Source organism: Falco punctatus, assembly GCF_963210335.1.
Source record: "Falco punctatus genome assembly, chromosome: Z".
Taxonomy (NCBI): Eukaryota; Metazoa; Chordata; class Aves; order Falconiformes; family Falconidae; genus Falco; species Falco punctatus.
The window spans coordinates 17567144-17855501 of NC_137586.1; the positions used below are offsets into that span (position 1 = coordinate 17567144).

At 39.7% G+C, this 288358-nt stretch overlaps 3 protein-coding genes and 1 long non-coding RNA gene across 11 annotated transcripts; 2 read left to right on the plus strand and 2 right to left on the minus strand.

Annotated features, from left to right (window-relative positions):
• Positions 1–9212: 9212 nt before the first annotated feature.
• On the minus strand, positions 9213–12296 carry LOC308057011 (uncharacterized protein). Its single transcript, XM_080373080.1, has 2 exons — positions 11600–12296; positions 9213–10820 (listed from the first exon to the last, which is right to left on the minus strand). Exon 2 carries the CDS (start codon positions 10815–10817, stop codon positions 9567–9569), a length of 1251 nt encoding a protein of 416 aa, XP_080229206.1. The 5' UTR covers positions 10818–10820; positions 11600–12296; the 3' UTR covers positions 9213–9566.
• Positions 12297–17250: 4954 nt separating this feature from the next.
• Positions 17251–46634, minus strand: EMB (embigin). Of its 6 annotated transcripts, none has more exons than XM_080373083.1 (10): positions 44829–46634; positions 39180–39266; positions 36968–37057; positions 35619–35708; positions 33287–33461; positions 30610–30698; positions 27099–27226; positions 25666–25948; positions 24847–24877; positions 17251–22932 (listed from the first exon to the last, which is right to left on the minus strand). In XM_080373083.1, exons 1-10 carry the CDS (start codon positions 44911–44913, stop codon positions 22875–22877), a joined length of 1116 nt encoding a protein of 371 aa, XP_080229209.1. In that variant the 5' UTR covers positions 44914–46634; the 3' UTR covers positions 17251–22874. The 6 variants fall into 6 exon arrangements, with proteins under 6 accessions (XP_080229209.1, XP_080229208.1, XP_080229210.1 ...); XM_080373082.1 differs by having other exon boundaries at positions 24847–24880; positions 44829–45833; XM_080373084.1 differs by lacking the exon at positions 44829–46634 and adding an exon at positions 42823–44181 and having other exon boundaries at positions 24847–24880.
• A 28947-nt stretch (positions 46635–75581) lies between these two features.
• On the plus strand, positions 75582–215867 carry PARP8 (poly(ADP-ribose) polymerase family member 8). 3 transcript variants are annotated; one of them, XM_080373077.1, is made up of 27 exons: positions 75582–78673; positions 79526–79580; positions 131337–131374; positions 136458–136547; positions 137867–137937; positions 140378–140455; positions 144966–145060; positions 148528–148588; positions 149696–149786; positions 152666–152732; positions 154446–154571; positions 156683–157247; positions 159515–159568; positions 159672–159767; positions 174647–174739; positions 176246–176440; positions 180933–181058; positions 182545–182610; positions 183931–183998; positions 184363–184411; positions 185201–185313; positions 185467–185539; positions 187563–187632; positions 189469–189545; positions 190463–190532; positions 196839–196923; positions 197553–215867. In XM_080373077.1, the coding sequence occupies exons 1-27, from the start codon at positions 78583–78585 to the stop codon at positions 197653–197655; spliced, it is 2766 nt and encodes a 921-aa protein (XP_080229203.1). In that variant the 5' UTR covers positions 75582–78582; the 3' UTR covers positions 197656–215867. The 3 variants fall into 3 exon arrangements, with proteins under 3 accessions (XP_080229203.1, XP_080229204.1, XP_080229205.1); XM_080373078.1 differs by having other exon boundaries at positions 75584–78673; positions 176246–176389; XM_080373079.1 differs by lacking the exon at positions 176246–176440 and having other exon boundaries at positions 75594–78673.
• Positions 215868–221829: 5962 nt separating this feature from the next.
• On the plus strand, positions 221830–258134 carry LOC308057019. Its single transcript, XR_013925095.1, has 2 exons — positions 221830–239284; positions 239523–258134. It is a non-coding gene; the product is annotated as an uncharacterized lncRNA (long non-coding RNA).
• Positions 258135–288358: the final 30224 nt, after the last annotated feature.

Consider the following 288358-nt stretch of genomic DNA (forward strand, 5'->3'; position numbering starts at 1 on the left):
ATAATGTAGATGTGAGTCTTTTTTCGGCTTTATCCTTCTACAAAATTATTTGCCAAATATTTTCAATTCCACCTTTATTGTTGAGATAGAAAAAGACCTTCATAAAAACTGTGAAAGCATCAAGTAAGTGTTGATTTATTATGTCTTCTTAAAACTGCAGTTTGTATGGTGATTTCTCCAGTGCAGGTATTACATATAACTCAGGAGGCAGAGGCTAACATTGGTAAGTGTTGTTTTGTTGTCCATTTTAAATCAGGTATCCGATCCTGTAATTCTGTTTGGCACTCTGAGTGTAGTAGATCTAGACCAGAGAGGAGAGAATGATAATGTCCAAATAGACACATATAATCCAGTGTCTGAATGCCTGAAATCAAACAAACATCATTAGTTTAAAAATAAAAGTGCATTTTAAACCTTATTTGCCTAAATACTATTATGTCTTTGACTTATGTGTTATAATTTATGCTAGAATAATTTGATACTGAGATTCCCATGTCTGTCAAGCTATTTGGGAAGAGGTTATTGCCTTGGAGAAGCCTGTCGTTTAAAAAGTCAAAACCATGGATGTGACTTAACCTCACTAATGAGAAGAGGTGGATGACTATCACGACTGAGGGCTGATCGCCAGTGCAGCTAAGCTGACCTTCTAGCTAGTTACTGTCAAAAGGGTGCCAACACCTTCGTGTGGGCTGCACCCTCATTCACCTGATTTTCATCAACTGTCTGACTCCCTGATGCGGTAGCTTCCAAATTTTTTTGATCACACACTCCATCAGTAAAAAATTTTTGAGCACACCCCCGTGATATTTGTATATTTATATTTTAATAAATCATATACATTTACTACTGTAGTAATATATTATGTATACTATAAAGCATGCACAAAAATAGGGATTTAAAAGGATGGGATTAAGAGGACATAAACACTTGTTTTAAAATAAATTTTAAAAACCTTTTTAGTAGCAATACAAAAAAAATATTTTCTTCCCGAACTTCAATGGGCTTTCCTGTGTGTGCACCCCACATGGGAGATCAGTGCACTTGTGAGTCAGATCACAGGCAGACACTTTTAGAAAACTAACCTTATAAAACAAAGTGATGGATTATTTTTTGCCAGATAAACTCTCTGAACAGGCCCACTGAGAGCTCACATAAGCACCAGTGGGACAGGAAGGGCCACGTCAGAAACAGGGAGATGTGACCATCCCATTTGTGGCAGCTTGGTCATCAGAGCCAGAGCATCAGCCTGCACCCTACCTAACTGCAGGAACTATGTCAGCCCAGAGTTCTAGGCTCTCTTTCCTTTTTCTGCTCATTTGCAAATCGGCTCTAATTAACCCTTCTCAGGACAAATTTAACTCCTGCGTATGACACCATTTTGTTACAATATTGCAGCCTTAGTCCTTGAACCTTGAGAGAAGCATGTACTGTGCTCCAGACACTGGGATTCGCAACGAGAATTATACAGTATATCTTTATGTTCTGACCTCCCTAAGAAGTAAAGCTGTGTATTACAGACAAGATTTAAAAGCATAAAATGAACTTTTTCTATCAAAGTAAAGGTTAAGAATGTGATTCCTCATTATAGGGCTCAAGTATATGGGAACTCCTTTGACTTGTTTCTATCACCTTTACTTGCATCTTCCTGCATGGAGAAGCAGACAGCTCTATATATCATCCTTCAAGCCAGAACTCCACTTTTCCTTCTCTCCGTACTTGTATGAGCCTTCTATGCAGCCACAGTGGTCAGGGTTGATGAGCAGGACAGGGCTTCTCCTCACAGTTGCACTTCTATCAAGCCTCAGCATACCTTGCTACCACATGCACAATAGCACTCCTAGGTGTCACTACTACTACAGAAGTGCAATGAGCAGTTTGAGCCTACCTGGAGGCTGAGACCTACAGGAGGGCCTAGTACCCACAGCACCAGGCATTGTCTCCTTTTTACCATTGACATTACATGCCTCAAAGAAATGTACAGGAAGATTCATCGCGCTGAATTAGGAACCACCTGCACCCCATAGGACATACACTGAGCTTTCTACTAGGAAATATTGAAGACAGTGGTACTTGGAAACTTGCTGCCAGCATATTTAAAATGCATAATTGCAAGAACTGTCAGTGAGATGAACTCAGACATCCATGTAACCTAAACTAATGTGTTTAATTTGGGCAAAAGTAAATTGACAGAAAGTCTGGCTTTGGGGACACTGCCCACAGCCTAATTCTGCTTCCTGCCCTGTAGGAAGATGCATCTGTTCTTACTGTCCTGTCTACACTGACATAATATAAACTTTTCTTTGGAGACAAAACTCCATTTTTGAGGGACTGGAAAAAGACAATGGCAAAATGGAAGAACAAACATCTTAAAAACAAACAGACAATTTGTAAACTTAGAGATTTTCTGTCTGAACCCTTTTTTTATGGAATTAATCTCTGACAACTGATTTTGCTTGTCCAGTTCTGCAGACCAAAAATAATGTTCTTGCTCTGCTATTTCAACTTCCTGCCTCAGTTTGTCCTTTCCAGATTCATTTGCTTGGATTGAGAAAGCTATCAATTATGCAGCTTAATCAATGTATGCTGCTCCTTGCAGCTGTCAGTGCTATCCAAAGACAGTCTCATGTATATTAATGTTGTAATTTTATTAAAGCTTTTGAGCAAATAATATGATACCTGGTGGGACGCTGAGGAAGAGAATATAAGACATTAGGACTAATAAGTGAGAGTGGCGCAAACCACAGGATGATGGTGAAAGTCCTTCAATCATTTTCCAATTTCTGTTTCCTCATGGAGAAACAATATTACATAAAAAACCCCACCTTCAAGCCCATCAGTAACTTCAGCATCTCTTCAATAAATTATTACCAATTTGATATTTCCCTCTTTAATTGCTGGTTCATTATATAAAATACTAATTACTGTTCCTGCTTATTAGGCTGGACAGTTGGGCCTCCCTTACAAACATACTGCTATAAGATTTGTATCATTTTGAAAAGGCTTCTCTGAGGTAGCGGAGAAGTTTTTCTGAACTGCTGGTAAATTGGAGAAGACAGTAGAAATTAAAGTGATTTCCTTGGTTAAGTCAGCAGACAGAGGTGGCTTGCAGGCTGCGCACTAATATATCTATGCTGTCTTCAGGTTTGTGGGCTGAAATTAATGACTCACTGCAAACTAGAAAGGACTTTTTCAGTGAGCTGCTGAGGGATAAAACAGCTTTGCAAGGTCACATTCTGTGCACACTGTGTTCCTCATTAACCTCCATCGGGCCTTAATCATCAGTGAAAAACAAAATCGCAGTGTAGACATATGATAAAAGGCAGTAGTATCTGATTGTATTTGGAAGACTAACAGGAGGTAAGTTAGCTTACTCTATGAACAACATATTTACCTAGATAAGACTTTGGCAGAACAAACCTGGTTTTTAGTGGAATTAAAGGAAGGAAAATATGAATATATTCCATACCCAAAAAAAGGTGTGGTCCTACTATATTCATTTTATAACACATCTTTTAAAAAAAACCCATAGATTTCATATGCATTTTAACTTGCTAATATCCATCAATATTAGCTATAAATAAAAGTTTTCTTTATATAAAACGATAGTCATCTAAATTATCTACATTCTTAAGACAACAACTTTTGTTGTCTTAAAATTTTTTTTTTTTGGTCCATTTAGACTGATAAAAGACAGTTTGTAATAGGTGGAAAAAAAGGAAAAAGAGCAGAGACTTCAGATTCTTTGCCAGAAGATAGCATACTGTGACCTTTACCCAGGATATCTTGGCCCAAACCAAGTCAAAAACCGTGTTCAAAAAAGTACCACATTGTGTCTTCATTTCTTTCAGAAACTTCAACTTGTTGTTAAATTTCTTCAGATAGGAAAGCAATTGTGTTTCTTTCAAGAGACTGAGAAGAAAGCATATAAAGCACACTTTTAAAAAACTCCATAAACATTTTAGAACTAAAGAGACCGCATACTAAAGAAGTTTGAATAAAGCCAAAATAATCAGATTTATTTAAAATAATAACATGTACTTAGACATTACAGTAGAAAATGTATATTTTTCACAAACTAGAGATTGGCATGTTTGTTTCAAATAACACATTCTTAACCAATGGACTAGAAAATGTGTGTAGTTCACATGATATACATTGGTATGATGATGCTACACTAGTTATCAACACATTATGCCAGATGTTATACAAAAAGTATACAACATACATTATAAAAATACATAGTGATATATCATATATATATGTAAAATATATTATTAAAATATATAATATTTTGTATATTTTTCTATACAAAAATAACACAGTCCACTTCCCAGTGAGTTTATAGACAGCTATGAAGTGGACATGTTTTTGGCAGCCCCTTGAAGCTGCTATCTTTCTCAGAAAGGAAGAAGTTCCTGAGAGTTGCTCAGGAGTGTGTGGCTTTTGTGTTTTAGTCTCCCTGGTGGAATGCTCTAGGATCAAAATACATTTTGATTATGCCAATGTTTTTCAGTTTTGACATACTGTACTTTAAGAAATAAAGTACAAAATAAAACTATTCAGATACTTAAGTAACTAAATTTCCACAGGAAGCAGTCCTGTCTCCTGTGGCATGCGTGTTGCTATTAGTGGTGTCTGAATACTGGCAGAAAGAAAAGTGAGTACTAAAATGGGTATAGAAATTTGGAGATGTTACATAATTCTCAGATCAGAAAACACATCACTTAAAAGTATCAGAAACGAGTATGATGGGCACACTTGCAGTGTGAGTGCTATTTCACCTTTGCTGTCAGAGGCCCAGCTGTGTGCCACAGGCCGGTGGCTGCAGCTGCAGTGCCGAGGGCATCCCAGTGCTCAGGGCATCCCGGTGCTCGGGGCATCCCGGTGCTCGGGGCATCCCGGTGCTCCCGGCATCCCGGTGCTCAGGGCAGACCCGGTGCTCAGGGCATCCCAGCTCCCGCCCCGTAGCAGCTGCCGCTCCCCAGGCGCAGGGCTCGAAGCACTGCGGGGCTCGGCAGCACAGCCCCTGGTGCTGAACCTGAGGGGCTGCCATCAACGGTGGGAGAGCGACACCTTCCGGCCAAGGCAGAGATTCGCACAACCCGAAGACACTCCCTGGCTCGGGTGGCGCAGTGATGGCGAGGGGGGCTAATTACTGTCTCTCCTGCAGTCTCCGATTGCTTTTAAAATATCGATACTTAATTGCTCTCCACTGATATAATTGATCCTCCTAATGCTGACAATCTTAATGCTCCACTGCTGGTATCTGGCCACTGGTGTGTTAGAATTGGGCTGAACTAAATAAATCAACTGTTCAAAAGTGAAAACCTTTTTTTTTCCACCCTTTTTTTATCCTAATGAATATTGATTACCAAAATCAACGGAGAGAATAGTACATCTCTAGTGATGTACGATAACGATATCTTCATTACCTTGTCCTAATACTGCATGGCAAGCAAGTAAGTGCTCAGCATGACACAGACTGAACTTCTCATGCAACACAGGGTTTCATAGATTATGACATGGATGATAAATTCTAACACCCAGCTTCTTTCACTGTCTGAAAATGGATGGACAGCCTAGGCTGCTGAGTGTCTGAAGTGTGCCAAGATAATCTAGTTCAGATAAACTTTATTATTATTCTTTCCACCTATTGAATTTGCTGGAAGTCTTTAGAAAGCCACCACAAGTTTTCCTTTACTGAAATGTTACCTATCAGAGGTAGGTGAGAGCAGAGGGAATAGAATAACAGGGGGTCTTGTTAGTTGACTCAGCTGATGTGTCGGTTCTGTACCTGTAGGTCAACTGAGACTTTAGGAACCACCATAATGGAGAAATACTACTCTCTTAAAAATGGTCAGGCACCATCAATAGCTCAGTCAAATTGGTGGTTTTCTTTAGAGTACTTGACCTGGTGTGACAACAGAAAGGGGGGAAATTAAATAGAGTGACACCTCACTTCTTCACAGGTAGGATGGTTGGGGATGTCAGCAGTTAAAAAAAATCCCCAAAAAGAAAAAGAAATGCAATCCATTTTAGTAATTTATTGATAACCAAATAACAGACCTTGACTATGCTCTTAGATATGTTGGTGCCTTGCCATTGCTCTTAATTTCAGCAAGGTATACCTTATATACCTTTCCCCTTGGGGATCTTCAATTATTCACCAAACCATCATATGGAAATCTCACTTCTGCTTATAGGATGTTTTTCAAATGCTGTATTAATGACTGCCAATATACATAATCTCCAGGTTGAATATCATGTACAGGCCCATCCAGACCCCTTCCTCGGGTCCCAATTACATGTTTTCCAATTTTATTGAGCTGTTTGCTCAATGCCACCATATAGGAAGTCATAATTTCGTCCCCAATTTGCATTGATGTCCCCTTTTGTATTCCATAGGGGCGTCCATACAGAATTTCAAAAGGGCTCAGTCCTTCCCTTGCCCTCGGTCTTGTCCGTATACGCAAAAGGGCTAAAGGGAGAGACTGAGGCCATGGCAAGTTTGCTTCTTGTCCCAATTTTACAATTTGCTGTTTGATTAAGTGGTTCATTTTCTCCACTTGGCCACTCGACTGAGGGCGATATGGGGTGTGAAGTTGCCAATCTATACCTAAATGGTGGCTGGTTTGTTGCACTATTTTTGAAACAAAGTGTGGTCCTCTGTCAGAGGATATGGTTGCTGGAACCCCAAAACGCGGTATTATTTCTTGTATTAGTATTTTAGTTACCTCCCGAGCCTTGGCAGTTCTGGTTGGGAACGCTTCTGGCCAACCTGAAAAGGTATCAGTTAATACCAGCAAATATCGGTACCCCCCTTTTCTTGGAAGTTCTGTGAAATCAACCTGCCATTGTTGTCCAGGCCCATTACCCTTTCCAATCTGGCCCATTTCTAGTTTGGGAGTATTCTTTGGATTAGTTTGGAGGCAAAGTTCACACTGTTGAGTCACCTGTCTCACTGTGGTATATAAGTTTCTAGCTACAATATCTTTTATCAGATGCTTATACAGACCCTCCATTCCCCAATGTCTCTTCCTATGTTCTTCCCGTATTAAATGCCACAGTAAATATGAGGGAACAATTAACTTTCCCTGTGGGGTATAAGCCCATCCCTCTTCATTATACGACCCTGCTAAGTCTGAAATGAGTTTCTGATCTTCCTTAGTATATTTTGGTTTATCTTGTAGGGAAATATGCCTATCGGGAATTAAAGCCCCTGCCACTCTTATTTTCATTTTGGCCACTTGTTTTGCCTCTCTATCCGCCAGTTCATTCCCTTTTTCCAAATCTGAGCTCACTCTCTGGTGTGCCTTAATATGCACAATTGCCACTTTCTCAGGGAGTTGAACAGCTTCTAGTAACTTCAGAATTTCTTCTGCATGTTTGATATTTTTCCCTTGGGAGTTCAATAAACCTCTTTCTTTCCAAATTGCTCCATGTGCGTGTACAACTCCAAAAGCATATTTTGAGTCTGTGTAAATGTTTACAGTTTTGCCCTGAGCCAACTTCAGAGCTCGAGTTAGGGCAATTATTTCTGCCTTTTGTGCGGAGGTGTTCATGGGCAAAGGTCCTGACTCTATTACCTCTTGACTGGTGGTGATGGCGTATCCAGCGTGTCGATTGCCATTCAGGACATAGCTGCTCCCGTCTGTGAACCAGTTTTCTCCATTTTCTATGGGGCTATCCTTTAAGTCTGGGCGACTTGCGTATGTCGCTTCAATAGTTTCTAGGCAGTCATGATGCACTGGCTCTCCTGTGTTTCCACTGAGAAAAGAAGCTGGGTTGACAATGTTAGTAACCACGATTTCCACATCATCCTGTTCCACTATTACAGCTTGATATCGCAGGAATCTTTGTGGAGATAGCCAGTGTCCACCCTTTGCTTCCAATACTGCCGACACTGCATGGGACACAAAAACAGTCATTTTCTGGCCCAGGGTGAATTTTCGGGCTTCCTGTATATTTAGTATCACAGCCGCAACTGCCCTTAGGCATCCAGGCCAGCCCTTTGCAGTCGCGTCTAACTGTTTAGAGAGGTAGCCAACTGCCCGACGATACGGACCTAGCTCCTGTGCCAATATTCCTAGGGCAATGCCCTGTTTCTCATGAGAGAAAAGGAGAAACGGCTTACCCACATCCGGGAGTCCTAAGGCCGGGGCTGACATCAGAGCCTTCTTTAGTTGTTCAAAAGCTTGTTCGGCCTCTTTATTCCATTCGAGGTGTTTCTGCTCAGTCGCTGTCAGCGCATATAATGGTTTAACAAGCAGTCCATAATTGTAGATCCACAATCGACACCACCCTGTCATTCCCAGAAAGGTTCGCAATTCCTTTACCATCTGGGGTTTTTTAGTTTGGCATATCACCTCTTTGCGGGCCTGCCCCAAAGTTCTCTGTCCCGCACTGATTTCATAGCCCAAATAATTCACTTTACGCTGCATTACCTGAGCCTTCTTCCTAGACACCCTGTATCCTTGAAGCCCTAAGAAATTCAACAGACTCACCGTCCATGCCATACAATCTTCCTCTGTGTTGGTAGCGATCAGAATGTCATCCACATACTGTAACAATTTTCCTTTCTCGGACGGGGCTTCCCAGGATTCCAGGTCTCTCGCAAGCTGATTGCCGAAAATGGTAGGACTATTCTTAAACCCTTGCGGCAACACCGTCCAAGTGAGCTGGGTCCTTCGACCACTTTTAGGATTTTCCCACTCAAATGCAAACAACTTTTGACTGGCTTCGTGGAGAGGGAGGCAAAAGAAAGCATCCTTTAAATCTAGAACAGTAAACCAGATTAATTCAGATGCCAATGCAGTCAGTAGGGTATACGGATTTGCCACGACTGGGTAGAGATCCTCAGTAATCCTGTTCACTGCGCGCAAGTCTTGAACCACCCTATATGACCCATCGGACTTCCGAATAGGTAATATAGGAGTATTGAATTCAGACTCACATTCCTTTAATAGTCCTAGCTGCAAAAATTTTTCTATCACCGGCCGGATTCCTTCCCTGTCCTCTTTCTTTAGAGGATATTGTTTAATTCTTACCGGTCGTTGACCTTCCTTTATCTTAACTTCAACAGGTGGAGCATTTTTCGCTCTTCCAGGCACATCAGTAGCCCAGACTCCTGGATACACTTGGTTCAGAATTTCCTCATCGATTTTCCCTTCTGAGGGGAGACTAGTTAGGACTAGACTTAATGCTTGTGTATATTGTTGATCCTTTACCTCCAAAGTAATTTCCCCTTTTTCAAACGTGATCTTTGCTCCTAATTGTTCCAACAAATCTCTCCCCAAAAGTGCCTTTGGAGAGTTGGGCATATATAAGAACTTGTGGATACCCCATTGCTTTCCCAATTTATACTTTAAAGGTTTGCAAAAATACGCCTTTTCACTTTGGCCAGTTGCTCCCTGTACTACAACGTAATCATCTCCTAAAGGAATTAAGGCTTGATTTAAAACCGAATATGTTGCTCCTGTATCTATCAAAAACTTCACTTGCTGCTGCTTTTCCCCTAGCTTAATTGTAACCAGTGGATCCGCTAGGGTAGATTCCCCAGGTTCCCGTCAGTCTTCTATTACATTGGCTATCTTCACATTCGCTGAGGTTTTCCGACCCCCTTCCCTGTTTCTAGGACATTCCCTTTTCCAATGACCAAAGCCCCTGCATATAGCGCACTGATCCCTTTCCAATCGAGACGAATCTCGCCTACCACCTCTCCGTTCCCCTTTTTCTTGAATGGCAGCTATCAATTTCTTTTGTCCCCGCCGATATTCTTCTTCTCTATTACTAAACACCCTCCACGCTTCATCCAACAATATCTCTAAGTTTCTACCTTCTGTAGAACGCAGCTTTTGAAGTTTTCGCCTTATGTCCCCTGCAGATTGACCCAGGAATAAAGAAACTAATTGCTGGATCCCTACCTCAGACCCAGGGTCTAGCGGCGTGTTACGACGCATCACATCCCTCAGCCGATCCAGGAACTCAGACGGGGACTCAGAAGGAGTTTGCTTAACTGCATATAAAGCTGACCAGTTTATAGTTTTGGGAATTGCTCTCTCCATTCCCTTCGAAACCCATTCCTGATATTCCTGTAATCTTTGCATATGTGCCGATCTATTAGCATCCCACTTTGGGTCTTGGAGGGGGAAATGTTCCTTAACATCCCCTCCTGTAATTTTATAATGATCTTCGGCCAAATTTCCTGCTGTTTTCAGAACTAGCTGTTTTTCAGTTTCAGTCAAATATTCCAATAATAATTGTATATCATTCCAATCGGGATTGTGTTGTTTTACGATAAATTGGAAATGCCTGGCTACACTTATCGGGTCACTTCTATAATCCTTTGCAATCTTTCTCCACTCTCCCAAATCAGCAGTGGAGAAAGGCACTTTAATTAGCATTGTTCCACCATCTGGCCCCACCGCCTCTCGGAGGGGTGCTTGTAAAGTAGTCAGGGCAGACTTCTGCCGAGTGTGGGAAGATACAGGGCTATCAGGAGGATTAAAAGCTCCTTCTGAATCCACATCCTTGTCCCGTGCCCGGGGGGGAGGTTTAAACAAGTCATCTAAGTCTTGTTCTGGGGCTTGGTGAACTTTGTCTGCCTTTGTACACCTCTGCCCAATGCTGCAGGAAGAACAGCATCTTTTTAGTTTACTTCTACCCCCTTTATTTTCTCGCTCCAATGCGAGTACCATAGGGTCCTGTGGGGGTATTATCCCACAGTCCCTTTGCCACTCCGGATGGTTTCGCAGAGTGAAAAACATATCTGCATATGATACTTCATCCCATTTCCCTTCTCTTCTCAAGAACAGCATAAGCTGTAACAAAGTATTATAATCCAATGTTCCATTAAATGGCCACTTAACTTCGCCCTCTAACTTATACAATGGCCACCACTGATTACAATATTTAATGAGGGTCTTTTTACTTTCTGTGCTTCCCTTCCCTACAATATCCTTCCAATGGGCGAGTATACAACCCAGAGGACTTTTTTTCAGTATCCCTCCTTGGGTGTTACCCATTTTCAATATACTCTTAAGGGATTTAAACTGACTTTTAAATTCTCTTTTCACGCCTGTCTGCCACACTCTCACTTATTCTCACTCAATTCCACTCTCACGGACGTCCATGCACTCAGAGAAAATCACACACACATCACTTCACACAAACACTATGGTTCGACAAATTCAAATCGGTAGTCTATTCCAAATGCCTTATTGCCATAACCAAAATCAATACCAAAAGAAAGCTAACATAGCATCGCTCCAGTTAACAACCTTCTAGCAGCTGCAAATATCTTGTAAATTACAAGAGGCCCGCTTACCCTTCTCCTGCTTCTCATATACCGGTCATTAGCAGGTCCATCCTGGCTCCCAACAACGGGATACAGCGGTTACCTCAAACTCAGTCGATCTATCCCCGAGATCGCTACCGGACGCTCTATCGGCCAGCGAGTTTCCCAATTGCAGTCCCAAACTGCAGTCCCAAACCCTACAGGTACCCAACCCACGGGCACTATGCTGCACGCCAGACGTCTCTGCGCGATTTATCAGCAGCCCCGAATGTGCGTACACTTAAATCCCTTCGTTAAACATACCGTTAAATCCGCAGCTTCAAGAGGCTGTTGTCCACTCCCGCGGTGATCGGCCGGCAGCGGAGACTCCTCCGAGTAAAATGCTCGGGGCGCGCCTAGGAGCGTCCGCTCCGCAGTCGGTCCCGCAGCCGAGTGGAGATCCTCCTGGCTGGCTCGCCAAAACTGACGTGCGGAAAGCAGACTCCACAATCTGTAAGATTGTAAAGTAGGTATGTTTATTCAGCGCTGGGCAGCACGGGGGAGTAGTCCCGCCAAAACCGTGTGCGCCTGATACGAAAACTTGCTCTGTTTTTATAAGACAACTCATTACATATTCATAATATGATGTAATACGCCTATACATATGCATTACCTATCCCCGCTTTGTATTAAAATTAGTTCTGCAAGTCATTTCCATATCTCTCTCTCGACTGAGTTTGCGCAGTGTCCCCTGGTGGTGGTCGTCAGGGGTCCTGAGGATGAAGGCAGGTGAGTCTTCCTCGTGACCCCCACATCTGGCGCAGGCTCAGTAACGTCCTGCTCTTTGTCCAAACCGCAGAACCAGCTTTGGCTTGTTCTTGCAAGGTTGTAATCTTTCTTTGGACTTATATGGTCATAAAGCTGGACTTATATGGTCATGAAGCCCTTTACTCCCGTACACCTTATCACAGTACCCAAGCAAACCGTGTAAGATTTGGCAAACAGCTTAAATTTTGCAATTTTTACCCTAAACAGCTAAACAGACTATTACAATTGTTAAACTCTACCCTATCTCTTACCCCCCCCCCTCTCACTTCCATAAATCTCTTCCACTATATTCTTCTCAGCAATAATCTCTATCTGCTCTCTTTCAGTAAAACCACTGCACCACATCTCATCCTAGGCTGCATTTTTGTCTTTGGACCATGTTTCTGCAATTCTTCCTATTCGGTGATAACAATGATGAGTAAGCCTTTATAATTAAGTGATATTAGGTGGTTTCAGTGAGAAATTGAGTGACAGCATGTGTGCAAGTCACATTTCATCAGCTTTTTTTCACTGTCAATAGTGTCACAATGGTAACAAGAGAACAGTATTTTTACTTCAGTTACCAAGTTTTGATAAACAGGATGTAGGATTTCCTTCATCGGTACTATTTTTTAAATTGTGCAACAGTTTATAAATAATTTCCTGAGAAAGTGCCATATGTTTTCTGACTGGCTTCACCCTATCAAAGTAAATTGTCAGCTGGCTTACTTGGTCCTTGCAGTCTGGGGTTGCACCGTTTGCCATGTACCCTTTTGTAGCATTCAGCATTGTGCCGCAGGAATTTCCTTTTCAGAGGCTGGGAATCACCTGTTACTCAGACAGGCTAGCAGGGGCAAGGCATGAGAAGAGAAAGACCTGGTTCTCTTTACAAGTGAATTTTTCTGCCTTTTTCACTATTTTAGAAACAGTTCTTCTCAGTTTCTCCAGAACAACAATATATTTTTTTTCTGGGAAAATTAATTTAAACAGAGGGTACACTGGCCAGTGAAATCATTGAATCAATAGACTTCCACCACTCAGTTCCAAGCCTCAGTTTATCTTTTGGTGTCCAAGATGCAGTAGGCAACTGATGACCAAACATGGTGCCTCAGATGCCCTTTCTGTGATTTAGTTAGTATACTCAGATAGGAAAACCCACTTAAAAGGTACATCTTCAAAGCACTGTGCAACATGAGGTGATCTGTTGTTACGCATAATTTTATTAAAGGAAGTTATAACCTTAAATTCCTATCTGTGGAGCACAAAATTATGAGAAGTTTATTTTGCTTGATTCCCTCCCACATATATAGAAAATAATTTAGCTCTTTTCTATGCAGACTGATTGACAGGAAGGTACTTAGGAAATACGACATTATGAGATGGACTGCAAATCAACCTCCCAGTTGGGCCTTAAAGTAGAAAACTATATTTAATCTTCTGCTAAGGTTTGTGGAAGAGATATGAAAAAGCAAGTAACAGGCTTAAATCCACTATATTGCTGCTTCTTCTCGCATAGAAAATGTTTAGTTCTAGAAATCACTCAAATCTTGAAAACTACCAGTGGCAAATACAGATTATTTGAAAAACTGTAAAATCCCAAAAGAAGCACATTTGCCTTACCTATTGTCAAATATTGATTGACTTAATACTTCAGAGAACCATACGTTTTACATTCAGTGTTTCCAGGGGGAGGGGAAGGAATATTCAATGTATTTCTTAAATACTTGTTCTTATTACTTACGACCTCTGGGGGTTTGACTGCTGCTAGAAATTTACTGTCAATTAACTTGAATAGCAAGAAGCTTGGTAAGTTTATGAGAGTTATATAGGAAACAAGAGGTTTTGTGGTCTGTTTCCAGCCAGTGTTGGAAGGAAGCTCACCCTTGTAAGATGTAGGGTCCAGCTGGGACTGAGTTCAGAGCAGCCCATACAGTGCTGTGCTTCAAAATTGTGGCTAAACCAGTACCGATAACACAGCAGTATTTTGGCAGTTGCTGAACAGTGCTTGCACAGCATCAAGCCCTTCTCCTTCCCACTCTGCCCCTGCAGCAGGTAAATTTAGGGTGGGCAAACATTAAGAGAGTACCTAGCCAGTACAGCTGATCCAAACTGACCAAAAGAATATTCCATCCCATATAGCATCCTTCACACCAATGAAAACTTAGAGAAGGGAGGAGGAAGCATGGACACTCATGTGCATGGCATTAGTCTTCCCAAGCAGCTGTTACACATGCTGAGGCCCTGACTCCCTTGAAGTGTTTGGACATTGCCTGCCAATGCCAGGTAGAGAATGAATTCCTCTTTTTGCTTTGCTTGCATGCACAACCTTTGCTCCCCCTGTTAAAGATCACTGTCTTTATGCAAGTCTTTTTGCCTGCCTTCTGTTTCCTGCCTGCCTCACAGGAGAGTGGAGCAAGTGGGTACTTGTGTGCATATTTGGCTGTTGGCCATGGTCAAATCACCCCCACAGCTGCCTACCTACCAACATGGAAAGTGCAGACTTGTGGGGCATGCACAAGAACACTTGAAGGATAAAGTGAATATGGATACGCAGTAAAATATGGGCTGCAGTAAAAATTTGCACAGAGGTGATTTTTGCACAGCACCTAATAGCAAACTTCTTCCACAATTCTTCCCCTTATCCCCCCTTTTTCCAGGCTCTTTTCCTTTGTATGCAGTGCCTAAAGTAACCCTTAAATGACATAAGACCTATGCTTCTGTTGAATGAACAATGAGCATCCTTTACTACAGGGGTCCTCAAACTGTTTAACCAGGGGGCCTGCGTGCGGATGCAGTGGCAGGCAGCCATCTGCGGCTGTTTGGTTTCCCCCCCCAACCCCCGGCGGGGGGGGTGGGGGTGTGTGTCTATAAATACCAGGGGCAGATTGAGGACCCTGGGGAGCCGTATCCAGCCCACGGGCCATAGTTTGAGGACCCCTGCTTTACTAGGTCTGATATACTTCATTATCAATACAAGCTGAAATAGCAGCTGATATCATTCTTTCCAAAATGTGAGTTAGGAGAAAGCTTGTCCTCCCTTCTCCGCACAGGCTTTTATTACTACCAATGCCAGAAAACAGCCAAGGAATGTTAAACTCTCCTAAAGCAGAAATCTAAAGGGTTACAGAAAGCAACTCAGAATGTTCATTAGCTCGTATGTCTGCACTGTCAATAACTGAGGCTTGGCAGAAATGAAAATCACCTGAACTGCTTTCAACCATAGTATCTGATTTCCTCATGATGGCATCTTCGTACAGTTGCAGTTCCTTCCATCTAGCCTAACATAACAGACATAGACCAGGAAGCTAGTTTCCCCAAGTTAATTGATCTGACAGAAATGCTTTAAGTTACTTCTCCTAAAGCAGGCTGTGCTTTTAAATGTGCAGCAAATTACATCATGTTTTCTAATTATTATCTATACATATATGGATGGAAGGAAACCAGTAAGAACTTTTACATATGCCTTACTTTTCTGAACTGGTGGTTCTATCTCATGGGATTTCTTTCTTCAAAGCATTTTCCTGATTCTTTCTTATTACTTCTATTCCTTCATTTCTGTATCACAAAAGTTAATGGTCACAGACATTTGCATAGACACTTGCTGAGCAGAATCACTGCACCTGAACCTAGAATAAACCCAAGTCCTGACTGCAATTTATGCAATGTCCGAGCTATGTGGCAAACAGATTAGCTCACCAAGAGAACCACATCACCATAAAAGCAAAGTAATTCCCAGGTTTCTTTGAGTACCTGCATGACCTCATTCCTTCTGACAGTCTTGGTGAGAGCTGAGAATAACCATGTGGGGGCCCAATCTATCAGTTTAAAGGCTAATGTATTTTAGAGTCTTGGACATAATTATCAGCTCTTTATCAACAGAAACAGGAGAACTGAAGAGATTAAACAATGGTTGTTAAACAGTAGGGAAAGGGTACCGCTATTTTATTAGCGCTGCTGAGAGTCTTTCCAATCCATTGTATGGTTGAGCTGCCAGCTTTTTTTGAAGACTGTATTATTATATGTATTTTCCTTTATGGTTTTGAGAAGTATACATGCATTTAGAAAGACTGCAACCATTAACAGCAAAGGATAAAAATCTTTATTCCTCTCATTTAGAAGGCCTCAAAACTTTAACTCTGTCTGCTATTACTCTCCCTCTTTCCTACATACTGCCTTTTAAATTCTTATGGCAGATTTTTTAGAAAGACAATGAAGTAGTATTTATTACAAACCTAGACTTCACAATTTGCAGTAAGTTGTCCTTCAAGTATCTTGGCTGCACATCCTACATCTACTTTGGAAGTGACTACTTATTGCTAGCAGTTAGCTTAGGCTTTGATACTTTTACCTAGACTGGTGCTGTCTGTACAAGAAATCTCAAGTGGCAGAAACATAGCTAATAGTACTCTATCCTCTTCCAAAGGTCTGCCTGCCTATCTTGCTATCCTGTGCTAGAAAACAGATACCACAAATATTCAAAACAACTTCCAAAAGGGAGACTTAACATACACTTGCTGCTGTGCAGTTTAATTAATCACATTTGAACTCTTCAATCAAATAGGAGAGTCAGCAAGGATGAGCTGTGTGACTTGACACACCATTAACATATACTAAGAAAGTGTCATACTAAACCTGTCTGTGATCACAGTAGAAGGCAGTCTAAGGAAATATCCCTAAGTCTCCTTCAAAACAGTAATTGAGAGAAGCTAGTATACATTTCAATTTGCAATCAGAGATGTGTCTCCATGGGAAGACTAACACTATTTAAAAATAATTTTTTATAAAGCACAAAGTATCAAAACATAACACTGTCTCAGAGGCTGAGATTTACCCTGCTTAACTCCAGCTTCCGTTTAGACGGTTCTTTTCTACTGGAAGATAATCCTTCCCTTCCAAGCCCCATTAACAGGAAACAGAATACGTTCCTAATTTAGATGTCCAAGTTAGAAGGGATGAACCTAGGCCAGATGCAGTATGTGCATTTAGAAAGGAATTACTTGGACTTCTTTGGCAATTTCTACCTAGAAGGTTATACATCTGAGCAAAGGCAGTTCAGTAGTCAAGCAAATAAGCGGTTTAGGTCTAAATTAAAATGTGTGGGTATGGACAAATAAAAAGGAATGACAGTCTGATTTTGTTTCTTAAAGACACCAGGCATATGTTCACTCTCTGCTTTATGGATTCTTCATGGTAAAATTTATTGGACTTCTCAGTAAATACAATATTATCAATTAACACTACTCATAACTACTCATTATTTCATATACATCAAACATACAGAGGCTGTTCCATTTTCTGTACAGATCTTACCGCTCAAGCAAAACAATAGAACAGTTGAGTGAACACAGAGTATAAAATCAGAATATAAAATAAGGCAAGCGTGATAAAAGCATTAGGTTTAGTAGTCTTTCACTAGAAAAACAGTGTTTGCTGTCATGTTTCCTCTGAAACTTTTAACAAACATATTGCAAAAGAGAAAAATTAACTTAACTATGGTAAACAAATACCTTCCTTCAAGGCACTGTTACATAACTTTTAATGTCAATTTGAAAATAATTCAGTAAGTCAGTTGATAGAAATATTACCCGTGTAATAAAAATGGACAAAAATCTTTGTTTGGTTAATCAAAAGGCTGAACAGCAAAATGAATCAGGTAAGTTTCTTTATGGAATAAAACCCAATCATTTTGACTAACAGAATAAACATTACAAGTTTGAAGTCTCATAAAATTCAACTACAAATATTAACTCAGTCATCAACAGTAGATTTAGACAACCCAGTTTCAGTAACAAGTTGTAAAGTTTGGAACTTGGGTTATTTTTCTCATAAAGAATTGTTTACTGCATTATATATGTTCTGGTATAAGAAAGTAACAAGAATGCAAAACTATTTAAAGCAAGTGGTAAAAAATTTCCAAGGATGTAACTTCTGATTTTCTTATGAAACATACCACTTGGCTTTGTGTTTTCACCTGCACAAGTGCTTAGCAGTAGCAGATTGTTTAGTCACTGTACAGAATTTTACACAAACACTATGAATGGCACAGCCAAAAAAAACTTTTCCTACAAATTTACACTCTGTCTTTCTGCACGCATCGAACTGCCAGTCATCTCACTCCATTCCTGCTGTCCCTCAGGACCCCTATGGAGTATCTGCAGGTCCTTTCCATGCCCCTGCAACCATTCTCAAGTGGTTTCTTCCTCACTCCTTTCCCCTTCCTGCTTTTGGGGAGCTCCCAACTAGAACTGCAACATCATGTGACTAATTGCGGTCAGTCTGCACATTCTGGGTAGCTCAACACATAGTTGAGTGGTCCTCTGAAAAACTCTGCCTACACTGAAGACACCCACCGGTTTCTTTCTAAATTTAATTGCTTAGCAGTCAACATAGAAAAGTTTTCAGAGTGAATTTAAAGGTAGCATATAAACCTAATTTCTTTGGCTGGAAAACAGAGGCACACGGATGTTGATTTCAGTATCAGCATCAATACTTACACGTTTTCTTTCTTCCTCAGGATTGGCCATGTCAAATGACCTATGCCTAATTACTTAATCATCTTGACTCACTACTGGGTATTCCTTAGGTCTCCATCCTAAGGAAATTTTCATACAGTTCTAGCTGAGCTCACAGTTTGGAAATAATATTTGTCACTCTTCACTAGGAATCTGGTCTCACAGCTGCTAGTGTCTACTTCGGACCTACGGAAAGGAGGAATTTGCAGTGACCAATTTGAAGCATTAGGAACAGCCCTTCAGGATTCTTTTGCAGACTAATTTTTTCCTCTAGGACTTTTGTTAGTATAGAAACCAGTAACATACCACTTTTGCAAGAAAACAAGGATTTTGTCTTGGAAGACACAATTTGCCAAACAAATGCAGCTGTTATATGGGTAGGCAGAGTCTAAGTCAATTATTACAGATTAATGTTCATTATTAAAGCTAATTCTGCTGTGGCTCCTTATACTTGCTCTACATGCTGTTTGAAAGAAGTATCTTCAGAATTGTTTTGGCTCTCATTTGGTACCTCTTGGCTTGAAGGAGTTAAAAATCATTGCCTAGAGCTTTGGTTTAAGGTTGCCAAATTTTTGTCCTATTGAAGGCTATGTTTGCATAATAAACCAGATACACAAAGCAACTGCAGTAGGAATGTTGTCAACATTCATGTCAACAACATGTATTTGTTGACATACACACAAGAGATTTCCAGAGTTTCCTATGTGGCATGTGAACTACAAACTATAGTGTTTATGCCTTTGGAGTTATGACCATTATGTCAATTATGTAGTATTTACTATTTAATATTATTTACTATTGCCTTCCATAGAGAAACCCAAGGAAGTTTGAACCCAGGCAGACATACAAGGAATAAAACCACTCACCAAGATGAAAAAACTACTTGCCAACCTAAAACTAAACTTCAAATGCCTTGCAGACATGGCGAGCAGAACATGCTAGATGCAGGTCAAGACAAAACTACTTGTTACAGCAGCCAATCTTAAACTCTTAATACAGTCCTGATAGGAGGAACACATCATAGATCTAAAATCCATACTTAATGTAGGTTCTCCAGTTCCTGCCTGCATTCAGTGCAGCCCTTGTTTGCTAACACCAAAAAGCATCTATTCATGTAATTTGCATATGTTGGCAAAGACTTCATACCACAATTTCAAGATTGGTGGGAATGCTCAGTGAGGGTAGCAATAAACTGTTACCACATCTGATTAAAAGGTGGGCTTTTTGCCAGATACTACCTAACCTCTTCTTTGTTGCAAAAGGTATTAATTCTGCTCTACTCAATCTAGTGATTTGATCTGTAAGCTTACTTTTTGCTACTAGATTTCCTACAAAAAAATTTGATACAAAAAATAAAACGTTTCAAACAATTAATATACAGAAGTAAATCTTTTTAAACTGCAAACATTTTTACAACAAAAATGCTGTTATATCAATGATAAATTCATATAAAGACCTGTAAATGCATTCTGGTTTTTATAGTGCATAGAAACTCCAAGGCAAAATACAATAAACACAGTATCTTAGCAAGGGAAATCTTTATCACTGTTCAGCCCTTACAGTCAATCACTCAATGCTTATATACTTCCCACTGTTTATTTGGGCTTAACTTGCTGTTAAAGCTGCAAAATAAACTACAAAACCAAAAAAATGTGAGTCATACTGGATTTTGTCTGCCATCTCCAAGAGAACAGCCAATGCTAGGCTTTGATAATTTCAAACCCATAAGAACAGTAAAATAGAAAAAATAAAGGGAATTAAATCTATTTCATCTTTTATTTTTCTGTATTCCTTTATCTATGTCCAAAGAGAAACAACCACTTTGAGGAAATTGTTTAAACGTTTGTTGTTTTTTTCCTTCTACTTCCTCAGGGAGTTTGCAAATGTTGCCTGGGTTTTCCTTACATATTTTGAGAGAAGAAAATCTTTTGAAGACTTTACATTTGCCTTTCTTAAAATGGAAGTTTCTGTTATTTTTCTTTTGGGTTAGCAAGCAACAGCAACAAATGCCATCACCTGCTTTTCTATTAGCTGCACATTTTTCAATTCCTGAATGCATAATGCAACTAAATTGTGTACTTAATTATGGCAATTAGCTCATCTAAAGCAAAGCCATAAATCATAACAGCAGTGTCACAATTTTATGTATTAGAGATTTAATTGTATTCATGTTGCTTATCCTGTTACCCTGAAAATTTTAGCTTCTCTGTGCTCTGAGTGGAGTTTAAAGAATAATTCAATATGCCACAAGAAGTAAGGGTACCAACTACACAGGATGTATGATGAGAACATAAGATACAGGTATATTGTGAAATCTGTGTTCCAAATAAATTATAATTGCAAAACTGGATTGGCATCTCTCAGATCCTGCAGTAATTTGTGCAAGCATAAATAATTTTCAGTTATATTCTGGTATGGTACTGTATCCCCTTTGCTTCTTTCACCTACTCTGAAATACTGCTGAATTTTCTGATCTGTACAGTATTTAAGTGCTCAACTTATTTAGAATTAGAATATAGCAGCACACAAATAGCAGAACATCTTAAGAAGATTTGTATCTTAAGTATTCAGAACGTACCAATATTTCTTTCTCATTTAAATGAAGCGAAGAAAAGTTAGAATGAAGACACTTTACTGTTCAGAGCAAACTGCAAAACTGTTATCGTTTCCTTTAAATCATGATAAAGATTTCCCTTTGACCATTTCTTTGGTAAAAAAAGCTGTGTCACATTTGCTTCATCTGCTATTAAAAGGTGTTTTCTTTGGTGGTGATACTTTTTGATCTTAAAAGTCCAGCTTTCTAACACTTAGATAATAGGCTCATTCTGTATTTCCTGTTCATTCAGTGAATACAAGGTTAGTTCTAATTCAGGACAAAGTCAAATGGATCAGTCATAAAACAGGAAGTCTGATCATGTAAAAATTGCCTTTTAGTAATAAAATGGCAATGGTACAGACAGCAGAGACCTAAATGCGTTATATCAGAATACATTATCATCTGTATAAAATGAGCAGTTTCACAACTACTTTCAAAGCATCTTATTTAGCTTAAGTGTAGAGTCTACTTAGAAGCATAGCAGACGTTTAAAATGCATAGCTGCATACATCTTCTGTAGCTTTGTGATGATTTCCATTTCTGTTGGCTTCAATCTCCTGGATTAAAAAGAACACACACATTTCCTTATAACATTCTATTATTTTGCTGCTTAATATTTTCCCGTATTTGTTTGAAGATTTCCTTACAGTTTACATTTTACAATTTTTTTGAATGGACCAATTTGCCAGTCTGAATCCTTAGTGATTCATCACATGTCACATGCCAAAAAGACTTTACAAGAATGGGACTTTAGATCCAATATGGGATAAATGCTTGGGAACTTCAGTCACAGCAATCAACAAATACAATAACATGCAGCAAACTGAGGAAACAATATACTCTTAGAAAGCATTTGTTCTTGATTTTTTACTGATTTGTAATCTTTATGAGATTTACCTGACACTTCTCATTGTTCTTTAAAAGAAAAGGTATGGAAGCAATCTTCCTCCAGGTAGATGGCTTGTTATAGGGAAAAACAGTACCAGCAGTGACATGAATACCAAGTCACTCATACCTCTCATCTTGAAACAAGAGATTGTGGTGCCAGATGCAGAGGGGGAATAAAAAGAGGAAATTAGAGTATGTAGGATTGGTCCTCAGCTTACAGACCATCCTCTGACAAGCATTTCCAGCTGGTGGAAGTAGAAGCAGCCTGTAATTAGACTGTAAAGAGGGCAGAGAATCAGGGAAGTTAATTATATAGCTTCCACAGGGCTACATACCCTCTGCTTCCTTTCTTCTACCACTAATCCTTTCAGTCATTATCTATTAAGCTGTCTTCTTTCCTAGACTGCTATAATCCTTGCTTCATGTATCTGGTACTGTGACATTTCCCACTTGCATTCTTACTCCATAAACTCAGTCAGCACCCAAACTACAGCCTAAAAGAACATGATTTTGGATACATCAGCAATTCTTATGCATCTCAGCACCTACCCTGGCATTCACAGTGTTTCATGATCAGGAGCCAAGCAATTAAGCACCTTCTTGCTAATATTACATCATGAATGACTATATATTGTTTTACCTAAACAATGGTTCTATTACTATGTTGTTCCCACATCCAAAAAAAACCAGACTGGGGTAACACAGTGGATTTCTTTGTCCTTGTATTAGGCTGTTCAAAAGAAGAGTAAACTCTGGTCTCTGTTTCATCTCTAACTTACCTTTTTTAGGAACCAGATTAAATTTTCCTGTGCCTAGTGCTACTGTTTTCCAGACCATTGCTTTCTTCAGATTTACTGTAAGAAAGAGAAGTCAAATTCCAAAACTCAGTGTTCAAGTATAAGATGAGTACAGTCATTCCAGTCCCACAGTGCAATCAGAGTGCATCTAGAACTTATTTGATTTTCTTTTAGCATGAGAAGTTACAAGAAAAAAAAGATTTAAAAAATTTAAGCAACCAAAATACTGACTCTTAAAGTCTTGCAGCCAAGTAGTGAAGACTCAACACAATCCCCCTCAAAAATCCCACAAAGTTTTAACAGTGACTGTATTCCCAGAAGTGATTGTTGTACTATTATTTCATTCAACATATAGAATTTCTAAACAGAGTGAACGCTCTAATAATATACAAGCAATGTGCAGGTCAACATCCTCAGAACATGGGCTGGAACAACCATACAATTGCTTCTTCTGGAGCACCTACAACTAGCTATATGGTGTTGGTTAAAATCAAGACTTAACAATTCCCTTGCTCAAAAAAAAAAATTGTTTCTGAACCACTAGTTTCCCACCTAATGCACTGTTAGATGTGGCATTTTAATTACAGCCTCAGACAAGTTCAGCTGTGTATTAGTTATCACTTGACATAAAAATCCTTTAGAGATTCTGTCTGGTACACAGATCTATCTTCTAAACAGCCAGTAGTTGAAATGCCTGGTTCTTATAACTGAAAGGTAAGTAATACATATTTTAATAGATTTTCCTCAAATGCATTTATCTAAGATAGAAGTCTAAAAGATTACGCAGCTGATCAAAACCACATCCTACATGTCATCAAGTAGGAAAAGATTATTTTAGTCCCCTATACTGTGTTACAATCCTGTTGTAATACAGTTTCAGCATGTTTATAAAAAGCAGAGCTGCACAACAAGCGCAACTATTCAATTTAACCCAAGACATGTCCTCACTCAGCAGTATAAATACCACACTATGTGCCCAAGACACATCCTCACTTAATAGCATAATTGAATTACAGCTTTAAAGCTGTTTAGATAAGGGGGAAAGCACTAAAATGTGTTTCTAGCTAGCACTAGAAAAAGGAATAGGAAAGTGAATACAACAGTGAAATGGAGAAGGTAACTGCAGCAAGAAATTCAACAAAGGAGAGACAGTGCTACTCAGAAGGACAAAAAGGGAGACAAACATAGGAGGAGAGAAGGGACTGAGGAGAAGAAAAATGGAGTGCACGGGACACAAAAAGAGGAACTGCTAGGCTCCATCTTACAAAAGCAAAACAGGACAAATGAAGTGACTGGGCTTCAAAAGGATGGGCAGGAGAGAAGTATAGCTTGTTTTAATAAGCAAGCTTTTAGAAATGCATCATACCAAGGATGGGGGGAGGAGCCAGTATGGGAGCACCAACCCTCAAGCAGCAGGACAGCAGAAGTGCCTACACCTACTCTTTGGCTCCAGTGGTGCAGCCACTCCTGCACCCAAGCTATTGGCACTATGAGAGCCCACCCACTCCACCCCCCTGAGAAGCTGGAGCTACCACCAAAACAGCCAATAATGCTAGCTCCCAAAACCCCAGCAACTACAGGCTTACCTAGGATAATTAGGGCTTTGACCACATGCAACTGAGAAATTTATGTTAATAATGACAAATACAATGTAGGAGAAAAGTTTCAAAACCTCTTTTATAGAATTTCCACCTGAAAGTGATTTTCCTCATAGTTATAGCCTTTTAGAATGAGGACACATGGTGCTCTCAACAAAAAAAGTGAAACATCTTCCAAACACCAAAATGAAGTGCCAGACAGAAAATACCATTCTGCACACTCCACAATTAGGAAGTCTTAAGGAGAGGAATAAACTGTACTTTCACATTTATCACTAACCCTTACCAACTGGGTCAGTAACATACAATTTTATACAACACTAATAAGCAAAAGAGCAGGTATTTATCTATAGTATACAAATTCTTCACTTACAGTTGCTCAATTTGGTCAAATTCTTTTTCATCTGCTGAATAACAGAAAAAGGATTATATAAGGTCTTAATTTAACAAACACTAAAAGAGTTCTGTTTAATTATATTATTTACTCCATGTCTAAGCGAAACAAACTTATTTTTTCATTGTATTAGTTTTCTTAAATGTGTAATTCAAGTTATCCATTTCTCTATTCAGTAGAATTACCTACGAATTTGTCAAAAGCTTACTGTGATCAGCTTATTAATCCGATTTTGATACATATATTAGATAATGTATACAATTTATACATATATGTGTAAAATATAGGAAAATACATGGCATATATATGCATAATATATACATATCTATACATTGATTTTATATAGATCACTTCTGTTTCATTGTGCACATCTAGTTCAGCTTACCTGCACGCAGCTTAGATTCAGCAACCAACACTAATGCAGTTTTAATGCATTTTTCCTCCTTACTCAGTTTCTTGACAGAAGTTTCTCCCATCAAGACTACTAGCTCTTATTTCCATTCCCAAGCACTCCCCCAAAAACTACAGCCTCTAAACTCCTTTGTCTTGTGAGGAAAAAAGGACTACATCAAACCTTTTATGGGGAAGTATTGCTTATTGAAAGAACTTTTACCTGAATACAAGACTATGGAAGAGATTTAAAAATCTAAAATAATGCAGTGTTCTTGACAAAATTATTTTGTCAGAAAAAATATAGATGTGAAAAGCACACTGAAGTTCATATATGAAGTGCTATGGGTCACACTTTTCTACCTTTGGCTACAGTTTCAGTGGAAAGCAGGAAACAAGACTACTTACCTGCACATTTCTCCTTCTTTTTTGAATAGATCTCATACAGGAAAACAACAGTTACTAAAACAATAACTTCAGCCACAATTGCTAGAAAGGGTTTGAGAGGCACCATGAGGGACAGAACTTTAAGCTTCAGCTTTCCTTTCCTTTTCCCTAATTCAAAACCAGCTTCACACCAATATATACCATCGTCTTCCTTGGTGAGCTTCAGTATCTTCAGATGGGTTACATTGGCAGATACTCTATTAATTACATACTTGTCTGCCAGCAAAGAGTCATTAATGGCAACCTGAAAATAAAATATACAAGTCTCACTAATGCAGTAAGAAATCGTTTAATCAAATTATTTATATTATCAACACATAGTTCTTCACAAAGATGTAAAATGAGTTAAGAACAAGTGGCATTTGTGATGCATGTTTAGTCCACCTCCAAGGGAAGAATTTCTCTTCGGTAGCCACCCTGGTTCCTTTTACATTTAATGGACAAAAATACGCACTTTTAATGAGAAGATTGTCTAACCTGTTTTAGTCTAAGATCAGATGAAAGTTACTCTTGACTCTATTGACTCACCACTGACAAAGGCAGCCTCCAGTGTCAGGATCTAATCTCCAGGTTTCACCACAGCACAAAGCATACGCTTTCAACCAAGTTGTACTGGGAATGCTGCTTCACTGGGAGTTTGCTGATAGTCTTACAAGTCAGTGCTACTCTCCACTAGTATTGGTAAGACAGATCTTTACCTCCTCAGTTGACAGTGCTTCCCCTAGAAAAGGGGCTAGGAACAAGGTGGCTATGGTCCCAAGGCTAAGGGGGATCCTGAAGGATGGGTATGTTAAGGAGGCAAACAGCTGAGGGAGATTTTTTTCCTGAAAGCCTTTAAGCCAAGAGGTGAAGAAGATATTTCAGCTCCTTCAGAATCAAGTGCCACAGCAGTCTCCACCACAGAATTACCTCCTTCAGGTCCAGTGCCCCAAAGAGATCATACAAGCTGGGAAATACAGAAGGAAGAGAAGGAACATGCTCCTGTTCTCCTTCAAGCCTCCAATGCCTTACATGTCTTTAAAAGAATGTCCTGCTATTAGATTTTTTGGAGTATTCAATAGTAATATTTGAGCAATATAACCATTACTTGATTTTACTATATTAATATATCTCAAGACTCACCTTTGTTTTACTCCTGTCTGGGTTGTAAGAGTATGACAGGGACTTTTTGGAAAAGAATCCTCATACAAACCAGAACAAAAGCTACATCCCTGTAACAATGATTACATCTGATTATCACAGATTTTTTTCCTATGTACAGAAATTTACATTAACTTAAGCGGAAGTGCAATTTATAGAGCCTGCAGTGAAAGGTCATTGCACTTTACCAAGTGTCTGTACCCAGTTTTTACCATACCATATTGTTTTACTTTGTCAACAGATGAAACTGTTACCTGTTCACTTCCATTGGTCATATACCAGGTCCAAGCAGTGGGAGTATAGCCATAACTTTTACAAATCATCACAGCTGTATCTCCTTCATAACTCACTATGGGTTTTTCTTTTCCTTCAATTTTCGGTACTAAGAACAAGTAGGAAGAACTCCATCAAGTTACAGGTACAGGTTGTAATTACAGTATTACAAAAAGATAGAAGAATATATTTAAATATCTATTTATAGTAGTCCATGCATTTTCTTTTCCCTTAAGAAACACAGATGATTCTATTGCTCGTGACACTATGTAAATGAAGAGTCATTTCAGCCTGATATTCCATACACAGAATTTGTACAGAAGACTACAGGAATCCTGTTCTCAATTGTTCCATGATCTTAACAGTTTCCAATACTGAAAACCAAGTGATAATCAGACTGACTTCTATCCTTGCCCATTTCCTCCTTCCCCTCCTTGACAGCTGTGAGCTACATGCATCAGTTCTGGTACACTAGGAACCAACACTAATTTTTCTACAATTGCACTCAACCTGCAAAAACTGATAGAAGTCTATTCCAGCCACAATGCTGCCACATAATAGTATCTGGCAAGTTCTGCACGCAGAGAACTTCTTTGTAATTAAGACAAAACTGCAGACAGTTTTCTAGTTACAAATGTTTTCTGAGCTGAAATAATGACTTCTGGGTGCATGCCAATAAAAAGGACTTTTGGTCCAATCTTGCTAAGGACAGAACATGGCCACAAGAAGACATCACTTTATAGCTTTAGAGCTACTTGTCCCAACCATTATAACTGCAGATGCCCCACAGCCTTCCAAGGGCAAAAGCCTAAAAAAAGGCTTTTTTTATACATTGAGGCACCCTATAGATAGAGCCGAGCAAATATATCATACTATATTATGTATTTCCCCTTTTTCTCTCTTTATCAGGATGTTTTCCTCAGATCCATGTAAGTTTTACTTCAAGTTTCACTGTTTTGTGTTAGTACAGATCCAGTACATCTTTTAAATTATATTGTTCACACTAGACTAAACAAACCAAGAATTTGCTTTCAGCAGTTATGATGGAACAATTTGGAATAAACTAAGATTGTTCTCATTCTCTCCCCTTCTTGACTGGCTGAGCACAAATTAGTTTTCCCAAAGAGTTCACTTGAGTATTTAAATTTAAATTTCCATTCCAAAAATATATATGAAACCAATTTGTTAACAAGAGCACTGCTTACAGCCTCAGAATTCACTGCACCATACCTCAATCCAGCCTCACTACACATGGAGCGAGACTTCACTAATACTTGTTTTAATCATTAAACGGTATACTTCTGAAGAGTAGTGACCAAGTATCTTCACTGCTGTCAGTAAAAGGGACTAATTTACTAACTACTGCCACCTTCACAATTCATAGAGAAAAAAAGTACAGAAAAAAAGACTGGAACATGAAAACAAATAAACCCTTACACCCAGCACAACAGGTTTATGTGACAGTCAAAAAGGTTTAGCCATGCTGAGCAACACATGTGATCACATAAGCTATGATTAAGAACATGAATATCCATCATTAATTGTGGAATCTGGCTCTGTAACAGAGTTGTTAACCTTGAATGCACACATGGAAATAATATGCTTTGTCCCAGGTAACTTTGCAATTAGACCACACAGAATTTGGTAACAAAACAGTGCTGCTGCACAGAAAGCAAACAAACTGCTGATGAGATGGACAGATTTATACCAGCAGCAGATTTCCACACTGGTTTAAAGACCAGAGTTGTTTCGTAGTGCATGTACCTGGACAGCTGCTTAAGGATCCCTGAACAAAGTGCAAACAAATTGATCTATTCTAGGTTTCAATACAGCTATTACAGCACTTCACACCATTTAAAATATCCATGAATGGTCTCCATGTTTAATAATTTGAAATTCCTATAAGCATCTCTTGTTTTCTGCAGACTTGGATAAAAGCTTAACTCCTCAGTCTGTGGGGTTATGCCAAGCCAGTATCGGGGGAAAGGGAGGAGGGGTAACATCCAATAATGCCCAACTGCCTAGTGGAAAAGCTATTTCGGTTAGTTACAGCAGTGATTACTTTAGCCACTGAGTCTACAACCCATCACTCATCTTTCAGTTTCAGAAATGTTCTTTCTGCATTGACTGGAAGATTCAAGGACTTCTCTTTCTCATTTCCTTCACTCTTGCATTAATCTTAAAAAATATCAAGCCAGTACTTTTTATGGCATCAGAAGTGGCAGCACTCAACCATTGTGAAGCAATTCCCCTGTCTTCTTGTAATAAATCAACTAGTCTTATGCACTATTCTGGGAAAAGATGACTTCCCTATTGAGTCATTCCTGCCTTTACTGAAATAGTTATGGTATACTTTCAAAAGTATAGATTAAAAAAGTCAAAGGAGACCTTAAACAGACCTGGGTAGCCATTCAACTAAACCTTACCCACATGTTCACAAGAAAAACATCATTATTAGATATTAAAAGGTCTGATAAACTGCAACTTTTGTCTGTCTTCAGTACTGCAAGCCAGACTCCCCTGGCTGAAGATCTGAAAGCAGGTGTGAACATTACTACTTGAGATCTGAACATACATGAGTTCCCCCAAGTGACATGACCAGATACCCCAGTGAACAACGGCAGCTTGCAGCACTGAACTACACAGAGCTGCTAGTTAGTTCAGCTGAACTTAGTAGTTATTTGAAGAGCTAGGGTTTTAAGGAACCTGTGCTCAGGGAGAATCTTTTTGATGTATCAGTCTGGAACTTTCGCAGATCGAATACTTGCCTTGCTCTTTGCAAGATCTGGATGGTGGGAATAGAGAAGGAAATAGCGGTCATTAAAGATGAGGGTTCTCTGCAGCTTATGTATGTTTCATTTCTGCATGTCTTCCATTCAACTGAACTTTGCCTCCTACTGGCAGGGGCAACATTATGAAGAGAATACAAAGCAGAAGGAAGGACACTCACACTGCCCAGTGAAGCACACTAGTTTTAATGTGAGCGCTGTTCTCATATAGAATGAAAGATACTCTAAAGCAGTAATTTGATGTTTCAGAAATACAGCTGAATTTGCTCAAAAAAACTGCCTCCTTTTTGCTAATCATCGCTCCTCTTTGTAACACCAAATCTCAGGCCAAACTTTCAAGTCATTGGCTCTGCTTTTTGAAAAATTTATCTAAGACACCATCATTTCCTCCCACCCCCCAGAAAGTGGTAAGCATTCACTCCTGCTGTAAGGATGGAGAAAGAAGGGGAAATCAGTTACTCAGGAAAAAAAAGTAGGCTTAGACATTCTTTTGGTTGTTAGCAAATTTTCTTCTAAAAAAACTTTTCCTTCTTGCTTCAAAATTCTTCTTCCCTCCAAGCTATAGAAATACCTTTAATAATGATTCTCACTTAGCTTGACCAAAGTAAGTTAGTTTCCACACTATCCAGAAACCATATTAATACTGGATTTCAATGGTCAAGTGAAGAAAAATTTAAAATAGATTAAGATTAAATACAATTACCTTGTAAATGAAACACAGCACGCATTTCTTCTTCACCTTTCAGAGTACAACTGTAGCTTCCCAGCTGACTGTTATCCCAGATCCTCAATCTGCAAGAAATATTTCACCAAATTGGTTTTTGTTTGTATTCTCTTCTGTCCTACAGCTATCAGTGACTGCTAATTAACATTCTAAAGAAACCAGCAGAGATGAGTAGCAGAACAGAGAACATTACTGAAACACTAGGATTCAGGTTAACATCAAAACACCATGACATTTTTAATAAGTCAGAAGAGCACAAGCAGACCTGGCAACATAAATACCATTTTCACCCTTGCTGCTCACAGAAGGCCAAACATGTTTAGGCAGTAAGAATTACAGGTTACCAATCTAGTTCACATGGTGAAGCCATATCTATACAGCGTATCATATGCAGGACTTCAAAAGAGATTTTATTCTTTCTAAAGCCAGTCAGCCAATTGATATGGAGAAATAGTGTGAAATGGGGACAATGGACATTGATTGTGATTGCATATGTCTGCCCAGGAATGTGGGTATGGTGACTGGTCATGGGTGCGATGTCTGGTCACATAGGCACACAGCTCTGAGGAGACAACTACAGTTTTGAGGGGACGCCTGCCCTTCCTCCTCTGACAAAGGGGCTATTTAAAAAAGAATGAGAAAAGGATGAGAGATATTCCAATGCTATCTAGAGGGAGGGAGTGCTAAGTCTCCTTGCTGGAGACACAAGGAGACGATCGGATGGTCACAAGGACATGAATCACTGCTCCTTGCTGGAGAAGATCAGATTGTCACGGATGGTCACAAGAACATGAATCACCTACAAACCTGCAAGACCACCACATTCCAGGCAAAGGACTGAAGCTAATTAACATACGAAGTGGGTTTAGGTAACGAATATGTATAGGTGTTAATTTAATATTCATTTGTTTTATTGTATAAATGTGAGATGGTTCATCACTTCGGGCATGCACGCTTGAGCGATCCCCCGTGCATCTGTGCGCAATAAACATACCTACTTTGTAACTTACGAGTTATAGAGTCTAATTCCACACCTCACAATGACTAGCATAGGTTCAACACAGAATAGTTTTAAAGAGCTGCATCTAATGAAGTCCAGCATCTTCTCTGCTGGCAAACTGTACATCACAGGCATCTTGAAAAATATTTATGTCATTGTGGTTTTGCATATGGAGTAGCAGAAAAGTGACATCACATCCTCATCACATTTTGTATCATAAAAATTTTATATAAATATTGATGTTAAGAAACCTAAGCTATACAGAAAACAACTGGAGACTACCTGGTTAAAATTAGTCCATTTACAGATTATTTTTTTAAAAAATCACAGTAAATTGTAGAAAGTTTTCTTCAATGTATACAATATTTCTTCAGTCTCTGCAGAGGTTTGAAAGAGTTAAGACAACATTTAAAACAATCCAAAACATCTTTACTGAAAGCTGATTCTTTCTCTGTTTCACCAATTATGAAGGAAAAAAACTGGCCACTTATGCCCATCAGACTTCTGCAAAGCAGAACTGGGGTGGAAAAGAGAATGTGGAAATAGAGGTATTTTAGCATTCACTTACTGAACACAATTACTGGAGTTCAGAGAACTGTGTCCTTAATTCTATATTCTTGCCTTGAAGAAACCTTGTTTTTCAGCACTAGAGAAAGAACAGGAGCTCTTCCTTCAGGCTTGAGGTAACTGCAATCCTTCTCTTTCCTGCAGCTTCAGTATGTCAATTATGGGCATATATTAATCACCACAGAATCATAGAATAGTCAGGGTTGGAAGGGACCTCTGGAGGTCATCTAGTCCAAACCCCTGCTAAAGCAGGATCACCTAGAGCACATTACAGAGGATCACATCCAGGCAGGTTTTGAATGTCTCTAGAGAAGACTACTCCACAGCCTCTCTGGGCAGCCTGTTCCAGTGCTGTCACCTTCAAGGTAAAGTTGTTCTTCATATTAGGTGGAACTTCTTGTGTTGCAGTTTGTGCCTATTGCCCCTTGTCCTGTCTCTGGGCTCTACTGAAAGGAGCCTGGCCCATCCTGACACTGGCCCTTAAGATATGTGTAGACTTTGATATGATCTTGTCTCCAGGCTGAGCAGGCCCAGCTCTTTCAGCCTTTCCTAACATGCTGCAGTCCCCTCATCTTCATAGCCATTCGCTGGACCCTCTCCAGCAGTTCCCTCTCTCTTGAATTGGGGAGCCCAGAACTGGACACAGCACTCCATGTGCAGCCTTGCCAGTGCAGAGTAGAAGGGGAGTATCACCTCCCTCAGCCTGCTGGCCACGCTCCTCCTAACCCCCCAAGATCCCACTGGCCTTGGCCACCAGGGCACACTGCTGGCTCATGGGCACCTTGCTGTCCCGCAGCACTCCCAGGCCCTTCTCCGCAGAGCTGCCTTCCAGCAGGTCAGCCCCAGCCTGTGCTGGTGCGTGGGGTTGTTCCTCCCCAGGGGCAGGACCTTACACCTGCCTTTGTTGAACTTCAGGTTCCTCTCTGCCCAATTCTCCAGTCTGTCCAGGTCTCACTGAATGGCAGCGCAGCCTCATGGTGCATCAGCTACAATTCTCTCATCTTTTAATATACACATAACTAGTATTGGGTAGTGTATATGCATGTGAAACTCAGAACTTGAAGTCAAAACATGAAGATCGCTACTTACTGGATGCCCCAGCTGTTTTCAGTTTTGTTGATGTGTCTGAGTGTTTCATTTCCCCACTTCCAAGTGACTTGAAGACTTTTTAAATGAGAGTATTTATTGTCCAATCTGCATGAAAGCTCAATTCTAGTTGCACGGTCTAAAGTGATATTCTTTTCCGTGGAAGTACCAGAAACACCTAAAAAGTGTAAAGAATTTTATGAAAAAATCTTTCATCATTTTCAGGGAAGAGATTCAAAGACTGTTTGACACATGCTGGATTACAGGTGGATACAGTGTGCTGCTGTTATACTTTCCCGGGTAAGAAAACCAAAATCAGTCAGTGTTTGACACTGATTTTCTTAAGTCATAAATTAGTTTTGATACAAGTCATTACAAAAACACAGTCAGTCCATCCTGTAGGTAAACTTCCTATATAGAAACACAGATACTCGTTTCACTGAAAACAAGATAAATTATGCAGAAGCATAAGTCTAACAAGCCAAAATATATTAAGTACTACTTAGCTCTCAGAGGGAGCAATATATGCTTGCCTTTTTGACTTCACATTTGGTATTAAAAAAAGCAAGATTTATTGGATTAAAGATATTAGTGAGTTATATTTGTAATATCAAAAGGAGCTAGATTTATAAATATAAGCATCCAGGCTTTAGCCAGTTGCAGATTTTCATGATACTGAGTGAAGTTATTGGCAAAATCTAAAACCTTAACACTGTTGGATCTGGCCTGTCATGCTATAGCTACTCAACTTGAAACCAAACAGCCTTCAAATCTATTTACGGCTGCCTTTGCCTTCCTAGTGGCAAGCCAGTAAAATTACAATGTGAAAACTTTTAATACAGTAGAAAAAAATGGATGCTTTTTTAACAAGCTTCATGACTGTAAAATGTGCATATCCAAAAAGTAAGTTTCAACAGCACATATCTTCTCTGAACCAAACAGCCTTTTATAAGAGAACACTTGACTTTGTACCCATCAGCACTGACATTTTATTTCATAATTGGCCTTTTCTTTCACACCTTATAGATACAACTGTGGTTAGCCCTCCTGAATACTCCATGAAAGCTTATTCCAGCCTCACCTCAATCCTAGACCCACCCTGTAGTACCTGATGGTCAAAGTGCAGCTGTATTTCAGTTTAATTTCTTTCTCAGAGAAAAGGAAGTTTTAAGGTACAGCTCACTGACTTACTAATGCAAGTCATACCTAAGAAGCAGCAAAGTCTGGCTGAAGTGGAAGTACCACATACTCCCATTGAATATTTGAACTTTACTGGATCTGGCAGAGATATTTTCAGCCTGCAAAACAGTGTGCCCAGAACTTCAAGTCCCAGCCAAAATATTACAGATCTGTTGAACTGGAGTGAAACTTAGAGGAGCAACACGTTAGTCTTTCATAGCAGAGCAAAGTCAGATACAGCAACTCATTTATTAGAGCCACTACACTCAATAAATGAGCCAAGCATAACTCACCTTGTTGAGGTTGTTTATGATCAAAGGAATTTTACAAATGGAATTGGTTTCACAGTAGCAGTTTTACAGTCAGATTAATTACACTGGCTAAAAATAGAATCCATACCTTTTGATATTAAATATATACACTTTAAATTAATAGAACATGAAAACCCTATGCTGTAGAAGATTAACCACAAGCAAGACTGATATCTGGGGCATCTCTGTACTAAAAGCAGATGTACCAGAGGAAATAGACACCACCTCAAGCTTCCTGCTGGAAGCAAATACAGCATAAACGCTGTGCAATTTCATCCTTAAAATATTGCACCAGTACTTTGCAAAGGAGTCCTAACTGATCTCCTCCAATTGAGAGAGATATTGGTTAGATCAGTTTTACCAGTTGTCCAAGAAATTAGTTATAAATGATTATTTGGCAATGGGGAACTTCACACCTACTTTAGGGAGAGGGTTCTCTTGCCTTTTCTCCATGCTTTAACTCTTGAAATGCTGCAAAGCTGACTAACACTTTCTGGTTAGCAAGTACCCTGGCTTGCATGGTCTCTCCAAGTAGATTCGTTAGTGCAGAGAAGTTGTCACTTGAACTGATTTGGAGGAACAGATAGCCATAAGTTAGTTTTACTTGTGGTTCTAATGAAAAAGTAAAAATTTCAAAATCACTGCAAAATAGTTATTAGAACACAATACCAATATGGCAACAAACTTACTCATATTTTCTTTACTGAGCTCATGACATGCTCCCTGTGAACATTTTAACTTTATCATGAAGTTGCCAGCCTAGATACTTCTATAATTCACACAAAAGACTGTGTGTAATCACGGGCATTAAATATATTATAACTGGAAGAGAAAAACACACTCACCAGGCAGGAGTATCTCATACTCCACAAAAGTGGCATTAGACACGTGCTCTTTGGTTTCCTGCTTGAACTCTTGCGTGGTAAGATCTGGACCTAACAAGGTTGTGGGGGGAAGCAAAGTGTTATGTTATGATCCTGTAAAGGTAATCATACAGGTGAATGTCAATGCAGTATTGCAACTGAAAAATCTTACAGCAATCTTGAGTGGAGGCGGCAGGGAAAGAGGACTTTGCCAAATGCTGACTACTATGGGGATCCTTCCATACAGCTTCCGTGTTAACAACCAGAATCTTAAAGCAGCAGTGTTGCATAGTCACTGATAGAGTGATTATGCCATTTTAGAATACAGTTTGTATCTTTAATATAATAATGAATTGTGAATGTCAATTCTGTAAAGTTGTAACTATTTCACAGCTTAATTTAAAGAGTCACTCATAGCTTACAAGTGGGTCCCAAAACTGCATAGCACTATGTCAATATGTAAGTAGAGCTTGGAAAAGTAGTAAGCTTTAGAAAAATAAGAAGAAACAGAAGGAAAGAACACTGCCATTCCCAAAGCCACTACAATTTAAACCACACCCAGAAAGCCAGAGACAGACTATCTAATTTAGATGCAGCTCTAATGAATGCAGAGGCAAGAACACCCTGTTCTCCCCTGAACAGAGCCCCTCACTGCTCCACAAAACTGTTATACTGCAGGGAATACCCTTCCACACACAAAGAATACCAATACTGACAATCATCTCCCTGACTAAAATACACTCCTTTCCTTGTGTGAAGGAAAGACATTTATAAGGTTTAACATGGCCAGCAAAATCCCCTTTCTATAGGGCTATGGATTGCATACTCTTCAGAGACTACCTTTATAAAGCTCTACAAAGCTTGATACAGCTATCAGGCAGGCAACTGTAAGCATGAACAGTCTGTTCCCACCACTATACTTGTTCTCATGCTCTGTGCATTTCAAGAACAGAGCAAGAAAGCAAATTAGTGAACTGCAACTTTAACAACAGATGTAGCCCAGCTAAGGAAGCACCACCCTTCCACATCTACACACACAATTGTTTCGTTAGTATTGTACTATGGGCATAAAAGTTCCTAGTAAACTGAAGCACACTGTGGGAGAAGACATTACAAATTAAGCTTAAAGGAAAGGCCAATTCAATAGTTAGAGCAATTTTTATTTTTTGTTTCCAAAGCTACTTTCTACACAGCTTTAAACAAACTGTCTTGCTAATTATCAACTAATATAAATCCACCATAACCACATGATTAAAAAAATATCAAGGTAGAACCTTAGGACAACTGATATTTAGCAATTTAAGTAGAAGACAAGATGTGATTGCTTTTACCAGGTACAGATACATTATGTCCGAATGTCAAATGATCTGAAGGGCTCCCCTGAGTTTGCCTGTTGACAGTTTGTGTAGTTGTCATGGGCTCTGAAAGGTGAAAAACTAAGCTTATCACAAAAAAAATGAATTTTCTCTCAATTTAGTGATGAAACAAAAGAAATAGATTACACACACCATGGTAGATACAATACACTAAATGTTTTAAGCCCCACATTTTACATGCTTACAAAGTAATTTTATTATCTGTTATTTTATAATGCATTTCAGAAATAGATAAACAGCAACTATGGATTGAACCTGCCTATTCATAGAGCATGATAGGAGAATTTTTTTTTTTTTTGTAGGAGGAAAGGAGCTTCACTATCTCTCCTGTCCACAGATTGAGAAGGTTACCACTCACTGTTGGGAAAATAAAGAGAAAATTGGGCCACAGCTTCAGCTTTCTCACTAAGAGAAGCACTGGGTGGTGCTCACTGATCACTGCAATGCAAACAGTATCTCTGAAAGCCTAGATCTTCACAGAATTACTTCTCTTTTCCTGCATAGAATACTGAACTTCGAGGTAGTTTTTTTAAACACATGCCTCAGCTGCAGTTCAGAGAATCTGGCTGTGCTCAAGGAGGTCCCTGCTAGTGGTTTGATCTAAAGGTCTCTGAGCAAATATAAGCAGAGTTACCACATGCCTTCCAAGTTGGTGGCCCATTCTGTAAAGCAGTTTTTTCTTTATCAACATGTCACTTCACAACACAAGAAATGCTCTGCCACAGGCAATCAGCTTTTTGCCTGGCTGTCATACCTTCCCCCATGCTTCAGCCAGTTTAAGTAACAATAAACCTGTATATCAAGGTGGATGATGGAGAACAGAGCTTCAGTCTAGTTCATCTGGTGGTTAACAGTAGACTGTTGTCAAATCTCAAATACCAGTCCAAAACGGCTTTTTAAGCAAAAAAAGATTAAGCTGTCTCCTAGCACTAGACAGGATGCCCTATTAGTCTAGACAAAAGTACAAGCATGCCCTGACCTCTGCCTGATGGAGACAAACTAGTCCAGGTGTTTACCCCTGAAATAACTTGAAGGCTAGAAGTTCTGGGGAATCTTCCTGTGTCTGTGTGTGCAAATAGCCCATGAGCATGCCAATGTTCCCATGGATCACCCAAGTTTAAATCTGTCTAGTACACACATCATATGGCTTGTTACTAAAATCCCTCATGGTATGAAGTCAGAATGTGCCAGTGCCTGTTCATAAAACTAGACACCCTTTAAAAATGTCTTGCACATCAGTAGGATCCTCATACTGACTTTTTTCTTCAATTCACATATCAAATGAAAATAGTCAGGTAAGGTCATATTATACGAAATACTTTGTGTATTTTAACTCATATGTATATGTGTATTTCTGTATGGAAAGTGTTACTGAATCTATTAGCTACAGCACTCCCTCCAGTTCTTATATACATTGTGCTAAAAAGCTCTGAAGATGAACAACAGGTAACTAGCATTACCATGCCCAACAACAAAATTGTAGATTGAATAACTTGTCAGAACTGCTTAAGTTTATGTATAAATACCTTAGCCCATGTTTGATTTGCACTAATATGAGCTTTGGTACATCACTGAATTTCTGCTTCTCCGATCTTTATGGAGAACAGAAAGATTGAATCAACAATCACTGGTTTCTTCTCCAGCCTCAAACTTATCCTCTACTCCCTACCAAAGCCACAATTAAGGTCTAGAATATGGCCAACAAAGTGTGGGGCAACAGGTTTTGACAAATCCATAACAAAAAAATAGACAGATGAAGCTAGCTGGCACAGTGATGCAAGGGCATTATTAAACCTCTCACTACACAAAAGCATAAGGAGTCATCACATGAAAAATTGTCAGGTGTAAGTGCCAGAACCAAACTTCCCACAATGGTTCTAGTTTGGGAATTATCCCCTCTCCAGGGTCATTGCCTGCTTTCATGGTATATATGCATAAGGGCAACAGATCACACAACTGGCAGTTGAATAGCTTCTTCCGGTCCTTGAGATGCTTACAACAAGCTCTTGTAGTGGCTTTAGAAGGCCTAGATGGTATATTTACTTCTGTGCCTTCTGAAAAGTCAATTTCAAATCATTTCAGCATTAGAATGTAAACTTTATATGGAAAGTTAGTATCGCTAGCAAAAAGTATTATAGCTTCAGGTGTACTGAAATAAAACAATTACCAGGAGAAGATACATTAAGTCCAGTTTGCATCTTAGTCAAAGAGTTTGCCTGAGAGTAGCTGGCATCTTGTGTTGTCACAGTTGGATCTAAAAAGAAAAAAGGATTTAAAGAAATTTCATTCTCTCTCAGTTGAGCTGAGCTAGAAGTATCTAGCATGAAAAGAATTCAAACAGAACCTCCCCCTTCCATTTTCACACACACACACCCCAAAGTTCTGAGCATGTACAGCCAAAATGAGCAAGAATTATTTTTTGGTAGTTCTTTAGCTTATTTTAGGCAAGAAATTATTGAAGAACAGAGGCAGTATTTTTTACCTCTAATTTTTCTATACAGATCTTTTCCTGTAGTTAGCCAACAGTCAGGCAAAGCCATTCTCCAGAATATTCCAACAGACCAATAAAAGTTTATAATCTGTAGGCAGATCGGTCTTGTTTGTAGGCTTAGGCCACCACAGCTTTTGACAATTACACTAGTTAATTTTAAACATACATTAGCAGATTCACTAACAGAATATGAACCTAATCATGACCTTACATGTCCACCCCGTTTTGTGATACAGTGAACAACCTCCTTTCCTTCTTTTACCCTGGTAAGCAAACCAAAAGGCATCTGCCAAACAGACTTCACCAAGTAATACTAATGACTACTTCCATTCTCCTTAACACCACTGCAACTCTGATTCTGCTCCTACAATAGCCAGGCAAGACTCTAGGAGTCTGCTTTATATTGACTGGAAAAAGAACAGCGTGGGAAGAAACAAAAGACTTGCTGCCCTTGTTTCAGCTGGGACAGAGTCCATTTTCTTCTCAGTAGCTGGTGAAGCGCTGTGTTTTGGATTTGGTGTGAGAATAATGTTGATAGCACTGATGGTTTCAGTTGTTGCTTGGGTGATGTTTATATCAAGTCAAGGGCTTTGCAGTTTCTCAGGCCCTGCCAGAGAAAGCTGGAGGGGCACAACCAGGTCAGCTGACCTGAATCAGCCAAAGGAGTGTTCCATACCATGCAATGTCATGCTGAGTATATAAAGCTGGGGGAAGAAGGAAGCAGGGGAGAACTTTCGGAGTGATTGTATTTGCCTTCTCGAGGAACCATTTTGCATGATGGAGCCCTGCTTTCCTGAGATGGCTGAACACTGCCCTGCCAATGGGAAGCAGTGAATGAATTCCTTGTTTCACTTTGCCTGCACATGTGTGCAGCTTTTGCTCTACCTATTAAGCTTTATCTCAATCCACAAGTCTTCTCACTTCTGCCCTTCCAATTCTCTCTCCCATCCCACCAGGGCAGAGCGAGCAAGTGGCTGTGTGGTGCTTAGTTGTCAGCCAAGGTTAAATCATAACACTTGTTTAGTTTGAGTATGTTGCTGTTGTCACTCTTCTATTAAGAATTCAACATCCCTAGATGTTTTATAAAAATTGAGATGCTTGCTCCTTCCTACCTGTTCCCAAATTGGGGTGGCAGAACTAGTTAGCATAAAACAAACATTACCTTTACATGCTTAGGTACTCCAGGACATACTCTACTGCCATAACAGTTCTGAGTTTGAGGAAGAGTGCATCCTGCTATCTCATATAAGCAGCTTTTAAGCAATATGGCCAGTGGTTACACAGGGGGGAAAAAGGACATTTTTGCTGTTGTGACTACAAGTCTGGAAGGGGTAATAAGCTCTGCTAGACATCTAAACCAGCAGCAAGCATAGATGAAAAGTAAACCACTAAATAATACTTTGTGTTCAAACTTGTTGAGAACTACATGCCTTCAGCAGAAGGCAAAGTCAGCACCCTGCCAGTTCCTACAAGTGAACAACACTACTAACACTCCTACCACATTTCAGCACTATAGGCATAGACAGCCTACAGAGTCTCCCACTGGCACCTCCAGCACACAGTTACTCCAGTTACATCAGAGTCATGCCTGGCTTGCACCATCTGCTTTCTCAATCTGCCCATCACATTTCAACTAGCTTGGATCAAAAGTAAAATGAGGTAGTCAAAGAATATGATGAAGAAATTAAGCATTAGTGGTTTTTAACAAAAGGCTTTTCACTCTTCATACTTGTTCATACCAGTGCACTGGTCCCACAGCCAAGTGTTCCCTCCCAGCCCTTCACCCAAGCAAAGAAATTAAGAAATCTCCTCTGTCTTGAGTATCTGCTGGCTTATGACCAAGCCAGTAAGAAGACTGAGTCCTGTTCTCTGCTTGATAGATGTGCTGAGAGCAGGAAGAGCTATTAAGCTTCTGATATTCATGCTAAGGTTGAAGAAAGGTCCATGAATTTTTATATCTACAGCATCTTGAGGCATTCTAAGGATGTCATGGATCACCTGACTGTCAACTTAGTAGATGCATCACCTGCACAGTAATTAAAATCCCCAAAGATGATAAATTTAGAAGGTGCCAGTGCTAAGTTGCACAGCAGTCTTATGTCTCAGCAAGGAAGGCAGATAACCTGCAACATGGTTTGCATACTAATAGTGTTCTCGTCTTGGCTTTCTTCCTTGATTCACGTACCAAGTGAAAGCAGTCAAGCAGTGTTATTTCTAGCCAGCAGTGCTTCCACATCTCAGCCCTTATCTGTCCATATGTTAAAATACATAGCACAGAGATAAGATTGCACCGCTCTTCTCCTCCCATATACACCTGCTGAACAGCATCAGAGATCAAGATGACCCAACACTGCATGATTAGTGTCATCAAGCCAGGCAGTTATATAAGCAAGTAAAGTGCAGTAGGTTCTCAAATGTCTAAGTCATGGCTGTGTGCCTTAGCCTATAATTGATTTGCATTAGATTTAGTCAAAGTGTGGTAACTTGCGGAGTTCTTGATGCCCTGATCTTTATAGAAGGAGCAGGTGAGACTATGAGGTCATTAATTTATTTTTCTGCCTTGCCTCTGCTCCATACTGCAGCCAATATTTGGAGGATGAAGTGTGGATATACAACACTTCTTATCACCAGAACATTTCAAGCTTTAAAATCTATTTGCTCCCTTTCTCAGCCAGAAAAGCAGCTGAACATGAAAAGCTTGAGATATAATTTGTCTTAATTTAAGATCATTAATTTAATGACAATTAATTAAATAGCAATTTTACACTCTGTGCATGCACACAAGCATTCAGTAGCATCCAAAACCAGCCACCCGAAACCATCTTGTGCCCCTATAAAAGGCAAAAGCTGCAGGCTGAGCTCTCCTGAGGCAGAGAATCTACAGGAAAGACTTCTAAATGCTCCTGATAGAAGCCCTACCCCCAGGGCAAACCAGAAAAATCCAACCTGGAAGCAAAGTCTGTAACACATGCCTCTGCTCATATAAGCTTTAGGGGCAGAAGCTGGTAGGTAAGATGTGGTGAGCCTTCTTTTTCTAAAGGAATCTGGCAACACATGCTGCAACTAGATTAGGCATCCACAGCAGTAATCAAATTAAAGCAGCAAACTAACAGGGTTGTGACATTTTGTTAGAAACTACCCTCAACTCAATGCAGAATATAAGTGACTATTTAAATTTTTCAAAACCACCAAGTTACAAGACTAAAAGACAAAAGTAACAGAAGAATAAGAACTCTCCTCAATCTACTTACTTCAAAATAAAAATCTAAGAGGCCTCTTGTACCTCCCTTAGGAGCCTGCAGAAGGCTGTGCAACCCACCTTTCTGCAGTTCAGTCCTTGCACATCCAGTAGCTTTTACTGCAAGCATTTCTTTTGATTGAAGAAATCTGCTGAACCCTCACAACTCCAGAATGCACACTGTTTCTGGACTTGACTGGAAGACAGTTTTAGTTCTCCTCCCTCCAAGAGAGCATGAACTTAGCTTTGCTACACATGTGCAGATCATCCCCCTGCTTGACTAGCTTTTTGCTTATTTGGTTAATGGCCAATGTAAAACACACTTCCTCATATTTAAATCAGAACGGAAATCACAGCATGAAGCCTCCCTACCTAGTTCATACAAATATAACAGCATCTAATAGAAGTATGAAAAAAACAACTTATCTTTATGCAGATAGATGATACTAAAGCAGGTAGCTCATTACTGATGTCTGCTCAAAACAAGACATTGATCCACCATTGCAGGAAGATGGTACATTTGTGGTAATTTTGTCGAGCTTTTTTTAATTGTGGGTTGTTTAGGGTGGGTTTTCTTTGTTGGTTTCCACCCCACCCCATCCCCAGAAGAGGATATCATTTCACTGGTGGCTTTACATGAACTTAGAATTGCTTCAGCCACCACTGGCTACAATTTTCAGCCGCAAGTCAAACATAGATACCCTGTGGCTAAACTGCCATAACATGGCTCACACATTCCTACAAATATCAGGCCACTTCTAGATACAGAACTTTTTGATCAATGAAATGAACTGTTAGAAAGTATTTCAAGTTTTATGTGTGTGTACATAAATACACATATTTTAAAGAAGCTGTAATAACTACAAAGCGGAATTGCCTCTGCACGCATACATAAGTATATGTATTTTAAACAGCCCTTGGGAGCTGCAAGACACATTTTCTGTCCTTTCACAGAATGTGAAACTACAACCAATATTACAGAAGTTACCATGACACAGTGAGCAATACTGTGTGCCTTTCAGTATTAGGAAGACCAACAGAGGCACAAACAGGTAACTACTTAAGATATCACAGGCTGAAAATGCTGCTGAACGACTAATTGTGAAAGTCACAGCAATAAGGTTCACATGCATACACTGGCAGACCTTTCAGCCTTGGGAAGACATGCTCCAACAATCGCACCTTGCACAGCAAACATCGGCCATCTGGTATTTCCCACCATTACCATTCTGTACCATTCCACAACGCTTCAAAACAGGGATTAACAACAGAAATCCACTTGTTTAAACTCCTATTGCCTTAGAAGTGCCTGGCCTGCTCCTGAACTGCTGAAAACTACTAGAGGTAGAATAGGGCCCAGAAGGCTCAAGTCCCTCTTCCTTCACCGACTTTAAATGTCACATTTAAAAAGACAGTATTAAATCCTCCAGGGCACACGCCTCACACCTTTCTAGGTGTACTGATATTTTGGTAACGCAACTTACCGATCCGGGTTGGGGGGGGGGGGGGGGGGGGGGCTTCAGTAATGCTTTACTTCAGGACAGGGCAGCGACAAGCCGCCGTGACCCGGCCTCAGGCGCTCGCCGGTGACTAACGACCCCCCGCCGTGAGGCGCCAGCCCGCAGCGCGACATCGCTGCCCGCGGGTCAGCGCCGCAGCCGGCAGCCCGCCGCCCACCGGCACGCACAGGCGGCCACGCCACCCAACGGCGACGTTACCGTTTACCGGAGGACGGCAGAGGAGGGGTCCCTACGTCCCAGCAGGTCTACCAGAAACCCGAACGCTTTTTGGAAGCCAAAGACAAGAGAGTACTGGGAGGCGGGTGCAGCGCTGGGGAGCTCCGGGCACGCCGAGGAGAACAGAAACGCCTCAGCCGTTCAGATAGGCAAGGCCGAGAGACAGCCGCCTTGCCGGGCCACCGCTTCGTCCCCCTGGGGAGCCAGAGGGATGCTTCAGGGCAGGGAGGCGCTTTGCTCAGCCGCAGCTCCCAGGCGCTGCCCCTGCTCCCCGCCACCCGAGCCCACCCCGGCGCCGAGGGCGGACGCGGCGTGACAGCCGCCCGGCCCGTGAAACGAGGCGGCGTTTACCTGCCGGGCTCCCGCCCGAGAGACTGAGGCAGAGCAGCAGCAGCAGCCGCAGCCCCGGGCGCTTGCCGGAGAAGGCGGCAGGCATGGTGCCCCCGCGGCGGCGCACCGGCAGCGGGCTGGGCTGAAGCGGGCCGCTGCGGTTCTGCGGGGCGGCCGGCTGCCGCAGTGACGACAGGGATCGAAACCAAGGAAAGCGGCCCCAAATCCACGAACAAGGCAGACCAGGCAACGACCGGCAGAGACAGGCCGGGGAGCCGCTGCAGACACAACCGCTCCTCCTCACGGTGAGGGCATATCACCGCCGACGGCGTGTGCGGCCCCGCCGGCCTTTATGCGGCGGGAGGAAGGGCGTGGGTGAGCCCCGGTGGCTAATTGGAGAGGCCCGCACAGCTGATCCGGCCCGAGCCCCGCCGGGGGCAGACGCGGACAGAGCGCCTGGCGGGGCTGGGACGTGTCTTACTTTTGGCTGAAGGTGGCTGTGGCCGCAGGACCACCTGGGCCCGGCAGCCGGCTCTGGCGGGGTCTGCCTGGAGGAGGCTGGCGGGGGCAGAGCGCAGCCCGCCGCTGCCCTTTGGCTGGTGATCTTCTGGAGAGCCCAGCTTTGAGGGTCAGTGGCTCCAGGGCAGCTGGGTTATACTGTATGAGAGCTGTGGCTTTTCACATCTCTTGCTCTACATCTCCTGGCTTGGGCAGCAATGCCAGGGGAGCACTGTTTCTAACAAATGCTTCTCCGGACTTTGACTGCATCTTAGTGCCTTTAAAATCACAATTTAATTGCTTAGACTGTTTTGATCTGTGTATGTAGTAAAATCACTCCTATATGTTTATATTAAACGTATGCATTTCTGTTTGTTGCTCAATAAATACCTGAATTTGGATCTTGCAGTATAAAATCTGGCAGGGTGGCATTCTCTGAAGAACAGCCCCTCTGAAAGGGTACTTGCTGTTTCTTCTCTCCCACCAAGATAGCTATTTCAACTAATGCAAAAGTTGAAGAGTGTGTAAGGTTTGTATCAATGATGCAAAAAGGTCACTGCAACTGAGCCTTTACATCATCTTAGCTGGCAGAGCTGTAGGAGTTTATGCAGAGCAGGAGTAAGTCAAATGCCTTGTGTGTTGATTTTCCAGCAGTGCGCATGTTCATGCTGCAGTGCATGTCCTCCAATACCAGTACTTCAGATTAAAATTTTCTGTCGTAAAACCTCCAAATAAATATAACTAATGGCAAAAGACCAGGAACAGAATTGTTTCATTAAGCCCTTGCTGTGTGTCACAGGAAGGCTCAGGATTCCTGATGGCTAAATGGGACCATGTATAGATAGCAGCCTTCTTGGTTGTTGAAGGAATGAACACCCTTCATATACTTGGAGCAATGGGATAGAGCCTTCTGTGCTCCAGCTTTAACATTGTTTAGCTCATGTATAAAAAGTAGGAAGTCATGTATGTGAGTAGTCAATGCACAGTGATGCCTATACAGCTGTAAATCCACTACTTTAGAAATTTATCTGCAGCCTGTAGTTCTGTGGCATGGTATGACAGACAAGACAGTACTAGTGTGCTCTAGGGAGAGATTGAACCCTCAAGAGCTTTGTTAACCTGCCAGCCTGCTAAGACTGCACAGAGTGATAGGATTCAAAGAGAGAATCCAAATCAGCTAAGGCTGTTTAGGAATGGCAGAAGACCTTCAGCTTTTAATGGGGAAAAACTGCCTGGAGCTGGAAAGCTGTTTCATGTGAACCAGTTAGACCTGAAGAGGCTTATCTTTTGGGGGGGTGGGTAGGAGAAAAGGGTGTGTTGGACTGCCATTAGATAGGAAGGGGCTGATTTGTACCTCATTAGCTTCCCTGGAATGGGTGAAAAGGAAACTTTATGTTCACCTGATTTAGTAGTTGTGTATGCAGCACCTTTTGGTGAGGTAGATTTTATCCACTTGGAAACCATGTGGATGGGTTAGTGTGGGGCAAGTCTATGGGTAAACTCTGCCAGCTGGCAGGAGTGGAGCTGCTAGGACAGTCTGATCTCCCTTCTAGCTGTATCTTTATCAGTTTTTGTTCAGTGGAAACTGTAGAGATTCTGATGGTGATGATTTAATCTCAGATGACTGACTTGAGATTATGTCATGTAGGGGACTGGCTTCTGTCTTTCCCAACAAATCATCTTGGGTAAAGCATCAAAGCAGTCTGAAGACATGATGAATACCTTTGCAGGATTCCTTCTGAACTATTCTTCGGGGCTTGTCTGCTAATGGTACACTCCACACTTACCTAATGCTGAATGGGAAGAAACCAAACAATTATTAAACTGCTTCCAAGGGAACTGTTTTATCCTGGACTCATGGTATGAGATACAGAAGCTGCAACACAATGGAAAGGGAAAAGGCAAAAGGCAAAAAATACACAGAATTTAGAGGAACAGATTGAGCAAAGAAACAAAAGGCCCTTTAAGGGTTTCAGTGCTCCAGAGTTTGCCTTACCATAATAATATGCTAGTACTAGATTATTCCCCGACTACTACTGCTGGACTTGTAGATCATGGAAAGTGTAGGAGTGAGAGATTTCAGAAAATAGAAAATTACTGATAACACATTATGAGAAAGTAGAATATTGTGGGTATTTAAAAAAAAAACTGTTGTCATATTTGCTTGCATTTGGAAACACTAACTGGTGAGTAGTTAAGAATTTCAGGAAAAGTATGTCCATCTAAATTTTACATACTAAGACTAATCTACTCCATCTATTAGCATCCAGCATATTTTCCTTTTCTCTCTCAAGGTAACTCTTTTCTCTTAATTTCAGAGAGAAACTGTGACTTATTCTCACATGGTAATTACTTGACAAATGTGATGTTTATTTGGAATAAGGATTCATATGTTGAACCATACTCTGCCTTGTAAGAAAACGTTTATATTTAAATAAAACTCCAGTACAGGGAAATTGCTGGTTTATTCAGCTGGAAGATCTTTGCCAATTTTTTTTTGTGGCACAAGGAAAGTAAATGAAACTCTGAAAATTACTGTGACATGGTGATTATTGGCTGAAAAATCTGGATGATAATTTGTACTTTTACAGCTCCTTTTCTCCAACAACCAAGTCTGTGTTCTCAAAGCCCAGTCTTTCTCATTCATTTATTTCTGTTAATAACTAAACAGTGAAATAACTAAAGGACATACTCGATCCAGTTGTTTTCTTGGCTGGAGGTTTACTTTTTATAAAAGGCACTCAAATTGTGAAAAGGTGACTAACGTATATGTGAGAAGAACTGGGAAAAGTTAAAAACAGTTGAAAAGGACTGAAAACCTCTTGAGGTGACAGTTCAGATATGTTTCAAGGATGGTTCAGAATTTGAAGCTGATTCAAGATCTTTTTAGATTCTAGCTAGATTTTTTAACATTCGTGGAACCTCTAATGAGACATTTGTTTATGGGTGTAGAATTTTAAATTCAGAAAGCATGAAAATAAACAGTGGGAAATAGGAGAAACAATTTAGAATTACTAGGTCTTGCAAGCATGGCCAAGAGATAATTTTGCAAGGCCAGGAGATAATGTGCTACTAACCTATGGACCACTATCAAAAAGATGTGCCAGAGTAGATGTCATGCAATGTCTCCAGGGGTTCCACTGTTATGCTATGGTAACAGGTTATAATAAATAAAAAAAAAAAATTCAGAATACACGTGTTTCTGAAAGTCAAAGCAATGCTAGTACAAGACTACAAACCAGAATTTTATCGTCTTCCCCAAACATTTATCTTCTGCTTGCTCTTTCTGAAGGATTTAACTAAACTGACCTGGATTTAAAATTACAGGGCAGATTATGCAATGAGCATACACTCTGCAGTTGCCTACTCTGCAATGTCTGCAGCCCACTGAGTGGCTATAAACCCCAGTATCTCTTGTCACCTCCTCAAAGGGAATTTGCAAGATTAAGCATATAATCCCTATTGAGAATCCTGCTATTTATCAGATGTTTAGTGTCATGTTCTAAGATCTGAGCTGTAGAAGAAACAAAAATGTGGGCTGTAGTGCTTTAGAAATATATTTCTTAAAAATCATAGGTTGCTGCCAGTACCAATTATTGAGATTGGCGGTACTGATCATACAAAACAGAGTATCAATTGTTATTGTGGCGGGTTTGATTTTGTGCAGGGTTGCAGATTATGCAGTGTAGCTCTGCTTAGAAGAGGCTTTGTTCACATGGCGAACACACCATCATCAGGAACTGGCAACCACAAAGTCAGCCAAGTAAGATTTTTGGCAAACATTTGTTTTTGCCTTTCTGCCTGCTTCCCCCCCACCCCTCAATCCTGAACAAAACTGACGTTTTTAATGGAAAATATAATGAAAAACAGTATTTTGTTTAAAGCACAATTTAGATTGAAACCTTATGACATCTAAAGAATTTTCTACAGTTTGTTAGTTTGTAGAAATAAAGTTCACTGTGATATCAATGCATACAACGCCATCACAGGGTTTGTCTTGCAAACTGTTGCTTTAAAATGTGTAAAAAATAACTTTAAATATCGCAAGAAAGACCAGAATCTGAGGGAGGTAAGATCTTTCATCACAGTGATATACCTGGAAAAAGTAAGCCAGCCTCTGATGTGAATACAATTTGAGAACAATTACTCTGTGTAGTTGTATTTATGCTGAGGGTGCACACTCACCTACTGTTTTAATATCAGGAAGAAGATTTTCTTTTTCACTAATTCTCCATTTTCCAACCTTTCATACTCTTAAAAATAGTTTATCTTTTGTTGCAAAGATAAAAAAATTATGAGAGGCCTTGCATACAATAAACTATACAGGACAGTCTCTTAACATTCTGCTACTGTATGTGCTCAATTAGTAGCAGCAGTAAGTGGGAGCACTGAATCATCTGATGAAACAGACCTTGTTTACACCACGGAAACTGGGTGACCTGAGGCTCCTGCTCTGGTGGAAGTAACGGTATCTGCTGCACAAGATAGTAGTTTTCCGGTTTTTGAGGGTGTGGTGACAGAGTGCAGGCTTTGTCTCATTCAGCTGACCCATTTTATGGTTTTCCTGGGCTGTGTGGTTTTTTTTCAGGTAGTTGACACAAACCTAATTTCTCTGAATTTGTTGTTGGGGTTTTTTTATATGGAGATACATTTGTAATGCTGACAGTAAAACCTCAAGATAAGACAGTGTAAACTAAGCAACAAGTGACCTAAGCCTTCTTGATTATGTTCCTGATGGAGGGAAGTCATTCAAGTTAAACACCACACCATGTATTTATTAGTCAGCTTCAGTAAACTTCAGAAACTGTATCTCTACCAAGCATCCTTTGACTTTCAATATTTTTTTCCTTTAGTCTTTGTGGTTTAGTTTAGAAAGAGAAAACAGTGATTCAGGAAAAAAGTGGAGAAAGCTATGTAACTAAAACTGTTTGAAATTTCAAGATCCTGAGTTTGTAAACAGGTGGGGTTTTTTGCTTTTTAGTTCTTTTCTCTCTTAAATAACAGCTAAGGTTTTTCTCTGAAAAAAAAAACAGGACTCCAGGAATGAGCAGAAAAAAGAAGCAAGAAAAAGGATTGCAAAAGTTGTGATAAAATCTTCGGCACTTGTACTGACTGTAGAGTCACCATAGCCAAACTGAAGAGCTGAAGTGGGAAGAACTATGCTGTTTTTGATCACTTCATAACTTTGCCAAACGCAGGCAAGATATGTCCCTGTCCTCATCAGCACAGAGGCAGAGACCTCAGTCCGTGTGCATTGGAAATACCTAACAGCAGTGACACTGAGTGAATGGAACTCTCCTAATACTTAAGAATCCATATACTCCTTGGCAGAACCACGCCACCTAAGACAGCACAAGCAAACATACCCTGGAAATTGCACACTACAGGAATATACCCATGTTTCTTGTACCATACTATTTCTGTTACAGAAAAAAATCAGTTTCAGAATTTACCAGAGTGATAATTCTCATAGATTTTAATTCACCCAAATGCAACATCTATTTAAATGCTCTCTGAAATAATGCATACTGAGAACTGAATCGCTTAGTACTTTAATTAAGAGAGTATGTTGGTCCAGAGTGAAGTGTTCTTAGGTATTTTTCTTCCAGTGGCAAGGAAAACATTTTAAAACAAAGCACCCTGCAAACATTTATAGTTCTTCACATGTGGAAGAGCTTCTTTCAGAAATGTATTCCAGTTTTCCAGTCTGCAAATATTTTATTTGAAAAAGTGGAAATGGCATGTAGCAGAGTTCAGACAAAGGAAAGAAAGCCATCAGAACTCTAATATAAATAAACATTTTTGCAATAAAAAAGAGTATCAGAAGTCAGGCTTTGTATGTCTAGAATTTGTGGAATACTTATTTGTACAAAACTATTTTCTCTTATTGGCTTTTTCATCCTGACTATGCATCATAATCCTGCAGTTTCTCTGATGCCTAAAGTGGTATATGCACTCTTTGGCACATGAAACATTTTCACCCAGAGCTGTAAACCACTCCATCAGAAGTGTCCAGTGGGGTCTGCAAGAAAGAAACTACTGGGCTGTGAGACAGTCACCTTATGTATCTTTTTAGTCCTATTAATACATAAATTTTATTTGACACTGGTAATAATGGAGTTAAAATTCCTTTTTTTTAGCTGAGCTATGTCACACCAGAAGGGTTCAAAGATGAACTTCTGAAGGTGACTTTTTAACAGCTGATTTGTTCTGCAAGGCATTTCCACAAAGGAATCATCAGGGTTATACTATAACTTTAACAATGTTATCAATATTTCCAGGGGAAAAAAATAAAAATTCAGTGAAAGAAGCCTAAAATATATTAGTCTGTAGAATGTGAATTTCAAAGTGGAAAAAAATGGTAACAAGTAGCTTTTACTTTTAGGTCTGATTCAGCAATTGTTAATATATTTCCAAATATTTCTGCACTCAGTAAGCCTGAGGAGGATTATGCAAAGATAACATCCTAGTTGAGTTTTACCTTTGAATTAAATTAAAAAAAAACCCAAAACCACCAACAAACAAAGATTCCTTATGAAGAGAAAAATGTGCAGAACATATCAGTAGTGAAAAATCTACAAAGGTAATGTAAATTTTTTCAACAATAACTCATATCAACTTATCCTGGCTGACCTGTGAAGTTTATTTCAGGTTTTGTAAACCCCACAAATGCCAGGAAAAAAACACAAGTTTTTGTTCTTCATTGTTCCAGCTTCCCCTGCAGCTTGTTTTGGTTATGACACATACTGGAACCGAAAGTAAACTGTATTGTAGAATTTCAATTTATAGTTTAAGAAATAGTATGTTGTAATTATGACATTTGGATTAATTTAGCCACAAGTTAGAGTTAGTAAGACACCTGTTTAGAAGAAGAAATTTTTTTTGTTGTTGTTTTTTAAACGACTCAAGAAGAAGAAGTAAAAAATTACATCTGACATTGTAATACTTTAGAAAGTATATTGCTAAGAGTTATGTAATTATTTACTGGAAAATGAGGTTTTAGAGAAGAATGTAAATTGGTCTGCTGCAAGGATGTTGAGTCATTCTGGCTACTTAGAGGTATCTTATATTCCTCTGACTGACTTGTCACGGTGTCTGAAACAAGTCTGTCAGAAGAAAGTGTGATGTCTCCATGTGGACCCTATTCCCATGCTTGACAAAATTTAATGTGTTTGTCCTCACATCAGCCTTGTGTGTAATGTTAGCTCTGGTGAGACAGTAAGTGGCTTACCTTAGATAACCCAGGAAAAGGGTTACACTTGACTGTTCTTTTCTAGCTTTTTCTGCCCTGTGCCAGGTTCTTTTTGATTCCCCAGGATAAAGCTGAGTAGATAGAAAAGACTACTTGGGGTGCACTGAAAAAGGCAGAGGCCTTTCCTGGTGACCTGTTTTAATACTAATCTTTCTTTCAGGAGAGAACAAGCCATGCCCTTTGTACAGACAGCATGCCTGGACTCGGCTTGGGAAGAACTTGAGTTGCCCCCTCTAACAGAAAGCGTAGATTGCAAGGTGAGCATCTGAGATTGCAGACAGCTGTGTGAACATGGTGATTTTGATGCAAGCAAACATTTGTGCACTTTTACACATTGGCATCACATTGGAAATCAGATTCCAAGTACAAGTGACTGGAAAAACTGTGGTTGTGCAACGAGTTCATTATTCTCTAGGACTTCTGCAAGGTATTTGATTGTTAGTAGATCTCTAGGATTTAATGGTTACAGTTCTACTGGACTTACAGGTAGTATCATATATTAGCAAGGACAAACACTGTTTATTAAGCTTAATCTTGTTACAGAGATGTCTTCTCTAGGTTTTACAAATAAACCAGCTTTATTGTAAAAGTGCTCTGCTCACTCCTACATTTGAACTGTCCAGGGACATTCAAACTGGACATAAAAAAATTTAAGTTACAGTTTCTTATTGGTACACACTTCTTTTAAACATGCTTGAAGGTTTAATGAAATTATTTCAAGCTTCTCACAAAGTTGCTAAACCAAAGCTTATTAATTCTAAGTTTTCTTCTCTTGGTAATACACCCTTGAGGATCATGGTGTCTCACTATCACAATGCATCAAGCCAGGGGCAGTGCAGGTGTTAATTACATTTTTTACAAAATTACAAAATCATTAGGTAGTTTGTACTTCACACAGAGACCACGACCTCCATGCAGTAAGTTAATTGAACCTAGTAATAGGAAAATAGGAGAATAAATCTGCATTGCAGAAGTCGCTGCCAGAAATCTGTGACTAGAGTGGCTGGAAAATACATAATCCTCTTTTCACATGCCTTTCTTAGTCACTGTTCTACTTAATCTTGATAAGGGGGATAGGACTAGATGACCTTTAAAGGTCCTTTCCAACCCAAACCATTCTATGATTCTATGAGGGTATGGACAAAACCGCATCATCTAGTACATCCCAGTTTATCAGTGCAGCATAATTCATCACTATCTCTACAGCTTCTCTGCAGCCTCATCCTTGAACAGTGAAAGAGAAACCAGTTCTAAGGCATCTGTTGTGACAGTGCACTAATTTTTCCAGTTGCTGTGTGCCGCAGAAGTTGCTCTGCCCAATGAAACTCCATGAATCACATCTTTCCTTCCCAGCAGGAAAAAAAAATTACTTGTGCATTTATTACTTTTTTGGTAGTTTTCTCTTTAGGATTTGTATTTTTTAAAAAAAACCTTTGCACTCTCTAGCAGACCTTCTAAGCATACTCTGTGATTTCTTAGGCATAAGCAATACAGGTGTTATTACTGGGGAAACAGAGATCCTTGCAAGGAAAGCCCACCTCCAGATGGGCTTGTAGCAAGGAATATGTTACAGTCTCTACAACACTTAATCTAACAGACTGAGTGATGACCTGTGCTGGTTTTGGATGGGATAGGTTAAATCTCTTCATAGTAGCTAGTATGGGACTGTGTTCTGGATTTGTGCTGTAAACAGTGCTGGTAATTCAGGGATGTCTTAGCTATTGCTAAGCAGCGCTTACACAGAGCCAAGGCCTTTTCTGCTCCTCACACCACCCACTCAGCAAGTGGGCTGGGGGTGCACAAGAAGCTGGGAGGAGGCACAGCCGGGACAGCTGCCCCCAGCTGACCAAGGGGATATTCCATACCGTATGACGTCATGCTCAGCATATAAAGCTGGAGGAAGAAGAAGGAAGGGGGGAAATATTTGGGGTGATGGTGTTTGCCTTCCCAAGTAAACATTACACATAATGGAGCCCTGCTTCCCTGGAGATGGCTGAACACGAGCCTGCCCATGGGAAGCAGTGAATTAATTCCTTGTTTTGTGTTGCCTGTGGATGCAGCTTTTGCTTTACCTGTTAAACTTTCTTTATCCCCACCCATAAGTCTTCTCACTTTTACCTTTCTTATTCTCTCCCCCTTCCCACCGGGGTGCAGGCTGTACTTAGTTGCTGGCTGAAGTTAAGCCATGACATGGCCTTTCAATTTTCTCATTTCACACTCTTTTTTTTGCAAAAAACGAATCTCTTTTCATGTACATTTAGTTGATGTCAGAAGAAAGGGGGACATATTTTCCTAAAACACATACTACATAACATTCTGTAACACAAAAAATCCACACTTGGAACTTTTCAAAAGAGACAGGATCTTGTAATGGCAACCTGAAGTCAACTGAAGCCGGAAACATCAGTTTCCAATGCTTTGTCTGTATGCCAAGTATGCAGCTTATCTGATTCACAGTATGACTGTCCACATTTGTCCTAAACAGGCATCCTCTGTAGTTCAAAAATTTAAAGTTCTGGGCTTTTAAAAGGGAAGCAAAGTACAAAAAAGAGATATCTCACAAAAGGACTAGATTTCTCTGGGAACTGAACAAACATTTTTCCAGAGGATCGCTACTGAGAGGCAGTGCTATCGAGTAGCACTTTTATGTCTCTCATTCAGATAAAGCCTTTGTGCAGTGTTTGCTACTTTTTAACTCTTACAGCAGAAAGTAGAGAAAAATGTTTTATCAACTGCATTCATGTTTCTTGCTCTCTTGGTATAACTTACCTGCAATAGCTTTTGCCATTTTTTGTGTGTGTGTACGAGTATAACTCGAATAAAGAAGTACAGTCATCAGTTGTATTTCTTATTGGAGAAGATAAGAAATATGAGTATCATCCCCTCAATGCTAAGTTTATATAGTATTTTTTTCTACATCACTTCTTCTTACATAAACATAGAGGGAAAATGCTGTCTGTAGAACACTATCAGATCATGAACTACAGGCACAAAAAATGGCATGTGGGAAATATGCATTAAGCTCTTCACAGTGTCTCTGAGGTAGCAGTTTTACTGTCAGTAGGCACTGACCAGGCAGGAATGTGTTTGGGACCATACTAAACAGTAACATATGATTCACTGTCCTATTAGGAATGGTTGAATCTCACCCAAATACCATGGACTTCTGGCATGGATGAACTTGGACTTGAGAGCAGGTTTGGGTCTTATCTGGAAGGCAGTATAGATGTATCCAAAACAAGCCATGCTTATATAAAACCCAGATAACAAGAAATATACAAATAAGGCTCAAAGCAGAAAAGAAACCTTTCTCCAATGCAAAATTAACTTTTTGTATGATAATGACAAGTCTTTAGCTTCCTTTCACAGATAAGAGCAATCTGCCCTGGAGCACAGCTCTGCAGGAAAGGAAGCCTCATCTTTATAGGTTTCTGCTTCATTATCCCTAGGCAACTTCACTGCTGATAGCAACATGCTGACTTGCCATCATGCTGGATTCAGTAACAGTAGAGACGGTAGATGGGTGGTGGCAGCTATTTTATTTTGGGGAAGAAGATTTTGGATCTCTGCTTAGCTGGGAGATAAATTGACTTTTGTCATTTCCACTAAACATATTTTTAAATCACAGTATCTGTTTTCAAATCAGTAAGCTTTGTTATGCTAATAAGAAGAAAAGTGCATGTATCTGCAGCAATTCAGTGGTGGGTTAAACTGGTGTATAACAGAAATCACATACTAAGAAAAAACTTTCCCTTTTAAACACAACCAAGATTAACATCCATCTTGAAATCACACAGAATCTGCCCATCTCTGAAGTCTCACCAATTCTTGTTAAAAATATCTGTCATTAGAAAATGATAAATTAGAACACTGGTTTTGTTTTTACTTCTTTGCACTTTCTGCTGCACTTTATGTAGGGCCCATTTACACTGGCTAAGTGAGTACACGTCTGAACCTCAGTTCTGTCTAATGAGCTAGGAATATCCTACTCCTGGCACGCCACCTAGTTTCCTCTGCAGAGAAACTCCTGGGACTACAATGTCTGGTACTATTTTAAACACAAGTAAGAAACTGATAGCATTCCTCTATTACAATAAAGAACTTTCTTGTACTTTTTTGTGCATGATCTCCAACCAGTCCTAGATTCCTACTATGTTTTGTTATCACCTTGGACACTCACACATTTTCCTTTCATTGTAAAGCCATCTTCCTTCAAAACAGAAGAGCAGCTTATGCTTGTTTTCCTTTTTCTGAGCCTACTTTTAGGTAGGACATATGTAAAAGTAAATATTCCAGTTGTTTTTAAATGGTTTTAAATGTGCTAAGATCATCTATATAGAGTGCAATATGGTTGCATTCCATATAGTGCAATAATGTTTTGTGTAAAAAGCTCAGAATGCAACAAGACCTTATAGTGCATTATGTAGAGCACCAAATACTTTTATGAAGGTAACAGCATTCACTCACTGCTGTGACAAGCTAGTTTTGAACTGCTGAGCTGTAAGATAGAAGGAGAGGTGATCATTCTCTGGACACCTACGAACTGTGGTTTTAAATATAAGAGTTTTTCATTGATCCTTGCTAGGACATACCTGCATGTTTAGATGTTTTGGGAGATCTTGGATTTTTTAAGCAGAGGTGACAGGAGTCACATGAGACTAGTTGTAGTAAATCATATGTTTAGTGAAATGTCATAGTCATAGCATCCATGTTGCTAATAACTGAATTTTACTGAGAGTATTGAACTGCTGAAGTGTGTTTTCTCTGACTTGCATTATATTGTTCTGCTGAGTATTGCATAAAAAAATAAAGCTGTGATACAGTGAAGAAGACATACTGAAAATGAGCACCTTTATTGTATGGGTGGTTTAAAAGGAGGTGTGGAGAATTTATGGTCAAACCAGAGAGGAAGGGCTAGAATAAGAAATGAACTGTGTGTTTTTATAGGGGTCCTTTATTACCGGATTTGAATGCCATTTCATTATTGATTACTTCCACAGTGAGCTCTAATAAAGAAACAGAACTGGCACTTAAGCTTACAAAGAATTTCAAAAAAGCATCAGAAATACCATGGTCATGAAGAACTAGTACAACCATGAAGAAAGAAAGCAAACTTTGTTAAACAGAGTGTTTTCAATGGAAGTTTGAAAAGGAGAAATATTTTCAACTGTCACCAAACAGTGTGTATCAGACCCCTACTTTTTCCTCAGTCAAGAGCAGCAGCCATTGTAAGTATGCAAGATTACATCTAAGAAGGTCTATTTCCCCTTGATAGCAAGCTGCAAGATGATGAATATCAGTTATATGACTAGATCAAGAAGTGTAAATTTTTTAACATGGTCTCTGTGATTTTTTGATGTTATTTCTGATAATGCTTATATCAACTCAACTTTTCAAACCATTATTCATCTATCTTATGCCTATTGTAATTGTAGGTTGGATAGTGACAGTATTGGGTCTGTTTCAGACACAGAAATCTCAGAGAAGACTGAATACTGAATGTTGGCAAAAAATTATTTTTGTTGCAATCAGGACAAAATGGAAGAGGTGACCTTAGAAACATGTTATGCCTTGGCTCTTCTTTATGAACATTAAAGTGCATTATTCAAACACTTGAAAGCTGCAGTTAATCCTGGCATACCTGCCTAAATGCTACTGAGGTCATCCCTGTAACCTGGTAATTAGCAAAATCTTTTTTATCTAAAATTCTAGAGTTCTAGTGATGGTGATAAATAAATTGTGAAAAAAAAAAATCAGCACAGGAGCTTTTGAGAGCTTTCATTTATTTTAAAGAGGGTAAAAAAATGCAAAAGCATGTGTCAGGTCCTTAAAGGTTATTTGGCGCAGCACCTTAAATATCTGTAAGTGCTAGACGCTTTATATGATAGACAGTATCTAGCAAAACCAGTGGGAAAGCTACGGAAACCATGTTTAGGAAAAAAAGTTCTGTGTCTGTGTCTCACTATTTCTTTGCATACCTTTCCCTATGCGTGAATTCAGCACCTACTTATTTCTGTATTTTTCCCTTGTTGCACCTACCCAAGCCTCCATGAATTCAATGTTTTCTGCATTTTCCTTCATGGTGAGAAAAGCTGGGACCTGAGAAACTCGTAACTCAAAAGTAAGACTTGTGTCCTTTTTTCCCTGTCTTCATTTGCACGGTTATGTCTCTATAAACCAAATGTTGTTCTAGATTTTGTTTCAGTTGAAGCAAGGAACTCGTACTCCTGCACATGAAAATCTGCTCACTTGTCATTATGCTGAATTTAGAATGGCCTATTCAGTAATACCCTCAGCAATTTGCTATTCTTTCATACTTGTAGTCTGTCAGCATTTGTATCTTCTCAGGGCTTACTCTTCTCCCCCTCAACAAGGGATTGTCTTTTCCCTATCTCTCAGGCTTCTCCTGACTCTCTTGTCATGTTAAAAAGGGTGATTTCCTTGAACCCTTTGTATTTGATCAGCCTGTCAGTTTCCCAAGATGAGACCCTTGTGTCCAACCAGCCTGTCCGCTACCTGAGTTTTGACAGGCCACTGTATCAGAGGGTGATTTGAGTAATCTGTTCAGGGACTCTTGCTCACAACATCACGGAGTCAAATCCTTTGTAACAACTACTCAAATCTATGGAGACTTACACAAAGTGAATTTCAGCTGAAGATTTTTATTATACAAAATGCAAGTTTATGACAGGATAAGGTTTAAACATTGCCAGTGATAATATATTGACTGCAAAACAAGCTTAAAACAATACACCTAGTAAGAGCTAATATGAGTTAGTCACTGAATAAAGTTCTTACCAAGTAGGCATCCCTATGGGAGAGAAGACAGGTTCAGCCTGTCAACTGATGCCAGAAGTTATGATGGAGTCTTCTCTAGTTTCTCCCCTTCCTACCTTACTTTTATACTTTTTAATTCAGATGGAGCTTGAGTGACTCTAGTCATACATATTTGTTACTGATAGGTGTAAAATTCTCGCACCTTACCTTTAAAGGTACAGTCAAAGAAAAATATAAAGCACATGCTCAGTGTGGGGTGGTCATACCTTGGAGGCAGGTAACTTTGGGATGGAGGTGTGCATTGGTATTACAATGAGGTTATAATGAGCAAGGTTCATCTGAGGAAAGTAATTTCACCACAATGGTTGGCTCAACAGCAGACGTCTTCTCATACACTCTGTGTTTGACAGCTGCTATGCAGCTTATCAGCTGTGGTACCATCAAGTTTCCATTCCTGCAGGGAGCACAACAGAGCCCGGTTGTGAGGTCTCCACTCTGCTCCACCCTCAGTTACTCCTATCAGCAGGTGCTGAGATGGCAGGGTGTGTTGCTTAGGGAGCCATAATAAAGTAGATTCTGTGCATGCCAACCATCCTGAAAGTGGTAACTATATTTTACCCTAAAAAGCTTTCTGTAATACTATGCTTCTATTAGGTGACAGTTTATTCTAATTTCCCCCGAGGTAATTTTCCCACACACTCTTCAGAGCTTTGTCCTTTTAACAGACTCCCTTCTGTCCCAGGTCCAAGAATGAAGACAATGCTTTTTTTATTTTTTAATCTATTTGGCATTATGATTTTTTTTTTCATTGTTTTGGTAGCTATGTTTGTACAGACACTTAAGAATATATTGATTTTCTTAAGGAAGAAGGTAAAGCGAATCTGCCTTTGTCTCTTTAGTACGGTACTTAAAGTACATAATCAGATATTGCAAGCTCATTCTCAAGGCAGGAGTTATTGATGCCAACATCCCAACTAAACTGCCCTTTCTACATTTATAGTTAGAACAGATGTAGAGATCTATCTATCCTAGAGACTGACCCTGACCTAAATTGGTTGATGAATAAGAAATTGTAAAATGACATGTGTCAACGTACAGAGCAGGATAAAATCCCCATGTTGAGGCAGCACTGAGATGGGACTTGCTTTTTCACCATGGCAGGCTCCAGCCCCATCCCTCACCCCCCACCCACTCTGCAATAGCTTTTATATTTGTCACAGCATAATTAAAGATTAATTGGCCTGAAGAGACAGGCTGAAAAGGAGCATGAACCTGTGGCCATGCAGTCAGAGTGCTCATTGGGGAGTGACTGAAAATACTCTAAACCCCGTTTAGGTACTTTGTTCAGTAACTTCTTGAAACAACATTGGGAATCCAATTTTTCATTTAATTTCATATTTTCAATTTTACTTTCAGCATGAAAGTCTTATCCAGTAGGTATCAAGTCATGTTTTTCTGGTAGTGAAAAACAGCCCTGTGGTGGGAAGCAGAAGAAGCCCCGGTGGCAGAGGAAGGTGCCAAGCCCCAGTCCTGAGGTGTTCCTGGCACTCTGCGTAGCTCCAACACCTGCAAGTACCAATCTCAGCATTTCCTCACAAGTCAGAAAGCAGAACACAAATGGAGGATGAAGCCATAGAGGCAGTGCCCTCCTCCTCCCTCCACATATGAGGCCCCTCATGTCCTACCTGGTACCTATGTGTGCCAGGCCCAGAGGGCACCAGCAGGTCCTGTCTGGCCCCAGCCTCCCCCAGCCTGCCCATGCCCCTGTTTCCACCCAGACCAGGCTGCCAGTCCCTGCCTGGACCATGTTTTCAGCGTGCCCACCTCAGATCCTGCCCTCAGCGTGGAGGTTAGGCCCCCACTGCAGCTTGTCCCCATCCCAGCTCCTCTTGCTCCTGACAGAGCTGCCGGGGGGGGGGGGGTGTGTGTGGGGTGTGGGATGGGGTGGGCCTGGGTCTGGCAATGGGCGCTGTGACCAGACATCTGCCTCCTTCAGGTATGTCTTTATTTCTCATTTTGAGGAGGTGGACAGCCTAGGCACAGCCCATAGAGACACAGGTGTGAGAGGCCAGGGAGGGGCCAGCATGACAAGCAGCGCAAGCAAGTGGTGTTGCCCGTTGTGTGCTAGGCCCCGCTCCAATCATTACATGAGCGTTTCATCTAATGACAGTTTAATTAGTAACAGACCTTGGAGCAAAGACCAGGAAGAGGCCCTTGTGAAGTTAAATCCCTTGCAAGCTACTGCCAGCCACTAAAACCCAGTTACTGAGTGGGGACGCTCAGTGGGGCAGCCTCGCTGGCATGGTGGGACAGGCTGCTGGGGGCATTGCCCTGGGTGAGGGGGTGCCTAGTGGAGGGGACTTCAAGCTGCAGCCCTTTCTCCTGCTGATGGGAACATCCTACCTGCTGACCTCCAACTCTGGCTCCTGGGACTCACTATGGGGCTGTTCTTTGGCTATCCTAAACGGACTTAGTGTTAGGGGACTGGCCACCTTCGGTCAGGGAGCTAGTCCTTGGCAGTGCTAAAAAAACATGCCCCGAAACACACAAGGCACATGGATTATAGTGCAGTCTGAGCAGGGAAGCTGGGCACCCCAGTCCCGTCAAAACGAACACGTGATGTACAGAGTTAGCCCTTTTTGAGTAATGCCTATCAAAGGCACAGCCCGTGGCACCCTGCGGCATTTCGGTGTCTTCAAGGTAAGGTGCCAGATAAATGGTGTTTTCAGGCTGAGTAGGTAATTCTTCTAAATGCCTATGTGAAGAACATCTCTCTTCCCTGGATCTATCTTAGCTTCATACTAGCTGTTGTTTAAATTGTTACATACCTCCTAAGGGTTACATTTTCTCTAAAGTACTCTCATAATAATCTATTAAAAAAAAGTAATCTTCCATTGCCTCAAGACAGGCAGACTCTTGTTATTGCCATTGTGAATCTCCTCAAAACCAAAGCATTTTTACATAGTTCAGTCTTTAAATGCTATCTTTTATTCTCATTCAAGAAAGTCTAGATTTGACAACAGTCCAGTATTTTACTGTTTCATTTTATCTAAAGAAAAAAAGTCCAAGGAGAAATATGGTAGTTTTTATTCCTTCAATTATGATACTTTTTTTCTGAAGTAGAGCAGTGAATTCTTGCTAACAACATATAACTGAAGAAAGTTAAGTCATCTTATCTGTAATTTTAGTGTTTTAGCAATTTCTGAAGTAAAAATACACCTGTGTAATTTTGCCCACTCACTACTTTTAAGGCTCAGTCAGAACTGCTTGTGTTGTACAACAGTCAGCATTTTGCCTATACTTTAATGCATGCAGTTTGTCATCAGTTTGTGCCTCTTTAGGGCTTGGCAATGATTTCTTAAATAATCTCTTCTAGATGCAGTGTTGCTTTCAAAAATTACTTTTCCTTCCTGAAGCTCCTTGGTAAAAGGCAGAAGAAGGTATAGTGGCAGAAGTATTACAAACTAAAGCAGATGGCATTTCAGTTTCAGAGAATATAATGAAGCTTGCACACAGTGTTAATTGTCCCATAACCCAGTGCGTTTCTTGCATCATGCTGAAAATCAACTAGACTTTTCCAGGAGGGAGAATTTTCACAGAATTTAACAAGGTATCACTAAAATAACATACAAATAAACAGAATCATTCCAAACTTGGAAAACTTGGAGAGGTCAATATATGATCTAATTTAAGGACTTTTGCTGGTGGTGCTGTTGAAGCTGTCTAGTCCTTTCTGATGACCATGTTGAAAATTCTTAGGTAACTCAGAGAATGTAAGCAATTCCAAGTACTGAAACATCAAGATACGAGAAGAGTTGAGTCATTTACACCCCTCAATCAATTCCTTTGGGACCTGTCAATAACATGATTAAATCAGTTTTGACCAATACATCATGGTCACGTGAGGATAGATTTCTCCACTATCAAAAGTGAAATAAACTGCTGTGGCAAAAATTTACATGCCATTTCAGATCAAAGGATAATTTGAGTGGTATTTTTAATGATCTCTAGCAGGGGTCCTCAAACTACGGCCCCCCAGGGTCCTCAATCCGGCCCCCGTTATTTACAGACCCCTCCACCCCCCCCGCCCCCCCCCCCCCTTCCCCGCCGGGGGTTGGGCAGGGGAAACCAAACAGCCGCAGATGGCTGCCTGCCACTTCAACCGCGCGCCGGCCCCCTGGTTAAACAGTTTGAGGACCCCTCATCTCTAGCATAGTTTCAAGACCGTTCTATTTCACCAGAGAAAAGTGCTTATAGTTCCTTAGAGAAGGAATGAAGTATGTGCTACTGTAACGGAGTAAGTAACGCTGGTCCATATATATGGATGGCTGTTTATTAACTACAAGATGATAGTTTAACACAAACCTCTCCTACTTGGTTTTGCTTAAACTATGGGTAGTCATGTTTCTTTAGATACCCAGGAGTGATTTTTCTCTTTCTCAAAACAGAAAATAACACTATTTATTAATGATCTAATTCAGAAAGAGGAAATACCTCATTTATATGAGAAAGTACACTAGTATTTGAAAGTACATGAATTTGAAGCTATATTGCGGGGAAGTTATTGCAGGTGTTTACTTACATTAAGACATTTAACCATATTATTTTTTAAAGATAGTATACTTTACCAATGGAACACTATCAGATAAGTTTTAAGGTTAAACTAGAATATCAAAGTTAAACTATGATACCAACAAAAGACAGCTGGACTCCATCCGGTCCTCCATACTGTTCCTTAACCTCAAAGCACTGACTTTGACTGTAGCCGAAAAGGGTATTTGTAGCTTCTTTTCTGCAACTACTTCTCCAATGTATTGTCGACCAGCCTGGAAATAGTTCAGTCACGTTGTCCATGCCTTTGTTTTACTGCATATTCCAGCTGCATGTACTTCATGCCTTTTGAAGAAAATCTGTAATTGCTTTTTGTTTTCCCCAGTTCCTGATACTGAAGGAAATCTCTTTGCCCAATGGAGTTTAAGTCTTCTGTACAACTGCTGGCAAAGCTCACAGCCTGGAAGACAACAGTAAGAGAAACAGTGAAGAATACAAGAAACTGAAGGCAGTTGCAGGCAGAAACAAGCAGATAGTCTGGGGACACCTGCAGCCCACAGCAGACTAGGAATCTCTGGTTACCTCATGACACTTGCAACTAGTCCGATGCAGGAAGCAGGTTTCAGAACATATGCCTACGCTCTAGTAGGACAGACAGCTTGCCTCCAGCAATGGAGAGAGCAGCTGAGGCAGTGTACAGGAGCCTCATGTATACAATTAGCTATCCCCCAGCTCTGAGTGTTGCAACTTTTGCCATGTGCTATTACCTGTAGCAGTGATCAGCACATTGATGAGGAGACAAGGGGAATGTTTCTTGGAAGAAATGCTCTAGGCCTCAGCTTCTGCTGTAAAAGCAGTTGCTTAGGAAAAAAAATGTATGATGTGAGGCAACTTTTAAATTAAAACTAAACTATCCACTTTTGTTGTCCTTTTGGCTTATGTACCTACAACATTCCCTTTCTTGTTCACCTGTTGTGTTTAAGCCCCCCATATTCCCCCAAACCCTCAATCCTACCCATCTCCCAGAATACCCCAGACAAAAAAAATTGCACCAGTCAGCTTGACAAGCAGTCCTATGTACAGCAAAAAGGCAATTTTTAACTTTCAAAAATACTGAATATACAAGGCCTCAGATATCTAACTTAATAGTTCTGACAAAGGGCAGTGGTACTTGCACAGTTCCCTTCCACTCAGATGTCTATTATTTGCTATGATCTCAGAAACACATACGTGTCAAGGTGGAATTTAGCAAATCCTGTCACTTCAAATTATCTTCATATTCTGTAGTATGAAGTTATGAAACATAAACTTACTCCTTTTTCCCCAGTTATTTCTGGATGTAAATCATAAAGTAAAATGCACAGAATAAAGCAAGCTGCAAAAGGCTGCATAAAATGTTGTATCCTTTGAACTCACTGGATGGAGTTTGTAATACACTGCTTTTACCAGTACAAAATATTTCAGGATAACCTGGGTAAATTGGCTAAAACCTGGAGATGAATACTACAACAGATAAAGACTGAATACAAGTATACAGGTCTCCATGCTTGTTTCTTCCTGAAGAATTAGAAACGCTGCGCTACTTTCTTAAAATGTTATATGACCATAAGACAATACATAATTTAAGAATGTGAAAGAATTTAATGGGCCATATGCTACTAAAGGAAACGAGTTTCTGAACTCACAATCAAATGCTTTTATGGAGAGTAACTATGTCTTTTTTTCCCTGTTTTTCTGAATTACAGGTGGTGTTTAAAATAATTTATTGGACACTATGCCACTCCTCCCTGGGTAGGTGGACAGAAGTGAGGACTGGTCTTAACAAGGATTGCTTCTATGGATCATGCAGTGGGGAAACTCATGTCCTCAAAAGTGCTTGTGTCTATTTAGGTGGAACAAGGACATTTTTTATTCCAGACTGTGAGGCGGCAGTTGCTTGATTTGGTGCTCTGTGCCCTCATAAGCTGGGACCCACAGATCTGTTCCCAGACTATCTGGAAAATGGTTTAGAGATGCAGTTTACATTATCACAGTGAGCATTCCTTCTGGGTTAGTTTGTGTCCTTGCCCACTAGGCAGCCTCCCTCTCCCCAGACCCAAGATATCCTTGCCACCTCTGTGGTAAAGAAGTAACTGACATAATTGCATTGTGTTATTTGGCCTTCTGTTTTCTAAAACTCCACTTTGTGATGATATGTCGTGTCCTTCTCACATGAACTGTTCCATGCAGTACAGCTCAACTGGCATTTTTAGGACCCCTGATGTGAAGTGACATATTCTGTACTTCAGTAGAAGGTTTATATTTTAGACTAGAAGATTTATGTTCTCACCTGTGCAAGGGATAAGTAGACTACTTGACTTTAATCAGTGTATGTGAGATCAGATTTGGACTTGGGGAAACTTCTCAGAATAGCTACAGCCTATCAATGGTGTTTGCAGTGGTCCCGTCCCCTCTCTTGAATCAGCATGATGTGTAATGTATCGTTTTGCACTAAACCACTTCAAGAGCTGATCTTGTTGAAAATTGATTTTTATGTATGCCTGTTTTTTTGTTTCATTCCCCACCCCAGCTCACTGTGGGTTTGCACAAGCTCCAATGCTGGTCTAGCAAAAGGGACTTAAAGCACAAAACCAAAGGTAGTGGCTGTGGTGGAAGCTTGAACTTAATCTGTGATATTTCATCACAATTTTGGGGGAGGAAGAGGGGAGGGGAATGAAGAAACTACCTTCCTTCATTCTTGTAGGTATATTGCAGTGGCTGTTTTTTAATTCACATATAAATTCACATTTAAAGTTTAGTCTGTTTGGGGTTTTTTCTTTTATCTCTTTATCCTCGTTTCTGTTTGTTTCCCTGCTTGTGCATATGCTTAAAAATCTTTGATTTTTTCATTGATCTTATTTTCACCATTTGAGGAACATGGGCCTGTACAACACTAATAACAATGTCAATCAAATATTTTTTCTGAGAATTAAGGATTTCCAAACTCCAGAGGTGCTCAAACTATGCCTCATTTTCCTGGACATTCCTCTTACTTATTCCTTCTTCCTTCTTATGAGTATCAGAGTGATATGTGAACAATTGCTCTTTTTATCAAGTAATAAAAATGCCTTCTAAGGGAGATCTTACATTATTTATTTTGGTTAATTTTATGTATACTTATTCCCCAGCGGAAAATAATCTCCTTCACTGAGTCATCTGGCTAATGTATTCAGTCCAAATATGGGAAAGTTGAGTTGAGTTCCTTCCTCTACGGGAGACAGATCTTGTGCTTCTAAACAGCATGTCGTAAATACACATGTCTCAGACAAATGCTCTTGCTCTGTGCTTGTAAAGCTGTTTCTTTTTTGTCTGAACCAAAAGTGCACTGAGCAAGGGCCTGGAATCCTCCTGAGTGACTGTTCAAACAGAGCTGAAGGTTCAAAGGCAGGAACAAAAGCAAACCTGGCTTCTGCCAAGGATTCTAGACAGGAGCTAGGGGAAATTTCTAGAGTGGAGTGCTCTTGTTGAAGCTGTTTCACCTTCTAGAAAATACTTCAATAAATGTCAAGAGGCCAAGATGTGAGACATCAACATGAGGTCTCCTCAGGCCTCACAAGCTACAAAATAAAAGGACATTTCTTCATAGCACAGTTTTATGACTTCTTGGTTTTCCTCAAATGAGTGTCCCAAAATGAAACTTTTTGTTTCAGGCTTAAAAATATCAGTTTTGTGTTAAATGGACCAGAACTTCTCTATATCCCATTTCAGTCACAAAAAGAGATGACAAAAATGTTTGGCTTGATGCAACCCAAACATGATTTTCCTTTTTCTTTGATTCCACAGCAGAATTCAAGTTTAAAGGACCTCAGAACGCTGAAGACCTTCGCCCTGCCATTTTTATGAATATATGCATCACTTCTTCATTATTTAAACATCTTTATGTGAACATCTGTAAAGTACTGCATTGCTGGAAAACTGTTGACTCTAAGATTTTAATGATTTATGAGACTTTATCTATGATATGTGTTGGAATTATGTTACATAATATTGTGCCTTTCTTGACCATGTAAACAGATTAAAATATTATTGAGCTCAAATGAAATACTAATACTGGCACCAGAATTATCATGGCTGCATATTGACATAATCCAATAAAATAATCCTGCTGAATATTTTTTAAACAAGCAAGTATAAGGTGTGGGACTATAGCTAAACTGGAAGGGGTTTGTAAATGTCTCCATGAAGAATTTTGCTTACTATTTACCCAGCTCTGCTCTTGTGACTGAGTTTACTGAAATGTGTAAATCAATGCTGAGTATTTTAGGAGTCTATCCAGCTGTATTTCTCTTTTAACATACTCTTATCAGTATGAAATACTGTGTCAAGAGCTATATCTGTGTAGTTTACAGAATTTAGATAATAATGTAGGAATATAAAAATTTAATTCAATAAGAAAATAAAAATAGAGTTTATAGTATAGAACTGTCCATAGCTGCATAAAAAAAAAAAAATCATCAACACAAGAACTAAGATAAATCTCCTTATGTAATATTTCATCACTGTTTTGCACAACAAAACTTCATAGAGCATCTCTCTAAATCTGAAATAGTTTAAAGACAATGATAGACATATTAGTAATTGATTTTGGGGAATGGGAAATGTATAAAGAAAAGTTTGTTAAAACATTATCAACTGATTATTTTATGGGAAATTTCACCCTTGAAATATTTTGAAAGATGTATGTGTTAGCACCATAGGTTTTCACCATTTTGAAAGAATAAAAGGAAAGCATCAAATATAAAATGCTGTATAAAAATCTAAAATAACTAAAATTTACATCTAGAAGTCAGTAATAATGACCTAGTTTCAATTCTGGCTATTTTTCTATGCTGTTCCCACAGATCAAGGACAGTTGTATGATTAAGTTAGTCTGTTTACACAAGCATATACTTTATGTTGTGAATGTTAGAAGAAATCGGTCTCACGCTACACAAGTTTTAGTATAAACACACTCTAAGCCCTTATCAGTCACAAAACTGCCCATCTGCATTTTATAATATATTGAATTAATGTTTATGGGTGTTGTATGGAACAACATAAATACAAAGTTCAACCAAAACAGATGGGGCTCCAACAGGATTTGTAAAACGGGTTACTTCACTGCTGGTAGCCTAGATCTCATTTTAGAGAAAAATCAAAGCAGAATTGAGGAAGAAGAGGAAAGAGAAAAAGGTCACATGGAAGATTTGAAAAATCTTAATCCAGAGACTTTGTCTTTTTTTTTTTTTTTCATGTTTTTCCTCATTAATTTTGTGGTTTTGAAGTAATACGGCACCCCTCTGGACTAAGGTAGAGGAATTGCCTACAAAAGGATATCTTTATTTTACTTTTAGGATATAACCTTGGTCTTATTGCATGTTTTGTGTGTCAGGGAAGGAAGACAGCATTGTGAATGCTCAAACCCTAACACTGTATAGGCATTGCTTCATTAATGGTTATATCCTAACCCCCTACCTCACAAAGGCATTTATGACATTTTTCAGCAATGACAGTGAATTATTTTTGTATCCTTTTAAAGAATATATTGTATTTAAGGAGAGTTGCTTTTAACAATTTAAATAATATAATTAGAAATATATAGAAATAATATTACTAGAATAGGCAAAGCTTCACTAGGCTTACAGAAAATGCCACTTATTTTTATATGCTGCACACAAACTGATGTGTTTTGAAAATCGAAGTATTAATATGGCATAACTAAGACCTGTGTTAAAAAACTAATTAATAATTTCATTTTAATTCATAACTTGTCATGCTCACATCAGTGGGACTACTCATGCTGAAAGCTTAGATGTGATTTACAAAAGCAAGGTCTTCATTATTAATTGTTAATACCATGGACATTATTTTTTTTAGTAAGAATCAAGAATACTGACATAATCTCCCTTTTAAAAAAATCAAGTGAAGTAGTTAAGTATTTCTTCTCTTCCAAGGAAAAGCAATCTTACTCCTTTTCTCCCAGTTATTTCTGAACCTTTTTTATTAACTTCTCTACCTTTTTTGCTCCCTTCCCGACCTTCCTTTACCACATTGTAGATTTACCTCAGACAGATCTTTTTGTTGTAAATACTGCACATTTTCTTTTGCATTTGACATATATGTCCTTGAGGGGTGTCAGGTTTTGTTTCATTACCACTTCTTCTGTTTCACCCATTTCCTATGTTATAGACAGCCAGCAGTCTCGCCACTGGAAATTGAGGCTGGTCATCTACTGAAAAGCCTTTTCAAGTTAGCACACGCTTTTAATAGGAAATAATAATGTGATAAGCATGGTTTTGTACAAAGTGCAGCAAATACATAAAAGGAGTGGATTTGTTGCTCCAAATACTTCAGTGGTTTTGATTTAAAACTACACAGCCTTTTTGCCTAAGATTTTTTTTAATTTTTCTAGTCTTGTTTGGGATATAGCAGAGACTGCAGATTTTTACTAGTTTAGATTATGGTGTTATTTAGCTTAACAGTGACTTTGCATTCTGGATACTGTTGGCTCACCCTGTACTTCAGGCTTAAGGTAACAGGGAAACCAGGAAATGGGTTGACTTGTAGTAATCATGAACATAGCTAGCAAACAAATGATCTGGATAACTACCAAAAGATATGGTCAATGGGATGAATACTGTACACGTTTGGTGGTGTTTCCTAGAAGCTGAAGAAATAAGTAAAACCCCACACAGTGTACTTCCTTGTATAGGTTTAATGTTAAATACAATGTCTGAGCTATCATTTATAAAGAGAAAAACCTACTCTTGCTCTTGCCAGGTTACTCAACTCTTTTACTAGATGAGAAACATCCATAAAAGATGGCATATAACAGTTAAAAAGCCAAACCCCTTTCTTAGCCATAGGAGCACTGGACAGTGGGAAAGTGTCTAAGGAAGACACCCCTAAGGAGTCTGAAAGTCAGGCTGTTGTATGCAAGTGTGGGATGCTTTTGGTAAGAGTTAGATGGGACAGTTGCATGTGCTCATTAATTATTGTAAATGTCACTTTCTTTTATGTTTAGTTCCTTAAGATTAAAGAGTGCCTTAGTTTAAGAAGATTGACTGAACATTGTGTTAATCCCCAGTTCCAGTCTTCTGAAGAGAACAAATGCAGGGACCCAAATCTAATTACACCTGTGGGGTCAAACACTGTTGGTTGTGCAGCAATAGCTGAGAAAACACGAAATGACTTTGCTTGGGTACAGGAAGCAGTGTAGTTGCAGCAGCATGAAGGTCTGCATGTGCTAATGTCCCATCTTTCTCGGCCTCTCTATTTAGAGTTTTGTCATTAGTCCTCAGTTCTAAGGGCTATCTTGCAAGGTGCTGGGTGCTTCCCAACCTACCAATTTCAGGTAAACTGAGACTATTTGACAATCCCTTTAATTTGGGGTTACAAATTCTTAGTTAAGATCAGTCACAGGTTGGCTGCAATGGAGGTTGTTAGAGGAGGAAAGCATCAGGACCTGATAACAGATGGTGACATGGTGAATCACATTTACTGTTGCAGAAAATGGGCTAAATGGAATATTTTTAGCAAGGTAAGTATTTTACAGTTTGAGTTTCTGGCATGACTATTTGCAATTAAGAAACTGCAATCTGGATATAGGCAACAGAGGTGGGTTTTTTAAGGCTTTTTAACCATATATTTGCTCAGCAATTGAGAAATTTGCCAGGTAGTAAGTTCAGCTGTGGCAAATGACACCAGTAATACTACGGATTTCAGAAACAGTCTGTGTACCCTTGAGCTATTATTCACTAAACATTATTGTCTGGGACTAAATGTGAATTGGGAGAAGCAGTGCTTACGTGCTGTCCTGTCTGTGGGCAGTAAATGCAGCTATTCCATGAGCATAGCTGAGCCATCCAGGTTCCCTGTGCCGTGAATGGGAGCAGTAAAGCTCTTGGGAAGGGGATTGAGAACAGTTGTAAAGAGAGCACAGCTGGCAGCCAAGTAAGGAATGGAGCTGAAATTCTGCCTCTCACATGGGCTTAGGTGCTTATCTGCAGCCCTGAGACAGGCACTCAGACTGACTGGGAAGCCATTTGCTGTGCTTAGGCAGGATAGCGTACCTTCAGCACTGCTTGACCTCAGGGTGTAACTCCTATTGATAAGAGACAGCTGCAGAGACAGTAAGCGTCAACTTAATGTCAGCCTATAAGCATACACCCTCAACTCTCAACTTCTAGAGAAATGTTCTAGCTACTGGGCTGCAGAGCAATTGAGATGGAGGCCCCATTACTTGCCTTACTGAGCATTGGCACTGTGCAGACAGAGATGTCCACAATTCATGGAAACAACGAGGATGCTGGCAAGAGGCAACTTACCTCAGGAGCTGGCAGGAAACAGGGATTTGCTTGTGACTGACATAAGAAAATAATGGATAAAAGGTTTAGAAATATTCCTGCTGGCGTCTCTTGTAGAACTCCAGTTTCTGTAGAGAAATGGGGTTCTCTACAGAACCATTTTAGCCCTCTTCCTTGACCTGCTCATGAAGTGAGCTTTCAAGAGTGAGGTGGAAGAGGGGAACTGAAGGGGTTGGATAGACAGAAGAACTGAAAAGAGGGAATAATGAGATGCACTAGAAAAAAAATAAGGTCTTAATAGTGTAAGATTCAGAGAAGAAAGGAAAAAGAATAGAGAAATGAGGCTAATGGGCAGTGAAAGATGAGATGACGTTAGTGAACAAGGAAAAACAAGAACAAGTTAAAACCATCATTAGAAAGTGTAATGCTAAGAGTTACAATAAGTAGTGGTGTCATTTGGGAACTCTGATGGCATGATTTATTGAACGCGGCTAGGAGCATTTATCCTGCCAGCAGCCATAGGCTTAGCTATCGGGGGCCTCAGTGTCATCTTTGATGGAAAGCTAGAGGTCACTGTCACAGCAATCCACACATCTGTGTGTAACACCTGTACATCCTTCTGTTTTGTTCGAGGTAACTGTTGCTGCTGTTTAATAATCTTTAAAAGAAAATAAAATTTAAAAATTGCTTTGGAAATTTCAACACTGATTTGAATAAAATAAGCCTTGGTCGTCTGATACATCGCTTCAATGCCTTTTCTTTTTTCCTCCATTGCTGTTCCTAAATAAAAGGCAAATAAAATATGTAATGTTAAAATATGTCAGCTGAACATTTGTTCACCCGTTAGGCTAGATGAGACAACTTAAAATATTTTTTAAAAACTTATGGAGGACTGGGCAGTTGATAGTTTAAGCTATTGTTTCATGTTGTAATCTAAGTCATTACTTCAATTTTTTTAATGCAAAGTATTTAAAGCTTTTATTAATAATTAAGCACTGTTTTAAGTCATGTTATTAATTCCATTTTAACTGGCATTCTTTTTAAAAAGAAAAGCCTTTTTATCAGTGGACCAGTGCTAACCCACTCCAAAAATCAGTTTAAGGTGCTTTACTCCCAGTGAAATTCACTCTTAGATCATGACACGTCCACCATGCTAGTGTGTTTTTAATCTGAGTCACCACAGACTTACAGTAACGACCCAAAGGAATAATTCTGTTTATAACTTCACCATGATTTGAGTGGCTTTATTTCCTGTTACAGATGCTTTGGCTAGGTATTGTGGCTACATAGAGTGATAGTGACTCCTTGGATGGACAGGTGTGAGCACTGGTGTAGAGGACAGCTAACTCGGTATCTGTCTAAAACTGGAACTGGCTTAAAGAAAATGGTATGTCAACTAAGTATTTACTTGAATATTATCTCAGAGTATTAGATTTTAACTGCTAATAATAGAATTCTAGTGAAAATTACACTAAAGCTTAAAGCTAAACTTTTTTTTATACTTTGTCTTACTTCCCTGTTGGTGGGAAGAGCTCAGTGTTGCTCCTACATCTCTCACTATATAGTACCTATGTCTTTATACATATGAATTTAATCCCAGTGTTATTTAGCAATGACTGTGTCATTTTGAGGAGCATACCATCTACAGACACCAGCGAGCTTTGCTGTATTGGTGACTAGCAAATAGCCCTTCAAATTGGAGAAAAAGCACAGGTTTAGTTTGTTTTGTAATAGAATTTTGTCTGAAGCATACAAAATTGGAGACAGGGTTTTGTTACTGTTCTAGAAGGACTGATGGAAATTTTGTGTTTTGAAGTCTTTTCCTTATCTCTGCCCTTCTGAACGCTCTCACATATTAGAAATACTGGACAGATGCCCTATCGCATTGCAGAATTCTATATATTCCCTACAATGGCAAGTCTGCATGTTTTCATTTTTCTTGAGACTTCCATCATATGTTTATATGTAACTGGAACATGTTTAGAAATATATATAATGAAGATATTTTGGTACAAAACAAGGTGTCCTGATGCTTACTGAAACATTTCTAACAGCTTTACTAATAGGTGGAAAGGGTTTTTTTCTGGCACAAAATTTAAAGTGTCTCCTTAGTCTAAAGGAGACAGAACTCATCTACAGGCTAACCTGTGCATTTCCCCAATAACTTTCTCAGACACTGCTCACACATTATTGAAACACATTCATTGTGTTGTTCCTCTCTCTTCAGACAATTTTCCCTATTATATTTTGAGCCAATTTTCTCACATAGATGCTATAATCATGCATCTCCATGGATTACAATTTCTTTTTACCTTATTTAAACCTCTGTAAATGTTTTCAGGTTCCCAGGAATACAAACATAAAAGTTATCTGTTTCTTTTTTACTTAATTGGGAAAATCAGTTCAGTACAATCTCATTGAGCTGAGCTGAACTTGAGTCAAAACTAGAAATTATGTAAGCCAAATTTCAAGACTGAAAAAGCAATTGGAAAGACATATATTAAATTCCCTTCAGCCAAGACTATTACTTCCAAGACTAACTGTCTTATCATTCATTAAATTACTTGTAAATATCTTCAGAAATTTTCGGAAATAGGGTGGTACAATGTACATCGTTAAAGTGATTACTGCATGCATACAGGTACTGTTGCAGAGTGGCTGCAAGTGAGCGGTTTGTCAATCTTTACAAATGTAGGGATCAACTCTCAAGATTCACCTTGATTTTCTTAACACTTCCATTTTCAATATTTTAATCAACAGAAGTCTTTGAAACCGTTTCACACAGCATTGTGCAGGAGACACTGGCTGCTCGTGGCCTGGGCAGGTGCCCTCTGCGCCGGGTATAAAGCTGGCTGGCTGGCCGAGCCCAGAGCGTGGTGGGGGATGGAGTTACACCCAGCTGGCGAGGGGTCACCAGTGGTGTTCCACGGGGCTCCGTGCTGGGGCCGGTTCTGTTTAATAGCTTTACCGACAACCCGTACGAGGGGATGGAGTGTCCCCTCAGTGAGTTCACAGGTGACCCCCAGCTGGGGGGAGCGCTGATCTGCGGGAGGGCAGGAGGCTCTGCAGGGGGGTCTGGGCAGGCTGGAGCGATGGGCCCAGGCCAGTTGTGTGAGGTTCAACCAGGCTCAGTGCTGGGGGAAGGGCAGCTGGAAAGCTGTTGAGCAGAAAAGGGCCTGAGGGTGCTGGTCGGCAGCCGGCTGAACACGAGCCAGCAGCGTGTGCCCAGGTGGCCAAGGAGGCCAACAGCATCCTGGCTGGTGCCGGGAACAGCGTGGCCAGCAGGGCCAGGGCAGTGCTGTCCCCCTGCACTGGGCACTGGCGAGGCCGCACCTCAAATACTGTGTTCAGGTTGGGCCCCTCACTGCCAGGGGGACGCAGAGGGGCTGCAGCGTGTCCAGAGATGGGCAGGGGGCTGGTGAAGGGTCCAGAGCACAGGTCTTATGAGGAGCAGCTGAGGGAACTGGGGGTGTTTACTCTGGAGGGGAGACTCAGGGCAGGATCTTACTGCTCTCTACAACTACCTGAGAGGAGATTGTGGCACGGTGGGTGTCAGTCTCTTCTCCCAAGAAACAAATGTTAGGACAAGAGGAAATGGCCTCAAGTTGTATCATGGAAGGTTTATATCGGGTATTAGGGAAAGATTCTTCACTGAAAGGGTTGTCAAGTATTGAAATGGGTTGCCCATGGAGGTGGTGGAATCAGCATCCTTGGAGGTGTTTTAAAAGCACATAGATGTGGTGCTTGGGGACACGGTTTAGTGGTGGACTTTGCAGTGTTAGGTTAACAGTTGGACCTGTTCTGAAACGTCTTTTCCAACCCAAATGATTGTATGATTCCATATGATCTAGCTTTTCCCCACTGAAATCAGCCATTCCTGCTGTAACTGTACTAAGTCATCAGGAAAATCAAGGGCCAAATTGGCTAAGAATCTAGAAATTTAAGAGTCACTTACAATAAATAAAAATAAATGGAATAAATAACCACCATATTTCCAGACTTCTTGTTCCATTCAGTTAATGCTGTGAAACCAGATAAAAATCATATTCACTTTCTTGAAGACAGTCATCTTTCTTTGTGGATGACTTTTCAATGCAGTGTCATCAAGCTATGAAAATGAGGCTTAAAAAGACAGTTAATAATTTTGTTAATTGAGTGACACAACACTGAGAAAGAGCCCTGTGGTCAGAATAAGCTGTGAGCAGAACTGTCAGCACAAATATCCTGTAACTGTCTGATAACCTCCCACATTCCTGATCCACATGGGAGGGATAACAGAGAGCTTTGTCTACAAGATTCAAGACCAAAGCCCCACCAGAATAAATCAAGTTCTAATTACGTCTTCTAACTATGATTAAGGGGAAAGCAGCGAACATGGCTGCTGATGTTCTAGCTTGAATAGCTAGAAGAAAGTCTCTAGAAAAGCATCATTTGTTGGCCAAGCTGGCATAACCCGACAGAATGACAGTGTGTTACGATATTACAGTGTATTTCTGATTACAGTGACAAGTTCTCTATCCTGTCTTGGAAAAGTCTTGCTGTAGTAGAAGCGAATTTAGAGAACAGCTTTGAAAAGCCATCTGGAAATCTCCCTTCATAGATATAGTTACTTTCTTAGGGGCACAGAGTCCTATCACATGATGGATTGTAATTTCCCTTCTTCTCCCTCTTTCACACACAAAATCTTACCAAGGCAGGAATAAATATGGAATCTTTTTATCCTCACTTGTTTAGCTATTTCCACTTAAGAGCCCATAAGACAATGATGAGTGCATTTGTTCCCTGTGTTTGAAATTAACATTACATGGTTAACATAACATATACTTGCTTAACAAAAACAGTGGAATGGCAGAGCTCAATAATGGATAATCCACGGTCGCTGTTTAGAGCTGGGTGAATACGTAAAAACTTAGTATTGTGAACAGGCTTTCCATTTTTAAAATCAAATCTGTTTCTACTACATTCGCTCCCGGGTTTATATTTTGTTTTTAGGAACAAATGAGGAACATTCCTCCTGAGTTTTTAACACGGTCATTACTCGTATTGCATTACGCTGACTGCTAGGCACTGTACCGGCAGCCCGCGTCCTCGCCCGGAGCTCGCAGCTTTGCTGGAGGCCGAGGGGGCGAGGAGCGCAATGGAAACCCTCGGCGGTCAGAGGGGGACTACAAACACGATAACTCCCCTTTTACTGTTCCCATGGCCACGCATCCCCGTCTGTCCGACGGAGGCGGAGACAGGCGGGCACCCGGTGCGAAAGGGTGGGCTGCCGGGCTTCTGACCGGTGAAGGGGCAGGCGGAGGAGCTCTGCCCACGGCGACCCTGGCCGCCGTCAGGGAGGAGCGCGGCCGCCGCGGGGGCGGAGGGGCGCGGAGAACCGCAGCGAGCCGCCCGCAGCGCCCGCCCCGCCGGGAGCCAGCGGTGGCGGGGGGCGCTGCCGGGGGAGGGCGCCGCGGAACGGGGGGCGGCCCCCGCGGCACCAAGGGCGAGCGGGTCCCGCTGCCCCGGTCCGCGGCCCCCTCCCGGCCGTGCCCGCCGCCGGCCTTGCGCAGCGCGGCGCCGCCCGCTTCCTCCCCGGTGCCCGCTCGGGAGCCGCCCCGTCGCGCGGGTCACTTGGCATTTGCATTTCCCCGCTGCTCGGCAGGAGGCAGCAGCCTATGCCCGGGGCCGGGCCGGGGGGCGGAGGCGAGGGCCGGCGGCGGGCCCGCGGCCATCGACCCCGCCGCCCGCCCGGCTCTGTGCATCCGCCTTTTCCTTCCCCCGCGCCGCCTCCGCTCGGGGAGCCGGCGGGGGCCGTACGTGCCGGGCCGGGAGCGAGGGGAGGGTCTGCGGCTTGGCGTCGCTGCAGCAGCGCCGGCCCCGCCGCGCCGCCAGGGACCGGGTGCGGGCGCCGCCGCCGCCGGCTCCGCGCTGCTGCTGCGCGGCGATCGCCGCTGCTAGCGGGAGGGGCAGGGATGTGAGCGGTCGGGTCGGCTTGCCCCCCCCTCCCCCCCCCTTTTTTTTTTCTTCCTTCCTCTCTCCTCCAAAAAAAGACCAAACCAGCCAACCAACCCCCCAAAAAACAGAGGGCGTGGGGGGTGGGGGGATTCCGTGTCGCCGCCGCCACACTCCGCGGGATCCATTGTGAGGAAATTGCCATTCGCCGGCAGCGGCGGCACATCTGGGCGGGCACATCTGGGCATGCAACATCGGCTCCCGCCGCCTTCCTCCTCCGTCCTCCAACGGGCCGAGCGGATCCCTCCGGGCCGCCGGGGAGGCTCCTGCTCGCCAGCCCCGGGGTCCATCTCCCGGACTGACTTAAAATCTGGTAGCGCGGGGGGTGGGGTGGGGTGGAAATAAAGGCTGCTTTTTTTTTTCCCCTGGGATTTATTTCATGGGGATGTGTTCAAGACAAGAGAGGATTCAGAAGGATATTGACGTTGTGATCCAAAAGTGCAAGGCGGAGAAGGACTGCCTGTTTGCAGGTGAGTTTCCCTCCCGGGCGCCAGGTTGGCGGCGCGGAGGCTGCCGGCGCCGCCCGCCCCAGACCCCACTGCCGGCGCGGCGCGGCTGCCCGTGCCCTTCGCCGCCGTTCCCGGGAGCGGCGGCCTGCCCTCAGCCCCTTCTTCATCCTCCTCCTCCTCCTCTCCTTCCGAGGGCATGTGAGGGCAGATGAGACCAGGAGCCGGCCGGGAAGTGGGGGTGGGGGGGAACCCGAGTCAGGGAGCGTGGCGGTGGGAACACGCCAAGGCGGGTGGGTGTGGGTGAGGGTGAGTGTGTGCGGGGGTGCGTGTGCGTGCCCCCCCGCCGCCTGACGCAGCCCGCAGCTGCTGGTGTGAGCGCCCAGCCGAGCGCAGCGCTGGTGTTTTTTTGCTCCGGCGGCCGCTACGAGGCTGTTTTCGGGGCGGCCGGGCTCCTGTCCCCCCTCGGTGCCTGCCCTTACCCCCGCCCGCCCGCCTGGCTTCAGGGCCGGCAGCATGGCCAGCGGCAAACGAGCCCCCTTTCCGTGCAGATACCTCCCCGCTCCCGCGCCCCGCAGGTTTCGCGGCTTCCTCGCCGGTGCCGGTGCCGGTGCCGGTGCCGGTGCGGTGGCGGCCGTGACGAGCCGTCGCAGGAGCCCGGCTCGCGGCTGCCTGTTGCCGTTTCTGACAATTGAAATCCCTGCCGTTGCCATAGCATCGGGCACTTGTTGCGAGCGGCTGGGGGGGAGATGCATTTCCTCTGATACACCCCGACACCCACCCCCGTGTCGGTCGCTGAATGCCGGTCCATAAAACCGCGGCTGTTTCGGCCAAAATAAAAGACAAGCTGTAATAACGCAGCTTTTGGTCTTTCAGATTTCAGGTACTCAGACGCCACCTTTACCTTCACCTATACTGGAGGCTCCAAAAGGTACTTTTTTTTACAGTAATGAATCTCTTCAGTTTCTGAGGTGCGATGGTTCGATATCGTGGCAGGCTGTTTTGTTTTCTTTCTTTTGCAAGGAGGATCAGTAAATAATCTGCCTTCACAGAAACGTAAACTGAGAAGTGGCAATGGAGGTGATCAGAAAGGTGATCCGTAGTTGTCAGCCTCGTTCCTCTGAGCACTGCTCTGTGCAGCTTCATTGTTTCTCTTTATTTTAAATTTTTGTAGGTCATAGAATTTCTGCTGTACATTAACAGAAACACAGTAAAGGCATCAACATAAGATATAGAGCTAATTCATGTTAAAAAACTGGGAAAAGTTAAGATTTTAATAGCAAGTAGGCCAGATTTCACATCAGCACCTTACTCTCTTGCATGAGAGCCATATTTAGTCCCATGACAGATGCAAGACTGTCTGCAATTGACCAAATCGAATTCCTGAGATGTTAAGTGAAATGTCAGTATAGCTTATAAGGCTAAAAAATGTATTTATGGAATTGGTAGCACAAATATTATTTCTAAGTGGTCTTAGCTTTTGGTTATAAACTGGATTGCGCATGTACATGTTTTTAAATTGTATTTCAGCATTTGTTATGTTTGTTTTCAAAAGGAAATACATGTAAAGCTTGAACACATCCTTTTCATTTCCCAGATTCTTAGATACCTTTTGCTAATGAGGTGTTAACACTGTAATGCTATGTTATTCTCTTACCTTTTAGCTGAATTTTATTAGACTTGGCGGGAAGTCTTGGTTTTATTTTTTGGTTTTGTGTAGGCAGCACTACCACAGGCATCAGTTCTCCCGTATGTGTGCCTATGGGTCTGGCTGCAGGACTAGTCTCCCAGATGGACCCAGGCTGCAAGATTGCTCAGAAAAATGCTTTCCCACCACACTACCCTGCTTCTTCCTAGTAAACAAGAAGACAACTTCTGTCATTTTCAGTGGAGTAGAAGAGTTCACCCAGTAGCTGAGAACTGAAGCCATTTTTAGGTTGTTTGTAGTATACTCTTTCATTAGGGATTTAGTATATGTTTTGTTTTGGTCTTGTTTTAAAAGACAATTTTTAAAGGCTTGATAGGGTAAAAATTGTCTGACAGAAGTATTACTTATTATGTCCTTAAAGCGACGGAATTAGAAAGTTACTTTGCACTGTTTTCTAAACAAAATATTGCAGCAAGAAACCAGGAAGTGAAACCTGTCTATTGTTTCTATTTTCCAAGCTGAATGAAGTAAAAAGCCGGAAGGCACAACTGATTGGGAAACAAACTGGGTTATAAATGTTGAAACAAAACGTCATCACTTCTACAGCGAGAAACAGAAGAGGACCTTAGATCCTTCAGCTTTGAATTTTAACTGGGGTCAGCACTTGCTTAGGAAACTGTTGGCTGGCAGCTAGTTTTAGGACCTTGAAAATTCAAGCTGAATTGAGAAGCAAATGTTATGTTTATAGAAATGTGGGTTGTTACTTGGAACATACTGAAATTTCACTTTCCTTTTCACGTTTTGAGGACACTTAACAAGCATCCTTTTAGATAAGGGTTTCATGTTCTCTGCTTGTTTGTATTGTGATTTCAAAAAGCATTATACAGTATTCTTAGTGTACAGTGGTGTACTGAGTGGCGGTTTATGGTAACAAGGTCTCTTGTGAAGTACATAAAACGAAAACCCGAAGCCTTGACTATTAAGGGGCAAACTTAAGTTTCTCACAGCGGTGGTGCCTACTTAGAGAAGGTGCTGGCTGAGCAGCAGCTATTCTGCGCTGTATGCTGTATTCGGGTAAGTCTCCAGTACAGGGTCAACAGCAGTGACTTGCACATGGTAACAGCTTAGGAGGGTACAAGGCTGTCTGAGCATCTTTTTCTTGCATTTGGCCATCAGTTTTTCCTTACTACCACTGCTGCAGCTGTGGACTTCCTGTGTGTTGACCCCATTTTTTGGCTTGCACTCAGGAATTTTCACTGAATGACAGAACCTCTGTTAGCTCAAGATCAGAGGCTTGAGTATCGGCCAACAGGCCTTGTCCAGTTACTTCAGATACTCAGCCCAATTACTTTGTTTCTCAGATGGACAGGAATACAGGCTTTTGAGTAACGGGCAGAGGGGTGGATGTTCACTGGATGGATGTTCAAACCAAGAAACATATTTAATAAGTAAGAGTAGAGACTGCATGTAAGAAAGATTACAGTACTTAGCACTCATTACCTGTGCTTGCAGCTAAGCCATTTCTATGCGTTATTTCCTTTAGGTGTTCCTGTAGGTTGGCGAGTATTACAGCTTTCTTTTGCCCATAGTGGTTAGATGGAAGAGCAGAAACCCTTCAAAGAAGGCAATTTGCTTTCTGTTTGAGAAGGAAGCTTTCTCTTACCCTTGAGTAAAAGCAGGTGACGATACTAGCAGGTTAAACATCACTGGGGGTTTTCCTCTGCATACTGGAGTTGCCTCTAGTGCCCATTAAGTCCATTTGTCGGTGTTCTTAAAACTCAGAGCCAGATTCTTGGTAAATCAATGTAAGCCCATGGAAGTCAGTGTATCAGTGTTATTTCAGTTATGATGAGGACCTAAGGTTTATTTGTGTTTGTTCTTTAAATTGTTAATGTTTATCTGTGTGAAGATTTTTGTTCTTGGGACCAGTTTCTCTGACTCTTCCTGATTTTTCCCAGTTGCTTGGATTGATTGCAGAGCCTCTTCCTACATTAGTGCTATTCAAATATTGAGGTAGTACATAACCACGCTGCAAATCAATCCAGATAGATAGACCTGATCTGGAGCACATTTATCATTGCTTCAGTGGAGTTAACTTGTGTTCCCACAGTAAAGTTGCAGTAGTTTAGTTAATCATTTTGGACTGTATTCCACTGTACCTTTTTTTTTTTAAATGCACTGTGTTCACACTTCCAAATTATTAGTTTTTTGACACCGCAGAGATGCCTCCTTGTTTGGGAAGGTTGTAATTAGTAATTTATTCATGAAAGCACTTCTCTGTGCATAATGTGGGCACTACATACAGGACAGATGGTTCATCAATTTCATAATTTTTAATTTCATTGTCAGAAGCCAATCAGTAGGGTAATAGTTTTCTTATGAAGTGAGGTGTTCATTCAGGTGCTGTGACTGTGCAAGATTTACTTTCCTTTAACTACATCTGGCAGAATATCAGAAATGGCTGGATTATTTATGCTTTTTTACCGCAAGTTCTAAAAAGGATATTAAAATGTGAACATGTGAAGTTATCTTTTTTTTTTAGAAAGAACTTTTTGTTTCCTTTTTGCTGTTTTCTGCCCTGTATGACACATTGCTCCTCCAGAACTATGCAGACTGAACAGAACTGCTGATTTGTCACCTTTCAAATAAAAATGTGTGATGCCCTGAAGTTGTTTTCACTTTAGATGTAATTTGGCATGGTTTACATAGAAGCAGTGCTTGGTTGTCCTGAAAAAGAGATGTTTCCTTTTTTTAGTGTTTTTCTCATACACACCCTTTTTTTTCTCCTAAGGCTAAATAAGGACATCATATCAGGCTTAGTATACTTACTCATTCAAATATGTACTTAACTCTCATTGGCAGCGAGGGACAATGCCAATAAGGCTGCGCATGCAAACAGATTTAGTACTGCAGCATACTGTGAAGAAACTAGATAAGACCTGTAAGAACTGAACAAACAGATTAATTTTGTTAGCAAAATTTCCATCTCCTATTTTACAGTGGACTCTTGTGTTCTGCTTTGTATGCGTTAACACGGTGATAATAACAACGGCAGTTCCAAAGAAGCTAGGAAAGTTTAATTTTAGTCTGAATTAGTCGTTTACTTTTGCTTAAGATAATGACAGATTGTTAACTTGGGCTGTTTTGATTTTGAATATTTGGCTTTTTGTTTTCTGTTCAAGAGGTATACGTAGTGCTTAAGGTTGTAGTATCAGAAAGCATCAGAAATTCACATATAAATCGATAAATTAATTCCCACCACGCTGTAGCAGTGGAATACTTCACAGCTGCAGAGCTGTGCCACTGAAAGTGTAACTAAATTCTTTGTGGCTTTCTATAGCTAGAGATGAAAACCATTGGCTGAAGTCCTATCACATTATGTCCACCAGGTGTTTGAACCACTTTATGATAGATACAGATAACCTTTTTTCCCCCTTTAGTGGTATGCCCTCTTGCTACTTACGTGAATGTAATAAAAATGCCTACATAGGAGATTCCATTTGGTGAATAATTTTGAAAGTCTGATGTCACTCTGATAGTGCTGAAAGTCTTCAGTACAAAATAAACTGTGAAGAAAAATGGTTTGGAGCTGATTGATGTGTGTTTTTATCTTAAAATTTGTGTTCTATTTATATATACTGTAGCAGAAAAGGAGAGAGAGGACTTAAAAACATTTTTTAAGCCAAAACATAAAATTAGGTTAATCAGAAAACATCAAAATGTAACACTTTTCTGAACATTTTCATTTTGTTCTTTCCAAAATGACCTAGTTAAAGAGCAGCCTTTTTTGGATAGGTTGGTTTTAACCTAGCTCCTTTGTTGGGTTCACTGCGTAGCAGTGTATTTGCTGGCAATGCAAGGTTTGGGAAGAGAAGGCTGGACTGTTGTTTTAGAATCAGTGGTCGCTTATATAAATGAAGGTGTCCATGAAAGTGTGACTTAAGAAGATAAGATAATTTTCATGGAATCCATTGCTCTGAATGGTTTTAGTTTAACTGGAATCAGGTTTGTACAGGGCTTGGGAAGGGTTGGCACAAGTACAGTTCATCTTCTGTTGCTGATGGCTGTGCTGAACTTTGTGTTTAGGTTATTAAACAGGTAATTACATTCCTAAAATCTACCTCTACAGTAAGAGAGGGGTGAAAACTAGATAAAGCATGTACATAGTCATCTGTTTACTGCTATTTCAAAATGCCTGGAAGATTGTACATTGTCTTTTAATTTTAACTTTACTATCAAATATGGCTTAACATTTTTTGCTGGAACTGCACCATTTCCTGGGAGAGAAATCTGTGATATGAGACAGGAATCTCATTTAGACATAACATGGCAAGCATTGTGATCTTCATTTCTTCATTAAAAATTCTGTACATGAAGTAATGTTGAATACAGCCTTGGGTGCTTTTAAAAATAATTTTGTGTTAGCTATTAGTTAAGTTTCAGTTTTAAAATCTCTTTAAAGCAAGCATTTTCCTTTTTAAGAATTCCTGCTAACATACCTATTCTGACTTTACACTACCTTCTAATATTTGCACAGCATAGTACATACATGAAACCTACTCATACATTCCTATAGACATTTTTTTGGTAGATAGTACAAGAAATTCAGTAGGTGTGATTTAACAAGTGATTAATCCTTCTACAGTAGAACTGTAATTAATTCTACTACAGTAGAACACTGTAGTAGAAAATTCATTAAGTGCAGTGTTGAGGGTTTGTGAAAAGCAAAATCAACACCATTCTACTCACAATGTTACTGAACTCTTGCTTTTTTTGATGGTCCCGTGTTGGACAGATCTTTCTTGCCTTGCTCTTAGAAAATCAGTGCTCTCTGAAACTAACACAGTCCCCATCATTGCATCTTGTAAAAATCACATACTTCAGGCAGAGTATGGTCTTGTGGAGATCTCTTACTGGTCTGGTGAAGTGAGTGGCTGTCCTCTTTGAACTACATACTGTGTACTAAGAACAATACATTCAAACTGTGAATGCCTACTTTTCAGTGAGAAAAAATTATTTGTAGACACTTAAATGAATGGCCTAGTTTTCAGAAGTACTGAACTCCCACACCCTGTAGTGGTCTCAGTATTACTGTGCATTGCTTAGCACTTTTAAAAAGCATCACAATCTTTTTGCAGGTGTTTCTGTCTTATAAATGTATGCACTGTTGTTTGAGTGGTTCACTAGGACAGCGTTGGGAAGAGTGCTTGAACATCTTTACAGAAAATGTTTTCAGTAACTTCTTCCTCTGCTTTCATCTTGTACTTTAACATATTAAGTACCAAAAATAGCCCTGTAGGATGTCATTGTTGAAGTGTTAATATAATAAGACAAATAAATTTGAAAGCAGAGTTGACTCTGACAAAATTAATTTAGTTCACTTTTCTCTGTACTGGGACTAATGCCATTTCTGGCTTTTCCTGTTAGTCTCTAATAATTTCCTGTATTTTTCATTGCTTATAAAGAGCTGAAGATACCTGTTGGCATATTTTTTCCGTGGATTACTTACTGCACAGAATATGAATTCTCATTTGAGTCAGAGTCTAATCACTCAGAGTCAAAATACCTACTTTAATAAGCTTCAGCACCTAGAGGGAAAGTAAATTTTAAACTGCTGGAAGACTTCACTTTAGTTACAATTAAAACTAAGAAAGGGATGGCATATGAGTAAATCTAGGAAAACTCTAAATGTATAATTCTGCCTTGGCAGTAAAGAAATCCTGTTTAAGAGGACAGCTCATGAGAATTAGAGTCTTCCTTCCTACAGGAGGGTGAAGATTTTTACAAATGTTTCATTGAACTGGCCTCATCTGAGGAAAAGGAGCTCCTTTCAACAGGGTAAAATTGACTCGTTAAGATAAGCCTACTGTTCTGTGCAGCAATAGCTAGAAAATCTCATTGAAGGAGGAGGGACTAAACAAGGCACAGAAATAACATCTCCTTCTCCTGACAGCCTTCTGCATGCTCACATGAGATTGCATCCCACCTATTTCTATGGGAGGAGGAGCGGGAAAGAGCCTTACCTAAGGACTGGAAACAGCTGTTGCTTTTCTGAGTCAGACTTCTGGGAGGACTCATTATCTCCAGTGACGTTTATGTCAGGTGTTGTGTTTTACAGCAAGGGCTGAGCACCATCATACGTGCCGTTGGCGTGGTGTAATCCAGTGAGAGTAAGTCATGGTCTTGTACATGCTCATGTAAGGTAACAGGCAGAAAACAGGCTTGGGTGAAGGTTGGAAGGTATTTTTCCATAGCTTGCTTGAAGGCAGAGGAGCTGTGTAAGCCCTGTAGAAGGCTTTGGCTTCTCCTGGCTGTTGTAGACAATGGTGGTGTGTCCTGACAGTTAGGATTGAGCTGAATCACTCCTTCTGGGGGACACTTCTGTAGTGCTCAGCAGGAGCCTGTCTGGTGCATAGAACTGGGGGCAAAGAGGAGGCTCAAAGAAACTAGCAAACCTCCAAATGTCTCCTTCTAGCCTTCAGGCATTTATCAGAAATAAAGGGGCAACAGCATGTCTCCTGTGTAATGAAATGTGCTGTTTGCCAAAAGAGAGTGCCATTTGTGGAAAGCAGTATGTAATGAAGAGTAAGTTCCCTTCAAACTGTGTAGCATTCTGCATTTCATCTTGTATAGGTTGCCATCTTGAAATGTTGTTGCTTTAAATGAATGCGCCATTTTATGTTTATAGGTAAGAATTTTTCATATGTTAAGAGCCAAGCTGGAAGGCAGGATTAGTTTGCAAAGTTCAGCTGTCATGTTTCTACCCAATAAGGTGTTTGTGACAGACAGCATTTGCTCTTAAGTAGAAAAAAATAGGCTATGGCTTAGACATGGTATTCCAGGTCATTAGCTTTTCTGCAAACAGTAGAATATTTTATTTTAGGGTTTTTTTTTCATTTTCTTCAGCTGAGTCCCAAAATTCAGAGTTTTTTGTAGGTATAACTGTTTGTTGAAATAAAAATAGTGATTTCTTCACAAGAACTTCTGTGAAAACACCTGAAAGGATAATGTTGACTTTGTCCAGTTCAAAACTGTGTGAAATCTGATCATTTCAATATATATTTGTGCAAAAATGGAAACATTAAAAAAAAAAAAGAGTTTTACAGTCAGACTGAAAAATTTAACTTTCAAATATTAAAAAATTCTGGAAAACATATTTGGTTAATGCCTTAGTGCAGCGATTATAAGCACTATCAGTGGCTTTCCCTTATAGGCAGGGAATTGCATAGTCTCCTGGTTTAGGATGGTTCTATGAATATTACATGAAACCTTTCATACATGTTTGTAGCTTTAATGGATTTGCAGCTGAAAACCAAGCTTATTAATTATTTTCTTTTAGGAAGGTATAGTGCTGTAGAATTATTTTGCTGCAAAGACTTTTAACCATCCTATAGAACAAGGCTTGTTAGGCTTGGCATAGAATTTCAGTTGGAGGATTTTGTAGGCCTATGTTGAAGAAGGAGTCATGTTTTAGTGGATGACAAGAACAGCGAAATCGAAACTGGCTGTTTAGGTGGCAACAGGAGGAACATACCCTCTGCCACAATCTCCTTGGGCATACACTGGTTCTGTTCAGTCAAACCAACAGAAATTGTAAATTAGTTTAGTATTGGTCTCTAGAGTATGAAGTGAGGAGTCGCAATCATCAGCTGACCAAAGATGTGAGCTGTCTTGCCTTCAGCAGACCTATGTGCACATACTTTTTCTTTTTTTTAGTATCTGTATAATACAAGAGCAGCACTGCCTTTGGCATAAGTCCTGCTTTCTACATGTTCCCTGTGCCAGGTTTAGCTATTTATGGAATTTTTACAGCAAACTTAAGTGTTGGTTAAAGCTGTTCGATATTCATTACTGAAGTAAAATTGAATGGGATTAGCAGCTACCAGTTTAGTTCTTCATCTTAAAGTATTTTGTGGGTAATCTAAGGACATTTAAAAATTCCATGTTTTACCTGTTACATTTTACTTATTTGGTTTGGTGTTCATATTTAAAATGACAAATTTTGAGAAATTCTAGTATTTATTTGGTTTTAGCTATATATAGTGAATTAAAAGAAATAAATTCTCCCCATGAACTACATGGTAGGGAGCAGATGAGTGCAGGGAGACTCCAGGCTCTTTCTGTACCTGAATTTATATTTTACTTGTAAGCTTTTACTTGTTTTAGATTGTCCCTCTTTTGATGAATAATTGCTTACTATACTGTTTCTGTGTATAAACATTAATAAGTAGCTATTAAAAAATACTACTTCATAAAAATGTATGCCTTTATTTAAGGCATGAAGAAACACATTCATCCTGCAGTTCAGCTAAAAACTGACCTTTGCCAAGGACAACAAACACAGAGATACGGAGTGTAAATAGCCTTTACATTTAGCAGTGTCTGGCTTCAAGGCAGGCATGGATGTGTGGAAGACACCGACCTCCCACTGTGCTAATAAGGAGTAGGCGTTTTCTGTCCATGAACAGAACAGCAGTTGGAGTTACATGAGTCAGGATGAAAGTTATAAAAGCTGTTGGTTTTGCTCATAGAGGACACAAACTTAGACATGCACCTGTCTGTGTGGCCAGATGGGTTCCACCAGAGGGTACCAAGGGAGCTGGCAGAGGAGCTCACCAAGCTGCTCTCCATCGTTTATCAACAGTGCTGGCAAACTGGAGAGATCCCGGAAGACTGGATGTTAGCCAGTGTGGTTCATCTACAAGAAGGGCAGGAAGGAGGATCTGGGGAACTACAGGCCTGTCAGCCTGACCTCGGTGCTGGGGAAGGTCATGAAGCAGATCATCCTGAGTGCCATCACGTGGCATGTGTGGGACAGCCAGGGGATCAGGCCCAGCCAGCATGGGTTTGTGAAAGGCAGGTCCTGACAAACCAGCCTCATCTCCTTCTATGACAGGATAACACCTGCCTACTGGATGAGGGAAAGGCTGTGGATGTTGCCTGCCTGGGCCTTAGCAGAGCCTCTGACGCCATCTCCCACAGCATTCTCCTGCAGACACTGGCTGCTCGTGGCCTGAGCAGGTGCCCTCTGCGCCGGGTATAAAGCTGGCTGGCTGGCCGAGCCCAGAGCGTGGTGGGGGATGGAGTTACACCCAGCTGGCGAGGGGTCACCAGTGGTGTTCCGCAGGGCTCCGTGCTGGGGTCGGTTCTGTTTAATAGCTTTACCGACAACCCGTACGAGGGGATGGAGTGTCCCCTCAGTGAGTTTGCAGGTGACCCCCAGCTGGGGGGAGCGCTGATCTGCGGGAGGGCAGGAGGCTCTGCAGGGGGGTCTGGGCAGGCTGGAGCGATGGGCCCAGGCCGGTTGTGTGAGGTTCAACCAGGCTCAGTGCTGGGGGAAGGGCAGCTGGAAAGCTGTTGAGCAGAAAAGGGCCTGAGGGTGCTGGTCGGCAGCCGGCTGAACACGAGCCAGCAGCGTGTGCCCAGGTGGCCAAGGTGGCCAACAGCATCCTGGCTTGTATGGGAAACAGCGTGGCCAGCAGGGCCAGGGCAGTGCTGTCCCCCTGCACTGGGCACTGGCGAGGCCGCCCCTCGACTCCTGTGTTCAGGTTGGGCCCCTCACTGCCAGGGGGACGCAGAGGGGCTGCAGCGTGTCCAGAGACGGGCAGGGGGCTGGTGAAGGGTCCAGAGCACAGGTCTTTTGAGGAGCAGCTGAGGGAACTGGGGGTGTTTACTCTGGAGGGGAGACTCAGGGCAGGATCTTACTGCTCTCTACAACTACCTGAGAGGAGATTGTGGCAAGGTGGGTGTCAGTCTCTTCTCCCAAGAAACAAATGTTAGGACAAGAGGAAATGGCCTCAAGTTGTATCATGGAAGGTTTATATCGGGTATTAGGGAAAGATTCTTCACTGAAAGGGTTGTCAAGTATTGGCATGTGCTGCCCATGGAGATGGAATCACCAGCCCTGGAGGTATTTAAAAGACTTATAGATGCGGTGCTTAGCAACATGGTTTAGTGGTATTGGCAGTCCTGGGTTAATGGTTCGACTTGAGTTCATCTGCAAGGTCTTTTCCAACCTAAATGACTATGATTCTATGAAACCAACCATCATTTAGGGTCAGCAAAAGCTTTACCCTTGCTACAGAGTCCTTTCTTACTTCCCCTATTAGTAAGGCATAACCAGCCAACAGCACAGTGGGTCAAGTGTTTGAAAGTGTTACTGAAAATCATAACCAAGAAAACTCGCCAAACAAAATGATAGTTTAGAAAGCTGACATTGGTTTATCACAGTGCTAGGTGCAGGGGAGATTTTTCCTCCTAAAATGCACACCAAGCTGCTTGAGGGTACACATTATATATACAGTAAAGTGTTGCATATTCATAGTACATTGCATATTCATTGTCATTCACAGACACAATTGGTTACAAGTTTCTGGCTTCTAATGCAGATTAGCATGCACCCTCAGATAGCACTGCTATTTCCAGGGCGCTATTTGAGTCAGAGGTCATGATCTCCCACTGCCACAATTACCTTTGTCCTACTTTCAACTAATTTTCTGTTGATGTATGTGGGCTGCAACCCCCTACCAGCTTGACTTCTCATGTGGCCAGAACTTTCTCCCTTGAAGGCTTCTTTCTTAGATAATTACGTTCTTTTTGTCATCTGTTCTTTGTCTTCCATCCTTCCCAAGGCTGAATCCATTTATTAGAAGCCCCTTGTCAATTTTGTCAACTCTGGAGGGTCAGCTTGACCTGAACTTTGTGCACATGTATTTTTAAAGACTAAATTAAGAATTTAGCACTAAATCAGAATTCAGTAATTTGGTAAACACTAAATCAGTGTTCAGTAACTTGAGAGTTTAGACAACAAAAGGCCACTGTGAAAGGTGGCATGTCTTGTCTGGCGTGGCAAGTTCTAAAGCATGCTTACAGCATATTTCAGTGTACGTAATGTTTGCAGAACTTTTGATGTAAGTGCTGAGCAAATCATTATGGATTTCTGGTATTAATGTGCATTTCTCATTACTCTGGCTGCTTACAGTGTATTCCCATCTGTATTTTGTCCCAAGTTAATTCTCTCTTGTACTTTATGTGCTGTAATATTGTTACCATATTCTCAGCTAATTTAAACTGAAAAAGTGCCATGGAATTCAGTAAATTTGTGCAAATGTGTAGCACTGAGGACCTGTCTATAACTATATTCGTCTTGTTAAGGAAGTTTGGAGTAAAGCTAAGCATAAATGCAGTATGTTATCTTCATTGATTTATAATAGAATAGTTTAATATATGCATGATTAGTTACATACCAAAGTGAAATTACACGTTATTTGTTTAGGTGACAGGTAAGGACAAGTTTCATGGAAACTGATAAAGTGAGATATAAATTACATTATTTGGGAATGGCTCATATTGAGGGCCGGGGGATGACACAAAAATGGGGCAGAGATGCCCAAAGTGATAGAGGAAATGTTTTCCTGCATAGCAAACAGGTGTTCTCAGCAGTGGGGCACTCGAGTCTCAGGTTTGCGTGTGGTGCAACCCCCTGAACAAAGGCACTAGCCAAGACACAAGAGTGGTCTCTTTTCAGTGCTAAGGTGAGCTTGACAAAAGACTTGCCTGTCTGCAACATAGATGTGCCCACAGGATCCCTCTGACACAAGGGGGATCTTGTACCACAGAAAATATCACCTTTGCACTCCTCCTTAAGAGATAATGGTGACTTCAGTCTGCAGACATTAATGAAGGTTTCACACCAACCCTGGCTGTGCTGTTGCTGTTTCGGCTGTGTCACTGGAGAGCATAGGCTCCTTACAATTGTCTTTCCATTCCTTCCCAACTTGTCATTTTCCACCCTTTATTCTGGCCTTTTGCTTTCCAGAGGTGCTCTGCATACTGATTTATTCTGACAAAAACTGGTGTTTGTTGCATTCACATTGTTGAAGCAGACAGATGTGGAATAGTTGGTATTAAACAACTGTACTGTGCAGGTTAACACCGTAGAGCAGCTATAGATCATGTGTTTCCCAGTTCTCTTCAGATTATGTGTATATCCTGAAGTGCTTGTTTTGAATCTTGGGAAGTTTCACCAGAATAACAATAGGTGCTCAGACTGCTAATCAGAGTGATCACCTGTTCATTGCTGTTTGTTATTCTCTTTTTGGTGTCTAATATGTGGGTGGCTAGAAAAAAAATCACTGCTGAAATAATTGCAACTGCAGCTTATTTAGATTTAGCTGATGTAAACCTGATTTAGGTTTGTCATGGTTTAACACCAGCTGGTAATGAAGTACCAAGCCAAAGCACAACACTGCACTAGCTACCAAGAAGAAAATTAACTCTATCCCAGCCAAAACCAGGACAAGATTCAAGAAACTTTTTTAGCTGGGATGTTTTTGAGATTTCCGTTGTATCTAAGTAAAGACTGAACAGATATGTTCAGAGATAGCGTGAGTTTCAGGTCTTTCACTGTAGATGCAGCACAGGTGGAAGAATGCATTTTGGCTCAAAATAATAAACACTGTGTGCTCTTATGCATTATAGAAAATGTTTTAAATAGAACTGCAAAGCAAATTAAAAAAGACAGATGTTTTTATATGGTTTCCTATTATTCATTTTACAGGCTACTTACTCTTTATGGACCTTTAGGAGGATCTGTCCAGTAATGGTCTTGTAATTCTGTTCCCCTGAATACAGGAAACTTTCTGATGTGTGTCAGTAACAATGCACTTTTCATTGGGTGCATAGTGCTATTAATCACTCGGAACTTCCAGGGTGTTCAGTACTTGCTTTAGGGATCATTATAATGTTCTTTTCATGTATTTGTCCAGTAATACAAGTGGTTGAGGATGAGTTTTTGCCCTCTACCATGCTTTTTGAGGTTTTCCTCAATTGGCTTTTGCTTTGATTTGTGACAGTATGACAGATGAAAGACTCATTCTATTGCAGCTGTGTTGGTGGAGTTTCACTAGTGTGAGCTGGACTCCTTGGGGACATCTGTGCTTTTTTAAGGGTCAGGCTTGAAAACCAGGTTTGCTTGTTGTGCAGATCACCAGTGTCGTAGGCACAGGATGGGTGAAGTGTGCCCCTCGCCACACAGGACCTGTATGGCTAAGGAAACCTGGCAGGATGGTGTGCCAGTAGGTACAGTCAGAGGAACAGGCCATGGGCTGTGCCCTGTGCAGCTGTGTAAATGGAGGGAGGGTGAAATTCTTGTGCATATACCCTCCCTGAAGGCTGCTCTTCCACACCTCAGTTGTGGGAACTACCTGAAGTGACAGTCTTTGATCAGAGATGTTTCAGAGTAGAATGGAGAGCTGCTCCAGGTGGAGTGCCATGGCAGAGCCTGCTATGGGAGTGCACAATTCTGAATGACTGCTCTCCTCCCATGTCAGGTCAAGTATGACTTGTGACAGGCTGGCAGCTAGCATAACTCCACAGGACTATGCGACGGGAGTCAGGGAAATAAATAATTAACTACTGAAATGAATATGAGGAGGGAGCAGGGAACCTTTTGTTGCCAGCAAAAACTCATCTGGCAAAGGGAAGGAATTCTGTGAGTTCAGTATCTGAAATTTGGAAAACAAGAGTTGAAGATGAATCACAGAACTTTCTTACTGGCTCTGCTTCCCAGAGGGGTTGGAGTCCTTCAGATTAAGTATGAAATATTTTCTCCTGGAGACAAGCTAAGCAGAGAGCATCTCTTTTCCATTGCTAATTTTATATAGTAAACTAGCATGCACAAGCCTGCAGCATATACAGCTACTCCAGACAGTATTCAATGCCTGCATGCATGTTGATTTTAGACAAGTGGTGTCAGCTTTCTTTTTAGCATTTTGTCCTTTCTTCTTCCTCAGAGGTTTTATAGCTCTAAACATATCTGAGCTGTCCATAATAAGAACTCTTCTTTTTTATTTTCCTTTAATTTTCCTCTAATTCAAATCAGTGTGCGTTTTTTACATGCGCATGCAAATGAGTTTTGCCCCTCAGTTTCCTGGTAAGTTGCCACAATGGCCAGGAGGGTGGCAGATGTTCTGCACCATTGCTCGGGGAAACAATACATGTGACTGAACATGGCAGAGCCTTGTCACAGGAAGGGGTTTGCTGTTTCCTTTTTGTTGCTGCTGCTGTTGCATGAAGGACTATAGAAGTCTGGAGGGAGTAGTGAAAAGAAAGAGCACAGGTCGGCATTCAGCTGTGAGTTACACCAGTGCAAAGTGGAAGTCTGGCTGTGTGTGGAAAGGCACCTTTATTAAAGAGATTGTGTGTTAAACAGTTAAATATGATGTTATTTGTTACCACCTACTTTCATCTACAATTAGAATATTTTAAAAGATAATAAGCACAATGTAAGTATCTGCTTTTATTTGTTTGCCTCTGTATTTTCTCTCAGAGTTATCATTTATTTTTAATGATGCTGAATAAGTCTGGCAGGAGATTGAAACCAGACATGTTGCATATTATGGTAGCATTGTTTCCTTCAGAGATACAATGCCACGTTTTGTTTCATTTTCTTTCCTTCAAAATAGAAGGGCTGAGGATGACCAATACCACACCTTATTCTAGTATTTCTAAATAAAATAAACGAAACCCCAACAGTTTTTGCGGCTGACTGACATGCATTCAAGGCTCAAGCAGGTAAAACAGCTGAGCTGTTTTGAAGTATTTTGAAGTTCCTTGTTGGATGCTACCCGTGGCTCTGCAGTGTCAGGACATTGATTGGAATGTCAGCTGCTACTGTGTGAGAATCCTTTACATCTCTCAAACTTCAGTGATTTTAATGCCTAATGATTGCAACATGGTCATGATTAACTATATAATATACTGAAAAATCCTTAAACTATGAGGTGAAGACTGAGTGGGCTGGGGTGAAGTTGGGACTTTCCTGAGTAGATTATTTATATTTCAAAGTCAATCGGTCAGAACTGCTAAGGTTTTTATTGTTGTACTTGATACATTTTAGGTGATTATCACATAAACATTTTCATTTTACTGCTGAATGGTATTTTGACTGAAATGAAATACATAAAAGGTTTCTACATTTAACCTGTTCCTCTACCTCTAAACTATGTAAACTGATGAGATTACATAAGCCTAACTAAAGAGAAAGCACAGTTTAATTTCCTTTATCTGGTCATATTTTGCCTTTATCATTCCATTTATTTCAGTTAGAGATTATTGGTGTAATTAAGGCAAATATTTAACATTTGGCCAAATTTCATTTTGAAAGAATTCCATTTGTAGTCCTAATTGCTTCATTGTGTTTCGCTGCATAAATACCTGTAACTTTAGCCATCTGCATAAAGCTGAAGCAATGATACTGGTTTTATTTACACTTGAAGAACTTAACCCTGTGTATCTGTCTGGCCATCTGTCTAGCTAAAACCTCTCCTTATGTTTATATGTAATGTATATGTATTTACAGAGGCTTGAAGTACTCGGTGATTCCTTTGTTAGTATTATATTTATTAACATTGACCATCTCACATGGTCAGTGTCGTGGTCATTGAGAGAGAAAAGTAAATGGTTAGGGGACTAGCTATTAATTAAATTTGTGATGGATTCCACTTTATCTGAAATTTCCATCAGGATCCTCCAACATGTAACACACTGCATTTATGTGCTTGATACAAGCACATACTTGTGTTGATGATGGGAAGTTGGGTCACTGAACTTTCAGCTTTTTTTATTTTGTAACTGGGTACTTCACAGTTACACTAGTAAAATGGCAAATGACCCCACAGAGGTGTCTTGAGAAACAGCATGGTAAAAACATTAATCTTTTAGAATAAAATCTGAAAGAACTTTGTTTTCTGTTGAAAGTGAAGATGGATGAACATGTGGAGCAAGTGCCAGTGTATGAGTAAGATTAGGCGGCAGTGGGATGTTTGCATTAGGGAAGCTTAACACTTGTTGGCTTTTTGAATCATTCTCCAAGTATCTGTGGAATGAAATTTATTCATGTCTTCTAGCCCTTTTCTCGCAAGGTGTACTGGCCTACCTCTGGTTTCTTGTGTGTTAGAGCTGCTGGTGTGGGACCTAGCTCCTGGCAGGACTGGGCAGGCTGCTGAGGAGAGGCTTTGCAAAGGGAATGTCCTGTGGTGCCCAGTAAGGAAAGCTGCCAGGCTTGTGTCAGGACATGTACTCTCAGGGATTTTAGGTACTTGCCTCCTGTCCAGAGTCATGAAGCATTAGGTACCTACACCAGTCCTTTTTGTTCCAAAATAACAGTGAAATGTTTTGTGGCAGTGGTTCCCTTTCCTTCAGTAGCATATAATCCTGCTCTGGTCCCAGGGGTAGAGATATCAGGATGCTCAACTGTGAGACTCCACAGCACATCCAGCCCCAGAATTAGGTTGCTCTGGCCTGAAAACAGAGCCTTAACATTTCTTAAAATGTCTGCATTGTCCAGCCTCCTTCTCATTTGCCATTTAGCTACAGAGGTTTCTAATCTCACGATCCTTAAATCTTTTTGTATGCCTGTGACTAATTGTGTAAGACTGCTTGGATGCCAGCACTGTGGACGCAGGCTCCAGAGCAGAAACATAGATGTAGGGGACATGACTGGTTAGAAATGGAGATGTCAAAAGACTTTTTAATGAGCATTCTATCTTCTGTCTCCTGGGTCAGCAGATGAGTCTCTTTTGTGAAGTGAAACTCATCTGATGTCAGTTGACAAGGGATAATGGCTTTAAACTGAAAGAGTGTGGATTTCAATTAGATGTAAGGAAGAAATCCTTCAGTATGAGGGTAGTGAGGCACTGGAACCCAAAGAAGCTGTGGATGCCTCCTCCCTGTAAGTGTCCAAGGCCAGGCTGGATGGGGCTTTGAGCAACCTGGGCTAGTGGAGGGTGTCCCTGCCTGTGGCAGGGGATTGGAACTAGATGATCTTTAAGGTCCCTTCCAACCCAAAACTATTCCATGATTCTGTGACATAGCTTCATGTATTTTTCAATGGAATTTTGCTCTAAAGCTATCTTTTAATAAGATGTGAGGTTCTTGCCTCACTGTGGTGTTTCAAGTAAAATGACAGTTGCAGACAGAGATTCGGGAGCCACTAGATTGTGAAGGATACATCAAGCCCTTGACATCTAGGATAGATTTCATCAGTAAAGAAAAAAGAATAGCTTCCCCCGCCCCCCCCCCCCCCCCCCCCCCCCCTTAAATCTGTGTATTTTGATCCCCAAATAAATATATCTCATTCTTACAACTTAACCTCAAGCTGCCTTGGTGCAACATAGTTTCTGCTCTTGTGTGTTCTCTTCAGATGGTATTTTTAAAAAAGGTTAGTGGAGCAGATCTGGATTAGGTTGCCTTTCACAGACGGGTATTGCATTGATAAAACAATGTAATCCAGTCATGAGTTTATGAACTTGAGCATCTGTACTGTATGAATGCGTATGCTTACATTCTCATACTTGAAATCATGTTTAAATTGTTATTTAATGGCATAGGGGAAGGTGATGTGTAGTTGCATGGGTATGGACATCTACAGATGTTAACAAGGAGAAATGCTGTTGGGTCAATTTTAAAGCAATGTGATTATGCAAGTCTTGCCTTAATCTGGCTTTGATACATGTCTTGCAACTCAGTGAATGCTGTCACCTTGTTTCATTTTGAAGTCTACAAATGCCAAGGTTCAGTGACATCAGGGGGGTGTCCCTGGCTTCACTGGAGTGCTTTGGGACATTGTAGGAATAGTGCTCTTTCACTGCCCCATGTCCAGCTTCATGCCTTCTAGTAGCCACATGGGCTGAAAATCCAACCTGGGACCATAGGTCAGCCTAGATACACAAAACCAGTCTTCAGCTGGGTGTGCTGGAGCTGCCCTGCGCAGTCAGAGCCAGAACAGGCCTAGAGAAAGGGGTAATGAGGAGACAGTGGCAGAGAAACTGTGGGGGAGTGGGGAGCCGAAGATAGCTGGATCTGGTAGGGCAGAGGGAGTGGCAAGGAGATATACATGTACTTTGGAAGGGGAAATGGAAAGACAGGTGTGCAAGCTTGAGTTAGAGATAAAACCCCTTCAGCAGAGCATGTGAGGAAAGGTAGTGTCTGGAAAAAATAAAAGAAGCCCTCATGAGAAAAAAGAGAGGATTTTAAAATGTGATGGGTTCTAAAGAAATACACCATTCCGCATTGAAATGATTAAAATAGGCTAGGAATAAAGGGGAAAAATAAATTTTGTTGCTGTATTTACAGGGACAAAATAGATGACAGAAAAAAAAAGTAAAAATCAGAGCAGTGTGTGATTGTATTCAGTGCAGCTGTGTAGAATAAGGCAGGGGTTTTTATCAATATGTATTATGGACAAGTGTCCATGTGGACAGATACCTGAAGCATTGCCTCTCTCTTGCAACCATCAGTTTCTTGATCTAAAGCATAAGGCCTCCAGGTCTTGCGAAGACATATTTTTTTTTTATATAGGTAAAGAACATAGTCTTCATTAGTCTCATTCTTAGAAATAATTTACCATTTTAGATTTTTCTTTTTTTAAAAAAGAAGACTCAAGATAATCTGTTGGGGAAAGTGCACCTAAAACACTACATTCTCATAAAATCATAGAACATTTTTAATGGTTATCGGATTCAAATTTAGCTTTAAACTAATTTGTGTCTTTATAACTTTATGAATCTGATTGCAAACTGTAATAGCAATCACTACATCTAACTCCTGGCTAAACTAGCTTTTTCATTTCAGGCAAACAAATTAAAACTGTGTTAATTATAGAAAAGCTTTTGCATGTATATAGTCTAGGTTTCATATTAAAATACTTCTTGGCTGCAGTCTGGAAACGAAATACTTGTATATTTTTATGCATAAAGATGAAGGAGAGGTTTGTAACATCTGTCTGATTGTCAATGGGATTTTAAATACGGATTGCAATCCTGATTCACATAAATTTACTAACATAAAGAGGTTGCAGCAGGGGATGCTGAGGTAAGGATTCAGAATGCAGTCTGCAGATGTAGGGACTGTGGTAGGTAGAGTTACCAGAAGGTGTTGTAGTGAGGTATGGGTCTGTTGCTGGTCTTGTTAGGCATATTTTAACAGCCTGGTCTTCCAAAACTAAAACTGGAAATAAGACTGGGCATGGTAAAGTCATAGAATCATAGAATGGTTTGGGTTGGAAGGGACCTTTAAGAACATGTAGTTCCTTGATGCTTTTCAAAGTTCCTTTAAACTGGAGAATACAGTCTTGCTGGGACCTTCGTGATTTAAAATGGAGAAGAGAGAGAAGAAAAGTAGATCTAGATATATTTGAAGATTTACAGAAATACTTGAATTTGGAGACATTTGTACTGCAACAAGAAATCTAAGTTCACAGCACATGCTGTTATGAGCTGCCTCCTAACACTGTACCTGTTGCTGTTAACCCTGGCGGGCCTCTCAGCCCTACACAGCCACTTGCTCACTCACCCCCCTGGGAGTCAGTTGGTGTCAGTGGTCCCAGCTGTGTCCCTCCCAGGTTCTTGCCCATCCCCAGGCTACTCACTGATGGGGCAGCTTAAGAAGCAGAAATGGCCTTGATGCCATATAAGCATTGCTCAGCAATAAACTAAAATATCCCTGTGCTGTTAACACTGTTCTGATCACATACCCAAAACACACAGCACCATACAAGCTATTGTGAAGACAATTAGCTCTATCCCAGCCAAAACCAGTACAGTACTGTATTGTAACACATAACAGTACTGTTATGCCAACACATAAACTAAGAGGATATGTATCAGTCTGCACTGCCACTGGCATTTATGGGAATTTTTCTCCCTACAGGAAGAAGGAAATAGGTTGCTAATTATTTCACAGCTCAGCAAGTCCCTTTCTCCCCTCACTAATGACATTTAAATTGCAAACAATTTCCTTTGAAATCAATAAAGTTTGATGGAGTCATAACGAAGCAAAAAAAGAAACTTACTGGTTTAATCTCCTTGTACACTTCCATTTCCACATCTCTGACTGTAGATTACTTTGATCCTAAATTTCAACAATTCCTACTTACCTGGACTTGCATGAAATCCATAAAATGTTTCAAAGTGTAGTTGAAGCACATTAAACAAACATTTTTATCTGTTCCTCAGATTGCTTTATTTTATATACCTCATGTTTTGTATAGGTCTAGTCACTAAATCTGCACGAAACAGAAGTCCTTGGTGAAGTGAGACACCAGGGGCACTTTTCCAGATTCAGGGAAATTAAGTCAGGTCAGGATAGCATTCTCTATTTTATTTTTAAAAGGATTTGTTAACCTGACCAAAACCTATTTTTCACCACTGATTCACTTTAAACTAAACCTTTGAGCACTTCTGTTGAATGAGCATGGGAAAAAGAATGTCAGAGGGAGAATCTGATTTAATTCAGATCTTCCTTTTTAATTTAAGACTTCTGGTAGCAGTGGGAACTCAGAGATATTTAGTAGACCTGAAAGAAAGATGAATTACATTTTTATGCTGTCATGTATGTAATCTGTCAGTGCTGAGACACTTTAAAATTAAAATATGTGGTGCCATTACTGTTTTTTATTTCTGTATACATTTCATAAAGGAAAGTAGAGTGTCTGATGTGCACCTTTAGAACAGCACAGGGCTGTGGGTTGGAGCCAGTTATCTGTGTACTCTCTGGAGGCAGCAGTGGGAATGTCAGTTCCCTGGATCCTATTCTTTGAAGAATTTCCACTTTTCTGAAAGACGAATAAGATTTATGTAAATGACTGCTGCTGCCAGTGCTGTTTCTTAACGGCATCCCTTCCAGAGTGTTTCATTAAAATCTGCTGCTGCAATCGTGATGTCTGAGGACTGTAGGTATTCACATTTGCAGGCAGAGCAGGAGGTCTGTGCTTCTGCTGTGCAGAACTGCTGTATCTGAAGGGTAGGATGTGCTGGTCACGTTCCTAGTCAACCCTTGTATAGGAAGCCCAGATGCATAACCAAATATTCTCTGTATCAAAGCTTAGACTTTCCTAACCTTGCTCCTATGTAAGCATAAGTGCTCTGATTCTGCTGTGAAAGTGGCCTATGTCTATCTCTGGATGTATATATATATATATATATATATATATATGTTACAATGTCTGTAGATACATAACATCTGAGATGCTTGACTTCGTTTTCTGAGGAATCAGAGGCTGTTCTGAACAAAGTAGCTCTCAATATTGAATGCTTCTCCCTTCACAAGAAATGCTTCCACTGCTGTGTCTTCTGCATAGAAGGCATTTTGTGTTGTGAATGTTGTTTTGAGTGTGTTAGAAATACTTTGTCTGACAGGAAGGGGTTACCATGTATCTGAAAGATGCTCTGAGTGTGAATTCAGCTGATCTCCCCTCAGGAAGTGAGATCTTCCCAGGTGATTGTTTTGTCCTTGGTTTTCAGATGCAGTTCTGCCTGGGCACTCACTGCACCGTCATCTGATAGGTCTTCCTAGCTAGATCCTGATCATTCAGAGAACCAGAGCAGTTTTCTGGGCCATGCACTTTGTATTAGTAGAGGCTTTTTAGAAACAAGTCAGACTTAGTAGCTTCATCTCTTGACTGGTGTAGGTCCTCCTCCAAAAGCGAAGTGGTGGGGGCTGTAGTAAGAAATGGGTAAACCAGGACAGGGAATGGAATGCAAGGACAGAACAAGCAAAGCTACAGGTCTGCTCTTACCTCTGCCCCCTTCCTGTATAGTCAGTGGGACATGGAGTTTGGATAGTGTAAATGTAGCTTCCACATTTCTTAGTGTTTTGTGGAGGCTACCGCTCCTTTTTTTTTTTTTTTTTTTTTTTTTAATCCATGTGTTCCCTGAGCATGGGCACTCTTGTTACCTTTCCAAGCCTGGGACCAGATAGCCTGCAGATACCCATGCTGCTGCTGCTGCTGCCTCAGGCTCTGCACTGCTCATTAACATTTGTTTCCAGAGCTTTTCCTCCAGGGTGGATTTATACTTTAACAAGTAGCTGTCAAGTGAGGGGTAAAGGAAACAAGTAGAAGGGTAGGTTCAACATGGTTTTCTTGTCTCGGTTTTGCCTAATTTAGCCCATATTATACACAGAGGCTGGCTGGCTCATTGCTGCTGTGAAACATCCTGTGGCTCTGGATCAGGGTTTTCTGTGCTGGCTCTCACCTGCGTAAACCACCTTCCCAGCTTCCACACTGACCCCCAAACATGAGGCTTGCCTACCTGCCAGGAGAGCGCTACCTCTGCCTGTCTTTGGTTTGGCACTTCTCTCCGTGTGTCTTTCCCCTCAGTCACCCGGGGATTGCAGAAGACAGCATCGTAGCCTGGACTTCTTTTTTTCTGGGAGTTACTTATTTTCAAACTTAACACCTTCTTCAGAGAAAACAGAAAAACCATTTGGTGTTGAAGTAACCTTACTCATTACTTACTAGCTCTTAATTACTCTGGGGTTTTTTTGTGACAATTTGGTAGTTGTTATTGCCCTTTTAGCAGGAGGAACACAATTCAATATACTGTGACAGTGGAAAGCAGCTGTTAACATAAAAATAGAGGCAGTTCATAAAGGCAAAACAGAATTCATGTGTTTTATATATACAGATTCACCCACCGCACTACAGACAGCATTTTCAAGTTTTACTTGTGCTGTCTCCTTTCTATAAAAATTTTGTCATGCCCTCAGTTGTACATGTTATCTGCAAAATACAGGCTTAAGATGCCCAGTGCAGATGCAATTTTTTATTAAGTCCTTGCATGTTACCTTCTTGCATCTTGGCTGTCTGGGTGTTTTGTGCCTGAGAGGAGATTTGAAACTTGGGGGGGATGAACCTAGCATTATGCAATGTTCATCTCTAGCTGCAATTGCTGCCATCCCGCACAGCAAACCCCACACAGAATCACACAGGTCCTGTGTGTGAGGGCTTACAGAAAGGCTGACATACTTGTCGAGGCAGGTGATACTTCTGTGTAGCATTTTTTGAGAAGGAAACTATGACTTTCAAAGGGATTACTGTATTGGTAAGACCTCATAGTCTGTCGCAAGAATTAATGTGATTAATTTAAGCAATTTTTTGAAAGGCTGCTTCTTCCAAATGCATAGGTGTTTGTTTACATAGTGACAATAGAGATTTGTCAGAAAGGTTAGTATGTTCTAAGCACCAAAGAATTCCTGTTCTGTAGTAAATGGTATTCAGCTGTGTTGGCAAAAATAAAAAATACTGTTTCTAATTTCTTCTGCCTCTCAGCTGTCACATCCTTAATCTTTGTATGGTCACAGAACACATGATCATTGTAGTAAGTTCGATTTGTTGTAGAAAATTATTCCCACAAAAGCAAGCCTATAGTACATGCCTGAAAGCCAGAAAATAGTTTTAACTATCAATTCTCAGTCCCTCTGTTTCATCAGTATTGCACAGGAATAATTTTACGTTACTTCATAGTAGTATTCTGAGATCAATTAGGTTATGGTGCTTTATCAATACTAAATCAGAAGTGTCAAAGCTTGCCATCATTACAGTAGCTGAGGTTCAGGCAGCCAGAGCAGCTGCAGTTCCAGCACTAGATGATCTCTGCTCCCCAAGCTGAACTCTCTACTTGTCTGCCGTAGTAGCTAGTGTGAAGATTATAAGGCAGTCCATTTGGGTGCCTAGCAAACGTCACTGTGTTTTCTTTTTTCTTTTTGCCTTTGCTTGTGCAACATTTGAATTTCTTTTTTCTTTGAAATACATATGCAGTTGGTATTTTAAGTCTTTGTGGATGTATAGATTAGGACTTGACATTTCAGTGCTTAGTTTTCCTATGATTCACAAGAAGAGAATTTCACAGTTCATGCTGGTGGCCATGGTAGTTATTTTCTTTGAGGCTTTGGCATCCCTTGATATATCTGACAGCTTTTCATTATAGTTTTGGGACTAGATGGGGAAAGTATCTTCATAACCAAAGCGGTCTCTCACATGTACAGCTATCCAGATTGGAAAATTGAAGGCAGATAATGCAAATTCAAGGTTGAAATGGGTGAAACATTGAGGAAAGTGTGGATGCAGATGCTGTGCAGCTCCAGAGTTCAGTTCCTCATTGTACATAATCCAGCCTAGCTGCAGACTGCTGCCCAAAGGCAGCTTTTTCATTGCCTCCTGGAAGAGAGGGATATGTGGCTATACTAATATCTTTTCCCTTCCACTACTGAGTTGATTTGTTAAAGAACTGATGGTTACAGCTGCACAATTGTTACATGCCACACAAGGGAGAGATTAAATGGGTTTGTTGCTGTGTCTTGAGAGCAGTGAGAGTGGTGAGAAGAGGGGACAGAAGGGGATGTCTCTTTTTGGTGGCAGCCCTCTCCTTAGGTAAAATTGAACACAGTATGAAGCTGCTGTCTCAAGGATCTAATATTTAGTAAACTGAGATCTTTGAGTACCACTGTAACTCACCATCCTTGTTCGCACGTATCTCCTGTCAGTCAGAACATTTCACTCTCCCTTCATTTTAGTTTGTTTTGCTTCATCCCTTATATTTACACATTTGTCACCCCAGACATAGCTGTATGCCTTACATGTTCTGCTAGAGAAAGCCATAAGCATCTTGCCTTGTTTTCTTGTGGTCTGGTTTGGATTTCATTAGGCATACACCTTCTGGTGTTTAGTTGCTCTGATGCCCGAGAAGAGGTGATGCACAGTGTAACGTTTGCTCCTTCAGGCTCATGTTTTTATGCAAAGAACATGTTGAGACAATCTCACTGTCTTGCTGCACACAGACCAGTTAAGGATTCAGGAGCAGTTCTGCTCCCACTAGTCTCTGTTTAGCTGGCAGATTGAGAATTAGCGATGAGAAAATTTCTAATATTAATCACTGTAGGGCACCAGTGATAGTATTATGACTTCCAACAACCTTTATCTGCTAAAGCAGGTAATTGTGATAATTAGGCAGCCATGTCCACACCCATGAAGATAGAAGAACTGGGAAGGGGGGGGGGCATGCTTAATGGTTAAACATGCTTTGGGGTTTGGCTGCTTAATAAGACTGCTGAGAATGAGATGGGCTTTCTGAAGGTGATGTATTCTGGTGAGAGACCTGGCTGAAGCATTGAGTATAAAATCGAATAGATTCTGTAGCACTGAATCCAAGCTGTTTCTGTGTAACACTCTCATACTGATCCCCTGGCTAGTTGTATAAATCTCCATATAAGGTAAACTAATGCTAGTGAGAGACAGTTTCAGACGCCTTCCTTTTGATTATTACTTTTCTCATTGATTATTTGATACTTTTATCATTTCTGACCTAGTGTAGGTAGTGAACCAGCACCCATCCACTTCATCTTGCATGAACATTTTCCTTTCTTTTGGAATTTCGTCAGAAGAAAGCTCCACTCATCTCGTCTTTGTTTTCTGTTGGCCTCCCCATCATTCATTTTGGGAATGGCTGCAAAAAACCTGGGACATGACATCTGATTTCAGGCTGCAAATTAAACTCTCATCTTTGTTTTTGTGCTTTGGATTGTTGTCTTAGGTAGGGACAATTAAATCAGTAGGAAATGTTTATTAACTGCACCTGTGACAAATACATGACTAAAAGAAAGTGATTGCTAAATTAGACGTTTGTAACTGAAGGCCATACCTTCTTGTTGATTGCTGCATTTCATTTATTCTGCTCAGCTGGAAGAGATTTCAGCCATTTAAAAAGTGGCAGCCACTAACCTGGCATCTCATATGGGAATGTTTGCATTTTCTCTTTAACGGTCTGTTCTTAGTATAAGACAATAGGGTAAATGAAGAAACTCATTGTTCCCTGGTATTGTCTAACAGTCTTGTTTATTGGTCCTGCCTGTTTCATTGTAACAACTTATTGATAATGCAGTTTGATTAAATTGTAGATTCACGTATGCAAGAGGTGGAAGGAAGTGACTGTGGGGTGAAGAAATTTCTCAGTACTTTAATGCAAGCGTATGTCTGGAGAAGCAATCATAGTGATTAAGGGAACAGCTGTCCTTTTATATATAAAAAATTGAAAGGTTAGGATAAAGTTAAGATCAGTGCAAATATATAGGAATACTTTGTAATTCACAAGGTTTTCTGACCTTGGTGGAAGCTCTCAGTGTGTAACATGTAGACATAGCTCAAAAATGGCTGTAGAAGCACTTTCTTGCTTCCTGAGGCTAAAAAAATAAAAGATGCGCCACCATTTTTTTTCCATCGCTGTGTTTTTTGTACTTGCACCTGATTTTCTATGTATGTTAAAGCTATACTTGGGTTTATATTTACAAGTTGCCAGCGTCCATTTGCATATTAAAGGACTGGCGTAAGCTGGTTCTGCTTGCTTCAGTAGAGCCAGTGATGTATGAGCTGCAGGCTGGGCCCTCAGCCAAGATTCATTTCACGTGTGTATGTCTTTGCGCAATGGCTTGCCTTCTTGCCTTCATTTCTCAGTGCATGTCTTCAAATTCTGTAGGGTGTCTTGACATGGGCACAGATGTATCCCACCTAGTTTTAGGTACTTGGAACTAATGCTTTTGCTGTAATGGGTGGAGTTGATGTGAAAAGTGTATTATTTAATATATATCTCTAACTTTCTTGAATTAATATAGCATTTTATTATTTCTTGCATTTAATGTCTCATATTTTTGCCTTCTGGCTTTGGTCATTTGATTCTGTGATGTTTGACTATGTGAAAAGCGAATGATCAAAATAAGTTGTTTTTCTCTGTGCGTTCTCTCTTCAACTGTTCTGTTTTCCTCAGGGAGAAAATACATCTTCCCCTCTCACTGCATTTTAGAGAAAGCAAGGAGTTATGAATCTTTTTGTGTAAGCCTTTCAGGTTTCTCTATTAAATCAATCCATGATATCTAGACTGTATATTGAAGTGGGACCATTTAGCCTTGCGTGCTGTATGAAGTGATGCAGTGCTGTAGCTTTTGTTTCGGTTCTGCATTGCTGTGTAATGAAGATAATTTAGCATTGTTGCCACAGTGTATATTCGTGTTTGAGTTGTGTCAATAATATATTTCCATGTGTAGAAATGTTCATTAAGAAAGCAATTTTAATAGTACAGGGAGAAGATCGGGGTTCTGCTAATGAAGGGACTCAAAAGTAACCAAAACAATAATTTAGCTAGGATCCATTTTAATGTATTTGTAAGTAGGCAAAATGCAAAAATTGTTTGGAACTCTAGGAGGATCATTCTAAATGGCCTTAATAGTTTTGCACTAATATTATAATCGAGTTGTTATGGGGACAGTGGGATTTGGGTTTTGTGCTTTATTTCCTTACTTGACCAATATAGCCTATGTAGCAAGTCTTAGGGGAACAATAAGTATACCTTCTATACCCTCAGGTTATGGAGAGTTTCCTGTGCTTGTACTAGCATTATTATTATTTTTTATTATTTATTACCACTGACACTTAGATAGGAATTGTTAATTGTGTGTCCTGATATGAATGGGGAAAAGAGGGAAAATATTAATTTAATACCACCTCTAATGAGGCTTATGCATCTCATCCCCTTTAGTGCTTTTGAGTAAATACTCTATAATGCTTGGAAGTACAGCCCAGGGAGGATTTTAATTGTGAAGTGCAATTTTCAGCTGAAGTTTGTTTTTCTTTCCCACCGAGAGGCAAAAAAGTCCCTGGTGGAAGTGGTGCAGAGATAAGTTATACAAGGACTGAATAAACTGAGGGGATGGAGTGGTACTAGGCCTCCCTGACAATTTATGTCAAACTCGCTTTGCTATGTACCTTGTTTCTCAGTTGTTGGCATTGACTAAAATCTTGGGGAGAACTGTTCCTAGCTGCATAGCAGTTTTTATTGTACAGAAATAGTGAAAGTTATTACACCTTTTTTTCACTATTTAGTCTCCTATGGTGTTAGTTACTGTGGTGAGGATTTATCAGTGGTTATCTTCAGGAGTCTGAAAGGATGATCTTAGTGCCTCCCACCAGTGCATAGGATCTCACTGCTGACCATCAGGTCACCCACCCTAGCAGGATCAAAAATAACTGGAAGGTCTAGGTCAGTCATCTGTCCAAGAAGTATAGGTGAATGTACATTAAAGTCAGAAAAGCCACATCATCTTATGCATTATGTATTTGTAAAGTCCTGGTATTGACATTCCCTCCCTGCTTACTTGCAGGATGTCACATTAAATCCGTGAGGTTTAGTCCATTTTTGCTTTGTATCTGTGTGTTTCTGTAGTACGAGACCTTGACTGAATGACACTGTAACTTTCTTGGGTAGATACCCTCATAATATGTATCTGTGCAAGGCACAGAGAGCTCCACTCTTGCCTGATATTAATGTTGTGCAAGTAATTAAAGCTGTTCATAATTAAATTCAATTAAAGTGATTTTTGATAATAAATTGTCTAATTATAAAAGTTTGTAGACATCTCAGCTCAGATACTGGCCTAATATTATTTCTTGTCTTCCTTACTGTGTTATTGGCAAAAAAAATGGCAAAAAAATTACTATTACTGTACTTTGTGACTCCTGGACTGTTGCTTTTGCACCCTTTGTGCTTGCCTTACTTGGCAGGTTAATGTGGCAAGGTTTAAATTTCATATTTCAGCCCAAGACATTTTGCAGTTTGGCTCCTATGGGGCTTCTACGCCTATTTCCCCCCTAAAGTTCCTTTTATTATCTCTTTGCAGTGCAATATGTGGGTGGTTGGTAGGTTACTTGCTTGGGGATGATGGATCATGTGCAAGAGGGTCTGACACTGTGTTAGATACGGGATGCTTAATCTGTGCAGGCCACAGAGGACGTGAGGTTCCTTAGCTAGAATTTCCAGGATTCACTAAGGCCATGTAAAAATATATCAGTTGGAAGATATTTACCATTTTGGCTGAAAACTCATCCGTAGGAAACATATGCTTTTCATGGAATTAGTGAAGACATGATTTTCAGTGATTAAGTGAATGCTGAGGAATTTTTACACCCATTCCATTTAGCATAATGAACTACAGTCCTTTTAGAGCTCTCTGCAGACCAAGAGAGGAGAAATAGATGTGAAGAGAAGGTGGTAAAATAAAATGTAGAAGAAAATGGGGAAGGAAGAGAGCATCTGATAGTCAAATCAGGAAGAAGACCTCTTAGGGGAGAGGAGTGATGGAGTATTTAACCATCTTGCCATATTAGAATGTAATTAAATTTGTCTGTATATCAGTAAGTGATTAAAAATAACAGATAAAATAGAAAAAAATTGTCCCTTCAGTAATTTTGAAGCTGTTTAATTTGTTAGCAAAAGTAATTTTAATAATTTCTGTCATGAACGAACGTGCGCGTTAATATTGTAAACATAAACTCTAAGAAGAATGCTTTGGAAATCTTAGCTTTCCACAAAGTCTGCAGACTTCTGTTTTCATGGCCAATAATGCTTTCCTAGCGTTATTTTGTATTTGAAATTTAGATTCCAGAAACTGTCAAATTAATGGTACCAGATTTTATTCATAGGCTGAAAATATAGTAACATGCATATTTTTAAGTTAAAAATAGTCCTGAATTTATTGTCACTTAGGTTGTGGGTTTTTTTACAGGATAGGGAACCAAGCTGACGTGCAATATGAATAGTATTTTTTCAAGCTGCTCAGTCCTGAGAATTAAATGAGTTGGGGATGTAGAAAATCAGTGTTAATCTGTCTGCTGGCTGAGAGTGGCAGGGGCCCCCGGTCACCTGGGCAGAGCTCAGCTGGAATTCTCACCAAGCCAGGTGTTGAACTTCATCTAAATAAGGTGCCTTATAATGGGGGAGAGGAACAAGGTTTTTTTCACTTTTATTTTTAAAAATTGTCTCCTAGACCCCTACAGGACTGTATGCCACGTTTGCCATTAGGTTTCTTCCATTTTTATTCCAATGTCCTTTTGTTTCCTTTCTGTTTCTCTTACTGATCATTGTGAAATGCATATCAGCGAAGATATTTCTGCTAGACTTCAGACCTCACTACATCTAAATGAAGGCCAAGGGTGAAAAGTTTCATCTCTCTGCAAAGGAGGTAGTAAGCTATCACTGAAAGTACAAGATTGTCATCTAGATCAGTTTGAAGCTGAGGGAACGAGGAATAAACCTTTCTCCATTCTTGTTTGTGTTAGGATGTAGGGCTTGAATGGACTACAGAAACCTCTGAGACAAGAATTTGCAGATCTTTAATATTTTGCCTGAGGGTTCTGTTATGACCTGCACTTAAGGAAGTAAAATAATACAATACCTTGAAAGACTGATGAATCTTAAAGCCCAGTGAGGACAGATCTTGTGTTCTTCAGGGATATATTGCTTTAGAGGTTCTCAACTAGGGAGAGCTTTGATAAGCCTGCAAATATTTCAGATGAGTTAGAACTACTCATGACTAACATGAAATCTAAATCCTGAGTGAAGATGTTGTCTTAAGACAGTGGTCCAGTGAAACCCGTGAAGTTCTACAGGTCTTCTGAAAATAGTTCTCTCTTGTTTGGCAGATAATCTGTGTTTAGCTAGTATTTCTGTACTGCGAACTCAGACAGATATGGACAGTGTATGGCCCATGTTTATACCTGTAGACTTACATGGCCAATGTATTTTTATGTATTGTGGCTATATCCCTAATTCTGGGAGACACAACAAGGATGGCCTCTTCACTGAGGTCAGTATAGAATAGTAACTCATACTAGGTTTTTTTGGCTTAGCACCTGCATTTGTTGAGGTTTCAGAAGTGAAAAGGTTCACCAGGAGAAATAACCATCCATATATAACAGCTGTCAGCACTTTGACTCTGTCGGCAGTTTCAAGAAAATCATGACTGAATTGGAAATGCATTGAACAGAAAACCTTAGTGTCTCTTCTGATGCATTGTTTTGCAGTTTGGGAGCACTCATGCCTCTGTTGTTTCTTTTTTCATTTGTTCGTCATATCCTCATCACAATATACAAATATTAGTGAATCCATTCAGTGTTACTCAACTTTTGGTCTGTGGTCAGTAAAAAGTGCCTGGGCTATTGTCACACTGGGAAATCTGGGAAAGAGATCTGTGAATTTATATTTGGTACTGGCCTGAGAGATGAAGAGTATGAAAAGGCTTCTTCAGAGCTGTTCCCAGATCAGCAGCTGCTGTGTTGAGTTTATACACACAGGAGACTGATTATTCTGTCTGTATCTTTAGGGCTGCTCGCACAAATGCTCTCTGAAAGCACTACTCTTTTGGGTATACCTGTGGTTGCTTGCGAACATTTTTGTCTCTGCCTGAAAGTATCTGTTCTCTCTCTTTGTATGAGCATGCCTTGATCCTTTCCCCTTATAAAGTTAAAATAAAAGTCAGTCTGCAAGATTGCACTATCTTAGATAGAGATCTATGAACCATGTCAAATATTTGTTATTTGACAGGTTTAACTGGCCACCTGTGTTTTTAACAGAGAGTGGATCTGGCACTGTGTAATGTTTAAACCTGAATAAATAAATAAGTTTATCTAGCAAATAAGAGCATGGGAAGGAATTCCTGGGTTATCACAGACAAGACTATAAAGACTTCTGCAACACAGCAAAGCATTAGAGAAAATTGTCTCAAAATAACAAGAGGCACTTAAGTTTAAATTAATATATATTAATATTTCACTGAAAAATAGCATAAATGGCTTCCCTCTTAAGCTAAGAGTGAGGCAACTCCTGATTTATGCTTACATACAAAGCATAGGACCTGTTGGGGTAATCTGTGTTTGGATGGTCTCCTGTACAGAGAGAGTTCCTCAGTCTCCTGCCCCACCCACAAAATTTTCTTCTTTTTAGTGTTTGCTCCTTCTGTAGTGGCAAGGAACAAAGAGTACTGGCCTCCCCCTTGCCTGGCCTCATCCTCTTCCCTCTGCAGCAGGCAGGGAGGCACATGTGGGTGAGGGCAGGATGGATGCTCAGAGGGTTGGATGCAGTGTGGCTTTTCAGGTTCTGCTGGAGTGGATACTGGAGGCAAGAGGTGCCCAGTCCTTCATACCACCTGATGAGAGCTTTCTGATGCCTCTTGAAACTAGCTGCTTCTAGCCTCCTACTTTTAAAAAAACCCTCAATTTTTATGTCATCCCCTTTCAACTCACTGGAGTTCCATTACAGCAGCTCCAGGATGGATGCTTTGCCATTACTGGGAAAGACTGTGCCTGTGCCACTGAGAAACCATGAGTCAGCTTGCTTGAGGGAAGGAGGAGGAGGTGAGGAAACCTCCTTTTAAGATGAGTCTTCCCACACTTCCTGCTGTTTCTGTTTTGGGCACACTCGTTCAGAAGCTGTGGGCTGTTTTCTGCCCGGCTTCTGAGCATATGAAAATTGTTCCTTCCCTAGGAGAATGCTGGAATCACCTACTTGTCCTGATACGAGGTGTCAGTATCCCATGCCTTTCCCCATCAAGAACAAAAGGGATAATGTACCATCTCCACTTGAAGCGCAGCATAGTAGGGGGTCACAGAAAAAAGGAGAAAGCCCTTGCTGAGCTCTGTAGAGTCTGAGTCCAGCAATGCTGCAGAGGTTTTCTGAGGCAGTCCTTATTCTGAGAGGCTGTTGTTTAGTCTAATCCTGTAGGGTAAATACATTCTCATCAAATTCATAGGGATTCTGATCCTAACTTAACTAAAGCGTGGTTGGACTCACTAACAACAAAGAAGTTTTTGCAAATAATGCACCATCCATTTGAGTAGTTTATGCAATAAAACCCTACTTCTACTTCTGTGTTTGGGAGGTCAGCTTCTAAGGGTAAGTGTAACAGTGCTGAAATGGTTTTAATATAATACGCATCTGGATAAAAATTACGACAAAAGAGGTAACAAAATAGTGCTGTTCAGTTCACTTGCTGGAAATGTCTTGCAGATGCTTCATTTTTATTTCATGCTGGAGTTTAGAGCTGCTAGAGTAGTGACAGAAGGAAAAAAAAATAGAATTGCTTCAGCTCTATTCTCCCACCCACGGACGTTCTTTACTGTGGAAAATGAGTCATCAAGAAAAAATGTTTTTGCTTTGCAACAGACATTAGAGAAATGCTGATCTTGAGACAAACTGGGTGTCAATTCATTTACCAGTAAAAAAGGTCTGATCCTGCTTCCATCCACTTACACAGGTCTTAGTTTCTTTGGAACCACTGGGAAGTGACCGGCGTGAGCTGCCCAGGATTCACCATCAGGCGGCTCCTGCTTTGGCAGTTGTGCGGCGCGGCTGGTGTGAGGGCTGTGCCAAGCAGCTGGGCTATCCCAGTCTGTCTTTGGAAGAAATGGGGCAGATCCCGAGCAGAGATTGATGGTCCCAGGCCCTTCTGCAAGCACTGCCCCAGCCTGGCCCGTAGTGCCATGGTGTGTCTGCCAGGACAGGGCCTGCTGGCCAGCTTGACCTCAGCTCTGGTGGACATGGGAAGGGACATTCATTGCTTTGGAGGAGGAGGCTCTGACATACCACAGCTCTGCCAGCAGTTTTTGAGAAGTTTCCTGTCACAGGTGAAAAGCAAGTGCTAAGTGATTTGTGAGCTGGCTGCTTTGTTTGAGAAAATTATCAGCTGGGATGGGGGGCAGGCAGCTGTTTACCATCTGAGAATTTGGCCACTAATTTATTTTTATTTTGTGTTTTATTTTAGAGTATAAGGCTTTGATATAATGCACACTAAACATAGGCTTTTCATCTGTAGTTTTCAAAGCATTTTGCAGAAGGGCAGGAGGAAGGTTGAGGCTCAAAGCCTTGTAGAAGACTTCATCAGCTGCCAGGTGCAAAGCACAGACCTCATCCTCATTTGGTTTCAGTGGACCGTGCTTTTATCTGTCTCAACTGTTCAAAGGTACTGATGGCTCAGTTGAATGTAAAGCTATGAACTTAGGACGACAAACCGGTATTTATCACCCCAAACTTGTTTTCTGGCAAGCAGTGTGAGTTTTGAGTTAATATTTTTCCCCAGTAGAAGTGTAGATCATATATTACAGTTTGTACATCATTATGACACCTTTTACTAGATTTGTTAGTATTTACTCTCAGACATCAGGTTTGCACAGGCAGGACATCTGGAAAGCTTCCTATATTGTTCCCTGCTAACTGATCTTTGGAAGTTTATGAGCTGTGAGTATTACAGTTAGGATATCCTTAACCCTGCTTTGGTGGGTATATCATTCTTAGTATTTGGATATCAAATGAGTTGACAATTATTTGTGTAAATTCAACACAAAGACGGTATCAGTCAGGAGTTGCCGACCCTGGTAGCCTGCCAGAGGTGAGACTGCCACAGTTCCATGTCCCCAAGTCCAGCTGATAGCATGGATGAGTATGTACTCCCACTAGGCACAATATGCATATATATATATATAAAATGCATTACATATGTAGGCCCTCTCAGCCTCCTATCCTGCTCATCAGCTAGCCTAGCTCAGTGCTCATGAGAGGCAAGCCCATGCTTAGCCAGTGCAGGGCATGGCCAGACAAGTGTACTGACCCACTGATACAGGACCAGTCTCTTTTATCCCCCTGTCCCTCTGTTTTCCCTTCCTTGGTTTCCTCCCCAGAACACCCTTTCCCACCTTTGGTCCTCGCCATCATAAGTCTTGAGCAGTTCCCAAGCACTCTTTCCAGGCATCTCATAAAGTGTCTCATGCCCCTGGTCTCCAAGATGCTGCAGCGAAGCTCCCCCAGAGCAGCCCCAGCTCCCAGGGGCCTCCCCTGCTTGGACCAGACTGTTGGGTTTCCTTTAATGGCTTGTGTGACTGCATGTGGAGATGATCACCTAACCTGCCAGAAATCCAAGTGAAGTGCCAAGTGCCCCCATTTCCATTGCAGCTGTTCAGCGCTTCCCACCATCAGCCCCAGAAAGCTTCTTGCTGCCACCAGTGGCTTCAGCTGTAGACCTGGTTGTCACAGGCACCCGTCATGTGTGAAACTTGTGGAGCGCTCCCTCAGCTGCTGAGTCATATTGACTCAGCAGACCATTCCCAGGTGGCTTCTTATCTGTCTGTTAATAAACCCATTTGCATTACTTTCATTTGTGCCTAGGTAGAGCTGAACTCCTTGAACCCTTGTGTCTGTTTATTTCAATGAAGTATGATTTCAGTGCAAACTAATTTGGGCAAGTTACCATTTTTTCTGCTTTTTCGTTTATATGGATAGATCTCTCAATGGATCATAAAGCAGGCAGTTCGCTTGCACCTGTCATACTGGATGCTCACTTGGTGAAATCTCTCCTTGCCTGATCCTCTATGAAACTTTGTAACTGCACAGAAGCAGATTTTTCCCTATGGAAATGGAAGCTGGGGCTCCCTCTGGTTTTTAGAGCAGTTCTGTTTAGAAATGTAATTGCTAAGCATACCCTGTTCACATTGCTCTGCGTCTTTGCAGTCTCACACATTTTCTGGGTTAAAGTGTACCCTGTCCTTTCCCCTCTATAGCCCTGTCCTCTCCTATAGGCTGGCACCTTGTTTTCAGTTCTTGCTTAAGGAAAGGATGTTCATTTGTGCCTGTGGAGTTTAAAGAAGAGGGTGTAAAAGGAGGGGCAGACACAAACAATCTTTGACTTAGAATTCTGTTTTTCTGAGGGTGTAAGGTCCACTGAGGTCACTGGGGGGATTGCATGACCCTGAAAAGAATAGATCCCTAAATTAGTTTACATGCCTAGACCTCTAGTTGTCTCAACAAGCTGTACTCTTTGTTTTCCTTTTCAGATTTAGGTTTAGTTTGTAGTTTCTGCTTACACAAATACTTTGATGAAAACAAATACAGCTCACTGGAAATACATTGTGTAAGTTGTTAATGCCAATGTTTGCCTACTTCATTAGGCACAATTACAGTACACTGCTGCGTTTCGGTTTCTCTCCTGATCTAATAAAGTAAATATAGTACATCAAATAAAATTAGCTTCATTTCATACTTACAGAGTAGTGGATCCAGTGTCCTGCAGGATCTGCTTTTTATTTTTAAAACAAATCAAACAAGCAAAATGCAGTTATTTCTCTGTAATTTCATTTCTTTCTAATCACCATTTTGGGAGGGAAGTGTTTTTGATGTTTGAAAGATGTACTATGCATTACACTGATATTCATGAGGTTAGAATGACACGGCAAATTCAAAGAAAGTGAGGGACAACACATTTTCTAAGAGATTGAATTTGAATTATCGTAATTTCTCATTAAAGCTAGGATTCATTAGTGAAGTATGTAATACAGGAACAGTTGTCATTTGCATATTTTAATGCGGTTTGTGTTGCAGGGAATGCTTTAAAAAAAACACAGGAGAAAATCTATAAGCAGAGGATTTGTTTTTTTGTAAATTAAAGTCACCTAACTGGCTTTGTATTATTTTTCTTCCAATTTTGTGTACCAGTTTTCTATAGCTTTGCTGGATCTGCAAGCTCCATATTGGCTTTGCCACTACTGTGAAACGTATGGCAATGGTAGGATCAGTCTTTTTGTAGGACTGTGCAGGAGTCAAGCTCAGTAAAGTCTTGGATAAACGCATTGTCCCTGATTAGAAGAGGTATATACAGGTACACCTCTTTATTCCTAGTGGAATTACCTCTTGTTCCCATTGCCTCTTACACTACTTCCAGGACATATTGTTAGTAAATTTTCAAGCTTTTAAAAAATCAAACTGATTAGTGATTACTACTCGTCTAATTCTATTTGTAGACAGTTTAGCAAATATGAGGTCAGCAAAATCCCCTTGCTCTGGGAAGCAATGGCAATTGAATGGTCAACTGCTGTGACTATGTTTGGTGGAAGTTTGGTAAAAAATGTATAGCGGGTGTTCCAAAAGTAAAACTCAAAATCTTTATTGAAAATGCATAGCAGTTACCTTAATGTAAGCCCTTCTACTCTGTTATATCAAAAAGCGAAGTAGCAGGGTTCTGCAGTTTGCAGAGGAGCAAAGCTGTGTTATTGTCCGTACTAGCTGGAATGTCATTGTACATTTTCACAGTTGGATATACCTAGCTAACTGGGGCAGGTAGTAGATGGAACATTTTGATTGTATATAACTGATGACTTGAAAAGATGTAGCAAAACCTCAGTCAACTCTAAACCTTCTGTTGCAATGGAAAATACCTGTATTTGTCAGGAATCAATCAATGTGAAAGACTCATATCCTGTGGGTAACTTAGTTTTGTCATCATTGAAGAACTTGATATGAGACAGGATGGTCTTCCAGCTGGTGTCTGTGATAGAAAAGGTCTCTTGTCTACCACTGTCTATGTGAGCTGAAACAGTTCAGTGTTATTCCTGGGTATTTGTTTCCCACCTGTAAAACAGGAGGACTGCCACTGGCTTTCCGGCTAAGGCATTGCTGCAGCACTTTTGATGGTGTTTCCACATGTGCTGAGGCCCAGAAAGAATGCAAAGGAAGAGAGGCTAATTTCTGTTTCCTTCAACTCAGCCAGAGTTTTGCTGCTGAGTAACATGGGAGGTGAAATAGTGCCAAGTTGAGTGGTGGTGTGTTTTGGTGGATTTTTTGTTTGTTTGTTTTTTAAAAAGCTTGACGTTTGTTTGCTTATATCACTAACTACATTCTTGTTAAATGTTAATTAAAACTGTTTGATCTGATTTTTTACGAGCCATTTTACCTTAACTTTAGGTTAGATTTTCCTTTGAGCACTGAGGGCCCTATTCTGCAAAGTGGTAAGGAGCCTCTGCTCCTACAGCCTTCTCAGTAGGAGCTGAAAGCACAGCACGCCCCAGGATGTGGCTGGGTTTTTGTGAGGCCAGATCACACACAGTCTGCTGTAATTTAAAAGTACGGTGAAGGTTTTCAAATGTGTTTTCACTAATATGTCATGGACTCTCCCACAGTAATAATTTCTGTGCCTTAATGTATCACTGTAAGTATTTCATTAAGCAGTAAAGTTTTGCTATATTTTTCAGGCCCTCTGCTGTATGTGTCCTGGTGTGAGGAGAAACTATTTTTCCTCTTAATTCCTTTGGTGCAAATAAGTGATACAGCTTTACTCTTTCATTTCACCTCAGGCAGTAATTTCAGTTACCCACCTCTCTTGGACTTAATGATGCTATCAGATGATGGAAAGTGAGTGACCTTTCAAAATGGAGTGACCTGTAATCACCCTGCCACTAAGCTCCAGGTTTTCTGTTCTGGAGGAGCAGCCTCCGCAGTAGCCCCATAACACCTGAGAGAGCTGTGAAAGAAATGGGGTATTTATTGATCGAAGTGCTGGCATGACTCACATCACTGATGCCTCTGATTATAAACCATTGTGAGCAGGTGAGCAGTTTTACACATCTGCTGGTAAATTTTTCAGGGGAATTTTTTTGAAATTAAAATGCAGTGTACCTACCCACTTCGGGCAGTATTACTGGAAGGTTTTTCTTTGTGAACTTTGTCCTTTCTCAAGAAGAACCTGAGACCCCAACCCTCAAAATAAAAATAATAAAAAAAAAATCTTCCCAGGTGTTCATATTTATGTTATTTTGATTCTGTCTACTTTGAACTATCTGTAGTTCAGTTACCCAGTGCTGTTTAAGTTTTATGTGTCCTGACATGCCAGAGAAGACACGTTTGGATCTTGTTAAAACTGGCCCAGATTTTAAGATGTATATGTCTGAATCAGATTTTTTAATCTCTATATTTAGTTGCCTCAGTACAATGGCCTCAGTACAGAGGGTGACAAGCACTTGCAGCTGCATTACTGCTTCCATTGATGCTTTCTCTGCAATCTGAGGCACTGCTGGCTAAACAGTTTTTCAAGAAACTGCAAGTGCATGTGGTGTCAGTGAGACATCAAGAATGGAGGAGTCAATCTTCGGTGTTAAATGCTTTTTTCTTTCATTCTGTAGGTTGATTGGTCTTGTTTTCTTTATACTATCTCATTTTTCTTTACATTAGTCTTCATAGCTCTGTCTTTATTAAAGGCTCTGAGATCTTCAGATTAAGAGCTCTGAATTAGTGAAAGATTTATAGGTTTTAATCTCACATTAGCAGAAGACTAAAGTTTTCTAGCCATGTTTACTTAATACTTACTAATAATACTACTTAATAATTATTCTTAATAATGGAATATAATAATTATTCTTAATAATGGAATGTCTGATTACAAAACTTAGGGCTTACCAGTCATTTCCCATCTTCAGGATGCTTTCCAAATTTTGGTGATCATTTTCGTGGCTGAGTGTGCTAAACCATACAGACAAAGCAAGGAGTAAAGAAGGGGTGAAGGGAGTACATAATCCCTGACATTTTTTGATGGCAGATTTGCTGACAAGGAAGCTAAAACAAGGGTAAACTTTCACTTTTTTTTAAGTCAAGGAGAGTTTTGGTCATCAAATTTCATAGGGTCAGGATTTCATTGTTTGTTTTGAAAAGTACCAATTCTGAGTACCTTAGCATCAGTCATATTTTATGTTTCTCAAAGATACTTACATGCTGGCCTTATAAAAGGTTCTTAGGTGGCTGAATACCTTTTAAGATGCCTAAAGTTCTATAGAAATCCATGATAAAACAGACATACCTTTGTGAGTACACTGAAGTATCTAAAATGGTGGATATGTACTGATGGGATTTTCAAGGGAATATAAACAGTTTAGGGGTCTGTCTGCCATTTCTGCACAATTATTGTTGCCTAATTATTTTTGAAATCTGGACTGTAAGGCCTTATTTTTCAAAATGGCTGATGGTTCCTGCTCATTTCTGTCGCAGATGTAGAGGTTCAGCACACATGAAAGGTAAATCACTGTCTAGAGAGCTTTGTAGGTAATGATAGCCTTTTGAAAATGTGTGCATTTTTTCTTGCTGGGAGGCATATAGCAATTCACTGTAACAGAGCTGGGAATAGAACTGCCTCTGCCTTTGCAAGAATACAGGGGCTTCCTAAGATAGTGCTTCATCTGATATGTAATTAGTTTTTTGAGAAGACAGGGATCTAATTAAGACTAGTGGAGGTATTTTTTAATTGTATCTTTACAAATTAAAATGGTATTAAAAATCTAACTACATGTTGGGGTAGGGTTCTAAAATTACCATTTTAGATTTGTTCTACAGTTTGCTTATTATTTTCTGCAGGAATATCTGCCAGATTATATTCAGGTATGGTTGGTTGGGTATGTTGGAAGAAGGGTTCGCTGGAGTCAAGAAGACGCTCAATATGAGTTATGCATCTTGCTCAACTTTATTAGTTTCTAACACTACTTATATAGAACCGATACACATGCTATGCCTAAACTGGGGGGGGGGGGGAGCGGAAAGTGCATATGCTTTCTGTTGCATTCTGTCACAAAGAAGAAATCCAGAGTGTGTGATATTCAGGATCAGCTAAAATCCATGAGAAGGTGGTGGAAGAGCTGTTTCAGATCTTAGTCAATGCTGCCACTTCAGATGCATTGAAAAAAATTAAAAAATTGAAAAAAGTGCTTGAACTGAAATTCTCTGCTACTATTACTCTGCACACAATTGAAATAGTAGTACAGGAGTATGCTTTGAATTTTTTCCATGAGTCACTTTGAGAGTCATCAATGTAATATTGAATCTACAACTTGGTTCTCCGAGCTACGAGTGAGAAAGGCAAGTAACATTTTACTCATTCATAATTCTTGACATTAGCAATGGGAAACATATTTGTTAGTAACCTTGCCAATGCAAAATTTTTCCATTAATTTACTTAAGCTCCTTTTCCATCCTGACTTTGTGTGGATGTGATGCCTATGTGATTAGCCCTCTGTCCCTTCCCTGGGAGACTAACTATAACTGTTCAATGGGGTTCTCCATTTCTGAATTTCAGCCAAGTTACACTTTTTACTCCAATTTCACCTGAATATGGCTTGCCATTTTCCCATGGGCCATCGTGTAAATATGATATCCCATCTTCATGTTTGCACTCTGGAAAATGTGTCTCAGCAGTCATCACATTTGCTGTCACACTTGCTCATTGATTTGCCGTACTCTGTACACCTAGCTGTCTGAACTCATTTACATTTTTCTGCTTACTGGCCTGTTCTGCCCCATTGGTGATAGTTTCTTGATAATTCCTGTACTCCCCCCAGTTCACTGAAATCTTTCTAATGCTAAGGATGCCCAGGACTGAATGCTGTATTTGAAGTGTACCAGTGCCCTCAGACTGAAACTGTCATATCTGAAAAGAAAAGGGGGGAAAAAAGTAATCTCTTCTTGTTACCTCATATTGTATCTTCCATTGTATTTGCTGTTCATGAGTGTGGGCTGTTCATGACTCTGGTATAGTTGCAGAGATGTTGCAGCTATCCCTGTGAGGCTGCAGGGGTGAGAGTTTGTCCTGCTCTCATGTTTCATACTGTCCCTTGCATCACTGTAATTCTTGGGTCTTTTGGGCTGAAGAGGCAAGCCCACTGGCATTGCAGCTAGCCACTGTAAGCACCTCCTTTTGTGTGCTTACACACAGAAAACAGTGTGGTTTTGACCATGTTACTCTAATGGTACAGCAGGATAAGCCAACCCCTCAGGTTTGCAAGCAATCCTTGCAGCTATGTGGCATAGGAGTCAGGAACAGCAATTGTCACCTGGATTAAAATATGTGCAGGATACGGGTCTGTGGTGTATCATAATCTAGCAATGTTCAGAGGTGCTGGACACCGCCTGACTTGACCAGAATACTATGTGTACCTGTAAGAAATAGATAAATAACAAGCTGTAGGTATGCCAGTGCTCCTGAATTATGTGAATGCCTTATATTGGTGTGAATAAATTGTGTTGGGCAATTCCATTGGTAATATCTTTTAAAAATCTTTCCCTACAGGATTGTCTTATATTGAATGTGTGCAAGAATATGCACTTTTACTTCAGATGACTCCTAAAAGCTATAGTTTGACATTCAAATTCTGTATTTGGAAGTTACATATTGAGTTTGTATTGATATTAATGGAAGCTGTATGTATGGAACTTACAGAAAAGAGTTTAGTCCACAAATACAGTATCTCATCTATACCAAGAAGTACTGGGGACTTTATTTGGGGGGCTGAGGGTGGGGGTGTGGGCTGGGTAGAAGGGAAAATTTTTAATTCTGTGAGATATCTCAAAGAATTGAAGGGAAAAGTATTTAAATTTTCACTTTTTCCTGAACAGCAGTGGCTGTTACACACCTCATTAGATAAACAAGCAAAATGCCATCTAATTAATGAATATGGAGAGTGGTCTAAAAAGGATGCCTATTGCCGAACACTGCATGTAAAGGAAAGGAATCATTCCATTTGTTAGGGACATGATGAAGTTAAACATTGAATGTCTCCAGAGGTTTATATAGTTTGGTTTTTTGTTGCTGGTTTGTTTGGGTTTTTTTAAGGATTGGTAAGGTGCTGGAATTATCTGCTGAAATGATTGGGTAGATCTTCCTGTCACAAGATGCTCTCTTCTGTTGTTTTGATCACTGAATTGTTCAGTTTGAAGTTTGCCTTGTTTCCCTGCCTTGGTATCGTGGTTGTTTCTTTTTGTGTCCTTGTATTTTTGTTTTGAAAGATCGCAACACAGAAGCTTCATACAAGGGTTGGACAAACAGTTTCTGTTCAATTGATCTTAATTGAAAACTGAATTACTGGAATTACAGCCACAAGAGCCTCTGAACAGCCTTCCAATAGGAAGGACAAATGTAGACCAAAACCCTGTGGCTTTAAGATAACTTTTAACTGGCTCCAAAAAGACTATGTCGTGGTTGCTTGTGACAGCAACGCTCCAAAAAGAAAATAAAGAAGCTGGAGAGGAGAAACTTTCTTCTTTAAAAAACCCACAAGACAGAGACTGTAAAAAACATGTAGTAGAAGATGGGCCCAACCCTGGAAATGCAGTGCCCAAAGGCTATGATCATATATGCTTCTCTGGCTGCAGCTGAGCTGGCTCAAGAGGTTACTGTCCTGAGTTTGTTTTGCACTCTGGGTCCTGGGGAAGGCTGAAGTTGGCTGAAGAGCTAATGGGGAGGATGGAGGAAGAATTCAAACCAGTGGAATCTGTGAAGAAAGTTCACAGAAGAGAGATTTAAGGTGTATCCATGTCGAGGGGAGGGAGCTGGACTCGGTCAGACAGGATGACTGCAAGAAGAGGTGGCTTTTGTAGTTCTGGGTGAAATGGTCTGAATCTGCTGTGGCCTGATTGTGGACAACCTAGATTTGCATGTGCAGCCATATTTTGATGTAACTCTTTATAGAATGACACACAACACAGAATTCCCCCCTCCCCCCCTTATTATTATTATCATCATCATCATCATCATCATCATCATCATCATCATCATCAGTGATAACTTTAACTTTTTGAGTGTCCTCATGTTTATTGGAGTGATGAAGACTTTGGTGCATTTACTAGAAGATGCCATGACTTTTTCATCTGATGCTCTGCAAAAAGGAAGTGGTTGAGCTGTAGCCTTCTGTATCCCCTTTATTTGAATAATGTGCAAAATCAGGTGGGACTTCCTGAATAATGTTCACCATTTGATTCAGATGCACTTCGATTGCATGAAAAGACCAGTAGTGCAATTATTCTTAGTGCCAAATGCAAACATAATAACTTTGACTCAGCACCTCTGTTCCTGTAGGTTATGTCACAAAATGAAAGCAGTGCCATTTTTGGCACATTGACACTGCTCATGTCTCTTTGGAATAGCTCTAATTTGTCATCAATACATGTGCCTGGGACTTTTCATATGTCATCACACATGCACGTTCCTCAGCATCCGGAGGAAAAGATTACTCAGTCACTTGTTATTCTTTGCTGGTGCACCACGGGGAATTTTGATGTATAGTGAAAGGAATGTGTGCACTAATTTCAATTCTTTGCAAGAGCCTGGCTCTGTTTAGCAGCAAAAAATAGCTGTGACTGATGCTGGGTCATCATGTACTGAATCACAAGGGATACAGAAACTCATTGAAGTAGTGTCTTTCAGAAGGAGATTTAAGGTGGCCAGTGTCTGGAAACAAATTGCCGAGGTGCAGACATGTATATGCAAAACATTTTAAAGGGTACTTCAAAAGCTGTTTAGAAATCCATGAAGCTAGTTTTAATCGGGAATCCAGAAAATAGTATGGATGTGAAATGGTTCACCGTCCAGTTGTATAAATAAGCTGCAGATATAAAAAAAAAGGGGAAAAAAGTACTTGCCAAATTTTGCACCGTTTGGAATACATCTTGAAATTTTCAGCAAAGTGATTAAGTACCTGTGTCTAGAAGTACCAGGAGAGTGGTAGGGGCCAGAAGTCTTCTATTTCCTGTGCAACTTGCCTGTAATCTTCTTTGTCATGTGCTGAAGACTCCCATGGACTTCAGTGGGATTTAATTCAAGTTCTAAAATCTGTATTTTAAAAGAAAATAAATTTTCATATAGTGAGATTATTTTTGCTGCCCTTGATTAACAGTCACTTTTTTAATAGCTTTGCTAATATGTGCATGAAAACTTAGGTCTACCTTCTCTTAATTTTCGTCTTGTTTGTGGAGACTTCTAATTCTCTTTTCAGGCAATAATAAGGTTGTTTTTCAGTAATTGTTGTTTTATTTAATGACATCAGGTTTTATTTCACTGCTGGAAAAAAAGAAGTCCTGTGTTTCAGTAGTTATTTCACTGTGTGAAAGAGCAAAAAGTCTGTATTTATATTTTAAAAAGCCTTATGCAAACTTTTATTTTCAGAACCGTGCCATGTGTTGTGCTATCTATCATATTTCCAACTCGTGATTCTAACTACTGTTTGTATGTCCCTCTGTTTGGAGATGCATGTCACTTTGTTAGTGTTTTACACAACTGGAACTTTTTGCAGTTCCAGCAGTTCCATTTATGTTTTGTTATGTTACTGGGACTGTCAAAGGTATCAGAATCAGAATTGTTTTATGTTGGAAAAGACCTTTAAGATCATGAATGAATGGAATGCAGTACTTGCTGGTTTGTGTTGTCTAATAGTATTTACTTCAGTCTTTAGTGGGATTTGCAGTGCAGTAAGATGTGCATTGTATTATCATTTTATAAATACATTTTAAAAGCCTCCATATTTTTTACTAAAGGCATTGTGAATGTTAGCAATAGTTGAATACAAAATTTTCCTCATAAGAAAATTCAGAATGCTGCCACAGTTTTAGGTATATTTCTGAATATGAGCGTCAGTGGAGCAATTTCTCAGCTGATGTGTGCTGGGTGGGATGGAATCTTTCAAAAGCTGTAGAGCGGAAGAGCAAGATTATTTTTCCTGTAGTGTAATTGCATTGTTTTTTAAGAGCTCCATTGAAAGCTATCAAAGTATTTAATAGCACGGTAGTCATACATACCAAGTGATGAAGTATTTTGTTAATTCACTTGTTCATAAATTGTCAAAAAACCTGACATTATCATTCACTCATGGTTGTAGCAGTTGAACACCGAAGGGGGAGTTTGCATTAAGTTCCTTTGTCCTAGCTGTAAGTAACACATCAGTAATTTTTGCTTAGTTTTTAATTGCTTTCATAGTTATTTTGTTTGTTCGGTTTTCAGCATAGAACAAAATTATTGTCTCCAGGCTGTGGATTTGGAAGGCTTGTCTGTCCATTAAGCAGAAGAGATCTTTTTGCCATAGAAAATTGCTGCTTATGGCTGCTGGGTCTCTTCTGCTGTTATTTGCATGCATGTCATCTTGCACAGATCAGAAGGAAGACTTCACATTGAAGCCTTTTGCAGTGTGTTTAACTATTAATTTTGAATTGTAGCTCTTTTCAGAGAATTTCCTAATTCAAATGAACTAAACTAAAAAAAAATAAATCTTTTCTTGTTAAGTATTCAGATTTTTTTGTGTAAATGGCTTAGTTTTCCAGCTGGCCAGTACCTAAATGCCTCATCTTCTACCAATTCTCAAGGTATTTTTTCAAAGGTCAGATATTTCAGGAATGCAATCTGAAAGTTTTGTTTGGATGGAAACCCACAGTACATCTTTAATGTCTACCTTGTATTTGTGATATGATTTATTGCCAAGCTCTTAGGTTTCAAACTTGATCTCAGACCAATTACTAGAAGAGAGTGGCCTGTGTTCAAGGTGGAATCCTTTTGTACCAATTTTCTTTCATTTGAGGAAAAAGGCTTGTCATAAGTGACACAATATGAAGGGCCAGGCTTCAGTATCAAATGGTGGTCTTATTGAAACAGAAGAGGAAGCTAAAGGCTGTGAAAGTAATAGGAATCCATTGAGGAATTTGGAAGCATTTTCAAAGAAAAGAAACAAAGGAGTGAAGATGGAAGTGGGAATATTTTCTGCAGAATTAGTGGACATTCATGAAATGTTCCACTGTGGCATATTATGTGTAGCTACTGAAGATCAGTAGTAATTTTGGAGAATTGATAGTTAGGCATTGGAAAAAGAACACAATTTCAGTTGTATCTGTTCAATTGGACCTTATTCCTTCTTACTGCCTCACCTAGAGGAGAGTAAAACCATCAAGTCTATATCACACTGTGCTTCCAGAAGTATTGTACTGGTCATTAAAAAGGCCCTTTGGCTCAAAGTTTTCACCAGTATAATTTTATTTTTCTTATGAAGATTTCACTATTCTTTTCTTCAGCTCACCACTTACTCAGAAGTTGACCCTGGCATGTAATCAATGCCATAGTAGCATTTAATCTTACATATTTGTCCAGAGTTTACTTTGCTGAGTCTTAGTATTTTTTCTTCAGGTATGAAGTTTCAGTCATCCTATTAACTTCTGGCATTACTTCATTGATGAGCTAGATCTGGGATTTTTATTTGTTGTAAACAAAAAGTAGTCTCTTCTGAATTCTGTTCCAGATGCATTAAGATTAAGAAAATCCTATTTGCTGTTTTCTTATATCTTGTTATAGATTGGCATTAGACTAATGTAAGATTCCACATGACAAAAAATCTTGTTTCTATTCATCAGCAAGTTTGCAAGCTACAATGTTAGCACATGGAGCTCTGGCTCTGGTAGAGACAGCTAAAACTGGAATAGAAACTTGTCCTGGTTTTGCCTGGAATAGAGTTTATTTTATTCCTAGTAGCTGGTACAGTGTTGTGTTTTGGATTTAGTCTGAGAATAATGTTAACACGCTGATGTTGTAGTTGTTGCCAAGTAGCACTTACTGTAAGTGAAGGAATTTCAGTTTCCCATGCTCTGCCAGTGAGCAGGTACACAAGAAGCCAGGAGGGAGCAGAGACAGGGCAGCTGACCCAAACTGGCCAAAGGGATGATCCATACCATGGGACATAGTGCGGGGTATATAAACTGGGGAGGTTGGCCAGGAGGAGCCAATCACGGCTCAGGGGCAGGCTGGGCATTGGTCAGCGGGTGGTGAGCGATTGTATTGTGCATCACTTCTTTTTCTTGGATTTTATTCTTCTTTTTCCTTTTCATTACTATTGCTATTGTGATCATCATCATCATCTTCTACTTTATATTAAGCTGTTCTTATCTCAACAGATGAGTTTTACCTTTCTCTGATTCTCCTCCCTATCCCACCAGGGCTGTGGGAGTGAGGAAGTGAGTGAGCGGCTGCATGGTACTTAGTTGCTGGCTGGATTTAAACCATGACAAAACTAGATCACAATTTCCACACTTAATAAGGCAGTAAGTCAGCCGTTGCCGTGGGACAGAGCTGATTGAATTGTCATAACCATTCTATGGGCATAAATCTTAGACTCGAGCCAGATGCTTCACATTGTTCCTGCTGTGCAAAACAGCTGGAAATGCATCTTAATGGATTTCTTTCCTAGAGAGAAACTACAGGTGGCATAGAGTTGAGATAATGTGAATTTGATGGGAAGATACACTCCAGCTCCAGCATCATTGTGGCTTTAGGATGCATGTCTGATCCACGGGTTTGTACCGTGATAGTTCATGGTACTGCAGTTCAAGACATAGGAAACAATCTTACAAATTGATTTACAGAGGTGAAGCTGGTATTTTTCCTTTATATGAATGAGTTTTGTTGCAATAACTTTTGCTTTGCTGTCTTTCTCAGTTTTCATGGATTTCTTTCTTTGCCCTGGAGATTCAATTTTTTGGGTAATATTTTACCTGGTAGTATAATCAGTTTGGAGACTGCACTCCTCTCTAACTAGCTTTTTATATATATATATAAATTATAGCAATATCAAATGCAGGTGAATTTGCTTGTTCTGTATCAAATTGGAACTGATTAATCTGAAAAATAACAATTAAGTGGTGGGTCTCCATCTATCTGATGAATTAGTTCTCAAATGCAGAGAGACCTTTGCAAGATAGCCTTTCTGAAGGAGGAACAGTTATGCTTAAAGCACATTGCAAAAAGCTTGCAAGGAGTCCCCTGTGAGTAGAATTGTTACTAAGCTAAGGCTGTGGATCTACATGTTAATATTATTTCAAGCAAAAAGAAGTTTACATTAAAAACTCATAATCAGTGAAACACCACAGCTTGCACTAATTTGTTATATGGTGCTTTACTGTGTTAAAATTTTATTAGGCAATTTCTAGTATTAAGCTTGTTCTGACTTTAAAGGTCAAGAAGCATATATACTGTAGGATACCTTCTGCAGAGGGTCTAAGCTGAATAAAACAGAAATAACACCATCATTGAGGCTTTGTTTGTACTCAAGTGTTGAACTATGTTGATGTAACTAAAGCAATGTAACTGAATGAGCAAGGATGATGGTTGGCTGGTTAGAATGTGTTTATGGGAATGGAAATAAATTATAGTGCTATAAGTTGTATTTATAGCAATGTAACTGCAATAGGGTTGTACAGAGGAACTGCATTGCCAGAAGGAAAAATTACATCCCTCACTGGAATAATCATGATGTACATCGATGAGGGGGCCAGGCCTAAATTGAGTCCAGTTGCATTTCTGCATACTCAGGCAAGAAAGCTGCTTCAGTACTGGCTTTCTGTGGCTCTAAGAAGTTTTAACACTGGGAGGCATTGAACATCTGCATCTTCATTGAAGTTAGTGGGAAAATGCGTGGGTGGCTGCAGGACAGGAGCCTCTTAAGAGACCTTTGTTAGCCTGGTATATCTTGTTTTCTGACAAATCAGGTGCACAGTCAGTAGGAAGCAGTTTATCCTGAATGCAGAAAAATGTGCTGAAGTGTGATCCTGTGCAACACTCGCAGAGGCAAGCTGAGACAGAAAACCAAGTTGTGTTCTGTTCGGTAGTTTTATTTCCACCTTTTGCTTCCATAGCCTGCACATCGCTAACCTAAGATGACAAGCTCAAGCAAAGTACCACTTCATTTGTCTGGGGGCTCAAACAAGCCTTATTCTCCCTGAATATGAGTTTAAATATATGTGAGAAGAATGGACTATCTAAAAGGATGTTCCCATAAGATCTTTGTCTAGTATAATACTTCACTGATACTTCTCAAAGTACACTGATCTGGGGACACTGAAGAGAAAAGGGCAGAACAGAGGTCCCAACATGTGCTGAAAATATGAATTTAGATGGAAAGAAGACAATTAGACATTCCCTTTTGGGTGGGGGGGGGGGCGGGGGGGGGGGGGGGCTGGGGGGAGAGGAATGAAACTAATAATGTAAAGATTTCCAGATTAAACATACCCAGCATAATAAACTAATAGTTCTGCTGAATTGAGGGCTATACTAAAATTTGTTCAGTTCCTAAACTGAATCAGTTTAGGAACTGAACAAATTTAATAAAAACTACTGTTTTTTAAATAAAAAAATAATTAAAACTATTGCTTTATTTTAATTGGAAGTAATTATCCTATTTTCAGGCATTTTGTTCTTTAATCTTGCTTCACATCTCCTTTAAATACTTTCTTTGAAGTGACAGCTCAGGATCATCAGATTGCTATTTCCAGCATACTACCATAATTATGGTTTGGCGGATAGGTTTTCTATTAATGCTTTTCAGATGGACACAGTGATGGGATTTAATTCTGGCTTGACTGAGGCTATCAAGAGTTGTGTGGCTAAATCTTTTGTCAGCTGTAATAAACACTCTTTCTGCTCCAATTTATGTGAACATCTCAGCCATTGAAGAAACAGGTATCTTTGCCTCTTAGTTAAACAATACATAAAATGAATTATGCTAGAATAGATGATGTGCAAAAACAGGTGACAGAGCTGTGTGGTAATAGATTGACTTATGGAAGAAAGTGTGAGGGACCTACTTTTTCATATTGATCACCCCTACAATCATTGGATTGTGACAGTGTAGTTCATTTAATGGAAGTCCTTGAGAGAAAAAAAGAAAAAAAATCATACCTAGTTTTATTTTGTACTCTATATGGAAACTATATTCATGTAATTTAGAAAGATCCACTGAAACAATTTTCAGCAATGTACAGTGCACACCAAAATTTATTAAAGGACTATGCCATCCTGCCTTTGTCTGCTTAACTCTCTACAGACCTGAACACACACCATGTATTATTTAAATGTGTAAGTTGACACATACAATTTATAGAATGTAGAAGTGGAAAGAACATGAATTATACAACAGAAAGCTTTCAGCGTGCTGCAGAGTTGAATGCTTTTAATGCAAAATTAAGACACACAGTAACCTTGCAAAAATTCAGAAGGACTTCGTGGCTAGTTAGATAACTGAGCCAACCACTATGCCCATTTTTCCTGCTCTCAGCAGTGAATTTAGTGAAGATCTCACTGGGTGGTAGGGAAAGAACATGTGGGCTGGGCTGGAGGACCAGGACGTTGTGTTCGTATAACTTATTTTCTTATGAAACAGACTCAGGTAATCCATGTAGTAAAGCTACCCTTTAGTGTGACCATGTCTCTTTCAAATTTGATTTGAACTCAGTTTGGCAAAGAGGTAGAGGAATCAAATAAAATTGCCACAGCTGTTACGAATATGAGGTCCTGATGAGAGGAAGGTGCCCGAACCATTCAGAGCCTTTACTGAGACTAATAGGAAGATACAGAAGTGCCCCAGCCAGCAAGCAAGGCTTGCTACTGAGTCTTGACTCAAACCGAGAAACCAGAAGCAGGGAAAACTTCTGGGTTTTAGGCTTTTCCAGTTCTGTTCAAAGAGCAACTTATTTTTTTAAACCTAAGCACAGATACTGTGCAATGTTATTCTAAAGTGAATATAATGCAGTCTTGATATTCTAAGAAGGTTGAAATCGGGATGTGCCAGTTTAGCAAAATAAGTTTTCAAAATGGGCATGACACTTTTATTTTTAGCTGAGCACTTCAAAAGCAATCAGAATAGCTGTTATTTTCTGTCCTGGAAACTGTCAGGAACCTGTAAAAAAACACAATACAGGAGCAGGAAAAAAATGTTATGCCAGCAGTTACTGTTGTTGTTATTAATTCTGTTGTTTGTTTGTTTGTTTTTTCTTTTTACAGTGTATCCTATTCAGTGCATGTCTCTGAGGATTACCCAGGTACAGTGCAACATTCTTGTCCATGACACACATATGCATGTTACCACAATTTGCTCTATTCAGATGAGACGATCTGAAAGGGTGTTGTTGTCTTCCAGGTGCATCCTTGTGCTAATCATTTTCCATTAGTTATTTTCACAGTCATTTCTCCTTTCCAGGCATCATTTGTCAGCTGGGTCAGGGTGAGAAAACCTGGTTCACAAGTTTACAGAGACTGGAACTTATATGATGCTTTCCATGTCTGGAGCCAACAGTGATAGGAGTGAGAAAGCGCCCAGCTCCTTTTTGGCATGGTAGATAAAGCTTGATCTTTCAAGAGGCTGGGCAGCCTGGCATGGGGCCAGCAAGCATTTCTGCATTAGACCTTAATGAGACTACCCATGTTCTTCAAGTTAAGCCTGTGGACTATGCACTGATGCTTTTTGGGGTCAGTTGAAGCCAAGAGTTTGTATATGGGTATGTCTTTGGTAACATAAGCTTGCAAAGCTGTTGCCAGCTGCTCAGTCCTTCATCCCTTTCATACTCTGAGCTGGGTTAGCAAAAGCATTTGTATAACCATGCAGCCAATCTAGACAAGGGGAATTATTCACATGAAGAACACCAGGCAAAAGCAAAAGCTAGTTTTCAGCTGGCTTATTTCCCTGATTTCCTTCACAAAGGACTGCACAGATACTTCAGGTGGCACAGAGGTTAGCAGAAGGAGGAGAGGAAAGTGAGGATGAGGGCAGACAGGTGCTGTGCAGGTAAAGGTTCATGGTAGTACTGTTGGATTGTATGATATTGCGTATTTCGCACTTGGGATTATTTACGTGTAAGTACCGTGAATGATATGAAGCCCTCTGGCCTTTTTTGATCTTTATCTGTAACATCTCTGTAATATTTCTAAAAGAAATATTTCTTGTTTCTTTTAGAATCTCTAAAGAAGTGAGGCTTTGATCTTCTTTACTATTAAGGAGTAGACTATATTGTTCAAAACACCAGAGCGTTTGAAGCAGATACAGAGAGAAATCAGCAAGCATCAGCAGTGATGCTAAATACACTGGATTATTTGAAAGAATATTAACAATATTTATGAGAGATACTTTCTTCACTGGTAAAAACTGGAGGGAAAACTGCTACTAATAATTATTCAACATGCAGTAAAGGGGAGAAACTGATATTCGTAAAATACACAGTCATACCACAAATAAATTGGTTTACTGATTACTTCATTGCCCTGATAATGAATGGAGGGAAAAATACCATCATAAGTTATTAACAGTTTAGTTTATTAAACATCACAAAACTTGGATCTCTGGGAAGCCTTAACTAAATGGCAGGCTGGAGCACTGACCAGCAGTTACTCCCACAGCACATGAGATCTCATCTCCTGGCAAATTCTTCTGACAGACCTCAGATTTCCCTTACAATGCTATTTGTAGCATGCCTGGATGGCCTACAAACCTGAGTGACTTTGGTTGCTTTTAAACCTAATGAATATTCTCTGCCATTACTCCCTGTATTTTAAAGGCAGAACTGTAGCTGACAGGGGGATTGGGGGATTGGTAAACCAGCTGTACATGTTTACTGAATGAAGTCTAACCCTTCAAGGATTTGGAAGACCTGATTTCATTTATATCTCAAGCTTCTGCAGGATGCATGTTTGCTTTGTGATGAAGAGGTGTTCAGTGTGTTAAGAGTGATAATGGCTTTTTTCCATTTTAGAGGCTTGATCATAAAATACTTGTTTTGACTTGGTAAACCAGATTCTTTGTCATCTGTCCTTATCCTAAATCTCTAACTTAACATTACTGCTGATTGTGGCTCTCTTCTTTGGCATGTAACTTAAGGGGTGTTTCAGGGACATGTCAGAGTGCCATGGTGTCAAGTCTGGGTAGCTTTGCGCTGATGTCCTCCTCAACTGGAAGGTGATCTTCCAACTATTGCTGCTAGTTGGTAGAGTTCAGCATGTGCTCATCAAAATAAATTTCTTGCAGGGTAAATCTTTACAGGTCAAGTCCATTAGTGCATAGCTATACCAAACTTGTGTCCTCTGGAGATCAGGAGTGTCTAATACACAGTAGATCAAATCTAGAAATGCAGGAGAAGGCTGTCAGAGTTGATCATCAGATAAATTGCTAATGCATGCATTGAAAATAGAAGAGATTAAGTTACTATACAAATTATAGTCATTGAGCCAAAAGTGATAACACCACAAGTAAATTTTAGATACTATAAGAAGAGCTTTGGGTAATGCATATACTCTAGCCGCCTTTAGAAGTGGAATGTGGGTGTGTGCAGCAGAAGTGTTAATGTCTGCAGCGTCACCATTTTGGCGCTGATAACAGTGTGCAGCTATTGCTGAATTGCTTCATAAAGTATCAAAAGATTACAAACAGCTGAGCATTAAATCTTACCTATGGTAACCATAATATGACATGAGAACTTTACATAATGGAAGGTGTGTGATAATTAGATAGTTACGAGTGAAAGGTAAAAACATGCTCACAATGCACAGTGAGGAACTTAATAGGTATAGTGTTGAGACAGTGAAGTCTCAAAGTTGTGTATACATTGCTGAAGTTGTGAAAATATCACTGAAAATTTTAGAGGCAGGTAATAACAGTTCCAGCAAAATATCTATGTAACCATTTTCTCATAACTTTGACACAACTGGGGAAAATAACTGCTCCAGTTGTAGAATATATCAATGAGTAGACTGAAGTCCCATTAATACAAGTGGATCATGAGTCCTGTGAGAACCATTACAGCAGCAAGCATTTTTCTAATGAATATGTGTTTGGAGTGTGATACGCATCGGCTGCCATAAACTTGTAGAACTGCTGTAGTCTTTTATCCCAGTGATTTGTGGGTTACACACATGTTAACAGAAACATCCTTTTCTCAGAACTTGTTAGATTGCAGGAGAGATGGAGAGAATGAGTTTGGCAGTAAGTGATTAGCTGAATCTTTCCGCTAGGTATGGGCACTAGGTCCTCCACTTAAAAGGAGAGGTGTTCCTAGGTGTGGTGTGTTAGAAACTGGATGTTGAAGAAAGCAAACCAAAACCAGCATCTTAATTTCAAGTTTCATTAGACTGATGGAAGAAAAGGAAAAAATGCTAATGGCTGCCAAATAGAAAACAAAAACTTGGCAGTGAGAATAGTACTATCCAGCTGCCAAGCAAGAATGACAATGGACATAAAAATATAATTAAAATCTACAGAACTATAATTGAACAGTCCTTTTTTCCTTATATGTATATCTCAGTAATTTTCTATTCTGTATAGAACATATTGTTTTTCCTAGTCTTTCATACAGTAGTAAGTTCTAGCACATGGATTTCCTTTCTCCCATCCATATATATGGTGTTTGGTATATTTAGAGCAATATGGTGGCCTCTGCTATTCCAGCTCATTAGACTCTATAGCAATAAGTTGCATTCCCAAACCTGGGAAAGGAATGGCCCAGAGCCATCCAGCATGGTGAGGCTGACACTGAAATGAAGACAGCAAGGTGGAGCATGCAAACAGAGGCAAGGCAGGGGTCCATGAAGAGGGTGGGATGCAGCTGTCCTGGATGCATAGTTCTCAGCCTATCCTGCCCGCAGACAAAGTGGGAGAAGGAGTGAATGCTAGCAGATGGCTCAAGGGACTCCATTTTATTTGCACAATGCTGTGGCTCTGAAACACATCCCTGTGCCAAGTGCACGTAGCCAAGTGGATACAGACTGAGCTGATGGAGCAGAAAAGTGGTGTCAGCCTCCTGCAGCAGTTGCCTGCATGCAATATGTGTATGTTGAGCGGAGCACAGATCACTCAAGATTACCTCGTGGGACAGTGCAGGAGCAGAAGCAGGCGAAGGTGTGGAATAGTGTCAGACTCAGTAGATGTGTGCAAATGTGGCAGAAAAGCCATTTCACAGGCGGAGGGCAGTGCAGCTGCTAGTCTTCAAAGGCAGTGTGGCACACCTGCGAGAAAGGGGCAGCAGCGCTGGGGCTTCATCTTCATACAGGCTAAGAACCTCTGTAATACAGAAGATAATATTACTGAATTTACTGTTTAATTAATATTAACATCTTTAACATTTCACTGGAAGCACTGTGGTCAAAGACTTTGGGATTGCAGCAGGATGCTTAAAATTACATGTGAGTTTATGCACTTTGCTGATGTGGGACTGGAGTGTTTGGAATTATGATAGATCAAGTCCTTATTTCATTTCTCTTATTTGTCTTTTTATCTGTGATTATCTTAATTGCCAACCTCTCTGCTCTAGAGCTTAAGTTTCAGTTCAGCCTAGATCAGTGGAAAACAAAGTATTACTTTCATAGACGGTTCAGCAATTTGTGCAAAATTAACTTCTGCGGATACTACATAAAAACTTGCTGCTCCTTGTTTGTTGTCACTAAATGTTTGATTGGAAAGCAAAATGAGAAGCCAAACCAAAAAAAACAACACACACCCTCCTCAGCCTAATTCCTACATTTTTAAAGAAAATTTGGGACGGACTTCCCATATTCATATCCATACCTAACATTTTTGTTAAGTGAGAGGAGTGATTTTTTTTCCTGAATCAGGCATAAGAAAGGTTGTCCACTGATTAGAAGATACTTCAGACAACCTTTATGTGACTAGGCAAAATGAGGCACAGGTATTTGGCATAATGGGCTGTAAACACCCAGCTCTGAATGAAGCCTTCACTCTGCACAGCCGATCTAGCTTGAGTTTTAGTGTCAGGCATAGCAAAAAGCATAGAACAAGTCTTCATTTTGCAAAGGTTGGTTCAAACCTCCCTAAGCCTTGGGGGACATTTCAGAGCAGTGTTTGGTGTGATTCGCAAAAGACATGACATCAAACTCCAGGAGTCTGCTTGTATAAACTTAGGGTCTGAATCTTCCATCCTTCTGGTATTTTACTTTTCATTAGTGATATCAAGAGAAAAAAAAAAAAAGCCACCAAAAAACCATCAGAAAGATGGTAGTGCTTGGCTTCCCTAACCAACTGGGGAGTAGTTCCTTATGATACAAGGGTGGGATGGGCAACGTGGGAAAGGGCTGACAGAGCACAACTGGACTTCACCATGTGAGGTGTTTTTCTTTTCATAGATAACACTTATGTTTCCAGTTCTGATAATGATGAAGATGTGTTAGTTACAACAGAGCCAATTCCAGTAATTTTCCAGCAAATCGCTACAGGTAATCTTATGTCCCACGTGTTTTATTGAGTTCATATTTTGTGAGGAAAGACAAGATGTTGTCTGCAGTTAAAGGGGAGATATGTTAATGTCTGCAAATACACAGTTTGCTATTTTCTCATCATCTTGCTGTAGTAAATTGTCCTACATTTCAGAACAGAAGAAATTAAAATATTTCTTTTGGGGATCACTACAGTTGTGTAGGCAGAATGTATTTTATTTCTGTACTGTCTTGCAGTCTGAGCTAAAGCAGTTCTCCTTGAATACAGCTAGAGGTGCTTAATAATTCCCAGTTAAAAGTTTTCATGCTCACTTGCTTAAAACTTCGCTAAATTTTCATCGCTGGGGATGAATCCATTGCCTTTGGTGAATTATTTCAGAAAATGTCAAACAAAATGGTTTGGCTATTTCTCTAAATTAGACTATAGGAAAAAAAATATTTTTTCCCAGTGATTTTGGGAACCTCTCATTTGAAATTATTTCCATACTTTCAAAAAGTATTTAATACGTGAAAGGATATGGTTTTCAGACATACAAGCACATTTATACAATATATGATCAAGATTTATGCATAGTCCGTAGAGGGTTTTTAGATTTTAGCAGACAACATTCCCTGATGATTTCAGGCTGCAGGAGAAACTGCGTAGAGAAGTCTTAGTTCTGGCAGTTCTTCAGACAGGAACACTTATCTTCGCAGTCTTTTTATTATTATTACATTGCTTTAGGGCTTTTTTTGCATAACACGGAATTACTTTGAATTCCACTGAAAAACCAATATGATCTTCAATATCTGATCTCATTTATACCAATGTAAATCATGAAAAATTTTACTGAAGTGAGTGTGGTGGCACTCAAACAAAAACTAGCCATTATAGTTAGAACTTTAAGATAAATTGTATTTGTAAATATTTCTGTAATTTAAAAAGAAATAAACCCTGTCATTTAAAATAGAATAAAAATCTGTGTTTTATATAGAAGGTGATCTGATTTAATTTTGCTGTTGGTTTTTTAGTTTTCTTTCTTTTATAAAGTGTACAAAATTAATAAACGACACTAAATTGTGAATTACAGATTGGGAGAAACAGATCTCCCAGGTGGACCAGCTGAATTCCATTTCACATTTAAAAATACAAGTCTTCTGAGATGTAGGGGCTTCTTAATTTTAGACTGTTGTATTGTAAACTCTTTGATGCTGTTCATATCTGAAACTTTTTGGTCCTTTATTTGCTCTATTACTGCGACTAAATATTTCAAGTCTGCATATGCAAAATTAATTCACATATTTTAACAGATGTTCCCTATTTTCCCTTTTCTTTTAAGAATTAAGAAAAACCAGTGATGTCAACTATTGCTTATCCATAAAATCAAAATTACAGAGGGAGAATGGAGAGGTATGTACTTCTTGTATGCCTATTTTGACAGAAGTTATTTTAAGAAGCAACAGAAAATAAATTATGAATGTTTACCATATATTTCCTATCAAATATGTGCTTACGCAGACTATACGCATTTACACATTTTAGAAGATGAGCGTAGTTCTCTAGGTTTCATACATGGATTAACTAGTGAATCACTTAGTTGGGATAGGGGTGCTCCCATCCTAGGAAATAGGGTTTTGACGTTTATTTCATTTCTTGTTCAACAGTGGTATAGACCCTGTCTGCCCTAAAAGATACAGCTCTCCTGGAGAAGTAGATCATGGTGCCAATACCTTTTAACCTACTCTTGCACACAGGACCACATGCTATTTATTAGCTCACTGCTGCTTTGTGTGGCCTGCAGCAGCCTCACTGGAGACTCTAGAGCTCTGCGTGACACTATTCACCATAAGTAGTGGCTGGAGTATTAAGGCATTCCAGCCACACTTGTATTTGTGCCGTACCTCTGGCGTGGGACCCTGACCAGTCTCACTGAGACATTAGCTGAAGAAAGAATTGTCACTAACATGAAGTCTACAGGGATTGACAGTTTTACAGGCTCCAAGAAAGTACCAGATGGGCTCCTACCTCAAGCAAGAAATTGAGCATTGTACTAAGAATTTGGGTGCTTGACTTAAAGATTTCCTTTGGTAAAGGTGGTCGCTGAGATTCTTGATGACTGCTTTTTAGGCTCGGATCTCTATTTGGTCCTGGAAAGGAGATATAAACATGGCCAGTTATGCTAATGTGTATGATTGGGGATTTTTAGTAGGTTAAACCTGATCTGATATAAAAACCTGCATTGCAAATGCTTTGCTTCTGCTGCCTTGTCATTGTATTCAGTGCTCGGTAAACATCAGAAAAATTCAAGCGCAGGAATAATTTACCCATTATAAGCCTGAGGTATATTTAGCTTCTATGGAACAGAGCTGGAGCTTTTATTTTGTTTTAAGTTGAATGAGGTACTTAAATATTAAAGTACTGGGTGGAAAAAAAAACTTAAAAAAAAATCTCTAACATTGACCATTTCTGTTGGCTACACGGTTAGAGGTTTGGTTAGGGTAGGATGAGTTTGTTGCTATTCTGATGGGTTTCATTTCTCTTTGGTTTGTGTTGAATTTTTGTTCTGTTGAGTTCTGTTTTAACACAGACTTCTCCTTGAACTAAGGTTATATAAAACAAAGAAGACTCAAGTGACTGTGTTTCTTTCCAGTGAAGTAGAAGCAGAAATTATTTTTTTGCCTTGTAGAAAGTTGCTGTGAAATTGGCTGAAATACGATTTCTGTTCTAGGTATACACACAGTGACTAGAGCAGGAATTCAGAGGCAAGGCTAGGGAAGTGGGGTTAGAATGTCTGTAAATAGAAGTTGGTCATATTTGGGTGTATTTAACATTTATGACTGTATGAGATTTATGGGTAATTGCTATTCTTTGATTTATACATCTGATTTCAATTATGGGAGTTCTGTGGCAGGACATAAGTACAAAATAAGCAGTAAGTACATCATGTTCAGGTTGAAGTGAAGAATTATGATTTTAGCAGGCATTCTGTAGGGGATCCTTGTCATCATAGGGCCTAGAAATAACACATGAATTGTGGGAAACACGAATTAATATCTTCAAGCAATTACATCATTATAAGTAGAGGTTCCATTGGTGGGAAGCAGAATATAACACTTCAGCTCATGCTGAGTTGCAGTCTGTACCGGGATCGGTTCTATTTATTTGAGTACAATTATTCACAGAGCAGCCTATTTAAAGCAGGTTTTACTTGGGTAAGCATATTACTTTTCTAATCCTTAATTTTCAAAGTTCCAGAATAGAGCTAGTCAGAAAATTTTCACCTTTTCTGGCAACAGGCTGGAACTTCTGTTAAAAATAATAATTAAGCGGCAATGTGTCAGTTTTTCACAGAAAGGAACTTAACAGATTCCATGCTTGGAATTGAATTATTTCCTTAAACTGTTAGAATTGATTTACCAGAATAAAGTAAATTAAATTTTTTGTAGGTCACTGAAACACCAAATTAATTAAGTCCAGAACCTTTCTTGGTGGGTAGATTAGGGGGTTTTTTTAGCAAAATCACAGAGTGAAGTATCCCATTATAGTCTGCTGAATTACTCAGTTCCTTAAAACACCACACTGTGTCTGTGGCCCAACAAAGCATTGTTTTTCCGACACATATTCAGGGAGTTTCTCTGTACCCAGTTAGTAGGTACATCTTTTGTCTGCTATTTCACTATTCGTAAAACAGAGCCTTAGTACTTTTCTGGGGAAATGATACTAAATGATAACCTAATAAAGGGCACTATGAGCTTATTTGTAAAATCATAATATCTTATTTATAATTAGAACTATAAATGCAAGATAAGCATATCGCTTGTATCATTGTTAACTTTCCTTTTCCATTAAGGAGTCACGGCACAACAGCACAGTTGAAGAAGATTCTGAAGGAGATAATGATTCTGAGGAATTTTATTATGGAGGACAGGTAATGGAGGGAATTTTTGCACAAGTTTCAAGAAATTAGTGTTTGGGAGCTTCTGTTGTTCATTCCACTGTAAATTTATGAACATTTATTAGGTTTCTTCATCATTGAATAGAATGCAATGTGTATATATATATATAGTGGTTTATAGCAAAAATATTGAATAAGTTACACAGCATAATATTATCAAATTTTAAATAGGGTTAGTTTGTTTACATTTGCAAAGCTGTAAGAATAGAAAAAGCAAGTACTCCTCAGAAAAATTTGAAAATAGAAGCCAGTTGCTTACTTCCAGGAAATAGATACTGATTCTTTAAAGGTTGTCCCACTTGATAAAAATGGGAAGTCAGTCTGGATCCAAATCAGTTTCCTTATGGAGAATTTCCATTTTGTAAAGTCAAGAGGACTGCAATTTAATGGTAAAAATAGATATTGCAAAATAATTTTGGTCTAGGCAATAGTCTATTCTTTTTCTGAGCTCTACAGTTAAATTCACCTTGAAAAATGCTGCATATTTTTAGATTAATGTACTGCTCTGTGTCTTTCCTTCTTGTTCCCTCAGCAGAACTAGTTATTATTACATTCTCTTATGTACTGGGAAATAAAATCTCTTCATCTCTTTTCTTTTTGCAGTGTCAATAGAGCGCTTCATGCTGCTAGTCTATGCACGTTTTTCTTATCTTTTTAGTCTTGACTATTGCCCTGAAGAAATAATTTCTCACATTATTAGAACTCTTTATTTAGGAACATTTTAATGGATTACGGTTGCTGTTTATGGAAGTTGTCATGGCCTCAGCCTTGAGGCTGAAGCTGTCCATGCCCTGGGTGCAGAGCCAGGCCTGCAGAAGCAGGCCAGCAGTGCCAGCCGGTTGGGTTGGTGCAGGGAGCATGGGATGCTGATGAGCAGAACATGGCCAAGCCTCTTACCTTGCAGAGCCAAGAGCGTGGTGGGGTTTGAACACAACATACATGTTGATGTGCTTTAAAAAAAAGAAAAGCACACCCCTAAAAAGCTGTTACAAGTGATACTGAAACTGGAACTGAAGGAACCTATTTTCAATGTCAGAAATAACTGACATGGGGTATTGAGTCATGTTCACTTTAGAAATTAATGCAGGAATTGCCTCCCCTCAGCTGCTGACTTCTACAGTCCTGTGGAGTGCTGGGGAGGACCGTGTACACATACTTCAGTGCAAACAGCAAGATCTTATTTTAATCTGCCTGAGAGGAAAAACCTTCTGGTTTTGCCCTGTAGTGATGAGTTGTGTGTACTGGCTCCATTTTTCAACTCTGGAGAAAGGACAGTACCCTCAAGGTGAAGGAAAAGGCAACAAACAGCTAGGAGTGCTTATTTCTTGAACCCCAGTGCTAATACATTTGGTAAAGGATGCCTTCCGGTGCTCAAAAGAATGACTAAATATTAACACTGTCTGTGAGATAAGAGCACAAAGAGCAGTACATCATTCTGCAAGGTGTCAAAGGGCTGTATAATAGGCAGTTTTGGTTAAAATTTAGTTGCCTTCTATTTGAAGTGCAAACGACATTATGTTGCGTTGTAATTTTTTAAGGTAATACATTTAATGGAAGGAATTATAACTGGAAAAAACCCAAACAATTAGATCAGCAATAAAAATAAAGTATCAGAGGATTGTGACTATCTTGACTATAGAGTATTCAAAAAGCAGAATAAGGAGAACCAACAAACAAAAAAAGACATTATAGAAAGTATATTTAACAAGATAGAAAAAAGGAAATGTTTAATTTTAAATTTCATAGTCAAAAAGATAAAATTCTAAAGAGGACCTGTAGAATTAAAGAAGATAAATGGGAAGTCAGGTAACGAGCAAAGTCCCTCTAGAGATAAAAAGAACAGTCCTTTTTCAGATGAAGTGATCGTTAAGAGTTAAGCGAGCACCAGGTGGATTGGAAAGACAAAATAGTTGACTGTGTATGTGGGGAACAAGCAAGGCAAGCTTCTTCATTTGAGACAAGTGTGTGCAGTGCCCACAGAGAATGGGGACAAAAATTCTGAGTTTAGCAACTATAGGGAATAGATGGCAGTGTAACTCTGTGCAATACACTTGGGAAAGATGAAGGTCATGGATAATTCTTAACATTTTTAAGTGGTTACAGTTGGAAAGACAAGAGAGCAGCTGATGATGTAACAAGGACTGTGGACAATGGCAAATGACATTTCATGGGCAGTTAAAACAAGATAGGACCTTTTGGTCATAAATTAAATGTTTGTATCTACTTCCTAGGCACCTATTTGTAATCCTTTCTAAGGATTTAATGGATAAATACTTTAAAATAGCTAAGTGATTCAAAAGCCTAAGTCCTATTGATCTTCAATGGGATTTAGGTTTGTAAATCATTTATCTCCTTCAAAAATGCAACATTTTGTCATTATTTGGGACAAAATAACTGAATCAGGTCTCAGATCAAAAACAGAGACTTTCTAAACACAGACCTTTCAGATACAGCAAAGTTATCAGATTTTTAAGCTTTTATATTCACTTTCTCTGAGATGTTTTGTTAATTCTTGCTTTGAATCTCTACTGCATTTGCAAATGAGAACAAGTGGTTGAAACAGTAATACTACTGCCTTTGGTGCTCTCTTGCCTTCTCTCTTATGCTTTAGTTACAGGACATACTTGCAAATGCTGATACACAAAACTCTGGCAATACATCATCATGTCTGTGGCACTATTTCAGGGGTGGAAAGTAACATAATGTGGTCTTACAATTTGCCAGAACACTGCTTTGCTTCCTTTTTGAGTTCATAACCTCTTACCATCAAAAAGTAGATTGGAGAAGGCATTGTGTTGAGCAGTCCAGTGTTCTGCATAGTGTTCTTTTTGTATGTTACTATTAATGATACATAAGAATGATTGAAAAAATGTGATTTAACCAACGAAGGTGGTGGATGCACCACAGTTATAATTTGTGAAGGGTTGCTGTGCTCTCTTTGGAAGCAGGACAGCAACTATTTATGCATCTTTGAAGAATTCATCTTTGAGTAATGAGCATTTTAAAAGGATTGCTTTGCTCCTACCTAAACTGAAAAAAAAAAAAGAAGTTTTCTTCCCATGCTTTTTCTACTTGGAAAATTGTTCTGACATACCTGCACAAACAGTAGAGGTATACTTGGCTTACACCCTTCTGGTCATGAACATCATTGATATCTCTGATAAACACATGACTGCACCATGCTGATGATTTCTGTGCCTTATATTTCAAGAATCCTCAGTCTAATCAAATTATTCTTTGCTAATTTTCACATGTAAAAAGTGATCATCTGATTATGTTTCCTATTGAAATATACTTAATTATATTGAAAAGTACATCTCTAGAAAGCAGATCTGAAAGTGTCATAGCACTGGTCTCCTACAGGTTTGGATGTACAAATCGAAGCAATGGTACTGCAGCTGAATAGGGTTCTGCAATAGCAAGAATTCTTTGCAGGAATTCCTGTATAAGGAAATACACATATATATGTATGGCCAAAGGGAAAAATTACACCTTTGTGCTTTGCTCTCTGAATTTGTCGAAGGTACCAACCAAATTCTGCTCTCATTTCTGAATCTGTCCACATTTAGGGAGTTCAGCAACTTCTGTGGAATTACTGTCATTCTAGTTGTTGTAAAGAAGTAGAATTAGGTTCATACAATCAGCAGCACACCACTTAACCAGAAAGTAGTAGTAGACTGTAAATAGATTGTTTCAAGCCTAAAGAGGTATTTTGGTCCTTGTAGAAGATAAGAGAATATTAATTATTTTGACTGCATACAGTCCAACCAGACCAGTTCACAAATTTTGCTTTTTAGCGTAAGCACTAACATAACTTTTTCCATTGTTCATGTACAGTTTGAAAAAAATTGGCATGATGTCTAAATACATATTTCTTTACACTTTCTCCAGTAAAATACTTAAATGGGAAATTGTTCTTTGATTTTATTTTTTTTCCATCTGATATTGTTGCACTGATGGATAGAATACAGCCTGTAGGTAAGCTGAAAATGTCATTTAGATGCGGAGATCTGTGGTATGTAGAATATTTTCATGCTTCTCTTGTTGAGCCCAAGCCATTCTGTGCCTAATATATAGGAGAGTGACAGCAAGCAAGAAGGAGCAAACCTTTGTCCTGTAGTGGCTGGACTGGGATGAACTGAGAGGGTTCTTCTCAACAGTTTTAAAATGTGTAAGAGTCTCAGAACAAAACCCAGGACAAGATGGCACAGAGAGATGAGTCCATTGCAGCTTCTCTTTGCACAAACAGGAGTGGGACCCTCAAAAAAATTTCATGGTGAGGTGCCTGCTTTGCAAATCACATTGCTTAGCAGAGCTAGACCACCTGAGTGCTTCAGCTAATCAACACAGTGCCCTTTCTGAGCGTGGCATTAAGAAATCTTCATGCAGCATATTTTGCAGGGGGAACTTTTAAGAGTCTAAATCAGGTGCCAGTAATGTCATAAATAAGAATTCCTATGTTTTTGGGTTTTTTCCCTGGTAGGTTAGCTATGATGGAGAACTTCACAAGCACCCACAGCTGGAGGCTGATCTGATAGCAGTGAGAGAGATCTATGGACCTAATGCAGTATCTCTCAGGTATGACACTGACCTTGCTCTGTTGTGGAACCTTAACATTTTGGAGGTTGAGTTCCTTGTAGACCTTCCCTGACTTCCAAAGCACAAGTATTTTCTGGTGATTTCTGCATATGGTGTGGCAAAAGGAAGGAACACTACTAGCTAGCAATAATGCTGGTTTTCTTTTTTCTTTTTTTTTTGTGGTTGAGTACTGATACAACTGGCAGTGCTGAGGACAAGCCCTGGAAGCCTGTTCAAAAATATCATTGTCTTTTGCTGTTCAGTTGGTATTTGATCAGGCTGTTACATTTTGTTGAAAATTACTATTCAGCATTACTCTAAACCTTTGTTAAATTCCTTTTCTGTCATATTCTGTCTTTTGCCCTGGAGGTGAACAAGGGGAATGGTAAGACATCTAGTAAATGTTTTCCCTAGGGAAGGGCTGAAGAAACTGGATTTGTCTAGTCTGGAAGAAAGAGAAGGAGAAGACATAATAACAGTTCTTCTTCAAAAATGTTGTTTGTAGATAGAAAAATGATCAAATGCTCTCATGATGACAACAGAGAGAGACAACAAAAACCTAGTTGTGTTAGCAACAAACAAGAATTTTATTAGATTTTAGGAAAGCTTTCTAATTGTGGGAATCTAAAGTATCCTATGCAGGGAAGTGTTGGAACCTCAGTCGAAGATAGATTGCAAAGATTAATTACACAAAAATTCTGTTGGGCATTTATAAGAGTGCATGATTCTGCCTTAGGGCATAGCTGTATGATGATTTTAATGCACTTCAGGTCTTTTATAACTTCATTTCCATCTATATAATCTAATAATTTCATAAAAATAACACATAGGAAAGATGTAACAGACCTATGAGATGTATGACCAAGAAAGTACTGACATTGTTATAAAACAACAAATATATAAAGCAAATAATAAAATGCAGAGAAGATAACTTTAGGTATACATATATTGCAAGTAACAATTCCCATTAACCTCTAAACAGTAAGTTCTGTTATTTTTGTCTTAAGAAGAGAGAGCATGTCTACAACTGTGGTGTACTATACCTTTTAAGTGGAAATTTCATTACATTTCAAAGGCCCAGGCAATTGAAATCCAAATAGTTTTACATGGATTTAGGAAATTAATGAGATAAATGTTTAGTTGCCAAACTTATAACTATGAAATTGAGAATACCTTGATAATAGGCTCCCTCAGACTCCTAAGATTGAAACATCATATGTAACTTTTTGAAAACTTTAATACATATAATTTATTGAGTCAACTGTTTCATTGGAAGCGTGATCTCCTTGAGCTCACTTTAACAGAGATTGGTATCTGTGCCTGCTTTTGCCATGTGGAAACTGCTGCAGTTGAAAATACTTAATTCTTGGAAACGAGAAACACAACATTAAGCATTCAGTTTCATCTCTCTCCTGCATCATCACTTCTCTGTGGAAAGAGAAGGTCTGACAGTGACACCCACTAAGATGCATACTTCCTAGACAGCTGACCCTCTTTCAGTAGTCTCTTGCTGTCACAGAGTCAATTGTACATATAAAAGTGAAATTCCTATACCTGCGTGCTTTTCACCACTACCCTTTGAAATCTGTCCACCAAAGCTATGAGTACGACCTGTGGACCAGTTTGGACCGATCCAAACTCTTTAGTATCTATTTATGTTGTGTATGCATTGACAGGCAGAGGACCTCTGGGACCTTCAAAATCAAGAAGTGTTCATAGAGCCATTGTAGGCAGCAGATCATAAGCTACAGGTTCTGGAAGAAAACATGATTTCTTCCTTCCTTTCAGCCTGGGGAAGTAAAACTAGAGTCAGTATCATGTGTCTAAAATCCATTTTCTAGATGATAATGGAGTGGGGACAGAGGGATTTCAGTGAGTATGGAAATTCCACAGTTACAGCTTCTTTTTATTTTGTCCCTTCTTCCACTAATGTTTCTGTGTTTCATTAGTTCAAGTGTATTTCCATGTAATTGATAAAATCATGCTTGTTCACAGCCTTTTGAACCTCAGACATGTGAATAACACCAGCCTGTGTTCATAAATACCACTTAAGAGTTCATAACAATATGTTCTTTGGATCTTCTGGAAAATTAACAAAAAAATCTGAGGCCACTGTTGTGTAGGATAATGGCTAAGCCGTCCAGTAGGTGAAGAATTTCACTGTTTCGAAGTGAGGTCTTCAGTGAGCTGTAGGAGATCAGCAAGCACGTGCACAGATCTGGGTGAGCAAACTCTGGAGCAGCTCTTAGAGTGGTTGGGAAGCCTCCAGGTAACACAGCCCTGGCTAGCCATTTACCTGCCCTGTGTGTGCCACAGGTGGACACGTCTGGTCTAGAGAGAGACTTTGGGTTTGCCCTTACCAGAAAGAACCACTGAGATGCCAAGGTTTGGTGGAAGGGGTTGCTTCCACCAAGCCTCACAAGAGATCAAGAAATTTCCAGTGTGAGCTGGGCCCTACCATGGGCTGAGAAGCCACTTTGGTAGGAGGTAGTTATAGTCACAAAAATAACTTTGTATTATAAAATTACCTCATCAACTTGTCTATGCCCAGCTGCTACTGTGCACTGTCTCTGTCTGGTTTAATAGAAAAGCGTCGAAGTCACTGTGAGCAGAAGCATAGAAATGCAGTGTAAAGAAAAAAACTGACTAGAAGCTAATCTGAAAAATTGAGAGTGATTGCACTTTTACAGTGTTGTCCTCTTAAGTAATTTAAAGGAAAGCAATTTTTTATTTAGGTGTGTGAATATTTTCTAGCCCTATTTTTCAGAAGTCTTCAAGTACATTGGGGGAGGGCAGTCAGAATGAGTCAGAAAATAAGAGCCAAAACCGTTGCACTTTAAATGTAAGACGGCAATGAAACACCTATGAGCATAAGTTAAATCTGAACCTTGGGGATTCCAGCAATACTACACATAACAGCTGAAGTAAGGTAACTATTGCCTTGAGCACGTTACGGGCCAATCTTTACGTTTTGACAAACAAATGCTTGAATGTATGAAGCAATCCCACAGGTATAATATGCCACCCTCTAGGCTATGTTGTATTTGTCTTCAATGATTTATCTCAAGCCTCTCAGTAGGTTGCTGGCTGTTAACCTGAAATACTTCTGAAAATTAACTAGGGTTTTCTTTTTTCATAAATAGGAGCAGCACATGACCATTACTGTTTTCTTGATTTATATGTGCAATATGTGAGATAAAAATATGTAGTAGCAATGGTGAAGAATTTGGGAGAATTAGTAGAAAAAAAGATTGAACCTGTTTAAGCAAAATCCACTGAAAGAAAGTCCCGGTGCAGCAGACAGTCACCCACTGGGAATATTGGTCCAATCTATGTAAATGTGTATTTTATAACCATTCTGATTTTACAAACAAGATTATCCTTTGTGAAGTCTTCCCTGTTACAAGTACTCCTGGGCTGCGGAGTATCTTAAAGAGCTCTAATGTAATGTAATTCTTTACTTTCAGGGAATATGGAGCCATTGATGATGTAGATATTGATCTGCATATTGATGTTAGCTTTCTTGATGTAAGTAATGTAATCACACAATTACATAATGAACATTAATACCCATTTAATTCTGCTACACATCAGGCTCTCTAGACAACCACTGAGACTTTCCTTTTTTGGGGACTTGATCCTCACAAGTGGCTGTCAGCTTATTGATTGCTACTCAGTGGAGAGCTGTCCTGTTTCTTTTATGATTGCATTGTTAAAATGCTTTGTAGGCCTTTAATTACTGCATGTGTATTTCCTTTCAAACATGCTTTGTGAATGGTAAATTCACTGATTTAAATTTCACTAAATTTAACTGATATGAATTAAATACATTTATTTTTTTGCTATCCTAGGCATCAGTTAGGTGAAAGCACTTTGCATAGAGTCCTGGAGGGAAGAAGACCTTGGCTGGAGCTCTCTTATGTGCTTCTCAACTTCTACAGCTGTTTAGGGAGAGGCTTAAGTGGCAAAGGAGACACAGGACAGTGGTGCTGTCAACTGGCAGCATGGCTTCTGTAACAGTTATGCTGTCATTAACTCCACACTTCCTTACCTCGTCTGTGCAGTAACTTCCTGTCCTCTAGACAGAGAATAAATATTGGTGCTTTTAGGGGCATCATTAGCTTCTGCACAGATACATCTCATTCTCAGGTCATTGATACAATGAGATACATTCTCAGGTCAGCACAGCACATAAGATAGTTATTCTTGGGCTTTTCTAAAATTCTAAGAAAATCTGATCATACCTTGAATTATTTTGATTAGTCTTAAGAAGCAAAATTTTCCCTTGCCCTGTTATGGGATGAGTGTCCTTTCCATCTTTGCTTGCTTCTTTGCTTCTCAGCTGTGAAGCGGTATCTCTTGACAGATGGGAATGTGTCTGCCAGCACTGTAGGTGTAGTATTGTGTATAAACCTGTGCTCAGTTGAAATGAGCATACTCAAGAACTGGAAGCAGTCTGACTCTCAGGGGCATCAGCAAGCAATATTATGTCCTAAGTCTGAAGTTGGAGTAGATATTCCACAACTGGGTAAATGAATGGATGGTGTTTATTACAACCCTAAGGTAAAGACTGACAAAATGCAACAGTTCCTCATGATGTCTAATGGTGTGTGTTTTCTTTCTGTCTTGAACTAGGAAGAGATTGCTGTGGCTTGGGATGTAATTCGCACAGAGCCTATAATAGTGCGGTTGCACTGTTCACTTACACAGTACTTAAATGGTCCAGGTTAGTCACCTGTGTATTCTTCATGTACCTTGTACGTTCTTTCAGTCTGAGCCATGTACTAGGTAATAGATACTCATTCACTGCCAGATCTTTTACCCTGCATGTGCCTAGATTTACTGCTGAGAGCAGTCCTACTGGTTTGAATTTACGCTGACATATATTTGCACGCTAGGCCCTCAGTAATGACATGGGCACCTAATTTAAACTTTCATAGGTTGATTTTTGGAACCTGTTTTCCTGATATCCTATGAAATGCAACTGCTTCCCCTAGGAACCAGGGTTAAGGAATAAAGAGTTACAGTTTCTAATGTGTGATTTCCTGATTTGGAAAACCAGGTGTCATCTGCATAGATGAGATGTCACCGGTAAGGTACGTACACAGATCTGTGCAGCACATTAAAATGCCCTTTTTCATGCACATTTGAAGAATCAGGCCATGGTAACTACCCAATTTGACTGTGTGAACTTTGGGAATCTTTAGATTTAAATGAGTTGTTGGGTGAGTAAAGCTTCCTCACGAGAGTAAAAGTGGTCAGACTCCTGAAGAATCAACTTCATATGCAAGGGTCAACTCCAGATGTATTTTTACAGTGGGAAGTCAGAACTGAGTTGCAATTTGGATCATAACTTGCCCAGCTTTGGAGGCTTCCAGTACAAGCTGTCAGTTCAGGCTTGTGTCTGTGGGAGAATTCTGCCTCTGGAAAATCAATAGATATTTTCAGTCATAATATGTTTAGCAAGATGTGTCCCAATGAGCTATTTTTATAGGATATGTTGCCTACCGATGCTAACTGTAAAATATATTCTGTTCATTCAAGTAAGCATTTCATTACATCAGATATTTTTTTTTGCTTGACTGTTCTTTGTGTCTGTATTTTATTACTTCAATCTTGTTTGTAAATATGGAGATCTTAAAATATGTATTTGCCATAGCAGGTAGCAGTGTTATTATTCAGAATATTTCTCTCAAAATGTAATCTAAAAAATAAAAAAGTGCAGCAAATAAGAGAAGGTGAAGGTGAAGAGCAGAATGCAGTAAAGAATGGTCCAGTGAAATGAGAAGTAACAACAAGATCTCTTCTGCCCTGTTGACAAGGTTAAAATGGGATGCTTAGTTCCCATTCCTGCAGCTAACTGACTGTGGGAGTGCCTGAGTACTGAGAAAGGCAAGATCAGGGCCAGAGGTAACTGCTTCGCTGGTACTGGATTTATGAGCTCAGATGCTGTTGCAGCTACGACTCCTTATTTAACAGAAAAGGATAATGAGATCCACCATCTTTTGTGTTAACAAGATCCTTTCTCTGTGAATTCCCTTTCCCTCTTAATTATTTTTTTTTTTTTTGAGACTACAGGGCCATGGCTTTATGCTACATCTTTTTGTCCTGTAGTACTTTCTGTTGATTGATTAAAGCAACAGAAATGCAGTATGCTCCAAAGCACAATGCAGGGTATTAGTACCACCTTGTAGCTGTGTAATACTATGATTTTAGGTAGTCATTATTCTAGTTAATAGCTTGTCTCACTATTGTACTTGTGGACAGTTCCTCCCATGTGCCTTAGAAACCTGTCTTACATGAGGACAAATCAGCCTTTGGAGGTATCGGGCTGTCTCCTCTGGCTGTAGAGCTTAGCCAGCAATTGTAGTCTAGATGTCAGGTCTTAAGACTGCTGGTCTAGGTGTGATGATTCTTGTTTAAAGTTTTCCCCCCCTACCCTGTGTCCTAAATTTGGCAATCTAAAGACATTGCTAACCCTAATCAAATCATTAATTCCTTTTGAAAAAATCATCATTTTTTCTTTAAAAGATGAGAGTATGTTTGAATAATAACATTAGAGAAAGGGTATCTGCAAGGCTTTGAACTAAGTGAAATTGAAACGGCCAGGTTAGATATATTGTGTTGTATTTAAAAATATAATTTATTAAAGTGAAATAAACTTTGATTTTTCAAATAAAATCTGGCTTTCTGAGTAATCAGAATAATGTAGATCTTAAAGTACTGATTTGCTTTTTGTAATAAAATTTGAACCAACTTCAGATTTGCTGTTTGCATTCCTTTTTTTTTTACTTTACTGTAGTCATTACCACCTTACATAATATGAAGTATAAAGTCTATTCATGCTTGTAATGTGTGTTGGCTGTTGTCCTGCCTTGAGGACCTGAGGCTCTCTGAACAAGTGCTGGATTCCATCTGCCACTTTTATCTAGTAAATGTTCTTAAAGTATTTTAGTATTACCAGGAGCTAATTTCCAGCGTTCACCCCATACACTTTCAATTTTCTGACAGATTAATATGGACATAACAATGTTAGGATGGTCTTGAGGAAAATTCAAGGTAATTCTTGGCCACTGAAATTGATATATCAGCCACTTAGATGATGATTATGGATCTTATAGTAAAATGCCCTCAGAAGGAAAACCCAGTTACCAATTAAGTTTATTCCACTCTGGATTTTCTTCATAGTCACAGAAACTGTAGTGTGTAAAGATTGTTTACCTGGAAAAAATTTTTAAGAGAGTAGGCAAAATGAATTACCAGTCCAGATACATTTAATCTGATACTGCTCTCTAGTAGTTACATAATATAAAAAACAAATATGCATTTTTGTAATTAAAATTAGTAGAAAAAGAAATATTGAGGAAAATTCAATTTTTAAAACACTCATTTGTAAAATTACAAATTATATTGACTGATATTCTGAAAAGGACCATTCATTTCTTAATAGACTTAGATGACATGTCTGCTTTCATCATTGCTTCAATGCTATTGTCTAAAGTAAAGGTCCAGATAGAACAGGGTCCTTAAATATGACTTATATGGTCATGAGTTTTTGATCATTACTGTAAGTTCATATATCAACAATGTTTCCTTTTTCCATAGTGCCAACTGTGGATGTATTCCAGATCTCTACTAAGGAAAGATTTGGGCTGGGACATCAGCTGAAAAAGTAAGTCTAGAAAAGTGTAAACTCCTGTTTTTAAGCAAATGCTAACACTCTTTTTAGTTCCCAGACCAAGTCAGGTAGCATAAAATTCACAGGTTGTCAGGTTGGTTGGATCAAAGTGGTCTGAACTTGTTCTACTTCTAATAAAAAATATCAGGATTTGCCTTTTTAAGTTCAGTTTTGACAGTTGTTGAGGAGAGCCTAATCTGTGCTGCCTGCCAGGTTTTCTGTCACTTTGCTGCGATTCAGCCAGTAAGCTACGAAAATTCAAAATACTGTAGCTAGATGTGTTCAATTTCATGTTTCTGCTTAGATGGTGAAGCCTCTGGAGCAGGATTTTTGAGCGTCATGCATACCCTAAGGGGGCTATGCTTTCATGGTGGCCTGCAGGATGTACCGCAGTAATTGGGCCATCCACATTTTGAGGACAAGAGGGACAAATAGTAGAAAAAACCAGCAGTTTCATGTGTTCATGGTACAATTCAATTTAATAGAATTTTGCTCAGTCATCTTTTCATGTATGCTTGTGTATGTGTATTAAAATGACAATAAAATAGGCTTTAATATCTGACCATTGCAATGTTAAGAATTCCTCTAAGAAAAAAAATCTTTCACTGTTTGGTGTTGAAAGAAATTCAGTGCAGCATTTTTGTAATCTTAGAAATGAAACAATGTTATTAAAATTTGTATAGTACATGACTTTGAAGAAAAAAAGTGAAACACTCCCCAGACATGAACAGTCTCTTAATATGTTTCAGTACTTGCACTGTCTGATTTGTGCACTGGGTAATTACTAAAAGTTCCCATAAGACATTTTCAAGGACATAGCTGCATAACTCACAGTTGAGCAGAAGTCAGAATAGCCATGAACCCCATGGCCCCTCATGGCTGCGGCAACAGGATATTAATCTTTAAAGAGTCACTAAATTTTCAAAAAAGTCCATTACCAACTTCCATTTTGATGGTATCACTCACAGATGCCCGCTGCTAGATTAGAGTCACAGAGTAGGAACTACCGGAGGTCATCTAGTGCAACCCCCTGCTCTGGGTAATACTAACTTCAAAGTTGAGTTAGTTCACTCAGAGTCTGAGGCAGCTGAGCTCTGAAATCTCCAGCCTTTGTGGGCAGCCTGTTGTATTTAACCACTCTTCCTGTGGATGTCTTCTTTTTATTATCCTGTAGGGTTTTTTAGCTTTTCTTGCTGCAACTTGTGAGCACTGCCTTTTGCTGTCCATCTCTGGGAAGTGTCTGCTCTGTCTTCTCTGTAAACGCTCTCTGGGTAGTGTAACAGTCAACATCCCTACCTTCATGCTTGTGCCTTAGGAGAATACACTCCTACTTGAGCAGCGTGATGCTGTAGCCTGTCTGTGTAATCGCTGGGGAGACAGATGCGGATAGTTGCTTGGGATGCTTTTGAATCAGTTTGTCTCTAGATCTCCATGAGAGGCATAGTTTCGTAAGTCTTGCAGTGGTTGTTTATGCAGACCGTATTCTCAGGAAGAGTTCTGTGTAAATTAGTTTCACGTGGAGAAAAAAAGCATTTTTGAGGAGCTGAGGCACCCAGTCGTCAGTCCACATACATGGTAGGAAAACTCTGCCTGTAGAGTGAAGACATTGCATCGTGTTGCCTACATGGTGAGCAGAGACACCCCAGTATTAAAATGAGTATGTCTTGCCTAGGAAAATAATATCTTTTTTTCTTTCTTAATTTGCAGAATCATGCAGACGTTTGTTACACAACAGTGGAAAAATAGCAAAGAAAAATCTAATTGTACGCACAATAAGAAGATGTCTGACAAAAGGGTGAAATCCCCTCTGCACATCTTTTCTACATTGCGCAGGTAATAGCAAGGAAAAGGAGCTGTTAGCACCATATGCTGTTCAAAATCCACAGCAGACCTTGAGAAGTGAAATGTTGACTTTTCTCCATGGAGAAGTGCTCTATTTATATCTTACCTCATGGATTTCCAGTCCTTGCCTTGCATGACATCAAAAGTGAACTAGGTACTACTGCAGCTTTTAAGACTATTTGAAGGCAGGACATTTCAGTGCCCTGCTCTCTGAAAGAGCCATGTTTCATCTGGAATTGAAAATAATTGATTTTATTTCATTTTACTTGTTGTATTTATATCTTCATTAGCTTGGTAGCATTTGGCTGTTACTTGAATAGCAAGAATATAAATACAAGTAATTTATACAAGTAATATCTAACATAACACTTTTTTTTTTAATTGTGGTTGTCTAGCTGTTCTTTCCACAGCTGTGTGTATTTTTAGTTTTTTTAAAAGTAGAATGGTCATTGATGAAAGAATAATTTTTAGAGCTGATAGGCAGCCACCCCTCTCCATTGTTTGAGTACGGTAATGTTCACCACTTGTAAAATGCAGGCACAGAATTTCAAAGAACAAAGGCATTAAAAATATAAAAAGTAGTTTGTGAATAGTGCATTTGAATTCATTATGACTTCTGCCAGTTACTCATACTCTCTAGTGTATGTAAAATCAAGCTCTGATTTTTTCCAGGAATGTAACTATTTACTCTAGCATGGTTTCCTGCTTAGGAAGGGCTGACAGATCACCCCTTCTGTGATTTTCAATTGAATACTTCTTCAAACCGTCTTCCTTTTTGATGAATTTTGCCTTTATAAAATCCTTGTATAAAAAAGAGAGGGAATACCACAGTCACTCACATTGAATAAGGGACGGATGTCAAAGATGACAAAAGATTATTTGTCTTTCAAAGGTAGAGAGGAGGGTGGTGTATTAAGTAGAAAGCTTACCCATTCCCTGCCACGCCTCACACCATTGCCTAGAACAGGCTGTAGCTTGGGATTTGGTTTTATTCAGAAAGGGCACACAAAAGCCAGACCAGTCTTTCTTTTGATTTGTCTGCTGCTGCAGTACCTGTTTGAAAGTGGCTCAGCCCAAATGCAGGGGCACCCTTTCTCCCTAGAGCATCATTCCTACCTCCTGTCTGCAGGACGGTGGTAGTGAGCCAACTGCAATAGTGAGTCAGCAACCTCCATGTGCATCTTACACTGTCACCACTTGCTAATAGGGTGGGGAAACCTGCCAGCATCTCCCCTTGGGTTTTCACTTCTTTTCTATTCGATCCAAGGCCAAAAAATACTCCAAAAATTTGGGTTTCTTTTAAAGCATAGAAAAATTATTCAGCATATCTGATACATGTTCATGCTTTGCAAGGACAGGCAAATGTGAACCTCATATAAATGTGACAGTTCATGTGAAAGTTGTTTTGCAAAAACTTGTTGTTTACTTTCTGCACTCATAATTTATGTCCCTGACATTCTCATTTCAAAAGTTACACAGCAAGAATTTGTCTAAAACAGGAAAGGAAGGCATCAAATTGTCTTCCACAAAACACGCAGATTATTCTGAGGTTTTTAAGAATAATGTTCATTTGAGCTGAATTAAATTTGATTTACTGCCTGCAAGTTTCATTGCTCATTATATCTTCCAGTGCATCAGGCCACAGAATTTGTTATGCTGTGTCCAGAGGACAATAGCTTTAATGGGATTGTGCCATGAAGATTACGATAGATTTTGATAAGGAAAAAGTGTTATGATCTCATGTAAAATACCTGGTTTTCATTTCAAAGATAATTTCCTGAATAAATTTGTTTGTTGAGAGGCATAGAGGCCTTTACAAAGAGCTGGAAGGATATAGGTGTAACTTCCACTTAAGTAGTTACTCATCTTTTTGATCAATGAGCTGGTGTGTAAATAGGAGTCTCTTTGGTATTGATACTCATATTGGTGTTGGAAAATCAGTCCTACATGCAATTACTCATATTTTTAATGTTGGGTTGTGTTTACCACTAGTGAAATATATAAAGACAGATGACACTTAACAATTTTTACATATGTATGATCTTGGTTGATTTGCACAAGATTTCAAGTATTCTCCAACTTTGTCTTCTTTTATTTTTAAGGTCGCCAAGTTATCCTCCACCTGGCTGTGGTAAAAATAAATCAAAACTGAAGTCCGAACAGGATGGGATCTCCAAGACTCACAAGCTACTGAGAAGGACCTGCTCTAGCACAGTGAAGGCAGAGGATGTGTGTGCCACAAAATCTCACAGAACCTTTGGCCGCTCATTGTCGAGTGACCCTAGGGCTGAACAGACAATGGCTATTAAATCACACAAACTGTTGAACCGTTCTTGCTCTTCAGCCGTCAAGCAGGAGGAACGCATCACTTTAAAGCCCCCTAAGCTGTTAAGTAGGTCATGTTCCGGGGACCCTCGATGTGAGCACAACAGCACCTTGAAGCCCCACAAACTTTTGAGCAGGTCATACTCCAGTAATCTTAGAATGGAAGAATTAGATGGATTGAAGAATCACAAGTTACTCAGCAAGACTTATTCCAATGCCCCTAAATCATCCAAAATGGAGCCTTTCAAGGAGTCCACCATAGCAGAGAGCAGGAGGCTCTCTCTTACCTCAGGGCTTATTGGTATCTTAACGCCATCTTCATCATCACCTTCACAATCTGCTGTGCGTATTGATTTTTTTATTCTGCTCATTTTCCTCATTATTTTCCAAATGTGCTTACTACGCACAGGCATTAATACTTAGGACATATGTTAATAAACATATTGGATATATTGAATATATTGGAAGATAAGAGCAATGGAGTCAACTTTTTAAGGAGGATGTAAATAACTGTGCATGCACATATGTTTAAGTTATAAAATCAGAATTTGCTTAGGTCAATGCAGAGATTTTGTGTCATGTTGAATACAGCTCAATGTACAGCTGCTGATTGTGGGAAAAGTTCAGTCATCCACTTCCTTCCCTGCCTTCTTTCTTGCTGCAGAAAGAAGACAGAGTGTTTGCTTTTGTGCTGCAAAACTGGCTTGGTTGCACAGGTCTTTTCTCATTTCTCTGTTTGCTTCGTGCGGGAGGCAACTGTCCATTGGCTTATTTGGATGCCAAGTCACCTCTCCTTCTGGTCTTTGCATCTGTGATCATCACCATACTGGAAGGAATGCAGTCATGATTCAGCTCACCTCTTGTGCATTTGTGCTTTGTGGAAGGTTAAACCTTCAAATATGCTGGTGAAAGCTGGAGGTCAGGGAAGGAATTAGGCCTACAGTGACCCCCTTCCTTTCCCCAGAGGCATGATTGATTGGGAAAACAAAGGGTAGCATATATTCATAAATTTAAGAAAGAGCTCTCAAAATTAATTCTTCTGCCTCTGCCTCTTAAAAGATGGCTTTTATACTTTAGAGGAAAGAGTGGGTCTGTTTGCGCTATTTCAAAGCACCAGTCTGTTGTCTGTGTTAGATCTGAGGACAGGCGCTTAGGAGATAGCTCTCTCCACTCCCTTAGCCTGGTGGTACCTTGATGTTCTTAGTAAGAAAAAGCTGATTCTTGCTTAAAATGCCATACCTATATTCAAAATTGTGCATTCTGAATAATGAAATTACACTGAGTGTGCTATGTCTTGCAGTAAATTAGTTTAATAAGCTGTGAGCTATATTCATCAAATCTAAAAGCAGTGATATACTATCGTAAAATCATTTATATACATGCTGTGTCGTTCGTTCATGTAATGTGCACAGCAAAATTAATCTAAGGTGATCCAACAGACTTTGTACTTGTCACAGTTTAGAAATGCATTTTTTTCTGAACCAGCAGAGGATGTCTTAATATAGCAAGACTTTTCTTTCTTGGAATTAATAGGAAAAGTCCCGTTGGTTTTGATAAGATAATGAAAAGTTTACTTAAGTGGTTTCATTACTGGTGTTATCAGCTGATAGTAGAAGAAATGCAAGCCCTGCTTGGCAGTCTATAAAAACTACCAGTAATCTGTTGCTACAATGCATTTATTGTAGGGAAAATCGTCATGTACATGGGTCAGGTGCGGTTTGACTGATGTTAGTGGAAGGGCATCAAGAGTCCATGTCGCATTTTACATGCAGGCATCAGATGTATGGGTAGTCTGTGCCCAACTTCGATTTGAGGTCAGCGGAATGTGGAAGTGATGAATCAGAACCCTTAACTTCTCTTCAGTTCTCAGCTAAAATATCTAAATCTCATATATGAATACAATTAGGATTGTTTCCCAGGAGAAAAAAGGGAAAAGTTTCCTAATTAAGCAGTTAAGAGAAATTAAAGGAAATAAGCCTATAAAAAAAACCAAAAAAAAGCTGTAAATGGAGCTGATCTGACTTTTATTCAAAACAAGGTTTGATTGAGATAGATGTCAGCCTGGAGGGAATTTTGTACCTTGCTGACTCCTGTAACAAAAGTTCCTTCTAATTTATGTTGCTGTGTGTTGAAAGAAAAAGGCGGAAAGAATTTCACTGGGATCTGAGCACAGAATGTTGTTAGCATGGTGCTTATGGAAGTGAGATCTTATTAAATATAAAAGAAGAAGATTTTCAGCTGTTCTGAGAATTACATTAGTCTTTCAAGCCTAAGCAGATAGCCCATATTTGGATAGACAATACGCAGTTAAAATTTAAGAGGAGTTACCAAATGCCACCTTGTTAAAATGGCGTGAAGGCACTGGTTGTTTCCATTTAAGATTAAAGTTGCAAAACCTTAGCAGATTTAAAAATCAAAAAGAAATGCTAAAAATCTACCCCACAGTCAGCAAACACTAAAAGAATCAATTATTTGTAATGGCTGGTTTATGCAAATAAAAGATTTTTTTATATGCAAATATTGTTTTATTAACATATTTGCACACAAAAATACAAATTCTTTACATTTAGTCTACCAACACTGAAGTTGCCTCAACTTTTTCCTTGCAGCAAAATTATGGTGCAAAATGCATTCCAGTACGAGACCGTGGCTTTCTTGTGCAGGTAGGATGTCATATCTTACCCATTTATGAAACATTGTGGGGTATGAGCTGACTGTTAATTATTTTTAAGCAGATATTGTTATTCTCATTTTCATTGTTCTCAGACTATTGAATTTGCTGAGCAGCGGATACCAGTATTGAATGAATACTGTGTAGTTTGTGATGAACCCCATGTGTTCCAGAATGGCCCAATGCTGAGGGTAAGTGGTGTGCTTGCTGGGAAAAACAATGCATTTTATAATGCCTTAAATAGCAGTGGACCATACAAACCTGTTATAAAACTATTGAATTATTTCAGATGCATTTCATCCTAATACCCTTTTAAGATGGAAACCCCATAATGCATATTAACTAGATTTTGCTGTAAATTTGAAAAAAAATATTGCAGGTAAGCGAGATGGAAATCATGCTTGTGTAATATCATAGAAACGTAAAGGGTGGGACGAATTTCACTGAACACTATTGTAGTACAGTAGTCACAACCAGATAAGATAGAGGAAGTGCATTAAGAATGCTTTCCCGGTCCTCTGACATTCTCTTAAAAGCTTAGGGTCATGTCAGTCCTTGAGCTCTTATCAAACCATTATATATCAAGTTCAGATGCACTGGTGTTAATGCTGCAAGACTGTGAAATTCTTCTGACCCTCTTTTGCTGATGGGCCACTGGAATGAGCCATCCTCCATAATGTGACAAAAAAGGCAGTAGAAAGAGATGCTCTGTGAAGTGTCTGATGTAGCAGTGCCCTAGTCCAGGGGCACTGTTGTGGTTCAGTATGCCCAGTATCTGGCCAGCTAAGCAGTCCTTCCTTCCTTTCATTCCTGTATAACCTGGAACCGAGAATTCTGCATGCTGAACAGAGTAGCCTCTCATGTGGTTGGTGAATGCGTACAGAGAGAGACACACTTTGCCTGGAGCTACTGGATCAGTGCACCTTTGTGAAAGAGTATATTAGGAGAATAAAATTCATACCTTTAGGACTGATTTTGCAATTTAGAATCCTTGTTGTTTCACCTGCCCTGAATCCTATGGAAGCTTGAGTAATGTTAAAAGGTTAAAGCCATGGAAAAATGTTTAATACCAGTGCATGAATGGTGTGACACCTGCCATTTCCTCACAGTGTGGTGAGCGACTACACATAAGCTGAAGTAGACATCATCTATGATAGTTTCATTGAACAGAATTCAGGAGGGTTATTGCTTATCTGGTAGCAGAAGTCACCTCAGTGTCATCCCTCGTGACATCCCTCAGTGGCTCCAGAGTCAGGCATTCTGACTGCAGGCAGGGTATGCAAATAGGCTGTTAACGGGATTTGCAAAAGCATCTACATATTCAGTTAACACCATTTTAAGCCATGGTTAAGCCTCTGTATTTTTTAAAATCCTATTGGGTGTTTCTTTGCCTCTTTGAGCTTAGATCTACCTTTTAAAAACATGGTTTTCTGCCAGATTTATCAGCACCCGCACCCTGATTAGAAGCCTCTAGAAAAAGGCATCAGTTAATTGTTGTTCATCTTTGAATACACTGCTGTGCATATTACATGTGGCAGGATGAGATAAAACAAGATGAGTAATGTTTGGATAGTAAGTAAAGTTTGGATAATATAATTATTTAAATTAGTGGGTTTCTTCTATTGTCTATAGGACAATGCAAATGGTAGGACTTACGCATGTTCACATGATGAACGATTAAAAAAAAATGATAGAAAGTCATGTGCTCTAAATAAAAAAATGTTGAATCTTCTTGCTTTCCCATCTTAGAGATTAAAATCCCTCAGAATTACTTTTCTCTGTCCTCAGCTTGAAGAGGAGTCCTTTTAGCTATCTGTTTGAGAGTTTGTCAGTGCTTCGAAACACAGAGGAGTGCAAGCATTGGCCACTAAATATTTTCATCGGGGCCTTTGAAGCAGCGGAAAGGAAAGGGTTTCATTATATAAACCAGGAGGAAGGAGATAGCAGGAAGAAATCTAGCATGCTCTGTGTATGCTTGGATGACTCCATAAGCAATATAGAGCTATTAATGAGTTTGCAGTTCTGTGGAAGGTGAGAAAGCATCTCAGTTTGAGTCGAGCATGAGCTTGCCAAAGGTTCTAAAGGAAATTTATGCTTCGCTCTACTGAGAGCTTTGGTAGAGGCAGCCTAAAGTAGTCAATTGCAGGGTTTATTTGCATGCTTCAGCTGCACATCCACATCCACATCCAGACATGCATATATAAGAGAGAGAGAGAGAATAAAGAATGACCAGACTGAAAGAGCACTTTACTGCTGCAACAGCAGATCTCAGAAACAGAGTACTTATTTAAGCAGAATGCAGGGGGCTTTCATTTAAGGCAAGGCTACATGGCAGTCTAGTCTTACGTCACTTAATGGATCCCATATGTAGTATCCCTGGCCTTCATAAAGAGCTTTAGGGTGCTCAGACTTTTGATACCACAGTAACTTCACCAGGCTTCATAATAATCAGGACCATCCTATGGTCTGCTTACATTTTTAGATTCTGTGTCTAGATCCCATTTTCTACAGATGTCCGTATCTCAAAGGCATTGCTTAGATAGGCTCTGTCTGTAGTTGATTGTATCACAGATGCCACAAACTAAATAGCTCTGGATGGTTCACCAGCCTCTTCCTTTAGAAAATAGTTCTTCCACACAGATGCATACAGGGTCATGTCTGGCTGTGTATATCCTTAATGATGAGTTTCCCTTCTATTTTTTGGACCTATTTTTCAACAACAAAGAAGGCATATGAATTTATAAAAGCATAGCAAATCTACTGCTAGAGATGTTTATTTTAAAATTCATTTAGGCTTGATTTTCTGGTGTTTAGTGGAGTTTTACACAATTGAAAAGAAGCCAGTGAGGAATTTGATTCTGTAATCCTCCAGTATGTCAGCCTGACACCTTTCATGAACTACAGTGTAGTTTAATTAATTGTCTTGAAATGCAGTTTAAAAAATTGAATGATTGCTATCACATAATAATTACATTCTTTAATAACTGCAACTTTTATACCTGGGTGTAGGTTTTTGTGCTGCCTATTAATGACTTGCATAATTCAGATGTCTCATCCTCAGGATAGCTGAAGATGCCAAGCAAAACAGAGAGAGAGGCTTTCCTTTCTGCAGATAGGCTCTACAGGCTATATTTTCATTTTAATTATAAAGTATCTTTAAATCAGTCTGTCTCCAAGTGTTCTCAGTATTATGTTGCTTTATTTTTATTATCTATTCCAATTTACATGGTTTTCTTAAAATCCTGATGTCATCTGTCCCATAAGATAGAAGCCACTTGATGACAAGAAGATCTGTCTTTTTGTATAGCTTAATTTAGGCATTAGATCCACATGGCAAACATACCATTGTTTGGAAGATGTCTGTTGCAGAACAGGTGCATAACACAATTGATGATGTTTGGCTTTATGCTGTTACAGTGGATGCCTGTCTTGCTCCAGATTCTGCAGTACTAACCTAATCATGCAAATGTTTCCTGCGAGTTCAGGGATCCTGTTGTACACAGGAATCTTGGGATGTTGTTAGGATATCTCAGTCACTTACTGAAGGTAAATAAAGGGGCTACCTTAGTGACTTACTGAAGATGAATAAGGACAAAATTCTTAGGTTTCTCTTGGGAATTTCTTTACAGAGTAAAATATGGATCTTTCAGAACAACCAGTTTTCTTTGGAGCTCCCAAAGTTCCCTGAAATACAGAAGACCGAAATTACAGATAGAGTTCCTGTGTGTACTCCACAAGTGCATGTGTAGATAAAACCACATTATGTAGACAAAGTAACTGCAAAACACAAACCTAATGCTCTCACAAGGAACTGCAGCTGTATTACTGTGAAAGAGAAGGACAAAGGTTCTCTGGAATGGAAGGAGGAGTCTTAGAAAGCTACTATAATGCATCATAAAGCTGTTAAAGGTGTTAAAGGTCCATGGTCCATCACTTCATTCCATCCGCTTTGTAAAAATAACCAGTAAAGTAGGCAGTGCTCTCCACACCTTTCCTATATGAGATGAGGGTTAATGTAATTTCTCATCACAGCATGTTTCTTTAGGATTTATTTCAAGAGTACACTGAGATCTAATGATTATTTACGGTGCACACAAAGTTACAAAAGCTAAATTGGATGTTTAGAGACACACACTTACATGGAACACCACTGAAAACTGCAGATTCCCTGAAATCACTGCATGGCATGATTTGCAGTCTTTCTGCAGAGCACAGGGAAAATTCAATGAATAGGTGGATCTTAAGAAGAAAAAACTATTATTTAACATCTTGCATAACGTAGACTATTTAATGCAGTTATTCCTAACAGTCATCTGAATCCTAGATATTTCATTCATCATAGAAGGATTAAGAAACAGCTTTGAAATCATAAGCAAGGGTTGGGACTGCAGCCCTTACATCCAAACAGCTCCTTTATCTCATGTAAAGAATCACAGTGCGTCCTCCTGCAAGGCGACCTGTGCTGTGCAGCTCTCAGGAGCTCTGTTACCTGTCTTCTGAAGTAGCTCTTCGCTCAGCTTTGAAAAATAGTGGGAAGACAAGGCCAGACATAGCTTTTGTGGTGAGGAGAAACTGTGAAGGCAGACCTGCTAAACCTGCTGAAAACAGTAAGAGTCTGCTCATTTGAATCACTAGCCTTGTGTTACTCTCTTTGAATTTGTTCTCAAGAGAGAAGTTGTTTACATGAGTGAGACATAGACTGTGAGTTGTTTGTAATTAATGACTAGATTTGAATTGTTTGAAAGCCTTTTTTCTGTCATTTTCAAACAGTTGATATGTCATTCACATATTTGTTATTAAAGTAGTTAAATAGATTATCCTGATTTTTGTCAAACTGCCATATTACACTAAATATTAGAAGTAAACTTAGGAAATTTTAACAACTTCCACAAAGTCCGTTCTGAAGTACTGAGATATTCTCCCATGGAGCAGGTATCTCTAATGAAAGGCCCCAGAAAGTGGAGCTTGTTTCATCTGCTGCCTTTCACTGGCTTTTGAAAATCTCCAAGGGTGGAAACTATACAACCTCTCTGGGCAACCTATTCTAGAGTTTGATAAAGTTTTAATGAAAGTTAATTTCAGCTTCATCTAAAACTTTAGATAAAGTTTAGGTGAAGCTAGTCCTGTACAAGAGAAAAAAAGCACTAACTGACCTCCAGTGGTACTTTTCAACCACCTAATTTGGTTCATCTACCTAAAAAATGTATTTTCCAAACCAGACATAATAATGTACTAAAGAAACCTCAGCATTATTTGGTTCTATATTAGAAGGCTATTAACCTTTTCTTAATGCCATGTTAAATTCTTCCTCTTACTCTAGAGCTGATAATAATAGTCTAGGGGAGGACTTAAGTTGCATTTTAATCATGTAACAGTTTTGCTGCTATTATAGTATAGAGATACCTCTATAGTATTATAGAGGAGAGATACCTTGTTTTAGGAATTCAACATGTGCTTTTACTACAAACATTTAAATATAATGAGATCATGAGTCATTAACAAAAGTGACTATTATTAAAGGAAGTATAACAGAAATATATTATCATGTAGGAAAGCAAATGTCACTCCTCTCTTAAAGAAGGGGGAAAAGGGGAGGAGCCAGAGAACTATAGGCTGGTCACCTTCACCTCGATTCTTGAGAAAGTGATAAAACAGTTAAGGCTGGAAACCATCTCCAGGAACATTAAGGACAAGAAAATCAGGAGTAGTCAGCATACCTTCACAAATGGGAAGTCATGCTTGACCAACTTGATAAACTTCTATGATGAAGTGACTGGTCTGGTAGATAAAGAGGAAAGCAGTGGATATTGTCTGCCTTGGCTTCAATAAGGCCTTTGATGCTGGCTCTCAAGAGATCCTCATAGCCATGCTGTTGATGCATGGGCTGGATGAGGAGACGGTGAGGTAGACTGAAAATTCACTGAATGGCTGGGCACAGAGGGTGGTGATCAGTGGCACAAGGTCTTGTTGGAGGCCAGAAACTAGTAGTGTACCTGAGAGGTCAATACTGGGTCCAGTCCTGTTTATATCTTCATTAATTATCTGGATGATGGTGCAGAGTATACCGTCAGCAAGTCTGGAGATGATACAAAAGTGGGAGACATGGGTGAAACTCCAGAATGATAGGGTGCCGTGCAGAGGGACCTCAACAGGCTGGAGAAATGCACTGACAGAAGCTCCATGCAGTTCAACAAGGGGAAGTGCCAAGTCCTGCACCTGGGGAGGCGCAGCCCCAGGCAGCAGTACATGCTGGGGCCACGCAGCTGGAAAGCAGCCTGGCAGGAAAGGACCTGGCGGTCATGGCGAGCACAAAATTGAGCACAAGCCAGCAACATGCTCTTGCCTTAAAGAAGTTTAATAGTATCCTGGGCTATGTTAAATAATAGAATTGCCAGCAGGTGGAGGGAGATAATCCTTCCCCTCTACCTAGCGCTGGTGAGGCCACACATGGAGTACTATGTCCAGTTTTGGGCTCCACCATACAAGAGAGAGATAGAGATACTGGAGGGAGTAGTTAAGGGCCACCAAGATGATTAAGTGACTGGAGCATCTCACATAGAACGAGAGGCTGAGAGAACTGGAACTGTTCAGCTTGGAAAAGAGAAGGCTGAGGTGGGATCTTATAATGTCTATAAATACCCAAAGGGAAGGTGCAAAGAAGACAGAGACGGGCTCTTTTCAGTGGTTCCAGTGACAGGACAAGAGGCAATGGGCAAAACTGAAACACAGGAGGTTCCATTGGAACATCAGAAACACTTCTGTACCTTTTCCACCTTTTCTGAGGGTGACTTGAGTATGGGAGCAGGTTGCCCAGACAGGTTGTAGAGTCTACATCTGTGGAGACATTTAAAAGCCATCTGGACATGGTCCTGGGCAACTGGCTCTGGGAAAGCCTGATTGAGCAGGGGTGTTGTACCAGATGACCTCCGGAGATCCCTTCCAATCTCAATCATTCTGTAATTCTGTGATCATACTCAGCTTTTACATAGTGCAGTTTATGTGGCTGTTATCTGTCTGTCTGTGTCTTCCCAAATTCCTCATTTACAAATACTAAAGCCATCGGTAAAACAGCATGACTGAATGGATTTTAATGACCTGTAAGACATATATACAGGACAAAAAAAGTATTCAAAAATAATAATAAAAAAGAATATATTCAGTATGGTAATAAAAAAAAGCCTCTCTGTATCAATAATGTTTCAGTCAAGAATCTCTTTAGAGTGCCATCTTGTGTCAGACTGAGGCCTCTTCAGAATAAAGCAGGAAATCTTGAAAAACTCAGTGAAACTAAATATTGAAGCTAGTTTCTGTGAAATTTGTACTCTGGTACATCTCTGCTGTTAAAAGTTTTGCCCAAAATACAAATGCTAAAATACCATAAGCCAATATTTGAAATACCTGCTGTTTGTATTTAGCTGTAAAAATAATTGCAGTCTGGTAATTCTGGTATATCTGTTTTTATTGTTCTTATCTTATATTTGTTCTTATCTGGTATATATGTATCTATTAGTAAGCTTACATTTTTACAATGTGTTTCATCCCAAAGTGCTCAGTTACAATTTATTCATTATGGGTGAAATCTTGGGCTCAGTGAGTTCCTGTTAACCTGAACAGGTCTTGGATTTCTCTGTCCTTTGTATGTAAGATTCTTAGCCACTGCTGAAACACAAGTAGCATTGATTTTCTGGTAACAGTACACTGCTTAGGATTGGGAGTGTTCTGGAGTAGAATAAACATCATCAAACTATGGAGAAAAGTGTAGGTGTACAAACATGTTTAGCCAGACTGCAGTTTAGCTAAGATACTTGTGGAAGTCCAAGATTCTTGTGGAATAATGCCCTGGTCCTTCTTATCATTACTCTACAGTACAGGATGGTTTTATCTCCTTTTGTGAAAAAACACCTTTCCAGTTACAACCAATACTTTAGTAGAATGAATTTCAATCACTTTATTTTTTACTGAGAGAGTAAAATCACTGTAGCATAGGTTTTCTTGTGGCCAAGAATGTACCAAAGTGCACCTTGCCCAGCTAGCACTCTATAATACTTCTCTATTTGCCATCTATTTCATATACCTGGGAAGTAAAAATTTTTTTAAAATAATTATTCCATGCAGAAAAAATGAAAAGCAGAAAATAAAATCTGGATCAGCCAAACCAAAACCAAACATAACAAGTGACATTTCTTACTCAGCCTCAGTCTACTCTCATCTTTCTACAGGTTTATCAACTTACCACCGTAGTATCTCCCATGTCTTTCAGCAGCATGTTCCATGTATGACGTGAATATTGTGAAATTACTCAGAGCTTACCTTACAGATTTATGGTGAAATAGGGTATTAAATTATTCCTGCTCTCTGGCAACGTGAAAACCTATATAGAACTTAAGAATAGCTTGACTTCATTAGGATTGTAGTGTTAGAACAGCATAGAATAGTATATTTCAGATGGAAAGGACCCACAATAATCATCTAGTCCACCTGCCCCACCACTTCAGGGCACTTCAGAGTTCAAGCATGTTACTAAGGGAATTGTCCAAACGACTCCTTAACACTGACAGGTTTGGGGCATCGACCACCTCTCTAGGAAGCCTGTTCCAGGGTTTGACCACCCTCCTGGCAAAGAAATGCTTCTTAATGTTCCGTCTGAGCCTCCCCTGGCGCAGCTTTGAACCATTCCCGCGTGTCCGTCACCGGATCCCGGGCAGAAGGGATCAGCACCTCCCTCCCCACGTCCCCTCCCCAGGAAGCTGCAGAGAGCAGCGAGGTCGCCCCTCAGCCCCCTTTGCTCCAAACCAGAGGAGCCCAGAGCCTCAGCCGCCCCGCGCAGGCCGGGCCTTCCCGCCCTCCCACCAGCGCTGTTGGCCTCCTCTGGGCGCCTTCGAGGACCTTCACACCCTTCTGAAATGGCGGGGCCCAGCACCGCGCACAGCACCCGGGGTGAGGCCGCACCGGCGCTGGATGCGGTGGGATAATCACCTCTTTGACCGGCCGGCTGTGCCGTGTTCAATCCCCCCCAGATGCGGTTTGCCCTCCTGGCTGCCCGGGCGCACCGCTGACTCGTGTTGAGCCTTCATGCACCAGGTCCCTTTCTGTGGGGCTGGTGCCCAGCCACTCCTCTCACAGTTTAATCTTGTCCCCAGCATTACTCTGTCCTACGTACAGAATCCAGCATTTGGACTTGTTTTGTCCCACATGTCCCAATAGTCCAGTCTGTCTAGATCCCTCTGTAAGGCCCCTCATCCCTCAAGAGAGTCAAGAGCATCTCCCAGCTGGGTATCATCAGCAAACTTGCTAATGCTGCATTCAACTCCCGCATCCAGTCTTGGATAACGATATCGAACAGAGCTGGCCCTAGAACTGAGCCCCGAGGAACAGCACCAGTGGCTGGTCGTCAGCCAGATGCAGCCCCATTCTCTGCAAACCTTTGAGCTCTGCCCCTCAGCCAGCTCTTCACCCAGTACACTGCGAAGCCGCTCATCCCACAGCTGGACAATTTGTCCAGGAGGGTGCTGTGAGGGACAGTCCAAATCCATACTAAAATTCAGAAAAATTACATCCACAGCCTTCCTTTCTTCCACTAGGCAGGTGGCTTTATCCTAGAATGTTATCAAAGTAATTAAACAGGACTTTTCTTTTGTGAATCCATGTTTTACTCAGCTTGGTGATTGCATTGTTCTTTAAATGCATTTCATTCATACACAGTGTAATCTTCTCCATAATTTTTTCGAGCAACTAAGGTTAGACTAACACCTCTGTAATTCCTTGTAGTAGTTTGAAAATTGAGGACACAGGTGTATTTCTTGGTAATTATTTAGTTTTAAATCAATTCCTAACTCTGTGTAAGTGTAAAAATTTAATGTGAATGAGATTATTTTTAAATGTGTGCTTTAGTTTAAAGCAAAAAACTTGTCAATAAATGTTATTAAAATGCAAAGCTGAATTTTATTTTTAATAAATCATAGGTTTTTTAATCCACAATGAGTAGTGCTGGATGCTTCACTCAGAAATATAAACCATGGCAGAGTATGCAAATATGCATTGAATTTGCCTTTCAGAATAGCATTGATGATTAATAATTAGAAATTGCTTAAACTCTGAAGCTTGATGAACCTTATGTTACAGTTAAGGGTAATTATGCATTATTTCAGTAATGATTTCAGTGGATACAGAAATCTTTCGGTTTGGACTCAAGTCTTTACCTTTTAATTCTGTGGGAGTGTGTTCTAAGATACACATTACCTAAAACTTTTTATTTTAGCAACTATGAATTGAATTGACCTTTCTGTAACACTCTAGGAAGCATAATTGTCTTAAAGTCACAAACGTGCTTTGCTGTAGTCCTTTTACAGAGAATGGGAATTTTACATAAGGCATTTAAGCAGCACTAATAGAAAGTATTCAAGTGCCTCCCTCTTGAGTGCTTGCCTTCCAGGTACTGCTTTTACCTCATGTGTAGATCTGTAGATAAAACTGAGATTTCTGTAGTGTTTGTTAATTCATCTGCAGCTGTGGCTTACAGATGTAAGCTGTGATAGACCAGGGAGAGAGATTTTCCTACAGCTCTGGATTCTGTTTCAGAATTAGTAGTGTTATTCTTACTGCTCCAGAAATAATTGATCCTTAAGTAATACAGACTTGGGCAGTAGAGAATTACCCACCAGTCTTATTTTGCCTTTTCTTACAAATATAGTTAAGACATATCTAAAACCCCATACTGACACAAACTTTAAAATAAACGTTAAAAACTGGAAAGCTTACTTGCAAAGAGACCTTTACCTACCAGGCTCCTTTGCTCTCTCCCTCCTCTCTCCCCTGCTCTTTCCCACTCTTTTCTTGTTTGCTTGCTTGCTTTGTGTCTTTCTTTTCTTTCTTGCCTTTCTTTCTTGTCTTTGTTTTCTTTTTTTCTATATATATCTGTCTATTACATTTTCAGTATTATTGCTGCCACATTATATCCTCATCCTTCTGGTGAGTGTAAGGAAGAGAAAGAGAGAAGTTCCTCCTATGGAAAAACTTAACAATTACCATGGTTGCAAGTTGGAAACAGAACAGAGACTTGAAGTTACATTTCATGTCTATGCCTGTTGCTTTCATTTAGAAGTGAGATGGCCGCTAATGGTTTCACCTTTACCATTTGTTACATTTGCTGAGTCAGGCAGCCAGCCTTCCCTGAGCTTCTCCTTTTAGATCCAGAGATCTGGGGTGTGTCAGTCATGCAGCCTGATTAGTGTCTGTGTGACATCCCTCAGGATACAGGAAAGGGTGGTACACTGTGTTTCTGAGCACAGCTGCAGCATGTATTATAAAGTAGCAGTATAGATCAATATCGGCTCTGAAAGTTTCGACTTTTTCAAATGAAAAACATTTTAAGCAGTGTATGAATCCAGGAACCAGAATATTTCATAGTACCTAGGTGGTTTGCCAGTCTGCCATTCACATCCATTGCTGTAAGAAGTGGCACGTGCATTGTAACATGCAGAAACTCTGATTGAGCCCTTTTTCATCACAGCAGCAGTTGCGTGGGTGCTACTGAGCATGCAGAGAATGGGAGTAGCTAAAGGAAAAGCCTGAAAACTTCAAAAGCTCAAAAATTGCTTTCTGCTTCTGTCAGTGCCTTCTGCTTCCAAGTGTTTGCAGTCTCAGGTTAATTGCCCAGCTCTTATTTTCTTCTGGCTTTTCCCCACTGGAATAATTATCCTTCTAAACAGCCTTTCAGCAGCAATGATCTTCACTTAGCTAACAGTTTTATGGAAGTAAATGCCTTTATGTTAATTTTCTTCTTTCAAGTGAAAAACAAAGTATATGTGAGACCACTAGCAGCTGCTGCTGTTGAGGAGTTACAGTTGCTCTCTTCAGGTAGTGGAGAATAAAGTTACCTCTGCATGCATTTAAGGTGATAGTTGTAGTTGTAATAATCCGTGTGTACCTAAGATGAGGCACACATTCAGAAATATATACATAAGTATATAAGTCCTAGTGGAAACTAGTAATCTAGTAAAAGCTGGACATTCTGTACCTTTGTGGATCCAGTCATCAGTACATCAGTAAGAACATGTCTATACTTCCATGTACGTACATGAAAGTTCTTAGCTTTCAAGCAAGTTCAGAAGAGTTCAGCTTGCTGAATAGTATGTGTACTTGAACCAAAGAGTATCCAAAAATGACATTGGATGTAGCTTTTATATATGTGTTAGTGTAGTTGCTCTTGTTTGTTCTTGACATTTCTCATATTTATGATACAAAGTCAGAACAAGACTGTTCTGTCTCAAGGGCACATATCCTATCACAAGAGAAGAGACAAGCAAATGCCATAAAGGGAGACACATTGACAATATGCAAAACATTAGCAGCAGTGTAAAAGCACCTTCAATCCCAGTTTTCCCATAAAGCTTGTGATTTTTTTTAAGCTCTGTCTTCCAGAGTTGATTTATTAACTTAGGTTTTCATGTTTTCGTTGATTCTAGCATGCACAATTGTGGAAGCCCAAAATACAGAAGTGTGACATTGAATAAATGAGTCATCATCATGTGACAAACAAAAGACCTCCAAATGTTTGCTTCTTAATTTTAAGCCAATGTTTTCACTTTGGAGGGGAAGAAAGGAATGTAAATGCTTGAACCTAAGTAATAACCGGAGCAGCAGAGGACAGTGAAATGGCCATACCAGCTTCTCTTGGAACACTCTAACACTTGTGGGAACTCTGAGTTAGAATCATCTGATTTGGTTAAATTGGGACAAATTTCAGAAACAGGATCCAAAAGCACTCTTGAAATGGCTTCTGGGTTAGAAGGCAGCCGGGGTGGATATATAAAGGCAGGTAATTGAAATGTCTGTATAGCTACAGGGTTTGTGTTATTTTTGCCATTAGACTGCAGAGTCAAAATACACTGGGCAGAAAGGTTCATCAACTACATAAAAGCAAAAGAATTATATAGGCCTTAACAGTAATGTCTGCTTCTCTTCAGAGCGCAGATTTTGCTGCCTTGCTTCTCATATCTACAGTTCTCCAGCCTTAAGATCTTAGCTCCAGTGTCCACCTGAGAGAAGAAAAGCCTTTCAAATGTCTGCCATAAGTACAATGACTATTTTCCTAACTTCCCCCTTCCAGATGCTCAGACATTTCTGGGATCATAACACAGTGGGGAAAAAGAAAAACCAAATACGACACATCCTGTGTTCCCTTTGCCATCTTTTAGTCTCAGGATAATTTACTTTCTTGAGGTTGTAAACAAAATTTAAAAAATAAGTATTTTCTTAACACTCTTCTTCATGGCAAGCACAGCTAAGCTTAGATTGCTCTACTATTCCAGAGCAATCCCTTGCTCTGGAATAAAAGGGATTCTCTGTATACTGTTGATTATGCTAGTCAAGGTGGTAGTGCCACCATGGTTCGCTAACTAAGCAAATTATTTAACCACCTTATAAATGTGGAAAACCTAAGAATAATGACCATAATAAATACTTTTTGTCTAGAGTGCCATGGCACAGCAAATTGGATCATGTTAGGCTTTGTCTGCTGTCTAATGCAATGTAACATAGCAGATAAAGTAAATCAAATGGGCGACACTATTAGAGTTGAAAGATGATAATAGCTCTTGTAAAGCAACTGATGTGAGCGTATGACAGTGTAGTAATTTCAGATGTTTATTGAAGTCTTGAATCTTCAAAACCCAGCAAATATGTATTTGAAGGGCTATGAAACAAGTAACTACAAATACAGCAGTATGCTTATTACTGACAAAGCTGTTGCCTGAAACAATTCAGCTAAATTTTATGTTTTCTTTGTGGGCTCAATTCATTTTTTTCATTTCTGCCAAGTGCTCCTAGAGACAGTGCCTTGAACTTCAGAGTGTGCCACTACAAATGCTTTAGTGCTTACCTTGGTAGCTAGACTCAGAATTTTTAGTTAGAAAAGTTCAGTAGTATGCACCAAAGATCATTTTAGGTTTCAGTGAGCTAGGATTTAGTAATATGGATTCAAAGAAATAGTATCCAAAACCTTTTTTTTTTTCAACATTGTAATTTAAACTTTTGTTTATTGGGGTCAATTTTAAGGAAGGTTTTAATTTCTTTCTTGCATTTCTTTCAACCGTTTGCTCAGTTTGAATGCTTACAAATTCACTGTGTGACTCATCACTTGAGCCTTTAAAAAGTCGATCAGCTAATTATCTTTCAGTTAACAAGCATGGGGTTGCTGTAAGGGTTGTAGCCAATTAGGGAGCCTGTGAAGTCATACCTATTTTCTTTACTTTGTTTCTGCTTTGCTTTGTGAAGGCAAAACTCTCAACTCTCAACTCTCACTCAACATGCAATTAAAATAGTTTTTTTTATTTGATCATTGTGATGACATTGTGAATTAAATATTTCAAAAATATAGGCAAAAAATGGCAGCAAGTTCAACAGCAAGTTGGGGTGATGTTTATGTTTGTTTGTTTTTAATTGAAAAAAGAGTGGAAGCACCTTGATTTATTAAAATAACATGGCCTTCCCAAGTACAGTGTTTATTCTGTAAAAATATAATGCATTTTCTTAAAGTTTACAAATGAATTGTTAAATTAGTCAAAAATTAAAAGTAGCTTCTTCAAGAAATTTGTCTTCTAGATTAGATTTTTATGTGTGTTCTCAACAGCAGAATAACAAGCTGTGAAAAATAAACTTGCATTTATGAAGGGGGTGTGCCCTTTGTTCAGGACTTGTGCCCTCTGTTTCAGGATTTGTTCTCCATTAATTTTAAGTATGTAAAAAGTTTTCAGAGCCTGATGACATAGTGTTAAGGCCATTTGGGTACTATGCCTGTAGTTGTAGTTTTGTAATCTGTTTGGTTTTAAGGTTAGCCTCTGTGAGTACCTAAAAGTCTTAGAGTTCTTCACACTTGTTTTTCAGATTATTAAAATGTTTCTATAATGTATCTTCCTCAAGAATTGACATGTATTCATAATTTGAAATTAATGTTGCAGTTAAAATCTGAGTTTAAAAACTAACATTAAATGTGTTTGGGTTTTGTTATAGGTATAAAACCAAGAACCGAAAACTAGAACAAAAATGTAATTAACTTTCTTTCTCTATGTAGCCCACTGTTTGTGAACGGGAGCTCTGTGTATTTGCTTTCCAAACATTAGGAGTGATGAATGAAGCTGCTGATGAAATTGCAACTGGGGCTCAGGTAGAATTATATCTAATGCTTATTACATGTCTGATTTTCCATAGTATACACAGTCTTCTCAGTCTCTTCTAATACTTATTTTGACTTGTATTCCCCATATGAGTACTGTTTGGTAAGTATTATTTATTTGTCCACTCTTACAGCTGTAATACAGTTTTATGCGTGGCATTTTCAACGGGTATTAATGAGGTGCTTACATTGTTTTGCTTCCATGTAATTAGAGTAACCATGTTTTCTTGTTCTGTTGTATTCAATTAGATCACCTAGGTTGTTAATAGAGGCAGCCATTGTCATTTGGAGATAATTCCCATTTATTTTCACCTAATGAGCCATTACTACTCTCATGCAATTAATAATCTATTTCCTGTTCATGGTGTTGGTATGCAGCTATCCACTGAGCATCTGCTGTTTTGGTCATTAAAAAACAGTGGGAAAGTCCTTACTGATGTTGCTACATAGGGTTTTTTTCCTCTTTTTTCAAGGGTCAGGAATTTAATATAAGCTTGCTTCCTGACTCCAAGTTCAGTTATTAATGTAGTTATAACCATATCATTGTTTTCTTAAAATAAATATTTTAAAACTGTTTCCAAATCACCCTTTAACCTTAGATTTCAGTAAATAGAAAAGTTAAAAGATCTTATGTGTAACATCCTTGTAAGATCTTAAGTTAAAATTTTACCCATCTGATGGAAAAGTGCATTCCTTTCTGATTTCCTAGATATATGTTCCCTCACTGTGCATTTACATAGTAAGCAACATGGGTTTTTTGGAAAAGCAAACTTTCAGGTCACTTAACTTTAACTAGCACTAGTAGTCTAGCCACTGGCAATAAACTCTTTGGCTAAGTGCACGAATACTACCTGTGGACATATCCTCAAAGGAAAAAACTTGCAGCAGTGTACACCAGCTTCTTCACTTGAGAATATGACTGCGGGGTCTGAACGTCAGCTCTTCATCTAATGTCTGAAGACCATTAGATAGCTGCATTTGCAACATCTAGCGTACCAAGCACTTGGATACCTGTGTAAGCTTTTAAGAAAAGGAGAGGGGTGTGCTGATGAAGCTCCACCTCTTCCTCAGCCAGAAGTTTTCTGAAGACCTCAGCTATGTGTTTCTGGGGAGCTAGAGTTCTAATTTTTTTAATTCAGACATTTACATAGTACATTACATGTACATTTAGAATCATAGAACCATAGAGTAATTTGGGTTAGAAGGGACCTTTAAATGTCATCTAGCCCAACCCTCCTTGCAATAACCAGGGACATCTTCAACCAGATGGTTGCTCAGAGCCCTATCCAAGCTGACCTTGAATGTTTCCAGGGATGGAGCACCTACCACGCCTCTAGGCAACCCATTCCACTGTTTCACCGCCCTCATTATAAAAAATTTCTTCTTTATATCTAGTCTGAATCTACCTTCCTTTAGTTTAAAACCATAACCCCTTGTCCTATTGCAACAGGCCTTGCTAAAAAGTCTGTCCTCATCTTTCTTATAAACTCCCTTTAGGTACCGGAAAGCTGCAGTGCGATCTCCCTGGAGTCTTTGCTTCTGCAGGCTGAACAACCCCAACTCTCTCAGCCTGTGCTCATAGGAGAAGTGCTCCATCCCCGTGATCATTTCTGTGGCCCTCCTTTGGACCCTCTCCAACAGGTCCATGTCTTTCCTGTGCTGAGGACTCCAGAGCTGGATGCAGTACTGCAGGTGGGGTCTTACCAGAGCAGAGGGGCAGAATCACCTCCCTTGACCTGCCAGCCATGCTTCTTCTGATGCCACCCAGCATACGGTTGGCTTTCTGGGCTGTGAGCAACATTGCTAGCTCATGCCCATCTTTTCATCCACCAGTATCCCAAGGTCCTTCTTGGCAGGGCTGCTCTTAATCCCTTCATCCACCAGCCTGTATTGATACAGGGAGTTGCCCCGTCCTAGGTGCAGGCCTTGTTGAACTTCATGAAGTTCACATGGTCTACTTCTCAAACTTGTCCAGGTCCCTCTGGGTGGCAACCCATCAGGCATGTTAGCTGTGCCACTTAGTTTGGTGTCATCTGCAGACTTGCTGAGGGTGCACTCGATCCTGCTGTCTGTGTTATCAATGAAGACATCAAACAGTACTGGTCCCGGTATGGACCCCTGAGGGACACCACTGATCACTGATACCCATCTGCACATTGAGCAGTTGACCACTGTTCTCTGGATGCGGCCATCCAAACAATTGCTCATCCACCGAACAGTCTACCCATAAAATTCTTATATCTCCAATTTAGAGAGAAGAATGTTGTGGGGGACTGTATCAAAATCCTTACAGAAGTCTGGACAGATGACATCGGTAGCTCTTCCTTTGTCCACTGATGTATTGCTCCATCATAGAAGGCCACTATGTTGGTCAGGCAGGACTTGCCCTTGGTGAAACCGTGCTGGCTGTCTTGAATCACCTCCCTGTCCTGTGCCTTATCATAGCTTCTAGGAGGATCTGTTCCATGACCTTCCCAGGCACAGAGGGGAGGCTGACAGGTCCGTAGTTCCTAGGGCCCTCCTTTCTACTCTTTTTAAAAATGGGTACAATGCTGACCTTTTGCCAGTCTCCAGACACTTCATCCGACTGCCATGACTTTTAAAATATGGAGAGTGGCTGGGCAACTGCATCAGCCGATTCCCTCAGGACTCTGGGATGCATTTCATCAGGTCCCATAGGCTTATGTGTTTTCAGATCCATAAAGGGGGTCATGAACCTGTCTTCTCTTACAGTGTGAGAGGGACTTTGCTCCCTTGGTACCAGTCTTGTGGACCATCCACTTGAGAGGTGTAGGAGGAAAGGTTGCCCATGAAGACTGAGGCAAAAAAGTTGTGGAGTACCTCAGCTGCCTTCACATCTGTTGTTACTATTTTGTCAGTCTTGTTCGTCTGGGGGGATATGCTCTCGTTGACCTTCCTTTTCTGGCTGGCATACCTGTAGAAGCTCTTCTTACTATTCCTTACATCCTTTGCCAAGTTCAGCTCCATCTGTGCCTTGTCCTTGTCGTTCCTGACCCCATCCCTGCACAACCAGGCATCATCCCTATACTCTTCCCAGGATACCTGTCCTTGCTTCTGCCGCCTATGTATTTCCTTCTTGCCCTTCACTTTGAACAGCAGGTGTCGACTCAGCCATACCAGTCTCTTGCCTTCCTTTCCTGATTTCTTATATGTGGGGATCAAGAGCTCTTGAGCTCTATGGAAAGCACTCTTAAAAGATCTGCCAGCTGTGTTCTGCTTCCTTGTCCCTGAGGAAAGTTTCCCAGGTGGTCCTGTTGACTAACTCCTTGAACAGCTGGAAGTTTGCTTTCCTAAAATTAGGGTAAAATTGGGTACAAACTTACATGGTACATCACATGTACATTGTACGTTAGGTACAAACAAGTAGTTCTTACTTCCCTTTTTAAATACAGCTCACAGGAGAGGCAGTCCTGGTTAGCTCTCACTGTGTTTTATGTAGATATCACTGTTGAAGGCATATTTGGAGCTTGCTCTGGATCTCTAGAGTACCTCTACATCTACAGAGCTTTGCTGTAGAGCACTGAAGCAATTACAACCTTAACAGTGCTTGAGAGAGAGAAGAGGTTTTGTTGATTGTCGCATTGGACCTAGGTTACTAAACTTTGCTGAGTTTCACTCTAGTGATAGCATTGCACCCAGCTCACTACATGTTATCTGGCTGAGCTCGCATTCCTTGTTTGCAGAAAGAATTCAACCCTTCCAGGGTTTGATTCATCTGAGATATTTTAGACATTAGTTTAGGATAGTGTGACTCACAGCATAGACTGTCAGCACAGTGGTTATTTTCTCCACTGATTATAAAGAGAGTCTAGGCTCACTAGTAAGAGGTAGGTGTTCGCATTGTGAGTCTCTGCATTTTGTCAGATTAATCTTCCTCGAAATTATTTTGTGTAGTGAAGGAGCCTAAATATAGGTTCCCATTATTAGAAAGCACATCCTATTTTTTTTATGCTGTGCTTTCAGCTAGTTTCCTAAGGTATACACCTCTGCTTTGTCACTCCCAATCTTCTCCTGACTCCTCCTTAGTAATATACGATTGTACTTTCTAAAACTTTCAAGCCCAAACTCACATTGCCTTATTTTAGCCATGTAATCAAAGTGCCTGAAAATTGAATCACTGATTTGTTGACAGTTCAGATGCCCTGTAGAGAGCCTCTGGAGAGAGAGAAAGGCACCAAGAGGCTGATGTCATAAGAGGGAATTGTCATCAGCAAGTGTCATCTTGTCCTCCTTGGAAATATTTTATCCTTACTTAGGTACTTCAGTGCCTACTGTTAAGGAGAAGGCATTCAGGCCCAACTATAAGGACATTCACTAGATTCACAGCACTTGTTATTACCAACAAGTGCATACATAAGTCTATTATAAGGTTTGTATTAGACTCACCTCCCAGTTTAGTTGCTCTGCTCTCCATCAGCTCAAAACAATGATCTCAGGGGAAATCAAGGGTTTAAGTAAGCCTAATCTATGTATGTTTTCCCCCATGTGAGAGCAATGTGCAGGTATCATGGTAAAATAATAGAGGAGTCAACAGTTGGTTTAAAGGAGGGCTTTGGGACAGTGTTCTTAAGAACAATTTTAAGATGAAGTCCAATCCTGCAAATTGTAAAGCAAGACAACTTTGAGTCACTGTATTAATAGATTTGAGACTCAAAGAATTCTTCCCTAACAATGTTTGTGACTGGAAGCTAAAAAGCACTTCTGAGCAGCAGAGTGTATGAACTCAGGCTCAATTTCATGGCCGTACATTTATGCAGTTGCAGGCCTGTTGCCTGACCTGGCTGTGGATGCGGACTCCTGGTCTCCTTTGCAAATGCTAATGTAGATGCCCTATTTTGAAACATTTATCACACTTAAGGGTATTATAAACTGGGAAGTAATCAGAGCACCATGGAGGAAGGGATCATTATTTAAATAACTTTACTTTTCCATATATGTGAGATATTTGGTAACTGGAGCTAAGAGGGTATTTTTAAAATGATAGAGGAAATTGTCCCATTCATGCTAAAGGAACAGAGGAGGGGAGTGGTAACAGTATGAATCACCGCAGCACAGCTCCTTTCCCCCTTCATCATGGTTCTTATTTTCATTCTGCTTCTTTAGAGGACTATCAATTTTTTTTCCTTCAAATGATCAGGTACAATGGCAGATATATAAAAACTTCCAGAACAGCTTGAGCTGTGGGATGGGGGTCTGATCCATGTGTAGTTGTGTGAGGAACCAGGGATGCCTATTAAGTACAACATCTCAGCTTTTCCTTTCTTTCATAGAAAAGTCTATTTTGACACAGGAATGTTTTCAGAAGGCACAGAAAAAATGGGGAAATGAGCTAACTGGCAGGAACAATTTTAGGTAGCAACTTTGGATTTCATTATGAGCTGGGTTTAAGTTTCACAGGTGCCAGAAAGCTGCATTCTCTCTGGTTTGTGATTGCTGTATTCTATTTTTAACCTCTGAATTATGAATTTTGAAAGAAAAATACAGAAATCTGTTGCTGAATTGTATATGTGCCTGTATGCACACATGTGAATACATGCCTGTGTACACATTACATGCATGATCTTATGGTGATATCTTGGAAATCATAGATATTCAAAGCCATGTTGTCATTTTGTACAACAGGATAGAAGAGCATCTCCCAGTGTGAGCCATGCAAATGACTGTTGTATCACTGCACTGTTCTGGCTTTAGCAGAAGCAATGTTTACAGGTGTTTCTATGATTGCAGTCTTTGGGAGAACAGCAGGCACTGGTACAGATTTCACAAATCCTTCCGCATTCTTGAGCAACACTTTTCACTGGCATCTACTGTACAGAGATACACAGATCCAGCACAACTTCATTTCCCTAGAGAATTAATTTAATCCACGAATTAGCACATGTGCACAAGAGAAAGCAGGACTGCAAGCAATGCATTTGACATAATACATCTAGGACCAGTATCTGGTCCTACTTATGCACCTGGAATAATGTACCAGTGCTGCATGTGAAGCTTGTTGAGGTCAATGGAAAAATTCCAGTCCTAAACTATGTCCTGTGTATACACAGTTTGGGTAATATAGGTAACGATGAAATATGGTATTACTGTAACGTGTAAAAAAAGCAGACTGGAAGATATAATATGAAAGTATGTATATTGAATAAATACTTTTCTTTCTCCCTAGGTGGTTGATCTCTTAGTATCCATGTGTCGGTCTGCACTGGAGTCACCTAGGAAGGTTGTCATTTTTGAGCCATATCCTTCTGTTGTTGATCCTAATGATCCTCAGATGCTGGCCTTTAACCCCAGGGTAAGTAGTTTCCTTTCTTTATGTCATAGCTTGGTTTTAGTCATGCATGAGATTTCAAACCAAAGCCTTCTTCTTAAGGAGGCTCCTTTACTATAAGCAATACAGCTCCAGAATATAACTTCTGTAGCTCTTAAAATTGTCTGAGAAGGTATTTGAGTATAAAGTGTAAGTTGCATTCGAAGTTATGTTGAAGCCAAGAAATTCTTTTAGGGTACAAATTCTAGATGCAGAATGTTATATTCTTAGTGTCTGCCTCAGTGTACACGTTGGACACAAAGAGAAAGATGTCCTTTGGGAGGTGTGGACCATATAAAGCAGGGCATGTTCAGTCCATCTTTTTATTCTTAAAGAGGTCATTGCTGTCTTCTCATTTTCTCTTTTGCAAGCAAGTATGTCCTTAATTTCATCAAATGTTGACATAATAGTCAAGTTTTGTGCAAGCATCAATTTTGAAGTAAAGAATTGTGTTTGCACTACTTGCTCCTCAGGCTGCAAATACTGACTCTCAGGGAAGCCCTCAAGAAGCCATGAACATCTCACTTGAACCATCCCCAAGGACATAAGTGAGAACTTTGGATGTCCTGCAATGGGATGCATTTCCCTCTGTCTGAGCAAAGGCCAGTTCACAGTGGTTCTTCTTTAGGAAGGGGCGAGTATGTTCTGTAGCATGTGGGAAGAAAGACTTGCCTGGAGGTGCTTGGAAGGGGGCTAATGAGGAGATGCCTAGTCCAGTGACTGAGCAAGGTGGGAGTTTGAGGCAGATGAGGGAATATGAAAGAGGGTCACACTAGAAGAGGAATGGAGAGAGCTACTAGGATGGCAGGGCCCACGTCACCTCCTCCCAGATTCTTCCCAGCATGGGCAAGGTGAAAGCCCATGGGCAGAAGTTGGCAAGACCCAAAGATGTGGAACAGTAAAGCTTCTGAAGGTGACATGACATGTGGAGCTGCTGAAGCATGGTCTGTTAAGCTCATCTACTCAGAAAAAGTGGAGCCATCTGCTAGCGGTTCCCAAGCAGAAGGTAGGCAAGGATCAGGCTGAGGCAGAGGGACAGCTGAAGGACCTCTGATGTTCTGTAGAGCTGTTAGCAAAGTAAACACATCTGTTTAGTTAGCATTTTATTTAAAAATCTATTTGGTCACTGCATTATTTAACTTAATAGCATGCTGTCCAAATAACTGTCAGAACATGTGTTTACTTACAAATATTTTTTTAAAAGTAAGCTGTTTTTTTGAGTGTGTTGGAGATTCCAGTGAAATTCAAATAAAAACCATTGTGATAATATTTTTTCAGGGAATTTTCCTGGACTATGAATGAGAGATCTGTGTGAGCTGAAAGGAGTTTGTTGGTTAGGAATATTTGAAAGGATTGGTTTGCTGAACGTTTGTCCTTCCTTTGGTTTTATACACACTGAAGGGATTCAGTTTTTTGTAGAGCCAAAGACTAATATTCTTTTGACTTATTTGCTTATTTTATGCCACATCAGAAGAAAAATTATGACCGAGTCATGAAAGCATTGGACAGTATCACTTCTATTAGAGAGATGACACAGGTGAGTTTAAAAATCTTTATCTAACTTAATTGCTATTTCTAGAACTATGAAGATGATTGTGTTGCTTGCCTGTGATGGGTGGGGAAGTCAATAGTATGACCTCTTTCCTATAGCGCTGTGATGATATTAAAATATGGGTTAAAAGTAACAAACCTAGAGTATCTGTAATGACAGTCAAATAAAAGTGATGAAGTAGAACTCGGATCTTTTGAAGTTTAAATAAGAGATAATAACAGCAGAATGGGACATTGGAATGAGATGATCACCAACTGCTGCATTTCTGGAAATATCAAAGCCAACCTGGGTCTTCTATTTCCAAAGCAAAAGAAATTGATTTAGTGACAGTGTTCTGAATTATAGTTTTATTTCTATTATAGCAAAACACTTGACCAGCTAAGTATGGTTGGGAACTTGGAAGGCTGGGTCTCTTGGGATTACTACCACATCATTTCTCAATGTACACAGTGGGACAGAATCTGATAGCCATACGTATGTTTATTGTTACACCTCCTTTCCCAAACAGCCTAGCTAATTATAACTGATTATTGAAATCTCTTCCATGTACCTTGCTTTTCCGACTGCTATGTAACCTCACAGCAATTTATAAATCTTACTTTATATGTATTTGTAAGGTACTTCGGTGTTCTGGAATGGCAAATGTATAGAGAGGAGTAAAGTAAATGGAAAATTAAAATTCACATATTTGTTATTAAATGTAAGATCTTGTAAACATTAAAAAAATCATGTATTTCTGTTACATAATATGTCTTTTTAAAAGAAAAATAACCACCATTTTACTTTTTTTTTTTAATGCTAATATAATTCTTGGACTGAAGAGTTTTAAAGGGATGCTTTACACTGTGATTGAGATCAAGAAAGGTTTTCAAAGGTGTTATAAACTGATACAGGATTTTACTTTACCATTTTATACAATGAAACAGTTAAGAAGAATAGAGGGGATTATCTTCTGGTATTTTGACTTAATTTTGTGAAGTTCCAGTCCAACTGCTTAATTCAAGAGCTGAACATAAATAGGTATCTTCTGCTGTTCTCCCTGAGATCACCAATGTTTGCTGTAATGTAGTCATTTTGATGCTAATTATATGGTTATTATTTTACTCCGGGGAAAATAATTGCTATATTAATTCTTGCTGTCAAAACACATTTATAACTGTACAACACTAAATGTCAGTAAAACCGTGATTTACGCCTAATAATGAGTCCCATATATTTGTTTTAATAGATGAAAATGTGGGCAATGTAACATACAAAATTTAACCTTACAATTCAGAAATAAAACCCTTTATTACTCTTTTCTAGGCACCTTACTTGGAAATAAAGAAGCAGATGGATAAACAAGACCCACTTGCACATCCTCTTCTACAATGGTATAAAATTGACTCACATGAGATGATAATTAATAAAGTACCAAGTTTAGTGAGTAACTACTTCACCAGAATAATTTGATGTAAGCTCACCCTAAGAATTAGCCTCACAGTTAACATTTGCAACTGCAGATGTTTCTGGACTGTTTCTGAACCTCTTTTGGGCCCTCTGAAAACACTGGAAAGATTCCAGCTTACTTGTACAGCCTCTGATCTCATTTTCTAGTTAAGGTTTAGTCTGCTTCTGTTCAGTAGGTTTAAAGGCCTGCAGCTGGGTGCTTTGTGGTGGCCATTCATAACACATTTTTAAGAAGAAAAGTTCTGTTTGGTTACCATGTCTACTACATCTAACTGTTTCTTATTTTAGGGTTATTTCCAGTAATAGATCACATATTGTGAAGCTACCGGTGAATAGGGTAAGTGTCTGCAGGTTCTTTCTTATTCTGTCATTTTTCATGGCTTGTATTAGCATTTTAGGTGGGAGTGTCCTAGCCAAAAGTAGATGTCTGCATTCAGACTAATCATGTGGACTCCACTAATAAGCAGTGGAGAGAAATAGGCGGTTTCAGGTCATGACTCATAGAATCATGTTGTGAATATGTAAAATAGATCGAAGAAATAATGGTCATAAAAAGGCTATTTGAAGCGAGTAGTTCAAATACAAGTGTCTACCTTGTAGTCATCTGAAGTTGAGTATAACTTCACTATTTGTTTTGTTACCATGTAGAATACTAGATACAGAATGGTTCAGAAAGCAGTGCACCCAAACACAGTGTATGAGAAGATTCACTTATAAGTACACCTTAAAAAGTGTGTAGCTCTTGAATTTTAGAGGGATGGCACTGAGGTTCATTTCTGAGTATGTGTGCCTCTGATTGTATGGTTAAGGGCATAGTAATCTGCAACCTTTCAAATCCGAGCTTTTATTCAAAGCCAGCTCTGATCACAATACCATGATGCAATGGTTCATATTAGGCTTAAATCTGTTTCAGAAACTTCCATATGTTTCATAAACTGAAAGATATTTTTACTAATTGATTCAAGTAAAACCCATGGTAATGAGACCAATTTCAACTTAGTTCATGTAGGTATTTAGGTGCAGTCATGTATTGAGTAAAACAGCAGGGCATCTTAACTGCCATTATGGAAATACAATGCTCTTGTTAATCTCCTTCTTTTCACTTGTGTACTGTTACATTTTACAGCAACTCAAGTTTATGCACACTCCCCACCAGTTCCTACTTCTAAGCAGTCCACCAGCCAAAGAATCCAATTTCCGAGCTGCTAAAAATCTCTACGGAAGTACCTTTGCATTTCAGTAAGTTCATATATTCATATTAATCAAAGGTTATCAAAATGCCTTACTATTTTTTCATTTTTGCCACTTGAGGTTTACAGTTTTGAATTTACGGTTTGAAAGGATTGCTCATTTTGCATTTTATATTGTGGCTTTTCTTTTTCCTATCTTCAGTGGTTCACACATTGAAAATTGGCATTCCATCCTGAGGAACGGCTTAGTTGTTGCTTCCAATACGAGGCTGCAGGTAAATAGTAGAGTAAATAGACTTTAGCTAACCTGTGCATGCTTGATTACATATTAACTTAGGCAGGTTTTCAGGGGGTGTGGGTCTGGTTGTCATATAGGTGGAAAAAAGGGATGATTTCAAATACCCTCTTGTTCCTTGGAAAAGTTACTTTTCTGATGCAATTAAAATAAAATAATGTGTCTGCTAAAATGGCTAGAAAATCCTATTGCTGGGATCAGTGTTTCAGTTTTACACTGAAGAGCAGCACCTCCAGGAGGCTTAGCTCAGTACTGTGTAAAAGCAGTTTGGGGATTAAAATTTAGAGATACATAAACTATCTCCATGTAATAGGATCCAAGAATATGCTAGATTTACAGGAACTGGGTTTACAGCATCTCTTCTCTAGTTTCTTTGGGAGGGGAAATGTGAGTGTACTGGCAAGGAGAGAGCTATTGCAAACTTTATTTTCTCAGACTGAATCATCAGGACACCACTATTGCAGAGCAAAGTAGGCAGTGCCAGAGGGGTTGAGGAGCTGTAACTTCAGAGTATTTTGGCACCACGGTTTTCACAGCCCTTCCCCAGACCTATGTCCATGATACCTTGGAAGAGGATCCCAGCATGTTAAGGACTGGGGTGTAGTAGACACTGAAAAAAAGCAAATGGGAATCTCTGCTGTTCCTCTTAATTATTTGAGTATTTTTATTAGTTTATTTGGGAGATACTTGGAGGAAGGCAGGATTTACACACCAAAAATCACCAAAGTAAACCGCTTTGTTTATGCTTATTATTTTGTTGAGAGCTGAGATACTGGGAATAGGAGGAAGCAGTAAAGCCCTATTTTATACAAGTCATCTTTTTTAGATCTCTCACACACCTAAGGCATATCCTGATCCAAATTCATGCTATTTACCCCAGTACCAACCAGTCAGGAAAACTTATCTACTCACCAAGGATCCTATACAACCTTGTAGGATCTGAAGGAGTGAAAGCATGTTTGCATTTTCCTGTGAGAGCTCTGGCACATCACAGAGACAATGTAAATACCATTGGGTCAAAGGAAAGAAAGAAAGGCAAGCATGACTGTGAAGCCCAGTGGTCATAACATCTACCTACATAGGAGATGCTCTAGGTTCTTATTTGTGTTCCAACAAGTACTTGGTGTGGTTTTTTTCTTTAAAGGCTTTTCCACATAAAGCAGTCAGTCCCTGGTGGAGAAGTGAAACCCACACTTCACCCTTTCCAGACAAGAAAATGAGTGCAGGGCTAATAAAAAGCGCTCATTTTTGTTGCATAGCCCAAGCTTCATGACATGGAACAGTGATGCTGGTGAAGAAGAATCTTTCCTTTCCTCTGTTCTTTTCAGACAGCTTTTCAGACAGCTTTGTGGCTAAAGCACAGTCCTGCAGTCATGGGATTTGCATGTCTGAATTCGCTTAGGCAAAAGCTTGATTGAACCCATTCCTCCAGTGACTAAATTTTTCTATAGCATATGACCAGTGTCATCACCATCTCTTCATTTCTTACGTTAAAGAAAACAAAAGCAGCTGTCGCTGTGTTGATTCACAGAGGCTGGCTTAGGCTGTGCTTTCTGACAAAGTTTTGATGTGAGACACATGCTGAGCTTGCTCAGCCTTGTTAAGGCTGAGGTGGTTTTGGCCATGTGCAGAAGCACTGTCTATAGGCATCCTCCATGTTAATGTTAGATTTAGAATCACAGAATCAATTAGGTCGGAAAAGACCTTTGATATCATCAAGTCCAACCATTAAAAACAGTTTTAAAAACAGAAAGTGCAATTTTATTTATAAATGCGATGTAAAAATATGTTTAGGGTTTTGAACATGGTTTCCAGAATATACAGTATTTTAGTTGTATTTGCACAATATGATTTTTTTAAAGGCTTCTTTGAACACCATTTTTTACCAGGTAATAAATTAGTGCAGTGGGGCAGATGCTTATTTGCATTACAGCCTGCTCCTATTGTTTTTGGTTTGTCCAGATAACCAAACTAATGCTTAACAATGCTCTGCTTTTTTTCAGCTCCATGGTGCAATGTTTGGAAGTGGAATCTACCTTAGTCCATTGTCAAGCATATCATTTGGTTACTCAGGTGATATTTATAAATCACTCTAAAGTTGGAGAAATGTAGGGGGTATCTTAGTTTACTGCTTGTTTTACTAGCTTCACTGTTTAGAATTTTACTTTATTATTTACTGTATTAAAATTTAGCTTTGTTGACCAAGATTTCATTCATCCAAAGGAGAGAAAATCTGAATTCCCTTATTAAATACCTGGGTGATTAGTATCTTGAAACTGATTGAAGTAAATAGTTGATAATAAGCTAATACTAGATGCTGTGTGTAATGGGGCACGTCTTGATTATGCAGTGAAAATCCAGCTTTGTGATTGTGATTTTTTGTCAGTATCTGCCTAAGTCCACCTAAGGATGGACTATCTGGATTCATGGGCTTTTATGACCTGATCTGACAAAACAAATATTCACCTATAGACACATTCAGCTGTGTATATTTAAGAGTATTCCCAGGTATTGCCAGGTCGGGATTACATAGAAAGTAGAGGACAATGCGTTTATTTTAGCATGAGAAGGGGAAGGAACATAATCTGTCCCTCCAGTAAATCCAAAAGCAGAGTTTTCCATATAAAAATTAAATCATACATAGAGGCATAATAGAAAGAAGATACACCAATGTGTATAGTAAGAAATGTAAGAAATTTTTAAATATAGTGACTTTTTCCTTTCAGTATGTTTTATTTACCATTTCCTCACATAGGAACATGCTGGTACAGTTGAATGTGTGGTTTTGTGCATGTAGATAATTCTGAGAGTTTTAGTTGTGCTTTCTGATTTTAAGTATTTTTAGGTGATGTCACAGTTCATTTTAAGAGCTTAGCATTTTTTACTACTATTTGTTGAATTTCAATATCAATAATCTCTAAATGCACTTTTAGCTTTTCAAAGATCATGTATGTATGGAAGCTTTTTAGGACTCACTAGAAGTGCAGGTTGAACTATCATTATCTAAGAAAATTCCCTTCTTTTTGGACAACGCTGCTTTGTCAGCTTCATTGTGGTTTTTTCTTATCTCTCTACGTTTCTTGGTCCCTTCCATCCAGTCTCCTCCAGAAAGGAGGCCTGTGTTCCTAGAAGTATGTAATAATTGATGCCAATAACAACCATGGAGGAGTCTTACACTCCCTGTTTCTTCAGAGAGTTAAACTTCCCCATAATACAGTCTGTATTTGCAAATTGCCAAGAAATATGTGATACTGGAAAGGCAAGGAAGACTCTAGTAGCATACAATACAGGAATTTTAATAAAACCAACATGATGAATATAAAAGAAATCTAAGGCACAAATGTAGGTGTTTAGATTTCCTAGATGGAAGTTGGATCCAGTGTGGCTGACAACTAATTTAATTCTTTTACGTGTAGATAAATTAATTAAACCAAGGTAGACTTCAAATCTTAAAGTAAATTAACAACGCCTAAAAATTAATTCGAGTTTTAGAAAGTCTCAATGAAGTGTTAAAGGTTAATATCTGAAGTTCTTTCTCTCATGATTTCACTGTCCCACAGACAGTTCATCAATCTGTGTTAATTCAGCCTGAATAGGGTCAGTTACACTCCAGACATGATGGCATGCAACTCTGTTAAGCAGCCACCTAAGGGCATTCTTCAGCTCAGTTAGGTGACGTTTAAGGTCAAGTTTATCTGCTTTTGCACCTACTTAATGCTAACTTGGCTTTCCTAAAGTCTTTGCAATACAATGTAGTTGTACTGGTAGTTAGGATGAAACTGAAATACTCTATGACAAAGTTAACTAGCTGAGATACCCACTGTGCTACCTGTTTCATTCTCCATACTTAACTTCGCTTATTATGGTATTTATATGCCAGAGTGTCTTATTTAATCTTAATATTCCTAGGGATGAACAAGAAGCAGCAGAAGGTGTCAGCTAAAGATGAACCAGCTTCAGGCAGTAAGGGCAGTAATACATCACAGGTACAGTACATCAGCCATCTCTGGAAGATTTATGGCTTTATGCTTGGGAACTTGATAGCTGAAAAGGAGGTAATACTCCCTTTGTGAAAGCTAACAGTTTTATTTTATTGACAGAAATCAACAACTTCAGGGATTGCAAACATCAAATGCAGCCCAACTCCTTCTAGTAACAATTTACAGAGTGTACTGGAGGTCTTGTGCCCTTCTTTTCCAAGCAGCAGCATTTAGGAAAAGAATGAAAATTAAATACAGATTGCATTATGACCACTTAGCCAGCCATTGCTTTCTCAGTTCTAGACTTGCAGAAAAATGATGCAAAAGGAATTGAGAGTGATTATTGCTGGAAAACAATTAGCATTTCATTTATAGCAAGTCAGTTTTTCATGGTTTTTACCTATTAAACTTTTGCTTTATCTGAAGCAAACTCATAGCATATATGTGTAGGACTGAATTTTGAGAAGGAGATCTTAGATCTGTGTCTATAGTTGGCATGTAGAAACTACAGAATAATCTGGCTTTGGAGAGGAATCGGTATGTAACAGCAGAAGCCCTAAGAAAAGGGAAGGCCAGTAAAATATCACGGTAGTGGTCAAAGAACTGGTGGACAAATTCACCTTTCTTTTTCTGCTATCAATTTGGTTTTCAGTAACAGTCCGGTATTTCTAACAATATTATTCATTCTGTAATAATTAGGAACTTGTCTTTCTGGGTAAAGGAGTTGAAATCCCTCCTACAGTAATCCCAACAAATAATATGTGGTTTTAGAAATTCTGTAACATATAGAAATGTTTTAGAAAGACTGCCTCTATCATTGTTCCTTAATAAACCACCGAAAATAACAGCCCTCTCCTTTGTTACTTTTTTACTCAGCTTGTCTTACTGCACTAATTAATTTTTCTTATGTTTTTACATCTCAGTCACAGAAGAAAGGACAACAGTCACAATTTTTGCAAAGCCGTAACTTAAAATGTATAGCCTTATGTGAAGGTAAGCTGAAAGCCCTTGAAAAACTGTTTTAGTCATGGACACAGTGTTACTGGATGCAAGCCAGTGAGACCTTTAGTTCCAGTATTGGTTGTTTTTAGGTAAGAGACTACTGGTAGGGGTACAACTACTTGCTTTTAATAGCTGACCTCTGTATTTCAGAGTGGTTTGGGTTGGAACCAACCTTAAAGATCATCTTGTTCCAACCTCCTGCCATGGGATGCCAGGGACACCTTCCACTAGATGAGGTTGCTCAAAGGCTCGTCCAGCCTGGCCTTGAACAGTTCCAGGGATGGGGCATCTGCCTCTCTGGGCAACTGTTCCAGTGTTTCACCACTCACATCGTAAAAAATTTCTTCCGTATATCTAGTCTGAATCTACCCTCCTTTAGTTTGAAGCTATTAGCTTTTGACCTATAGGTACAGGCTCTACTGAAAGGTCTGTCCCTGTCTTGCTTATAAGCCCCCTTTAGGTAGTGGAAGGCTGCAATGAGGTCTCCCTGGAGCCTTCTCTTCTTCAGGCTGATCAACCCCAACTCTCTCAGCCTGTGTTCATACGAGAGGCATTCCAGGCCTCTGATCATCTTTGTGGCCCTCCTCTGGACTTGCTTCAACAGGTTCATGTCCTTCATATGTTTGAGGCCCCAGAGCTAGATGCAGTACTCCAAGTGGGGTCACAGGAGTAGAGTAGAGGGGGAGAATCACCTCCCTCAACCTTCCAGTAACACTTCTTTTGATGCAGCCCAGCATACAGTTGGCTTTCTGGGCTGCAAGCACACATTGCCAGGTCATGTTGAGCTTCTTGTCCACCAGCACCCCCAGGTCCTCCTCAGGGCTTCGGTCAATCATTCTCTGCCCAGCCTGTATTTGTGGTTGGGATTACCACAGTGGTGCAGGACCTTGCACTTGGCCTTGTTCAAGTTCATGAGGTTTGCATGGGCCCACATCTCAAGCCTGTCAAGTCCCTCTGGGTGGCATCCCTTCCCTCCAGCGTATTGACTGCACCACATAGCTTGGTGTCATCGGCAAACTTGCTGAGGGTACACTCAATCCCGGGGTCCATGTTGCCAACAAAGATGTTAAACAGTGCCGGTCCCCATACCGACCCCTGAGGGACGCCACTTGTCACTGGTCTCCACTTGGACATTGAGCCATTGACTGCAACTCTTTGAATGCAGCCATCCAGTGAATTCCTTATCAACCAAGTTGTCCATCCATCAAATCCATGTCTAGTTTAGAAACAAGGATGTCATGCAGGGCAGTATCAAATGCTTTGCACAAGTCCAGGCAAATGACATCAGCTGCTCTTCCCTCCTCCACCAATGTTGTAACCCCATCATGGAAGGCCACCAAGTTTCTCAGGCACTGTTTACCCTTGGTGAAGCCATGTTGGCTGTCACTAGTCACCTCACTATTTTCCATGTGCCTTAGCGTAGTTTCCCAGAGGATCTGCTCCATGATCTTGCTGGGCAAAGGGGTGAGAGTGATAGGCCTGTAGTTCCCTGAGCCTTCCTTGTTTCCCTTTTTAAAATGGGTGTTACATTTCCCCTTTTCCAGTCAGTGGGAACTTCACTGGACTTCCACAACTTCTCAAATATGATAGATCCTGGCTCAGCCACTTCATCCACCAGTTCCCTCAGGACCCTTGGATGCATCTCATCAGGTCCCATGGACTTAGGTACCTTCAGGTCCCTTAGATGATCTTCTCCTACAAGCAAGCAATTCTTCATTCTCCCGGTCCCTGCCTTTGTATTGTGTGACTTGGGTGGTGAGGCTGGACCACTTGACGGTGAAGACTGAGGCAAAAATGTTGTTAAGTACCTCATCCTTCTCCAGGTACCAGGTAACCAGGTCTCCTGTTTCCTTCTGAAGAGGGTCCATGTTTTCACTAGTCTTCCTTGTATCATCAGTGTACCTATAGAGGCTCTTCTTGTTGCCCTTGACATCCCTGGCCAGATTTAATTCTGTCAGGGCTTTAGCTCTCCTAACCTGATCCCTGACTGCTTGGACAATTTCTCTGTATTCTTCACAGGTTACCTGTCCTTTCTTCCATCCTCTGTAGGCTTCCTTTTTGTGTTAAACTTGTCCAGGAGCTTCTTGTTCATTCATGCACGCTGTCTGGTGTTTCTGCTTGACTTCCTTTTTGTTGGGATGCATTGCTTCTGAGTTTGGAGGAGGTGACCCTTGAGTATTATCCTTTCTTGGGTCCTTCTTCCCTCCAGAGCTTTATCCCATGGTATTCTACCAAGCAGATTCCTGAAGAGGCCGAAATCTGCTCTCCTGAAGTCCAGGTAGCAACCTTGCTGTGTGCCTTCCTTGCTGTCGTAAGGATCTTGAACTGCACCATTTCACGGTCACTGCAGCCAAGGCCACTGCAGCCAAGGCTGCCCTTGAGCTTCACATTCCCCACCAGCCCCTCCTTGCTGGTGAGAGCAAGACCCAGCGTAGCACCTCTCCTTATTGGCTCATCTGTGACTTGGAGAAAGAAGTTATCATCAACACATTCCATGAACTTTATGGATAGCTTATGCTCTGTTGTCTTGTTCCTTCAACAGACAACAGGCTGGCTGAAGTCCTCCATGAGGACTAGGGCTTGTGAACATAAAGCTGCTCCTGTCTGTCAACAGAGTGCTTCTTTCACCTGGTCTTCCTGATTAGGTGGCCTGTAGCAGACCCCCACTACAATGTCACTTGTCCCTGCCTTCCCTTTAATGTTGACCTATAAGCTCTCAGTCAGGTCCTCATCCATTCCCATGCTGAGCTTCATGAACCCCAGCTGGTCATTGACATAGAGGGCAACACCTCCTTGTCATTGTCATCATTCAGAACATTTCCCGCTTTGAACAAAAATCTGTAACGCGTGCTGATTTTTCATGAAATAATCATATGCACATAGTGACTGGTTCTCTTGTCTGCCTTTCAAATGTGATCATATTCCTAAGCCATCGAAATAACCCAAGTCGTGGTCTTTATTTTCTTGCAAGCTCTTGATAAATGCATTAAACACCTAAAAGTCAGAAAAAACAACTTTCCTATTGAATTTCCAAATAATTTTCACTGTTCAGGCAAATACACTGTTCATCTGGTAACCAGTCTGTTCTCTGATTGCTTCAGAAATCTTGTGAAGTTAAAATCCAGCGCATAAGAGTACAATAATTCTTGAAAGTCTTGGCTGTTGTTTTAATAACTAATGAAACCTCAGCAGGTTTTGAGAATAAAAAATTATGAAATTTGAATAAGAATTGTACTAGTAATTGGTAATTAGTCTCACTGACCAAACAAAAAGAAATTATGTTAAACTCAGTTTACCTTTCATTTAGAGCACTTTTTTATTTTTAAAAGTAAAAATTAAGACAGACAGTGGAAAATACATTATTTCAAAATGGAATCTTTAAGCAATATGGGCTACTTTTTAATATATGTGTTTTTGAGAATGTTCAAGTGAAATATTTAGTATGATTAAGGACTTGACAGTCAACATGAAAATGCTATTAAATCTGGAAGAAAAAACCACAGATTTAATTCCAAATCTTTCAGAAAAAGATATGAAATGAATCTAGGGTTGACTAGAATTTACTTGGCCTTTAATGCCTGATGTTTCTAAATAGAAATCACATTTTTCACAAGGACTTTTTCATCCATGTTGTTCTTTCCCGACACTTATTATGGAGCTTCCTTTTTAAGGGTGAATTTTAAATATTTGGAAAAATATATTTTACATTATTACTATTCACTTCATTTTTCTGTGAGGTGAGGGGAGGTTGTTAATGTAGATTTTAAATTAATTACAATTAAATTAATTACAATAGATAAATGTCTGTTTAACATTTCAATTCTTGGAAGAAATGCTATAAAAATTGAATAAGCATTTATTCATGGTAGTGTTAGAACAGCATAGAATAGTATATTTCAGATGGAAAGGACCCACAATAATCATCTAGTCCACCTGCCCCACCACTTCAGGGCACTTCAGAGTTCAAGCATGTTACTAAGGGAATTGTCCAAACGACTCCTTAACACTGACAGGTTTGGGGCATCGACCACCTCTCTAGGAAGCCTGTTCCAGGGTTTGACCACCCTCCTGGCAAAGAAATGCTTCTTAATGTTCCGTCTGAGCCTCCCCTGGCGCAGCTTTGAACCATTCCCGCGTGTCCGTCACCGGATCCCGGGCAGAAGGGATCAGCACCTCCCTCCCCACGTCCCCTCCCCAGGAAGCTGCAGAGAGCAGCGAGGTCGCCCCTCAGCCCCCTTTGCTCCAAACCAGAGGAGCCCAGAGCCTCAGCCGCCCCGCGCAGGCCGGGCCTTCCCGCCCTCCCACCAGCGCTGTTGGCCTCCTCTGGGCGCCTTCGAGGACCTTCACACCCTTCTGAAATGGCGGGGCCCAGCACCGCGCACAGCACCCGGGGTGAGGCCGCACCGGCGCTGGATGCGGTGGGATAATCACCTCTTTGACCGGCCGGCTGTGCCGTGTTCAATCCCCCCCAGATGCGGTTTGCCCTCCTGGCTGCCCGGGCGCACCGCTGACTCGTGTTGAGCCTTCATGCACCAGGTCCCTTTCTGTGGGGCTGGTGCCCAGCCACTCCTCTCACAGTTTAATCTTGTCCCCAGCATTACTCTGTCCTACGTACAGAATCCAGCATTTGGACTTGTCACCGAAATCAGGAATCAAACTTAACACCAATGCAGTATTAAGAAGCAGGCACTCCTTTATTGCAGCACTGGGTGCTCAGTGGCATCTCCACAGATCAAGCACACCAGTGTAGTTTTTACCGTTACATTTATACACAAAATTGCAAGGTCGTACATGCCCAATTAAAATGATTAGTTAGTAATTTGCATATAATTATAACATTTGCTGTGTCATCCTTTTCTGTTACTACACTTGCTTAGGGGAAGGGTCTTCACCTGGGCAAGGGTCGTCTTCACCTGTGGGCATGATTTTTATTATTATAACAAAGATAGTTCACTTCAGAACACCTTAAAAATTAGTTTTGTTGCCAAGTAGGAAGGCTGGATATCAGCCTTGCCAAGCTGTCCAATAACTCATCCTATACACAATAGAACCTGGGTGCTCTGGTTATGGTCTAGAGAGTAAAGACTAAGGCTATTATGTTCTATAGCATAGGGAGTTCCAAGTAACAGTCTCAGATAACAAGCAGTACAGTGATTCATATGTCATTGGTTAATAAGTGCAAACGTAATTCCAGCATGGGGGTTAACTCCTTAAAATCAAAATGCTCTTATAACTAGCTGTTACATAAAAACAAAATATAGAAAGATTCAGTAAAATTTTAAGATAATCTGCAACAGACTTGTTAAACTTTGTCCCACATGTCCCAATAGTCCAGTCTGTCTAGATCCCTCTGTAAGGCCCCTCATCCCTCAAGAGAGTCAAGAGCATCTCCCAGCTGGGTATCATCAGCAAACTTGCTAATGCTGCATTCAACTCCCGCATCCAGTCTTGGATAACGATATCGAACAGAGCTGGCCCTAGAACTGAGCCCCGAGGAACAGCACCAGTGGCTGGTCGTCAGCCAGATGCAGCCCCATTCTCTGCAAACCTTTGAGCTCTGCCCCTCAGCCAGCTCTTCACCCAGTACACTGTGAAGCCGCTCATCCCACAGCTGGACAATTTGTCCAGGGGGATGCTATTTAAAGACATTTATAGAAATCTTTTAAAATACAGATTGATAGTATAGCTTCTACCAGGCAATAAAAAGGTTTCTTTCCTCTTTTGTCCTCAGTCTGGTGACAAACAACCTATCATCTAATACACTGTTGTTTTCTAAACATTGAGCAAGTTTTGTCAAGTTTCATGATCCCTTTAAATCATAATTGCTATGCTTAATTTTTAAAAATATTTAGTAGTATTGCAAATCCCAAATTTGTCATATCTCATTTCCAGGCTTTATTTTTAATGTCTCATTTTTGGCTCAGCCATCATCAGTCACAAATACCTCTTTTCCAATGGCTAGTTAGTTAATTCAGATCCTCCTAAACTGCCCTATGGCCATTTAAAAACAGGTTTTAATAAATATACTTCTTTATTTTTCATTCCAATTAGCAACTGACTCCCATACATCAAGCATCTGTGTTTTCTGGAAAATATAACATATTTTGGAAACAAGCATCTTGTTCATCTCCCTGTTTGCACTAGCAGCAACTCAAAGTGTACACCACAGCACAGACATGCAGTGGAAAACTACACATTCCAAGAAGGCTATTTAAAGTGTATTAAAAAGCTAATTGTTTAAAGCAATATTTTCCAGGCATGTTTTCATCCCTATGAAATATATTCTTTCCCTGATAGTGATAACCTCATCAGATCTGCACAAACATGGAGAGATATGGGTAGTTCCCAATACGGACCACGTGTGTACAAGATTTTTCTTTGTGTGAGTACAAAGCTACTTTTAACATTCCACTTCTGTTCATCCTAGACATTTTTCCCTTGTTCCCCCCTATAGTTGTAATTGAAGTAGATAAAAGATGTTTATTCCTAATTCTTTCCAGTGTCACTTCTTTTTTTATCTTTCTCTGTACTTACTTTTGTTAGGAAATGTATGCATAAGCTAGAGACAAAGGTTTAGTTGCAGTTTTGTTAAAGAACAAATGAATGAAGAGTTAGTGATTTTTCCCACTGTACAGCATTAGCTTATGTTACAGTAAGTCTATCCATGTATCATAGAATATAATTTCTATTTGTATGTTCTAAAGCTGAGGAATTCACTAAAGACTTCCTTGTCTATGACATGAATATTTCCACTCTCACTTATGACTTGTCCCCTTTGGGTCCTAGTGGCTTATTCAGCCTCAGGGTTTCAATGACAATGGCAGTTTACCATCCTTCATTTCTACAGATTTTAGGATCTGCGTGTAATGGTGAAGTGCAGAAGAGCCTTTTAATAGAAACATGTTAACATATGGAATAAGCACTCTTGGTTATTGAATGAAACAGTTTTGGATGTTTTTAGGTAGATTAATCAAACACTAATTTGATTTTATTTTCTGTACTTCTTTTTAGTTATGAAGATGGTCAAGTGGGTGATACAAGTATAAATACACAGGAACCAAGCATTCATAAAGAGATTCTTCGAGTCATTGGCAATCAAACTGCTACTGGTTAAAAGGACCACTCTTATTTAATTGATGCGATTTGGAAGCCTTCCTCAGTCTCAAAGCTGGATTTTGAACTGAAGAAGATGCAAAAAACTAATTTATTATTATTATTCCAAGCAAATTAACCCTTTGAATACTTACTGTTTTCTTACTTAGTATTTCTTATCTTATCAAAATACCAGAGATGGTATGAATTAGCAACTGTAGGGGTGCAAAGTCTATTAATATACTACAATTAATAACAATTAAACAGGCATTTGGGATGCTCACAATAAACAGACTTTAAAAAGGAGTTTTGTGCTGATATTTTTATATTAAACTTCAATTGGAGGTTTTAGTACTGTATACTGGTATTTTAAATTTAGAATGAGTGAATTCTAAGTGAGAGGAAAGATTTTGTAGCAGAGCACCTGTACTATGCAGGATACTCTGCAATAAGTAAAATTTGCTCATATTTAAACACAATAAAAAGTTGTCTGGAACATGTCAAAGGGATTGGTTACCTGCAGCTATCTTTAATTAATTTTATTTTACACAAATTCAGCTAGGATTTAGTCAAAGATTAAAACAACAATTTTTTTTCATTTAATGAGTGAAACAAAGCAAAAAGTAATGAATGCAGTGGTGAATGTTTAGTTTTCTTTATCTTCTCTGGAAACACTGTCTTATCCATTAAGCTGCTCAGTTGCATTTTTGAATTATAGAATCCTAGAAGACATCTGGAAATCCTGAAGCTGTTAACTTCCTTTTTAAAAATGTGGGGTTTATATACTAGATTTTACAGTTTCTCTAGATTAACAATGTTTTCATCTTAACTTCAGTGAAACTGCTCTGTTGTTAAATTTAGCCATATATTTTAAAGTATGTGCTGAATTCAGGCTTTTACATGAGTGAGATGATTGTTGGTATATCAGAAAATACAAAAAAAAAAAATGCAAAATTTTACTGACGTGTCTCTGGTGAAATATTTTTATCAATTTATTCTTAAGGGAAAATAGACCAACTCAAATCTCTCTGTCCTTTAAATTAACAGCTTTTTTTTCCAAGTGAGTGTGATTGCAATACAGGCAGGGAAGGCCCCAGTCTCCAAGGCATAAAGCATATCATGTGCCATGATGAGTGCCCTTAGTGACCCTCATGGCAGGTCCCCCGAAGTATCACTCACACCCTGGAATATGGAGACCAGTTCAACTTACCCACCTGTGCAACTGTTACAAGCCACCTCAGAAAGTAAAAATAGATTGAACCCTCTAGTATTTTATTTTCATAATAAAGATACGGAAGCACCAAATAACAGCACAACAGAGCACAGGCGTGTTTGTTTCTTGTAAATAGAAATGCGTTAGGTATGCTGTAATGGGTGATTCTTTCTTTCTAGTTCAAGCTACACTCCCTTACTACTTGCTGCAACTGAAGTGCCCTACAAGTAAAATAGTGTTGTTGGGCCTAGGAGCACATACTTAGAGGTGTATTCTAGCATTTCAGAGTTATTAGCTGGGGATTTCAGTTTTTCTGGGTTCACATCCAGACTTGTAAAGCCAGTCCTGTTTGCAAATCCCTGTTTTGCTATTGAATTTCTGTTGACTTTCACCCCCATTTGGTGGACCCCCTAACTTGAGAATCACTACTAATTGTTATTGGGACACGGGGTAAATTCTGGAAACAAAGTGTATTCCTGAAATCTGTCTGTCTGCTAAAGGACTGCCTTACGTTGTATAACTACACAAAATCAGCATAATTCAGAATTGGAGCTGAAACTCCGGAATGACCATCTCTCTATAATTTGTCCTGCCGTATGTGTCTGAATTACTACGTTTTATACAACAAAAAGAAATTAGGAAGCAAATCCACAAAGATACCTATCCTACGTTGACTTGCTGGGCTGATAGTTCACCACTCTGGGAAGCCTTCTCAAAAAATTAGGAGAAAAAAAAGATGACCATAAGTGAACTGGAGAAACCAAGTAAGCAGTCATCTTCCCTGTCCCCTCAAGCTGCAGCAGGGTCACAAGTGAACCCCTTGAAGGAAAAAAACCTAGAATGTAGCTATGGCAGCAAGTCAGCCATGGTTTGCACGGTGGGATCATGATACTGGCCATGCATGGTGCCATCATAAGTACCACTGGAAAGGGCCCCCCCTTTCTCTGCCAAATTTTAAGACTGCTGAGAGGTTTGTTTTAAATGGATGAGCAGGAGGAAAGGACAGCATGAAGGAAAGCAGGGATCTGAGGTATATGGAGGCATTGCTGTTAAAAGGTGCCCGCTTCAGAGAGTACTGAGGTGACTGGCTTATGCATGGGGGAGAAGGAGCGTGGACAAGAGTAAAAAGTAGAATGTGGCAAGCACAAGCGTCAAAGCTGTGGGAGAGGGCAAAACCTTTCAGGGAGAAAGGTGGTTCTGAAGGGATGAAGAGTTTGCTCCTAGGAAAGGAAAAAAAAGTGAGGAGCCACCAAATTACTAGCAGGTGGCATTAGCAGCTCAGGTCCCACATGGTGCATGGCAGGAAAAGGGACTAGGGGAACAAAGCTGCAGTGTTGAGAGACATAGCCCATGGAGGTATAGGGCAACACCATACCCAGGGCAGCTGGGCTGGGAAGGTGTCACCCTCTAGGGGACAGTGCAAGGACGCAAGCCTAGTGTTGCACACAAACAGCAATTGAATTAAACCAAAATTTGCTTCCTACACAGTAACTCAGTCATTTTAGCCAATATATTTACAAGAAACTTCTTCTAAGGTGTTACATTATGTGCTGATAAACAGTCTTCAGATCATTTAACAGAGAATTAATTCTCATTTTTAAAAGGTGACGGGAAGAGGGACATTCTTTGGGGGTCTGTTACTTAAAAATAAGTAACCCTTCTATAGCAAGCTTCAAAGTTGAAACACTTTATCATGAAGAAGTGGAATGAAAAAGCCCACAGATGAGGTTTTCTTTGAAGTAATTTTCCCTCGTAATTTTATCCAAGGGTGGAAGTTGCATATTGCCAAATTCTTCCAAATACTTACATTCACATAGATTCCAGGGGATGAAAAATAAAAAAACAGGGTCATTTGAGCAAGGATCCTGTGTTATCCCAATGCCCTTGTCTTTCCCTTCCTCTGTTATCACGCACACATACTGGTGATAGAGCAACTTTGCAGCTCCTGCTGTAAAGATGTAGGCTTTTCACAGATAGCTTTTAATCAAAGAAAATAGACTCCCAGGCTCTGCTACCTCTCTTGGTAGAAATGTCCATGAAGCCATAGCTGTCTGGCTGTGACCATGTCCAGCACAGAGCAACCAAGGGAATTCTTGGGAAAGAACTTTTTAACTTCTTCCTACATCACACAACAAATTACAAGCTACCAAATGGGGAAGGTCTGACAGAAGAATTATGTTAATACCTTAATGTTGCACCCTAATTATGAATTGCTATATTTATACTTCGGAATATTTTAAACATTGAGAAAGGAATTAAAAAAGATGCTTTTAAACCTTTCTTGAGATTCAGGCAGATATTTAGTATTCAAGGTGTCAAGCAGTTTGAGCTATCTTCTCCTGTGAGATGAATTAGCATAGCTGTTTTCTTCAGCAGTGCTATGATGTTTTGATAACCTGAGTCTTTGGCTCCATATTACTTATCATAAAATGGCCAGTTTGTGTAATATTCTGCTTAATACTTTACAGGAACTAGTTGTTGAAACCAGAATTGTTTATGCTTATATTTTTCCTCTAAAGCCCTTGAAAAACGGTTATTGATGCTGTATAATTTTAATATTATAGCTGTGGTACTAAAAATGCATCTGATGAATAATGCTAAGATTATGTTTTTGTTAATAGAAATACAAGATCACTCCAAAGGAAAACTTTTTCCTTAGATCAATTATACTTTGCTTATAGATCATTTTCTACTGTGGAAGCAATTGGTGTACTTCAAACAAGAATGAGTACAAAGTGAAAAAAAATACCAAAAAGGGACAACTGAATGAAGAGATTTATGATTTTAAAAGACACACTGAAAAAAAAACCTCAACAAATACAAAACCAGTGTCTAGTTACTTGAACATTGTATTATTTAGATGGATTTCTTCTCAGCTCTAGAAAATGTAAGTCGGATACAAAGAGTACAAGCCATGACTGACAGGGAGGTAACACTGTGAGAGCAAAAGTGCTCTGTAATCTTGGCATTTTCACAAGATAGGTTTGGGTCCCAATCCTGCGTTGTGCTGAGCACATAGTGGAGGTGTGGAGGGCCAGGCCCTTGCACAAATGTCGCTGGTTTTTGTACTAGTCACTCCTTGCTCTTATGGTAAGTTTTTTAGAAGCTGCTGAGGTAGGGTCAGCACACAGACGCCCATGCGTCACCTGGGCAGGAGTTCACAGGACTTAGCTTCTCCTCGGCTGCACGATGCTGGGGCAGCAGGGGAGAAGGGGCTGGGAGGGTCCCATCAGGCGGGGGCCAGCCTTGCCCCGCACAGTCCCACCAGCGCTGTGGCTGTCCCGCCGGCAGCCCTGCTGCAGCCTGCCTGGCACTGGCTGCGCATCCACTTGTCTCTTGGGGCATGTAGGGTCCTGTCGCACTCTTATTTGCAAACCCAAGGTGTTACTCTGGTGTCCTGTGCAATTTCCTCATGACGAACACTACCTCAAGGTGAAAGATGAGCCTGTTGACTAAACTGAGCAAGGTCTGTTGTTTGAAGAGCAGTTAAGGTTTTGTGTAGCACTGAAAGTTGTTCAGAAAGGATCCTGAGCTGAGTCGTCCAGGGCTGTGATAATAATCAAATTTATTTTTTGAAGCGCTCAGGAGTGGAGGGACACTTGTCCTTCAGAAGGGGATAAATAAAAACGGGAAGATTTACTTGGAGCAGAGCAGCATTCTGTGTGCACAGTGTCATATACAATGCACAAGAATGTCAGCAATGGTTTGAATTTCCAGATTTTGTTGTGGAAACATCAGGTCTGAAAGTGCTGACTCCTCTGTCTTTCCTAGGATGGCAGTTTTGTAGTCCCGCTCACCAGCTGGAGCAGCAGCCGCTGCCAAGAGCGGGGGTAATAAAACACCTTGAGCTGCTGTTTTGTAGTACTTTGATTGCATGCTCCTGCTAAGTTTCAGTCCACCGCAGAATGGCTACCATGTAAATTACTACCCATTACAGTTTGAATTGGGATTTTGTATACATACTAGGTATAAGACTTTTGTAAGGGAAAAAATTATAATAATTCAAGTAGTTTTTAGATTAACGTATCTAGTGTGTGAAAAACCTGTTGAAGAATAGACTACATTAAAAATTTACCAGCCATTCAGTAAAAATAGTCCTTATACACAGACATTCAGTTTAATTTGATGTTCTAAAAATATTTTTTTAATTTACCCAGTATGTATTGTATCTTCAAATTTTAAGAAGCAGCCACTCCTCTATGTAAACATAACATATGCCTATGTTTCTTTTACCTCTATAGCCTTTTTTCCCCCAAATAAATTTATTAAATTCTGTGCACAAAATAGTACTGCAGCCTGCTATTTAGCCTATGGTGCCTTAGAGTTACTACAAATATTTAACAAAATGTACGTAATGTAAATACTGCCAGAAGATCACTAAGGCCAAATATTTTCTCTATTCACTTTTTACTGCACTTGCTTTCTATTGCTCTTTAAGCCTCTTTTATCCAGCTTTGTAAGTTATAACATTGTAGCCAATGTAAATGTTTACTTTCAATAAATCAGAATTTGTTCAACAAGCACTGTTCATTTGGGCACTATTTTGAGAATGCTGTTCGAAGTTATAACAGTCATTTAAGAACTAAACTGCATCTGAAGCAGTTCCTTCACTTTTGCTAATCTCAACATCTACAGGTTATGCCATGCTTTTACATGTATTACTGGAGTAAAACTTTTCTCCAGTAATCTTTTTAAAAACACTTAGATGAACAGTGAAACCAGCTTTCCATGCTGTGTTTATCTGAAAGGGTTACACAACTGGTTCAAAACAGAGATACTGGAATTAAAGCAGTATTCTGCATGTACAGTATCATATAAGATGCATAAGGATGTGATACATTTTGTAATTGCTTTTAAAGAAGAAGTCCTCAGTTTTTCTGTAGAGCTGTTTTTGTCATGAAAACACAGCAAATATATGACAAACCATGTGGTACTTTAATGTGGCTATGTTTAAAGTATAAATGCACATCTGCAGCTCATAAAATATGCAGGCATTTGTGGGACTGGTTATTAATTCAGTGAGTGCACTATTTTTTTCACTGCCTATGAGCTCATTTTAATTATATGGGTGGACATTAAATTGTATCTTTTGAAAGTTCTGAGGTTTTTTTTTTGTTATATTAATTATTTTGTTATTGCAGACTTTGGATTGGTGAAGTCAAAGTGGTACTATTTTTTTGAATGCTGTTAAATATTTTCCACAAATGTAACTATGGGAGAGATGAAAAAATGCATGATGGCTACCCTAAATGGCTGATAATTTGTCTTTGATTGGAGTGTACAGGCTGGAGCTTGCATTCTATAATGGAAGAGCTATTCCATTTTGGGGGGACCTTGAAGCTGGAAAAAACAATGACTTCCAAACTTGCAAAACAAGAGCCAAAACCTCAGACTTCACTAAAATCAGTACCCACAGATAGCAGGAGTGACAGGATTTATACCAGCTTTGGTTTAACTGCTGCTCTGTTTCCAAGTCACTGCAATTGCAAGCTCTCTCTATATATGCATTAATAGTCATTTTTCCATTGAGAAAGTTTATGGCACATTGTATTCACCTGTTGAACATTTCAGTGTGGGACCCAAGAGATTAATAATCCTAACATTATTTGACAGCAAGATGAAATTATTGATATGGACCAGAGCTGCTTTCAAATGCACACATTGTCTTTTTGACAGGAGGAAGAGCAGAAAATCTAAGAAAATATGGTCATTGGCAGAAGTACATGCTGTATTCATTAAACTTGTGTTTGCACGCTTGACCAGCTTCTTTTTTTGGGAATTACTGCGCAGTACAGAGTGCAGCAAATAATTTTACACAGGTCATACAACCTGGGCCCCCTCCAAGAAATATTGGGAGTCTGCTTATATAGAGCTTCATTAAATGAATGTAGCTGAGGACCACAACTTTGCCATGCCCCAGCTCTCAGCACAGTACAAGCATTTCAGTTACTGGAGAGAAGAATTCTTAAGGAATATAACAAAAGCTTATTTTGGGGCTCAGTGCCTTGCAAAAGCCTAGTGTCAAAACAGGTGAAAAAGATGAACAGCACATTAAAAAAAAAATCCCTGTAGATTTGAAATTGGCATTTTTTATTAGCCCACATAATACCTCTCTCAGGATGATTTTCTTAAATGTGGCAAACATTTTCCATTCACATTCGAAGGAGAGAAGTGTAATTCAACACACAGAAATTGAAGCCTCTGAACAGGGCATAAGACTCTGTAGCAAGCCCCTGTGCAAAGCGTCAGCTATTGGATTTCAGCCAGTAACTGGCATTTTGCAAAATGCTGAAGCAGTAGGAATAACACTAGGAGCAGGAACAGTGACTGCTGCAGAAGCAAGAGCAGCACAAGTCTCCAGAGATCAATATCTGGAAAAAAATACAGGAACTCCTGGCTTAAGGTTTGCTCAACAAAAGCCAGAGCTTATCATCAGCAAAGCAACTCTAATTTGTAACTTTTAAAGAGAAAGCTTTCCATAGTTCGGGAGAAATGCCAAAAACATTTTTTTTAAAATGTTTTCTTCAGCCTGCTGTCCTGTAGCTCAGTCTAATAGCATGCTTGGAGCAATGTCACACTCTTCTTCCACATAGCAGGCTTACTTAGAGCAACAGCAACTTTCTTACAGATTTTGGGCAGGATGAAGAATGGCTCAGTTAGCTGACAGTTCCTTGGAGCCTGTCTCTTACTTTATTTACATATTCTGATGGAATCTATACAGGTAAAACAGTCGAGAAGAGCAATAGGTGTCTGATACTTTCCTGCTGGTTTTCAACTCTGATCAGATTACGCTTCGCATGTGAGCTCTTGAACAAACAATTGTGCTGGCTGTTTAAGAAAAAAATCTTGCTCCTTCCGTCTCTCCTACACAAATAGGGTTCATGGGTATTGCTGCTCAAAATCATCTACCAGGGTTAATTCAGTATGAAGAAGTTTGAGGATGACAGGAGTCAGATCCCAAGCTAATATAAATATATATATTAATGCAAATATGTAAGTATATATTTAAGTGTAAATGTATTTTCATCTATATATACAAATGTAAATTAAAGCAGATCTATTCATTCAAAACTAAAGATCAGTGTATTACTGTTTACAACTCTTGACAAATGCAGTGTGTTACAAATATGTAACTACCCTAATGTGGTAGCTTTTGGTAGATCTGACTTGCTGTCTTTTTGGCAATTATATGTTTTGCTGGAGGCTTTTAAATTCTTGCCTGGGATGAATTTCAAGGGGTCAGCAATACCTCCTCTCTACGTGTTACTGCAATAGCTGGCATGTTGCTCTTCATGCAGTATTCCGTCTGTGTGAAATTGTGTTATTCCACTATTTGGTTCTTTATTATGTTCTGCAAACTTAGATTTCATGCTTGCCATACTAATCAGTAGGACATAAATATCAAAAAGGTCAAGTCTGTTCTGCAGCTGCTGAGCTGCTCCTACTTGTAACATATTTTGTTTCTGCTTACAAAGCATCTTGATTCATGGCTATTGTTTTTGAAGGGAACAAACACCAAGGTCTCACTTACTACTTCATCTTTTAACATTTTTTGTTTCTGATTAAAAAGCATCTTGATTCATGGCTATTGTTTTTGAAGGGAACAAACACCAAGGTCTTCAGATTCCTTAAGATACTGTATGCTTTGGACCTTTGCATCTTGGGTTTTGGTGGCATCTCTGGACAGTACAAGTAACATTTGGTCCATTTTATGCCCTGGTTTCAAAGGTCTTTGGGAGATTGCTGAACAGCTTGCTAAACCTGAGCTGGGGCACTTCTCTCTCTGAAGGCTGGCTTATCCTTTTTGTCCAGATCTCTCTTCTTTTCTTTAAAATAAATAAAAAAGAGGATTTGTTAGGGAGATGACCATTTTGCTGTTTGTTACGTTGTTTGATGACTTCAGATTCTGTATAGCTATGTTAATGTGACCTGAATTTCTGATCCATTGCAGTTCTCTTCCCTGTCACTTGCTCTTTTGCTCACACAGCTGGTTTTTAGAAAAGTATCAAATATTAGCATTAAAATATAATACTGAAGGTATTTCAGTTAAAATGTAAAAATAGGCAGCCGGAAATAATAAAAAAGTATTGAAATTACAGTTCTGCAGTATGAAAAGTATGTGTACAAACTATTAATTTATAAGTGAGAACAAGAATGTGTGGCTGAAAGAGTACACCAAGAAGGATGCTGTTGAAAGCCAAGGAGTTTTATATACACAATTTGCTCTCCCAATTTCCTTTCATCTAATCAAAATTGGCAGTGTAAGTTTAAAATACTCCCTACCTGTAGTTCTGGCTATGTCTTTAAATAGGGTTCAGGTTGGATTTCTGGTCTTTCCTTCCCAGATTCTTCTTTTTCTCTGTTATTATTATTAGGAAAGTTTATTGGGGTCTTAGTTACTTTAAGGAATGTTATTGATTTCCTAGATTAATCTGCTTGAACAATTTCCACAAATTGGTTTGAAATAGGCTTTTACATCAATAAACTACTATATGCATTTGCTTTCTTTCCACAGAGATTTTTTTACATTTGTAAACCCCAAGTCCATTTGGTTGAATCAAACATTTCCTTAGAGGATTGAAAGATCTGATGGTATGTGTGTATGAGTTGGTTATGAAAATTTTTGTTTCTTTGTAAGTGGCATTTCCATGGCCTGGGTAGCAGATGCTTTAGTTTAGTGCTACATTTTATGAATTGGTCCAAATGAGGACTGGTCTTGTTTTTTGCTTTTATTGTATTATTGATGCACTGGATAGAACTAAAAATTCTGGCTGTTAACAATATAATTCTATTATCTGTAAATTAAGTCCCTTTGTATAAACTGTTCCTTTATATTGACTGCTCTGTGGATCTTTAGTCACACATATTCTTGCCAGCTCTAGCATGCAGGAATGCAAAGAAAGCAAGTTATAGTAGAGATTGTTGTTCATTGTCCATGCTGACTGGAAATTCTGTAGGACTTTATGTAGGGTAAACCTGTGCAAGGGATCACTCTAGCAGTTTTACAAGTCATACAGTTGTGTTTCATGGCCAGCAATGTTCTTGAGACTGTTCAATTTGCTTGTACAGGCACAGCCATCCTGATCAAACTCAGAAGTGTTTTTTTGTCTAGACCTAGATCTTTGCTCTGTAGTGGTAAAGCTATTCCTTGGTGGAAGATTACATTTCTTAAGGTACTGCTGTGTGTCTTCTCACTTTGTACAGTCCGCTGTGGGGAAAGCAAATGCAAAATAAAGGAGGATGCTATTTTTGCTTGTAGCATTATTCCTACATCCTGAGTAAGTACAAGTGATTCCATAGCATTTAAGTCAATTGTGATTCATGCCTCTATATAGACCAGTATCAACAATAATTACCTTTGTTTTCTTTAACTATAAATACATACACATGCATATGTTCTTTTTATTTTTGATTAGCAAATTGGTGTTTGAACAGAGGAAAGTGGGGACCTTGTTTTATATACACAGAGATTGTCTAACTTGTAAAGACAGCTGAACAAGTAGAGCTCAGTCATGAATGATGGTTTATTCCAGCATTCTGCTGAACAGAGACTACTGAATCCTGTGGGTGGTTTTATAAAAAAAATGTAAGCCAGCATTACTGGAAAGCTAAGTCTCTGTGATCAAAACAGATTCAAAACCAAGTTTCTTGAGGTGCAAGGCCTGTGGTTTAAGGTATTCCATTCCACCAACCCCAAAAGAAGGATTTGATTAAATACTTGTAGTTGGCCATTTTTATTTTTTTTCACCAGAAACTTTCTCTGGGCAAATAACAGTATCCAAAAACTTTTCTAACTGTAAAAACCATTGCCAGTTAATCACAGCTGTGTCAGTTTAAAGATGTGATTTCCACAACTTAGTTCTTTAGATTTATGGTGCTCTCTATGATTTTTATTTTTTCCCCACATTATGAATGCCTCATTTCTCTTGAGGGCCATAAAAACTTGAAAGGTATAGTAGCAATATGCAACACAGACTTCCTTGCACCCTCTTACTGGTCTGCATAAAACCTGAATTGAGGTACTCATTTCCTGCAGTGATTAATCAACATAATGTGATCACTTGATGAAAATCATGCTATAGTAATTAGATACCTCGAAGGGGGATGCTGGGGGTGGTGAGGTGTTGGGGGTGGGCAGTGGGGGGTGTTTCACTGAGCCCTTTCAGCAGTAAGAAGTTTATTCTTTCTCTGCTGGTTTGAGCTCATCTCTGTATCTTTATTTTTGATTTGATCTCAAGGTCAGGATGTTGGGCCAGCCACCCAAGGGCTACTGAACTGAGGAAGCAACTTTACTTACAGGATTGTTCCTACAGTGTCCATACTGGTATGAGAAAGCCTGGGCAAGAACTGCTTTTCCCAACTGTTTTTAGGTGGGCAGGGTTGCTTTCCTGCAGAGTGCACCAGAAAGCATGCCTGGAAATTTGACCATTCTTGCAAAGTCCCTCTGAAACAAGGCTTATCTTCAGTCAGCTTGAACCACAGGGTCTTTAACCATCTCCTGTTTGCCCAGCTGCGTTTGCTCTTGTCTCCTAGAGGTTCAAGCTGAACTATTTTTTTAATTCAGCCCCAGCAGCTACAAAGGCTCGCTTAGGGTAAAGCATGCATTTTTGCTCAAGAAAACACTTAGTTCTGTGCTCATGTTTTGAATATTTGAATAGAAGTTGTTTTGTCAATGCTGTTTTGGAAGCATACCCTGTCATGGCCGCAAAAATGATCAGAGGGCTGGAGCACCTCTCCTGTGAGGACAGGCTGGGAGAGCTGGGGTTGTTTGACCTGGAGAACAGAAGGCTCCAGGGAGACCTTACTGCAGCCTTCCAGTGCCTAAAGGAGGGCTTATAAGAAAGACGGGGACAGACTTTTTAGTAGGGCCTGTAGCAGTACGTTAGAGGGTAATTTAAGGGTTTAAACTAAAGGAGGCTAGATTCAGACTAGATATAAGGAAGAAATTTTTTATAATGAGGGTGATGAGACAATGGAACAGATTGCCCAGAGAGGTGGTAGATGCTCCATCCCTGGAAAAATTCAAGGTCAGGTTGGATTGGACTCTGAGCAACCTCATCCACTAAAAGATGTTCCTGCTTATTGCAGGAGGGTTGGACTAGGTGACCTTTAAAGGTCCCTTCCAACCCAAACTAATCTGTGATTCTATGGAGAGCACAATCAGGCAAGATCACCTTGCTATGTCCAAATTACCTTTCCTGGGCAACCTCTGTGGACTAAAAGCCCAGCTCCTCTCCTTTCCCTGTATTGCTTAGACAGTATTGCCTCTGCCTTTTCCTACTTAGACTCACAGGAATTTCACATGCAAAGTGGCCGTGCTGCCTGGGGCACAGGCCCTGGCCCAGCATCAGAAGGGCTGGCGTTTCTGGCAGCTGTGTTTGTCGTGTTACCAGAGAAGTCACCAGCCACACATTGTTGTTCAAATTATTCTTGTCCTGTGTAAAAGATATAAGTGCATAGGAAAATAAACAAAATGTGTAAACTCCCTGCTGGACTTAGGGAGTGATACTTTTGAGATCTAACACCAGCATTGCAGTAGCAAAAATGTAACAGCCTGAGCTTTCAAACACTTGTCAAATTCTTGCTCACCTCGGCATAATCAGATCTGGATTCTCATCAGTGCTATGTGAGATGAATGCACTACACTGTTTCCTCCAGAGTCCCCTGAAACATGCATACTGAACTCAAGCCGGAGTGTGCCTTCCGCATGTGCATGCAGCAGTCCTGAAAGTGATCAGCCTCAAAAACTGAGGCTTTTCCTCCAGCCATGCATACAGTGTGTCATACATAGTGGGGAATATCACTAAGAAGCCATGCCTGTGATAGCAGAAACCTCTTTCTGAATGTGATGACGCCCTGCGTAAAGGGTGCCTGAGCAGAGAGTAGCGATTCATGCTGAGTAGGAGGTGGGATTTGGGTTCTTCCCTCTGTTCCAAGAACCCCTTTTCCATCACCCTTCTCATGCTGCAGGGCAGCAGTCCTCTGCTCATAACTCATGTAAAACCACAGCACACCAACAAGCAGCTCCAAAAGAAGATGAGGACAGTGGCATACAGTCACACAGGTAATGCACACCAAAAAGAACCAAAAGTACAGCGAATGCATATTTTGCAAAATGCAAAGCCTTCTTTAGCTTGTAAAAGTAACTAGCACAGGAAAAGCAAGTATATTTTGGATTTTGTCATCAGTTGTGTGGGCAGAGAGAAGAAAGCTGTTCCTCAATAATACCTGCAGGGCAAAACAGTCCCCAAGAAAAACTGGCTTAAGCGCAATGCTGACTGTGGCCATGTTCCTTCAGGTCCTCTCTGGGGACTCAGGCCTGAGAGTCCTGGCTATAATCAACTGTCAGTAGAAAACTCCAGGAAAGAGGGAGACTAATCTGTGAAAGATAAACCCATGATTTTATAGAACTAGGGCTGCAGAAAAGTGAGTATGTGGACAATGTGTTTTTTACCAGCAGTCCCAGTGAATGAGTGTGTTTTGGGTAGTGTTTGAGTGATAGAGAAGTGCGTGTGCAATGTTATATGTCCTGTTGTTTTCCATATAAATGGCAGTGCTACATTTATAGTTGCCCTTTTCTCGTAAAACTAACTAAAATGAATCATTCTCATAGGATTTCATGCCAAAGAAAGGGTGACATCTCCCCACAACCTGTTCTGTTCTTCCTGCTGAAGCAGATAGAAAATTTAATTATCTCAATCTAAGGAAGAAAACCATAGATCCTATTCTTCTACTAGTGATAAACTATAGTGCTTTTTCATGAAAGCCATTACTATCTTTGGAATTGTTAAAAAAGAAAATTAGATGTGCTCAGTTTTTCTAAAAGAATAGATATAACACATCTACATTCAGTGCCCTGGATTATAGAAGTATTTCCCCGCAGTTGCCCGGCAGGTATCTAATCTCTGAAAAAGTAGCATCTATTTCATGTTTTCTGATTTTTAAATGAGTATCTATGTGTGTATAGATTTATGATGTCTTTTTACAGGGCACAGCTGCCTCCATACACTCTGGTTCAACTACTGAGATCAAGCTATCATAGTCATCTTCATGCTTTCTGCCTTGGAACCCCAGCTTTTCCAGACAGACCTTGTTAGACTTACAAAGTTTTTCTAGCACCTGAGTATTACCCAGCAGGGAGGGGAATAAAGATAGACTATAAAGTTGAAGCTCCAGTTCTGAAGTAATTTATGTCCTTCTCTCAAAATGGACTCACTTACACCTTTAAAAGCAACTCAGCAAATTATTTGTTCCTGTCACCATGGTAACTTAGTGTTTTGCTTGCTCTCGTAAGGAATAATGTATTAGAAACATATTTTTAACTTTGATCTCTTGCATGGTTGTAGTATTTGTTAACCCCACAGGTAATGGCCAAAAAAATAAAGGCAGCAATATTAGCAATCCTAGGTTTTATTAGGTACTATATCTAAGGGGAAATTATGAGACATGCAACAGTAGTAGTTCTTTTCCAAATTTGCTGAGCTGCAGGTTTAGATTTGATACTGTTTCCTCTTCCTACTTGTGTAGATTTTGGGCATTTGCCTCCATTTTTATTACCTCAATGAATTATGTAAACTGATAATTAGCATTATCAGCTGTGTTGAGACATTGAAAAGCATTATCAGATATGGCATTTGGCCACAAGCTATATGGCTAAAATCCATTTAATGTGTAAGCACTTAAGTACAGGGGGGGTTAAGGATCTCTGAGCCCTGAGGTTTAGATTTTGACTTCATAAAACTTTGATAGGGCTCATCAAGCACAAATGATTAATACATCTTTTTGGCTGGAGAATGGTGAAATAAACTATCTGTATGAATAACCGAATATTTACTTTTTATGTCTGTGAAATGGACAGTTCAAAACTCTGTAATGGTACTTCATCTTAAACATTAGACTGGGGAGATTTGATTCTCTTGGAATATGGTACAATTCTTTTTCCATGTTCTTTCAGTATGAGAAAAAGGGTTGTCTTTTCACCAAGATTGTCACCTAGAGTAAGTAAGTCACCTAGAGTAGGGTTGCAAGGGGATACCAGTTAAGGAGATGACACAGTACATAACCTGGATATTTGTATTTTATATGGTTTACACTTTAAGAGAATGCTTATTTCACCAGATTTTTATCTTATTTTACTTTGAAGGAATGCTAGCAATGGTCTTTCAAAAAGAGAGAAAACAAACTAGATGTATATTGGTACGCCAGAAACTGTTAAACAACTACATATTTCTATATATTAAACCCTGGCAAAAATTAAAAAGGCTTTCCCTGTGGAAAAACTGGTCCTGAGGTCAGCATGAGAAGTACATGAGATGCATTTAGCAAATCTGACTTGCCAAAATATGCTACCATCACACAAGGTAACTGAAAACATACAAGACAGCCACTCCCAAGCACCCTCTGGATAGTCTTTGTCCCTGTGTTTCTCCTGATTTATCCTTGTTTCTTTCTACAGGTACATAGATGTACAAAAGGAGAGGAAAGCTGGAGTGCTAGCAAAAGTGAAAAAGTAAAATAAAAAATAATCTTTAACTGCTTGGAGATGTTTTCCAAGGCATAAGAGTACATATGCCTGTTCATTTTAAACATATACTTGCCTGGAGCTATTGCAAAGACCACATACATACTTCAGCATATTTCTGAGGACACTGATTTAGCCAGATGCTCTAGATGGCTTGGTGGCAATAAAATTAATATATTCCAAACACAATGACTGTGGTATTTTAAATACTTTGTATAAATAGGTGGGAAAAAATCCCCAACATATCCTATTTGTCTCTTATCTTCCTTAATTAGAAGTGCTTGCTGCCCCCTACAATGTCTTCATTGTGGCAATGCTTTGATTTGATTGTATTATATGCTATATAATATACATATTTCTTTTACTTACATCTTCATCATTGTTAGCCAACTCACAGCTATGAATGTATCAACTAAGTTAAGATTTACTTACAGTACTTCTAAGGGAAGTATTACTGTTGCCTTCTATTTTAGAGAAAGGGAAATTAAGGCACTGAGCAATGAAATTTCCTCTGGCATGGAGTATTACCCGCTGTGCCACAGAAAGCCAGTATATCCAGGCATCAAATGAGATTATTAATGCAAAGATGGAGGCAGCCGTAGCTGGTAGAAGGGACACAGAAGGGGCTTGAGGTGGTAAGCTCTTGATTCTGGGCATCTGGATGTCTGGCATGATGTTTCATTTGTAGCTGAAAGTTGCCATTTCCTCAAAAGAACAGAGTCAAAATGTCAGGGTCTGCCATGCACAGTGGATAGTCAGGCCCTGTCGTCCTGGGAGCCAGCTAGGTACCTGGCAGTTTTGTGTGTGTGTGTGTAGATCTTAGCGGCAGTATGTTGCCACTCAGAAGTCACTGCAAAACAGCTTTTCTGGTTATAGTGGTAGAGGGAAAACCAGGTGACAAAATTTTAACTTGAAAAATATGCAAAGAAGCAACAGGACATCTTAATGGAAGCACTGCAAACACAGTATGAGACCATTTCTTAGACTTGTTTTTCAGCTTAGCTTATAAATCATAAAGGTGTCCTTCTGTCACCTGCACAGCAAGTTCCACAGACTACTTCAGCATCATGTTCAGGGTTAAACTGCCTTCAGCTACTTCTTCAGCAAGAAAAATTCTACAGTCTGGCCAAAGATCAGAAGTGAAGTTTTCAAAAGCTTTTGATGTCTGAGAACCTTAAACCCCACTTTGAAACCATTTTTTTTCCGGGTTGCAGCAGAAGTGAATTTCTACACATTTTATCAATTCTGAGCACAAGCATGGAGAGCTGCAGCCAGGTAGGTGCTGATGTACATTAAAAATTTCATTTCTTATGGCCCAGAAATGAGACTGCACAGGAATGTTTGGAAGAAAAAGCAGTTTTATTGAAAAGTGGCAAAATGATAAATCTTCAGGATGTTTTGTAGTAATGTATTGTTTTCTGTGAATTAATATTAGAGACAAACCGATACACTGCTGGTGCACTGCTGTATTTCCAAATCTCTGCCTCATGGGCAGACAGACAGCCCTCCACAGTGTTAGATCTCTGCTTTTGGAGTGCTGCTCTGCAGCAAAGAAGACCTGAGGATACTCAGGGATCCCTGGGACTCTGCTAGGGCATTAGGAAAATGGAAACTCAGGAGGGTGCAGAGGCTCTGTGCCTCAGAACCATCTGCCCAGAGCCCCAGACCCCAGTCCTGCTACAGCACATTGAGCTATTAATTAAGAGTCATCGAAGCATGCCCACATCTAACATCTTATTTCTGAATTATTTGTGTTGGATTTTCCAATATGGTAGCAATTTTCTAACAATTACATTTTGCTCTAGGAAAGAAAACTTTTCATCACAGAGTTTAGTGTTGAGTGAAAATTCTGGCTTGAACTAGACACAGTTCTTGAATTTGGTAGGTGGCCATAAAAATGTTGGAAATCTGGGCCATCTACAATGTGGCTCAGAGCTTTGGGAGGATGTTCAAGCTCTGTGATAGCACCTGTTACTGCCACTCATATAGCCAGTACTTACATAATGTAAACTTGTGCCTCTGGTAATTAGTACCTGATGGATATCACACTCAGGGTGTTTGTTTTATCTTCTCTCCCTAGACTGGTCAGGTCCTCTAGGATCAGCTGTACCACAGTCTTCGTAGAACAGTTCACATAGCTTCTTTTCATGCCGCCAAAAGTCACCTTTTCTTCATGTTTTCTGCCTCAAACAGGAGTGTTACTTGATATAATGTACCATCCCCAAACTCTGAACAGGGTAATAATTCCAGTTTATGTTATATTCATTTTTAAGAAGTTTTCTAGCCTCCACAAAATACATTTCTTTTCCTACTACCAACTCCTTGTTTATTTTATAGTTATTTTGGTTTTCTGAAAAAAAAAAAAAAACAAAACCAAAAAACCCAAAACAATACAAAACAAAAAACAAACAAACAAAACCCCACCAAACCACAGAACCCTAAACTTTGAGTTTACAGCTGTTTTTTCATTTCAGATTATTTCAACACATTAAAAGAAAAATGTCTCTTAGCAGAGTGTCTCTCTTAGTCTCTGTTACCGCCTCTCACTTAGCCATTTACATGTTGTTTTGTATTCCACCTCCTGTCCTGTACCTAGTCTGTTTGCGAGAGCATCAGAAAAACATGGTATCGGTGAAAGCTTTTTAAAAAAATTAATTTTAGAGTCACTGTTGTTGGACAAAATTTGTGCAGTTGTAATGCAGTGTTGTGGTTTAACCCCGGCCAGCAACCAAGCACCACCAGCCGCTCGCTCACTGCCCCTCACCCAGAGGGATGGGGCGGAGAATCAAAAAGGAATGTAAAACTCAAGGGCTGAGATAAGATCAATTTAATAATTTAAACAGAATAAAGAGGTAAGAACAACAATAATAATAACAATAAAAATAATAGCAAAATGTAAAGGTGAATAAAAAAAATGGTAAAGCAAAAACTGCGCACACAAGCAAAGCAAAGCAAGGAATTCATTCACCACTTCCATGGGCAGGCAGGTGTCCACCATCCCCAGGAGAGCAGGGCTCCATCATAGGTAACGGTTACTCAGGAAGACAAATGCCATAATGCCAAATGTCCCCCACCTTCCTTCTTCTTCCCCCAGTTTATATACTCAGCATGATGTCATATGGTATGGAATACCCCGCTGGCTGGTTCAGGTCACCAGTCCTGGCTGTGTCCCCTCCCAATTTCCCGTGCCCCTCCAGCCCTCTGGCTGGCAGGGCCCAAGGAACTGAAAAGTCCTTGATTTAGTATAAACATCACCCAGCAACAGCTAAAGACATCAGTGTGCTATCAACATTGTTCTCACATCAGAGCCAAAACACAGCACTGCACCAGCTACTGAGAAGAAAATTAACTCCACCCCAGCTGAAACCAGTACACAGAGAGAGGCCTAGGGATATTGACAGAATTGCCTAAATGAGTTAGGAACACTGCAGTGAGATAAAGCTGCTTTTGTAAATTCTGCCAGGAACAAAACTAGCTACTTTTGTAATAGTCTTAAAAATCATCCTTTTTCTTCCTCTAGACATGCTTATCACTGATTCCTGTATGGCTCCATTTTGAAATCTGTGCTGATTTCTAAAGGCTTTTGTAATATATAGTTGCTAACTCCACATGGTCCCTTAACATTAGCTGCAACATGTTTGAAAGTAGTAACTGGATACATAATCCTTCCAGGGGAAAACAAATCATGCCTGTTTGTAATCATCATCTGAACAGCACTTATTTCCCATTCTGTGCAGTGTTTGAGATACTTTGGTGCAGAGAGGGAAGCAAAGGCAACTCATGAATCTGGCAGAGAGAGATCAAAATGGTTTTGCTCCTAGTAGATGAACAGGATGCAAAATCACCCTCAGGTTTTTAGCAGGTATAACTACTGGGAATGGGGTGAAGTTACCTGTAGATTTCATCCGAAGAATATACATCCTTCTAAAAGACATCTGTAAGGCTTGTTACAGGACTCACGGGATGAAACACAATGAGTTGTGCTATGCAGGAAACTCAGATTACATGGGTATGTCTGTTTTTCAACACCATTTAGTCTATAAAACTTTGCATTAGTCTTTCACCCTTCTTGTCAACTAGTTAGAAAAGTGGTAAAAATCGGATCTCACAAATTTCTGCCAGAGGCACCTGCCCAGAAGTGGTTGATAACTACTTGAATGTGCAAGAACTTGCCCACTAGGGCCACTCCAAGCCCACTGACTATGAAGCAGAGCCTTTAGGGGGGCAAGTGTGCGAATACCAAAATGAATGAAAATATTCCTATGCATAACAATTTGTATAGGAGTAATTTAATTTGTTTTTCACAGGAGAATTTGCTCTTAATAAGATAAACTTTTCCTCAAAGATGAATAATAAGGTAAGAAAATACGCCATTATTTTCAAATTATTTCCAACAAGAAAGAAACTGTGGGGTAATTGTGGACAGTCCTTTAAGCATATCAATTCTGTGCTCAGCTGTAGTCTAGAAGACAAATTAAATTATAGCAATTACTAGGAAGGAATTTCAGAATGAAACATGGATCACTGTGCTAGGGTCACCTGTGGTCTGTATACCTTTCAGGTACTAAGATCTACACATTTTATAATAGAGCTACAAATAATGCAGTGGGGTAATATATGGCTAGAAGCTCCATATGATAAACAGGCTTTGACTCTTCAGCTTGTGAAAAAGGTGTTTGAAGGGGTAAAGCTATGTAAAGTCATCAGCATCATAGACATAGAGACAGTGAAGAGAAATGATGCATTATTGTATGATTATACATTTATTCTCACACAAATACTACAAGGCATGTAATAAAATACACAAAATCAAAGGTAAAAAATGAGGTGCTTTCCATCTGACTCACAATGACATTATGAAATGCATTGCCACAGGATGTTGTGAAAGCTAAAAAAAATAAATAGGATTAGATAAATTAAGAGACAATAAATCCATCACATGATCTGTAGCTCAATGTAGCCCTGTTATAATACCCGGAAGCCAAGGGGGTAAGTCATGGAAAAGAATTACAAACCTCTGTATTTGCCTTGTTTCTAATACTCCTCTCTATACAGCTGCTACCAGGCATTGCTATAGACAGGCTACTCAGAAGAAGATGGGACTTTTTTCTGGTCACTTTTTTTTTTACCAAGTTATACACCTGCACTGAAATTCACCTAACACTTTCTGATGAGCTCAGTCTTTGCAATTATTTTCCTATCATATTTAAGTGATGGTGGCAAGAAATATTTTCATTACACATTATACATTTAAAGTTTTCTGTTGCATCTAAGAAAGGAAAGATTTCATAAATGTGCTAGTTAATGGGTTTATAAATCTATGTTTTAATTATTACATAGGTTTTGGATGGACTGTAAAGAGGGAAACCTGACAGAGAAATGAAGGAAGCAGGTAGTAGCTGTCTCAATAAATTTATTTGGCTTCAGCAGAAATGCCAGGTTAAACTGCTTTCTTTGGAAATCATGTGTGTGCACACTTTCAAAACAATTATTTTATCTGGCAGCTTGAGGACTGATTTGATTCCAGATTATAATATAAAAAGAAAACGGACAGAGTATTTCAGAGAGGATGAATTCCTAAAGTGCATCCATTAGGTGCAAGATTCTTGGCACTATGGAAACATAATTCCTTTATTAGTTTTCTTTATATGGTCTTTTTACAAGAAAACAACCACTTCAGTTCCAGTTCCTGCTCCTTAATTCACCTTTCCACTCTCTAATGTTGACAAGAGGAAGAGAGATCCTGACTGGTTCCCAGCAGACTTCAGTATCTTCCTGCATCCTTTCATCTACTGCAATTCAGTCCTCTCCCTTTATTTTATCTGTCTTCCCCTCTCTTCCTTTTTCCCCTCCACTCTCTCCATACTCAAACCGGAACATAACTCAATCAGCTAAAGATGTTGTGGCAGCATGCATAAGCAAGCTGTAACTAAGGAAGTGTAAGCACACCTACCGGCTGTGTGGCTGATAAAAATTCCAAGCCTTCTGCTCAGACACACGGAGCCCGATACTTGTTTTCAGCATCATGTGAAAACAAAGCAACCTTTGAAATGCTTCATAAAATATTGCTTTGAAAGGGAAAGGTTGCATGTCTTCTAAAGGCACTAAAATTCCACAATCACATTCAATAGTGAGATGAGAATGGGAAATATAAAGGTTGTAACTTAACATAAATTATACAGAATATGTCACAGTTGCATAGGAATATATGCGGTGGAAGAGTTTGGAAATGAGCAAGAAAGTGGTTCCGAATTTTAAGTCAATATTAAAAGGAGAGTGAAGTCTTTTTAAAAAACAAACACAAAACACAAGTCATTATAAATTGAAAATGCCCCTGATTCTAAATTCTGGAATGACCCCACACAGAACTGATCCCAACAGACCAAAATGAAAAATCTAAATCAGCAATGTGCCTCTGGATTTTCATAATGTATACTCCGAAAGAATATGAAACAGCAGGATGATTTCACAGCTCTGCCCAGTCAAAACAACGGAAAACACTGTGAGTGGTCCTAAGCAGCTGTTGCTCAGTTACTGCAAAACACCTGAAACACATTACAAAGGTACTATAAATTCTCATTTAAAACATGGAGAAGATTAATGATTGAGATGGCAGAGTGGGTTTCATCTCTGTAGCCTCTGTCAAAGTGCCCCAAGAACTGCCCAGGGTTTTGGAAGAACTGCGGTAAACCGGTGGCTGCCAAGTACCTGCCCTTGCAGAAAGAGTTTAGTGATGACTGTTGAGGTGTTTGTACAGTGCCTACCACAATGAAATCATTGCAGAAAGCTGCAACAGTATAATACTAATACTGATAATAATAGTAATAATAATGTGTTTACATTTCAGAAGTAGATCTTAAAGCCACGAATACAAATACTTACAGTCAGTATCAAAGAGTACCAATAGTACTACAAACAGCATCTCTTTCAGATTCTTCTCAGGACCCACTTCTACCTTGAGAATTTTAAAAAAATATACCAAAACACGCAGTGACAAAATAACAAACAGTTCTGATAATCCAGAATAGAAATGTTAATTTCCAATGCGGCTATCTCTTCTTTTGCTTTTGTAACAGACAATGACACATAGGATTGGTGAAAAGGCAGCTTATTGACTTCAGCTCACATAAGGCAGATCCTGAACTGTTTCCGATAAACAATCAAGTAATACATTAACAATTTTTTACTAGACCAGTGGAATGCTAAAAAAAAAAAAAAAAAAAAGAAAAGCTTTGCAGTTGGTGATGACTTCAGTAGTGAATGGAATTACCTATGAAAGCCCAAGTAGTTGCCCTGGATACTACTACAGCTGCTAACATTTTAACTACTAAATTGCTGCACACTCTAGAATCCTGGGCAATGACTGTTATCAGTCTCATTTCTATGTTTACCCGAAACAGTTGAATTTTCTTCAAAATAGATAATCCTGACCGTACTCATAGACCTCTCATATTTTCGAGCCATTGCTTCCAATTGTTATTTTTTCCACACCAGCACTCATTAGCTGCATTAGTATCTAATGTACCTGGATATGTTTCAGTAGTTTAAATACTTTGCACATATAAAGACTGTAGCATTTTGCATTTCTTTCTCTCTCACTCTTTAAAAAAAAAAAAAATCAATTTAGCTGGGACTCTTCAAGTTCCTGGGGAAAGTACCAGTGCAACATTTCTGCAGGAAAATTAACAGTAGGAGGGAAATGCTGCTAACAATGTCTCAGTATTGACTGTAATCTGTAATCCTGCTTCCTGTGTGGACCTCAGCTGCAAATACTATAGACTTTTTCTTCCTTGTGGCCCACCAAATCCCCACACGTTTATGGACCTTGCTTTTAGTCTCTCACGGTGAGAAGCCTCTTCATAGAACTAAACCACCCAACCCCACTGGTTCTCCTGCCTTCCCTACTATTCCTATCTGTCAGTTTACATCTGTATTTTTAATATATATCTAAGGGAAACAAGCATAATTCTGTCAACATGAACAGCTGCTGGTTCGTTGTGATTTTTATGATATGAGTCATTGTAAAACATCCTGCTTCTTTAGACATCATCTAACTCTACCATCAAAGACTATGTGGTCTGCTTAGGTATTCATATATACACTCTTTGACTAAGCATCTACAAAACATCTTATCTCTGGCACTGCTTACTTAACTTTATAGAGCAGTCCATGCTCTATAAATCAGGTTTCTCATTACGTTCTGTCAATACCAGTCATTACATATCAAATCTGGATTTGTCTCTAATGACCTCCAGATTCTTACTGGCATTTTAGCTGTTTTGGTTCCACTGCCCAGTAATTGGTGAACACCACATACCAGTAATCAGGCATCCTCAAACTTTTTAAACAGGGGCTGGCGCATGGATGCAGTGGCAGGCAGCCATCTGTGGCTGCTTGGTTTCCCCCCGCAACCACCGGCGGGGGTGTGTGTGTGTGTGTGTGTGTGGAGGGTCTGTAAATACCGAGGGCGGAATAAGGACCCTGGGGGGACGTATCTGGCCCGTGGGCTGTAGTTTGAGGACCCCTCCAGTAATGGTTATCCAGCACACAGGTTTTGTAATGGCTATTCTGAAGTCTGTAGTGACAAATTATATTTTTTTTACAGATTTTTTGCTAACACATGCTGTGCTGTTGTCTACAACCATGTCTACAACCAGGACACATTGTTCCTAGCTGGTTTGTTAAGGCCGATTTTTAAAATTTATCCTCTGCTTAATACCTCTTGTACTATCTCTGTAATACAGATCAACATGTTTGGTCTGCTTTGTTCCCTCTTTTTCATGAGACTTAGGGATGCTTTTGAACTACTGATGCTTTGCCAGTAACTTTGGGCTGGAGGTAAGTTCTGTGAGGCTTGGGAAGCAACCTGTATCTAATACCATCATTTTGCATTTTACATTCTCTCACTGATGGAGACCTGCATCTTTCTGGGGCTTGTTTCACAATATGAAAATTAAAAAAAAACAGGTCCGAAAAATGTCTGAGCTAAGAAGGGTTATACTACACGCAGGAGTCAAAGACCTAAATTCTTAGATGTGAAAGGCTGTGTGCATTGCCTTCATGGTATTTTCAAATACATTACTCAGAACATACTAACTAGCATATTGGCTAATATGCTAATATGATTGGCTGCATTTTTAGGCCTAAAAGACTCTAATTATGGCATCGGTAGTCTTGCTTAAAGGATTCTGCACACATTTCTATTCTTCTTACATAGTAATTTAACAGCAGCGTAAAAGATGATGTTTAATAATTAAACAAAGCGTTCATTTTGGAACATTTGCAAAAGGTAAATTATTTAAATTCTTCTAAGCAGATAGCTAAAAAAGTGGACCCCTTGAAAAATGAATTATCTCTGTCAATACCAGCTAAACCCACACTTACCAAACATGTGTCTATTGGTATGACAAAGGGGAAGCCAATTTAGAGATTCTGCATGTGAGACATTGCTTCTGTCATTTTTTTGTATACCTTAACATTTTGGAAGGTTATACTGCTTTGAATGGTCATGTGATGATGTTCAAGCATTACAGAACTGGAACCTGACCAAAATTGCAGTGAACTATTGCTGCCAGCAGCAAACCATCCCATCACACAGTGATCTAGCAGGTTTCTGGATAGCTGACAGCAGGTCATGCGAACAGAAACTCTGCTGGCTGTGGTGAGTCAGGACTTGCTGGATACGACCACGTTCACAGCGCGCCCTGTTTGGTGTATCCATGTTGATAAGTCTTCAGGTAATAACATCACTCTCTTCTGCTGGAAACTGGCATAACCTAACTTTTTAGGCTACTTCAAGTGTCGACTGCATTCATGGCATTGATTTTAGACCTCCCATGCAACAAGCTCTGAAAACCTCCAACTAGCAGGTCTTTTTGTTTTGCTGGGTTTCATAAAAGTGTGTCTGAGATTTTATGAAATTGCTTATTAGCAATTCAGTACCACAGCAACAGCATGACAACAAATCCTGATGTTCCTCTGCAATATTTCAGCTACTCACGCTAGCAAAGATGCCTGCGATCCTCTCAAAAAAGCATTTTCTATAATGTAAATGCATTGTCTAAAGTTATTCTGATGTCATGATATCCCTTCACTGCTCACAGTCAGAGGGAGAAGTTTCCACAGATTGATCTCTGTTCTTGTTAAGAAAATCAATTTCTGTGATTATGCAATGTAGTTTACTACAGTCAGAGACATTTCAGTGAAGTTATTTATAATCCTGGTGCACCAGCAGATAAATATAACCTATTTATTAAGTTCTGTGAACTGAAAATTGACCTAACCCCTTTCTCTTTCACCATTAATTTTCCTTCCCAGATTAAACCAGTTGTGAAGTCATTGGTTTTGGCCAGTGAATCCAGAAAAAAATGGTAATTTATTTTGCTGGTATTTCTAGGTATTGAGCATCTGTCATCAAAACTCTTTAGCAATTTAGAGTGAAGGAAGAGAAAAAAAAGAATAGTTTAGGCTCTTTCTAAGTTGTTACACCACTGCAAAGGTGTGTGTCTTTTCCACCCTTATCATGGATAGTGTTGAGGAGGTAACATATATAACAGTTTCGAAGATGGCATCTGCTGCTCCCAAAGATCAATCACTTAATGGTGGTGCCATCAATGGTTTTCCAAGTGTCATTCCAAAAGCTGCCAATGACAAAAGTATTAACTGAGAGCCTCAGGAGGGATAAAAGAATATCTTTTGAAAAAGCTGGAACAAGCCAGTCAAGAAATCAAACACTCCTTACACTAAGTAGTAAGGTTTTGTTTCGTCATGGAGTCATTTGTCCATTTTGGAGCATGAAGGAAATGTTGGTGTGTTCCCATGGCATAGGGAAGCTGAATTACGATTAGTGCCATCAAACCAGAGGATTCTAAGAGCCAGGACTGGAAAGGTTTTCCTATAAATTGAGCGTTCATTTTAAGAGGCAGTAGAGTGAGACAGTGTGGTGCCATTCGATGCCTCTAGAGGCTGCATTTAAATCTTTTATTTCAGTTTTAATTGCATTATTTCATGCATAATTTGCCTCTAAGAGGCTAGGACATTTATAGAATAAATACTAAAATTTAGATTGCTTTGTGACAGCAAGGAAAAAAATATTCCTATAGCTGGTTATTTATTTCTTTGTTTGGTACGTCACATAATACATCACTTTTCCTCTGCATCTGCAGTATATTATAAATTAAAAGCTTTTTTTTTCTTTTTTTTTTTTTTTAGAAAATGTCCTTAGTAGATGTCCCATGTCATAAGAGACCTTCTTAAATAACAAAGATGTTGTCATCTGTCAGGTACTCTGACTACTCACAACATTATTGATCGAGATAAAAGTGTAAGACAGTTACCAGAAAGTGGAAAACTGAATCAGAGGATGGAGGAAAAAATGAGAATTAATTTAAAATTATTAAAGTGAATCATTAGCCCTGTGCCATAATGTATCAGTCTGGGGAACAGTGACCTATTCAAGGCTATTCCCAGTGTCAGCTATGAAAAAAGAACTGATTAATGGCACCAGGTGCTGTGCTGCAGTGTAGATTAGGTCTGAGAAACAGTGTTTTCAGATGAGTTTTTAAAAATAATGCATTGATGCGTATGTCTACATGCTATTCTGCTCTGCTAAAATTTTAACAAAAATTGGGCCAAATTCTCAGTGTTGCTTTTCTGCCACTCCTGCTGGTTGCCCTCAGCATGGGCGACAAACTTGAAGGCTGAGGTTTTGCAGAGTCGTCCACCATCCACTGCTTCAGAGTCCTGGCTCAGTGATGCTCAAAGAATTTTCTAATTTTTATGGCAATAAAGTCTAAGTGAATTTATAGGATTTTCTCCTCCCGCCCTTTGCATATAGGTCCGCTATGTTTTTTTCAGGAAAGTATCTCCATCAGGGTCAGTTGTGCTCTGTATACCACTTAAGGATATCCAGGAAATTACATGATTCAAGAATCCCTATTCCGGTGGTAAGCAACCAGATTAATTCTTAAATTAGCATGATTCCTGAGGCAAAGGGTGGAGGAAGCTTTAAACAAGATCATTTAATATGAGTGGTACATAAGAGTCGAAGTAATTACCTACTCTCTGCTGCCAATGGAAAAAGGTATGAAACTCTATAGAATAATTTAGGCCATTCTAAGCTACGTACATTTAAAAGTATGAGTTAGCATCTGGAGGTGCCTATTTCCTTTCCCTGATTAAGAGCTGTTTCCAGGTGGGAATTAAACTGAATTCCAAGTGGGAGTTGGATGCCTAGCTAACTAATCAAGAAGGTCTAATATTTTCAACTGTATATAGGCACCTTAATCACATAATTTGAAACAATTAAAAAGCTTCAAAAGGAGTTAGGATCCAAGTCTGATTTACCTCTCTCTTGAACACTGTGAACCCTAAATTTTTAGTGCATTTGAATACCTTTCTACTGAAGATGTAATAAAGAATTAACAGCATTTTAAAAACCTCCAGCGGACTTCAGGTAGCTTCACTGCCACCTTAAATACACTGTATATTTGTGGTTAGCTGGCTCTAGGTCCTCAGCCAGGGAAGAACACAAGGGTCAGGCAGAGGTCAGGGCCAGGTTTTTGGGGTCACTATCTTCTGACTTACTGAGTCATCGATATTGCAGATTTAAAGTTATGTTTAGCTTTGCTTGGAAGTTCCTTGCCTTAGACACTTCGTATCTGCAAAACTACTACTGAGTAATGATAAAGTTTGAAATTATTATAAATCCTTCAGTACTGATATATAGTTTGCCTGAGAAATACTTACTGGCTCAGAAGGGACAGAAAAAAACGGGTTCAGAGAAAGGGAAATAGTTACATCACAATTTGGTGTTTTGTGTACAAAACAAATAGCTTCTCCAAGATCACCTTCTTTCTGAAAGTGCTTTCCACTGCAGAGCGCACTGCTTCCTGAGCTGCTGCACACGGTAGATGTCAGGCTCGCACCACTGTGGAAACAGCAGGCTGCGTGGGATGCTCTGCGGAGTCATAATGCTGGCCTGCCTGCCAGTGATGACAACCAGCAGGCTTGAGGTACTCAGCGGTATGGCAGGTCTTTTGTCTCCCTGAAGGTAAGGTAATCTTTGGGTGGGAGAGACAGTTGAGATGATTTGTTGTTTACTCTATAATCTTCTTTCCAAGTTCAGCCACTTTCTCACTTGATTGGTCCACATATTATACTTACGCTGTCAGACTTTCTCTGGCTTCACAATGTACCAACAGTTCACTGGCATCTCTTTTTAATTAAAAAGTCGTTTTTGCAGGGGATGTTCTATACACAAAAAGAGTGTGGAAAATATGCATACTCGTGGCCTGATTTTAATTTTTCTTCCAAACATAGTAAATTAGTAGAACACACTTTTCATCTTGTTTTCTGTTTACAGAGTCATTAATATAATGTAACAAAGCCCCTTCTTCAAAATTCCTTTTTCTGAGTCGTAGACCATCAACCCCCCTCATTCTCTCAACGTTCCTACACCTTCTCAATCAAAAATAATGGAGGTTTGGGATGATCCTGTAGAACACTTCTACTGTGTGTAGAACACTTCTTGAACTGCACAGAACCTCAGTGAGCCTATTTGCATAGGTACAATTAAACATATACCTATGTGCTTTGCTAGTTCATGGGTCTAGCATGAATTCAGCATTCAGACTGGACCTAGGAATGTTATTGCTTGAGAAAACCTTCTCAGGTTTTTGTCTGGTTTTATCAACAGATATCACTGTTTATCAAATCAGGTTTATCAAAAGATAACACTGCAGATACAAAAAAAGAAATTATATATGGAATGTAGCTAAATGCTGATAATTAGGGTGCCTTGATGCATTTAAGCCAGAGCTCTGTATGAATGCCCTATATATTATGCCAGGCAAAATGTATTTTGACGTACAAGTGGATTTATTTTAGTGAATATTTAGTATGATGTTTCTCTGAGTTCAGCAGTCATGCTGGAAGATATCCTGTGTATACATAGTTGGTTTATGAAATAGCAAGGCCTTTCAGGGTTTATTTCAATATTTCATGTTCCTTTCAGAACTAGCACAGTAAAACAGAGTCTATACTTGACCAGGGCTTAAATAAGATTTTAATTTTTTAAAATACTGCATTTTTAATTAACTTCAACTTCCCGTTTTCTTTGTGCTCATTTGGTGAAGCTCACACTGTCATGACAGTGGTTGACAATAACAGATAAAGTGTTGTAGATATGAATGAGGTTGATACATTTTAGATGAAAGCCCTAAAGCAACTGGGTTTTTAAATCAACTATCTGACTGGGACTGCTTTCATTTCGCTTTTTAGCACCTCATTAGGATTACTGCAATTTTCCTGCAGTACTAAACTGCTGCCCCAGTCACAGTTCATTTTCCTCCCCTAATGTCCAATTACTCCTTTGTCTACTGAAAATTATCATATTTTCATTCCACAATAATTTAATTAAAATATTTCATTCTAGAATATAAATCAGCAACACAGAGCAACATCATGCTGCATCCTCCTGTTACAGCTCTGTAGCATCCCGGGAAGCAGCACAGCTGTCACAGCTTGTGGGGAACATCACAAGAGTTTCTGCCATCAGAGAACACTAGCAGGCTAAAGTTGTTACCCTCTTTATCCCTTCCTTGCTTTATAATGTGATTGAGGGCCCTACAACATTTTTTAGGTTTCTACAGCCCCAGAGCAACAGCAGCATCTCTGCAACATGCCCAGAAATCCTGGATGAATATCCAGGTTCCTCTGACTATGACATGGGACACTTCTTTTGGATTGGGCTCCATTTAAGCTTGAATTGTGGTGCCTTTTCTGGGCACAGACCCTCAGTGTGTCTCTTCCTGCCTGCCTCCCCCAGCTCCAAGCACCGAGGCACAATGAGTTTCAGCAATCTGCAGTACTAACACCTGAGTTTTGCAGACACTTAGATGTAGACAGATGTGAAGTCCCATCACAATCAATGGGTTACAAAACTCCTTGTGTGGAAATTTAAGCACAGGAATATTTGCAGGATGACAACACCTATCATTTTTTTCTGTCTCAAGGAGGAATATAATTACTTTTATTTGAAATCCTTCTCCTTAACATGAAAAATTATTCACACTGACTCCTGTCCCTTGGGAAAATCAACTATTTAAAAGCTGGGATAAGCTACCAAGCCAAGACTAGGGCTTACTGACCCCTGTTGCTGCCACTGGAGCAGAACATGTGGTCAGTGCACAGACCTCTCTGCCATCAGGGTTCATAAACACTAAAATGAACAGCTTATATTTGTGAGGCCTCTGAAGCAAATCCCAAATGAGACCCTTTTGAAACAAGTACTTAGGAGCAGCTCAATGCTAAAATACTTAAATATTTCAATAAATAATCTTTTAAAATGAGATGAAAGAGAAAGTGAACTAGAAAAGTGAGTCCCTCATAGGAATCTCCATCTGTGAAGAGCTTCAGCACTTGGCTGGACAAGGCACTGAGAAACTTCACACTTTACAAGTTACCCTGGCCTCTGGCAGGACATGGACTATCACCTCCAGACATTCCTTTCAAGTTAGGCTTTCTTTATGATTCTGTGAATGGAGCACAATATTTTATGTTTCATAGTAGAACTACATCTGTTGGGTCACGTTCTGATTTTTTTCCCTTTTATTTTCTTCGGTAAGGTCTTCCTTTTCCCATAATTTTCAGTTGATTCTTGGACGTAAATCCACCCTCTTCACAAAGGGGATAATTTCATTTGTGAATTTGCCCTTATTCCTTTAAAATGTAGACTTTTCCTTACTCAAATGGACGTTGTCCTGTGGGACGCTAGCCTTGACTTTGTGGACACTAAATTTGGCTTCAGCAGACTCACCTTCAGACTGGTAAGACAGCTCAGTCAGAACTGGGATATACTTGTGCTATTGCCAAAGACCCCAGAAAAGGATCTGCAGAAAATATTTTTCTCAGAACTGAGAAAACTCTTTGGAATCGGATCAGTTTTGTTTCCCGGTCAAATGTGGCTGGGTTGTAGCAGCCAATGAGAAAGAACTGATTTGCTGACAGCAATCAGCTAGGGAGGAAAATACCCCTATTACTGCGTGCCCCTAATAATCATTACATAGTCTATAAGATAGAACAAAATTTTGGCGCTCAGGAAGAGAAAGCCTTTCCATGTGGCATGCATGTCAGATCTCCTCGGTGCAGCTAGGAATCCAAGGTAAACTAGAAAAAAAATGATACTTTGTGGAAGGTTGTAGGAATGGAGAAAGGGGTTGGACCAGTCTCTGAATCTGTATTCTTACCTTTCTTGTTTACACTTCATGGATATACATGGCTATAAATATTCTTGTCTGATATGTACTTAATAAATAGATTATACTTATTCTTTCTTGCCAAAAGTATCCGAGACATTCATAAAAGAATGTAAGAGCATTAGTTTATCAGAACCTTAATGCTTTTATCCAACATATTTATTACATTGTTTGCCATAACATAAATGGGATAGGTGTTCTTTGACTATGACAGTAACTGAAGCCTATAATCAGAGTAACACTATTGGTCCTTAATTACAGTGACAATACGCAGAGGTAAGCAATAAAGTTCTATATCAAAGTTCACTTTTGTACAGGATGTCAATACATAGAAAATATAATTTTTCTGTCCATTAATGCCTTTAAGGAAAGAAAATAATTCTTCTAATAAGCAGGGACTTTTTTTTTTTTAGAAGCAAAAGTCCTATTTGATAAAATCAGATTCCCCCATCTATTCATAGTATATATTTATTCACAGTCCAGATTAGAATTCTTCAGGGGGAATGTATGTACTTTTCAACCACAGGTTATTTTCAGCATTTATTAAATTCAGATTGTGTTGAATAATTTTCACTGGAGACATGAATTTTGATGATTTTTGTCCTCTTTTCCCTTCTTTCTTTTTAATCTAAGTGGCCAGGATAGAAACAAATCCATAAGAATAGGTGGATGATGAATAGAGCTGCTCAGTGATTGACCAAGGCAGTGGCCAAAATCCAGAGTACCAAATCAGCTCACTGCAGTGACGATTAGCACACTATAAAAATGTTGACTGATGAGCACCTTCTATTCTTAGACTCCAACACAACATGACATTTCCTCAAACCAGGGCAATTGAAATATGAGACTGTAGAGTGAACTTGACATGTGGAGGAAGGTGCCTGCTGGAGAGAAAGAAAAAGAAAGAAGTAACAAGGGGTATTGTGATTAGGCTCATGAGAACTATAGTGCATGATACAGGTAACGCAAGTGGTTATTTTTGGGTATCCAGAACTGAAGTTAAGTGGATGCAATCTGGACCTTAGCAGCTGCTAAAACTTCCAGTAGCATATGTAAGAGAAAAAGATCTATGAATGAAATACCAGTGTCTGTAGTCTGTAGTATAAATAACATTTTAAATCCCCCCAAATACCCAAATTCACAGAAGATGTGATTTCATAACTGATTTTCCAAAGGATTATGAAGTCCCGCATTACCAAGCAGTTCAGCTGTGCTTTAGCCTTGACTTGCACATGATCAGTCCCAAGAGTGAGTGTGGCAGCTTGTTCTCTTTTGGAAGATAAACCCTGGGTCACCAACAGACCCTGTGCCTTGCCACTACTTCCCTTCACCTGCTAAGTTTGTATGGCCTCCAAAATCATCTCAAATAATAATTACAGCTGCTGGAAAAAACACAGTATTTAGTTATTTGCAGGCTAAATAACATCAGGAAGTGAACAGAATTACAGGAGCACCGTAACTCTGATTTCAGCAGTAAGGAAGAGACCTAAAATAAAACTTTTTTGTAACCTACATACAAAACTGTGAGGAACCAGATCTTTCCACTGCTACTGAGCTGGCAATCTCATTCATGTATGTAAGCGTGCATGCTGAATAGACACTAAATTAAATAATATCCCACATGTGATGAGTTGCAGACCTCTATGCCAAGGTGTGGCTGAGGTAGTAATTCATAGCAAGTAAGTTATCGCTTGAATGTATAATGTAATCTCTCCATCACTCTTTCTCTTCCTTTTGGCATATAAACCTAGCCTAAAAAATAAACTGCTTTGATTAAACGGCATGTGTTTGCCTTTTATTTTGTTCTGCCAAAGAAGAGGTGCATGAGGGGAAACACAAACACTAAAAAAAAAAAAAAAAAAAAAAAAAAAAAAAAAGCTGTTGCAAAGAGAAAGTTCTGTATTCTGTAACTTTGGAGGAGTGGGCAAGCGCTAGTGAGCTCTGATTGCAATAGGAAAGATTCAGACTGGACTTTATGGAAACTTTCTAATTACATAAATAGTGAAGCGGTGGAGTCTGTGGCGTTTCCATCCTCAGAAGCTGTAAAAAACAAGTTAGCTAAATATCTATCAAACATAATGTGGGTATAATTGATTTTACTGTGGGGCACATAGGTGACTAGATGCCCTTTCAAGGCCTTTTCATCCGTATGACTCTGCAATTCTATGAAGCTGCTATTTTTAAAACACACCGCATTGTTCCGTTCTATCTTGGTAAGAAAAGTAATCATTTTTTACAAATACTCTATCCAGTATTAGATCACATCTAAGAGCTACAGGGAATGAAACTGATTTCTGTGCTGGAACTTACAAGACAACTGCAAGTTAACTGCAGAAATAAATCGAATACAAGTTATCATTGCCACAGAAACAAGATGGTTATAAAAAAACTACCAAACAAGCATCAGGACCTGTGCAGTGTACGTGTGGTACCACTTCCAGATGCTAGGTGGATGGCAAATATTCTTTGTGGTTTAGGCTCAAACCATTTCGGATATAACCATGAAGAAAAAGCCTGTGGTTAGCTGAAATGTTTGAGGTCCTGCAGATATGGCCAGGCAGGATCCACCAGCCTCTTCCACCTGTCCCTTTGGGTGAAGGTACCACTCCTCCTACAGTTCAACAGTTTTTCTGATTGCTACTTATCCTGTAATCTTTAATTATTTACACAAAGTGAAGCTATGCCATCTAATACTCCTGAAAGATGGAATGGGGATGTTTCATGTATGACTTCTTTGTATCAAAGGAGAGAACTCATTTTTCTTAACTCCCAAAGTGTGAGATCAATGCTGAAGTCACAACCCCTTTTAGACTCTCTCATTGCACTCTGGACACACAGCTGGAGCTGTTAAACTCAAGAAGCGGAAGTACACATGAAAGTTGAACATTACAAAACCAAGTATGTCTCCTTTAAAGCTCTAACCCAGTAAGACTTGGTTTCCAGGCATTTGCTAGGCAAAATTTGTCCTGTTATACTTTGATTTATGTTTAGACGGTCAACAGAAAGCATTTGAAATTATGGTACAGAGAATGCAAGTTTAGAAGTGTCCCAGAAAACCTTTAACATTTGGAGAGAAAAGGTCTTTTCTGAGCCAAGATGGCTCTCAAGAAGAAACAAATTATAGCTCTGCACTTGCCTTGCTTTCTGTGAAGTATCATCCAAGCACACACACTTAGGTACAATAATCTACAATGCAATATACTGTTTTATTTAGCAGCAAATAAAATGTGACCTCTTCACTTTAATGAAGAGAGATCTGGAAAACTGCCCATAAAAACTACCTTTTCTTGTAGCCAAATACAAGGAGAATACAGTACCTAGCTAATCAAGTACCTTAAACAATAAGTCAAAGCTCCTGGCTTTTAAATCATTCCCACAGCTCTTCTAGTGACATCACAAGAAAGTGCTGCCAACATCACTCCTTAGCAGATAATAAAAAATTGTTAGTGATGGAAAATCTTGGACACAGTAGATGTAACCTACATCTCCTAAAGCAGGTGGTTTCTGAGCACAGGTACCTCTCCCATTTGTGGAAATTACTCTCACCAGGAGGTTAGGAGGTGCTGCTGGTTTTGATGGCCTCTAGAAAGCTGCCATGCAGAAGGCTGTTAAGTTGGTCAAGAAGAAATTGAGGGATTCCAGATGTTTGAGAAATGCTTAGTTTGGTGGAGCAGATTTATAATAGCATTGTTCACAGCTCTCATGCAGGGAAAGCCTAAACAAGGCAACCATGCCAAGTACTTAGATTTTGTGCAGTCAGCCTCAAACTGACTTTAAAAGAATAATTTTCAGACAGTAACTGACAACAGAAAGGAGAGTTATATAATCAGGAAGAATTTGCTTTAGATCAATATTAGGGTGTGAGGACTTTTTGCTAATTTTTACAAAAAATCTAACAACTGTGTCATGATACCATTGGATTTTGTGTAATTATTCTAATCCAGATTCTCACACAACAGGGAATAGCATTTCATGGAGGCTGATAAGTACCAGACATCTTTCCAAAAGTTTGGAACAGTGTTTCAGATAATAATTGAAAAGTGCAGATGCTTGTCCAAATGTATGAGAAATTTTACCAACCCGTTCCTCCTCACCCTGCTAGATTAGTTAGAGAGATGCTCCATTCCCTCTTTCTCTTTGAAATCTTGAAGGAGCAAGGGTCCTGTCCTCAGGCAGAGCTTTGAGTTCAAACTGCTTTTGGAAGCAAATGCACTTGTAAAGACATAGACAAAAGTAAACTGAACCTGTTCTATAGTTAAAACCCCAAATCAAAATATCTTTCCTTGTTATAAAACATTAAAATCATCTGAGTCTTCAGTGTTACAGTGAACTTCTTACTCCTGTACTTGGATGACCCAAAACCTAGAGCCAAATATCCTATATCCTGATTGAGCTTCATCATGGTTCAAATCTGGATAAGAATATTGAGATTTATAGCTTGGTCTTCTCTTATTAAAACAAACAAACAAAAAAACCAGAAAACAAAAAACCCCAACACAAACAACCAAACAAAACAAAAAAAACCCAACTAAACAACAACAAAACCTAAGGTGTTTGGAGTTTTCCACAGTGTGTTGGCAGAAGGAAAGTTTGGATCAGTTTCTGACTCTACACAAATCACTTTTTTGCCTCCTTCACTTTTATTAAAATCCCAATAGAGCATGACAAATTGGATCAACTGTTTGACAGGTAATCATCTCATTGTGGATCGCCCACTGGTGCTTCAAAAGCATCCAGCTAAAACTCAGCCATCTCCATTATCTATAGGAAACAAGAATATTATGAGAGAAGCTAGTGCCAAAAAGGTGGGAGATGCCAGAGTTTTTATGAGAAATATATAAAGTATCAGTTCCTAATGAAAAAACCTGCAGCTTTTAACAGAGGATAACTTTTCCATAAATGTTTTATACTGAAAAATGTGTTATAGATGAGGTGGTGATTTCTATGAATTATACAGCCTAGTGTTTACAAACCATTCTAAGGATGATATGCTTTAGAAAACTCTAGGATTTTAGATTAACATTAATTGCTGTTCTATTAGTGGTGGTGTTGGTTGTGGTTTTTCTTTTCTTTTCACAAAAAGACAGAGCAGAAATTGGGACAGGAATCCACTGGCTGGATTGGGTCTGCCAAGCCCGTGTGCAGGCAGGTTGTATATCACTCAGAATTAAAATTCTGCTCAGAGGCAGGCAAGAGAAGGAATTTCAGCTGGTCCCAGTGCCCAGCCAAGAGAGTGGGTGGACCAGAGGCAGAGGGATGGAATGGAGCAATCAGAGATTGGATATACAGGATGGGGACTTACAGACTGGGGCTGAGCAGCAAGGGAAAGAGAAACCCAGTTCTGCTTCCAGCCAAATCCTGGCACTCCTCCTGCCTGTTAGTGACTCATATCCAGGTCCTCATGTACTCCACCTTCAGCAGAGACACAAGTTTAAAAGTCTCCCCACGATCCCTGCAGGCTGCTTGTTTCGCACTCACCAGGGCTGTGCTGCCAAGGTTCCATTCCCCATTTCCTCACCTGCCTCCTTTGTAACCTTGGGAAAGTCACAAAGGAAAATGATCCTGATCCTCAGATTTAGGAGGCTAATTCTCACTCTCTGTTTTTTTGCATGCCCCAAAGTCTGTCACACTTGTCAGTACAGACCAGCTTGGTCTCATGCCAAAGCCAGGAACACTAGGTGCCTTGTCATGAGCCTCACACACGCCAAGGGGAGGGGTGGAGGATCAATGTGAAGTGCTGATGTCAGGGGTGTTTTATGTCTAACTCAAAGGCTTCAGCACTCAGCTCTGGGATGGTCACAAGCTAAAACGCTAATCCACACATTATTCATTCTGCAGTTTCTCAGAATATTACTTTGTGCAAAAATATCACTTCTGTACTTCAAAAGGGACAAAAGAAATACAATTGTCATTGAAGATGTCATTAGCATTCTCAGCAGTGAGACAAATTCTTAAAGCAGTGTAACTAGAATTTGATTACATTTTGATGGTGGCTATTCGTATAGAGAAGATAATGTTCATGTCTATATCAAGTCTCAAGGTGTAAGAGAGACTGAGTTAGCTAACAGAATATGGATTTCTAGGAAAGCAGAAAGAAAGCACTGTAACTATTTATATTTCCATTAATGGTAGAAATTATGATGGCAGTCTTTGTTCTTCCAGATACTCTGGAGGTTGTCCAGGGTACACCACTTCCAAACACGTTTATCAGCTGCCTACCATTCACAGCTAAATTTGGTTTAATCCTGTGGTCAAATTTTAGCAACAGTCTTTTGTTTGTGCTCATAAAAAGCTCTTATCTGGGATATATATGGTACTTCACGGTCTCTGAATATTTTAACATACTAATGTTAAAGGTGTTTTTTAGTGATCATGTTCCCCTTAGTCCAAACTGTGCTTTTTTAATTTGGGGTCTTGTATAAAATGCTGCAAAGTATTTCTTAGGACAGCGTACAACACTAGAATAAGTTCTGTTAGAGCAGTGGTTTCCCAAGCAGGGTGTGTGCCCTCCAGCGGGTACACAAGACGATCCATTGCAGTGCAGGAAGAAAATACTAGAACTTCAGTAGTACAGATAAGAAGGGCAAAGAAAGACATATGAATGGTTATTAGTGGTATGTCGGCATATGTTTGAGACATACTTTTGAGAGATCCTTATTAATATTTAATTTGTGAATTAATGGATAAAAAATGTGTACTGTAAAGCACAAGAGAAAGTGTTTGTTATTTCTATTGTAGTTGTGTTAGATGTGGTACTAATAGCCTTTACTATTGATATTATTAATCATGTATCTTATTATTAACGGTTAATAATCTGCTCACTTGTAATGAACATCTTACCCATAGCCTAAGTGGATTCTAATATACTATATAACTTTTACACAGTTACACACAGGACAGTAAGAAAGGTATTTTGTCATGGCAAGAAAAAGAATTTATATTTATGTATGTGTGTGTGTGTGTGTGTGTATTGTCTATAGGCATATATAGTTTTTCTCCCAGGCAGGTGATTACATTAATACAAATAGTTTCATAGTTTAATTATATTTCCAGCAGTTTCAAAAAAGGAAACAGAGAAGTAGCGATGGCAGAAAAAAAAAAAATTAAGGGTCTATTTGCCATTTTATTTGATTGCTGAAAAACAACAAATGAAATTTCTGTAGCTAATTTACTTTGTTACTGATGTCTCTAGCTGGTACAGCCACATCCTAAGAAGGGGCAATTGCCATCATGCCATTGACTTTCAAGTTGCTAGTCCTCGATGAGTCTAATAAATGACTCCTAGTCAAATGTGATTAGGAGTGATTCCTGCAGTGATATATTCTAAGAATCAAGGAGCACACTCAGGATTTTTTAGACTTCTACAATAATAATGAAGAAAACATTCATCTCATTGTTTGGTCAGCTAGGATCCCTTGCCTTGCTTGGGGAAAGAATCTGTTGTGGACTTCCTAGGGGTCAATAAAGTTCTTAATTTAAATGGGATGATGGGGGATGTAACAGAAGGGATATGAGAGCTATCAGTCTTCAAAGCACAGAATGCCATTTGCTCTCAGCTTGATAACATATTGACAGGCAGTATGGCTCTGTGTGCAATTTAGTCACAAATCAGCCACGAATTCTGAAGTACTTTAATGTGAGAATATTTGATCCATAAGTGCCCATGACCTGTGGATTTCTAATAGTATCTAGAAATAAATGTAAAAATTCTGAGCATGCTCTATGCCTGCCTATGTGTGAATCCAACCCTTAAGATTTTAGGGAAGAGTTAATGGAAGGACACAAATACATGCAGCTAGCAGAGGAAGGCATGGGCTAAACTTAAAAGTCCACAGGATACATGTAATAGGATTTGTAGCTAATGAGTACTTCAAAGTGTGTTTTGTACCATTAATTAGGACTGGTTGTGCCATTTGCTTACACAGTAATGGAAGCAAGAAGTATGGCTTTTTGTTCTGCCATGGACCAAAGCTAATCATAACTTATTATGCCAAGTAATTGACAACTAACTATACCAAGCTAATTATTAAAGCGAAATGATCATTAACTTGTGCTACAAGCGTACTTGGAAAACCTGTTATGATTTGGGACCCAGTGAGATCTGGTTGTCATCAGCCTCGGCAGAGCTGCACAGGAGCACACCTGACAGGTGAGCCCCGGTTTAACTGCAGTGATCTACCAGTGGCCCACCTCAGCCCCTGCCAGAAATGATCCCTGCCTCCTCATCAGCTGAAATGGCTCACAAAACTAGTCCCAGACTAATACAGATACCGAAGGTATGAAGAACCTTTAAATAGTATTTTTTCTCTTGTTCATTCTAGACATTGGCAACATTGAAGATCATCTCAACTCATTCAGCACAAGACTTCAGCAGAATTTCTTAAGGCAGGACTATTCTACTGAAAATTCCGTTCATTTTAGTCCTCTCACTCGGCAAGCATCATACAACAGTTTCCTCAAGGAAGAGCTATATTGTGGGGTGCTGAGGAAACAAGGGTGCTGCCTCCCCTGCCCTGGTCCCTCTCCCCATCCCTGACCCTCATCACGACTGTGTTTCGTAATGACACACTACAGCTGCCACGACACCACGGAGAAAAGGCAGTCTTGGATCACGGTGCCATTAGCAGTAGGCACGGCTGCCAAATCAGGTCACCGGAAAGGAGGCGGCGCAAACGGCGTGCGCGGTGCTGCCCGCGGTGGCGAGCACACGGCCGCGCTGGCCCGTCCCTCGGCTCCCCTCTCGCACCAGCCTGTCACCCGCACTAGGGTCTGGGCAGCCGTGCCCCAGGGCCGGGCTGACCGTGCGCGACAGCCCGGCACAGTGACGCCCCCTGTTTGGAAGCAGGCGGGGGGCGACGGCGGAAGCCCCCCGCCCCCCGCCCGCGCACCGGCTGCGCACCAGGTGACGCTGGCACCGCGGCCCCCTCGCGCCGCCGGGGCCGGGCCCGCCGGTGGCACCGCACCCGCCGGGGCAGCGGGGGGCAGCGGGGGGCGGGGCGCGCAGGCTGCGCGGCGGCGGCTCGCGGGCGGCCCGCCAGGTGGCAGCAGGACGCCGCGGGAGGGCTCTGCCCGCCGCCGCCGCCGGGGAAGCGGCCGCTGCCCCGCGCCCACCCTGGCGGGGGTCGGGGCGCGATGCTCCCCCCATGGAGGCAGCGCGGCCGCCGCGGCAAGGTCTGGCGGCGGGGCCCTCCGCGGCGCGGGGCGCCGGCCCCTTGGGGGATGGGGGCTGCCGCGCCGGGTTTAAACCGGGCTCGGGAGCGCGGTGGAAACCAACCGGCGCGTTAATCCGGTGCAGTTAGCGTTATAGCCCGTGCCAGCTCAACTCGCGTTAAAGACAAAGCGTTATGCAAATCGCGCCCCCCTCCCTTCCCCATCCCCGCTCCCGGGGTCTGACGCTGTTTCCCAGCCTGTTTTCAATGGTACGGTACGCGCCGTAACTTAAAATTAATTATAAGGTTCTTGGCTAATAGGAAGCGGGGAGTCAGTGCATTAGGCGGGCTCGGTACGCGGAGCCCGGGCCACCTGCGCTTGGCAGCGGTGCCCGGCTCAGGGCGCTGGCGGTAGCGGCCGGGCCGGGCCGGCTCCCGCGGCTCTCCCCTCGGGCGGCGGCGCGGTGCGGAGGGCCCGCCCGCCGCGGGCAGCGCTGCGGAGCCCGGCGAAGGTACGGTCCCGGCGGGGGCACGGGGTGGGGGGCGAGGCTGGCAGCGGGCTGGGGAGCGCCCGGGCGGGGGTGGGCGCTCTCCTTCCAGGTGGAGGAATGCTTTTTGGGGTGGAGTGTGTGTGTGTGCTCCCCGTCTGTGCTGGAGGGGTAGGGGTGGGGTGGAGGTCTGCTGCCTGGGGCTCCCAATTGTTGTCTGCAGACTACCTTTTTTTTTTTTTTTTTTTTTTTTTTTTTTAAGACCTACATGATTTCTTCCCCTAGAAGCTGGGTTGTTGCTTTCTGGCATGTACTTATCTGCCCACAACCCCCGAAGATAAAATGTTTCAAAATACTGAGAGGACCTGACTACAAAATGCATAGTGCTGTGGGAGGAGGACAGCGGGAAGGATGTGAGGGCTAGTGAAATCCTTAAAAATACAGCACCTAACGTGAACGTTGCTGTACAGAGTTCTGTGTAATCTAGTCGCAGGGAAAATTATATAATCGGTCTTTTTGACATATCTGTATATCTTTCTCTTTTACATCTTTCTGTTTGTCTCCTCCGTATTCTGCTTTTATTACAAGAAATTTGTTAATTCGACGTTTCAACGTTGCTGGTATCAGACTACACCACTGTAGGAACCCTTTTTTTTACAAAACTAGACTGAAAAAATTCCCCCAAACCTCCACTTAACGGCACAACTGGTATGTATAAATAAAATCTTCATTTTTTAAAGTGACGTGTATGTGGTTTACTCTGTAGCCTCAGCAATTTAAACAGCACCTATCTGCTGCAGATAGAGTTGCTATGCACGTCTTACTAGCGAGTTTGAAAATTCGAACCCGGCTTTGATTTATTTCCTTTCTATCAGTGATTAATGCGCCGTAATTAGCTAATCTCAAAGCCATTATTTACAACTGGGGCAGACAAAGGGAAAAACTGATGATCCAGCACTTAAGTCGGTTTGAAATTACGAAATGGAAAGAAATGTTTAGGTCTCGACTTGGAACCGGACAGCCTAGCCCCGGGATTTTTAAAAATAATAATAATATGATATTATTATAATAATAATATCAATGTTTAGTTTATCCATTAATTACAACTGGTAATTTTTTCGGCCGAAAACGTGCTCGCATCACGTCTGAGTTAGAAAAGAGCAGGCATCTGCTGGGAGCCTTCTCTCTCGCCTTTGTTGCTGTGTTAAGGAGCAGAGCAAGCCGTGCGCTGCCCAACGCGCGGGCGCGGGGCACGAAGCCCACGGCTCCACGCGCCGCGGGGCGCAACCCACGCACGCCTGCAGGGGGGCTCCGCGGCCCGCACGCGCCGCTCCCACCGCCCCCAGCCCCGCCCGACCCGGGCGCCGGGTGGCCCCGAGAGGGACGACGCTGGTGGGGGGTAAAGGAAGGCCGAGGGGCGGCGGGCCCCGGACCCGCAGCCCGCCGGTGCCCGCCGGCTTCCTCAGTTTTGCGGAAGCGTCCCGGCTCCGTTAAACCCCAAGATTTTTCCCTTTCTCTTCGTTTTTGGCTGTGGGAATCTAGCTTTCTAATAATAGCCTAATCCCCCAACATCCCGGGAAGTTAGGGAAGCTTTCGTTTGATCTGGAAATGGGAGGGAAGGCGGGAAATAAAACATTTGTGTAAATAGCAGGGAGGGAAAGGAGCAATTAGATTAGGAAATTTATATATATAAAAATATATATATTTATATATTTATATATTTATATATTTATATATATATATATATAACACAAACAAAAAAACCCACCAAAACAAACAAACAAACAAACCAAACAAAAAAAACCAAAAAAACAAAAAACAACGAGGGGCGCTGGGAGAGGGGCAGAGCTAAGGTGCCTGGGGTGAGCAGGCACTGATTGTCCAAGAGAAGAGGTGCGAATGTTCTTTGTTTCGCCTTGCCAGAGGCACAAGAAAGTAAAAAATGGTCAAAAAGTATTAGCACTTAGAGGAAGAAAAAGAAAAAGAAAAGGAAAAGAAGCAGAAAGAAAGAAGGGAAGAAAGAAAGAAAAGCTAGCAAAGCAGAAACTTGGGGGATTGTATATTATAAACTAAACACCCTCCCCACCCTGTTTATCCTTATTGGAGGGAGGGGGGGCGAAATCTGCAAGCTTTCCAGTTGCTGCTTGCTACCCGCCTCTCTCCCTCCCCTTCTCTCCCTCCCAAACAAACAATGAATCACAGATGATCGCCCCGTGCCCGCTGTAACGCGGCGACACGGAACAAACCGGGAGGGACCGGGCACGGGAGGGGAGCGAAAGGCTGCAGGGATATCCAGGGCAGCGCAGGACTGGTTCCCTCCGTCAGCGCTAAAATCTCCTCGCTTCTCTTCTTCTTCTTCTTCCTCCTCTTTTTGTCTAATGAAGGATTGATTGAGTCATAGGAGTTACGCATGATGCTACTTAGCCCTTGAAAAAACGAATCCAGGCTCTGAACTCCAAAGAATTTTGCATGGGATTTTGGTTCTGAGAAATTCCCCTGTTTGTCCTAAATCCAACCACAAGGGAGGGGTCGGGGGGGGGGGGGGGGGGGGAAGGGGGACATCTGTTTGATTTGAAGCAATAAATACGCCGGATCTGTGGCTGTTTGGGGGTTTCAATTTTTAAAGATGATTAATCCAGCCTCCACCCCCCTTTCCAATTCGACTGTAAAGAAATGGATTAGGAATGGTATCAAGAAGGATTATTCATTTATATCGGGCAGATGGAGCTGTACAGTTGGGTTTCAAATAAACAAAGAAAATGGTTTCTAAATGGTTGTTTGGCATGAATTATTTGGTGGTTTTGCAAACAAGCAAGGCGAGAAGCACTGTACAGCAAGATGTAGGAGAAACCCATCTGGCACCTTCCCCGTCCCTGTCTGTGGCTGGAGGGGCTGCCAGACAGGTAGCGGCAGAGGCGCTGAGCAGACCTGGCCCGAAGGGAGAGGACCCGTCAGCATCAGGCTGCTCTTCCCTCCGACAGCCGGCAGCCCCCAGCCCGCCTAAACCGCGCTGCTCCGCGGCCGCGGGCCCGGCGAGGCTTGGGGATAGGCGGGGGGCTGCACCTGCAGGCCGGGGGGCCAGGGGGGCCGACCTCCGCGCAGCCGGGTCTCTGCAGGCCCTGTGAGATGTGTGTGACAGGGCACGGACCTGGTGGGGTCCCGGCGGCCCCCCCCGCACCCCACGCAATTCCCCTCCTCCCCAGCTCGCCCGCTCGACTCAGCCGCGTGCAAAGTTCGGGGCTTGGCGGGGGATGGGGGAAGAGGGATAAAGAAGCCACCAACTTTCGGGAGTGTTTTCAGCCCAGTGCGTCCCCCCCTGCGCTTCTGCTTCTCCCAGCATTTTTCAAGTCAGCCCCGCGCTGAAATCTCCGGCCATTTCGGTTTCAAATGTGATTGACACGTATGTTAATGGTTTGTTTTTGTGCAAAGCGGCTCTGCAAATTTCCAACACAAACACATTGTGTAGATCAGATGTTAGGTATAAAAATGGTTTATTGATTGAAATAATAGAAGCATTATTTTGATTTGTCCTGACATGATGGCTGATTTATAGATCCCTACCCCATTGATTTCCTCTTGTCCGGGCAGAGCAAAATGATCAAATCTCATGAAAATGCCCTTTTGTGCTAATTAAGAACCCGAGATGCACATTATATATTAGTATTTTCTTCCTTCCTTCCTTCCATTCTTCATTCCCCTCTGTTTCCCTCTCTCTTCCCCTCTCTTTGCTTCTTTCTTTTGCCTTCTCTCTCTCTCTTTCTCTCTGACGGGATTTACCGGATTTATTCTCTGCGCCATGGATTTGGTGCGTGTATGTGTGTATTTTTTATCTTTTATACATCTGTTTTCACTTTGCACTTTCAATGAGCTGTAGCAGACAACAGTGAGAGAAACATCTGAAAATGCAAGGAGACAGAGTTGCATATGTGTTTCATTTCTGCGGGTTAGTCAGAGAAAACAACAAAAGGACAGCTGGGGGGGTGGGGGGGTGGGGGGAATAAAACACTCACAAAAGGGATTGTGACCCTGTAAGAGGGAAAGGCGAGTACAACGAAAAAAAGACTGCAAAAAGTAAGGAATAACAGTAGAAGTAAAGCAAGAAAAAGTGTCAGGGAAAATTGATCAAGAACAAGAATAGGAAGTTAAAAGCCAGTCCGGCTGGATGTTCCTTATCCTTCTTTAAAAGGAGGGTTAGGGAGAAGGCAGCTCAGTCCGGATAAACAAACGGGGAAGACGCACCTGCCGAAAACGTGTATCTGACCTGTCTACACAAATCTGTGTATGTTTATCCATCCATATATTTATATAGGGGGATCTAGAGCATCCCAACACTAATTGCAATCGTGCGTCGAAGAGGTAAGTCTCATAATTATCTCTTTTATGAACGGACAACAAAATCCCTTGAATAGCCAGCAACAGTCACATACCAGGCAGAATTGGTCTGGCTGGACTTTCTGAGTGTTTGCTTGGTTTTGTTACCTTTTTTTATTTTTTTTTTTTTTTTTTTTTTTTTTTGGTTGCGTAGGAGACAGGGTTCAGTGGGAGACAACCAGATGGGGAGGGAGGGCAATCCCATTGTCTGTTCGCCAGAAGATCTCGTTTTGCCCTGGAAAAGACGATCAAACGCAGCCAGGGTCCACTCAGGAAAGTAAAGGGGATGGCGGGGGTGGGGGAGAGGAGTGGGTGCATGTGGATTTAATAGCAGTGAAAGTATTACAGGGAGATCAGATTTAGCGAGGCGAGCGAGAGAGGGCTTTTGAACATCTGCCTAATGCAGCCAATAGAAGTGACATTAGTGATATTGGAGAGAGCGAGACACCGCCGCCGATCGGGCCGGGATTACGGGAGCCTTCCCAATCCGATTAGCCGCTGCCCTTCTCCTGGCAGCGGCGGAGCACGAGCCCCGGACGCCACCGCCGCCGTGCCGTGAGCGGCCCCGGCCCCGCGGCCCCGCAGCAGCCGCGGCTCAGCGCCTCCGCAAAACGCCCGCGCAGGGGCAGAGCCGCAGCCCGGCGGTGCCGGTCAAGCCACTCGGATTTAATATTCATCGATACAGCTCGATGAAATTCCACCCCGCTCCCGGGGAAACCTTTCTTCTCCGGCTAATTGTAATTTACAATTACACTTTACACTTCGTCACGTAGGAGGTCAGGCAACAAGATTCTTCCGTATAATTATTGGCCTCTTTAATCCTATTCCACCACATATCACCCCGCACCACACAGCCCTATTGTTCCCTCCTCCCCATTTTACCAGTCATTTAAACTAGTATCAGAAAAAAGATCCCAGTCTGTATAATTTTAGACACCACACCCACGCCTCTGAGCGTGGAGCAAAATGTATCAATGGGTTGCAGCTCCCGCCGGCGGGGGGGGCGGCTGGCTGCGCCCCTCCGTCCCGCACCGCTCCGCACCGCGCCGCGCAGGGCTCCCGCAGCGCCGCGCTCCCCGCGCCGGCCGGGCGGGACTGGCAGCTGCCGGGCGCGCCGGGCCCGCCTGCCCTCTGGGTTTGGATCGCTTGGCAAATGCTTTCCCTCCACTTGGTTTACCGGGTCGATTAATTTAAAAGCTTTCCTCGATTAATGGCAGGCAAGTTACACAGAAACTCACGTCTGCGGGCTCCCTGCACCCAGCCAGTATCTCCTGCCCACGCGCACCATGTGCCTTGCTTAACTACGACCGTAGCCTTTGACGCAAAGCGCATCTCTCCGGCTCTCCGATGCAGGGAAAAATGCCTGCAGTTTGTACCTCCAGGCATTACAACATGTCTCAGCCCAGATGAAAGCAACACTGCAGCTTGAGCGCAGCCGGCCGCAGAGGAGTGTCACTGCTTTCAGCTCTGCCAAGGACGCTGCCAGGTGCTGCCGTGGGGCTCTCGAGTACTATCAGGTTCAGCCTTGTGCCTGCCTCTTCACAAGCTGTTTTACCACCCGGTAGCAGCTACGTGAATCATGACTCAAAGGCTCACTACCATCCAGCTCATGAATTACAGAAAATTGACGCCCTGCTTAAAATTCACGGCAGTGAACTTGTAACGTTCACATTTTTACATGGCAGTCATTTTACAGGCAGATAACGTCTAACAGCTCCTGAGTTTCCGCCTTGTAACAGTGTAAGAATAGCATGGCAAAGGCCAAGAAGTCTCTATGTCTCTCTTTCACACACACAGGGTACACACCACAGCACTGTGCAGCCGTTTCATGATCTGCAGCACATCACTATAGTGTCTGTCTCTGAGAAAATACACTGCCAGTTTTTGTTTGTTTGACTGGTTAGGTTTTTTTAACGGGCATTATAAACCTTTCTTCTTACAATGCTAGGTGGGCTAATTTTACTAATCTTCCATCTCTGCATGTCAGGCACCAAAGCTGTTACTATGTCAAAAAAATCCCTGATTTTAATGGTAGCAGTCTAGTCTTCATTAGCCTCTCAATAGGGGGGTCAAAGAGTTGAAAGTAGAATTAGGATATATCACTGTTGAAGAAGGTAACTCAGATCTATATAAAGTCTTCTTGATTTGCCACCCTATCATGTTTGAACTTACATCATTCAAACAAAAAGACAAACAAGCAATTTATGCAAAATCTTCCCTTGTTCCTCTTCTTTTCCAGAGTCTTCAGAGGTTATTTTCAGAACACAAATTCATAAACTTGACCTGGGAATCCAAATAGTCTTAGAATAAAAAATCCTATCTTACCACCAAGCCCTATGTTCATCTTCAGGTTTTATTTCAGTTTATTGCATAGTTGTTTCTCCTAAGTGATACACTCTTTACTTCTTTGTTATTATTATTATTAACTCTCTGATGTTCTCAGTAAAAGAAATAGCTGGCATCATTTGGGTCATTCTTTGTCCTGAAATAGAGGGTCTTATACCGTATGGATGCCACAAACGTATTCGTGGGCTGGCCAGTAGGAGACAGCAACAGTTTGGGGGTAGTAGCATCTCGCTACTATGTGCATGTGCCTTTCAAGACACTATAGAGTTACAGCACAAATTTGTGCTTCTGGAATGTGGAAGATGATTAATATCTTGCATCCCAATTTCTGGATCCCCAAATGTCTTATGAAATATGTTTAAAGATTAACATGGAGTGCCCTAAATTTATTTCCTCCATTTTAAGTTTTCTTAGTTTTTCACTGGAGTTTTTTACCATAGGTATTTCTACTAAATTTTTAACACCTATTGAAGATAACAAAATTGAAAACAAATTAAAATGATGATATATCCAGTTTATGGGAATGAAAAAGTAAAAAGAGTAAATTTCTACTATTTAACAGAATCCTGGATTTTACACTGCCATGAACAGCAAGCATTTTTCCAATATTTTCCATTTTTTTTGATGTTTTATTTATATATCAAAATCTTTGAAAAATTTATCCAAGACATTCCAGATGCGCATGGAGTGAATTCCAGAATGCATACACTCTGATGTGGACTAATATCCATTTTAAAGCTCTTTTGTGTCATCAGTGAAGTGCTTGAATTCCTGCTTACATTCATGACACTTCAGAATGGCACATGCCTTGTATTGGGAACTCTGGGGCTGAGAAAATGAATACAATATTGAATATCAAAATACAAAGAGCAGAAGATGCTGCTTTATAAGGGTAATTTTAAATTACCAACAAAGGGAATATTTGGCCTCAATTGTCTGTAGATGGGACAGAGTCAGTCTGCAGGATCCTCTACTGATATGAATATATTATAATGAAAGAAGAGCTATTTTTGCTCATGTTAGCTGAAGACCAGCCCCATAGAGTGCATAGATTCCACAGTGGTCATGGACAAGCTGAGTGGCTTTTAGAGAATAATTAACTGGCAGATTGTGTTTTGAATATTATTGCAGCTGTTCCTGCTGATTCTGTCAGAGACCAAACCCTGTTGTGCCAGACAGTATTCAAACCTAGAACCAGAAAGCTGGTCCCTGCTTGGTGTTTCTTTTATAAGCAGGAAACAAATCCTGCCTCCTGTTTTGGTTTGTTTGGTTGTGACTCTGGTGCTAGGAGGACCACTGCACCTGAGCTTTAAGTGCAGCAGAATTAGTCAAAACTTCACAGATTAGGTAAAACTTCTAAGGTAAAGCTCAGAAAAAAATAAAGAAATGGGAGAGAAAAGAAAGAGAGGAAAAAAATGTGTTAAAGAAAAAAAATGGGTATGATGAAAAGCACTGATCAGGAAGAAGGCAGGGAGTCCTGACATAACATATTTTTCTTTCATCCAGCAATATTTTCCAGTAGTTCTTTGGAAAATGTCATTCTTTCTCCCACCATCTGCTCTTGTCTCTTAAATCTTCATGGATTCCCCAGACTGCCATGGCCAACTACAACAAGGAAGAGAGACTGGGAGAATTAAGAAAGTCTCAGTGCACAGATGGAAGAGTACAGTTTCAACATGAACTAGTCCATACTATTTCCTCTGTAAAATCATCTTACTTTCAGTCTATACATATATGTGCACACACATATACCACGCATGTATTTTGAACTGTTTCTTAGCAAATCTTGATTAAACAGCCTGTTGTGCCAATATATCATATTAGTAGGTCTGCTTGTGCTAGGAGAGGAAAGTGAAGGACTGAAATGAAGGGAGACCATCATGGTCTACATTTGATTGCCTGTAAATCAGCCAGGTAAACCTCAACAGTGTTGTTTTTTATGTTCCACCTCATGTAACTGTTTGTGGTTTTGACTGGTGAGCATTAGAAAGGAACTGACCAGTTGGCAGGGCTGGATTCTTAATGGTACTTTTTTGTATCCTTTTTAAAATATGAACTGTAGACTCAGGAAGAATACAAAACAGATGACGTTGGCAGTGTTTCTTACTGCTGTGGACAGAGCACCCTCAGGTGGCTGATGCACCCTTACTTACACTACACTGCCAGTGCAATCTCCTAACTGGGAAGGTAACTGAGAAAAACTGCTTCCTGGTTACACTGGCATAAATCAAATATAGCTTAGTAAAACTCCATGTAGCTCTACTGGTACAAGCCTGGTGTAAGTGAAGTGAAAATTCAGCCCTATTGCACCAGTCATTGCAAAGAGCTAATCTGTGATTTGAGCTGTCCATCTGCCAGGATGCTTGAGCTGGGCCTGTAATGCTTGGGAACTATTGAGCCTGTGCACATCAGGCACTGAGCAGGCATCTCTCAGAGATCCTGGCACGCTGCAGATGGAGGACAGCTCAGAGGTTAGGGCACTGGTCTGGGACCCCAAGCAGTATTTCTCCATCCCTCGCTAGGCAGGCTGTGTAAAACACTGCGAACGCCAAGATTTGTGGCATTTACCAAGTGAAAACATATATCAGTATTTTGTGATGGTCAGATTAACTGAAAACATGATCATTCCCATCTTGTCGGAACCCCCTTTCCCTGCTTGCTGTTACTTGTCACCAGGGCCGGCTTTTCAGTTCTGTTTCCTGGGAGTGATTGTTGTTTGGATATATTTTTTTGATTACACACAGGAGAATGTATCCTCATTGACTAAAAAGACAAAGAAAAGAAAGAGGCTTGCTTTGGCAAGCAGTTAATTTTGCAATGTAATTCTGGAAATAGGTCTGGGTTTGTGTGCACTGGTCTAGATGCAATTTTAATTTCACCATGTGACTAAATGGGAAAAGGATGACTAAAGAAGTGACATCATACGTAGCAGTAGGATGCAACCGTTCACTTGGAACAGTACGAGTTTTGCAAGAAGTGAAGGACCTGTTTGTAAACAAATTGTGGTTTAGGTATTCTTCAGTTGGCAGCAGACTGAGGTGCACTCAGGTGATTTGTGGTGTATTGCCGGTTCTTCACCACCCCTCCACCCCCCACTCCAGCTTGTAATTCACTCATCAGCAAATAGACCACGTCTCCATTGTTGCAGCACTACGGATAAACAACTACTTGGCCACCCACTGCAGAAAATCATGTCCTGCCATTTCTGTTGGTTTTATTCCCATAAATTTTTATCCACACAATTGAAAGGAATTCTCCTTTCCTAACAGAAGCCAAAGCATTTGGCAAAACAGAGAGTCCCTTTTAATCAGGTATATTTTTAATCTTACTACCTTTTTGTTCTCTAAAATTGTTCTCTGTTCAGCACTAGTACTATTATGTGATGGTAGAAATGGCAGGGCTTTTTTATTTCCTGTGAAGGTTTATCCCAAGTGCTTGTGTTTCGGATGTATTCAATGGTTGACTTTGCCTGTTGTGCTTTCAAAATTCAGGAGATTAGCATTCAGCTTTGGCTGTGATTTATGCTGTTACCAAAGATCTTTGAACAAACATGGAATGTGAACAAAACAGCCTAATAGTAATGACATTTCTGGGCCAAATTCAGCTGTGACACAAATGGCAGCACAAGTTACATGCTGGATATATGTTGATCAGGGGCAGAGTGATAAAGCATACGTGGTTACAACAGGGTAACTTGCACAAGGCTGACCTTCAGTGTATAAAATTAGGGTAACTCGAGCTGGTGGAACAACAATGTATGCATATGTGGTGTATGAGTGTGCATTATGGGGGAAATTAAAGCTTTATCCTGCACTGGCAGTAGGAACAAGCCTTAATCTGGATTTATTTGTATTTCATTCCCAGAGTGACATAAAAGAGTCTTTGGGCCAATCTACACCGCACACAGGAGTCAGGCATAGTGATCTCTGTCTAGGAGCCAGAGAGCCCAAAAAGCAAGTCAGCCCTATGGAGGGGTGACACCACACTGGGGAAGCTCCCTGGCTCCAGCACTGCTGAGCTTGGCCGCTCGATGAAGTCACCATAGGGTGCAGGGGGGTGGACTCCAGTGTCACCCACACACCAGTCCTTCCACCACCTGCCTGCAAACAGTCATCCCTTCTTCCTTTTGCCATTAGTGTTCCACTATTTCAACCCATCAACCAGTTTCTCTCTTCTGTTTTCAAGCTTCTAATTATAGCTTGCAGATGCTCATTTCTTATTTTCTCTTCCTGGATTGCTATAACTGTCCTAAGCCAGGTTCCAAGCCTGACCTGGCTGTCTACGCCAGCTGCCCGGTGATCTCAGGGCTTCCCTGTTCCTACCTGTGCAGTCCTGGTGGGGAGCATGCAGAAGGCATTTCCCATTTGTGGCTTGGACCTGTGACTTCCATGGCAGAAGCAGGGTGTATGCATGCTGGACACCTTAGATGTTGCATCCTGATACAGAACTTCAGAATTGTCTAAGACAATTAAATACATGTTTATTTAATTAAAAACAATCCTGCCATTCACTGTAGAGCTTTTGTATTGTTGCCCTAGCAGTGGTTAAGACAGTTAACACATGAACCTTTAAACTGTGGGCAAATCACAGAACAGGTTAAGACCAATAAATGTGTTAAATCTCCTTCCTTCAGGTAAAATGAAAATCAGATTTAAGTGTCTAGCTTGAAAAAGATGGAGACAATAGAAGCTGCAGCTGGAGGTATATAGACCTGAGCAAAGTACGGTGCAAGGAAGGTTGAGTGAGGCTGTAATGAGATGCAAACCGAAGCTGCTGCTGTAAAAAGTTCCTGCTCTTCCATTCTTCCAGCCTCTTATTCCTACCTTCGCACCTCTCCTCTGCTCTGTGCTAGCGTATGTGTGCAATGGCACCAGCAGTTGAAACAGGGAATAGCCTGTCTAAAAATCACCTGGTAAAAAATACCCTAAATCCATGGCAGCATTTCAGTCGCATAAAGTCACTGAATAGCCAGAACCGTGAAGATACAGCTAGCAAGCTTCCCTGGCGCTACTCGAAAATCCAGGGGTATAAGTAGTTGTTTGATGTGCTGTGTGCAGGAGGGAAAGTAGGAAGTAGGAGAGGAATATGACTGAGCAGAAGCAAGGGACAGAGGTTTTCAGATGCAGGACTGACTAAGAAAACATAGGGTTGGGGAAATGAAACAGATTTAGGTTTCTAAGACACGTGATGCACTAACACCTCACACTCATGCAGGAACTTGGTTGCAGCAATGAAATGTCTGGTTTGTAGAACAACTTTCCTTGACAACCAGAAACTATTCTATAAGAACTTGACACTGTCAGCTACTTAGGTCCTAGTAATCATGCTAGGCTACATGTTTTCCAAGCCCACAATCTTCCGACATGGGTGTTCCCACAGAGGGTTTCCTTAAAGCTAGTATCAGAGTAGAGACCTTTATATGACCCCTGTGACATCTGCCTTTATATGACTTGAGAAGTGATCTGAGCCCCAGAATAGAAATGCCTCAAAGACTCTGTTTCCCTCTGCATACAGTGTTTAATATATGACACTTACTCTGTTCAGTATAAATTTAAATATAAATTTCTTATTGCTATTAAATAAAAAAATATAGAAAAGTAAATATGCATGCTTTAACAAATATCAGTTACATATAAACATATCAGGACAGTTTTCTTAGCCTTTCCAGAGGCAAAAAAACCTCTAGTATGCTTTACAGATCGTGGGATGAGATAAAGTGAGTGTTATTATGAAATGATCATGAGGGTAATGCTGTTTTCTAAGGAACTGAAGTATAATTACTGAACGGCAAGATCATCTAGTTATTTTGATTTTTTTATTGTGTCCTACTGTGGATTGTTTTCCATGAGCTTTCTGGAAGACACTTTTCCCCTTTATGAAATAAATCCATATTCATTTACCATAATAAAAATCAAAGTAACTTTTGGTTTAGGGTTTTAGCTTCTGATAACAAATTCTTATGTAAAGCAGATGCTATTTTAAGTCTCTCTCTCTTGCTTGCTCAAGGAAGAGTGTAATGAGCTTTGGTCGGTTATCTATAGCATCCCTAAAATGTTTAGCTTTTTTATTTTAACACACTGCAATGAAAACATTTAATTCATTTATAATATTTAGATTGTTAGCACCAAAGTCCATTTGATAAAAAGAATTTTATGTGTTATTTATGGGGAAGACACTTAAGGATTTCAATAATTCTTAAAAATATTTACATTTTTTTCTTCTGACTTTTTGTTTTATGCTGTTTTATAGACTTCATTTCTATTTGATGTAGGTTTCAAACTTCAGATTTATGGCTCAACACCTCACAACAAATTTTGTAAATATTCTGTGGGGGCTTGGTCCTGAAACATAAACACTTCTTCCTATTCAGTCACTGAGGAAAACCAGACCCCCTCATTTATTATGTGATATCCAGAAGGCTAAGGAGATTTTGATCTCCTTTTTCAGGAACATCTTCTTCAGTAAGAAAAATAAAATGTCATCATGCTAAGGTGAATCATAATAAATGTTATATCTTGGCTGACACTAAAAAATAAATCAAAGAAAGTTGTGAGAAATATTGGTGACTTTTTTTTACCACAGAGATTTGGACCAGCTTTATAAATTAAACAGTACGCGATGACAGCTTTGGGGCGGTAAGTAAACCATTCAGTAGATAATCTCCATAGTAACAAAAAAAGTTTAACCATCTCAAACCAAAATAGCACATCTGGACTTGGCTGTGTCATATGGCAAGAGGGAAGATTTTATTGTTGTCCAAAGTCACAGCACACAAGAAAACCGTGTACAGTTCAATCCTTGTTAGCAGAAATCGGTGAAGTGCAAGCAATGCGTTTGGGAGGATTCTGATCCTGTAAATCATTATCTATTTGCTCACCTTTATGCTGTGTAAGGATTCTGTTGTGACCCATCTGCTGTTTGCAATTTAGCAAAAAAAGCAGCCTTTTCCTTAGTGAATATGGCATCCAGTCGTGAAAATTCTTGCCCATGTGAATAGTCTCAAGCCATAACAACAGAATTCATTTGGGTAATAGCTGAGGCACTGGGTTCCTAATTAGCAGTATTTAGTTTTAATTGCACCAAACTTTAAAGTTGAAGACCTACTTTAAAAGAGAAATGCTTTTGTGTTCTAAATCAAAGATGGAATGACTTACTTGGTGTGGGTGCTGAAACTCAAAGATAAAAAGCGAACTGCTGAGGAGAATGAAAGATTTTGTTCAGTAAGGACAAGGCTGTGTGTGATACTCCATATCTCTGTCTGAGAAGGGCTCCACTTTGGAACTTGTTCAAGCTGCATAAACTCCGGGTCAAACCTTGCTAAACTGAGTGCGTAGCTGACGGCAGGAGGTATCCACAGGGTAGTTGGCAGGAGCTGTGTGGGGTCCAGCTGCTCCATTACCACAAAATTCACTTTTGGCTTCACTACAATGTGTTAATTTGCCCCTGTCTGAGGCAGCAAATACTCAGGGAAGGAAACAGATACAATCTTCATTCTGTCTTTATGGTGAACTTGTCATTTCAGCCAGGTCATTTGCATAGAGGGATGCAGCAATTTGTAGGTAAGGGCTATGGCAGAAATTGTGTCTCTGAGAGAAACTTTTTCAGAGGCTGTGCTTCCCAAGGCTTTTCCTGGACTGGGGCATTTATGTCCTTCCTTTAGCATAGCGATGAGCTTGAAGGCACGCTCTGGGGCTCCAGAGCTGCACTAGCTTCACTAGCCAGCCAGGACTACGTGACAGCTTCATGTCCAGTCTAGACCTCCTGAAGGCAGTCAGCTTTGCCAGACTTCCCTAGCAGGCTTTCAGCTCTTCCTCCTCCCTACCACAATACAGCTAAAGCTATAATGCCCAGGAGGTAGCTCAGTCTCTTTGGTCAATTTAATCCTTTTCATCCATCAGAATGTGCCAGGACAGCTAAAATGCCAGTATGGGTTCCAGAACTGGGACTAGAGAGATCCTTAGATTTATGTCAACAATAGTCAGACAGCCTCGCTAATTTCTAGCCCAACCTCCTTCCTCATGAGGCCACAGCGAGGTCTATGTCTCTGTCTTTCTGTGCTAGCCCCTTCTTTTAAGCTCAGCTCTTTCCCTTTTAGCTCCAGGACAGGTCCATTGATGTACCCAGCACAACAAAATCCTGTGGACTGGAGATGCTCCTGTTTTGAATGGGTGCTTCTTCCCCCTCCCATGCTTGCAAGGGAGGGAGTTTGCCCATAACAGAATCTCCCTGTGCAAAAATCTTTAACCATTATTCAGACCTCTCTAAAGAGTTCTAGTATACAGGAAGAATCCTGCCTGTTTCCCTTGGATGCTCCAAACTTATTCCCTAACCCTGACCTAAAAGGATGGCTGCAGTTGCAAGTCAGGATTTGCAAAGTCTTGGCACGACAATGTATGTGGTAACAAATGATTTGACATAAATCCTTCCAAGACAAAAAATGCATGCACAGTAGAGACAGGTTTATAAAGCTGGGTGATGAAGAAAGGTCAGTACCCTCTAATCTAAATGAAACAATCCTTGTCTTGCATCACAAGAAGCCTCCCAAGCAACCCTTCCACAGCTCACTGAAATCATACAGTTCACAATCTTCCCTTTCATGCTTCCTTTGTTAAATAATTTAGTGTGGATATTTGGATGAGATTCTCATCGGCACAAGTTTATCTTTTAACATAGATGGTTCACTCGCCTCCTCCCACTCCGTTCGGCTATGTGAGCATGCCAGGCATTGTGTGTGGTTGGAGTGGAGGGCATTCGGGTAATTACTTTCATTGCATTGTACAACATCCTTTACAATTTGAGGTTGCCAGTGCTTCAGCAGCTCTGAGATCCCAACTCAGACTTTAATAATGTGTTGCTAAAAAAGGGGGTTAAATGTTGTTTATACATCACATTTCTGGACGTGGCAAATTTCATTTGCACCTGCCAATGGCTTACTGATAAATATACACTGGTAGAAGTTCAACAGCAGTGGGCCTGTGAGTTAGATAAATACCACATGACACCATAAGCATTGAAGGTTAGTGTTTTCCCAGCTCTCACACTCTGCTAGACATAAACTCTTTTCTTAAAATAGATCAAAAATAAATAAATCGTCTTTGTAAGGTTAAAAAAAATATTAAAATGCATATTCAAAACACTAAATAAATTTCTCTTAAAGTCTATTGCAGTCATCTGCTAGGTTTCCTGTCTCTTGGATGTTAATTATGATTTACTCAAGATTTGTGGTCAATTTTTAAGTATAAAAGCAACTCATATGACTGGTTGCCAGTTCTGAAGTCTAAAGGCCTTGCTTTATACTGCCATAGTAGAATAGAAAATATAATCAAAGTTTGACCTTCAACTTTAATCCTATAAACAGAGAATTTGCTTACTTTACCTTGGAAACGGATGTGATTCATCACAGTAGCCCATAAATAACATGTCAAAGTGTTAGACCGATCAATGAAAATAAGTTATTGAAAAATAATGTGATTGTAAAGTCTCTATGTAAACTAGCTTAATGTTATTTTAAAACGAGGAGGGCTTTCAGCCTAGGGTATTTTTTTTTTCCAGGACGATAGTGACTGTGTATTAAATGCAGTAAACATTAAACATATTTGGCCTACATAAGCTATTCTTTTCCAGGAAAAGTACTTTAAGGTAAATAAACATTATACCTCCAGAGGAATAATTTGGCTCTGCTTAGAACAAGACTGCAAATGGCAGGTTACCTAAACTGCCTGTTGCTTATCACTGTGCCTGAAACAAAAACAGAAGGTGAACTCTGGTCCACATGGGAGCCCACTGGAATGGTTCATCCACAGAAAACCTGCTTTACAGACCTCCAAGCTGCAAGCAGAAGTTCTGGGATGTGAACTGGATTAATTACATCTCCACTTTTTCATTGTGGATAATAACTCTGAAGTCTGATAACAGCAATCTAAATAGGAAGTTGCTGTTTCATGGCTTATGTTTTCAACAGGAATACCCCGATAATGGAGCATTTCAGAAAAGCCTTTCAGGTGTCTTGGCTCCAAAAAGTCTGATTTTAAAATTCTTTGATGCAGTGGCACAACACTCATCCAAACAATAAAACTCACACAGAAAAAAAAGCCCACATGGGGATATTGAACTGAACTGAATATCAAAATAAATAACCTAAATATTTATTATGGAATGTTATTGTCCAGTTAACCAAAAAGCTATTTTGCTGAACTGAAGGCTGAAGCTGATTTTAGCTTGCTGTATCAGAGTCAGAGCTTGCCCAGCTTTTAGATCTACCAGCTGAAGTCTTTTTGCACTCTTCATGTCAGTAGTCGTGGAGGTATTTCTCATATCTAAAAATTAGGCCAGTTATTTTGATGCCCAAATATAAATAACATTTTTCAGCCTACTTTATTCAAAGGTTCTTGTTTGTACATGATGGAATCTTTCGATATAAATAATTAACAAGTGAATAGAATGTATTGCTGTTCAATGAGACGGAGGCAATGGAGTGGTATCAGATAGCTATGTACTTTCCTTTTTTCCTTTCATTGGTGCCATAAAAATAATTTTTTAAAAAATCTTTACCTCATACAGGAAATGTTCTGCTAAGATTACATTGTAAATTATGTAGAGAAAGAATATAATATAAACAATGATGGTTATGAGAATAATTTTCTGACAGAGCTGTTCTTCAGTACTTTTTGCACAAATATGGCTTTGTATTTGCATTTGTTAATGTAAGTGGAACATAGTTGGAGTCGAAAGCATTCTGGATTTGCATCATGACAGCCGGAACCCTCTCCTGGCTTTTCGCTTTGTCATTTATAGTTTATTTATTTACTTAAATCTCAAACCTGGTGGGAGGAAATGCAGAAATCTGAGGAATCCCATACAGACTGTGAATCTCTGCCAATAAGAGACTCCAAGTACTACCTACTGAAAGCCTCTAACCCCAGTGAAGCATCACCTTCATTGTCTTTTGCAATGCCTTGTTCCATGTGCAGCCTGTGCCTACCTTGGTGCCACAGCCACGGCTCCACCGGTGTGATGAGCAGAAGCCCCAGCCCTGGAGGCATGAATGGGTGCTGCTTGCAGAGAGGTCTCATAGCAATAGCAAAGCCAAAAGGACACCTTCGCTTGTCACACTGCTTACTACTACAGTCCAGAAGAAAAGTATCCGAGGTCCAGGCGTGCAGGACCCTGAAGAGAAAAGCCCATCCCAAGCGACTCTTAGCTCGGGGAGAAAAAAAAAAAAAAGATGGTACAAGGACATAGGTGGGGCAGAGAAACAGAGGGAGGGCTGGGGGACAGCAGGTCACATCTCTAACTGAGGCACCTACATTTCCATCCAAGCCACCTGCTCTGCCCTTCTTCCAGAGGCAGAGAGGCTTCTGTGGGGTATGGCCTGCCCTGTGCGCAGAGGGACAGCGTTGTGCGTCCCCTCCTTGGCCAGCAGCTTGTGGCCAGGGCAGCCTTGCGGAACAGGAGCTTGATTTCTGTTGTGCCCTGTGGAGGCAATGTAGCAAAAGTCCTTTTTACAGAGAGGTTTGAGGAATTACCGTGAAATGGTTTCTGGACTATTTATGCAAACCTTCCTGTAAATCTGCAAGACAGTAAGAGAGAAAGCACGAAGGTGCCTGCTTGATGATTTAGCAAACGATGTTGCCATTCTCAGCTGCCTGGGATCAACACTTCCAGCTCTCATGTGTGGTTGTAAAATGAACTTACTACTGCAGTCAGCATTTACAGGCATGCCTCCATATATTGTAATTGAGCGATTTCCATAGACAATAAAGTTTACTTTCTATCCTTCTTATGAAATATTATTTTAGACAACTGCATGTTAAAAATCATCTGTATATTCCCACACAAAACTTTTTAACGACGTCCTTACTGTAACACTGCTTAAAGCATCCACCATATCATTTTCTAGGTTTTGCTTTATTGTTGTTTCTGTCTCTACAGATTTTTATTTTGTGTTTGATGATTTATTTGTGGAAAGAGAGAATTCTGATATGAATACTGTAATATCAGTTCTTCAATCAGTGTCGAACAGATTTAAGCAAGTAAATTCCACTTAAGGTAAGGGAGGTGAAAATTAAAATTGGTCGGTTTGGGAATGGGCAAAAGACTCCTCCCTTAAAAGTTTTAATTTCCCTAAGAAACCAACTACTTTTTTTTTTTTTTTTTTTTTTTTAAGAAAAGAATACTGAACACTAAACTTTTTGTTGTTGTTATTACTATTCTTGTTTTATTAAAAGAAACATCTGTTTTAAGACAGGGTAGCAGTATCATGTCATTGCTGCTTTCTCTTGCATCTCTCTCCTCACTCAAACATATGTTATGGGTCAGAAAACTTTTTTGTCATTTATACTGATAATGTAACTAATTCACCCATGCATGCTGTACTGGTCTTATAACACATGCCAGTTTGTCTCACGCATTACTCAATATGTTGTGGAAAAAAGCCCCTGAAATATCAGAAAGAAAAATTGAAGAGCATACAACTGCGGCTGAGCCAAGAGAAGTGGTGTTGGGGTTTATAGATGTAGTTAATACTACTGTGAGCAGGGCTATCACTGGCAATCCTGCCAGTTTGGAAAAAAAAAAAGTCACTTACTGAGTTCCTCGCGTAGGGTTGAGCAACTCACTAAAAATAAATCATCTGTTCCTTTCTACTGCCATGAAATAAAGGAGAAATATAAGTGTTGCAGTTAACAGCAAGGCTGACCTTAGAGATTCTGTTGCCCCAGAGCTGATGAGATTATAGGGAAGGGAGAGTTTATGGCAGAGATTTTAGAAACAAATGCTTTAGGATTTCATTCCACATTTGGGAAAAAAACACAGAAAAACATTCAGTCCTTTGGGACCTCTTTCACAACTTGTATATCTTCCCCCATCAAGATTCAGCTTCATAAAATCTCATGCTGTGTTTGTGCTACATTGTTGCCAGCTCTCACTATTTTACAGCAAAACATCAAGTAACTGATACTGGAGTAAGGTTGCTACCTAAGCATCTCATTTTTCACAAAAAGGAAGAAAAAAAAAAAAAAAAAAAAAAGCTGTCCATCCTATGGGGCAGTAGCCAGATCTCTGATTATGCTGACTCTAAAAGACAAAGAAAGTAACTAACTATGGCTTTTAAAATCTAGTGATTATTAATCGTCCTTGTGATATTTTTCATGCAGATTGTGAATGGGGATAGAGAAGTACAAAGCAGCCAACTTTTCTCTTTCATCATAAAGACAACACATAAAACTCAGGCACAATACATTAAAGGGTGTGCTAGCAAAACTGTATGTATTTCTCCTCTAAAAGCATACTTCTACCACCTCTAAATGTACAATTCACCTGTGAGATTCCACAGTTTATCATTTTAAGTTATATTGAGCAGTTTCTCTATATTTGATTTTGTTTTCAGAAATGAATTAATGAAATTATTTACATATTGAATTTAAATGAAATTTATTTGGAAATTTGCAAACAAAGTGTTATTCAGGAAGTCTCTTTAACCTATCCTAGCATGCTTGCAAAAGGAAAATACCTATTTTCTTGATACAGCTAAGTCAGGAGTGTACATAACATACTCTGTAAGTTTTCAGAAAATTTGAAAACCACTGCATGAAAGGGTATCATTACATATTCATATTCAGTGGTGGAAGCAAGATCAAAAACTCCATGGAATTTAACAATACATTATATTACTCTTAAAATTCCTCAATCTGCATCCAGATTTTTATTATGTTTCAAGCTTTCACTAATGTTACTGTTTTCTGGAAAGTCCGGATTCTTTTAGACGAGGTGGCAGAATAGACCTTCAGTAATTTGTTTGCTGGAAAATAATTTGATAGTATATGAGAGGTAATAAATAAAATTGAAATTTCATTCCCTTTTTCAGCTTGCTGTGATATATTTTTGGAAAAGATTTACATTTATGACTAAGGATAGTATCATCAATAATTTATGCTTCAGCAAAATGCATTATGTTATAAATTTAATCACACAACAGATAAGACTATTCTAATTTTAAGACTGTATCATTAAAAAACCCCTTATTGAGAAAGATACAATATTAATCTGTGTGCAGTGCCTTTTCATTCATCCTTAAAGACTTAAGTTATTACAACAGGCCAATATGCAGCTAAAATACTAAAGTAACTTTTAATATATTGAAAAACATGTTGAAGTTTTGTTCTTTGACTTCTTTTAATTGAAAGGTATAGATCAATAACTTTTGGGAGCTATACCTCAGAGTTTACCTGTATTTCAGGCTGACATGATATACATTCTAGGAGTCTGAAACTGTCTTGAAAGATGGAAAAAAGTATTTGAAATTAAAATAACTGAAATAGTTGAAATTGAAAAATGACATAATTGAACAGCTAACAGGAAGTCATTCTAATTTTCCATTGGTTTGTAAAGAGAGTGCTATCTCCTAAAGTTGACATTATAATTTGCAAAATGTTATATAAAGTTCAAACTTTTAAATTGCAGTATATATTTTACATTTGCAAATATTTTTAATGCAGTTTCATGTCTTTGCAATAATGAAGCAGAAATGGATTATTACCCTTTTGGCTCTTGAGTAACAAAAGACTTTCATAAATATTTTATATTTCTATGGTTTCAAGCATCAGTGGTAGAAAACAAATACATCTTTTTCAATCAACATTTATTTGTTTCTGCAGTTACAGGAAGAATGAATACACTGATGGCAATATAGAAAATTTTACTGTGATGAGTTATTTTAGCTACAAGTGAAACTGGGGGAACAGCACTTCAATTTGCTGTTTTAGTTAATGAGATAACCCTCATGTTGCTTCTGCAAAAGCCATCTTGCTGATCTCTGAATTCCTTAGCAATTAAAAGTCAAGAAAACAATTAGACATTAAAAATAATTCAGTACTTTGTTCTTAGATGTTGTGATAGGATTATCTTTATGATTAATTCCATTTTTATATTGCCTTTCATCTGATGAAGTAACAGGAACTTTTGGGCAATTTATTTTGTGTAACCGCCAGTCAGCCTTACAGTAATTATCTGTATGGAAATCTTTGTTCACTCCTTTTAGAAAATGTAAAATCGCTTTTGCAGTAGAGAATTTGTCTTGTTTATAGACTGTTATCATGGTAGTTTTTGTGTAGGACTGCAGCTTAATCATGCTTGTATCATGATCACTGCTTGGCACCTATGTGCTGGGTATGTATTCCCCAGATCTGCTTCCTATGTAATCCATTACTAAAGTGAAGAGAAATGTGGAATAAAACAAACTTTAAATACCAGATAGCTGCACATGAAAAGAAAACCTCATTGCAGTCCTTTTGACTAAAAGATTCTGAAAATATGTTTCTGGATTATACTTTTCATTTCATTTGTGGTTTAAGGAATTTCTGTGAAAAGTTTATACTTCCAGGTTCTTGTGTTTTATGAGCACTGTGTAAACATTTATTATTTGAGACGTCAGCCAACCAGATGTCTCAGAGAAAATTCCTTCAGTAAAATAAGCCTACATTTCCTTCCTTGAAGTCTCTCTGTGGTCACGAATATTTACCATATCTCATCCAGTTTTTCCGTCCTCTTTGCCTTTCACTACTACAACTACTAAATTTTAAAGCCTGAGCCTAAACACCACACTTACGTAGCTTTTACAGTAAGGTATACACCTGTTCATTTGACAAGTATTTGTTGTGAACATGGACACTAATTATATTTTCAGACATTGAATTCCTCTCTTCTCGTATCTGACTTATCATTATCTGGGTAACAAGTTAAATAATAAACTTTTTTGTCCACACCATATTTTAATAAGCAAAACTCCAAAAACTGCAATGCATTTGCATCTGCTGTTGATACAACCTGAAAAGAGAAACTTGTTCCACCAAAGCTCATTGTCTAGTTTTGTTCTACCTTTAATAAATGCAGATGCCTAGAGAGTTTTATCCCACTTGTGGTATGGATAGATTGAGTTGTTCTGCAAAGGTTTCTTTTTCCCATTGAATACAGAGGATGTTAGCTAGTGTAGAGAGATGCCTCAAGTCTGGACAGGTATATTTAGGTATGGAGAATACCAGCTGTAGTTTTTTCTATTTATAATCTAGGCTGTGATCATGGCATAATCAACATTTACATTACCTACTGTAACACAGCTTCAAAAGCTTAACTGATTGATTGATTCAATTTCATGCTTACATGTAATATAAATTAATAAGTAAAGGATATTTTCTCTGAGAAGAACATGTTATTTTCCAAGAAAATGCTTTCTGTTATCAGTGATTAAAATGTGTCCAAAGCAATAGTGTGTCAGTCTTTTTTGGGAATGCTTGGTGTTACTGTAATGTAAATAAAATTTCATATTAATGCAGGTTCTGTTACTCATACAGATTTATCCTGAAATAAGTCACTAGATCTGATCAGCTTCTACAATTGCTGCCTATGTACTGTCAGTGATATGCCAGCTGCATTCCACTATGAAGGTTTTTGACACTACAATCCTAAATATTTTGTCACTTACTTTTTTGATTCTTTATAACCATACAAAACCCCTGCCCGAGCATACTAACCCACAAAAGCCATAGAGGAGACATAAACTGTCAATAGAAAGATCAAGAAGGTATCTGAGTTTGGAGGTGAAAGAGTAAACTTCTGAGTATGAGCTATGGACCTCCTCTGGGGAAAAACTACTAAGTCAAAGCAGTCCACCCTCATTTCTGCCTTCCTTGCAAAACAAAACCAAATCCAAAAAAGCCCTTTACCCATTTCTGTTTCTGACATTCACCTAAATTACCAACAAGAGAGACCACTGACCTGAAACAGCAGATGGGATTCAGTCCAAAAAGTGTCCTAACTACAGCTTTTGCATACAGTCCATGCCTCTATGTGGTTGTGTGGCTGGGGAAAGCAACCTCTCTCACTTTCTTTTTGAGGCTACAGTCTTTTTGCTAAAATATTACAAGATTTATTGAGAAGGACAACAGGACTTCTTTCCTCCCATCCCAATGTGTTGGTATCCAGTACATCTCCCATTACCTGTGGAGAGCAGCATAATTTCTTGGTGTTCTGGTTTAACACCAGCTGACAGCTAAACCCAGCCAGCTGCTCGCTTGCTCCCTCCCCACCGGTGGGATGGCAGATAACTGGAAGAGTAAAAGTGAAAAAAGTAGTGAGTTGAAATAAAGACAGTTCAATAGGTAAAGTAAAAGCCATGAACGCAAGCAAAGCAGAACCAGGAATTCATTCACCACTTCCCATAGGCCGGCAGGTGTTCAGCCACCTTTAGGGAAGCAGGGCTCCATCATGGGTAACAGTTACTTTGGGAAGACAAAGACCATCACCCCAAAGGTCCCCCCTTTCTCCTTCCTCCAGCGTTATAATGCTGAATATGACATCCTATGGTATGGAATATCCCCTTGGACAGCTGGGGGCAGCTGTCCTGGCTGTCCCCCCTCCCAACCCCTTGTGCACCCCCAGCCCCTCGCTGGTGGGGTTGTGTGAGGAGCAGAAAAGGCCTTGGCTCTGTGTAAGCACTGCTCAGCAACAGCTAAATCATCCCTAAATTACCAGCACTGTTTGCAGCACAAATCTAAAACATAGTCCTGTACAAGCTAATATGGAAAAAATTAACACTACCTCAGATAAAACCAGCACACTCGGTAAAGAACCTGAACTGCGTAAATGCCCAAAGATCATACATGCTGTCATCTACATGGTGATGATTTTGAAGTTATCAGCATATATACTGCAATATTATGCTTCTTGGCAAGCACAGTGGTAAATGCAATATTTATTATTTTATTATTATTAAAAGAGATAATGAAGATTAAATAATAAGGATAGGTGCTGTAGAAATACAAGGTATATAAACTGTCTGTACAAAATTCTGTATTCACTAACTTTATACTGCAATGTCTACCTCTGTATGAGATGTAAATAAAAATATGAGATCTTGAAGGGTTATTTAATTAAGCAAAAAATAACCTTTGCCCTTAGTTCCTATTTTGCTGCCTAGGGGACAAGACAAGGGCCAGGTGACTGTACTCTGAGCCCAGGCAATGCCCATAAAGAAGGTTCCAGCAGTAGCATCAAGCAGTCGTGTGTGTGTGTGTATGTGCTGGTGTCCCTTCCCCTGACTGGCTGGGAAAACTGTCTCAAAAACTCCCAGAACTGGGATGAAAGAAGGTTCCAGAAGGCCTGGCACTGGGCCAATAAACAGGGGCATGTGCAAGCCTCTGGGGTTCTCTCTTCACTGAGCACTCCCATTGGCAGGTCCAAAGCTGGACAGAGGACTGGTAGGCTCCTTATCTTCCCCCTGCCCCCGTTCTCTCTTTCTCTTTCTCTTGGTTCCCCATCTTTTTCTCTTAAAGTTGTGAAGTAATACAAGGCCTACCTCCAATTCTCACAAAGCTGCATAGCTTGGTTGAATATAATTGTGAAAGGGCTGATGTTTACTGAGTGTTCCGCTAAAGCTGATGTTTATGTATGGACCTTGAGTGTTATCTCAGCTTAGTTTACACCAAGCAGATTTGCAAATCTGAGTCACTCTTCCCTTCCCGTAGATGGAACATGACATGCTGATGTCCTTTGAAACAACAACAGCATTTCCCATGTTATTTGGGAAGCACCAAGGCAATACTCAACTTTTGGTCTTCTGTTTTGATGTCTTTCTATTCAATATCTAATGAATATATATATTCACTCTATTTGAATCACACTAACCAGAGGAAGTAGCCCTCATGAAGGAACTGATTTGCAGTCCTCCAGATCATGGGGTTTAAATCCAGAAATTGCTTTGCTTGGGACAGATGTGATCTAAGTCTTCAAGGAAGGCTGCATGGCCGCATGGACATTTCTGAACTGTGGGACCACAATCTGCACCACACACTGGTGGCTGGGGAGGTACAGGCAGGTCCTCCGGTATCTCCCAGGAAATCAGCTGCCAGCTGGGCTTTGATGTAGTTTACAGCCAGCTCCTATTTTAAATTACAGTTGATGCAAGCTGTAATGGTTTGCTATGCCTGGCTCCCAGAGCAATTCCTAAGGAGAAGAAAATGACACTGTTCCTGGCAGTTTCCTACACTGAAAGTCAAATTTTTGACTTGCATCACTGTACTTCCACTTTCATTCAAGATACTACATAGATTTGTTATTTTGTCTATACATTTCTTCACGACTTTGAGGAAAATACACTAGAATATTTAATATATTTCTTCCTTGGCCAGAAGTGTAAAACCAATAACAATACATCATACACTTAAAAAGCATTTCATTAAAGATAACATCAGAATTATAGTTATAGCTAGTTATAGATCATTTAATTGTTATGCATTAAAAATATTTCTAACATTCTTCTTGTGCTTTCATATTCTTGAAATTTATTATGCCAGTCGTGAGCTGCTATGACATCACAAGATGAATTCAAAACAATGATTACTATAGTATTTAAAATGCTTGGAGTGTACCGATTATTCAGGCTGCTAAGTGAAAGTAAAAATGTCAGTTTAGCTCTCTATAATCCCATAATGTTTAAAGGTTCATGAATTACACATGGACCAGATAGAGAGAAACTAGACTTTGACTAAAGGACATTTTCTGTGCAAAATATGTTGAAACCATATCTTTTAATATATTCTAGTGATTAATCAAAGTGATTAAAACATTTGATTATTTAAGACCGTGAATCTGAATTTGCTTTCAGTGTAAAGCTTTCCTATATTTATTGTGATATGTAAGTAAACAGAGTGTGTCCAATGCTTTACAAATATTCATCTGTAAAATGTAACAATCCAGATCTTGCATTTTTTGCTATTTGAACCAAGCTGAGGAATAGAGGCACCAACAACATGTAAGTAAGCCCCAAAATTTTATTGTTTTTAAATCCTATGTCATGGTGTTCTCACTGAATAGCTTAGCTGAATGCTAAGGTACTTCAGAAGGAAGGTTATGTTTCCTTCTCTGGTTCCAGATAACGGAGGTAGAAGAAAACAGCCTTGGGAGGAGACTCCAGTAGACTTCTGCAGAAAACTATTGCTGTAGGCTAATGAAGAACTGGAGGGCCAAGTGGTACATTCTATTTCTTGTGCAAAGTTTCTTTATAAAATAACCAAGAGGAAGGATTGGTTCTTTGTTCTTTTATACCCTCCTTGTTACAAATGCCAGCTATAATTGAAGTTGTCCTTATAGTGGCAGGAATAAAAAACATTCAGTATTTACCCATCTTCTTAACTAATCAGAAAGTATTCAGTACTGATTTTCATATTCACTTATAGCTCCTATACATCTTAAAATTAAGAATGTCCCTTTCTTTGCATGGGTTTGAAAATCCTTTCTTCTTCACGCCTATCTTTCTAATGCCTTCTCTTGGAAGTTGTAGGTCAGCTGCATTATTTGGTACATTTCACATAGGGCACTGTCAACCCAAATCAATGAAGAAATAGATAAAACCTCTATTTCGTAGCTTTGCAACACCTCTGGGGAGCTTTACAGAAGCAGCACAACTCAAAGTGGATGCAAAATTCTCTCTTTCTCTGGGTATAAGCAGTAGGGTCTGACTCAATTACACACAAAACAGGCCATGTATCACACACACAAAACAGACATATCAGATATGCAAACTTCAATCTATGAAGTTTTGGGTTTGTTTTTCTTCAGATATATGGATAGTATGGTGACATATCTGGTTGAGCCTATAAATCTTTAATGGCTGTAATGCATCTGTGGACTGTTTATATTTGTATTTCAATAGTTCAGAGTAGAAGTTCTATTATATAAGGATCACACTGTCTTTGATTATGAAGGATTATTAACTTGCCTTAGAAATCTTATCTGGTTACAGCAAGCTGTGTTTGGTTGCAGAATAAGTTTCTTCTTTCTCTTCAAAAAGACCTCACTGCTGAAATGCTGCAGAGGCAAGTCACTAGTGCTTAGAGACTTTGGTTTAAGAAGTTTTGAGATGTAAGCAACTGCATTCACATCTGTTTGCTGATGCTGCATAAAATATTGTGACACAACTAGTTTTCAGGCCTTTCAGAACCTGAGGAAAATTGAAAAATCTAGTGGGAGTTGTGTATTGAATGTGAGCAGAGGTCAAAAATTTTATTGTTCTACCCTGTGTGGGCTTCCAGATGTCTTTGAAATAAGGAGGATGTTTAGACTTAGAACACAAATAAAGAAGAATGCACCTAATGTTTCCTGTGTGACTATTCATAGTTTTCAGGTGGATAGGAATCACCATTCAGGAGATTTCATTTACCAGCAAGGTGTCATCCTCCTTGAATTGTCAAGGTTATCAGTGATGATTTTGGAATACTTTTGATGGTTTTCAAGTCCAGCTTTATTTCTTCAGGCTTATTCTGAATCATCTTTGGAGAAAGAACAGGAGGGTATGAGGAGAAGAGTCTTTTCTCAGGTTATCAGCCACACTCAGCTCATTATCTTCTCTGGTTTAAGGTCAGAAATTAGTCTGACTTTTGGTAAGCTAAAATGCTATTATAAAGATTGAAATATATAAAAGAATAAACTTCTGCTACTCAGATTTCTGCTGATGATAATCATAATTAAAAATGTGATTCATCTATTCAGAATAATCATGCTTAATGACTTGCTTGAAATAACTTTCAAAGATCTTATGAAAAATTAAAATAGTTAAATTCTAAAGTGCATTGGTTCTGGCTTACAATGATGTATACTTTATTAATCTATTATAAAAATGTGCTATTCGTTCAACCTTTGAACCAGAGTCTCCACTGAGTATTAGTCCTTAAAATTAGTTGTTAAGGACTGACATCTGAGGCAGACACAACACGTTGGTTTCAGTAAGTCTGATTAGCTTTATGTGATGCCATTAAGTAATGATGAAATAAAGGCCTAACTATGATACCAGCATAACTATGATGTATACTCCGAATACACATCTAGCTTATTCTTAAAACCTCAGAAAGTACAGAACCATATAAATAAAAATGCAAGGGTTAAAACCTGAACGTATTTGAAGGAGTAACAGTGTTTAAACATGAAAATATCAAGGATTGTACAGAGCATATTATATACTTTAGTTGGGAAATCAATATGAAATTTTATGATTAAACATTAGAAGTATTGGTACAAACATTTCTATGTGGAGGAAAAATGCTCAGAAGTATCATTATACAAGGGGATTACATAATGTATAACTTTGCAATGTAACATGACAAGAAGAACCAGAAAAAAGGGAAAATTTCAATTTCTTGGTATAGCACTGGATTTTTCAGAAGATAGGTGAGGTTATTTTCCACCATATACTGTCAGTGCAGTGTTGCACTGTAAATGCCAGGGAAGGAGGTAATAGGACTAGGTGATTCTGATCCAAAAGCACATGCAGTCCAAGGGAAAAGTCTTACATCTGACTTCATTGCACTTTTACTGCAGATGTTGCAGTCTCATCAACAGTGGCCTGATATAAATAACTGGAACTATACTTTTTTGTTTTAAAGTACGCAGTATGCCCTCAGTCAACTCCATAGATAGTTTCCATTACCGTTGCATGATATGTTACTAGGAAGTACTGAAAAAAGTAGAAAATTTAGAAGAACATTTAAAACATGATAGTGAAGATGTCTTCTAAAATTAGGTAATAGTTAACAGTATAATTGTTAACTAGCAAGAGAGTGAGGATGATTTATAAGTCAACTGCAAACACATGAAAACTTTATGAAAGTAGTATTCATTGTTTAATGAATAAATAAAAGCAGAACTGAGATGTTTGTACAGAGGAAAGAAAGCAATTAAACTTAATTTTAGGAATACAAAAGAAAATAAAACCCATGACTATAGTTTTCCAAATGAGTAGGTTAAGAAACATTAATTAATCTATTGAATAATAAATTAGAAACAAATGCAGACATGTTGTCTCTCCCTGGATGTAATAATAAGCATCTGCCACCTTGAATTTGGCAATAAATCCATACAATAGGCAGAAATAGACCCCATACATTATTGTACCATCTAGTGATTTGATGTTTTTTAACCTAGTTCTTTGTCCTTTGCTGCACTTCAACAATATGATGCTACATTCCACAATGTATTTTTTTTTCACCTAAAATAAAAAGAGAGGTCTCAGATAAGACTCTAAGAGCAAGAAACTAGAAATATAATGACACTAAAGACTGGAAGATATGAAAACATGATGAATTACTAGAATGGCACCTTTCTGCATTCAGGCAGAGCTGTAAAAAGTGAAACACAATCTGTGTACTGTTCCTGTGCAAATTGTAACCAATATCTGTAATTTTTAAAAGCATACTTGGGTTTTAGGGTCATCATTGATAGTGTGATATTTTACCTTTTTTAGCACAAGTACATAAAAGGACTGTGTTCTGATGAGGTGCTTAATCGTCTATGGAAACAATTTTACTGTACTGTATTGTTAGCAAATTTAGTAGGTGCAATAATTATGTAACTATTTAAAGCATACTGATCACAGTTAAAGCACAAAATTAGATTTGATACATCTTTTGCTTACAGTAGATTTGAAACGTAATGTAGTATGGTGATGCATTTCTTATCCTGCAGTGCTTATTGGTGTCTCAAACCAATGTATTTTATTTTTAAAAAGATAAGGGGAAAAAACAAACCAAGGTATTTCTGTATGTAACAGTGCTGTGTAATAGTGCCTTCTGACAGGCACAGGAAAGCTTATACTTAGTCCCAGCACAGAAATGGAATTTAACTCTTCATTTAAACAGAAAGGAAAACCAGATTAAATTCTTTCCAGGTTGGATAGAAGCTGAATTAGAAGTGACTTCAAGCCCCAGAGTACTTGTGGGGATGAGTAGAAGGACCCTAATTCAGAGGATTCTTTTGAATATTTTGGTCTGGTTTTAATCAAGGAATTTAAATCAGGTATTTCCCATGTCAGCTGTGTGAATATCTCTAGTATTTATATTGACCTCTTAATTGTTATAAAAACATGTGTTTTGGTACAGTTATCATTAACCTGCAAGCAATAACCTTTTACACGTTTAAAGTGGTTGCTGTGCTTGTTATTATAGCCCACTTTAAATGCTGTTCATTTAGTATGCTGTGTTTTTAACACAAATGTAATCCACTCTGCATTTTCCATTTAAAATGCATAAGGCAAAGTGCATCATAACAGGATGTAACTACGTATTAATCAAATTAGCACAACACTTCAAAAGCCCTGGCTTTTTACTAGGCTACTGTTAGACCACAATTCATGATGGAAAGAAGCAGTGTAATGAAAGGCTTGGCAAGGGAGCTGTTTATTTTCTTTCCAGAAAGATATATTGTGGGTTAATTTTCATGACGGGAAAAAATGCAGAGGAAAAGTAACAGTAAGCATTAAGCTAAAGCACAATAAATGGAATTTAAAATACTACTGTGGCTTTGGTATTGACAAACATAAATGTAGTAATTAGTTGATGACACAACAGAGCTCAAATGACCTATTGTTTAATTATTCAAACTTCATGACCCAAACAAAGAAGACTCAGATTATTCAATATTCACATTGTGAAACAGGAACGGCTAGGAAGGTTCTTCCCCCATGATACATTTAACTTACTACATAAATATAAGGCCCTTCAGCTAATAATTTTTCACTACTGTTTCACAACACTTTCAAGTATATACTACCCATTTTCTGTTTATGATAATTTAAAATTATGTTTCAGAATATGAAGTGAGTCCTTGTGGCATATTGACTCCTACATAGAATAGTTATGATTTAGGAAACCCAATCTAAGATGCATTCAGTGGAGTACAGGAAAGCATGAGGAATACATAAGGGAACGGTGCCTGCATTGCTCTCCTTGCAACGTGAGGGCTTGCCATAAAATGTGAAAATGGTTTTCCTCTTGGCTGTATACTCTAACATCATTAGAGTTTCAGCTGAAATTAAAACTGTTTATGTTAAACTTTGGAATTACTTCTTAAATTTATTTATTTGTATTTGTTTCATTAACCCATTTCCATTTTCTTCATTTATGTTTTTGGTCTGCAGGGTAATTTGGATGTCAGTCTGGAATTCAATGGTGAAACTCTCATTGACTTTAGCTGCAGCAGGACTGAATTAATGTATTCATCCAAGTCTTCCCTAAAGCAGCAATAACTTCCTTGTCTTTCAGATTCTGCCATCCACTCTTCTACTACTTATTTGTTTATTTATGCAAACTTTTATGCATGCAAGCTATTAATGTTATTTTCTAAATCAGTATGTAGTCATTGCACCCACTACTCTTTTCTGTTTATTCCCAGTAGGTGAAGAAAATACTACTCAATCCTCTAGTTTGTTTTGCGAAACATAAAAAGATCTTTATGGCTGTATCTCTGTTTTCATTATTGAAGTGCATTAGTAAAAGCAAAGTCTGTATGAGCACCTTTTTTGAGAAGCTGAAAACAACTGAAATTTATCCTATGGAAACGTGCTTTGACATACTTGATTTGACATGCACATAGGCTCTAGCTAGAGAAAATCACTGAGGAAATGTTATCTTAAGTTATGATGGTAATGCTTCCAAAAGGAAGATTGAAGGCGACAGGCTAAACCTTTAGGAAACTTTCAGTTATGAAAGAATGCCATCAGTGAAAATTCAGAAACTGTTCAGAGATTAAAAATATGAAAAAGAGAATCTACCTCTAAGTATACATACATCCTTTTGTGTGATAACTAGATAATACACCTAGCACATATATAAGAATTTTGTATCAATAATAACATTCATCTGTATTAGTTGCCCTTATATAGGGGATCTGGACATTAGCACAGGTTTCAAATGGTACTGGAACCATCTGTTGCTTAAAACCCAATTCAAGACATGTTTTGAGGAAGAAACTTAGTATTTAAACACATCTTCTGCCCGCTGTTAAAAAAAATATGGGACTGAACCAGGACACTGAAGCAACTATATTAATATTCCTTAATGTTCAATGGTTTAATGCGTTATTTTTAACCATTGTATCTTCAGGATTTTTTTTTTAGTTTGTCTCCTGTTAGGAGAAACTAGATTACAGACAAAAATCCCATACATATTGACATAAATAAATACACATTAAAGATAGCTGTTACTACTGATTGCAACATGAGAACTACACACACATGAAAAAAAAAATCCTTTCCTTGTAGAAGTCTCAACACTTCAAGTCAAATTGTACTATGAGGTTTCATTGCACCATAAAAGCTGACATCTAATAATAAATGGATACATAGTTATTACAGTATTCACATTTAGTTCTGACTTTGCCATGTGCTGGATCAGAAATATTTTCTTCTGAAAATTTCTAGCTAACTTTCAGTTTAAATTCTAACTTAAACTTACAGCTTAAGTTATTTTTTGTATCAGGTCCATCACAATGGGTTAATAGAAACTGTGTAAAGGTTTAATGGTATCATGCTGTCGTTGTGAATGACCAGGATGAAATATGGGGCTAAATTCTGATCTTAATCAAGCAAAACTCTCCCAGAAATGGCTGCATAAGAATTGGCCAATTAAACAAAGAGAAATTTTATATAGGAAGACCTTAATGTCATTTAGCAATCTCTTTGTATCATTCTCCATGGCATAATCTTCCCATGTTCCCTGAAGATGAGTTTTAAATGATTCAAATCATTCCATCACATCACTAAAGAGAGTCTTTTTCATATCTGACAGACCTTGCATCTTGAGAATATCTCTTTGTTTTAATTATATGTTTTCTCAGTGTTATCCTTTTACTTCTAGGCTGTATTTTAATTCAATATATTTGTTACCAGAGAATGTCTCTCTTTTTTTTTTCTTGGTGTTGCAAAATGTGAATGTAATTCAAACACAGAAGACTAAGCAATAATGACTTGGAGGATATTTTGGATATGTGTCCAGTATGACAGCCCTGCAAGGAAGAAAAAACAATTTTGAGTATCTGGCTTCTTCCTAAAATTTAGGTACTAAATGTTCAATGAACTTTCAGAGAAATAAAACGTTTATTTGCATTACTCATGCAGTACTCTGAAATTTCTCCTAGAGGGAAATCCAGTGACAGTTTCTGTAACGGGGACAGAGGAATCATACTTTTGTGCCTTTCTCAAGAAGAAGAGGACTATCCAGTCACCACTTCGAGAAAAGGAAAACCCATGGTGACTATAAAATTAAAGCTTTCATGAAAAGAACATGTTCCATACTTTGTCTAGGGGATCAGGTTGCCTGAACTTGGCTTTTTTGGAGCACTGAAGTTTCTCTTATACCACCCCAAAAAGGACAGAGTACATAGAGTTACTGAACTGCTCTAGATACGAGGGAATTCTAGATATTAGGGTGAGAAGGAACTTGAAGATAACTCCTGTTCTGGTAGGAAAGGAATACTTTCTTTAAATCTGTCTGTCTCTCATATCACCACTTTGGCAGCATAGGTCAGAAGACTACGTACAGCACCTCAGGGAGAATGATGTTGTTTTAATGGAACATAGAAATATTTTTAAAAATTAATTTATAAAGAGAAGGAGAATTGTGCTTGTGCTGAACAGGATGCTTTTTAGAAAAAGACCATCTGGTGGTGGAAGAATGGTATTGTATTTTACTTATTTCCTTTGGAGATGTGACCACAGGCGCTCTTCCAAAAAAAAGAAGCAGATGAGACAGTGAGCATTCAGGTATCTCTTTGAGAAAAGTTCTCATGTCTGGGAGGAGTCTTCTTTAGATACTTCAGATACAATGAATCTTTCAAACTCTTGAAATTCATTCCTCTTGAATTAAGTACTCCATTTTGTCAAGGATTTTATAGGCATTTTTAACAATATTTGAGACTGAAACACAATTTTGCTTTTTACATCTATTTTCAATTCCCTCTTAATTTCATTCCTCTCTGAAATAAAGTAATCTTGACCCAAATTCTTCAGTCTTTGTTTACAAATAAGAAGTAATTATCCCATTTTTCTAAAAGATTTTTATTTATTATTCATTTCCTCATAGGCTAAAAGCAAGCAATCTCATTGCACCTCAGAGATGGTTTTCAAGGCATGAATAGCTAGCTCTGTAATTTGCATCAGGTCTTAGGTACAGATGTATTTGCCTTAGATATTCTGTTCAGTGTCCTAAAAATAGCTCAAAACCTTATGTTATTTCGTGAATAAGAGTAGAACTTACAGGATATTTTTTTAATCGTTACTTAGGATATGGGATACATCTGCCGGAAATTGCACTATTTATTTTTACACTACAAACCACTCAGGGTCAAGTATTAGAGATAAGAATAAATAAACTAATTTAAAATAAAATCCCCTGTGCCACTGAAAAGTTTTTATTACCCTAGGCTTGGAATTATATCAGGCTCTAGACAACTACATTTGAAATATTCACAGTTTGCCATCTAGAAACAGAATTCTTAATTTTTAAGTTTTGTAAACCTCCATAAAATCAAGCCAAATCTAGTGTTTATATTTCTAAACAAATTAAAGGGGTTATAGTACAACTACATTTATTTAATATTTATTATTTTTAGGGATATTTTCTCAAGGTACAACTGAAAAGGATATGGTCAAGATTCAATTCTAAACATTAATATACGTTTCTGTATCAATATTGCAACATTTCAGTCATGCTAAACTTTTAACAGATTTAAGCTAAACCTTTAACTTTATCATATTCTGTTGTTAACAGACTTAAATATTCCTTCTTCTTTAGTTAACTGTCCAGAATGTGAGATTTTCAATATGTGCTTGCATAGAAGTGCGCTAACATGGTGTATCACCCTAAAAATGTCAAAATGGTACTTGTTTTATTAAATGTAAAGCTTTTCCCAAGGGAATCATCTGTCCTTTTGACATGTCCTTCTGTTTCTGTGTATGCTATGAAAGTACTACAAGGATCCATTAAAACACAGCATACAGTTTTTTAGAGTTTGGTGAATGTAGAGATGAAAAAACTGTTATTATACCCAGTTTGACACTTTGAGGTTCACCGAGTAGCAAATGTTGTTCTCTGCTGGTTTGTGATAGCAGAAAAGCAAATTCTGATTTATTTGGGCTGAATTTGAACTTTCAGGTATAAAATAAGTGGAAGATACAATGCAGTTATGTACTTCAGCTTTTGTTCAACAAGGCTTTTTTTCAATGTTTTTTTTTAAAGAACTATTTCCCAAATATCTTTCATCAAAACAAAACACCCTTTCAGTGAATAAATTTTTCCTTTTCAAACTTCAGTAGCATTTTTTGCGACAATTTACTTTTAATTTATTTTAAAAAGGTTATCAACCAAAATGTCAAATTATGTCAAATGATGTTAGGCCATGCTGTCACTACAAAGTTTGGCTTTTAGCCCTATCTGTATCTAATGTTTATCTTTTGATTTCTTGCTGTTGACTTTGTGTCTTCCAATCAACTCATGCTGCCATCTATACGTAAGAGCCAGTTGGTGGCCCTGAAGATTTACTAAATGCAGTTGCTGTTCTCTTTGTCATTCTCCCCTGGGCTGTGATGTGTTATGTACCTGAGATACATCTAACCACTTTGCTACTCACGGTTGGGAAGGATCTTTGAAAAAAATTACTTGTACTCTTTCCATCTTTTTCCACACTGTATAATGAGGTGCTAACTATCTTTTACTTGCATTCAGTAGAGCAGGACAGTACTGGTAATATAACTAGAAGCCTTAATTGTGAGATTTCAAACCCTGTTACCACAGCAGAAGGCTTAGGTAATGTCTGGTATCCATCCAAAATGAAATGAATCTCCTAAACTTTTGTATAGTTTGTTCATTGTGAATATAAATGTGCTGTAATCAACCAGTTAATATCCTACTTAAACAAAGTTGCTTAATAAAAAAAGGCTTTAATTATATACAGCTGTGTACCATTAATATTCCTGGACAGGGCTTTCTGTGTACAGGAAGATATAAAATAAATGAACAAGACACAACCTGAAATGATACATAACTGTTTCCTTAGTTCCAAAAATGCATGTATTGATTTTGTTTTCACCATGGTCAGAATAATACAAACATTTGTCAGCTGCATCCTTTAGCACTCAGCCCAGGCAGAACTATTAAAAGTTACCCTTATAGATTCCACCACAAATAAAATGTTTTTGCAGTATAAACCATTACATCCCTTCTTCAGACATACAAATAAATATAATCTTCACAGAACAGTGTTAGCAGTGTTAGGATACTTCAGTTGCTGTTGGTAACAATAGGGATGATAATACTTTCGAGATGAATTATGTATTAATTGTTTTGTTGAAAAAATGGAGATGAACTTTATTTATGGCTAGGTTTCTCTAAAAGGGTTACAAGGGTTGTTCTTTTATTGTGCACGCCAGGTTTTCAAATCAATATTTATACATTTTCCCCAATGCTAATGCAACCCTATCCATTTGTTAAAATAAACAATAAAGTCTGACCTATTTACAGTGCTCTATGTATGTTATACCAGCTACTCTATAAACTTCACTGTAGAGAATTAACACTATGGATTCAGTGGCATAATTTATCAAATATGCTATCTGAAAATTGCAGGCCCTGTTCTATGGTCCTTTCATGTATGCAACTGAAGTGATGTGGACATCTGTATGAGACTGGGTTACAGGTCTGCACAGGATATTTGCTGTCCACAGAAATTTGGAAACTTACTGGAAACCTGAAAAATCTAGAGTTAGATTCAAGGATCAGGCCAGATTCTCTGTTAATATCCAGAAAAAGTAGCCCTTTTGGATCCAAATTTATACCTTCTGAAGATGTAATTAATGTCTCTAAGAATATATCTCCATTCTAAATTGCCAGATTTCTTAATACTCTTCCCATCACTGCTCCACTTTGACCCTACAGAATCACTGTCTACTGAAAGGAGAGGGTTTTTTAGCCTACATGGCTCATTCATCCTTAAATCTTTACTTCAATCTTTTCTTTTAAAACCAAGACTGCTGACAACTGCACCGAGTGTTAGCTGAGTGAGTAGCCTTAATTCATCTTATTAGAATCTGAGCCCCGACCACCAACCTCATTTCACCTCAGACCTTTTCCCCATTTATTAAAAATGACTTATGTCTCTCTCAAACAATTTGCATAAAAAGATATGTCAAGTGCATGTGTGACGTATCCTATATTGAATACATCCATATCACAATTTTCACTCTCTCATAATATTAAAAATTAATTTTAGATATATAATGAGAAAAGTGCTTATACATAAGTAAGAACACTCTGTAAGTAGCTGTACGAGGAAATTCCATTTTGCACAATTTGAGAATGTGCAGGTGTATAACAGTGAGATTAATGGACTCTTCTGTCATGTCTTCATGCAAAGTAAGAGTAAATTCACTGACCACAAATAAATCTAGACCCAAATTTGATTGATATATTTGAAACGATAAACTCAAGGCTTGAAAATTAATTTCCAGGACCAGGTATAACTTTGGAAATAGGTACATATCTGTCTCATAAGCCATGTATTTCACACCTCCTTATCCTTGAAAGAAGTTTAAATATGTATTTAAAAACAAAAATCAGCTGTTGATTACATCACCAGTAAAACATACACAGTCGTATTTGTCTCTGTTGAGGTTAATGGGAGTCTCACTTCAAAAGGAGTGTTGACCTATATTCTGCAGGGATTTTCTCTAAGGAAGGTAAAACTGGCAACTGAAACATACTGGCTAATATCCACAAGCAGAGGTTTAAGGTTGAAAGACATCTTTATGATGAGCTTCATTGGACCTAACTTTAGTCTCTACAAGTTGGTCTAAAGTAGATCTCCAGCTTTCTTCTATGGTCACCATAAGAAATCAGTACACTTAGAGAGAGCTTCATATTTCATAATTCTGGTGTCAAAGACACATGGATAGATTGCCATTTGAATGCTTGAGTCTCCCCACTGACTATCAAAGAGCACAAAACGATGTTTTATACTGGTTATATTAGTTAAAGATAACTAAAACTAGGTGATTAATCCAGTCCTGACCCTGACCTTTTGCATACTGAAAGCTCCGGAGCTTTACACACTTGGTATTCCAACAGAAGGAATTATTCTTTTACTGAGGAAACGCTAACCAGTAATGTATGGTTGAACTAAAGATGACTTGTCAAACATACAATATTTCCATGTTAATACTCCAAGCCTGTAAGTAGACTTGACTAATCTAATCTAAGGAGCAGGTTTAACTCAGGCAGACATGCAAAACTCTCGGCAAGGCCAGAAGAAGATGGCTTCTCCACCTGAGGAATGGCACAAGCAGCCTCAGTCCTGCAACAGCACCATCATTTATGGACTAAACTAGTAGCAGATTTGCGTGGACAGATGCAAGATAGGACTGCTATTGAAGGAGCAGATGTTTAAAGATACTGAACATCTCCATTCCTTTGATAAACAATAACCACTGATAAGGATTGCATGAAGACCAAATGGTTTTGATATGTACATAGGCACAGTTTCCATTATAAGTGAACAAAAAATACTTTGCTTTTTCTTCTTGAATATCAAATATAGTCTTTAAGAAAGGACTTCTATCCTCAGACATAACTACTTTTATTGCTAGTATTTAGGAAATTTGAGGAGAAAAAGCCAACAAAAAGACGTTTGAAGAGTCCCTTTAATTCTCGTTGCTCTCATCTACTTTTAACAGAGATAGTGTTCAACCTTCTGTTAAGTTTAAAGATACATTTAAGATTAGTTTTTAGGAAAGTAAAGTGCTTAACTTATTTGAACTCATTGCTGATAAAAATCCCTTCAATATCACTTAGTATGCACTCTAAACACTTGACGGGCAGGAGAAGATACAAGTGCTCCCAAACTATACCAAGAAGAGACAGGATGCACTCTGATGTTGCTGTCCCACATGCTGCAGTTGACAAGATCCCTGTATTATCTGTTCTGTAAGTGCAGCACTCACACTTATCATTGCAGAAGCTGTCACTGTTACTTTTTCCCATATCATATTTAAGGAGACTGCTTAAGATATCCTCTTCCACCAATTTAAATGTGGAATTAAACATGGTTATTTGTATTATGGACTGACATAGCAAAATAGAAAAAATAAAGTGATTTGTAATGTTTGCTACTGTAAACTCTTTATGATTTGCTATGCAGTAACATCATCAGGTTTTATATACTTATATATAAAACATATATATATGCCATTAACTAAATTTGGAACAGTCCATTTCTCTCTGTAACCAAAAAATCTGCAAAAAACATGTACTTGAAAACTGGAAGAATCAAAAGAGTATCCAGCAGCCTTTATGCTTTTAATGATGTGCATTCTCTAGCTATAAAAAATGGAATTATACTTAGCTAGTCAGGAAATATTTAATAATATCATTCTTATAAATGTTTCTGACAAACAACTGAATAATGGTAAATGAAAGGGTAGGGCCGTCTGTATTATTCAGGACTTTCCATTACGCTTACAGTCCTTGCTGGTCTATTCCAACCATTTGAATTAACACAAATACAAATGTGTCTAGGCAAATGGAAGTATGTATAAAACAATCTCAGAAATGAAATAATCTGTCTCTTACAGTTTCTCTAAAGGCCATTATAAAACATGCTTCTCTGAAATGCTGCTTAGCTATCTGAAACACTTTTCTATCAATTGGATTGCTCAAAAACTAGAAAGCTGGTAAATCATCTAGAAAGGTGTGTAATTCTAGAGGGTTTATTATTTTTGCTTTATCTGATAATTTTTGTGACAGTTTGGACTATATGAATAGTTTGGGTTTGGTCATTGTTCAGTATTCCAGACTTTTTTTGAGGGTTTTTTGCACTTTTTATTTTCCTCGTATTTCTCCTCTCCACACCTCCCCCACCCCCCACCCCCTGGCCCCAGTTTCTGTGAAGTGTTTTTTATTTCTTTAATATGTTTTGTCACTAAGGAAATGGAAAGTCTTTGTTTCTTTAAAAGCTAGAAGGTTTAGAATAATGTAAAACTAAGGGTAAAAGAGACAGTCACATTTCTCTAAACAATTGAAAAATCTCATAAATTTAAAATTATGGGCCAAAAGTCTATATTTTAATATCTAGTCATTCTTCTTTTCAGTTTGTGGATATGATTTGTTAAACATTATTCCATTTTTTATAAGAATTTTGACATATCAAAATTAATAGCTGAAAGTATTCAGAAAAAAAACTCCCTGGTCAATTATTTTAAGTGTGTGAACACATTGTTTACACACAGAAAAGTAAAAATGGTAACTGAAAACAGGAAATAACTTACTGCAGATTAACTTAAATTTAACATTGACCTTGTTTTAGATCTCAAAACAGATCTAAGAACTCATTCAGTTTTCCTCTACAGATGTGAAGGGCCATGCAATCTGCCTTATGCGCAGATAAGAAAGTGCATGAAGCCAAGCACAGGTGGGTTTTACACTGGGGAGAACCTGCAGGAAACTAGCACATGGCTCCACATGCTGCCCCTCTGCAAGACAGGCTGCTTGTGCCATGCCACCTCTGCCTCAGGTACCAAAATACCAGTGGGTGTGCAGCCACAGGTGCGCCCATGGCGAGCTCCCCCAGTGCGGTTCAAGGGATTTGAAGTTAATGTTGACTTGGCATTAACTGTACAACTATCTAAAATCCCATAGCTTTGGAAAGGGCATGCATCATCTGGGATGGACGGCTGTAACTATTCCCCACCTGCCTCTCCATCCTCTTCTGCAGCGGATTGCTGACCCTTGCAGTGGTACGAAGGAGCAGGTGGCAGCTATCTAATGCCTTGCTATGAAGCCACATGGACACATTTCTCCTGCTTGCAGACACCCCAGGGTCTTCTGCCATTAACACGGGCCCATCTGCTGCTCATCACTGCACATGCTGGAAAGGGTACCAGAGCTCTTAAAGAAATGGGCAATAAAACTGTGACACACATACCTTGGAACAAAACATTGGCTGACATAAACCATTTGAAGCTGAGGGGACTGTGCTCTTTCTCAACATTTTTGGGGTCTGTCCCAGGTTATGAACATGGTTTTAAACTATGCTAGAAATCGAAGGATTTTTAAAAATCCTTTTGTTGATATTTTGATGATTTTCTTGGAGATGCATCGTATGTGCAAGCACTATGCTATAACAATGCCTCTGCACTGCCTCTGAGGCTTCAGTTTCTTGATCAAATTCAAGTATAAACTGTGTTTATCTTCTTCTTTACATAACTAAACCAAAACAGATTAATGAAATGGAGAAAAAATCTGCCAGACGTGCTTCAAATGTGGTACCATGAATACGAAAGACCACACTTCAGCTAATATATTACAGTGCTACTTTGCTTTAAATCAGTTTAGGCTTAAATAATTAAGGACAGAAAACAAAGACCAGTGTTTAAGTTAGGTCCTGTAATCTTCCAGGCCATGATCCTGCACTTGTGAATTTGAACACTGATTTTAACTAGCCATGGGTCTGGCCTCCAGAAAACAAGCTCATAGTGAAGTCTTCATGTCATTAACTATCTCCATGATCTCCAAAGAACAGATCTGTGGGAAGAATCACATGCTCTTTGCCACCTGTGAAAATGCAAAAGACAATGTGTGTTTTCTGCATGCGTTTCTGCATGAATGTGAAAGTACAAAATCCAATACGATTTCAGCAAAGAGAAATGAGATCTATCTACTTTCTCAACTTTTTTTAATAACAATAAGCTGAGTCAATGACACTTCTCTAGAAGTTATGAAGGTCACAAACTTGGTATCATCTGTCATCTAGAAGGAAATGTGAAATGAACATTGCCATGTATTAACTATTAGGTTTTCCATAATAGGAAACTTCTTGAGCTGATCTGTTGGTATCTATAGTTTTGGTTAATATTTTTCTATTTCTTGCATCTAGAAATGTATTGCATTTGAGTTTATCTTTTCCTTTCTTTCTTTCTTCTTTTTCCATTGGAGGAATAATTGCAGTTCTTTTCAAATCTCCTAGGAAATTTTTCAGCTATGTAAAGTTATAACAAGATGTGACATCCAGTCCTAGCTAATCAGTGTTCAACACAGACCCACTACTGCAGTGCAGGGGGTGGCACTTTCAATTTGCCCGTGACACTGACCAGGTTTTTAAGGAACAGTGAGTGAAGGGAGAAAATAGCATAAAAATGCTTCAATTTTTATAGAAAAGGTATAACTTTGTAAGAAAGCACTATCATAAATTCCAAAAAAGTATATCTTAATGATACACTTAGAGTAAATCATTTGCCTTGAGAGACAGGAGGTCTCTGGTGACCTGTATGGCAGCCACAAGAGACTACCAGGCTAGCTACTTTCAGCTAAATGTACTCTCATATTAATATTTTAAAATGCCATAATGCCTCTCTGAAAACCTCAGAGGACAGATACATCAATTTGCGAGGTCTTCACTCCAGGAAATAGAAACAGGGATAATCTGCCATTAAAAGAAATAGTTCATTATGTCTGCTTCTTGGGAGCACATAAACTATGTCCCTCACATACTTATGTTGCAAATCCTCACTTTAATGTGAAGGGAAACACCATGCCCCAGAGCTTTATTGTCCCACTGTTTATTAGTACAAAAAGGTTTGTTGTGGTATGAAATCTTAAGCTTGTTGCAGTAATCAATCAGCTTCAAAGAGTGTCTTCCCTGAGCCAGAATCATTACAAATAAATCAATTAAACATAAAGTTTCTATTTTCAGGACGATCACAATACAGAAAACCAGCAGTGCATCATAGTTAGAGAATGGGATTTTACCTGGTTGGGGCTTCTAATACAAGACCCCCTTTCATTTTTATATTTATCTATTGCAAAAGATGAGATATTTATGTTTTATTCCTGTTAAATCCAGAATATTCCTCTTTTAAATGCCTATTATGACATGAGAAATTTATATATTTATGAGAAATATAAAGACAACTACTTAACACTTCTCTAGTTATAGAAAGGAATAAGAAATTAATTTACATTGTTTTGGCTGTTAAGGACACAAAATCAAAGAGGAATGCTGCAAAATGGAATGTGTGTATAAAACAAATATTTATTTTATTGTTTTATCTGCTGGGGGAGGTACCAGATACTAAGACAGATATGGAATTTTTTTGCTTAAGAAGTTCTGCCTTATCGTTGTTTAAGGTATTTTCCTGAGAGTTCCCATATTATTAAACAAATGTTAATAATGACACCAATAGGATTTTTTTGTTCTATTTTGTTCTTTTTTGTTCTATTCCATTCTGTTCTATTTACCAATTTAATAATATTGGGTTTTTGTTCTATTTTGTCCTTTTTTGTTCTATTCCATTCTGTTCTATTTACCAGTTTAATAATATTGTCAACTTTCTTCAGTGGGTAAACTGGCTATTCAAGATAATGTTTTGTTTTGTTGGATTTTAATTTATTTTCTGGGAAAGGAATGGATGTGTGGCTCCTTAAAAACACATACATACTACTTATGCTTATTTTTGTGAATGATGTCAAAGAAGGAACCTTTTTGTCTTAATATGGGAAGTGATGTTCTGATGCTGAGATCTGTGATGATCTTAAGTTTTAAATTTATATGATCATATACCGAGTGCTTATTGTAAAAGACTTCTGACCTATATTCCACATGTCAGTGTTCTGGGGAAAAAAGATGGTTTTAAGTGAAATAGACCTGCTGCCTTTAAGCACCAGCTTCTGTTGTACAGGTTGGGAGCTACGTTGTAAAGGAGGCAGAGAAATACAGCACAGAAAGGATGGTCTTTGATGAAAACTCTCCTCTGGACAACGAGAGCCAGTTGCTGTTGTTGGCACATAGCCATATTGTGGATGAAGCAGGCACATGGTCATATATGGCTGCTGGGCATAGTCTTGTTTTAAAGTGTACATGACCTGAGTTTTTCTGGGTAGAGCCTGAGGTCTGATTTATAACAGTGAGGATATATTACAACAGAACAGAAAACAGAACAGTGATCCAAGAACCATGCTGAAGGCTTGCTGAATCAGGTGTCTAAATAAATCAATCATTTTTGTTTGATTTCGCTGGCAGATTAAACTCACTTTTGATAATTTTCTCCATGAACAAACTAGAAACAAATATTTTGGTTTGGATCAGCTCAAACAAAATTGGCATGTTTATTTACTGCACTGATGCCAAACATTTTGTTCCAATAATCCAGCCAGCTGTATTTTTTGTCTGAGCACATAGTATTGAGGGAATTTCAGCCTAAGCTTCCAGGTTGAGTTCCTTAAGGAGTTCTATCTTCCATTGCAAAAAGCAGTTTTCTCCTGAGTAATGATGCATTACAAGCTCATATCACTCCTGGTACATCATAGGAGACAACTTTTGACTCCATAGCAAAAGGGACAAAAAGATTCAGCTGCTTCATTCATTCATCACACTCAACAAGCATCCTTAGTTTTGAACAGTAGCCACCTTTACCTTCCAAAGGTCATTTTTAAGCCTACATAAATCTGAACAATTTTCTAGTGGTGGCCATATCTTTCCATTGGCTAAAGGTGGAGGTCAGGATGTGTAAACTGCTCAGTTAATTCTTAGTGTTATGTTGAATGAATTGGGATTGGAGAAACAGATTCGGCAGTTCTTTATTTTTTACTCTGTCTCCAATCAAGATAATCTCCAGCTGAATTGTATTCTGTCTGTAACAAAATAAAAATTAAAAAAATGAAGTTATCAATATCACCTGGATGGTCAGACACAGATGATAATAACATCTATTCAAACTCAGTCTGTGGTATTCTTAATTTTTATCCTACACACAGATATTCCAGAAAGACAGAGAAAAGCTGGTCCACTCTGCCTAAATTCTGAGACCCCTATACTCTTGCATGGAGGGAGAAAAACTGTTTAGGCTGCATAACCATAATCTTACAAATATATACTATTGCCTGTAGGGGGTGGTGGGTGGTGGTGGTGAAATTCTATACAGAAAAAAAATCATCAACAACAAAAAAATATCTTCTCCTTTAGTTCTGATGGAGCATTATCAGAGAAAATCAGTATATTTTAACAATGGAGCTCATCATCCCTGTAGAATTCAGTATCAAAAGCCATAGCTGTGCAAGTTACTGATCTTAGTCGGCTGGAAAGATTTCCTAGAGCCAGCAAAAGATGTCTAATTGGATTAGTTTGTACTTCTTGTAGAATCCCTCCATGGAGGATTGCATTCTTGCCCTGCCATCTTACATATTGGAACAAGATTTTCAAGTGGCTGGGAAACCTCCACCCTTGAAGTTTTTAAGACCAGACTAGACATAACCCTAAACAACCTGGTCTGAATACAGTATTGACCCTGCTTCAAGCAGGAGGTGGGACCAGATGTCCTCTCAAGGATCCTTCCAGCCAGAAGGTTTTGGTGATTTTACAGTTCTAGCACCTGCCCCAAAAGAAACTCCACAAAGACATCCAGGGGTATTCCAGGAATCCTACGTGGAGCACCTGCTTGAATTTCTTCTTTTTAGAGTTCTGTTTTGCTGTTCCTGGCAAGGCAGTGCAGTCTACTGTGAATAAAAAATTGCTATGAATTAGCACAATCAATCAATCAATTTATCAGTTCTGCAATGATGAAGAGTAGAAACAAAGAAAGATGAGGCAATATTTGTGCAAAACATATGTGCCATGTAAAGAGCAAAACATACTTTATCTTACAGCTACCACCATTTATCAGTTTACCTAGTGATATATCCATGATTGCAGTGCTTGTAAAATGGCAACGCTGTAAATAGCTGGCCCCAGAGGGCTTTCTAGGCTGGTGACGCCAAAGAATTAATTTGCACTGAGATATGAAATTAAGGTTTTGTTCCAAGACAAAAGAAGAATAAAAGAACATATTGGTAAATACATGCAAAAGGAACCAGCATCAGCAAAACTATCTTCCCTTTTGAAAAACAAAACCAGCTAAAACCCTCTAGTAATATCCACTGGTTCTTTGATACGTAATACGCTGTGCATATGGTGAAATGTCAATGTGCTCTTCCAGACCCACAAAAGAAACAAAGGTACAGAAAACCCACTTAATATAACACTAATACTTCCAGAGAGGTGGCACTAATTCTGTCCCTCTATATAGACAAAAGTATGAAGCATTCAGCTACATTTTCTTTTGAGTTACCAGATGGTCCTTCTAGGAGAGAAAACATACTTTTTTGTTGTTGTTATTTTTAGGTGTTGTTTTTGTTTGTTTTTTTTCTTTTTCAATTGATAGTGTACTTGCTCTGTTTGCTTACTTCTCTGAGATAAGGTTGCATCCGAACCTCTAATTGTTATAAACCGCCACTCTGATAATAAACAAAACAAGTTAAAGGTAGAAAGGAAATACTCTTGTGATCATGTTAGAAGGTTTGTTGAACATGCTTTATCTGAATGCCTGAAAGGCTTCCACAGATGTATCACCTTTGGAATGTCAGATCTTCTGACCCCACCACTACAAAAAATCATCTCTATGCAACCAGGTAATAATAGAGCATTATATTAATGAATACAAGGTATGATTTACCTTTGAGGGCCAGGTATTTTATTTTATTAATAGGGAACATTTTGTTTGCACCCATAGACTGTGCTTAACTGGCATTTTGCTTAAGCTAAGCAGTGTATTATATTTACAAGGTAGGAACTACTGTTTCCAGAGGTCTGAAATGCATACTTTGTCCTTGTGTCTATGAGCAAAGACCCATATTTCTAAACTAAATGTTTATTTCTTAAAGATGATTTTGGCATTCCTGATGAAGAATTGCTGATCTGAGTACTGCCCAATATATGAATGTTATTTTAGACAAATTTTAAGTGGAAATTATTGCCTTTGCTAATTGCTATGAAAAAAACCTCTATGTTTTGATATTTTCAGATACAGAAGATATGGCTTTCTGCTAGCTGCACCTCCATCAAACACAGTTTAACTCTGAATCACTGAATGGTATAACATTAGATTAAGTAACATTTCTGCTCATTCAGGTCTTGCCTGTAAAGATGTTATCTTTCTAACTTTTCTGCATACATTTTACCACTCTTGATGATAGGGATTTTACGTGCACTACAGTCAAGGGAAAACCCTTCATTGATTTCTGAAACTTTTAAATTAACCTTGATCAGATTATAAGTAAAACATGCTTTGCTTAGAAATAGTGGGGAAAAAATTTCACAAGGGTTATTACTATGACATTCTTCCTGTGTCTTTTGTAGTTCAGTCATGTACCCCAATGTCTTACTGCATGCCAGAGAGACTTTAATTTAATCAACAGTCATTTCAAGACATTTCTGCCCTTTGCCTATTGCCTCTGGTACTGCTTTCCCTGTACGTGGTCCACACATCTCAAGCAAGCACTCACCCTCTTAGAGTTGATGATAGGAGGGGAGCTAGGGCACTCATTACGGCATCTCAGGTATCCCAGCACCTGAATTTGCTGCACTTAAGTCAAGGAATGCTTACTGGTAACTGTTACTCAGTTACCTTGAATTCCAGTTAATTTAACAAAAGCTGAGCACATAAAACTATTCATTTGTCATATTCAGAATAACAGTTATATTTTTTTTAGAAAAGACACAAGTGAAAATAAAGGGAAATTGTACATAACTTACACAAAGATTGGATCAGAAAGTCCCTTCTTCCATCAGCCTAGTAACAGTCTTTGCATGGCACTCCTGTCTTAAAAAAGGGTCTTAGAAAAGCATCCTAGCCAAAGAAGTTGTTACAACCAAACTCTTTTTTCAGGTTTTCTAGGAGATCTAAGACTTGTTTAATTTTTCTGAATCCTCCTCTAAATTAACTCTTTTGTTGGGAGACTGGTTTTTAATTATCATAATGTTCTTTCCATATTTATGTAGACGTCTCTCTTCCCACACACACCCACACTCATTGCACTTAACCAGTTAGTAAATAACTGTGTTTAAACAAAGTGTAAAACTCTCCTCCTATCTGTGGTGTCAATTTGACATTCTTCAGTCTAACGTGTGGCTGTTATTGTACACATACACCTGTTGCAATAATCTGTACATTAAAATGATGCATAATTCAAACTGTTAAACAGGCTACTTTAATAAAGTTTGTCATTTTCTGCTGACTGAGGCCATACCTGTTGGTAGACAAACATTTTGGAGTGACAGCTGAATTGACATGGTCGACCCCCAAACTATTTTCAAATAACTGCCTTTATTCTACTGCAACGTAAAGATACATCAAGGAGAAAAGTAGCTTGACCGTGTTCTTCTAAACACAGTAATCAACTTAGGTTTCTTACTAAGGTGTTACTAATGCCTTAATATAGGCAGACTCACCAGTTGTAGCCACCAAAATACAGAAGATTGTTGTCTGAGCAGTTAATTAGAAAGTTTGATCCTTTAAACGTTATCTGGAATAAATAGATGCACAACAGGAAAGTTCACTAAGGGCCACATTGCTGGGAAAATATATCCTTAAGGAATACAGGGTACTTAGCATCTGTAAAAGTATCAACATCTGGTGCACAACATCAAGTGGAAAAGGTGGATCATTTTGTGCTGTATTGTGAACTGCCCTGGCAGTCTTTGGAAACA

Coding starts and splice junctions, on each gene's coding strand:
- EMB (XM_080373082.1), bottom strand. CDS start 44,913: ATGCCTGCCGCCTTCTCCGGCAAGCGCCCGGGGCTGCGGCTGCTGCTG. Junction 33,462..35,618: donor GTATGAGATACTCCTGCCTG/GTGAGTGTGTTT, acceptor TACACTTTTTAG/GTGTTTCTGGTACTTCCACG. Junction 24,881..25,665: donor AAAGAAGGAGAAATGTGCAG/GTAAGTAGTCTT, acceptor TCTGTTATTCAG/CAGATGAAAAAGAATTTGAC.
- LOC308057011 (XM_080373080.1), bottom strand. CDS start 10,817: ATGCTGTTCTTGAGAAGAGAAGGGAAATGGGATGAAGTATCATATGCA.
- PARP8 (XM_080373077.1), top strand. CDS start 78,583: ATGGGGATGTGTTCAAGACAAGAGAGGATTCAGAAGGATATTGACGTT. Junction 176,441..180,932: donor AGCTGGATGCAGTACTGCAG/GTGGGGTCTTAC, acceptor CTTTCTCCCTAG/GTGGTTGATCTCTTAGTATC. Junction 184,412..185,200: donor TGAAGCTACCGGTGAATAGG/GTAAGTGTCTGC, acceptor TACATTTTACAG/CAACTCAAGTTTATGCACAC.